At 50.0% G+C, this 276,029-nt stretch overlaps 9 protein-coding genes across 19 annotated transcripts; 4 read left to right on the forward strand and 5 right to left on the reverse strand.

Moving 5' to 3' along the window:
- Positions 1 to 6,265: 6,265 nt before the first annotated feature.
- CHPF (chondroitin polymerizing factor) lies at positions 6,266 to 13,075 on the reverse strand. The gene is made up of 4 exons (XM_072874129.1): positions 12,676 to 13,075; positions 10,840 to 11,404; positions 10,464 to 10,646; positions 6,266 to 9,971 (listed from the first exon to the last, which is right to left on the reverse strand). Exons 1-4 carry the CDS (start codon positions 12,984 to 12,986, stop codon positions 8,709 to 8,711), a joined length of 2,322 nt encoding a protein of 773 aa, XP_072730230.1. The 5' UTR covers positions 12,987 to 13,075; the 3' UTR covers positions 6,266 to 8,708.
- A 2,932-nt stretch (positions 13,076 to 16,007) lies between these two features.
- On the forward strand, positions 16,008 to 21,109 carry TMEM198 (transmembrane protein 198). 4 transcript variants are annotated; one of them, XM_072874130.1, is made up of 5 exons: positions 16,008 to 16,123; positions 18,159 to 18,409; positions 18,518 to 19,093; positions 19,322 to 19,530; positions 19,983 to 21,109. In XM_072874130.1, exons 2-5 carry the CDS (start codon positions 18,220 to 18,222, stop codon positions 20,127 to 20,129), a joined length of 1,122 nt encoding a protein of 373 aa, XP_072730231.1. In that variant the 5' UTR covers positions 16,008 to 16,123; positions 18,159 to 18,219; the 3' UTR covers positions 20,130 to 21,109. The 4 variants fall into 4 exon arrangements, with proteins under 4 accessions (XP_072730231.1, XP_072730234.1, XP_072730232.1 ...); XM_072874133.1 differs by having other exon boundaries at positions 19,322 to 19,512; XM_072874131.1 differs by lacking the exon at positions 16,008 to 16,123 and adding an exon at positions 16,643 to 17,392.
- A 532-nt stretch (positions 21,110 to 21,641) lies between these two features.
- Positions 21,642 to 37,144, reverse strand: OBSL1 (obscurin like cytoskeletal adaptor 1). Its single transcript, XM_072874128.1, has 25 exons — positions 35,899 to 37,144; positions 34,866 to 35,135; positions 34,396 to 34,656; positions 33,742 to 34,047; positions 33,344 to 33,619; positions 32,972 to 33,247; positions 32,563 to 32,835; positions 29,823 to 30,095; positions 28,805 to 29,077; positions 28,191 to 28,466; positions 27,692 to 27,967; positions 27,327 to 27,602; positions 26,777 to 27,058; positions 25,725 to 26,000; positions 25,312 to 25,587; positions 24,961 to 25,227; positions 24,534 to 24,803; positions 24,185 to 24,451; positions 23,638 to 23,904; positions 23,171 to 23,283; positions 22,853 to 23,006; positions 22,592 to 22,753; positions 22,319 to 22,423; positions 21,923 to 22,189; positions 21,642 to 21,680 (listed from the first exon to the last, which is right to left on the reverse strand). The coding sequence occupies exons 1-25, from the start codon at positions 36,932 to 36,934 to the stop codon at positions 21,673 to 21,675; spliced, it is 6,786 nt and encodes a 2,261-aa protein (XP_072730229.1). The 5' UTR covers positions 36,935 to 37,144; the 3' UTR covers positions 21,642 to 21,672.
- A 2,478-nt stretch (positions 37,145 to 39,622) lies between these two features.
- On the forward strand, positions 39,623 to 41,398 carry INHA (inhibin subunit alpha). Its single transcript, XM_072875057.1, has 2 exons — positions 39,623 to 39,989; positions 40,665 to 41,398. The coding sequence occupies exons 1-2, from the start codon at positions 39,623 to 39,625 to the stop codon at positions 41,396 to 41,398; spliced, it is 1,101 nt and encodes a 366-aa protein (XP_072731158.1).
- A 1,855-nt stretch (positions 41,399 to 43,253) lies between these two features.
- LOC140657555 (gap junction gamma-1 protein-like) lies at positions 43,254 to 47,396 on the reverse strand. The gene is made up of 3 exons (XM_072874760.1): positions 47,246 to 47,396; positions 43,628 to 44,835; positions 43,254 to 43,499 (listed from the first exon to the last, which is right to left on the reverse strand). The coding sequence occupies exons 2-3, from the start codon at positions 44,808 to 44,810 to the stop codon at positions 43,492 to 43,494; spliced, it is 1,191 nt and encodes a 396-aa protein (XP_072730861.1). The 5' UTR covers positions 44,811 to 44,835; positions 47,246 to 47,396; the 3' UTR covers positions 43,254 to 43,491.
- A 3,866-nt stretch (positions 47,397 to 51,262) lies between these two features.
- STK11IP (serine/threonine kinase 11 interacting protein) lies at positions 51,263 to 73,888 on the reverse strand. 2 transcript variants are annotated; one of them, XM_072875503.1, is made up of 24 exons: positions 73,605 to 73,888; positions 73,267 to 73,469; positions 71,126 to 71,200; positions 70,725 to 70,820; positions 69,661 to 69,768; positions 69,382 to 69,453; positions 68,260 to 68,389; positions 67,973 to 68,076; positions 67,242 to 67,331; positions 66,112 to 66,153; positions 65,429 to 65,596; positions 65,044 to 65,125; positions 64,573 to 64,935; positions 64,220 to 64,410; positions 63,158 to 63,268; positions 62,157 to 62,352; positions 60,158 to 60,652; positions 58,578 to 58,693; positions 58,289 to 58,386; positions 57,919 to 58,097; positions 57,572 to 57,656; positions 57,015 to 57,097; positions 55,255 to 55,481; positions 51,263 to 54,929 (listed from the first exon to the last, which is right to left on the reverse strand). In XM_072875503.1, the coding sequence occupies exons 1-24, from the start codon at positions 73,849 to 73,851 to the stop codon at positions 54,789 to 54,791; spliced, it is 3,702 nt and encodes a 1,233-aa protein (XP_072731604.1). In that variant the 5' UTR covers positions 73,852 to 73,888; the 3' UTR covers positions 51,263 to 54,788. The 2 variants fall into 2 exon arrangements, with proteins under 2 accessions (XP_072731604.1, XP_072731606.1); XM_072875505.1 differs by lacking the exons at positions 51,263 to 54,929; positions 57,572 to 57,656 and having other exon boundaries at positions 55,341 to 55,481.
- SLC4A3 (solute carrier family 4 member 3) lies at positions 73,888 to 109,107 on the forward strand. Of its 6 annotated transcripts, none has more exons than XM_072875497.1 (23): positions 73,888 to 73,969; positions 79,517 to 79,657; positions 80,884 to 81,040; positions 84,491 to 84,825; positions 85,380 to 85,522; positions 86,105 to 86,316; positions 92,279 to 92,430; positions 93,066 to 93,246; positions 93,796 to 93,931; positions 94,035 to 94,209; positions 94,614 to 94,713; positions 96,431 to 96,615; positions 98,720 to 98,933; positions 99,262 to 99,483; positions 99,813 to 99,961; positions 101,410 to 101,604; positions 102,052 to 102,258; positions 102,876 to 102,965; positions 104,546 to 104,712; positions 105,102 to 105,355; positions 105,685 to 105,854; positions 106,336 to 106,509; positions 107,299 to 109,107. In XM_072875497.1, exons 2-23 carry the CDS (start codon positions 79,604 to 79,606, stop codon positions 107,374 to 107,376), a joined length of 3,750 nt encoding a protein of 1,249 aa, XP_072731598.1. In that variant the 5' UTR covers positions 73,888 to 73,969; positions 79,517 to 79,603; the 3' UTR covers positions 107,377 to 109,107. The 6 variants fall into 6 exon arrangements, with proteins under 6 accessions (XP_072731598.1, XP_072731601.1, XP_072731599.1 ...); XM_072875500.1 differs by having other exon boundaries at positions 94,617 to 94,713; XM_072875498.1 differs by lacking the exon at positions 73,888 to 73,969 and adding an exon at positions 74,063 to 74,173.
- A 10,562-nt stretch (positions 109,108 to 119,669) lies between these two features.
- On the forward strand, positions 119,670 to 213,611 carry LOC140657784 (unconventional myosin-X-like). 2 transcript variants are annotated; one of them, XM_072875348.1, is made up of 41 exons: positions 119,670 to 119,819; positions 134,150 to 134,248; positions 139,936 to 140,094; positions 144,365 to 144,552; positions 144,798 to 144,932; positions 149,704 to 149,828; positions 151,176 to 151,189; positions 151,838 to 151,922; positions 153,552 to 153,655; positions 155,038 to 155,167; positions 156,032 to 156,150; positions 159,891 to 160,037; positions 160,763 to 160,863; positions 163,047 to 163,113; positions 163,565 to 163,657; positions 167,351 to 167,419; positions 168,294 to 168,376; positions 169,914 to 170,022; positions 170,723 to 170,803; positions 171,816 to 171,940; positions 172,733 to 172,847; positions 178,786 to 178,892; positions 183,218 to 183,523; positions 187,020 to 187,059; positions 188,637 to 189,428; positions 191,530 to 191,653; positions 192,146 to 192,389; positions 193,217 to 193,312; positions 194,961 to 195,054; positions 195,690 to 195,745; positions 197,410 to 197,552; positions 199,298 to 199,492; positions 200,716 to 200,873; positions 202,140 to 202,263; positions 204,183 to 204,480; positions 205,730 to 205,937; positions 206,778 to 206,914; positions 207,805 to 207,928; positions 209,504 to 209,953; positions 210,761 to 210,952; positions 211,542 to 213,611. In XM_072875348.1, exons 1-41 carry the CDS (start codon positions 119,799 to 119,801, stop codon positions 211,653 to 211,655), a joined length of 6,171 nt encoding a protein of 2,056 aa, XP_072731449.1. In that variant the 5' UTR covers positions 119,670 to 119,798; the 3' UTR covers positions 211,656 to 213,611. The 2 variants fall into 2 exon arrangements, with proteins under 2 accessions (XP_072731449.1, XP_072731450.1); XM_072875349.1 differs by lacking the exon at positions 134,150 to 134,248 and having other exon boundaries at positions 119,692 to 119,819.
- A 7,370-nt stretch (positions 213,612 to 220,981) lies between these two features.
- LY75 (lymphocyte antigen 75) lies at positions 220,982 to 269,229 on the reverse strand. Its single transcript, XM_072874390.1, has 35 exons — positions 269,049 to 269,229; positions 266,346 to 266,720; positions 265,176 to 265,349; positions 264,734 to 264,898; positions 264,028 to 264,138; positions 262,151 to 262,291; positions 260,189 to 260,377; positions 259,360 to 259,517; positions 258,307 to 258,417; positions 256,956 to 257,044; positions 256,427 to 256,599; positions 256,054 to 256,250; positions 254,472 to 254,614; positions 248,549 to 248,630; positions 247,896 to 247,967; positions 246,369 to 246,492; positions 245,451 to 245,486; positions 245,003 to 245,178; positions 243,843 to 243,907; positions 242,499 to 242,575; positions 241,250 to 241,386; positions 240,087 to 240,192; positions 237,951 to 238,111; positions 237,142 to 237,271; positions 234,413 to 234,639; positions 232,491 to 232,659; positions 231,164 to 231,310; positions 230,093 to 230,215; positions 229,460 to 229,654; positions 228,858 to 229,078; positions 227,546 to 227,720; positions 226,861 to 227,028; positions 225,475 to 225,597; positions 224,845 to 225,012; positions 220,982 to 223,837 (listed from the first exon to the last, which is right to left on the reverse strand). Exons 1-35 carry the CDS (start codon positions 269,131 to 269,133, stop codon positions 223,653 to 223,655), a joined length of 5,178 nt encoding a protein of 1,725 aa, XP_072730491.1. The 5' UTR covers positions 269,134 to 269,229; the 3' UTR covers positions 220,982 to 223,652.
- Positions 269,230 to 276,029: the final 6,800 nt, after the last annotated feature.

Here is a 276,029-nt window from a genome sequence, read left to right on the forward strand (position 1 = left end):
CTCGGCCCCGTCTCAAGCACACGGCGTGGAGGGGGACAGGCACGCTGGTTTGGGGGAGCAGCGGGGTGCAGGGCAGAGGGGCCCTGGCAATGCAGAGCATGCGGGGGGAGTTCCTGCGAGCCCCTCCAAGCCCTCCCCTGCTGACCCCTCCTGGGTGGGGGTCTCTGCCCTGCATGGTCCCCCCCAGGAGAGAGATGTGCCTGGAACAGCTTCCCCCCGCCCCAGGGACCATGCCCCCCCTTGCTGCTGCAGGGCAGGGCAGCATTGCAGGGCACCCCTCTGAGCAGCACGGCCCCCCGGCCAGCCCAGGGACACCCCACCTGCAGCCACACCTGCATGGCACCACCCTGACCCCTGGCACCACCACCACTGTGACACCCCCCCAAACATCTGCCCGCCCTTCCCCAGCCTCATGCAGCCTGCCAGGGCTGCAGCCCCCATCGCTGTTCCCAGCCAGACCCCTGCACTGTGACCCCCCACACTCCAGTGTTGGCCCCCGACAGCTCCCAGTCATTGCGGCACTGCAAACCTACTGCCTCCCCCTCTCCTGCCCCCCGTCCACCGTGCCCCCCAGCCCTCCCCATCCTCTCTGTGCCCAGGTATTGCCCAAAGCCCTTGGTGCAGCCGCCCGGCACAGCCCACACGGCGCAGGGGGTCCTGCCCTCGCACCCCTGCCTGTCGCCGCTCTTTTGCACCGTGCACGTACCCCTTGCCACAGTCCCACCCCCGGGTGCTGAGCACCCGCTGTGCCTCTCCCAGACTGTATGCGGTTAGGAGGGTGCCCCGAGCCCAGCACCGCCCAGACAGCTGCAGCCCGACCCGCCGGCCGGAGCCTCGGCCAGCACCGGCACCCGCAGCCCTCCTGCCTGCCTGCCCCGAGATGGCAGGACCCATGGCAGGACCCACGGCAGGACCCACGGCGCTCCCCCTGTCCTGTCGGACATTGCCTCCTCCCCCTCCACTGTAGCAGACACCAGCTCAGGGCCAACCGCCCCAAAATATCTCAGGGGGGGGGCGGGCTGGCAAAGCCCCCCTCGACACACACACGCGGCAGAGAGGGGGACCCCAGGGCAGGAATCTGGGGCCTCTGGGGGAGGCTGGGGTTGAGCCAGGCGGCCCCTGGCCCTGCCAGTTTGGTCCCCATCTCCAGTGCCCGCGGATGGAACACGGCCATGCCGCACCACGGCCAAAGCCATAGATGCAGGAGGAGCCATCATCCTTGCAGCCCCCAAGGCCCCACACGTGGGAGACGCAGGGCAGGGGCCGGAGCACCAGCCTGGTGATGTGCCCGGCAGCCCTGGGTCTGGGTGTGCCCGGCCCGTCGGCCCCCCAAAATATGCACCCACATGGAAACAAGCTCCCCGTCGGTGCAAGCACCTTGCTGCGTGGTGTCCCGTGTCACCCTGCGTGGGGGGACACACAGCAAGCCTCCCAGCAGGGCAGGCACAGCAGTGCTCCCCAGGGAGCCCCTGCAGAGCACCCTGTGCCAGCTCCCCATGGGGTCCCCCCACACCCACCTGCAAGCAGGAGCATCCCCAGAGGGGTGCCAGGGGTTAGCCCGGGGATGTGCCATGACCGTGCCAGCCAGCCCGACACCAAGGTCTCCTGCGGCGGGCGGGGGGGTGCAGGATGTGGCTCCCTCCCTGCCAGCGGGAGCAGCGAGCCCCGAGTGGGGTGGGCATGGGCGCCGCGGTGGGAGGGCCGGTGCGAACGCCCTCGTGCTGGTGAACGTGAAAGATGTGCGTCACTGTTTTATAAATGTACAAACGCTCCCTAATAAAGAGGCACAAGTAGGTCTGGAGCCGCCTGCGAGGGCTGGGGCAGCGGGCAGGGCTGGAAGGGCAGAGAGGTGGGGGAGCTGGTCCCACCCCGGGGGGAGGTGGTGGTGGGACCCAGGGAGCACTCTACAGCCCTGCCCCATGTGCTGGGCACCGCCACAGCCAGCATGCCGGGCTGCCCGAAGGCAAGCATCTCTGCATCACTGCCCGCAGAAAGCTTTGCCCGCTGCCCAGCTCTTTGAGCCCCGGCTTGTGGCAGAGGTGCGGCAGTTGCCATCTGGGCACCAGCAGCAGGAACTGCCAGAGCTGCACCCCAGCCCTCGAATCACGGCGGGCATCCCACCACCCCACCAGGCTCCATCAGCCCCGGGCAGGCGGTGCGGTGGGGAGGATGAGCTCCTGCCCCCCCGGGCCTGCTGTAGGGTGGGGGGCAGATGCAAGGGCAGAAACATGGGCTGGGGGTGCTTTGGGGGGTGCTCCCCATGCCGAAGTGGCACCCCACACCCTTGCCAACACCCAGGGCCCCATGCAGGACCCAGTTGCCCATGGGGTGCCCCCCCGTACCCGCGTCCCCTCTGCTCCCACGCCTGTTAACAGTGCCAGGCACAGCCCCTCTCAGCTGCAGCCCGGTGCCTGCGCTGGCGCTGCCCTCACACGGGGTCACCAGTGCGGTGCCAGCAGCCGCTTGCTCCTCTGGCACCCGCTGCGGGCCACAGGCCCTGTCCCCACAGCGGGGGAGCACGGCACAGGTGAGATGGGCACCATGAGCTGTGCCATGGTGGGACCTGCAGCAGGACCCCTACGGGTGCCGTGGGCAAGGGGTATGGGGTGAAGCCAAAACGGGGGAGGTAGAGGATGGGTGGGGGTGAAGGGGGGCCCTGCTGGGGCAGGGCCCTGGGGCTTTCCCTGGCAGAGGTGCTCCTCCAGCTCCTGCCTCCTCTGGACCCTGCTCCGTCCGCCCCGGCCACCCTGCAGCACAGAGAGAGGGGACAAAGCTGGAGACAGGCGTTAGCCTCATGGTGGAGGCTGCCAGCACCAGGCACCACAGGTTTCCCTCTAAACCAGTGAGGGCGGAAGATGCCCAACTTAACTGGGTGCCGCTGGGAGACAGGACCCCATCCCACAGCTCACACCATGCCCTGCGAGGGGAGCACTAGGGTTGGGTCCTAAAGTGAAAAGTGGGGAAATAGCTACATCTGCCACATCTTTTCATCACCTGGTAAGAGGATCAGCTCCCTTTGGGGTCCTTTGGGATGAGGCTGTCCCTGCCGCTGGGTCCTGACCCATCTACCCCCCCAGGATGCCCCGCTACGAAGCCACCTTCATCCACACCAAGGCCGTGACCAGGAGCTCCTGCTGCCTCCTGCCCCGCAGTGAAGACGTGTCAGAGGAGATGAGCGAGGAGGAGAGCAGGACCACAGGGCGAGCCCAGCGCACGGCGCTGGAGGACACGCTGAGGAAGGACCAGATCCTGACAAGAAACCTGAAGGACATGGTGGTGCTGGCCAGGGAAGGCAGGGGGGCGAGGACTGGGTGCAGCGCTACACCATGCTCACCGAGATGCTGCTCCGGCACCTCACCTCCCAGCTCTGGCAAGCGGCTTTCCGGAAAAACCCTCACAAAGCCAGATCCTACGCCTACGAGAAAATAAAGGTGATTTTGGAGGAGCAGGAGTTGAAGCATGGCCGAAGGAAAGGCTGAGCCTCGTGGACAGCCCATCTCAGCTCCCTGAGGCTGCCGGCAAAGCGGCCTCAGGACAGGTCCGGGGAACCCTGTAGTGACTTAGCGAAGGTTTGATGTAAAGTTATTTTTATCTGTTGTTGTCAGTGCCTCTGTTCTTTAATTTGGCAACTTCCCGGTGGCACCTGGAGGTGACACCTCCTGGAGGGTCTCCCACTGCCTCCAAACAGGATGGGCAGGTGAAGTGATCCCCACATCCCCCCTGCCTGTGCCATGCCTGATGTTCCGGTGCAGATGGTGCTGGGCTGAGGAGGACCAGCGGGACAACCCAGATTTAGCACCCCAGGGCCAGCCCCAAACACCAGCGCTGTGGCCCCCAGGTGCCCCCTCCCACGCTGCGCCCATCCAAGGGCCACCGGTCCTCCCCAGGGATGGGGCCACTGCCACCTGAGGCTTGCCGGGCTGCAAAGCGATGTCAGCCCAGCCCAGCACTGCTTGAATCGCCTGTAATGAGCCACATGAAATAGCTGGAGCATAATTAGAAGGGGATCCACTATAGTGAAACAGGCCCTTAATTTTAATGAGCGCAGCCCTCTGGACAAAAGCCAGGCACCCGACCGCAGCAGGACCGGCTGCGCTGGCAATGGCTCCTGTCACCGTGGAGGTGACAACCCTGGCAGACTCAGCTCTCTGCAGGATGCGGTGCCGGCCCCGGGGAGGGGGCATTAGGATGGAGCAGCCAGCAAGGATCCCTTCTGCCCATGGGAGAGGCATCTCCTCAGGCACTTCCCACCGTGCCTCTGCTGCCACACACTGCAATTACTGCTGTTTCCAGGGAAAAGCCACGTTTCAAAGAAAACAAACCATCCAGCTTGGGAGCAGAGGAGCTGGAAGTGAGCCCTGGAGTGCAACGGGACACATGGCCTTGCTGCTAGCACCTCCTCCCCACCGCCTCCTGCCCAGAGGTGCTGGCAGTGACAGGCAACACCTGGAGAAAGGAGTGACCCTCAGCATCTCCTGATGACCTGAGCGTGCCAAGCTCGCTGCTTTGCTTCTGGCTGTTTCCCCACGACCCGCTTGGTGGGAAAATGGACCAGTGGTGCCCATCGGTGGGGCCAGGCAGGGGACACACAGCCCTCGCTTTCCAGCGCTCGGTCCCTGACAGCGGGCAAGCAGGCTGGAAAAACCAAGAAGGCAATTAAAATAAAAATCCAACCAATCCCCCTGCCTCTTCCCCCAGCCCGGAGCTTCAGGCTCCTGCAGTCTGCCTGCGCTGGGGCTGTGTGTCCCCAGAGGGGACATCCCCAGGCATAGCGGGGTGCGCTGACACCCCCGAGCAGGGAAACCCCTGCAGGCAGGCACACCCTGGCAGCAGCCCTGCCTGCGCTTACAGCTAATGGCTGTTTCCCTCTTCATTGAAAGGCTCTGATTTCCCTGAGCTTGGCCAGAAAAAGCCCCTGGCCAAAGCCCCCCGCACGCTCCCAGGGGGCTCGGCAGCGCGTTGGGCTGTGACCTGGGGCATTGGGCGCAGGCAAAGCCTGGCATCTGCCTGCCTGCTCCTCCTTAAGCAGCGCAGCTTCTCCTGCCTTTGCTTGTGGCCAGGAGGAAATGTTTGCCAGGGTTGGGTCCTGCTCTGCAGCTGGCGGAGCCGCTCCTGTGGGACAGGCAGCGAGGCACCACTGGCCCCTTTCCAACGAAAGCACAGGGGCGAAAGGGCACTGCGCTTCCCCTCGCCCTCCAGCCCTCTCCTGGCACAGCCTCGCTTCCCACATCCTCCCAAAGGTCAGCTATTGAGCTGATTAACATCGACGGGGCTGAAGTAACTCTGCCGCGGGGTTTAGCGCAGCCAGAAGTGACCCAAGCAGGGCTAGAGAAGCAGGTTTTGCCTTGCCCGCTTGCAGGCTCACCGCTGCATTTGCAGAGAGGTGCCTGCATGACCACACTGGGGGAACAAATCGAGGGGGGGGGGGGAACAGCAGAGCAGCAGTGTGGGTTTTCCCCGGTGTAAGTCCCTCTCCTTGCCACGGTGCAGGAAGGAGAGGGGAGGCAGGCGCCTGCCCAGCCCCGGTGTGCCGAGCCAGCCCCGCTCGTGCTTCAGTGCTTTGCTCTGAGCCAGCCCTTCACAACCTCTTCCAAAAAACTCCCCAAGAGGAACTTGCGCTGCTCTTCTCGAAGGCTGTGGTGAACCAGTAACACTTTTAGAAAATTTTCTCGAGGGAAGCAGAAGTCTACGGGCAGCAGACACATGTTTTCTCCTGCCCCGTTGGGAAAATTGCCCTTTCACTGCTCTGCCTCTGCCTCTACATCGGTGCAAAAATCAGCACGTTGTATGGAAGTACTGGTCAAACCTGAGTAGGGATTGCAGAAAGTTCCTGTCTGCTCAGCCGCCCACATAAGCACCCAGCCACTCCTCCCTGCCTCTTTCAAGGGTGTCACCGTCCTGGTCCGGTGCCCTGCCTGCACCTGCCAGCCCTGCACAGGCAACACAGGGGGTTCAGCACGTTGCAATGCTGCAAATAACTTGACAAACACCAAAGCAGCTTCAAACACTGCCAGCTGCCTTTTAAAAGGGAGCAATAACTGTGCTGGGAGTGCCTTGGGGACTGTCACTTGCTCGTAGGTACACTGGCGCAGCGGGGGCTTGGTTGGCATTGACAGTGCAGACCGTTAGGTATGCAAATAGCTCTGACACCGTCTGGGCAAACAGCAAAGAGGAGACAAGAGCAACTCGATCTAGACCATCTTGCGACAATTAAATGACAATTCAGCATTTCTTTTCGCAGCTTGATTTGAAGCCAGTTTGCTTTATTACCATTTGGATACTCTTCTAACACCTAATCACATCCGACTCCTAGGTCTGCTTTTCAGAGGAGAAATGTATCTGTAAAGCACCTGCATCCGCCTCACTCCCTCTGTCCCAGATTTCCACTTAAAGGGAATTAAGGATCTGCTCGGGGAAGATCAAAAATAGAAATACTCAGAGCAAGCTAATGGTTATCATCTGAAATATAATAAAATTATATTTAAACATACACGCTCCTACACCGTGGATACGAAGACTAGAGCAGGAATATGTGAATGAGATATCTTTGGGGAAGACACGCCGCACAGCCCAGGGGCTTTCCATGAGTTTCACTGAGCACTAACAGCCTTGAAAACTAACAGCGAGTAGGTTCAGTTAATTTTCTTGGGGACGTCTCTGATACATGCGTTTCATGAACAAGTAAAACGCAATGACCAAAGGGCTGGTAGGAAGAACACGCGGAGCCGTGAAAATCATGCTTGGAGCAGGCAGCACGGGCAGGGGACACAGCCCCTGCTTCTCATACTGCGAACAGGAGCTGTAGGTGGTGAGACAGCCCGAGGCAGGGCCACGGTGCTCTGCTCGACCCAGCACCGTGGCAGCAGGGAACTGGAAACCACAAGAAGCTGAGAAGCCCCGAGATGCAAAACAGCCTGAAAAAGGGCAAAACCAACCCAGAGAGTAATGATTCATCAGTAGTCCAGCAGTAATGATTCAACACAGTGCTCAGAAGCAGTTTCTGGCCTGGGAGCTTCCTTTGGAGCTGATCCCAGATGCCGCAGGGCAGAACTTAACCCCCTTGGGCACCTGACCTCTGCTCCAACGTGGGCCAGGGGTCCCCCCTTACGCACGTACAGCCCACGAAGGCTGTTATGGGGACAGCACATGTGGCAGCACACACAGCTGCACCAGCCCCTCACCACAGTGCTTTTCCACCCGCAGCCGGGGCTGAGGAGGGCTGGAAACCTGGTCAGCGGGACCACAAATTTACAGCACCAGGAAAGACAGGGCATTGCCCAGAGCTCAGCACGCTGCACGCAGGGGCCCAGCATCCTGCTGCACCACCAGTGACTGGTTGCAGGCAGTGACAGCAGGACAGCCCCAGGGACCACGGGCATCAGAGGAGGTGCAGGACTCCTGCTGCGAGTCCCCAGGGGTTCAAGCTGGTATTTCCAAGTGCCTGCTTAGCCTAGTGCCTACCAGCCTGTCCATAAGCCGATGGGCTCCCCCTGGCCTCACTAAGGAGAGGCAGTCGTCTCCCAGATCAGGTAGAGGATGCTGCAGGCAGCTTGGGGAAAGCAGCATCCCTGCAAGGAAGCAGTCCAGCCAGATGCAGCCACGTTTTGTACACGCAGCCAGCACCTACCACCACACAGACCCCCCAGCAGGACACCCAGAGATGCCCCGGGGAAGAATCAGCCAGACCCACTTATTCATCTTCCCGTTTTATTAGTGTAAACGCACCCCCCCCCTCCTCTCCCCACTATTAAATACAAACCAGGAGCAGAGAGCGGCTCCTCAGTCGCTTTCTCCTTAGGAGATGCGCAGCCAAACCCTCTGCCGTGCCCACCAAGCCAGGCACTGCGTCCCCTGCTCCCAAGGGTGGCCCCGCGGCAAGGAGGGCTCCCACCTCGGTCAGGAGGCTCTTGTCCGAGGGCTGCGACCTCCGACGTCCTATCAATACTGCGAAGGCCGAAGCGGCCTGGGTCACGGTTCCCATGGGGAGCAGCTCACGGTATGTGAATACAGCAGGATCCCCTCCGGCACCCCCTGTGCCCACCGGCCCCGGGGACCAGGACTCCCCCACCCCGACCAGCTGGGAGTGCTCCAGTTCATTGCCAAGTGGCAAAACCCCGAAACCAACCTCCTTATTGCTCTTTTAGGATGGGACATGCCCCATCCCACTGTCCAAGCCCGTGGCGGGCGCAGGGGCACAGCCCTCCCTGCATGACTGGGCTGATGCTCCAAAGGAGCGAGGGGCAAAACCCTGTCCCGGGGCTCTGGGGGAGCCGCAGGGGATTGCCCCCAGCCCCGTGGCAGTCACGGCCCCGCAGCAGGGGGGCCTTGGGCTCCGTGTTCCCCGATTGAGGGAGGACAGCAAGGGACAGGGCAGCCCATCGCCTCCCTGCTGGGCAGTGGGGCCAGGATGGAGGGATGGGGCCAGCGGCCAGCAGCTCTAGGGCGAGGAGCCGGGCATTCTGGCTTGCAGCTTGGCAACTCTGACCCCACCTCATCCCAGGGTCTGCACAGCCACGGCCACTCCAGAAGGACCCAGGCACGCCAGGCTGACAGACCCCGGCCCAGGCGGCCCCAGCGGGGCAAGTCACGAGCTCGGGCACCAGCGATCCCTACAGCCGCCAGGAGGGTCCGGAAGACAGATTTGGGCAGCAGAAGAGGTGGGGTGGGCAGGCAGGCAGGGCAGGGCCAGCCCCTCTGCGCCCCGGGGTTCAGGTGCTGTTCCCCTGCTCCTGCTCGAAAAGCACCATGGCCAGCTGGGAGCGAGAGCCTACGCCCTCCAGGCTGCTCTGCATGCAGCGGTGATAGATCTCCTCGCTGAGCCGGGGGTTGCAGGCCTGGTGCCGGTAGTGCTGCAGCAGGGCGGGCTCCACGGCCCGGAAGACGTGGAGGTTGGAGTACTTGATGAACATGTCGTAGATGTCCAGGGTCTCTAGGATGTCCTCGTTCTCCTGCACGTCACCCGCCATGCGGGTGCGTGCTGCCATGTAGTCGGCGTTGTAGAAGCAGGCTTCGTGGAAGACATCGCGGTCGAAGCGCCCTGCATCCCGCAGAAGGTCCAGCGTGGTGGGTGGCACCTGGTTGTGGTAAGCAATGGCAGGATTGTAGCCCTGGAAGTGGATGGGGAAGAAGACTTGCCAGTTGTTGATGGTGTTCATCCGGCAGCGGTTCAGGAAGTCAACGGTGACCTCTGTCCCCACGCCGGCCACGAAGAAAAGCGTGTCCACGGGATGCTTCTTGGAGATGATGTCCATGACCTTGATTTGGGAGGGTGCATCTGTCTTAACGCTGATCCATGGGATCTTCACCTCTGCATATTTGCGCTCATACTCGGTGATCTGGGCCTTCACGGGGGCAAAAATGTCATTCTGGGTAACCTGCTGGGCCTCAAAGGGGTCATAGATGAAGAGGAAGGTGAGCACCGCATTCTCACTGGTCTCAAAGGCGGCTGCCGCATAAGCTTCCAAAAAGCGGGCAGCGTGGTCCCGGTCGTGGGCAGTCAGTGGCAGGATGACATTGATGCGGCTGGCCTCCGTCACGTAGGGCATGGGGATGATCTCCACCTCGCTGAGGGGCCGCACCAGGTGCACACGCTTGGTGATGGAGCGGCTGTGCCCCTTCTGGGTGACCACCTCCACCTGGAGGTCCAGCGTGTACTCCATGCCGCGCGTGGGGTCAAAGCGCCGGTACCCGTTCACCAGCTGCTGCTTGCGGACGTGGAGCACTGGCTGGTACTTGCGGTTCAGCTCCTCCATGGCCGTGGCCACCACGTCAGCCACATCCGCCAGGTCTGCACCACGCAGCTCACACTTGGGGGAGCCATCCACGCAGGCGTAGACCTGTTCCTCCGTGAAGTAGTCCCAGCGCAGCACCTCGAAGCGGGTTTTGGGCTGGAAGGGGGGTGGGATGCCAATGGGCCACGTGGCGCCGTGGTCCCCGTCGGCAGACAGGCTGCTGGCGTTCTGGATCTCCAGCTGCAAGAGGAGACATGGAGGAGTGAGAGCCAAGGCGGGCGCAGGTAGACCTTCCAGCTCTGGCTGCAGGCAAGCTGACTCCTGGTCCTCAGAGATCAGCCACTCCTGGCTCAAAGAGCAGTGCCAGAATAACTCTGCCTTCAGCCCGACTTCTGTCCAGCACCTCGGGTTTCCTCCGAGCAGCACCCTGAATATGGCACACCACCTCCATTGGCAGGATCCGTGCCCTCTCCCACCCTGCCCAGCCTTTGCCGGTGGACCTCAGCACCCTGCCGGCTCCATCACCCTGAACCACCACCACCACAGCTCCAGGAGCTGCTCTTCAGCCAGCACCACTGTCCCTGCAGCCACACAGGCTCAGCTGATCCCGTCCCACGGCAGGTTCAGGTGAGAAACCCTCATATTAGAGTGGAGGGGTGACACAGAGCGACCAGAAAGCCCACAGGGATGACAGGAGGAGCCCAGACCCTCCCAGCCAAGCCAGTGTGTCACCTGGAGCTGCTGGATCTCCTGGTACGTCCTCTCCAGCTCCACCTCTGCAAAGTACTTGTGCAGCCGGTACATCTGAAGGGGATCCAGCACAGGATGGACAGTGAAGGCGCTCTGGAAACGGAGGTCGGTCTCCCGCTCCGGGTCCGCGTTCTTCCCCAGCTCGAAGTAGTGGTAACGCAGGCCCTGCGCGAGCCAGGAGACAGGTCACGGCCGGCCCCAACCTGTGCTCCCACCCCACCGGTTGCCAGCACAGCAAGCTCAAAGGACAACAGGGTGCAAAGGGTGGTCCCCCAGGCCCTAGAAGCCCCTGAAGAGGCAGGAAAACATGCTGGGCCAGGGTCAGGCTCCTGGAGGCCATCTCCACCACAGGACCTACCTCGTGCTCCTCGGCACAGTTGACGGCCGTGTAGTCAATGATGCAGCGGCCCAGCCACTCGTCGGGCCGGGCGCTGAGGATGTCATTGCGGCAGCTCTCCAGGTGCTGCTGCAGGAGCAGGAGGAGGCTGCGGGACAGCAGGTAGCCAAAACCCCCGTAGCAGTAGCGTCCCTCGGTGTCCCCGCCGATGAATTCCTCGGGGCGACCCAGGTAGAGGTGGGTGTCGATGCTGAGGTGGGCGACCAGGCGGCTGATGCGGTGCGCCTCCGTGTAGGTATCGTCCTGCACCAGGAAGAACCAGTCGAAGTCATTCACGTAGTGGTCCAGAAGGTATCTGATGGTCTGGTACATGTTCCAGATGGGCCGCTCGTCGCTGTGCGTCACCACTGTCATGCCGTGGGGCACCTTGCGGCCCCGCGTGCCCGTGAAGTACACCAGGCGCTCCAGGCGGTGGGCTAGCGTGCGGTTGACAGCCACCCCCAGCGTGTTCAGCGTGCTCTTGGAGGTCAGCACACCCACAAAGAGCCGCTGCCGCATCCCCAGCTCTGTGCTGATGTACCGGGTCCTGCAGAAGGGAAAGAACATCTGGCTCCGGGGCACCGCACCCCACCTCGGCCTGCACCCTCCCCGTCCCCCCAATGGCACCGACGACCTCAGTTCCTGCGCAGGAACTGTTCCCAGGCTTCAAACACATGCACAATACATCATCCCAGTGGCACCGGCTGCCGCTATGCCTAGGACAGCGGCACCGCAGAGCACTCTGCTGAGGTCCCCCCCAGCCTGAGACCACAGGGGACCCTCCCTTCCCATGAGCCGGCCAGCCCGGCTCAAACCAGAGGCTCGCAAAAGGCTGACCACAGCTAAAAGAGGGAAACAGGGCTGCACACCCCAGCTCTAGCAGGGACAGGCACCCCACCACGCTGCCAGCCCCGGCCGGGACGGCCGAGCTGGGAAGCACCTTCCCGCCGCCCCTGCCAGACACGCTGCTCCCAAGCAGGCAGGCGAGCCCGCGCCGCCCTCCCCAGGGAAGCCAGGCCCCGCTGGGGTGGCCGAAGCCAGCACGGGGCCAGCTGCGTCCCCCTCCCCGCCACGGCCCCCAGCTGCCCCGCTCACACAGCGACCTTCAGGGTTAATTCTCCCAGCCCGGCGCAGCGGCAGGAAGCGACCCCCCCCCGGCCCCCAGCCGCCGCCTGGCACACACTGGCCCCATTCAGCCCCCTCCATCCGCCCACCGCCTCGCCGGGACAAGGAGGCCCTTTCACCGCCTGCTCCCTGTCATCCCGGGGCCACCGGCAACGGGCCGCAGCCGGCCCCGGCGCAGAGCTGGAGCTTGCAGCGCTGGGTGGGGACGTGCCACCGCGGGAGGCGGCCCTGCCGGGGCGGGGCGGGGCAGGGCAGGGCAGGGAGCCCGGCAGCACGTGCTGCAGCAGGCAAACTTTGCCCAGCAGGCAGCAGTGCGGCACAGGGCTCTTCCGGGCGCTGCCGCGGCAGGCAGGGGCAGGGGGGGTAAGGAGAAGGGGGGGCGAAGGGGAGGAAGGGAAGCAGCAGGGAAAGGCGCTTGCAGCGAGAAAAATCCGGCTGCAGCCCTGGCTGGCTGCGGGGGGAAGCGCACTCTGGGGTCACCTGTAAAGCCCCCAGCACCCGCCCAGCAGGCAGGGGCGGGCAGGCAGCCGCAGGCAGCCGCCCCGCACCGGCCTGGCAGACTCACGCCCACGCCCGGGCACCCCAGGGCTCGGCCGCAGCTACTCCCACCTAAAGCCCGGTTAGCGCGGCGGCCCTTCCTCCGCCGGTGCCCCGCTCCCCCCGGCCCGGCCCGTCCGTCCCGGCCCCCCGCACCTGACGGCCTTCTTGGCGGCCCTGCCGGGGCTGGGCGGGCGGTAGGGCACGACGCGGGGCTCCCAGCTGTCGGCGCCCAGCCCGGCGGGCACGGCGTTGGGCCTGCGCGCCGCGTTGCCGTTGGCGTTGCCGGGGCCGGGGGGCGGCGCGGGGCCGCCGTCGGGGCGCGGGCGGGCGGCGGGGCGCGGCGGCGGCCCGCAGGGCTCCTCCACCCAGGTGACGCTGAGCAGGCTGAGGGTGAAGCCCAGCGAGACGCCGATGGCCACCGGCCCGGCGGGCCGCAGCACCGACAGCACCAGCGACAGCCGCATGGCCGGGACGGGACGGGACCGGGGGCGGCTCCGGCTGCCGCTCCCGCTGGCGGCGCCGCCGTCCGACGTGTCACCCCCTGGCCCCGCCCCGCCGCGCGTCACCGCGGGCGGCCCGCCCCGGCCAATGGGCCGCGCTCCCTCCGGCGCGTCACGGGGCGGTGCGGGGAGGAGTGGGGGGGAGCAGGGGGCGGCGTGGGGGCGGGGCGACGTTGCCAGGAGACGGCGCGGCCGACCCCCCAACCCCCCCCGCAGCCCCCGGCCGCCCCTCCCAGCCCCGGAGACGCTGCGGGGCTGCCCGGGGCCCGGTACCCGGCACCGGCCGGGCCACGGCGTTCGCCCGCGGCAGCCGGCGCGGTGGGGCGGCAGGGCAGCGCCCCGGCCCCGGCTGCCCCCTCGGAAAGCGCCCGCCGGCTCAGAAAGCACGGCTGCCCGGGCCGCGGCGCGGCTGGCGCCGGGACATGGCGCCTGAGCCGGCTTAGGGGCGGATTTGCCCGGGCCGGTGCCGCGGGGCTGGGGCACTGCCGGCCCTTTGCTGCCGGGGCTGGGGGGACGCCGCGGGGCCGGCCGGGCACAGCCGCTGCGTCCCCTCCCTGGGACAGCCCAACCCACGACGCGGGTGAATTCGTGGTGGTCCCGAAGCGCCTGTTCCCCTTCTCAAATCGCTGCCCGGGGTCTTCCAGAAAGCGTGGGCAGCGGCGCTGGACTCGACCTGGGCTTCCCCAGGAGGTGACCGGTGGTCACGAGTGGGTGTGGGGTGGATGGGTCTGAGGCCAGGGGCAGCAAAGCACGGACCGTGGGCTGCAGAAGGCAGCGGGGCACGCCGGGGGCCTGGGGAGCAGGCGCGCAGGAGGGCAAGCGGCGGCTGGAAGACCTTTGGGCGCAGAGCAGCAAACCGTCCCGGGGCAGAAGGAGGGTGGGCAGAGCAGCAGGAGATCCCACGGCAGCACCAGGGACCCTCGGTGGCTGCCAGTCAAAACGGGACCAAAGAGGTGGGCTCCTCCAGCTAGGACAGGGTCACCATCCCACTACGAGCTGCCTGCAGCACAGAGCCACCGTCCTGCCGGCTGCCAGAGAGAGCTCCCGGGCAGAGCGAGCTGGAGGAACCGGCTCAGGGCAGCGTTTGCCGCACACACGGAGCCTCCAGCGTGGGAACGATCCCACCCAGAAGCTGCAAGGCCCTACACGTCCGCTCGGTGCCAGGCATTACTGAATAAGGATAAGGAGGAGGACCTGGCCTTTTCGCCCGTCCCAGCCCGTGGCTCCGCTTCCGGCAGCCTCGCAGCCATCAGGGCCCTCAAGTGCCCCTGGATTTACTGTGGCTGGTGGGGAGCTCATCCCACCCTCCCCATGAAATACATCCTGCCTGCCCCGGGGAGCGCCGGCGGCCGCAGAGCGTGGCAGGCACCGAGGGCAGGGGGAAGCCCGCTCCGCTCCAGGGTTTCTTTCAGTTTCTGGAACAAAGCGGCCTGTTTTCATCAGGAAGCAGTTGGCAGCATCCCCCCCGCCCCGAGATACAGGACCATCATCCAAGCTCGGCTCGTTTTCATAGGCCTTTTTCTCCTGAATAGGGCAAGACAAGCAATAGGCAAAGGCGGTCACGTGGACGGCAGTTTAATGAAGAACATATAAAAACTGGAAACAGAGGGAATGCGATGGGAAGAGAAGATGCCAGAAGGGAAAAGATGCAGAAGTAAGAAATGAGCAGAGATTTTCCAGGAACAAAGGCCAAAAAGCAGGCGTGACCATAAACAACCAAACTCGCCTGTTTTCCGTACACAGAGAAACATGTTAGAAATAGATGTATTCGATTTCCTTTACAGATTGGAATATTCAATATTGGTCACCTTATACAAACCCAGATGATTTTACATGCCTGCCATGAGAGGTTTCATTCTGAAATGACCCTGTTGATCTGAGCTTGTCCTCAATAGAGGTGCAGATCGGAGAAAAGTACCAAAGTTTTCAGAAATAAGACTCTGAGCTCAGGAAAACCGCGCACGGAGGTGAAGCTGTGGGCAGAGCGATCACCTCCCTGGGGCTTGCCAGGGCAGCGGCCGAGCCCAGGGCCCCCGTGCCCGGCCCCAGGAGGGCCCCCGTGCCCGGCCCCAGGAGGTCCCGTGGGGGAAGCAGCCGGCAGGCACAGCGCCGTTCCTCCGGCAGCCCCTTCGCAGCCCCCCGCCAGCTGCAGCTCCCGCCTTTGTCTCCCCGGCGCTGGCGTGGGGCTGGGAAGGGGCTGCCAGGGGAACGGCCGCTGCTGCCAAGAGCCTTCTCCCTGCCAGGATTTCCCGGGGGTCTCTGGGCGCCGCAACCGGGAGGTGCCAGCTCCAGGGAGCTCTGCAGAGCGCCGCCGCGTCCTCCCACCTACCCGCCGCGCCCGCATCTCCCGGCGGCTCGCAGGGGGACGGGTGGGCAGCTCTGTAGGTGCCCCCTGCGTGCGCGCCTGCCCCCTCCGAAGGCGGGCGCTGCGGTCCCCGTGGCCCCGGCACAGGCCCCTTGCAAAGCCCGCGGCCCTCTGCCCGCTCCGTCGGGCGCGCACCGGCAGCACGGCCCCGCGCACGCCCGACGCGAGGCTCTCCTGCGGTCCGCACGCCCGCGCCCCCGCACGCCCGCCCTGCGCGCCGCACCGCCCTGCGCGCCGCGCCGCTCCGTCCCCTGTGCGCCGTGCCCGGGGGCCTGCGGCCCCGCAGCCGCCGCACGCCGAGCGCCTCCCGCGCAGCGCGGCCCGGTGCACGCTGTGCCACGCGGCGCGCGCGCGGCCTTGTTCAGGCTGCCGGCCGCGCGGGCCGCTGCTCGCCGCGCGCCCGCTGCGCGCGCCAGCGCGCGGCCTGGGGCGCGCCCCGCTGCACGCGCCGGTGCGCACCGCAGCGCACGTGCCGCCGCACGCCCCGACGCGCGCCGGGCCCGGTGCAGGCCCCGCCCCCGGCCAGGCCCCGCCCCCTCCCGAGCAGGCCCCGCCCCTCATCCGGCCCCGCCCCCCTACCGGCGCGGTGACGCGGCGCGGTGACGTCAGGCGGAGCTGTCCGCTCAGCACCGCGCGGCGGGCCGCGCCGCCAGCATGCGCGGGGGCCGGGGCCGGGGCCGGGAGCGCCGGGCGCCGCGGGGCCGCTGCCGCTGCCGCTGCGGGGCCGGGAGCGCAGGTGGGAGCGGGCGGGGCGGGGCGGGGCTGCAGGGGGTGGGGGCAGCACGTGGGGGTCCGGCAGGCCGGGGCCGCGCCGCGCCCCGCGGGGGAAGGGCTCGGGCACCCGGCTCCCGCCCGCCCGCCCGCCCGCCGGAGTAGAGCGCGGTGCCCGGGATGGGCGTGCGGGGCCCGGCGGGGCGCCCCCGGGACCCCCGCCCCGAACAAAGAGAGGGGCGGAGCGGCCCCGCGCCCCGGCGGCCCTTGCGGCCGTCGCTTAGCAACGCCGCGCCCGCCCCGCCGGCCCGGGGCCCGTCCGCCCGGCGGGGGGCAGTGGGGCCGGGCGGGGGGCGGTGCGGCGGGACCGGGCCGGGCCGGGCCCTGAGCGCTGCCCCCGGGCCCCCGCCACGCTGTGCCCTAGGGGGCGGGGAGGGGGGGGCGGGGGGCCCGGGGCCCGGGGCCCGGGGCAGGCCGCGGTGGGGAGCCCGGGGCGGCGGGGAGGGAGGGCGGCAGCAGGTGGGTAAGTCCCGGCGCCAATGAGCAGGCGCTGGGCTCCCCTAGCAACAGTGCCCGCGCCAATGGGCGCCGGGAGCTGCCTGCGACGCTGCCTGCAACCCTGCCTGCAACCCTCCCGGAGACGAGTTTTCCCAGGCGAGCCTTCCCCGCCGCCGGGCCCCGGCCTGGCGTGGGCTGAGGGGCAGGGAGCGGCACCTCGCTGCCCTCCCGCGCTCTGCCGGCCGGGCCGGGCCGTGCCCCATCGCCGGCCGCCGGGGCACAGGGGCGCAGAGCCCCGCTTTCGCCCCACACGGCCGGGGCAGCCGGGGCCGGCGCGTTGCTCCCGGGCTCCGCGGTTAAAGTCCGATCCTGCTCCGCATCCCCCCCGGGGGCTCGGGCGGGGGCCCAGTGCTCAGCTGCCGGCTCCCTGCCCGCCTGCTTCCCCGGGATTAGGCACAGCGCTCGGCGTCCCCGGGGGGATTTGCCCTGGCTGGCGTTGCCCTCCCCAGCTGGAGGGAGGGAGGGAGGGAGGAGGCCGGCGGCGGGGGAAGCGGTGCCGCTGGAGCCCGGCCCGGGCGGCAGCGAGGTGCCGGGCAATAGCGAGGCGTGACTGCAGCCTCTCCCTGCCCCTTCCCGGTGCTCTGGTTTTGTGAGCCGTCCTGAGCCGGCTGCTTTAACGTGGCACTCGGAAGGACTGGCGCTGGCATGGGGACAACAGGTGACAATAAACCCGTCCTAAACCAACTGAGCCCGGGAAGGCGCCAGGGGAGCAAAGGGATGCTGGAACCGGCTCCAGGTGGGAGTGGGCAGACGGCCGCTGTAATTAGGTTTAAGCTGGAGCTGGATCAGTCTTTGTGGGGGATTATGACCCCTCCGTCTGCGTAGGCACTGCGCGGGCCTGGCGACCGCCTGCTCGGCGTCCCGGCGCGGCCACGGCATTACCGGTGAGCCCTCGGGTAAGGGGCAGTGCCAGCCAGGGCCGGTCCCCCTCCGGCCCCATGGGTTGGCGTGGGATGGCTGGATCCAGCACGGGGGCCTGCTTTGTTTTTACAAGGACGCTAGGAGCTGGAGCGGGGATGAAAAATAGCCAGAAATATGATTAGAGGATTGGAGAAAATGCCTTGGAGTACAAGCTTTAAGAGCTCAATCTGTTTAGCCTATAAAAATAGAAGACTGAGGGGTGACTTAATTACCGAGCATAATTACTTCACAGGCAGAAAATACCAGGTAGTGGAAGTCTCCCTTTAATCGAGCAGGGAAAGGGTGCCAGAGAGCCAGGGGCAGGAAATTGAAGCCGCAGACAAATTATAAAGCGCCGTGTCCCAGCAGCGAAGCTCCCCGGGCGTGCGGACGGGCTCACTGGGGACAACGCATCCCTGCAGCCACCCTCTGGGTGACGGTCTGTCCCCCACGTGGATCGGGCTGTTCCCCCATTCCCTTCCTTCCCGTCTGCATAGTGAGGGGCCAGAGCGGGTTTTTCGGCAGCTGGGTGCCAAGTGGTGGGCATCGCCGTCGGGTGTGTGCCAGCAGTGCCTCCATCCCCCTTCTCTCTCTCTCACCAGCTGGGGTGGGTGCCGGGGAGCAGCTTTGCCGGCGAGCCATGGGGCAGGAGCGGAGATTTTGATGCCTCTCCCGGGAGTCCCCAGAGCCATGACTGCAACTGTGCAGACGCTGCGGTTCAAGCTGCTGCCGCACGAGCCGGGCCAGGAGTGGGGGCACAGCTGCCAGCAGGAAATAGAGCGTCGCTACCAGGTGGTGCCCTCGGTGGTATGCGCCATGTGCTGCCTCTTCGGCATCATCTATTGCTTCTTCGGTGAGCCAGGCCAGTCCGGCGGCTGGAGGGGAAAGCAGGGAGATGGGCAGGGGGGAGCTGGGGGGGTTGCTGGCCATCCACCCCCTGACTGTGGTGGTCTCTCCACAGGCTACCGCTGCTTCAAGGCCGTCATGTTCCTGACGGGGCTGATGTTCGGCTCCATCATCATCTTCATGCTGTGCTACAAGGAGCGGGTGCTGGACACGCAGCTGAGCGTGGAGGCGTCGGTGGGCATCGGGCTGGGCATCGGGGTCCTGTGTGGGCTGGTCACCATGCTGGTGCGCAGCGTTGGCCTCTTCATGGTGGGGCTGCTCCTGGGGCTGCTGCTGGCGGTGGCCACGCTGGTGGTGATGGAGCAGTTCTACCACCCGCCGACGGTGTGGATCCCCATCGCGCTGCTCCTGGGCGTGGGGATGCTCTTCGCCGTCCTCACCCTGCAGTGGCAGCGCTTCTTCACCACCCTCTCCACTGCCGTCTTCGGCAGCGCCATCATGACCGTCACCGTCGACTACTTCATCGAGCTCTTCCTCCTGGTGCAGTACATTTATGAGCGCATCAAGGTGGCCCCCGCTCGCCCCGTGTGCTGGTACAGCTGGGTCATCCTGGGTGTCTGGCCACTCCTCACCACGCTGGGTGTCCTGGTCCAGTGGAAGGTCACGGCCGAGGGCTACTCCCACACCGAAGGTGCGTGGGCGCTGGAGGAGATGGACGTGGCATGGGGTGGGTGCAGGAGCTGGGGTGCCAGGGTGGGGGTTCCCAGCACCTGGTTTGCCTGCATAGATAAGGGGTTCAGGACTCTGCAGGGACACGGCATGGCAAGGGGAGGCCTGGGTGTGCAAAGCTGGGACTGGTTTGGGTGCGGGGAGGATTTTGGGGTGCTCCCTGGTACTCACAGGCCCCTCTGCCCCTCAGTGATCATCAGCCGGCAGCAGCGCCGCGTGCAGCTGATGCGCATCAAGCAGCGGGAGGACCGAAAGGAGAAGAAGAAGAAGCGGAGACCCCACCACCCGCCGCCCCACCAGCACAAAGCCCACCCACCTGAGCCTGCCTACCGCCGCAAGCCCAACCCCGTGCGCCGCTTCGATGGGGACGTGCTCTCCCCCGTGAGTCCTGTGCCCAGGGTAGAGATCTCCCCCGGCCTCTGTGGCCCTTCCTTCTCCATGTGGGTGGGCTGGGGGGCGGAGAGGGGAGAGGTGCCTGGGTGCCAGCCGGCATCCGAGCTCCTCGAGGGACGAGGCTGGGGCATCCCAGGGACCAGGCAGCTCAGGAGGGGCTGAGCTGGGACGTGCCCACCACGGAGCACTTCAGCCTTTGCAAGCAAACGTAAACTGGTGGCCAAAAGCACTGCGGCCACAGTAGAAGCAGGCGGTGGGCAAGGTGCGAAGCGCGCGCCCAGGGAAGGTATGGGGCTGTGCACCCTGTTGCAGCCAGCCCCCGGGGGGCTCGAGTGCTGGGGTGGGTGGGATTGCACCGGGCAGGTTCTGGGGGGCTGCTGCAGAGCTTAGGGTGGGGTGGGATGGAGTGGGCCAGGAGAAGAGCCCCCCTCACTCTCTGTCCCCCCTCTCTTGAGCAGAGCTACATCCAGAGTTTCCGAGAGCGGCAGACAGGGCCATCCCTGAACAGCCTCATCGCCAGCTCCCACGCCGTGGTGGACCTGGACTATGACTGCAGCTCCACCGTGCCCCTCACCACGGGCTCCGGCCCCGCCGTGCGGGTATAAGCCAACCCAGTGACCTCAAGCAACACCAGCACCCCAGCCTGCTCCGACAGACCCCCTGGGACAGGCGGGGCTGTGCCCTCGGCCCCGGGCAGCCACACGTGCCTCGGGGCTGCGGATGGAGACCCTTCCCGGGGACGCGTGGGACTTGGCTGGGTGAGCCCTGGCTGCCTGCGGGGCCCGGAGGTTCTGGGGGAACCCTCCGACAGAGACTCAGCCCAAGGACTGGGGACACCAGCACCTATGGACGCGTGGTGCGAGCGGCTCTGCTGGGGGGGTCCCTGAGCCCCTACTGCTGCGTGTTTCCCCATGGCCCAGGCACGCTCATCCTGCATCCCAACATCTCCCTCCCCATGTTTGAGCCCCCCTTCCCTGAGAGCAGCTCCCCGTGCCTGTCCCCACCCCATCGCACCCACCCCAGCAACTCCCCAAGTGCCTGTGCCCCACGTCTCTTCCTCAAAGAGCAGGTCCCCCAGCCCGTGCCCCATCAGGGCCTCCCCCGAGCATGTGTGCCCCATCCCATCCTGGCCCCAAGAGCAGCTCCCAGGCAGTGCTTCCCAAAATCTGCCTCCTCAGAAGGTCCCCCTGCCCTAGACACCCTCCGTGACCCCAGAGCAGCTTGCCTCCCCTCCTTTTCCTGAGCTGGACCGGGGTGGTCCTGGGGCAGAGGCTGCCAGGGCCAGGTGGTTCCCGTGAGGATGCTGCCCTCGGGTGATGCCGTGTGCACCCCCTCAAAATGTTTTGATGGGAGACAGGACACTGGATCCAGCCTTCAGGCAGAGGCTGGTTCTGCCTCAGGGACACGGGGACCCCCGTGGCGTCAGAGGCCATCGCTGTTTTGCTGGCGACTGGATTTTATAGTGGCCGGGGGGACCCTGGGGTTGGGCCGAGCCTCCGGCCCGGGCAGGGCAGGGCAGGAGCCCCTGCCCAGAGCACCGCTGCGGGCAGAGGCTCCCACCTTGTATATATTTCTCTTGCTGTGATTTGTATTAATTTATTACGGAGTGAGCCAGGACTTCCCCCACAGCCAGGCAGGCAGGGTGGCGGTGAGACTGGACCGGGGTGCCCCCCTGCTTTGGGAGCCCCCCCCCAGCCCAGCCGGGCCAGCCCCGCTGCCCCAGGAACTGCACGTTTCTGCCAGGTGACCCTGTCCCCGCAGCGCCATGCCGCCGTCCCCCTTTTCAGTCTCTTTTGTAAATGTGCCAAATGCTGCTGAGGCCACGGCCGCACAGTAAAGAGCCTTTCGGAGCCCGGTGTGCGGGGCCAGGGACTGCGCTGGGGGGCAGGGGTGAGGGGGCCCCCGAGGGTGGGGATCCCCGGGATGCTGGGTGGGATGCAGAGCGGTGCCACCTCTCCTTCTCCTAATGGGACCCTGGCTCGCTGGGGCGGAATAAGCCATGTCAGAAAAAAATGCTGTTTAATGCAGAGCCCTGAGGCCGGAGCAGGCTGGGGATGGTGTCTGTGTATCCGTACATCCTGGGGGAAGCATGGACCCATCTCCCAGCAGCGGCGTCTGTCTGTCTGTGTGCAGCCCGCATCCTGGCTCCTAGCTCCCTGCAGGGACAACGGGAGTCAGGGAGAGCTGCAGCATCCCCAGAGCTGGCGGGGCACCCAAAAGAGGTGTCCCAGCCAAGGGGCACAGACCCCTGGTCCCATATCCCAGCCTGCTCCCCCCACCCCAGCACTCAGACCCTTGCAAGCAGTGGGGTGTGGGGACAGGGCCCCCGGTGTCCCTCCGCTGCGAGGCACGGCGGCACTGCCAGCCCCCAGTGGTGCCCCCTCGGGTGCCTCCTCACCCTCCACGAGGAGCCGGGCGGTGGAGCGGTCATCGAAGGCGTCACACGTGTACGAGTCCTCGTCCTCGGGGCCCACGTGGTGGATGATGAGCGTGCGGTAGCAGTCCAGGTTGCAGATCTCGTACTTGTCACCAGCAAAGATCTCGGTGTCCCCACGGAGCCAGCGCACCCGGCCCCGGGCGTGGGACACGGTGCACTCCAGCGTTGCCTTGTGCCGCGCCAGCACCGTCTTGTCCCGCAGTGGCTTCACGATCCGGATGGGCAGCGCTGGCGGGCGGGGGGGAACCATCGGCATCGTGGGATGAGCGGGCTCCCGTGGGGACCCCATGAGCTGACCCTGGTGCACCCCAGCCCTGGTGCTGGAGCCCGGCCAGCCCTCGCACCCCGCGCCGGTACCTTCCACCCGCAGGCTGGCCTCCGAGATGGCCGTCCCGGCCGCGAATCGGATGAGTCCCGCGTCCTCGGGGCGCACGCCGCAGAGCAGCAGGAAATGCCGGGTCCCTGGGGAGGGAGAGGCCGGCTCAAGGGGACAGTGATGGGCAGCACAGCAGGCAGGGGGAATGGACCCCCCCTTTGTCCACACAAACAACCCTTGCTCAAATTCACCCCCTCCCAGCCCCAAACCGGGTGTGAGGCGGGAGGGGATGCAGTGCCCGGCAGCACCCCCACCTTCTTGCCGTATCTTCACCAGGCCAGAGACCTTGATTTTCTCCCCGTCCCGGAACCACTCGCCCTTCACGTCCTCGTGCGATGCCTCGCAGGTGAAGATGGCGTTGTCGCCCTCCCGCACCTGGGCGTCCTGCAGGTCCCGCACGATGCGGACCTGGCGCTCTGCGGGCGAGGGGCAGGGTGCCAGGGCTGCCAAGGGTGAGGGGAGTGGGCGGTACAGGGTTTGGGGGTGCGTGTGCCCCGGGAGGGGGGCGGCCGTACCCTGGACGTGCAGCGTGGCAGAGGCCCGGCAGTCGCCCGCATCGCAGGTGTAGGTGCCGGCATCGGCCAGCTCGCAGCGGCTCAGCTGCAGGACGCAGCGCCGACCCGCCGAGTAGATGCGGCAATTGGGCCCCGGCCGCAGCTCCTGCCCGTCCTGCCCGGGGAGCGTGCGCTCAGGGGTGCGAGCAGGCAGCACCCCGCTGCTCTGCCCCTCCCTCCCCTGCCAGCAGCCCCGGCAGGGAGGGCAGCGGCCAGGGGGCAAAGCAGGGGGGAGGACGCAGCTGGGCGCTGCTGGAGGGGATCGGGGCAAACCCTCACCTTGAACCACTTCACCTCCGCGCTGGGGCGAGAGAGCTCACACTCGAAGCTGGCGACCCCCGTCTCCAGGACCCCCAGGTCCTGTGGGACCCTCACCATCGTGACTGGAGGCTCTGAGGGGAGAGGACACAGGGCAGGAAAGTTTGGAAGGGGAAGGACATGGGCTTGGGGCTGCAGGGGTGGGGAGCTGTGCCCGGGGCATCTCGGCATGGGGCGAGGGTGGCACTTCCCGGGGCACCACCACGGGCAAGCACTCATCACTGGTGTCCCAGCTGGCTCTGGACCCAGACCCTGGCCGGGGGGTCCCCACTGCTGAGCTCACTTCTCCTCCCTGGGGACAGGGGGACACCTGCCAGCATGTGCCCAGAGTGGCCCAGCTCAGCCCTGGCATGTCCCCTGGAACCAAACAGTTGCAGGACGGGCAGCGCCGGTGCCACATGCCCCCACGCCTGCCCCGGTGACCGTACCCCTCACGAGCAGGCGGGCACTGCAACGCAGCGTGTCCGCGGTGAAGGTGACGGTGCCCGAGTCCTCCAGCGCCAGCCCCTCCAGCGTCAGGCTGTGCCCGCAGCCCGTGGCGCTGATCTGGCACGTGCTGCTGGGCTTCACCCGGATGCCATCCCGCGTCCAGACCCCAGGCACGCCGGGGTGAGACAGCTCCAGGTGGAAGGTGGCCGTCTCCTTCTCGAAGGTCTCCACGTCTGCCAGCGGCGTCCGGATCGACACCTTCCGAGCTGCAAGGGACCCATGTCCATGAGCGGGTGCCTGCTTAGCCCCGGACACGCCAGCTCCCCAGTTTGTGCTTGCGGGACTGATCCCCTAAATCCAGCCCTTTTTACCAGGTGCCCACCCCTGCTCATCCCTGACCCCCACGCTCACCTCCCTTGACCGCCCCTTCCAGCCGAGTACCAGCTCTGCCCACGCTCCCTCCTCCAGCCTGCAGCATCCTTGCAGCAGGCTAGTGCTCTCCCCATCCCCACCCGTCTCCATCCCTGTCCCCGGCATGGTACTCACGCTCCACGCAGAGCCTGGCCTGCGTGCGGTCGTGCAGGCTCTCGCAGCGGTAGGTGCCGCGGTCGGCGGGGCCGAGGCAGCGGATGGTAAGGGTGCGCTGGCGCCCCGACTCCTGCAGCTGGTACTTGCTGCCCGGCTGGAGGAGGATGCCCTGCTTCAGCCACTGCACCTCGGCGGCCTCGTGGCTCACCTCCACCTCCAGGCACACGTCCCCCTGCTCCTCTGCCACCATGTCCTGCAGCTTCCGCACGAACAGCACCTGTGCCTCTGCACAGCCCATGTGCCGGGTCAGCGTCCGGCCCCAGGGCTGTGCCCCGGGCTGGGCCCCAGCTGGCTCCTTCCCCCTCACCTTGCACGCTCAGCCGGGCCATGCTCACCAGCCCCTCGGCGTTGGCCGTCACGGTGGCCGCATCGCCCGGCTGGCACTGCCGGAGGGTGAGGCTGTGGCACAGCCCGCTCCTCGTCACCAGCAGCCGCTCGCCGGGGACCACGGGCTGGCCGTTCAGCTGCCAGGTCACGGCCACATCCTCAGGGGACACCAGGCACTTGAAGGTAGCGTCCTCCCCCTCCAGCACCGTCAGGCTCTGCAGCTCCGTGGTGATCTCTACCACCCTGGGGACTACAGCCAGGGCATCGGGGCACGGCACCGGCGACCCCCCATCCTGCAGAGCTGCTGAGCATACCCGCACCCCCTGCCATCGCTGTGCCCAGCTTCCCCACCACCCGCCTGGCACAGCAGTCCCCAGGGTGGCGGCCAAGCCTTGGGCACAGCTCACCCTGCACCGTCAGCGTCGCCAGCGTCCGATCGTCGTTGGACTCGCAGCAGTACTCGCCAGCGTCCTCAGGCTCCACACGGCTCAGCACCAGCGAGCGCTCTCGCCCCTCTGCCATCATCTGCCAGCGGGGGCCAGGCGCCAGCGCCCGCCCGTCCTTCCGCCACACCACGTCGCCCCGCGCCTTGCAGAGCTCGCACCACAGCACCGCCCGCTCGCCCTGCCGTGCACGCACATCCGACAGCCCGCGCAGGAACTTCACCTGCAGCTCTGCAAGGCCAAACCCCCCGCATCAGCACCCGCTGCCGTCACAGGGGGGTCCCCGAGCACTCCCACCGCCCCCCCACCGCCCACCTCGGACGCTCACGTCGAACTGCATCTGGTCATGGGGGGAGAGGCAGGTGTAGACACCAGCGTCCTCCTTGGCCACGTTGTGGAGGACGAGGCTGTGCACACGGCCGTCCTGCCGCAGCTCGCAGCGCTCGCTGGCCACCGCTGCCTGCCACGGGCCCAGCCAGGTGACGTCAGCTCGCTCCGTGGAGGTGATGGCGGAGAGCACGGCGCTGCCGCCCTCCAGCACCAGCAGCTTCTCCTGCTCCTCCCGCTTGTTCACGAACAGCACGGGCGCCTCTGTGCCAAGGGAGCCCTGGGCTTAGCCGTACCCCTGCCTGCGGCACCAGCGTGGGATGGGGGCACAAAGCATCCCGGTGCAGGGCAGGGGACGGCTCCTGCCCCCCGGCACGGGTGAGGGACACCTCCAGGCTCACCTTTCACGTGCAGTGTGAAATGCACCTCATCATCACCGGCATCGCAGAGGAAGATGCCGCTGTCGCCCAGCTCCGCTTGCTTGATGGTGAGGCTGCGTGCAGGGCCCTCGCTGCACACCAGCAGCCGCCCGCCTGAGTGCAGCGTCTGTCCGTCCTTCTGCCACTGCGCCGCTGCCGTCTCCAGGGACAGCCGGGCCACCAGCGTCACACTGTCCCCCTCCAGGACCTCCAGCGGGCTCTGCGCCTCCTCCTTGTTGACAATGCGTACGGGCCGGGCTGGGGGGCACGGGGGACAAGGCAGGGCTCAGGGGTGTCCCCACGGTGCAGGGCAGCGCAGGGACGGGACCGCTGCGAGCGGAGAGGTGGCGATGCCCACAGTGAGTCACCGTGGGGCAGGAGGGCTGTGGGGCTGATGGGGCTCATGGCGCATCCAGCTGCAGGATGCTGTGAGTGGCTGGGGGTTGCTGTGGGGCCGGCTGGGGCTCCCGGTGGGGCAGGCAGGCATGCAGGCTGGTGGGGTCTGGCAGCTCGGGGTCCCCTTGGGGAAGGGGCCCCAGGCAGGGACGGCAGTAGAGTCCGTCGCTCCTGCATCCCTCCCTGCACAGGCAGCTCAGCTGCTGGGTTGGGGCCATTCATTTCGGTGTCCCCCCCATTCCGAGTGCCTTGCTGGGGAGCTGGGACACCGGCCTGTGCCAGGCCCTCTCCCACCCTGCACAGCCCTCCATCTCCAGCTGATAAGGGTCTGGGCTGAGTTCAGCCCTTGGCAGCCGAAGCAGGAGGAGCGGCGCCTGGGAGCCGGCCAAGGCTAAATTTAACCAGCCTTTGGCTGGGGGAGGTGGGAGGGATGCGTCTCACCACGACCCTGACATGCCCCTTCCTGGCTGACGGCTCCTGTGGGGCTGGGGACACGGCTCCTGCCCTCCCCTGCCATGCTGCTGAGCTGGTCCCCACCATCAGTGGGGTCACAGAGGCGTCCCCTCCCCTCGCCCAAGGCTGCAGCACAATCCCACCGTGCTGGGGACCCCCGGGGTGCTGAGCTCCTGCCAGCTCACCCGACACCTCCACGCTCGTCACCGCGTGGTCACTGGCGGCATCGCAGACGTAGCACCCCGAGTCGCTGGGCTGCGCCCCATGGATGGTGAGCTGCCGCAGCACCCCGCGGGCCTCCACCTCCACCCGCTCACCCGGCTGCACCTCCTGGCCGTCCCGGAGCCAGCGCACGGTGGCGTCAGGCCGGGAGAGCTCACAAGCCAGCACCAGGTCCTCCCCAGCCACCAGACAGCAATGCTCCACGGCGCCCATGCTGCCCACGATGGTCACTGGTGGCTCTGGGACTGCAGAGACAGGCTGTCACCGCGGGAGCAGCAGCCTGTGCCGGGTGCTGCAATGGCCAGGTCCTGTCCGGGCCTTCTCTGGCTGCAGCTGGGCAGTGCAGGGGCTTGCACAAAGCCCCCTCGTGGGTGCAGCCCGCTCCCTGTGCCCACCCACCAGCTTCCCCACGCTCACTGCCACCCAGCCCAGCCCCACACCAGCCTCGCAGCAGCCAGGGACCCACCTCGGTCCTCGCCCCGCTAGCCGTTTCCCCCAGGACCTCCCACTAACCTTCCACGTTGACAACGAAGACGATGCTGTCGTCGCCGGTGTCGCAGAGATACTCCCCCGTGTCCCTGCCTGTGGCACCCAGGACGACGAGGGAGCGGCGCGCCCCATCCTCCTCCAGCCGCACACGCCCCGTGTCCTGCAACTTCTCCCCATCCTTGTACCACTTCACCTCCCCGTGGGCGTGCGAGAGGTGCACCTCCAGCACCAGGTCCTCCATGGCCCGGCAATGCCGGTGAGTCGGCAGGACGTCCCTCTCCAGGATCCTGACCAGCGGGTCTGCAGCACCCAACACCAACAGAGCCGAGGTGTCTGGGGTCCGTGCACCCAGCACCCCCTACCAGGGTCTCCCCCAGCCTCTTGCTCACCCGACACTTGGACGGTGAAGGTCACTGTGTCATCGTCGGCGTCGCAGACATATTTTCCGGAGTGCTCGGCTCGGGCCGCAGGGATGAGCAGGCGGCGGTGAGCACCCTCCTCCTCCAGCACCAGGCTGCCCCCAGCCTCCAGCCTGACGCCCTCCTTGGCCCAGCGCACGTGCGCATCCGCGCGGGACAGCTCACAGCCCAGCGTCACCGTCTCCCCCGGGGACACCGTCATGACGGGGGGAGGTCTGCGGGGCTGCAGGATCCTCACTGGCGGCTCTGCAAGGATGGCATGGCTGTGATGCAAAGCAGCGCGGAGACAACGCAGCCCTGGGGATGCCTCTGCTGCCAGCCCCAGGCAAGCACCCGTGCTGGGTGGCCCAGGGGGTGGGCACCCACCGGCTGCATCACCATGGAGGAGCCAGTCCCCCTCGCCCAGGCTGGGAAAGACCCCGTGGCCAGAGCCCCATCAGTGCCTCCCTGCTCCTGGGTCCCTGCTGACCTGACACCTTGACGTCGAAGGAGACGGCCTCATCCTTGCTCTCGCAGATGTACTCGCCCGTGTCCTCCGCACTGCTCCTGGGGATGAGGAGGCAGCGCCAGGGCCCCTCCGCCAGCAGCATCAGGTTGTCGGTCTCATCCACCTCCAGCCCGTCCTTGAACCAGCGCACGGGAGCGTCTGGCATGGAGAGCTCGCAGCGCAGCTCCACGCGCCCCGGTGCCTGCACCAGCAGCTCCAGCGAGCGCTGCGGAGGTTGCAGGATCCTCACTGGCGGCTCTGCCGGGTATGTGGAAGAAGGGTGTGAGACCTGCTTTCTGCACCGCTCCTGGGTCTGCTGTCCCTACTTACTGTCAGCTGTGTCCCTGTCCCCGTGGGGCTGCACGGATGCTACAGCATCTCACCCCGGTGCAAGGGGCAGGAGCTGCTCGAGGGCAGGGGCGGTGGGCACACAGCACCAGCCCAGCACGGCTGGAGGGGGGCACCCGCCGGCCCCGGGGCGATGCAGCCGCACCCCCTCCTTCTCGATGCTGAGGGCAGGGAGAGGGCTGGGGACCCCATGGCACAGAGCCGGGGCAGCGCTGCCCTTCCCAGGACATCCCTGCTGTGCCACCAACCTGCCACCGAGACGTGGAAGGAGACAGACGCATCCCCGGCATCGCAGACGAACTCCCCCGCGTCCTGCAGCCGGGCACAGGGCAGCACCAGCCGGTGCCGCGGCCCCTCCTGCTCCAGCACCAGGCTCTCGCCCGCCTCCACCTCCTCCCCGTCCTTGTACCAGCGCACCAGGGCCGTTGGGCGAGACAGCTGGCACCACAGCTCCACGCGCTGCCCGGCCTCGTAGGCGTGGGGGGCCTCCTCGTTGGAGCCGACGATCCTCACCGGTGCCTCTGCCGGGGGACACACGGAGGGGCTCAGCCGCAGTGCTGGGTGAGCCCCACGTGAGGACAGGCATCCCCCGGCAGCTCACCGCTCACGGTCACCCTGAAGCTGGCGGCATCATCCCCAGCATCGCAGGTGTACATCCCCGAGTCGGACAGTGCGGCTGTGGGAGTGTGCAGCCTCTGCGAGCATCCCTCTGAGCGGATGGACAGGACCACAGTTGGGACCACGGCCTCACCGTCCTTCAGCCAGTGGGCAGGGGCATGTGGGGGGGACACCTGGCACTCCAGCAGCACGGGCAGCCCTGCCAGCACCTCTTGGAGCTGCTGTGCCTTGGGCACTGGGGCCATGTGGACTGGTGGGGCTGAGAGGACCAAGACCCTGTGTCACTTGGCCTCCATCCTACCTGCCCTGGGGCCAGCGGCCGGGGTCATCCCAGCCCTGCAGTGCTGGTAGCTGAAAGGTGAGGGAGCACCAGGGCTGGGGCGTGAGGTGGCAGAACCCATGGGCAGGCAGCGTGGCCGTGCCCTGGGGTGCGGAGGGGAAGCATGGCACAGGGCTGCGGGAGGAGACAGAGCAGCTGACCTGCCCCTGCCCGCATCCCCCTCCAGCCCAGGGGCACGGGCAAGGAGCTGCTCATGAGGAGGTGAGGGGCAGCCAAGATGCTGCAGCTGCCGGTGGAATGGCAGCATGAGCAGGGAGCCAGGGCAGGGGGAGAAGGGGGAGAAGGCTGTAGCTGTGCGTTGCCCCCACCTGCCACAGTGATGGTGTAGAAGACGGAGTCCCCACCAGCGTCGCAGACGAACTCCCCCGCGTCCTGCGGCCGGGCACAGGGCAGCACCAGCCGGTGCCGCGGCCCCTCCTGCTCCAGCACCAGGCTCTCACCCGCCTCCACCTCCTCCCCGTCCTTGTACCAGTGCACCGGGGCCGTTGGGCGGGACAGCTGGCACCACAGCTCCACACGCTGCCCGGCCTCGTAGGCGTGGGGGGCCTCCTCGTTGGAGCCGACGATCCTCACCGGTGCCTCTGCCGGGGATAACGCGGGGCTCAGCCAGGATGTAAAGACCAGAGCAGATGATGGTGGCAGTCACAGCCCTGCGTGGAGCAATGGCTTCACCGGCTCCTTGGCTTTAAGGCTGGAGGGCACCTCCTCATCTGCGCCCCGCATAGCACAAGCGGCTGGGCTGCCCTGCCTGGGGCTCCCTCTTCTCCTCACCCATCGCACCCAGGAGGAGCACCCAGCTTCCAGATGGCTGTAAATCGCTGCTGTGCCCTCGGCTCCCACAGTACCTGCCCTGTTCTACCCTGGGACGGAGCTGAGGGACGTGGAGGAAGGATGCAGATAGGCAAGTGCCTCGTTAGCGAGCCGCAGCACTGCTAATTGCCGTCTGTGGTGCCAGCAGAGGGGGTGCCCACCCCTCTGCCTGTCTCCCTGTTTCCGAGGCCACCGGGTCCTGGCTAGTGCTTCTGTCTCGGCTCAGCCTTGGTGTTTGCTGACACTGTGGTGCAGGCATGTGACTCACTTGCGGCCAGCAGCCTCATCGCTCTGGCTCACCAGGACCTGGGACCCCATGCCAGATTGCAGTGCTCGCTCGATGCTACCGTTAATCGGTTACACACGAAATGCGTGCCACTGCTCACATCTCCCTGCTGACTTGAGTCGGATGTCTAAAGGCGGAGGGGCTCCCAGTACAAGCTTTAGGTGACCAGCCCTCCTCTCTCCTGGGAGAAGGTCAGGATGCGGCCCCTGCTTGCAGCAGCCAACACCGCCTGCCCGGCCACGCGTGTTGCAGCGGGCTGTAGCTGGCCTGGACCCTGCCACGGGTGCGCAGCCAGCCCGTGACTCCGGGCAGGTACAGGGCACAGCGGGCACCAGAGCACGCTGGCGGCCAGGCAGCCACCTGCCCTTCTCATGGCCCGCAGCTGCCATGAGAAACTTTCCCGACAGTTTCCAGCCACAATGCCCAGGCTCAGCAGCGCACCGCAGCCCCGCAGCGCGCGAGAGCGGCGCGGCGCCAGTTTGCAGCGTTCAACCTGCGCCACGCTGAGCCTGCATCCGCCCGGCTCCCTGATCAAACGCTCGGCGGCCGCCTGTCTCCCTGGGCCTGCTAAAAGCAATCACGTCGCTGAAGTGCAGCTGGAGATGTTGAACGGCACCAAAGCGAGGAGGGGGTGATGTGCCAGCCTTCGGCGGGCAGCATGGCTCTGGCCCCAGCCCCGCTGCCGGCTCCGAGGGAGCCCCGGTGCTTGGCAGCTGCCGGAAAACCCAGAGACGCGCGGGGGCGGCCGGGCTTGAGGCAGGCGGGCTCCACGCCGCAGCAGGCCCTGGGGGATAGCTGGGATGCCTCGGGGAAACCCAAGCGTGCCACAGCAGTGCTGCTTGCAGCAGCCAGCCCAGCACTCGCGCCAGAGAGGTGCCAGCCTGGGCCTCCTGGCACCCACCCCCAGCCCCGCCAGTGACACCGATGGCCAAATCCTGATCGAACCGAGCCAGCCTCTCTAAGACCCTTCCACCTAAGTTATGCAAAGCTGCTCAGCCGAAAAGCTGAGCTTCAGCAGATGGTGTTTCCCCCTCCCACCCTAGGGAAGCTCCCCCGCGGGGCAGACGATGCCTCCTGCCTCTGCCCAGAGCACACGCTGCCTGTCCTTCCCACCGGCAATTTTGCCTTTAGCACACTAAACCCCTCCTTTCTTCACCCTCCCAGCCGTCACCACTTCACTGACTCTTCCAGCATCTCTTGTCACTCATCCCATCTTCACTCCTACGTCCTCTGCCATCAGCTTTGGTACTTTGCCATGTATTAACACCGTGGAGAGGTTTTACCGCTGCGGTTGTGGAGCCTTTTAACCGAGCTTTAGCTCTGCCCCCGGTCGCCTTCCTGTGGTTGCAGGATTGTGGGTTTTGGGGCCAGCAAGGGGGAGTCTTTCACTCGCTTTCAGCTTTCATCATCCTCTGCCAGCCGGCGACGCCAGCAGCCGCTGTGGGACGCCGTCCCCGTCCCCCGCTCGCACCCAGCAAACGCTGCCCAATCGTCGGTATCCAGGCAACTGCTAATTTTCAGGTCAGCAACTAACACCGTCCGTCAGAGTGATGTCCAACCGTGAGTCACCCCACGCCAGGTGCCGGGCGCTCGTACCCACTATTTTTAGGAACTCAGAGGAGGGCTTGTTTACTGGCCGTGGGAGAGGTCCGGCAAACACCCCAGCGTGGGGGTGCTGGGTGCCTGCCCTCGGGTGCCCGAGCGTTTCGGACCAGCAGAGCGAGCTGTCCCCTTGGCCAGTCAGTCTGGGTGGTTTTATGCACCGGAGCTGCTGCAAAGACCCTGCCCGCCTGACCTGGTGAGGACCCAGCAAGAGCATCTCTGACGAGCATCCCCAACCCCAGAGCAGCAAGCGACAGCGACACCAACAGTGACACGTGCTGTGGCACCCTGCACCACCAAAGAAAGCCCCCCAAGATGTGACCCTGCCAGCCTGTCTGCATCACACCCACCTGCCACAGTGATGGTGTAGAAGACGGAGTCCCCACCAGCGTCGCAGACGAACTCCCCCGCGTCCTGCGGCCGGGCACAGGGCAGCACCAGCCGGTGCCGCGGCCCCTCCTGCTCCAGCACCAGGCTCTCGCCCGCCTCCACCTCCTCCCCGTCCTTGTACCAGCGCACCGGGGCCGTTGGGCGGGACAGCTGGCACCACAGCTCCACGCGCTGCCCGGCCTCGTAGGCGTGGGGGGCCTCCTCGTTGGAGCCGACGATCCTCACCGGTGCCTCTGCCGGGGATAACGCGGGGCTCAGCACGGGCACCCGACTGATGGCAGCTTTCAGCCCCATCATGGGGGCAAGAAGAGGGGCAGGAGCACTGTCAGGAGGTGGGGTCCAGGCTCCTGCACGCTGTCCCCAGCTCACCAGTCACGGTCACCACAAAGCTCACGGCATCATCCCCGGCATCACAGGTGTATGTGCCAGTGTCCGAGGGACCAGCCGAGCGGAGGAGCAGCCTCCGCATGCAGCCCTCTGCCTGCACTGCAATAACGTCGTCCAGGGGCACGGCCTCGCCGTCCTTCAGCCAGTGGACGGTGGCACCTGGGGGGGACACCTGGCACTCCAGCAGCACAGGCAGCCCTGCTGGCACCTCCCGGAGCCACTCAGCCTTGGGCACCGGGGTGATGCGGACCTGCAGGGCTGAGAGACATTGCAGAGGGGTGAGAAGCATCCTCCAGCATGAGACCACCTGCTGCTCTTCTCCTGGCAGGACCCCAAGGCTAGCGCCCCGCTCACCTTGCACGTGTAGTGTGGCCGAGTCCCGCACACCACCGGACACAAAGGTGACCTGGGCCCCACTGTCGGCCAGCTGCGCTCCCCGGATCAGCAGCGAGTGCTCTGTCCCATGGTGCTGCACACTGCACCGGCCGCCTGCCTCCTCCTCACCAAGTCTGGCACCATTGAGGAACCAGGCGCCGTGCACTGCAGCCGACAGCTCCAGGGAGAATCGCGCGTCCTCGCCGTCCCGCACCCGCACATCCTGCAGACCCCTCTCCAGGCGAGCTGCCGGGGCTGGAGCACAACCAGACTCAGTCCGGGCGGCACCGGCCAGCAGCATGCCATGGCACGACATCCCAGCTGGTGCCTGGGGAGAGCTGGGTCTCAGGTGGGGGCCCCCAGCTTGGTGCCCTCACCGAGATGCACGGAGCCGGGGAACTCCACGGGACTGCTCCTGCCGTGCTCGTTGGCGGCGCAGACGCGGAAGCAGTAGTCAGCCTCGCGGGGCACACTGTCGCCCAGCACCCGCACGCGGCCGGGCAGGTCAGTGGCGAGGCACTGCACCCACTCGCCCCCCGCTGCCTCCCGCCGCTCCAGCAGGTAGCGGCTGGGGGGGCGGAGGTGGGTGTCGGGCGCAGGGCACCACGTCAGCAGGGCCGCGTTGCTCTCTGCCACACTCATCTCGGCTGCCACCGGTGCGCTCGGGGGGTCATGCTTCACACCTGCAAGTCACAGCCCGTGTTGCCTGCTTGGGGACAGCAGCGAGGCTCCCGGCGGGGTGGCAGAGGGGCTGAGTGGGGCTACACAGCCTGTTTCTCTGGGGATCCTCTCTCTGATGGAGAGGATGGAGAGGATGGTCTTGCTCCCATGTAACATGGTGCTGGTTACAGGGGCTTGTGAGTGCCAGTGGAGCTGGGGCCCTGGAGCCCTGCTAAAAGCCCCCTTCCCCAAAAAGCCATCACAGCATCACATCCTCAGGGCTTTGGGTGCCCATCGCATCTCTCCCCCGTGTCACCCCCCGTGACTGGGCAGGATGGAGGACATGGGACCCCTCCGAGCCTGGGGCTTACACTTGACCCGGAGCTGGGAGGATGTCTGTGACTCCCCAATGGCGAAGGAGATGATGCCTGCGTCCTGGCGGGTGACGTGCACCAGCACCAGGAGGTGTGTCCTGCCAAAGCTCTTCAGCACGGTGTGGGGCGACTCCCGTAGCTGCAGCCCATCCCGGCTCCAGCAGATCCCCTCTGCCGCCTCCCGTGTCTCCACGCAGAAAACCGCATTCTCCCCCTCCATCACGTCCAGCTTCCGCGGCAGCCGCTTCATGATCACCCCTAAGGGAGGAGATGCATGAGAGCCGAGGAGGGATGCTGGGGAGCAGGGTGGGGCTCCCTGGGGTGGGAGACAGGAGGAGGAGGAGGAGGTCGAGGAGGGGCAGCAGCCACGGCCAAACGGTGGGAAGGCAGATGCAAGGGGCAGTGGAGAGCCTGGCAAGGAGGGTGATAGGAAGGCAAAGCCATGTGGCTGGAGACCTGACCCCCACCTCGGACGGAGACCTCAGCGATGCTGCGCCCCTTGTCCTTCATCTGGCAGAGGTAGATGCCGTCATCATCGGTGCGGGCGTCACGGATGGTCAGGCGCCGCAGCACGCCCCGCTCCTCCATCACGTACTTGTGGCTGGGCTGCAGCTCCCTGTCCTCCAGGTACCAGGCAGTGGGGATGGTCTCCAGAGGCACCTGGCACTCCAGCACGGCATCCTCCCGCTCCGCCACCTCCACGTCTGCCAGCTGCACCTGGAACCGCAGCCGGTGCTCTGCCGCCGGGAGAGATGGGCACTGAGGATGTGTGGGGCACGGCGCACACTGGCAGCCCTTTGCTTGGGGCTCTCCCAGCTCACAATCAGTGCCGAGCCCTTGGGCCTTCTCCGTCCCTCTCCTCTTTGGCCCGCGTGGGACAGGCACTGCCCTGGGAAGCACATCTCCCAGAGTGGAGGGAACCAGGGCACGGACTGGGGACACCCAGCAATGCCCCCAGCATCTCAGCAGGGAGTTTTGGGGGATGCAGAAGCGTGCACGCCAGCATGCCGTGGCAGGCGTCTCAGCAGAGGGGAGCAGTGGGGTGCAGGTGGGGGATGCACCAGGTGCCGGGTCACCCTAGCGGCGGGCTGTCCCCAGCTGGCAGGGTGGCACTGGGGGATGGGGCTGCCACCAGTGCAGATGCTTGGAGCCATGCCCTGCAGGGCTGCCTGCCAAAACCACTCGGCACTTCCAAGGGAATTTGTCACCAAGGCACTGTCCCCACTCATGGCTGGACACCCACAGACCTCCAGAGACGCCACCTCTCTGCTTGCAAGGAGAGAGGGGCGCAGATGGGGGGACAGCTCCCGGGGAGAGCCCAGCATCCCCTGCATCCAGCCCGCAGCTCTGTCCAGAGGAGCCTGGGGTGACCCCAGCTGCATGGGGCAGGAGGAAGACCAGGGATGCTGGGCTCACACACAGACGCATCCCTGCCAGACAAAAAGCCCTGGACGCCCCCAGCACCCGGCTGCCCCTGGCAGCACTTGTCCACCCTCCTACCTTTCACATGGAGCTGAACCGCGCTGAGGGTCTGGCCGGCGGTGTTGGACGCGGTGCAGACATACAGCCCCCGGTCCTGGGGTTTGCAGTACAGCACCTTGAGGATGAAGTAGCCCTCCCGGTCCTCATAGATGAGGTGCCTGCGGCCAGGGGTGAGGGGCTCGCCATCCTTCTGCCAGATGATCTCTGGCTTGGGCTTGCCGGTGACATAGCAGCGAAACTTGGCGTGCTTCCCTGCACTCACGGCGAATGCCTTGGCCCCCGGCGCCCCGGCTGGCACCGCGCCATTGGGCACCCGGGTCTCCAGTCCCGCATGCCGTCCTGCCACATGCCGCCGCCGCCGCTGCTGCTCTGCCAGCGGCTTGGGGCTGTCAGGAGGAGAGCCACTGGGGAGCCCGTCTGGCAGCGCCCGGGGTTCGACCAGGAGCACGGCAGCAGCCAGGGCCTCCCGGGAGCCGCTGCGTGCCCGGCACACGTACACCCCCCCGTCCGGGGGCCGGGCACCGAACAGCTTCAGGAAGTGCCAGTCCTCCGGCTCCTGCCCCACTGCGAAGTGGCTGCTCTCAAAGAGGTCAGAGAGCTTGCGCCCATCCTTCTCCCACTCCAGCACCGGGCAGGGCTGCCCGGACACCCTGCAGGCGAACATCACATCCTCCCCCCGGCACACCCGCGTGGACGAGGGGGCAACGAGGAAGGCGGGCACCTCGCCACCCGAGTATCCGTCTTCCTCGGGCTCCCCCACCTCCACCTTGAGCGTGGCGGCGGCATAGGTCTCGCCAACGCTGTTCTTGGCCTTGCAGACGTAGAGCCCGCTGTCCTGAGGGGTGGTGCGGGACACCAGCAGGCTGTACAGGTCCCCCTTGGCCTCCACGTGGAAGCGGCCTGCGGGCTCGATCGGGGTCTTGTCTTTCTCCCAGAGGATGCTTGGCCGGGGGTCGCCCGTGATCTGGCAGCTCAGGACCGCGTCGGCACCACTTTGCACGGTGAAGGCACGTGGATAGGCCAGGAACCTGGGGGCTCCCCCGAACCCCTCCATCGCCACCTTCCCGGGATCACGGCAGGCGGCTGGCCAGGGCAGCAGCAGGGATCATCAGCCTGGGGGGATGCACAGACCAACAGGGGCGGGGGCTCAGGCTTCGGCGAAGGGACCGGCGTGGAGCACTGCTGGGAGGGACCCCCGCCTGGAGTGAAGCCCCCAGCGCTGAGCCCATGCCACAGGAGCATCACCCTCGCTCTGAGCACCCCCCGCCTGCTGGATACGCTCCTGTCTCAGCCCGAATCACCCATTTCCCGGCCCAGCAGCAACAGAAGGGGTGACAAAAGGGGGTCTTTGCACCCCGAGAGGCTGTGGCGCCCACAGCCCAGGGCTGCCTGCCCCAGGGTCGCAGAGGGGACCCCAGCTCGGCGGCGTGGGACCCCTGCCTAGACGGGGAGCACAGGCAGCTGCTCGCCGGGTGCTGGGGAGGGGGATGGCCGAGGCAGGACGGGCCCAGCCCGCCCCTTCCCCACCCCCGGGGCATTCCTGCAGTATCGGGTGGGGGCAGAGCCGCATTCCTGCAGCATCTGGGCTGGCTCAGCAGGCAGGTGCCGATATGGGGCTGTCGCGGGCAGGAGGCACCCGGCCCGATCCGGGCGCTTCCTCCTGGGCTCAGAGGGGCAAGGGACCCCCTGCACCCAGCGGCCCCCCGCAGGGCCCTGCCCTGGGGCGGAGCGGGGCTCCCCCGGGGACAGGTCCCCGTCCAGAGTGTGGTCCCACAGGCAGGATCCAGCCCTTGGGTATTGAAAACCACGGCTGGAAATAATCAGTCGCTCAAGCCCCAGGGGCAGAGGGAAGGCCTGGGGGACAGGTCCTGCTTTCGGAGGGCACTTGCCTGCATCCCCAGCACCGCGGGTAACTGCCCATGGTCACGGGCAGGAGCCTCCCCTGGGCGAGCGCACCCCAGCCTCTGCCCGCACCGTAGCCGAGGCTGGGGCAGAGGTGTCTCTGCCTCCCTCGGGCAGGGGGAAGAGAAACCAAAATACTCCCTGAATGAGCCAGAGGGGACGGTGGGAGAGGGCCGGTCCCCAAGGAGTAGCAGGGTCCAGGGCCAGCTTCTCCTCCCAGACCCCTACCCCTGGGAAGGTGCATCCATTCAGAGCCACCTCCTCGGCCACACGCTCCCCAGACCCACGGGCACCCTACAGCAGCTCCTGCAGACACGGACAGCCTCAGTGGCTCAGCCGCCCCACTGCCCCCTCAACCAACCCCTTCCCCCATCGCCCTGCCCCATGCAGCCCCACAGCCCAGTCCCCTGCGCCATGCACACACCTCGCTCCGCTGCCTCTCCCCGTGTCTCCCAGTGCCGGCACCAGCTCCTGCCGCTTCCCCCAGCTCGGCTCCTGGGTGTCAGCGCGCAGGGACCAGACGTTACAAATGCCTGCAGCTGCTGTCCCCAAAAATACCCTCTGATGACACGCTGGGTTGATAAGGCTGAGCCTGCTCCATTCAGCACCTCGCCGGGGCAGGGCTGGCCTATGTATAGCAGCCCGGTGGGAGCCACCCGGCCCAGAGCAGGCAGGCAGCACTCCACCTCTGGAGACCTGGCATGACTCAAACCTGGCCGTGCCTCGGTGCCGGGTCAGCCTGCGGCAAGAGGCAACACACAACATGGGGTGCATAGCATGGGGTGCATGGCATGGGACACCAGGCTGCAGTAGGGCAGGACATGCCACGCAGGACGTGCTGCACAGGGTGGGATGTGCTGCACCAGATGCTGCATGAGATGCCAGGCTGCAGGGGATGGGATGTGCCGCACAGGCCATGCTGTGTGGGACGCCGGGCTGCAGGAGGAGCAGAGGAGTGCAGAGGCTGCCCACCACCCCGCAGGCAGGGCTGCTGGATGGGGGGATGCCTGGCACTGTCCCTGCAGGCAGCGGTAGGAGGAAGAGCAGGACACGCGGGGTCCCCTCACAGCCTGTGCCCCTCCTGCCCCAGGAGCCAGCCTTCGGCCAGCCAGCCCGAACAGCACCACAGCATCCTTCTCCGGGCACTGCTGCGGGGTCTCCTGCTGGCCTGGCTCTGCCTCACCTCTTCCTCTCCTGAAGGTGGTCCGGCCTTCCCCAGCCCCAGGCAGCACAGGGACCTCTTGCCATCCCTCCTGCTTCACGTCCCCAGGACCCCACCAGCCTCCAGGCTACCCTGGACATGCCACAGTCCCCCCACCCTGCCCTCCCCAGGGCCCCCTCCTCATGTCCCAGCTGTCCTGTGACCCTGGGGTGTCCCAGCCATCCCCAGCAGAAGGGTGCCCAGCCTGCTACCCCCAACGTGCCCCCCACACTGGGGCCTTGCAGGGCTCTGGACCCCATCAAGTCCTTGCCCAGATGTCCCTGTTGTGCACAGCCACTGCTACCTCCCACTGTCCCCGCAGAAGCCCCAAATCCGCAGCTCCTCCAGCACAGGGGGCACCCAGCACTGGCAGCTGCAAAGCTGGCCCAGGGTGCCCCCTCCATCCCTGCCAGCGCAGGGAAACCTTCCTGGCAGCACCCTGCCTGCAGCCCAGTCTCCCCAGCCCCATGCACCCACCGCCCCTGGCAGCATCCCCCCGCACCCCCTGCCCGGGCGCCTTCCCCCCCCCAGACCACACTGTCCTTGCAGTCCTCGCATTCCAGACGTCTCAGCGCTTTCACTGCCCAGAGATAATATTCACGGCAAGCAGACGTTTGCGTCAGTGTCAGATAGGTCTCAATGCCACCCTGCCCTGGGGGGAGCGCAGTGGGCAGACGGGCTGGGCAGGCAGGCAGGAGCCCGTGGCAGAGCCCCCCGAGCCGCCGGCCCGCTGCACGGCCCACGGTCATGCTGCTCCTCCTGCACCTGCTGCCTGCCATGCTGCCCGCCGCCGCCCTGGCCGGCTGCACCGGGGCTGGTGCCGATCGGCAGCTCATCCTGGCCAAGGTGCGGGCACGGGTGCTGGAGCATCTGAGCCCCCCGCTTCTCCAGGAGGAGCCCCAGAAGGAAGCGAGGAGGGTGCACCGGAGAGACATCCTTGAAAACGCCGAAGTCGAGCCCGAGGAGCTGGAAGACACCTCCCAGGTGATCCTCTTCCCTTCCACAGGTGAGAACACCCTGGTGGGATGGAGAGGGCGGAAGGGTGAAGCAGGGTGGGGGCTTGGGCAGTGAGGATGCAGCAGGATGAAGGGGCTGCTGTGGGGGTCTGCAGGAGAAGAGCAAGAGGGTACGCCAGGCGGGGGCATGGGCACGGGCGAGGTGTTGTGGCGAGCCAGGAGGTGGAAAGGGAAGGCAGGCAGGGACAGGCAGAGCAGCCCAGGACACAGGCAGGGAGAGGGGCAGGCAGCACAAGACGGTGCCGAGAGGCTGGGGAACGGTGGGCCAGGTGGGATGCGGAGAGATGAGGAGGGCTGAGGAGGGGCAGGGTGGGATAGGATGGGATGCTAGGGAATGGGGCAGGATGCTGGGAAATGGGATGGGATACTAAGGGAGAGGGCAGGATGCTGTAGGACAGGGCAGGATGACCAGCTGTGGGGCAGGACACTGGGAGATGGGGGCAGCAGTAATGGACCAGCCTGGGGCACAGCAGGGCTCAGCTGCGGGGCGCAGTGCAGTGGCTGCTGCATAGCACTGGGCATCAGCTCCCCCACACCCTGATGCAGCCCACGCTGGCAGCCCTGCCAGCACCTGGGGACCCCCTGCAACATCCCACCTCCCACTTGGCATTGGGGACCCTCCCCGGGTTTGGGCATGCACCCTGAGCATCCTTCTCCCCCTGCAGACGTGCCCTGCGAGCCCACGCAGCCGGACAAGCTGCTGGAGGAAGAAGGGATTTTCACCTACCTCTTCCAGCCCTCGGCACATACCCTGAGCCGCACGGTGACCTCCGCTCAGCTCTGGTTTTACACTGGCCCCTCGGCTGCCCCCAACCACTCGGCCCCTGACGTGCTGACCCTGTCGCTGCAGGGCCGCGTGCCACTGACGGCCACGGCGATGCGGACGCCCGAGCACTGGACAGTGTTTCACTTTGCCCCGGCGCTCCTGCCCCAGCTCTCGCAGCCGCTCTTCGTGCTCCTGGTGCGCTGCCCCGGCTGCCCCTGCCTCGCCGAGGGGGACAAGATGCCCTTCTTGGTGACCACCACCCGGGCCAAGGGCAGCGAGAGGGCTCGCCGCTCCGCCATGCCCTGGTCCCCAGCTGCCCTGAGCCTGCTGCAGCGCCCGTCCGAGGACCTGGCCGCCCACACCAACTGCCGCCGGGCTTCCCTCAACATCTCCTTCGAGGAGCTGGGCTGGGACAAGTGGATCGTGCATCCCAGCAGCTTCGTTTTCCACTACTGCCACGGGAGCTGTGCCGAGGGCCACGGGCTGAGCCACCGCCTGGGCGTGCAGCTCTGCTGCGCTGCCCTGCCCGGCACCATGCGCTCCCTGCGTGTCCGCACCACCTCTGATGGCGGGTACTCCTTCAAGTACGAGACAGTGCCCAACATCCTGGCCCAGGACTGCACCTGTGTCTAGGGCATCCCGCAGCCCGGCCCCGGACCGTGATCCCGTCCAGGAGGAGTCGCTCGCCCAGGGGACCCCTGGCCCCACCTGCAGGGACCAGAGGGACCCAGCGGGGGGTTTGGGCTGTGCCACCCCCCCCTGCACAAGCCATAGTTTCAGGCTGCCCCAGGTACAGTCATGCTGCCAGACCTGCCCCTGGGCCAGTCCCAGCCCAGAGCAAGCAGGGGCATGGCGGGGCAGGGACAGGCACAGCCTCTGGCAGAGGCACCAAACCCCTGCTGAAGCCAGACTGCTGTCTGCAAGCAGCTCAGCCCCCGTTTTTCCCCACCTGCTCCCCTCCTCCAATTCCCACCCCCCCCCTCAAAAGACTGGGGTCCTGCTCCTGCTGCAGAGTGCAACGGCCTCCCCCTGCTCCCAGGCAGGGCCAGGCTGCCGGGGCAGGGATCAGGACGTGCCAGGGTGAGCCCATGCCAAGACCTCGCACTGGTGGCGAGGCTGGCAGCACGTGTGGTGCTGCAAGCGAGCCCTCTCCCGGCGGCACAGCCTCTTGGAAAGCTTAACGGGATGAGTGAAATAAACCTGTTCCCTTTACCAAAACAGCCTGGAAACACCAGCTTCCATCAGAGGCAGCCACAGAGGCGGCATGCAGTTGTACAGTGGGATGTGAGCTCCCCAGGGGCTTTTGGCTGGAGGAGGGAGGGGACGGGCAAGCGCTGCAAGAGGCATCAGCTCCGACCTGGGGTCCCAGAGATGGGACTGGGGTGTGCTGGCCAAAATCGGCATGGTGTGGCTGGGTTTGATCTGGCCCCAGGGCAGGGCAGCACAGGGCAGGGCAGCATCTCTTCTGCTCCCGGCTGCAGCGGGATGGGGAGGCACGGGGAAGCCCCTCGCCAGGGACGGGACCACACAGGAACACGGCCGGAGCAATCCTGCTCCGCCAGGCCGATGGAGGCTGCCCCGGCCGCAGCCGCCTCTGCACGGCGAGCAGGAATGACTGAGTCACCCAGGGCGAGTGGGGAGGTCCCAGGGCGGACGGTGCTGCCCGCCCCAGCCCAGCTGTGCAGGATTCCCTTCCCACCCCTTCCTCCTGAAGGACCGGATGCAGCAGTTCAGTACAAAATGTCTCCAGCCTTTACTAATATAGATATTAAAAAAAAAAAAAAAGAAGAAAAAACAGAGTGACAATCATTTCCGAGTAAAAAACAACGCTACAAAAATCCCCGTGTGACCCAGGCTGAGATGATGAGAAATGCCCCGCTGGCTCCCGGCCGAGCCCAGCTCGGGGCGCCGTGTCCCCCCACCGTGGTTCCAGGGTCTGGCCCCGTGCAGGGGGTCCCAGCCCCACAGCCAGAGTGGGAGGGGATGGCTTTGGTCCAAGGGTGGCTGGCCGGCAGCAAGGCAGAGGTGGCAGGAAGCACAGCCCCTGCCCTCTGCACAGACATTTCCAAGCAGGCCAGCCCCGTGGCTCACGCCCCTGTGCCAGGACGCCACGCAGCACGGCCCCCCCGGCCACACCGGCACTTTCCAGTAGCGGCACCGCCAGGACCCCTTCCGTCCCCTCCGCTTCAAGTGCAATGCCAGCCCAGCGCCCTGCCCCATGGTTTGGCCCAGCCAGCCGGACCCCCAGGCTCAGCTCCCCTAAACCCCCATGCCACGGGGGCAATACCAGCATCGCCAGCATGGCCCGCACATGCACAGCACTGGCCAGCGCAGCGGCGGGTGGCTGCAGGCACCGGAGGGCATAAGGAGGTGTGAGGAGAAAATGCTGCGGGAAATGGGTGTGGGAGGAGGAAAAGGGGGTGAAACGGGAGATGGGGGGGCACAGGCCCAGAGCAGAGCTTGGGAGCGGAGTATAAAAATGCCAGGGTGCCACACGCTGACGAGTTTATAAAAACGTACAAAAATAAGATATTCCGGTTTTGAAAATTAAGTAGGAACGTCCCCCAAGGCCCCCATTCCCACTGCTGCCCACCGGGACAGGGCTGCCCGGCCAGCCCCGCCGGACAGGCACGCGTCACCCTCCGCCTCGTGCTCCTGGCAGGCTGCCCGTCCCGCGGTGGCGGCAGCAGCTGTTCCGGCAGACACCGCGTCGTCCCTGGTGGCACTCACAGCCCTGCGGGGAGCAAGAGGCAGGTTAGCACCCGCCCCGGGGGGAACGGCATCCCCTCCCCGGGGGAGCCCGGGGGCAGCCCCCCATATCCCCACCCCCGTCAGCCGGATCCGTCCCCCTCCCCAGCTCACCTGTGGTCCTCTCGCAGGCAGCGGTCCCCTTCTCGTGGGCGAGGTTGAGACGGTTCTGCTCAGCGGCGATGCCGTTGGCTTCGGGGCTGCTGCTGCGGGCAGGGCTGGGGGGCCGCGGGGGGGGCTGGAGGTGGAAGGCCACCTCCAGGTGCTCCTGGGCCAGGCGCAGGTGCTCGCGGAGCCGGTCCAGCTCATGTGCCGGGGGAGCCCCGGCCAGGGCGAAGTGCCCCACCGCCGCCACCTGGGCCAGGCTCTCCCGGTAGTCCAGCTTGCTGTCGGGCAGCGGGGCTCGCGGGGGCTCCTTCTTCAGCGAGTGGTAGGTGGGGGGTGCGCCGGGGGCTTTCTTGGGGTACTGCGGCGCAGGGCTGCCGCGGGCTGGGAGCGGGGGGCCATCAGGCTGGCTCAGGGCGTCCCGGATGCGCCCCACGCCGAGGTGCACAAGCTCGCAGAGGTTGAGGAGGAGGCAGAGCCCGCTGACGGCATACATGATGAGGAGGAAGATGGTCTTCTCGGTGGGGCGGGAGACAAAGCAGTCGACGGTGTGCGGGCAGGGGCTGCGGCTGCAGACGTAGGAGGGGCTCACCTCGAAGCGGTACAGCAGGTACTGCCCGAAGAGAAAAGCTGTCTCCAGCAGCGAGCGGCAGAGCAAGTGCAGGACATAGGCGCGCATCAGCCCATCCTGCTTGATGCGGCGCCGACCATCGTGCTTCTCTCCACCCTCTGGGCTCTTCTCCTTCTCCACCTCGATCTCCTCAAAGATCATGGGGTCTTCTTCATTATCGTCCTCTGCCTCCTCGTAGTCCCGCCCGGCTCCCCGGCGCACCACTGGCATGCGTGCCCGCCGGGCTGCTGGTGCCCGGCGCCGTGAGGACTCGGGCATGCGGGCGATGCGGTGCATGGCAAAGCCCAGGTAGAGCACCGATGGCGTGGCCACCATGATGATCTGGAAGATCCAGAAGCGGACGTGGGAGAGTGGGGCAAAGGCGTCGTAGCAGACGTTCTCGCAGCCCGGCTGCTGCGTGTTGCAGACGAACTTGCTCTGCTCGTCGTAGTAGATGGACTCGCCCCCCACGGCTGTCAGCACGATGCGGAAGACGATGAGGACGGTCAGCCAGATCTTGCCCACAAAGGTAGAGTGGTTGTTGATCTCCTCCAAGAGCCGTGTCAGGAAACTCCAGCTCATCCTGGCCAGGCAGTTGGCTCAAACCCTGCGGGGAAGGGGCAGGCAAACAGGCACTGAGCAAATCCACATGCACCTCGCCGGGACCCCCCAAACTGCCAGCCGCCACCCCAGCTCTGCCCCTCTCCCTCTCCCAGCACCGACATCCCTTCCCTTACCCAAAGGTCCACAAACACAGCCCTGCACGGGCAGCCATCTCCCCAAAACCACCTCCTCTGCCCAACGCCGCCTCCCCACGCTCCCATCCGCCTCCCCACGCTCCCATCCGTATCCTGCTCCTGCCCCACCGCCAGCCAGGTGGGCGGAAGGGACATGAGGAGCAGGGGAAAGGCTGGGACATCCCCGTCCCCTTCAGGACACATCTGGGGGAAGAGTCTGCACAGCCACAGCCAGGGTAAACAGGGCAGCATGGGGCAGCGCCAGCTGGGGAGGGTGAGGGGAAGAACCACCTCCTCTGCCCCTGGTGCCACGGCACCCGACTGCCACCTGGTCCTGGGCAGGTCCCCAACCAGCACTGCACCCTGCGCCAGCGCCCACACCCTCCCACGGGGGTCCATGGGCCCCTGGGGGAAGGCGACACGCAGGCAGCACGGCAGGGTGCCGGCAGCCCCTCTGGCCTGCTGCAGCTGCCAGCCCTGAGCCCTGGCCACGGGGGAGCTGCCCTGAGCAGCATCCCCCACCACAGCCCACAAGCCAGGTCCTCCGCACCCCGCAGTGCCCTCCCTCAAGGGCCAGCAGAGACGTAGCATCACTCCGCCCCACCAAACCTCCGCGCTGTGCCCACCCTCCTGCGGGACCCCCACGCCCCAATCCTTACGAGCCCCCGAAGCCCACGGTGGCCGGTGCTCAGAGCACCCCGCAGTCCAATGGCAGGGGCTGGCGGGGGAAGCAGAGCAGGAGGCAGGAGGGCAATTGCAGGGGCAGTGGGGGGTGGCCAAGGAATTGCACAAAGTCCCAGTGAAGCAGCTGACACCAGGGGTTGGGGAGGAAATTACGAGGAAAGCGCCACAGCTCCTGGCCAAAGGAGAAGCAGCAAGAGGAGACACCCCATCGCCACCCCGTTTCAGCAGCTTGCGCACGAGCTGACGCAAGGGCAGCAGGTGGCAGAGCTGCCCGGGGCGAGCAGAAGAGACGTGTCCCCATGGAGCCCTCGGCCTCCCCCACACCTCGCCTGCCCTCCGGCCTGCCCTCCCATCCCCTCCGGCCAGGGCCTGTCCCTGCGGACAATGGCTCCTGCTGCACTCCTGCCACTATTGTCCAGAATAAGAGGATCTTTTTGGCTTAGCTCAGCCTGCCTCCCGAGCAATCTCACCTAAACAGAGAAGCCCCTCCAGCACAAGCACCTGCACCCAGGACGCACTCCCGCTGATGGCCTGGTGCTCGGCACAGCCTGCTGAGCTGTGGGAGGTGGCACGACCTGGCACCAGGGACCCAAACCCAGCCCATCAGGGCCACCATCCTCCCGTGGTCGAGCACCCTGCAAGGTCTCGCCGCAGCCCCGTCCCCTCGGTGCAAGGCCCTCTCCCCCAGGACCCCACTGGAAGGAGGATGCTTTGTGTCTGCGTTTAGCCCTTGCCTGGCAGCAGCACAGCGCCCTGGCCCCAGGGTGAGGGGCTGGGGCAGGGGACAAGACCTGGGACCAGGCAGGAGTGCGGCCCCAGGAGCTGGTAAGCCCAGGGAAAGCGAAAGCACACACGTGGGCACTGCTGTGGTGGCCAAGGAGAGGTGACACAGGGACGGACTGCAGCGTGGGTCAGGAGCTGCAGTGGGCGCAGCCGGGGCAGAGCAGAGCTCCCCACGCCCTTTCCCCCGCCCGGGGCTGGGGGCCCCCAGGGCAGGTAGCCAGAGACCAGCTCTCTGCCCAGGGGGCCAAGCCACCCACCGCCTCCCGGCCACGCCGTGAGTCAGGACCAGCACCACGTGCCTTGGCCAGGCCCTACACGTACACCCCCAGCCCTACCGACCCCAGGTCCCCCGGCCTGGGGCCCCCAGGCCCCTCTGCCCCAGCCTGCCCTGCCCAGGGACCCCATCTCCCCAGCCCACATCAGATCGGGGCCCCCTGCGCCCCAGCACTGGGCAGCCCACCCCGGGGCTTGCCAGCCCCTGCCTGCCCAGAGACCCCTGTCCCACTGACCGCTGCCAGCCCACGCTGGGACCCACTGACCGCTGCCAGCCTAGGGACCCAGCCCCCCAGCCCCGGCCTTCCCGGGCTCCCCCGCCCCCCCGACGCCAGCCCACCGGGGACCCCCAGCCCTGCTGACCCCGGCCTGCCCGAGATCCCCAGCCCCCCGATTCCCCCGCCTGCGGCCCCAGCCTCCCTGACCGCAGCCCCCGCCCCAGCCCTCCCGCGGTACCGACGCCTGCCCCACCTGCTGCCCCAGCCCCAGCCCCAGCGACCCCCGCCCTCCCGCAGCCCCCCGCTCCCCGGCCCCACTCACGGCGCGCCGGGACGAGCGGCTCCCGCCGGCGGCGGCGGACAAAGCGGCGGGGCGGCGCGCCGCCGCCTCCCGCCGAACAAAGGGGCCCGGGGCCGCCCCGCCCCGCGCCCGCCCGCCGGTGCGCACCGAGCGTCCCGCTCCGCCCCGGCCCGGCCCGGCCCGCCGGGTGACTCAGCCGCCGGGCAACTCAGCCGCCGGGCAGGCCGCTGCCGCCCCCGGGCCCCGGCCCCCTCCCCGCCCGCGGCTCGGGGGGCCGCGCAGGGCTGCGGGCAGGGGCCGGCCCCGGCCGAAACCCGCGCGGGGCATCGCGTCTGTCGGCGACATCAGCCGCGGCAAACCCGGCTTTCCAGGCAGCCGCCGAAACCCACCCGCGGCCCGAAGGCTGCTCCCGGCCGCGGCAGCCCCATCCAGCCCGCCGTGGGCCGGCTCTCCCCCTCCGCCCCCCGGGAGCTCGTTGGCTCCGGGGATGCCGCCCCCGCCGAGGTGCGAAGCTGCGGCCCTGCCCGCTGCGCGGAAACGCGCCGACGCCTTGGAGCAGCAGCGGCCTCGGGGGCCGTGGCTCAGCCCGCGGCGTGTGCGGGGATGAGCAGCGCCTTGCGAAGGAGCACCGGGGAGCCTGGCCACAGGGGAGAGGAGGGAGCCAGCGCTCCGGCCGTGAGACTCACCTGCGCAATAACCTCCTGTCCCTCATAACACCGAATTCTTCCTCTCCCAGGGAAGACAAAGAGAGAGGATGGAAGAAAGGAGGGACCTGCTAGCACCGGAGGAGAGGTGGCTGCAGACGTGGTGGGAACGTGCAGCAAAATGTGCCTGTGTGGTGGGAATGTGCTTCAAATCTTTTGAAGCCTATGCTGCTTCTCGTGTCTCAGGCCAGGGCCCTGCAGCAGGGCCAGGGCTGAGCATGCAGCACCTCCAGGTGTGCCCTTAGGGTCACCATTGCTCTTCCTGGGCAAAAGCACCGCTCTCCTAAGGCCAGAGCAATGGCAGCGGTGGCTTTGAGCCACCACCCTGGAGCCATGGGCTGTCCCTCTGCCAGAGCACCCTAGCCACTCACTTTCTGCACTGCTAAAATTGGCTCAGGGGGCTTTGTTGGGGCTGAGTCCCTGTGCTGGGCCAACCACGCCCATGACGTCCTAGGCAGAGCACCCTGTCCTTGTGTGGGGACACGAAGGGATGCCAGGCTGCCTTGTGCAACCCAAACAGGGGGAAGCTGGTGTCTGCGTAAGCTCGTGAGACGCTGCTTCTCCCCACTGAAACACGTGCTCCCTCCTACAGAAGGGTTGCCACAATCAGGCACTGGTGGGTGCAGCACCTCCGCCCACCTCCTGCGGGCAGCACCGGGGGCTGGCTGCAGGAGGGCTGAGGCAAGGAGCAGGGTGGGAAGCGTGGCCACCGCATCCGGTGTGGGTTTTTGGTTATTCTGGGCCCGCTGAGTAATGGCAGCCCTGCTGCTTCCCTAAGTCAGCAAGAGCCACCACGGTGCTGCCCCAGCGCCCGCACAGCCTGGGCACAGGCTCAGTGCTCTCGCATGGGAGGGCAACTGGAGCCCCCCAGAGCAGCGTGCTGCACCCTGACATGGGTGCAGGTGTGTGCACAAGAGGAAGGGGGAAAGGGCCCCGCTTTGGCCTCTCTTGCTCAATCCTTCCTTCCCCGCTGCTCATGGATGGGTCCTTCCCAGGTGACAGCTTCAGCCTTTAGCAGAAGGAAGGGGATTTGACCTGGCCCTGAAGAAACACTTTCTGTTGAATCCCACCCCCATGCACGCAACTGCGGCATTGGCACTTCTGGAAGGGGAAACGTTAATGTGTTGCAGATCCAGCAACAGGCGCCCTGGGAGCAACACCTGGGCACAGTCTCCATCCCAGGCCAGCAGCAACAGGCGGAGGTGGATGCAGGGGGAGAGCAAGCCGAGCGCAGACACTTGAGCTTTTGGAAGGATGCAGGGGAGCATTCAGGGCCAGGGAGGGGGCCTGGGGCTGCAGCCAGGTGGCACCCGCAGTGTGGCACAGAGAGGTGGGAGCAGAGCAGGGGGCTGCCGGCACGAGGGCTGCATCCCAGCGGGCTGGGGAGGGCAAGCAGCACACAGCCTATGTTGAACCTCCTGCTCTTGCCAGGCGGTTAAAGTGGTTTGGAGTTTTCCTTCCCCACAGTCACCACTAGTTTTCAAGCGCTCCCAGGTCTCATCTCCAGCCTGGCTTCACCGCCAGGCAGCCAAGCAGTTTGCCAAGGGTAAGGAACCTACGTGACCCTTTGACGCTGGTGCTCAGCACGTTAAGAACAAGCCCCTGTAGCAGCCTGTAAACTGGAGAGCGTGACCCACTGAGGCACTGCAAACCGAGGCCATTGCACCCAGAACGAAGCCACTTGTTGGGCCGGGGCCAGGTACAGCTGCCGCAGCGGCAGCATTTTTGTGCAGCACAGCTCAGCCCATGCCTGGGCTGCGGGGCAGAGCTTGCCTCAGGAGGCTCTACCCTCATCTTGAGCTTGCAACACCCAAGCGCCTGCAGAGGCATCACCGTTTCAGCCTGCGGCAGAGGGCAAACCCACAACAGCTCGGAAAGGAATGTGGTGGGCGAAGGGTGTTGCCCACCCTCATCCCCTCCCACATCAGCTGAGGCTGACAGAGCCCTGGCCCATTACAGGCAGGAAGGATGTGCAAGACCAGCAGCCTTGTGGGGTCCAGCTCAGAGATGAGCTTTACAGAGGAAACAGGAGCACCATCTCCAACCACAAAAACCAGGATCAGCCCCAAACCACTAAGTCTGTGGGGCAGAGCTCAGAGCTGGAGTGAGTGTGTGGAGCATGGCATGGTGGCTGCACGGCCTGGTGAGAGTGAGGGGAGCTGGTAATCGAGGAGATATGGCTGAGAGGGGGTGTAAGCACAGGGATAAGGAGAATCATCCACTTCTAGGACAAATGCTACAGCTCAGGAGGGACGCAGCAAGAGCTCCCACGAGCAGCCCCTGCTCGCTGCTCAGCCACAGCATCACGATGGAAGCACCCTCAGGGACTCCACCGCCAGACCCTGCCTTGGCTGCTGGCCATGGGGTGCCAGGGAGGGCGTGGGGCCCAGTCTGGCTCTCCATAAGAGCCTCAGTTCCTGCTCTAATCGACAGGGCAGGATGGGCTGGGCCCTGCTACGTCTGCCACTATTCTGGGGACAGGGCAGCACAGCAGATGGCAGGGCCGGGCACCCCAGGCATGTTTGCTGTGGGGCGGCACGGACCCTGCCCAGCGGGTGCTCAGCAGTGGGACAAGGAAGGGATGAGCTATCTCCACCTCCAGAGTGGGGCCACAGGAGGGCAGGGCTGCAGGTGGGCAGCGCGAGTCCTCGGCAGCAAACATGCTCTTCCCACATTAAACAGCGTGGCTGGCACTGGGACAGGGAGCAGACGGCTCTATTGGGGACTGTTTGTCCTGATACAGGACAGCTCCACAACTAGCTTAATAACCTTCTGATAACAGGCAGAGGCACGCTCTGTTGCAGGAGTGCAAAGGGCAATGACCGTCCCCTTTAACACAAGCTGAGAGAAGGCTGGGATGACTTCAAAATTAAGTCCCCTTTGCTTTCCCTGCTGCTTGATTATGAAGCACAGTGAGGGGTACACGGCCCAGGCCCTGCTCACCTCCCTCCTGCTAGGGTATCCTTCCCAGTTTGTGGGTGCTGACTTCTGCTAGCACCCCAGTACCACACGTGGCACTCCAGCCCAGCCTGGGCTCACTGCTCTTCCCCTGCCAGCCAAGCTGGAGGGCAGCCCAAAAGGAAGGGGTTTACATGGACCCGGGCCATTACTCTGTAAGCTGGGTAAGGAGCGTTGGCACCCACAGGAAGGATGAAGCTGGCCAGGCAGGTCCATGAGCCGCAGGGAACACATGCCCTTTGCTGCTACATCTCCAGTCCCCTGGAGATGAGGCCAGCAGGGATATTCTGCTAGAAGTAAACAACCAGTCCCTCCAGTCACCCAGTTTGATTAGAAACAAGGCTTTGTTAGTTAGACATAGTGCAAGGGGGCTGACATCTAACCCACAGGCTATGTATGCTCAAGGCAGTACTGGTTTAGAGGGCAGAGACAGAGAGTAGGAAGCACTGACATAGCCAAAGCCACAACTGACGCATCATTTTCATTGATGAGTTGAACAGCAGAGTAAGGCAGGGCTGCTATGTGCCCACGGAAAAGCAGTGGTAGCTTCAGGCTCATGGCAATGGCCAGCCTGAAGCCTGAGCCCACAGCTGCCTGGGGCTGCTTGCAGCCTGCCTCCAGAGCCCTGTGGCCACCCCAGGTCTAGCCATCCCTCCAGCTACACACACCTTGAGAAAAGCCTGCTCCAGATAGATGCAGGCAGGGAAATGCTGAGATTCAGACCAGCCTTGCTCCATGCTAGCAGCTGAGTGCTGGAGCCAAGTTCACCCAGAAAATGAGAGAGGAAGGAGGGGGAAAAAAATCAAGTGTCTAAGAGCACAGCTGGGGGACTGCATGCTCAGAGCTGTGACAGGCAGAAGACATCTGCAGCTGGTTCAACAGATGTCACACCTTTCCACAAACCCTGGCTCTCCTATGCAGGCCCTGTTCCTGCATGGCCATCAGTCAGGGCTGCCTGCTGTGCTGGAGTGGAGGAGTGTGTCGGGGAAGCCTTTGCACACACCCAGCTGATGCAATGAGGCCACTTAATCCTATCACTGCACCTAGTGCGAGGAGCCCCACAGCAAAGGGTTCATGATCACAAATTAACCACAAAGGGGTTAATCTGGTAACAACCAGGACAAAACCCTAAGGGAAAACAAAGCAAGTGTTTCATTAAGAGGCAGGAGACAGGTTGTGGCAGCATATGAGAGCTTCCCGGTCAGCAGCCAGAGGAATGCAGAAGAGCAGGGAGCTGTTAACAGGACCAAGAGGCTAGTGCTGAGCTGAGGGCACAAACCTGCAGAGACATGGCAAGGAGCAGAAGCAAATGAGTAGTCACTTCTGCAGTAAAAACCAGGAAGAGCTTGAGAAGAGCTATGGACAGGCACACAGCCGAAACCTTTGGTTCTGGCAGTCCACGCTTTGTCAGGCCGCTCAACACATACCCAGACACTGGTGTGGCAGAGCAAAGGTGCAGCTTGGCTAAGATGGAAAAAGCAAGCTCCAGGGATGGGCTTTCTCAGGGGATCAGCTTACGCAGAAGAGACATCAATGAACTGGTCCAATAACTCCAATTTCGACTCTTACCCTTTGTGAAAAACGCAGCTATAGAAGGTGAAGACAGTACTTACACAAGCTCCTTAAATGGCAAGATGAAGACAGAAAGAAAATCCTTACTGGTCTTTACTGGCTCAGCTGTCTCAGACTCCTTCCCCTGGACAAAGTGCTAGGTGCTGGCAGCGCTTCCACTGAGCTCACTCCTGCTTGCGATCTGAGATCGCTACAAAGGAACGGAGAGCAGCAGCCATATGCCCATTTAGGAAGAGGGGAGAAAGTGGAATGCATTGTGACATCTGCCTCAAGACAGTATAGATCTTGTCAATCAAGTCTACAGAAGGCTAGATAAAAATATCGGCCACTGCGGGCCTTCAGCAACTCAACTGCTTCTGGAAGTGACAGGAGAAAGTCTAATAGTACAGCGATTCCAAGAAAGCGTCCAACTGTGTGCTGCGAGGTGGCCTTCAGACCACTACAAAGTATGGAAACTGAACTTCCTGCTCTCCTAAGGCTATGAGGATGGCATAGCTGGGTTTGAGCAGGGAGGGAAACTATCTCATCTGTCTAGGTGAGACTGGAGCAGCAGGATGCTGTGGGACCAGCTGTTTTCTAGATGAAAGAAGCTGAAGCCACAGACACCAACTTAGGGTATGGTTTCGATGTCATAGAGACAACTTATGGTAAGGTTTGGATGTCATAGAGATTGTTGCAAAGAGCTGCCGTGCTCAGTATCCAAAGAAAACAGGCATCAGGTCACTGAATGACAAATACAGGTCTTTAAAGAAATCACGATCACCTCGCCATAAAACAGAGGTTCTGTCATTAAGGATTCACCAGTTGGAAAACCTGCCCTGAAAGCGTGCTTTGAACACTCACAGCAAGGCAGAGACACTGCTCTGGGAAAAGCAACCATCAGTAAAGGTCCCCAGCTGGCAGCACCTGAATGTAACAGGCCCATTTCTGCTCACCCCAACAGGCAGCTTCAGCTGCACCGAAACACCACGCACAGCACCTCCACTTGCTCTTCACTGGGCAGCGTGCAGAGACCCTGTGACATGGCAAGCCCAGGCCAGGCAGCAGCATTTTTTCAGCTGCATGTAACTCTGTGCAGGAGAGGTTGGGACAAGGTAAAGCCTAGTACAGGGAAGAACCTGGGGGCAGGTACTCCCACCACCACAGCCACAGCAACAGCTCCTGTGAGAGGCACGTCTCTGAGGGCCTGTACAGCCAGTAAGCAACTTGCTGGGGCTGGAAGCCCCCAGGATGCTCACAGGAGAACACCACAACCAGTACCTGCTGTCAGTCTAATCCTGTTGGGCCTTGGTTGCCACTTGGGAGCCAGGCAGGTGGGGAAGATTAGTCTAGCAGCCCATCAGCACCCACCCTGAACAGGAGGGAGAGAATGGCTCGAACCCTGTGAGATGTTGGGGAACCCTTGAGGCTGCTGCAGAGCTAGTATGTAAGACCTTACAAAGACATTACAGCAGTGCAAGAGGATGAAACAAGGAAAGTGTGACAATTCAATAAATATAAGCTTTTATTACAATAGAAAATAGTAAAACTCATGTTAAAATAGACTCTTGCTTTTGGACTGCTCAGAAAAGCCTAAGCCTCACTTTTACCTGCCAGTGCCCACCAGGGTCCTGACCCCTAAGCGATGAGCAACACATTTCTGTGCTAAGAGCCTCACAGCTCTTCCCTCCCCAGTGACAGTGAAAGACTACACCAGCAGACTGAGCCATGCCCCTCCAGGCAGGCAGGTAAGGGCTCTCTGTGGGGTTATTAGTACAACATGCCTCATCCCCTTGTGCAATCAAGGCTCCTGTTTGAAGCAGGCAGCTTTAGGGAAGCCATGGACAAGAGGGAGGGGGAGGAAAGGAAAAAAAAAAATCAGCAGCAGATAATGGCAGCTGTTCTGAGACAGCTAGGAAGGCAGCAAATACACCTGCTAGAAAGACCACAGCGCCCACTGCCTCTGGCCTGCTGTTTGCCTAGTACCACTGCATGTCCCACTGAACATGCTCTGGCCTGGCTCCCCTCTTCCTTCAGTGACACTCTATATTGACCCTGAAGGAGACTAGCAGACGCTGCCAAGTTAAAACTCTGTGTAGCTTATAGAGTAAGCTCCTCACCCTCCACCTCCTCCTTCCATAGCCAGCCCAGTGCAAGTGACTGACTGTGCAGTCTGGACCATCGTGTGCTCCCCCCTCCTCCTCACCAAAAAGGGCCAGGGGCAAAGAGTAGAGTAGAAAGCAGAGGCCGGAGGACAGCAAGGTCAGATGGGAGTGGGAGACACTCGTGCACCATTGCCAGCACAGCAGCACTCTTGACTCCCAAGTCCTGCCCACCTACAGCCGGCAAGCTCACTCCAGTCCCTCGTACACAGCCTTCCGTAGCTCAATCGAGAACATCTCCTCCCAGGGCCTGCGGATCCACTCCACCAGCTCTACCAGGAGCTCAGGGCACTCTGTGCGGATGTGCCAAGTGCTCTCCACCTTCAGCACCTGGGAGGGAGGAAAGAGAGGGAGGCGGATTAGCAGGGCCTAGCCTCAAATGCACTGATCAGCCCTGAGCCGCTATTCCCCAGTGCAGCTGCCAGCTCCTCCCAATTCCCAAGTGACATCCTCCTCCCTCTCTGCTGCCAGCCGTGGAAGTGTCCCTGCATGACTTTTGTACAGCAGCAATTCGCTGTGCCCCCCTGCCTCTGTGGTGCAAGGCCCTAGGTTAGGATGGGAGATGACAGCCCCAAGACACTCTTGGCAGGAAACAGGATCTGAGCACAATCTAGCCCCCAGCATCTTGTGTGCCCCATGACCACCTCCTGGTTACCTCATCATAAAGCATCAGCTTGATGTCACAAGGACAGAGGCGATAGGTTATGACATTGCTAATACTGCTGATTGGCTGCTTCTCCTTCAACTGGATGTTGCTCCTAGGAGGTGTTTCTGCCTCATGGTCTTCATCCGAGGAGGGCTGCACCTGCCACTGGTGATTCTCCTCCAGCAGAAACAGCATGCTTCGGGTGCTCAGCAGGGTCACAGGGAAAGCAGATGCCCCTAAAAGGATATGAGGCAATAGGAGAGGCTTTGCTGAGAGCCTGAGTCACCACAGAACCAGCTTTGCTTTCCATTCCTCCCCTAGGGAAATCCTTTCCAGCAACAGTAACTGGGTGAACAGCCTTATCCAGCTTCCTGACTGAAGAAGGGGAGCAGGGTAGCTAAATGTGGCTGGGCTTGACCAGCTTATCCAAGCTCACTGCAGGAGCATGCATATGAAAGACCACCGCCCAGCAAGTCTGGTCCAGCCTACATCCTCATATAAGGCAGGAAAAGACACTTGAGTCCTTTGACCTCTTAAACAACACTTTGCTACTCCTTAGTTAAACGTCAGCAGCTCCAGTTAAAAGGCCACCTTTTTTGGCCTGAATTAATCTGGCTGCAGATATCTGATGGTTGGAACAGAGAGCACACACAAAATTTAATACCGAGTTGGGGTGCGTCATAAGTATGTCAGGAAGCAAAGTAGTTTTGATAAACTGCAGGGAGCATAAATATCATCCACCTGATTGCAGTGGATGCAAAAGAAAAGCACTAGAACTTGGGAATAAGTCTGATGCACAGAAATAGGGAACCACTAGCAGAACTGGCTGAGGTCACAGGGGATCACAAGTTGCTACAGCAACATGTTGCTTTTCTTGTCACATCTCACTCTTGGGAATTAGTAGGAATATCAGAAATGGGATGTTTAATTAGTCCTGTTTACTTGGCAGTGACGCCTCAGCTGGAACTGTGTCCAGTTTTGAGCACCATACTCTAAAAAAGGAGAAAAACTGTAGAGTAAGAAAAAAGCACTTTAAGTTCTCCCTCCCACAGGCTATTTGTTCAGCTTGAGGAGACCAATAAACATACTTCCCACAGATTCCTTCTCATTCTTGTTCTCTCATACCTCCTCAATGGCCAATGGTGAAAGAGGATGCAAGAGCAGTAACAAATTGGTTAGAATGTGACTAACAGCTAGGCTGATTTTTTCAGTGTCCCAAGCTAAGACGACACTGGAATTGTTCACTGAAGACTCAAATCCCAGGTTTAGCACATTTGGCCCTCAGCAAGCCCTGGGACAGAACTTGGTAGCCTCCAGCAGGCTGTTCCAGACACCTGCTTCTGTTTTCCCAAACCAAGGAGCCTTTCAGCTCCACACACAAACCAGATGTGCATATAACCCCTTAGCTTTCCCTCAGCTAAGGGCAACAATCCAGCCCTTAGAACATTTCCAGCTTCTCACAAGTCATTCTGAGTTGTCACCAAACCTGGTGTGCAAGACCAACTGCTCCCTAGAGCCTGGACTTCCACATCAAAAAGGGCTGGGAGACTCACTGGATATATAGAAAGAAGTATGCTGCTATCCTACATGTCTCAGCACTAAAAAAACCAAACCACCCAAAAAACCCCAAAACAAACCCTCACCCATGCCCCCACCCCATCTCTGCTGCAATGGCCCAGCTCTGTTCCCACAGACTGTACGCTAAAAACACAAGCATGTAAGCAGACAGCACAAGGTGTGAGACACCTGGCCACTGAGATCTCCTGTACCTTGGATCAGGTAGGCCAACAGGTAGAAGAAACAAGTGTCATTTGCAGCTGCAGCGTCTGTGGTCTTGGAGTCCAGCAGAGGCCTAGGGGAGACAGAACAGCAGGCTGATCAAGGAATCACTCCATTTCCAGTCTAGGCTTGCTGCGAGTTAGCTACTGTTCACTGTCCTCTTGAGGATGGGAGGGACCCATCTCTTCCAGATGCTGCAAAATTCCTCTCTGTCCTGTTACTCTGCCCACCACCTTGCCAGCTAGGAACCAAATGCTTCTCGCACATGAGGAGGCAACTCTATGCCTCCCCCTTTTCCTCCCTCCATTATATTCTGCTCAGGCTCCTCCAGGAGAGCTAGAATTGCCCAGCCTGGCTCAGTCCATGACACCCCTTTGCCTGCTCACCCCCTGTGCAGCAGGCACCTGAGCCAGCTGCCTTAAACCTGTAATGTAGGCCTGGCTGCCGCTCCTGTGCTGTCCTGTTTTGAGCACTACGCTTCCCAGGCACTGCTGGACAAGCAGACATCCTTTATCTGAAACCCCAACCTCTCAGAGGCTGTTCTTACCATAGCCAATGTTGTGGATTCATTTCCACAGTGGGGATTTCCTTCACCTTACTCCTGTGCTTAGCAGGCAGCTCTTGCATGAGATCTAAAGAGGGGGAGAAGGCAGACGTCTTTTTTTGCAAGCCCAAGGGCAGTACATAACAGCTCAGGATGGCTCTCTAGTCTACAGAGAGGCACCGGAAGCCATGATGCCAGTGGGGTTCTCCCCCAACTTTTTTCTGAGCTGGCAAGAAGTGAATTTCCAACATACATCCAGCTACACCTCTCCTGGTAGCTCTCCAAGAGCAAATCTTCTAAATCCTCTACCTGCTCGCCTGCCCCCCTCCCCACTACAGCTCTACTCTTACTTGTCAGGGTCTGCAGGAACTGGTCACAGCAGCTTTGGTTCCGGATCAGCAGATTGTAGGAGGCTTTTGGGTTCTCAAACTCCATTCGCAAGCTCTGGTGGCAGAGTCCCACTTCCAGATGGGAAATATCAGACAGGTAGTGAGAGTCATTCTTCTTCAGCCAGTCTGCAGGTTGTCCCCTAATCACAGAGCACAGCCCTCAGCTGCAGTAGGCTGCCCCATCTCTTCTCCCACATCAGATTGCAGCAGGGGGGTTTGCCAGAAGAGCTTTTGCATGTCACCACACCTCCAGGGTAAGGCTAGCACAGGCTGGCACTACCCAGCACTCACAGCCTTACTGCAGGGTCTCACTTGCCACCATTCTCCTCACCTGATAACCCCAGTGACTTCCAGCACGTAAATCTTGAGATCAGAGGCAACCAGGATTGAGAGAAACTCTCCTTGTCGGCCAAACTTCACCATAACCACCTAGAGCACAGAGAGGGTGGGTCACAGCACTGGCCTGCACCTTGCCAGCCCACCCATGGAAAGGACCGACTCAAACACACTGCAGCTCCCTTCACACCTCACAGTCTCTGGGATGCCACCCCAGAGCAGAACTTGCAGGGTGGCTAGAAGGATAGCCAAGGAGCTGTAGGAGTGGTGCTGCAGGAGCTCACCTTGAGGAAGCACTGGAACTCCTCAGCGTTCTCCTCAAAAACCTCCATATCCAGGTACAGCTTCAGGCGATGATCCACAGAACAGAAGTCCCTCGTGTTCAGGACGCCATTTACAGCTGAGGAGAGCAAAGGGTAGGGTTGACGCTCTACCCACTGACCAGATGCTGCCCACGCATGCGACTGGCACCAGGGCAGCAGTGTCACACCCTCTGCACGCCTGCTTCCATCAAGTCTCTCCTCAAGACAAAGGGCCAAAGCCAGGGCTTTCCAGGCCACAGGTCTCAACATGGAGACAGGAGGGGACTCCATCACTCCAACACTTGCTTTTTCAGATATACAAAGCTTTGGTCTAACCCATCTTCAACCTATGCTCAGCTTAGCTACAGGAGGACACTGCTTTGCTGCCAGTTTGGCAGGAGGGCAATTCTTTATTGCAAAGCCAGAAAGACATTTTTCATTTCAGCTGATGTCAGCTCAGGTCAACTTTTTAAACTCTAACTTCAACCGTACTAAGGCTAAAGGGGACTGAGGAAGACATAATTAGGTTTGTCATGCAATTGTATGACCAAATAATTTATACAATAGCCACAATACTGCCCGAGAGTACACACTTCCCAGCAGAGCCTGTTCTCCACCAGAAACACTAATCAACTTCTCCTCAGCAGGAACTTTTTCATGGGCTCAGTTTTAAATTGGGACCTTGCAATTTGACCCAAAACAAGAGACTACTTTATTTCTCCCACTTCAAGTGTACAAGACTGAACATGGCAATCCTAAACACGGGTCCTATGCCAGCTCCTCTTCAGAGGCACTGCAGTCTTGAAAGGCTGGGGAAGATCTCTATAGATCAAGAAGCTGATGGGTTTGAAAATCAGGACTAGACTGCAGTTGCAGTAGAGTCACTTGGTATGCTGGACCAGATGACCTCCATAGCTCCTTTCCAACTTCAGTTATTCTGTAAATCACAAGCTGATGCCCAAGCAAAGGCAGTCTGCTACATCAGAAATCTGAGGCCCTTCACAAAAAGCATTTGTGGACCTCCTAGTAACTGCTATCTTGCACAATAGCCCTCACACAGCCAGCACACAGTCTCTTCTTTTGGACAGGCTTTGTCATCTGAAGCTCACAAAGACCACTGAGGAAAGCACAAGTAACTGCACTAACCAGAGCCTCCAACAAACACACCAGCCTCACACTGCACTTAAGTCAGAGAATAAAGACAGAGAAATTGTGCATACTATTCTCCAAAGGTAATGCTCCAGTTGGCAGCTCACTGGTGCCACAGGAACCCAGTGTGTCTGTAACTGAGCAGTGCAGCTCCCAGAACAAGACCCTATTATTCAGAGTGTGAGCAACAGTAGGGATTAGGAGTTGACTCACTTTTCCCTACCTTCAGGCATGAGGACTGAACAGAAAGGGGAATGAAAAACTGCTCACAGGAACCATGGTCACTGCTGCTCGTGCTTGGTGACCCCCCTTCCCCATTAAACAGGAGGCAGTGCACGCTGCAAGCGCCAGTGATAAAGCCCAACACCAAGCTGTGCACACCCCTAAACCCTGCACAGCTCCTACATACTCACAGGGACTGAGATTCCATGTTTCCTCGGACTCGGAGTTCAAAGAGAGCTGGGAAGGAGTGGGCCCACGAGAAACACTGTAACGGTAGCTCCCCATCAAGCTGCCCCCATTGGTGTCTGTGTGGCTGAGGGACAAGTACTGGCTCTTCATGCCCAGCTCCTTCTTCCTGCAGCCCCCATCTGAACTGCGGGAGCCAGAACGGAGAGTGCCAACATGCTCGCCACTCAGCTCTGGGGTCCTGGTGCTGTTGCTGGTATCCACCTCCGAGCTGTCCTCCCCGCCGATGTAGAACTTCCCACCCTTACAAGCCAGGGCAGGTGCTTCCTCTGGGCCCTCCTGCTGGCTGCCTCCCTCCAGGACAGAGTCTGACAGGTCCTCACTCGTGCTATCAGGGCCAGGTGGCAAAGGTGTGCTGGAGCACACCTCTGAAGGCAGGATGACCACGTGGTCACTGGAACAACTGGGACAGGCTATGGGCTCACCAGCTGCTGCAGCATCTGTGGAAGATTTTGTCCGGGTTGAAGAAAAAGCAGAATAGCTCTCCCCCAACAAGATCTTACTTTCCCCCCCTCCCCGCCGCAACCAGAAACTATCCCTTTCAAAGTAGACAACAGTTATAGTCCAACTTGAGCAGCTTGTTGAGCAGCTCTGTTCAGAATCAGATCCTACACACCTCCCCTTGCAAATCAACAAGAAATTCTGGATCAGTGCCAACATCCACCTGAAATAGCTCTGTTCAGATTTAGGGTGACCAGCGTGTGCTGTAGTTGCAACTGAAACTACATCAGGGCTTTGGCTCATGACTTTCCTCCACTTCATGTCCACAAGTGCCCACATAGCCTTTGAAGCCCAAGCTCATGACCAGTCAATGAAACCTTCCTTAGCCACCTCCACATCCAGCTTGGTTTATCCTCCAGCCCGCCAAACCGCAAGCATGCCGTGTCCCTTCTCCAGCTGTCCTCATCCCTCCTGACCCCAATTCCTGATGCTCCGTTCACCCACACCACAGCAGACTCCCAGCTGGATCCTGGGACCCCCACTACCCTGGCAGGGGGGAGAAAGTGTCCTGGGGTGGAGGAAAGTGCTGCAGCCAGGACAGCACTTCTGCCCTCACTGCAGTACTTCAAGCCCAGGATACTTCATCAAATGAGCAGCATCTTCCAAGCTAAGGCTGGGCACTCCCCACCTCAAATATAAACTGAGCTTTGAAAAATTCAGCAATCAGAAGATGCCTATTCATCACTAGCCATGTCTCAGCCAAAATACCACATCTAGTTTCAGACACCCAAAGAAAAATGCGGACAAATGGGAAAGAGTACAAAGGAGACCAGCAAGAATAACTGCATTGTATGAGATATGACTGACAAGCAAATTATCTAGGGACTTGAGCTTATTTAGTCTAGAGGACAGAATACAGGACTAGTCGTGGGGGGGAGAACAGTGGCCCTCACGTACAAAGAAAGGAATAAATCATTCCTCATAAGGGAAGCAAGACTGGGCTTAAGATCACAGCCAGGGAGACTTAGGTTAGGGTTCCGGTTGTTTTTCTGATGTCTAACAGCCAAAGGTTTACCTGAAATACTGGAGCAGATTCCCCAGAAGCCTCCATTAGCAAAAGCCCTTTAGAACAAATTAGTCTCTGTGGCAGAGCTGACCATGGTTCCAACAGGATAAATGACCTTTAAGGCCTCTCCCAGACTTTGGACTTCTGTGGACCATCTGCAGTTTCCAGCACCCCTATGCTCTCCCAGACCCCAGCCACCCACAACAGGGGTGCTGTTTGCTTAACCTTAAAAGAGTGGCTTATTCCTGCTAGTGAACAAGGCAGGCTCTTCCAAGTCCAAGTGGGCCAAGTGAGAGTACATCCCACAACTGGTTTTAATTCCAGTACAGCCAAGGCATCACCCTCTCCTATACATTCCATGCTCTGCACCACAGCTGCCATTCTGGCAGTCTGCCTAGGCATTAGCAAGCATCCTTTTTCTGGACACTGCATCCTACCTTGATTTGAGGCAACTAGGGTCTCCAGGATTTTGGCGTCTCCAGCCTCTGAAGGATAGGGACCTTGATGCCAGAGCGCCAGGGACTGTGAAAACTCCTGCTTGCATTTCAGGCACTGGAGCTTCGTGGATCCCGTCTCCTGGTCCTGATTTTGCCGATTCTCCTCAACAGCTGGGGACAACACTTCAAGGACACACTAAAAGTAGTAGCACAGGGAAAAGAGTGCTAGCAGGCAGCTATAACTGTCCTAATAAAAGCAAGCCTCTGACATCAGCAAGTCTCCTACCATGCCTCATTACAGCATTTCAGAGTGCAAGGGGTACAGGGCCATTTCCCACCTAAAAGAGTACAACAGCCAGTCTGTGCAAGACTTGCCAAGGGCACGGAGCTTCACAGCAGAAGGCCAAGAAAACCTGTTTTTGCAGGTCGGTGCCTTGTATCTACATACTGACAGGCTCTCCCTGGAACTCTGGTCTCAAAGGTCCCATCTATTTGTGCCTTCTCTGTAACAACTTGTTTAAATGTACTTAAACAACAGTACCTCAAGAAAAATACTTGGATTTGAGACCAGAGTTGCTACAGCAGCTGTGCAGACCAGAGCCGCCATAGCACTGACACTCTCACTGTCCAGAGGGCTAAGTACAGGCTAGTGCATCACTCAGCACCCAGGAAACATTATGTTGCACATGCACAACAAGTAAGGATCACTAACTGAACTACTAACTTTTTTCCCCAAGAGGGAGAAAACTGCAAGGCTTTCTCCTTGAGAGCACCCTTTATGCTCCAGGAGCTCCACTGCCCATGGCCATGCTCACAGGGCCCTCCATAGGTCATTTGTGCAGCAGGAGAAATCCTGAGCTTACAAGCCAGACGTGGGCTGCCACAGGGCAGCAGATGCACATGTACTCTGAGAACAGGGGCCCTGTTGCTGGCTGGAAGAATTCAGTGTCTTCCAGCAACACTGCCCCCCTCCCCAGGCTTCCCCCTCTAGCCTCCCCTACCTGTAGACACTGCTCTGGGTAGTCGTCAAGCACCACATATTTGCGCTTCTGCCGGTCCCTGCGAATGTAGCTGAAGTGCAATGTGAGGACAGGGAAAACTTGCTCCAGGTCCTGCAGGAGACAGAAAACACCAGTTCTAGAAAGAGGGCGCAGCATCCAGTATACAGACTGCATTTGTTTGCAACTGGCTGAAACGTGGCCATACAAGCACTTAATTTAGTAAGCCTTGAGTAGTCAGGCCTCCATAGCTGATAGCATTTGGGAGCCTGATAAAATGGGCATAAATAAATAAATAAAAATAAAGCTCATGAGTTCTGAGGACAACGGTAAGTTTCAAGGGCCAGAACAAAGCATTTCAAACAAAACACCTTTTCACGAATGTATTTCAGAAGAATATCAAGCCACAAATATTCAAGAGGTACAAGGGCAGGAAAAAAAAAAAAGAGTTGGAGCTTTTGAGGAAAACAGTATTAGAGAAGCCTGTGAACATGTCCATGCACACATCATACATTAAAATCCTACCACGAGGAAAAAGAGATTTCCAAACTCCCTTTCTAAAGAACCACAAAAGCAAATAGGGCTGGTAGTGCTAAAGCATGCACCTAGAGCGGATGGAAAACCACCCACTGAGCTACCAGTAGCTTTCTAAACATCACACTACGCTCAGTGCTGCACGGTCTAAGAAAAAATGCAACCCGCAAACAGTCCTCCAAGGCCAGGGTGATATCCCAGCGAGGAACGGATGGGAAGGCGGTCTCCATTTCATTTAGGCTCCTCTTGAGAAGTCTCTCATTCCTGCACACTGGAACAAGTCTAGCCATTGTCTTTTACCTCCAGCTTTGTAACAGAATTGGTGCTGGCTTCTGCCGCATTATCACAGGTACTCTAAGCAATACAGATGCTGTTAGATACACATGCATTGGGTGGAAAAGATGCTCAATCAATCAGGCTTTGCAGGAGCTAGGAAAAGACCTGCAGGGTACTCTGACAGAAGCCCAAATCCAGAATGCTGGCCCGCACAGGGAGTAAGATGCCAAAGGATCACACAGAGGTATAACTCACCATCCTCTTCCAGTTCATCTTGGAGGTCTCCACCTTCTGCAGGCATTTCAGCTCCAGCCTATGGAGGACTCTGGCAGCCTTCAGTTCCACCTCAATCACATGCTTAGCTGTGACTCGCAGGAAGATCCAGTCTGGCTCTGGGTCCCCTTCACCTTCTATTTGGCTCACCAGCACTGGCTGGCAAAGGTCCACTGCCGAACAAGACACAGTACAGGTCAGTACACACTTGGCCCAAGTCTTTAAAATTCCCACAATACTAGGCAGCATGATAAAGCTTCAGGGATATCATATTTGATCCATCTATTCTATTGTCACCCAAGCCCTCAAACACAGCAGTGAAAGGACCTATTTACCTTCTGGCTTCTCCTCTTCTTCCTCCCCCAGCATTAGCTCATCTGCCTCCTCTTCTCTCTGTTCTCCTTCCACAGGCTCATCCAGCTGTACTTCAGGCTCTTCCTCCTTCTTAGTATCATCCAAAGGAGGAGAGGATTCTTTCTGGGATACTTGGGGTTTTCCTTGCTCTGGGTCAGAGCTCTCACTCTGCAAGTCCGTTGCAGCAGGTCTGCCTGCGATCTCGTCTGCAGAATGGCTACGGCAGATGACAGGTACTTGGTCATGCTCCTCCAGGTGTCTCTTGTACTGCAGCCAGTCAACACCAAAGCGATCTCTGAAGCTGTCCAAGAGCTTCATCTCCTTTTGGTGCTGTAGGACCAGGCCTGCAGAGAGAAAACTTGGGAAGTATGAAAATAGTCACCACGCCAGAGCACTCCTCTGACTGTGGGCAGTTCAGCTGCTGTGTTACTGAGGAAGAAGACAAGTCTCACCAGCAGAGAGAGGTAAAGCCTGGGACTCGTGTTCTGTATCACTGGGCTCCGAAATGCTCGCTCTACGCACTTTGACTTTTCCCTGGAACAAACAGGGTAAGAATAGTTGGGAGGCACCAAGAACAACCAAAACAGCACCTGATGAGGGGCTCTGCCAAGCTGAAGGGTTCATAGCTGTTACAGTGCAGAAGCGCACCATGAAACATTTGTCACAGTATATCAAGACTGACGTTAAGCCCAGCCTCTTCCTAACACACAGCAGCATAGAAGCTCACTACCGCAGTCAGTACAAGACCACATCTCACTGCACGAGGCTTTCACATCAAGGAAGCCCCTTCACCCAACATGCCAGCTACATGGTTAAGAAGCTGTCTCAGTCCCAGACCTTGCTTTTCTTCCGAGGGAGCCTGACAGCCACATTCTCCGCTGGGGACTGACTGTCACTGAAGTCTGCAGCACAGGAACTGTCCAGAGCACTGCGGTCCAGTGCAGTCTTCTCTGAGGTAGAAGTGTGGATGGACTGTGACACACTTTGCACAAGTCTTGGGAGGTGCTAAAGCCAAAAGAAGAGAATGCTGCCTGCTGAGTGCAAAGGGGAGACAAGGTAACCAAGCCACAACTCAGGCTGACAACTTCCCTGCCCACCCCTCACCCCTTTCACACAAACTTTCACCATCTCAGTCGAAGTGGTGACAACATATCCTGCCTGGTTGACTGGATTGTTTAATACGATCACTCTGATTTAACTCAATCTTTGCCTTTCTTAAAAACAGCAGATGGGAAACTGATAACTGTTTTGCTGACGTGTAATTCAAGTATCAAGTACTAGATAGTACCTGAAGAGGAAACAGGCAAGTCTCCAAGTTCTGCAAGGCTACATAGGACAGAATAAGTTACACCAGCCAGTCCCAACAATTACTAGGAATCAGCGTGGCCTGAGCCAAAATGAACTGTGTCAAAGAGTCAAGGCAGCCCACACAGATTTAATGGGACACACAACAATGCAAAAACCTGTTAGAGTTCCCACTCCCAAAGCCAGTAAGATCAGTTTACAGCAATTGTACTTACCATTAGGTCCGAGGAAGAGAGTGGCTCCCCATCCAAGAGGAACTGTAATTAGAGACCCGTTTGCAAGTCAGATTCCATTTGGCTGGCACATACTCAGCGCAACATCTACTGACTCCTATTCCCCTTCAGGCCACCCTAGGGTTGGGATCCCTGGCACAAAACTGCAAAGACTACCAGAAACAACCCTGTTCCTGCCTATCCATCACTCCTTTAGTTGTAGCTACCTGACCTAATAGCATATAAGGCCAGAAGGGACCATTGTGGTTTTCCTGTTTACAGACTTTACAACTCCCACAAACATATCCAAGACAGTTCGTGGAAGAGATACAACAGATTATTCTGCAACAACTCACTAATTGTTTTGAAAGGTACTCACTTTCACCTCAAAGCTTGTACCCTACTTCTAGCCTGAGTCTACCTAGCTTCCAGTAACTTGAGCTCAGTGAAAGCTTGTTCCAAGATGCAGTCTGAAGACAACAAACCCAGCCATTTGCCACTAATACAAAGGGCAGACCAGCTCTGGAACACCTCTGACCCTTAGCAAGAAAGTTTACTTTGCTAAATTGCCAGAATGCTGTCTTTGCTGGCTTCTTTATGTAAAGTCAGATTACCAAGAATAGACCTAAGCACCAGAGTGCAAGGGAAACAGTGATGACACTTAGCTGAGAGCAGAGTGACGGGGAGAAGGAAAGAGGTGGCCACGGCTGCCAAAGGAATATGTAATTAGGCAAGGGGGGCCAAGCCAGCGAGTTCCTTCTTTGCAAAGTCCAGCTACATAGTCACTGTCTAGCAGGAACAGAGTAAAGTTTTGGGATCGTCAGTGAGCAAAACTGATGAAGTAGACTGTGAAGACATATTAAGATCTGAGGTATTGCAAACCTGAGATCAGTATTCAACTCTGCCCTGGCCAGCACGCCACATAAAAATTTAAGGATAAATTACTCTACTTGAAAAAAAAAAAAAAAACAACCCCAAAAAAAACCAAACCAAAAAAACCCCAAACCCACAAAACAATCACCACTGTTATACCACTGGAATAAATTTTCGGGTTTATGAAATTCTTTCCCCTGAGTGTCAGAACACCCTATGCCTTCAACAGCAGGGGCAGAAGGCATATGGCTAATACTCACATTGGAGGAGGCTGCCCTGGGAGACAGATGTACAAGGGTTGCAGATCGGTGGTTTGGATGGAACCATAATGGGTTTCCCTCTAAATGCAGCTGGATGGGGGACATAGAGAAATTGTTATTAGATGCAATACTCTATACCCCAACATAATCTGCCTGCAGGCTCCAGGCTTTCTCTCTGCCTCAGCAAATATCCTTGCAGTGGAATGGTGATCAAGCCAGGAGAGGACTAAGCTTTTACAGTGCTCCCTGAAAGTTGTTCAGCAAATAGAGAAAGAAATTAAAGTACTTCCTACTCATGCCCCTAAATCATTAGGAGCTTTTTCAGTATTGACTCTGAGAAGTGTTGAGAGAACAGTCCTTTGCAGGCTATCTTCCTTCACAAGCACTATAGTGACTGCAGTTATCTTCCTTCAGACTTCTCTGAACACACAAATCCACAACAGGACTAGGGTAGGATCTTTACTGAATTTGACAGTGTTAAAATCAGAAAAGGGGAGCAAGGAGATGGGGATGAATATATAGAAAAAGGTTAGCTTGAGCAGGGGTCACCAAAAATGAAGGCTGAAATACAGGTGTTTCTCCAAGGCTCCCCCATCAGCTTCCCGCATTAAAATCAAATGCTCAAGAGTTGAATTGATCTTTCAAAACTCTCTTCTTACCACACAGTCTCTACCTTGCACCCCCTGACCATGACATCTCTAATCTACCAATCCATCAGGCTTTGTGCTTACTTTTTTTACATAGTGCAGAGTGGACAATGGTGCCAACTGGGCATGTTCCAGCAGCAGGTTATAGGCCACATCCAGGTGCTGCAGACTCACTAGCTGTTCAACCCCTGCAAACAAAGCAAGAAGCCATCAGCACACTAGAAGATATAACTTAGGAACCTCCCACCTACCGCTCTCCCACAAAATTGAACCCTAGTAACAATAGCTGTGCCCAAGATTTCAAGTTCTGTTCCTCCTCGAGGAAGAGAGAAAGGCCTCAAGTCAGAAATGCTCCTCCCTTGCGGGCTCACCATTAATGCTGTCAAGCTCATTGTTGCGCAGGATCAGAGTCACCAGCTTCGATCGGCTGAAGATGCCAAGGTTTGGCACCTTGGACAGGAAGTTATAAGCCAGATTGAGGTACTCTAGTTCTGTAAGGGTCTGTTCAGAGAGAAGAGCAGCACCAGATCAATTGGGACCTTAGCTCAAAGCCTGACCCTGAACTCAAGACAGGGCACTAGCCCCTACCATTTTTTCCATCCCACCAAGGTCAACCAACAAGTGAGTTTCTTAAGACTATTTCTGCAGCAAGACTTTGACGTTCACATTTGGAGTCATTTGTCTAGGGGCGCTCAGCATGATCTAACCGCTTTACAAAATCTGCTAGGAGCAGCTTTCTCCTTCCTCATCAACTTCAATGGAGCACAGGAAGGGACTGGACCCCCTGCCTCAGCAAAAGGGCTGAACTACCAAAGCAAGCCCTTTCTTACCTTTGCAAAGGTGATGGTGAATGATACATTGTGAGCCCCACCAACTCCACGAAAAGCTGTTTCATAGCTTCTCTTAAAAGAAGCAGATCTAGCCCAGCAGAGCAAGGATTTCATTGCCATTCCCCAGAGACACACATGCCACTGTGATGGACTACCACCTTTCTAAAGTAACTGACAGAAGATTTCTGAGAGCAAGAAGGAAATGCTACTGGCAGTCTGAACAAACTGAACAGCAAGTCTCTACAGCCCCATGCCTGGCTACATAATTCCCACCTGCTGCACAGATTACAGCGAAGTCTTGGCCACAACGGAGCGCACACTGCATGCGCAACTGTACATACAGTATACACTTTATGTATCGCTGTATTTATCACTCGGCCACACTGGAGTGCCAAGTGATACATACAGTGATACATACAGCTAACTTTCCTTTCTTGGAGCAGATGAGGAACATTGTCTTCTCTGCCTCAGTGGTACACAGGCTGCACATACAGGACAACAGTTTCAAGGCTGCAAGCGCTAGTTCTAAATCACATGCCTGCTGGGCCACATCTCCAATTTCTTTTGTTATACTTCACCTAGCAGGTACATGGTTAATGATTACAGCACTTTAGCAATGTCCTCTCCATACGAGGAAACTGGTGCTTAGCCCAAGATACTCACCGTTAAATAGTGCTCACAATCCTGGATCTTGTTGTGACTCAAATCCAAGACTCTCAGAGCATTCAGTAATTGCTGAAGGACAAAAAGATACTAAATCAGATCCTACAAACGTCTCCATTGCAGCATGGAAACCCTGTCCTGCTGGGAGAGGCCAGAAAAATTAACACTGCCCACTCCCTCCCACCCAGACCTAGCAGCATCAGTAAAGGAATGCCCAGTTCTTGGCTCTGATCACCTCCTCTCTTCCCATCCGTCATGCAGGAAGGATGCCCTACTCACCAGTGAGTCATCCAAGGCAGTGATCGAGTTATAGCTGAAGTTCACAGTCTGCAATTCCAACCACGGGAGAGCACAGCTCAGATCTCCACCACATGCTGAAATGATTTCCTAGGAAGAAGTGAGGAGCCATTCCTTGGTGAGTACTAGCTGTTACCGTAACAGCAGATGAACACAGGAGAACATCTAGTCTAGAACAAGGCTGGCATATTGTGCTTTACAGACCTTGCCTTGCCTAGAGTGGTGATGACTTATGTCACTAATTCAAGTATTTGGAGGTGGTGGGAATTCCACGGCTAAATATTTAGAAAGAAGGGGAGATGCTTTTGCTTCCTACACTCATGTGGCAATAGTTAACCTAACATGTTACAATTCGTAGGCTCTGAACACTAAGCACAAAGATTCATGCTAACAAAACCTTTTTCAGACCTCCATCAAAGCAGAAGTAAGATACATACGCCCTGGCCAAACAACTTGTGCTCTGGCAGACAAAAGAAGCTTTCAAAGCAACTCCCTACCAGCAGCCCCTGTTCCCCTGCAGGCAGCTGCTTCTGCGCCACAGACAGAAGCCCAGAGCCCCACTGCTAGCACAGCCCACACTACTTAGTTCTCCACAGCTGGAGCTTGCCTTCATGTCTCAGAAACCTGCTGGGCACCAGTGCAGATAGGACACTGGGGCACAGCATTCCCTCTGACAATCGTCTCTAATTAAAGTTTGCTGAGGTACAATGAAATAAACCTCGATCAGCTGCGGGCCTTTGAATGTGGAAACAACCAGACACACAGAACGATCAGACCTAGCTGATGTGAATATTGACCAGAGCCAGAAATTCTCAAGCAGCTAAAAAGGAGACTACAGAGCACAATTGTATCCAACCAGGGAATACTTCAACACTGTTTGAGTCAGGAGTAGGACCCCAGAATGCAGAAGGGAGAAAAAACCATATACAACATGGCTTGATAAGATGGTTAACACTATCTCCTGCATCTTTCCTGTGTGAAGGGCTGTAGGATCAAGACAGCCTTTCTCCTGCAATTCTCCCCACAAGCTGTGTAGAGACACTCACCTCCAGTGTACTGATACATTTGCAACAGGTTAGAGATTCCAGCTGAGAATAGACAAATCGCAGTCCCCGGAGGCAGTGTGGAGGGACAGACCTCAACTGCAGCAGTGATGAGAAAGTAAGGACAACATCAAAATATTACAGCGTAAGAGCAGCTGCCATCCCAGGCCCATCTCTGCAACGGATATCCCATTTCCCTGCTGGAGCCTCCCTCCCTAATACTCCAGCCTTTGCTCATATCCAACCTTCACCACAAGCAAGTGTTGCAGGAGTTTAGGACTTAGCCTTCTAGGGAAGCCACAAAAGCCTACCCAGTTTTTAGGAGCAGAGGCATTCTGCAACCACAAAACTAAGTCAAGAAAAGCCAAACAAGACTCAAAGCCAGTTCTGCCTCCTATACTTACTTCCAGATGACGGAGGGACTTGAAAGGGAAGATCTTCACAGCAGATTGCAAAGCACAGTTTGAAACATGAACAAGCTAGAGAAATCAGAAAAGAAGTCTCATGTCAAGCTTGATTTGTGCTGCAATACCGCCCTCCCGATGCACCAACTGCAGCACCTTTAACAGGCCCCCCCTCCAGCTCGGGTGGTCACTAACAAGCTCTCCTCCGACTCTGGTATTGGCACTGTCTCCTGGCCCCATAGTTCAATAGAGGTCAAAGAGAAAAGTGTGTTAGAACAAGACCACGATCTGCCAGACCATAGAGCTCCTTTTCTTCTCCCCTGCCCACATGGCTTCACCGCTTTCAGAACCACAGGGAGGTCTGGCAGCTGGATTCCTCATCAGCCACCACTAACAAATCTACTAAATAAAGAAAATCTAACTGCTGGAGCTATGTTTATCGAGCAACTGAGCTGAACTGGGGTGGGAGGTGTGCATGTGCATTTCACTAGAACAGGCCAAATAAGGCAAATCACAAGCAGATCCAATGCAAAACAGATGTGGTCTCCAAGACACTGTTAGCATTAGACTGGGGTACCTGCAAACCTCCTCTTTGCATTCTATAGTGCAGCCACAGGCTCTTTCACCACAGGGTAATTAGGCTGTGTTCAAGTACCACAAAGAAGCTTATTAAATCCAGCTTCTTATGCTTTCTATGGACAGTGCATAAACAGTATTTCAGACACGGTGAGTAATGAAGTAGTTAATGCTTCCACTGCGGACACCAGAGTACAACTGGAGAGACCATCTCTGCCAGCTACATCCACATTCACGCAGAAGTGACTCATCAGGTGCAGAACAGACATCTGAAGGCCTCGTCACCACTACCGCTTCCACAGTTACAGCCCTGGAGGCGATGAATCACTGCCCACTGCCTGCCAGCATTAATGCGGCATGTTGAACAGGACCATTTGTAGGGGAAGCTTGCACTGGGAAGCTCTGATGATCAGTTTTAGCAAAGTCTATTTCAGATGCCATCCTTGCTCTGTGTCCTGAGCATCTCCTCTCCCTCCACTGCCTTAAGAATCTGATCATGCTGATATAAATTATTAGTTTCTCCAAGCAAATCAGTAACTGCACCACAATGGGTAGCTTCCCCTTCTTTACGGGCTTGTTACAGAAAAAACCCATTTTTTGCTTAACACAAGCACTTACCACAACATCCTCCTGACTGCCGTGTCCCTCCCTGCCTCCTCCTGCTGGAGGACCTGTGTTTCTCCACAGGCTCTGGGCCCTGCTCCAATCTCCACCCTCAGCACACTGCTACAAAACCCTCCCAACAACATTCAGATAATCTCTCCAATCTGCCTCATACGGAAAACACTTTTAAAGACATCGCAGGCCGTAGTGCTCAGCCACAACACCTCCTGAGCACCACTGTGCTCCTAAGAACCTAAGAACAGCTGCTAATTTCCATTCCCCTTTCAGGCCCATTTCACCTCTACTACCCTCCTCGCAGTGCCAAGCATAATCATGTGCAGCCTCATAACACATGCCACCTTTCAAAAAGCCCTCTGAAGAACCCCTAGCTCCATACTTTTATCTTTATTACAGCCTTCTTAAAATGAATGAGGACACGTTACTAGCAATGTCCCATACTGTGAAACAGATCAACCAGAACCACTGCCCAGGCAGGAGCGTGTAAAACTCAAGAAATAAGAAGCAGAAGGTCTCAGAGTAGTGGGTGCTCTGCTGCCTCGTGCAGATCAATCATCACTCAGGGAGCACTCAGCTGTGCTCAGCTGCCAGATACTGCCTGAATTGCTCAAGCATTTCAGGAAATAATCATTTTCCCAACAATGTCAACACCTTACCAAGGTCAGAACGTAATTAACCCCTGCTGCCCGTTTTTAACTCTGAAAAACTTTCCGCTGAGTTGCATGGCTGATCCTAGACGAAGTAGCTACACACTATCACGCTGAACTATGACTCCATGCAACAGCCCTGCGAGAGCTATCTGACCCACGTAGCAAGCACCTAAGAGGGGGTCAATGGGCACCAAAGGAGGGCACTCTGAAGCAGGCAGCTGTGCCTGCCACCTCCACCGGCCAGCCTTGCAGCACCCCTGGCCCCTCACATCCCTGGCCGTGGTAGGTACGGACCTTCAGGGAGTGAGTCTTCTGCAGGACGTCGAAGAGGAACTGCGCCTGGAGGATGGCGGCTGTCTCGGCGGGGTGCGAGGGCAGGGCCACGAAGCCCCGGTTCTGGTTGCGGGAGCCCAGGTGCTGCTCGAAGACCTGCGTGAGGTGCTGCAGGGTGGGGGTGAGCAGCGTCAGCGTGCTGGAGCCGTCCAGGACGAGGTCCCCTGCAGGGAAGGGCAAGGACGGGCCAGGCCGTGAGCGCCGCTGCCCCCACACCAGGGCCTTCACTCCGGCCCGGCTCGGCTCGGCCCTTCCCGGCCCAGCCCAGCCCAGCGGGGCCCGCGGCGGCCGCTACTCACCCGCGTCCTGCAGCAGCCGCGCCAGGCCGCGCACCAGCGTCTCCGCCGCCGCCATCTGCAGGGGGGGGAAGGCCGAGGCGGCGGAGGCCGAGGTGACCGCAGCCCGGCCCGGTCTAGCCCAGCCCGGCTCGTCCCGCGCCGCCGGCGGCCCCTCGCACTTCCGCGTTACCACAGAGACGCGCCCTTCCGCCGCACCAGCGAGGCGGGCGCCGCGGCTAGAGCGCCGCCGCTTACATCCGGTTGCCATGGAGCCCGCCCCAGCGTCCCCCTCCCGCCCGGCGGGGCCCGCGCCCCCCGGCCCCCGCCCCGCCGCCGCCCCGCGCCGCCGGGGGAGCGCCCCGCGCCGCCGCCCCGCAGCCCCACCGGTAAGCGGGGGCGGCCCGGGAGGGGCGGCGGGCGGCACGAAGCGGGGCGGCGGGCCCGCGCCGGGCCCGGCGCGGGGCGGGCGGGAGGCCGGGGCCGCAGCGCCGCCCGCCGCCGGCGCGGCGCGGCACGTGTCGGGCGGAGCGCGGTGGCGGGGCCGGGGCGCGGCGCGGCGGCGGGCGGCTCTCCTTCTCCGGCGGTGCGAGGTACGGGCCGGGCGGGGGCTGAGGGGGGGGCGGGTCCTGGTCCTGGTCCTGGTCCTGGTCCTGGTCCTGGTGCTGGTGCTGCCCCTCCGCTGCCCCGGCTGCCGCAGCCCACCGACCCCGCGGACGCGCGTGGCGGGCGCCGCCGCCCCGCAGAGCCCGGGCAGCCCCCCTGGCCGCCCTCCGCCGGCCCCGCCTGCGGGGCGCGGCGCGCACGGCGCACTCCGGTGCTGCACGGTGCAGGTCACCGCACGGTGCGTGGCGCGGCGCGGCGCGGGGTGCTGCACCCTGCATGGCACGGTGCAGGGCGGTGCATGGTGCATGGCACGGCACGGTGCATGGCATGGTGCATGGTGCATGGCACGGCATGGTGCAGGGCGCTGCGCGGCGTGGTGCACGGCACAGCACGCAGCGCAGTCCTGGGCACGGCGCGGTGCCCGGTGCTGGATGCTGCGCGGCGTGGTGTGCAGCGTGGTGTGGTCCTGCGCAGCGCAGCGTACGGGTTGCACGGCATGGCACGGCACGGCACGGAACATGGTGCAGTGCATCCCCAGGGCCTGCCTACGTCCCTTCACTCCCCCGACTGTGCGTGTGTCTGTCGGAGCCGTCCGTACGTCCAGTGGAGAGGTGTCTCCTTGTCACTGTCTGGTGCTGGTACTTCAGTCCAGAGTGGGGTTTGTTCCCGTGTGTCCGTGTATGTGTCTGTCGACTGTGCGAGCTCCGTCCTGTCCGGTTCCTCTGTGAAGGGAGAGTCAGGGAACGGAGCAGGTGCTTCAGAAGCAAGTGGCTAGGGTGGTTTATCCAGGCTAGTTCAGCAGCGTATAGGATTCATTGAAATATTTAAGCCTTATAACATACTTCTGTATTCTTAGTTTCAGCGTAGCCATGTGGCAGGGAGATCCACAGGTTAAACCCTTCATGCCTGAAAACTGTGTGTGTTTACTGTCTTATGTGTTGCCTTTTCATTCTGGTGTGAGTGTCCCCGTTCCTCCGCCGTGGCAGGGGAGAAGTAGGGGCTGCGCAGCTCCCTCCCGTTTCATTCGGCTTTGAGGCTGTGGCTGTCACAGCCGCATCCGAATGCTTCGGTGTATGCAGCAGCACCCCTCCTGCTCCTCTCCTCCATGGACAGGCTCATTGGTATGTCTTCCCAGGAAAATCTTCCCAGGCCTCTAATCCTTCTCCTTTTTGAGCTCTTCCCGTCTGTGTCTATCAGCCAGAGTCTCTTCTCCTCCTCTATCCCCACACCAGCTTTGCCCCTGTGGCTATATCCCTGTCTTAATATCCACTCCTTGTCTAGACGCTCCATGGCTAAATTATTCTCAGACCGATGGCCAGGGGATTAGGGAAGAGCTGAGGAGATGGATGCGGGGCCTGACGGCTGTCTCCATGCAGCCCCTTGCCCACGGAGCTGGGGCAGCCTGCTGTAGCCCTCCCGGCTCATCTTTATTGCAAAGGGGCAGCGTGAACTGCTCGCCTCTGCCCCTCGAAGACATGCCAGATGCGTTTTTCTCAGCAAAACAGGAAAGCTCCTGCACTGGCACTGTGAAGCAGCCTTTGGGGGTTGGGGGAAGCCCCTCTGGAGTCCCTGTTAGCAACATGTGGGAGATGCCGTAGCTGCCAGCATCGCAGGGGCTTGCCTGCTTACTTTCCTTCAGCATTGATTTAGCCTAGGTGCTCGGTACGAGGTGCGGTGATTTAGGTGAGCCGGTTCTGTTTACTGATGTGCTTGCGGAGAGAGCAGGGAGGCGTGAGCGTGCACAGGTCGGCAGGCTGTGGATTTTTCTGGCCTCCCTTCGAATCTGGCCTGCTGGCATGACGCTTCTATTACTGAAAATTACTTCTAGTGGGAATGCTGAATCACGTACTCCCGACAACCAGGAGATACAACTAGGATGAAGGTATCATTCATTCAGTTTTCTTTACTGTTTTTTTTTTCTTTCCCCTTTTGTGTTGTGTTCTTCTTATGGCAGCCCAGGTAGTGATGCCAACAGGCTGGGTGCTACAGCATGATGCTCATTAGCAGAATTCTCCCTGATATTCATTTTAAGTTTCTCTTTTAAATTTAACCCATTTCTAAGTCTCTTTGTGCAGGGCTGCCTGCAAAAAAAAAAATCTTTAGTCGTGTTTTACACCCTTGAGATCTTTCCAGACTGCTGGCTTGTCCCCTCCCCATCTTAGTCATCCCATATTGTGCTAGACAAATTTAGCTCCTAACCTTTCCTTGTAAATCAATCCCTCTGGCCTACTGGCAATTTTTTGTTGCTCTTCTCTGAACTCCCTCTGTTGTGGGTAATAGAAAAGCCATGCCAGATCCGAGTAGGTGTCCATCCAGCCTTTCTCCGAGAGGTTGCACCAGGGTGCACAGAGTAAGTGGCAAGTGGCCTCTAGTGGCCAGCCATCAATTAATGCACCGAAAGGGAGCACCAGTGCTCCTAGGCCATGGGCTCTCCCTTCTCGAGAAGGCAGGAGAGCCGGTAGGGTTAGGGTCGGAGAAAGCGGCTCGCATCCTCGCCCCTCTCTCGGCCCCAAAGCGGTGGGCCCCTCCGGCAGCTCTGCCCCCGAGCCCCGCCGGCTCGGGGCACCCACGCATCGCGTCCTGCTTTCACAGGGTGATGAGCGCCATTGACGGAAACCCCGTGAGCACCTCGCAGTCCCTCTGAAATTTCAAAGCGAGTCCCAAGGGCTCTCTTACTTTACTGCTAGTACAACTGTCTTGCTTTTAGCTGTCATTAGAGTGACACATTTTCAGCATATTTCAGAATACACTGCTTCAGTGGATAAAGAAAGATTAAGTGCTGGATTTTCCCTCCCTTTTAACTTTAGGCAGTCAGGCTGTAATTTTAAACTCGGTGTTAACGTCTTGCAAAGCTGGAGCCAGCAGAGTTCGTCGCATCCAGCAGTTCTTCGCGCGTTTCCTCCCGCCCGGAGCACGAATGCCCCTGCCAGCCTCTGCCTAGCTCCAGACAAACCTGAGCTTGACCTGAAACAAAGCACATTGTTTCACAACATTGCTGATGCTTTGCAGTTTCCTTTGGAGGCCCCACAAGGCACATTAGCGGCACAGAGGTGGAGTTGAGCATTGGCTTTTTTTTTGTTATATTACCTTTACCGTTTTGCTAGTTTTTAGGGATTCTGCCACTACAGGAGCTGCCATCCAAAGCCCTGTTGTCTTTTTACTCCCTGAAGTAGTAGTGCTTGCAACGTGTTTTTGCAGGCAGTCTGTGGCTGTGGATACTATGTTCCTTACAAATACCCAATCCTTTCTTTAACAGTCGTGATGCCGAGGCCCTTCAGGACTGCAGAGCCCAGGTTCCCCCGCCAGCTCTTCCTGCTGGAATAAAGCATTCCCTGCCTGCAGTTTCAAGTGTGCTGCTGTTTGCTTTCATGGAATGATACCCTGTTCTTGAGTTAAATGCGAAAGGAAATAAAAGCCATGCATTACCCTTTTCTCTATCATGTCTCCTACTAAAAAGCAGTTCAGTCTCTGCTTACAGATGATTTCCAGACCTTTCTCCTTTTTTCTGCTTTCTCTCTCGGCACCCTTTTGTTCTATCGTTCTTGAAAAACAGGGTGTGAAGTTGAGTATTACAGCTTAAGATGTACAGAGTGGATTGGGTATTTTCATTCTTTTCTGTCCTGTTCCTTATGGCCTGGACTCTGCGTTTGCTTTTTAGACGTCTGTCTTGGCAGCATATTTCTCTTGAGCTGTTCAGGTCTCATCGAGGGATTCAGTTACTGAAGAGTTCAATGAGGTGTGTTTGAGGGATTTTTTCCATTAAGTTTTGCCTTGTTCCTGATAATTAGGAGGATGGACCAAGGGAGCATTCTTCATCAGTGGTCAGATTAGCTTCTCAAAAACTTGCCTTACAGATGGCCCCGGGATTTTTGGCTTGAATAAGCTAAATGTGTGCCTTCAGTTAGGCAGAGTAAGCAGAGACTGTAGTAGCACCTTCTGGAGATCTTCAAAGATAGAAGGAGGGATGATGAAGTGGCCTCACTGGTGTCACCTTTAGACCATCTGTTTTAGTTTTTTAGTGGCCTGTCTTGAACAGTGGCCCATACTAGGTACTTCAGATGAGATAGTAAGAAACCCCTCAGCAGATCCCCGGGATATAACCTATACTACTTCTTCCAAAGCTTTCATAGCTAGAGAATAGCTTGTTCTGAAAGATGGGTTTAACTTCTCTTAATTTTCTTTGTCATAAATATGACAACTTGTTACCCAGAGAGATGGCCAAGCTATCCTCTGACTTTGCAGGTTTTTTTCTCCTCAATGACATCACTGAAAAAAATGTTTTCTTTTGCTAGTTTTGGATTCATTTGTATTCTACCCTTGTAGTTTTAATGAATGTCCCTTTTCTTGTGCTGTGAGATGAGAACACTTTGCTTATCCCTGTGCCCAAAGCACTGTGCATGTGCTTACATCTTCTCTCCTTCTCTGTATGAGTTCAGATGAGTTTTTGGAGGTTGGTATCTTCCCAGTACCACTCTCTGTGCCATCTCCAACTCTTCCTGGGGTGCAGCCCATGCTGAGCTCAGCCTGCACTGTTGCTGTAGATGATATGACTACAGCTGTTTCTGTGTTAGTCTCCATCCCGCTCCATGTGAACCGTGGCACCTCATTACCTTCACTTGCAGTTGCATATTGAGCAGAGCGCTCCCTCCGGCTGCCCACAGGGTATTCTGCGTCCCTCAGCCACACCGGTGCAGACAGGGCACAGATCTGCAGTCTGAAGGTTGGCCTCTTTCCCTGTAACATGTGTCGTTTCGTGTTTGGTGTTTGGATGCTGAACTGTTTGTCCTTGTGCCATCTCTCTGGCCTGCACAGATCTCTCTGAGGTTCCTCCTGGCCATTTTGGGGTCTGCCCAATTAAAGCTAGGTGGCACAGGACCACTCTGCTGCCTGCTCCTGGCATGCCCTCCCAGCACCCAACCTCTCCAACTTTATCCTTCCCCGGCGGTCAGTCATGCCCCGGCTTTGCACAGATGTCCTGGTGGAGAGGCAGCTGAGCAGGAAGCCTTTCCTTCTCTCGCACAACCTGTGCAGGACCTATGCATATAGCTGCTGTCTCGGTCAGCCCCTGCACCCTCTGAGCAGCAGGTTGTTTGGAGGAGGACAGGGACCCACCTGCCTTTGAACTGTTGGAGATGGTGCACAAAGCAGCGTGGGCTGGGCCATCCTTGCTCCCTCGCTGCAGCCTGCCAGGGGACAGCCCTGTCCTAGTGATGCCGGGGAGGTTCCCCAAGGGCCGGTGAGGTGACCTCTCTGGGTTAGGAGCCAGGGGGTTTGAGGGCAGTGGCCAGCGGTCTCCCACGACATTCCCTTGTCCTGCCCTCTCTCCACAGGTTATGCCACTCTCCAGGTTTGCTGGGTGCCTGCCGGTGAAAGAGAAGGGTTGATATTTTGCCCAGGCCCTTAGGTCCTGAACCAAAATGGCAGCTGGAGAGTCCCCTCCCGTAGGAGATGTCTTCATCGACCTGCAGCAGGTGAGGTGGGAATCCAGCAGCAGCGGGGCCATCTCTTCCCCGGGGACCGCGCTCCTGCCAGGCTGAGTGCGGGACCTGCGTCCTGGCAGCCTGCTGCAGTAGGAGACACAGCCTCCCTTCCCTGGGGACAGGTCTGCACAAAGGGTGCGCCAAGGCTGCCCACGAGCCCACATCCGCTCTCCGTGCAGACAGCAAACTGTGGTCCAGAAAAGGCCGGAGGCTGCTCTGTGGGGTCTCTGTGCCTTCACATGCCGTTGGGTGGGTAGGCAAGCGGCAGGAGGAGCTGGGCAGCTTGCAATCAGACTCTCCCCATTTAGGCTGGGCTTGGGACATGCACGCTAAGGTGAGAGGAGAAGCGGTCTCACCCACAGATACAAAGCCACTCCTGGGGCACAGCTGGGAACAGCTGGGGGCTGTGGGGAGAGCTGCAACTCAGCTAAAGCTGCCTTGCTCCCTCTTTCCGCCCAGCACAGACAGATTTGTCACAGTTGGGCCTCCTCCTGTTTCCATGGAAACATGGGAGTCCACAACAGCTCTGCGCTGGCATTTCGGCTATATTGATGGAAAATTTTACCAGCTGCAGCTGCTCGGGAGGCAGAAAGGACAGGAGTCACCTGGCGATGCTCTTCTCGGAGCGTCTCCACCAGCAAAAGGCAGAGAAGCACACGCAGCCTGAAACAGGAGGAAAACGAGCAGAAAAGCCTGAAGGAGGCATGCCAAGGGGAATGGGGTCCCCTAGGAGTGTGGAGGGGAGGTGGGAAGGCACGGGGTGGTCACTGACCCAAGGGCAGCTCACCAGAGCAGGGATGCTGTGTCCTGGGGGAAATATGGAGGAGGTCTAAGAAAGGGAGGGATGGCAGACTGGGCAAAGGGAAGGCCAGAGGACAGCAGTTAGATGTGAGGAGAGATATTCCAGCTAAACAAAAGCTACGCATCTCCGCTGGTAGGAAAGACAGGCACTGACATAGTCCCTTGATACCTGCCACTCAGGGGAGGTGTGGAGGACCGCTAAGGTATCTCTGCAGAGTGCAGCTTGGAGGCTTGCTGATCTGTTCTGGCTCTTGGTTTTGAGCAGAGCTGAGCCTCTAAGCGAGAAACTATGCCCCAGCCCTGTCGTGTGGAGCCTGCTGCTCCTCAGCAAGCCCAGCACCGTTTACAGGGCAGGAGGATCCAGAGGGCTGTAGGGGTCTGCAGTGTTTGATTCTTGTCTGGCGATTTCTGTGCAGGGCAGAGATCGCGCAGAGAAAGCCTCTCCTGGTGCCGAGGACGATGAGGACTTGGATAAGACTTTGTCAATCGAGAGATTTGGGGACCTGATAAGCAAATCAGCATCAAGCATTCTGGAGAAGCAAAGACGCAGCTACAGTGAGAGAGATTTTGAATGTATGTAGGTTTGAACTGTTGTACCCACTTCCACCTTCACCCCCAACCCTTGCTCAGTCCCGTGTGCTCTGTAGGCTTGTGCCGGGACCCTGCAGATCATGTTAGCCTGCTGTTCACTTCCTCCCTTCAGAGTGTTCCCGAAGTGCTACGTACACCCAGTTTAGCACCAGTGCCCACGTCCTCTTCCCAGTCCGTTCCCTGTTTTCCCCATCCCTGCAGGCGTAGCTACTGCCCAGCCCACGCGGCAGCATAGCTCAGCCCAGGGTGTTCGCTCACCTCCTCACCCAGCCTCGGGGACCTCTGCAGCCACTTCCCCCATGTTGAAATTTCCAGTTTGAAACTTTTTTTCTTCCATATGGCTGCAAAGAAACATCCAAATATGGCCAGAAGCCAGACTGTCCTCCCCAGTCTGAAAGCAGATGGCTCCAGTCAGACATGCCTGTGTATTTCTAAATAGCAACCACGAAACCATCAGGCTTATCTGCTCAAAGAAAGGACTGCAAAATAAAAATGGGGTGTGAATTTAAAATGCTGTAGCTATCTCACCTGAACTCCTCTGATCAGCATATTTTTTCCTCTAACTGCCCTTCCATGATGAAGGCAACCAGTCTGCCCAAACTCACTTTGGCTGTAGAATGAGAGTGTGCCCACAAGAGTGGTCATAAGCTATTGCCTGGTGTAGGTGGGTTGCGTTAGCTTGTAGTAACAGCAGTGAAAGGCAGGAAGAAGAGGCCCCCGGCCAGCAGCCTGCTTGTGTGGCAGACAAGTAGCAACGGTTGGGAGAGTTTCCCACTCTCTGGCTCTCCACAGTCAGATACTGCTTATTTTCCAGCTTAGCTTTGATGGGATACAACCTCGGGAACATTATGTTCCAAGTACCTCACCAGGCTGTTTTCTGCTTGGCCACTCATTTCCAATGGCTGTTGTAAAAGTTTTCTGGTAAAAGTCTATTACTGTAGTGCACCCCAGCTGCTCCTTTCTGCTTGTGTCATTTCTCTACAGAGGCTCCATTCAAATAACACTTCCCACCTGAGCACACAGTCACTCGCGCACATGGCTGCAAGGTGCTACTAGCTTTGCTGTGGGTTGAATACCTGTGCTGGTAGGACTTACCTGCTCAGAAGCTCTGCCTGTGTGCACAGGTGTGTGGGTTGGCTTGGAGGACATGGATAATCTGCTTGAGCATGCATGGCAGAAGCTTCGTTGAAAATTTGACTAGAGATTTGTACTGTTTCGGGTTTTTTTTCTTCTTAGTAGGAGAGTCCTTCTTTCTTTGTCAGAATCAAGCTTGTTTTCCTCTGAGCTCCTGATGTATCCCTGTTATCTAGGAGTGCGTCAACGCTGGTTATCAGAAGTTTTATGCAGTTCGTATTTATAAAGCTAGAAGATCTGGTTAGGTCATTAGACTTTGAAGAGAACGTACCAGCCCATGGAGGTGAATGCTCTCTGGGTTTAGAAATGTTTCCTGCCCTATTCAAAGCCAGGAATTCCTAATGTGTAGGCTCTTCCTTCTGGGCTCCCTATCCAAATTACTTTTTCATTTCTCTTGTATCAAGTTCACTGAGGAGTGTAATTAAACATCTAGGACACTGGTTTGGCAATAACTTTCCATACAGGCAGGTAGTGCAAGGAAGGGAGCAGGGAAGGAGGGCAGGGGCTGGGCACACAAGAGGACAGGGAGGAAGAAGAGGGAAGCATGAAGCTTTTTGTGTTTGGAAGAGGTATGTTTTTCCCACCTCCAGGCCACCTCTGTGGAAACATGATCAGTTGACACAAGGAGTGCTGAGTGCAGGGGTGAAGAGCGGTGCTCCCCTCTTCTGTGCCAGATCAGCCACTTACCATCACTGCCCTTCCCTGCAGCCCAAGGCTTTGGCTTCCTTCTGATCTAAAATGTAAACATTTCTGTCTTGGGCTGATGTGAACAAGCCAGAAGGGAAAGATGGGCTATGTCCTCACCAGCAGCTTTGTGCTGTAGAAGGAGCAACAAGTGTACAGTTGGGACCTTCCTTGCTTCTTACATGAGAAATTCATGCCTGACCTATCCATGGCATGCAGAGCAGTGCTAGGGGAGTGCAGCAGTGGGGCAGGAGGGCCTTTCTGCCAAACCTGCGAGTAAATAGGGTACATCTAGTTATCAAAGAACTAGAGAACATGTTGGAGGAAAAAGTGTTTATAAAGAGCCCAAACTCTTTCCAATTTGCAGATGTCTGACCATTCCGAGTCTCCACTAATCTTGCCATAAGCATCTCCTGCTGAACCAGGGGTGTGTGTGAAATATCCCTGTTGTTCCCAAGGGGGGAAACAAGGGAGAAAAGACTTGAGAAACCAAAGGAAAGGAAACATGACAGCAGAACAATGAACCTGCCTGGCTCTCCCAGGGAGAAGGTTACAGCTTCCATTGAAAATGTCCTTTGAAGGTAGTTTTCACTATAAACAGGTTTTGCTGCCATGTCACAGGAAAGCTGGGAAGGAACCAAATCAAAACAGACTGGAAACAATTCCTCAGGAAGAGCTGCTGAGCAAAGCCCCCTTGCGAAGTGGCTGGTGCCCCCGTGATTTCAGCTGCTCCGGGTGCAGCCCCAGGATCTGTGCATCCTGCAGACTGTCTATGGGAGGCTTTGTGCCTGCAGATGGACCTGGCAGAAATGGCTTTCCTCTCTCTCGCAGGGAGATGCTGAGCTTACCCTGTTCCCTGCGTGGTGCATTATGGTTGTTTTTGAGTGAAGGCTCAGAAATGCCATTAATTTCTTCTCACTCTCTAATTCCCACGACACCCGGGTCAAGCCTGTATGAATTTATCTTTGTAGATTAGTTTAAAGAAAAGTCCTTCTGCCCTGTTTTTTACCCTGGTTTTTAAAAGACAGCCTCCTAATTGAACCTGCATTTCGGAGGCTGGTCGGCACAAGCCCTTGCAGTACTTGGGATGTGGACTTAGGTTGCATCTGCACTAAAAGGCTTGGTCTGTGGTTCCTCTGGGTATGCAGGAGGGACTTTCTGTCAAAGCCTGGGGGATAAATAAGGTGCATCTATTTAACTCAAAGAACACTATGCAGGAAAGAAATGTTTGTAAAGGGCCAAAATCATGCTTGTTTGAGAAAGCAAGAAACGTTTCTCCATGTTTAGGAAGGGGATGGTGCCCTGGCAGGCCACCGCAGCTCTGCGTAGCCGTGGGAATGGCTTTTGGCAGCACTGGGAGAGGAGTCCTGCCTTCCCCCAGGCAGTGGAGCTACGTTGGGGTGATTTGGCACTGCATGGGCACTGCCTCCCCAGCCACCCCAGGCTGGACACAGCCTGCCGCATCACCGAAAGAGCTTTGCTATGTCCCTGCGGGCTGGTGGCTCTCCTTGCCCTTCCTGGCCCTTGATCTCCAGACCATGCTGTTTCCTGGAGGGGCGCCTGGCAGGTTCCTCCCAGCCTCTTCCTGCCCCTGATTCTCTTTTTCTCTCTCAGTCCACCGCCGAACCTCGCACCACATCCATCATCCCCTTTCCACTCACCTCCCTTCTGCCCTCAAGTTCCAAAAGAGGCCCCCGCGTGCTAGCAGGAGGAAAAAAAGGAGGAGGAAAAAGAAGAAAACCTCAGTACCCCCCTCGGAGGTGACCCCCACCATCCAGGAAGAGGACGAGGAGGGGGGAGAAGAGGAAGAAGAAGAGGAAGAAGAAGAAGAGGAAGAAGGGGAGTCTGAGGCAGAAGAGGCCCAGCAGAAAGAGATCTCTGCAGAGTCTGAGGGCGAAGCTCGTGGGAAGGACACGTCCCCTAAGCTGGAGCCCCCAAGCAAACCAAAGGCAAGGCTAGGGCATCCCTACCTGGACAGGGCTCGGAGGCTGCAGGGGAGGTGGAGGGAGGGTTGATGCCGGGAGGGTGCTAGGGGGTGTATGGTCACGGGAGCGTGCTGGTCAGGGGGAAGAGGTTGTAGCTGTGAAATATTGTGGGAAGAGTGGTTTTGTCCCTGCCTAGCAGAGATGGGCACTGGAGGACAGTGACAGATAAGCCATTGCTTGGGGTGGATGCTGGGGAGAGCGTACATGACCATTTTGGGGGTGTAAGGCCCATGGGGGTAGATCAATGTGGCTGTTCTTAGGGTGTATAGGATATGGGGGGGGCTAAATATGGCCAGTCCCAGGGTATAGGGCACGTGGGGGTAGATCAATGTGGCTGTTCTTAGGGTGTATAGGATATGGGGGGGGCTAAATATGGCCAGTCCCAGGGTATAGGGCACGTGGGGGAAGTCGCTATGGCCCGTTCTAGGAGGTGGGGACATGGGGAGGATCTGCACGTCAGGGACTGGGGCGAAGGCTGCCTGCCCCGGCTCTTGCTGTCAGGACTGTCGTCTCTGCAGTTCACCATCAGCAGCGATGAGGAGGAGTCCGGTAGCGCTCTGGCCCCCGCGCAGTTCCACGTGGAGGAGGAGTGTGGCATCCTGTCCCCCGTGCCACGCTTTGCCGACCTGCTGCAGGACAAGGGCCCTGCCTCCCTCCGCAGGTAGGAGAGCGGTGCCGAGCTGCCTGCTGCTCTCCCCAGCTCGGGGTTGCTGCACAGACCCTGTCCCCGGGGGTAGTGGCTGTGCCCAGCCTGGACTCGTCTGCTGAGCCAGAGGGGACATGGGGCCCGGAGGGAGAGCGGCTGTGAGCAACACGGCTGCTCCCTGGTGGGCAGTCACTCCCTGGGACTCCTGTGAACTCCTTGGGTCCGTGGGATCCCCAGGGTGCAGGTTTGGGGGCACTGGGCTGCACATGTGGAGTACCCTCCCTCCCAGCTAACTTGCACTGTCGTGCTGACCTGCAGGCTGGGAAGCCCCAGGAGGCTCGGCCGGGTCAGGGGACCGTGAGGCCATTGACTCAGAGGTGGGTCCCCAACGCTGACCACAGGCCGATCCCACTCTGCGGTGGGAGAAAGGAGGAACAGAAGGAGCAACCTTTAGGTGTTGGGACAGGTGACTCCTGGCTCTCCTCCTTCTCGGGACTTGTTGGTCAGGGCTGGGCCGAGGGACCTCAGCCCCTGAGAGGGTTAGTGCCCATCCTCACTCACCTCATTTGCTACCATAGGTCTTTTTGGTTCCTACAGCCTCCCCGGGCCTCGGGAACGTCTGTCTCGCGGGTGGGAGAAGCGCAAGCCTTGGGGCCAGGTGGTGAGTGGACAACGGGTTACCTATGACTTGAAGGAGAGGATGTGCATCGGCAGCATGACCACGCTGGAGAGCGCGGCATACCAGCGTGTCCCCACGGACGAGGCTGAGGCCCAGATGCTGGCGTCTGCTGACTTGGATGGCATGAAAAGTGAGGCTTTGCGACACTACCTATGCTACTAGTGCACGTGTCCCTTGCTTCTCCCTGCTTTGCCCTCTTTCCCTAGCAGCTCCAGCCATGGTCTTCAGCCTGCCGCAGGACCTGGTCCTCACCTCCCTGTCCCCCAGCCCCTGCTGCTCCAGCCCTGGCTCCTCTCTGTCAGCTTTGCCGTGTCCACAGTGCCGGTCCCCATGTTTCCAGCACCTCTACTCACACCCACCCCATGGATGCTTGCTCCTTCACCCGCCCCACTGCCCTCTCCGGTCCAGGGCTCCCTGCATTTCCCTGAGACCCAGCTCTCTCCTCTCCTGACACACTTTCCCAGTGATCAGCCCTCTGTGCGACACGCCAGCTCTGGCATCGCAGAAAACCTGAGGTGAGGAGCCTCCCCCCTGCTCCGCTCTCCTGGCGGAGAGGCAGCTGCCCCCTCCGGAGCGCCTCGGAGGGGGACTGCCCCTGTGCGCGGCGCGAGGGCAGACAGAAGAGACGTCATGGAAATGCACGCTCCGGGCCCGAGGACATGGAGAATTCAATAGGTTGCTCTGCAGGCTGGAGAGGGAGGGAGACACCAGAGGGGAGCGAGGGAGAGAAGCGGTGCTGCACACACAGCCTGGCTGTCCCCGGGCCGCTGGCGCCCTGTCCCTGGGCAGCTGGCACGAGACCCTGTGGCACGGCGAGGATTCTGCTCCCGAGGAGCCAGTGGGGCAGCCCCCCACGGAAGCATCCCTGGGTGGAGCCATCCTTCCTGGGACCTCGTCAGTCCCCAGGGGCTGCTGCAGCCGGCACCTTCATGCCCCGTGAGGAGGGGAGTGAGGCACTGGGGCTGGCCCCGGGGCTGCGGTGAAGCCCCCCGAGGGGCAGCTTGCTTTCCGCACGTCAGCCTGGCTACCCCGGCCCCTCCTCTGAAGGTGAGTGGCTCACGGCGCCTGACCCCTGACATTCGCAAGGACAAAATGACAACCCTTCGAAAGAGAGAGGAGGCAGCGAAGGAATCGGAGGGGGGCAGCAGCCCGGAGGTAGCGATAAGCACCTGCATTCGCAACTCGCTCAGCTATGAAGACTTTGATGAATTTGCCTTCAATTTTGAAGACTATGATTTATGGGAGGCCATCAGAAACCATCTGGGCTACCCAGGCGGGGAGCCCACCTGTAAGTACCGGAGCAGTGACCCCACGGTTGCGTAGATCAGAGCCCCCAGCTGAAGTGCGTATCCCCCACCCTGTGTTTGCTGTCTGCGCTCTCTCCGTGTCAGGTTGGTCTCCTGGTTTAGAGGAGGTACGGTCTGCCCTACCGTGTACCTGGGGACACCGGAGGAGCTGTCTGGTGTCTGTGTGTCTGTCCAAGGTCTTTGTACAGATCTGTGTCGTAGTGCTGAGGTGCTTCCCTGTGTGTGTCTCGCTCAAGCAGTTCTGGAGGCAGCTGCATCTTGCTGTTTGTGCTTATCAGGATGTGGCCCATGCCGTGGCCAGAGAAAAAGCAGCTGCTCCGAGGTGTGTATAAGGACAGAGACATTTCCCCTTCCATCTGCGGCACAAGGTGACAGTGTGCTGCTGCTCTGTTTGCTGGAATTCAAGCCGAGCTGTGGATCCGACAGCAGCGGTGGGTATCAGGTTCTCGGCTCTGCACCATAGCCTAATGCCTGGAGGAAAAAATAACCTAGTCCCTGTGTCTGCAGGCTTGAGTGTGGCTGTGGAACTAGCTAATGGCAGGCTGGCCAGGGTGCCTGGAAGGGGGAAAAGAGGAAGGAAGCGAGAGTGGGAAAAGCAGGGAATGAGAGAATAGGAATCCCGAGAGCGAAGATCATCTCTCTGTTCTCTACATCTGTACCTGTGCATCTCTTGAGCTGTGTCTCTGGGCCATCCCGGGGACCGTGCAGAAACCGGAGCCTCGCTCCCACGTCACACAAGTGGTCGTTCCTCGCAGATGGTGGTAACTCACAGTTAAAAGGTGGCTTTACGTGTCACTTTCGGAGTGACACTGTTCATATCCATAGCTCTGTGACAGCTGCCCAAATGTCCTCATCCAGATCATGGTCTAATTTTTCAAGGGATTTTAAGAGTGCACACGGGAGGGTGGCATGGCCCCAGAACTAGCCCACTTACTGGCTTTGCACGCAGGAGTGGTGAGGCAGAGTGCTTGCAACAGGGACTCAGGACACCTTGGCTCAGTTTCTGGCTCTGCTACAGCCTCTCTGCATGATCTCAGGCAAAACACTTAACATCCCCTGCCTCCCAGTCCCAGCACCATGTTCTCTTTCTCAGCTGGTCCATCTTTACAAGCCTTCAGGGAAGAAATGTCTGTCTATGTGCTTCTGCAGGGACCAGCAAGTGAGGATTTGCTTCTGGCTGGATCTGCTACCTGTTACTGTAAAATGACAGACAGTGTAATAGCAGCAAAGTTCAAAATAGCAACCTGGAGCAAATTGGCTCCATCAGCTGTCCCGCGCTGAGCAAACTGTAGATTAAAAGTGAGAAATTGCCCCAAGTTCACCCAGGAAAGGGTAGCTATTCTTGGGAAGGCAGAAGGGGCAGATCACTTCTGCAAGGTGTGATATGCATCACTTAAAAGTGGGGAAGTTTGGCTTGCTAGCAGTTAACACATTCATTGATTGCTACTGCTAATACTGCAGGTGCTTGAAATGGGATGTACTGTATAGTCAACTCTTAATTATTTCTGCACAATGAATCCACACCGTGGATTAATCCTGCAGAGAGGTATGGCGGAGACAGAGATGGCAGAGACACCAGAGTCAGTTCTGTGCAGATCCAGCTCACATCCAGCCAGTGCCACTTGCTCAGCTATTTACTCCATGGCAGTACCTCTTCCAGGACCAACTCAGATCCAGAGGAAATTAATAGCTTTTGAGCAGAGTAGAGTCCTTGTTGGACCTGAGTTGGTCTCCTTGCTCTGCTTTTAGTGTTCAGAGCATGGGGAGTGCTGTGCAGGGACACCTGGATGGCAGCAGGGATGAGCTGGGGTCCAGCTGTTCCTATCACATTGAACTTGGCACCAGCCAGGAGAGACTTGGGTTCTGTGCAGGGCAGTAGCTTTTTCCAGAAGCCAGCGTAGGGTTGTGACTTAGTGTATGTTGATTAGCATGTTTTTTAGTCTAATTTTAAATATTCCACGAGATGGGGTTTTAATCTCTTTTTTCTTGCTATAACTTAACCATTGAGGTACATGGGAAGTGTGCACCATCCCTGTGATGCTGGGCTAGCAAGTTGCTCTGTAGTACTGGTACAACTACTCCGATGCCTCTTTCTGGGCTTCCTGCTTGTGGACAGAGGGCAATGAAAGGAGGGAAGCAGGAGCTAACACACAAATTGAAGGCAATCGCCCGCTGAGTTGGACTGACTGGGACAGGCACTCTGGGGGAAGACTTTAACCAGTGCAAAGTCATATTTGTCCTCTTCAGATTTAAGCTGGCAGAAAAGGAACTTGGTCATCCCAAAAAATCTGACTGACGGAAGCCAACATCGCAAGAAGATCTTCTGGAGGAGACTGTAGGAGATGCTGTGTGGGCGGGTGACATACCAGTTCGTTGTAGCGGAGCCACCATAAGAATCACGCTCTGTCCTCAGACATTGTCACTGTCTCATGCTCTGCTCCTGGGGAGCACTGGAGAGGAGATACAGCAAGAGCTGTCCTTGGCTGCTTCATCTCACCCTGGGGAGTCTGGCTTCAAGCAAGGAGGGCAGGGCTATGCCCTGGGCAGATCTCCCTTTGGTCTCAGTCCAAGATCCTGAGTAAGGACCCCAGACTTGGGTGCTCACTTGAGCTTAACTTTCATTTGGGGGAAGCACCAATCTGACGGGACACAGAAAGGCTCTCTGTAGCACAGTCTGGAGCACCTCAGCTGGGCTCTGCATGGGATTCCCAAAGCCAGTGGCCTCTTCCAAAATTAAGCCCATGTGTCCACCCTGCTCCTATGAGTTGTCTCTCGCATCTCAGTGGCCACAAGCACTGCCGAGGGAGAGCAGCAAAGTGGATTGCTCCTTTCTTCTGTGGGGCTCTGGAGGTGTGCCTTCACCGGCTCGCTCTGAGCCTGCAGCACTCCGGCTCCTGTCCCTGTCAGCAAGTGTGGGAGTCACTGGAGATGCTGGCAGGAAACCTGGCCCCTTTTGTTTTATCTGTCCTCCAGCCATTTGGTGACTGAGGCTGAATGCCTGTGTGTGCTTTCTAGGGCTGTTGCTGAAGAGCACTGCGTGACAGGTTGGCATTGCCACGGGGGAGGCTTGCCGTGCTCTGGGTGAGCGCTCTGTCGTCTTGGGCAGAGCGTCCTCTGGCCCTGTTCTGCTAGGGACATAGTGAGAATGAGTCCCAGGGTGCATGGGAGCATCAGAAGCTGCAGGGATTGGAGCAAAGGTGCCAGATACCAAGATCATCTGCCTGGTGACCTGTTTGTTTATGCACGAATCCACACCAAGTGTGATGAAGTGGCTGCCGTACATGCAGGAATTGCGAAATCCATACAAAAGACCGAGGAAGCCCCACATGTGTCTGGCTCCCAGAAACGTTCATAGCGATTGGCAGTTATTGGCTCCTATCGACATTGCAGTGCAGTAAGTGGAGCAGGGAGGAGTCCGGCCGTCAGCAGGACGTGCATCAGCAGGGCAGCCAATGGGGGAAAATGCCCTGAAGCTCGGTATTGATTAATTTTATATTTAATTTAGCAACCCAGATTTCCAAGGAGCAAGGCCATGGTATGCCTGGCCTGGTGCTGGGCTATGTCTTTCCATGCCAGAGATGCATGGATATTTTCCTGCAATATCAAAGAGACCACTTGGCCGTCAAGCCCAATGCTTTTCGCTACCTCTCCTGCCCTGAGAGCTGCAGGTCTTGAAGCCAAGGGCAGAAAGGTACATGGAGACTGAACATTCACCCCAGCCAACGGAGAGCTGCCCTTGGTCCCCCAGGGAGAAGACCTTGGCTTTGCCTTACATGCAGGGCCAGCAAGCCTCGATGGACCGAAGCTGAGCAAAACCCCTGACTCCGTGATCTACCTGGAGGAGCCTGCCCATCCTGGAGCTGGGCTCTGAGACTTTCCCCATCCTCATGGGCTGTCTGTGCCGAGGAAGGTACACTTGCTGTCTCTGGATAGTGTCCAGGGCAACTACTCTCCATGGCAGGCTGTTGCCCAGGTGCTGCTTCTCTGACATTGCAAAAGGGGCTGGCATGGTTGTGGCCAGGTTTTGGTGGGCGCTGGCTAGCCAGCAGCACCAGTAGTTTGGTGGTGGGTCTCTAATGCAGCCTCAACAGCCTCTCTGGAGGCTTCAGGAGGCTTTGATGCAGCCAGCCGAACTCTGTAACGCAGACCTCTCAGAGGGCATTGCAGCGGCACTGCGGATCATCTAGAAACAGCGGTAGCTGGAGTTAACTGCCCAGCCTCCATGCCAGCCCCGGTCTGCACTGTTATTCTACAGTCTCATTGCACAATTATATAAAACAGTCATTGATATTTCCATGTGTCTCCCAGACCAGCAGCTAAATATCCTTCCCCTTCACTGCCCTTTGTGCTTGCTGAGCACCAGGCCTTCCTCCAGTGGGAGAAATGAGCCCCAGCCAGGTGCCTGCCTGCGCTGTCTGGGTGCAGAGCTGTGCAGATAAGGCTTCAGGTTGCTTTTCGCTGGGGGAGTATGGGAAGGGTTCATGCCCCACTTATTCAGGTACCATGAATAAAAGCTTCTGCAATGATGCTTCAGTGTATGCACAGCCTGGGAGGAAGCCGCCTTCTTGAAGGAATTAGCTGTCAGATATCTGGAAGAGCTGAAAGTAGGCAGATGAGGCAGGAAGGATCTTCAAAGGTCTGGAGGATGATGGTGAGTGCTCCAGCTGCCAGGGCTTTGCTAGCGTAAGCTAATGAGAGAAGGGTGGGCTTGGATGCGTTTCCCTGCCAGACAGTGTGTTTCCACTAGACACACTGGTGGTCTTTTTTCCTTTTGCATGTCTTCAGGCCACCGTTTTGAAGATAACCCTGGTGTGAGGAGGCATCTGATGAAAAAACCATCTCGGAGTCAGATCACCAGGACAAGCAAAAAATTGGCATCAACTCCATCTGTCAAGAAAAAGAAGAAGAAGAAGAAGTTGGATAGAAAGCCCCATGAGGTATCTATGTGCTGTCCTCCCACACTTGTTCAGAAGCCATAAATCAGGACTAGAAACAGGCACTTTATAAAGTGATAAATGGGTTTCAATATAATTAATAGTTTACATGACCTTGGGGGTGACATTTCAAGCTCTTATCCATTATAATGAGGGCTGAAAATACACTTTTTAATAAAAGCGAAGATTTCTTTGAAATCACAAAGCTTCAACCTTAGGAAAGACGTTAAAAAGTCACAGACGTGGTAGTGCTGTCATGGAAGTTGGCAGCGCAGTAATGTCACCACCTCTGGCGAGTGTGGGAAATTTTGGGGGAAACCAAGAAGCAGGCAGAGGACAAAATTGTCACAGTTTGGTAGAGGGGTGCAGCACTGCATCATTCTCTCTCCTCTGCCCACACCATCTGACTTGGAGCTTTCTAGTGCTCCGTGTGCTGATGGAAGCTCCTGCCATGCTGCCAGTGATATTTTTCCTGGCTGCTTCTCTTCACCAAACCTCTGGTTAACTAAAGCAGGTTTGCTCAGGCAGTGCTTTAGACCAAGTGGTACCTTGAGAACAAACCTGAGGGTTTCCATGTATCGTTGATAGAGCTGTATGCATCAGGGGAAGTCTCATGTCCTCACTGTAATTTGCACTAGGTGTTTGTGGAGCTGAACGAGCTGGTGGTGGATAAGAACCAGGAGATGCACTGGAGGGAGACGGCCCGCTGGATCAAGTTCGAGGAGGACGTGGAGGAGGACACAGCAAGGTGGGGGAAACCCCACGTGGCTTCACTGTCCTTCCGCAGCCTGTTGGAGCTCAGGAAGACAATTGCCCACGGTGAGTCAGGAACTGTGGGCCAGGGTGTCTTGCTCTGGGACAGGTTTTGCTGGATAGCTTCTGTTGCTGTTTGGCCCCTCACTGGAGACACTCCAACAGTGTCCGTGTCCAGGCTCCATGTAGAGTCTGCAGAGAGAGACCGTCCTGCAGCCTGTTTGCCAGGGTTTGCATTAGCCCAAGGGTACCTGTGTTGGTTCCTTGCTCTGCTTTGCTGCTCTCAGGCACGTGGCAGCTGTGACACCCAGCTGTGCCTGGGCCTGCAGGTCTTTGACCCATCTTTGGTGTAAAAGGTCAAGTTTGGTCAGGGTGGGCGACCAAAACGAGAGGAAGGTACCAGAGCTACTAGTGCGTCTTGGAGCTTTTGGGTTCTCTTGGGACAAGGGTTTACACAGAGGACATGGGACACCTGGACTTGGGGTATTTCTCAACTGAGAGAATCTGTACCCCAACCAAAGCCTGGCTCCTGGTGGGACGGCCGTGTCTCCAGCGCGTGCGTGCGGCGGGGAGCGCTGCGCACTAGGAGCAGGGCTCTTCCCCTCCTGCTGGCAGGTGCCGTCCTCCTTGACCTGGAGCAGACCACGCTGCCTGGCATTGCTCACCTCATGGTGGAGACCATGATCATCTCTGACCAGATCAGAGCGGAGGACCGAGCCAATGTGCTGCGTGCCCTGCTGCTGAAGCACAGGTGGGTGGTACATGGCTGAGGGCTGCTGGGGCTTGGGGGTTATCTGTGAGCCCCAGGTGGCATAGGAGACGTGTCCCCTCATGGCTGCTGCCCTTCCCCTCAGCCACCCCAATGACGAGAAGGAGGGCTTCTTCCCGAGGAACCACTCCAGCTCCAGCATGAACTCTATCGTGGGGAACCACCACCACAACCACACCACTGACACCTGCATGCCCCTCATGGGGGAAGAGCGCATCGAGATGGCTGACCCCAAGGCCCATGAGACTGAGTGCAAGGAGGTGAGGGTGACATGGGGGGTTATTGCTTCTTTCTCCACACCCTGGGGACAACTGTTGGCCGGCAGCAGTCCTTGGCGCCCACCTCTGGGCTCCTTCATAGGAGTCTTGTACTTGCAAGGGCTGAGCTCCCCTGGATCACTGGAAATCAGGTCGCTGCGTTATGATTTCGGGACCTAATTTTAGCCTCACGCTGTATGCAAATGTCTGCTTGAGCATGCAATGGCAGCAACAGCCCTGGCACTTGCAGGGTGGCTGTTTGCTGTGAGGGTGCCTTGCCTCTGAAGCAGGGTGTTGGGCGTGCAGCTGAAGCAAGCCTGGCTGCAGATGTGCCAGTGGGGTGCAAGGCTGTGTAGGGAGACCAAGGCACGGGAACTCCATCCTTACTTGTTTCTATTCTTCCCCAGCAGAAAAACCCACATCTCCATAACTCTGAGGGCCACCGTAAATACCTGAAGCTGATGGAGAAGATCCCTGAAGATGCGGAGGCCACAGTGGTCCTTGTGGGTAAGAGGCAGCATGTAGAGTCCCCTGGTGCCAAAAGGGAGCAGTTCAGATCCTGGTCTGGCTCCAGCTGTGTGTGCCCTCCCTCCTGAGGGGTATTTGGTCATCCTGTACATGTTCCCAATGTTCAACTGGGGAGGGAGCCTTGTATGCTCTCTCCTTTGGTGACAATGCATGTTTTGTTTGTCTGTGGTAAATTTAAGGGGTGCCTGGATAGTTCCTTTCCTAAACTAAAAGGTTGCTAGACACTGCTGCTGGGAGCTGGGGCCCAGCTTAGAGGAGAAAGTCCCACCAGGCTCACCAGAACATCCCATTTTGCAGCTCAGAAGTGGGTATGTGGTGCCCGAGGGACTGATGGTCAGGCACTGACTGCTATCGGGCCTCGCACTGTCCTCTGGCCAGTGTTGGTTGCTGGCTGTGTGCGCCAGGGAGCTTTGAGTTTATGGAAGCAAGGCCTGGCTGGTGGCAAGGTCTTGGGTATCGGCCATAGCACTGCCAGAAGATATTTCTCTGTACAACAGGGCTGTGAGCGGGCAGGCTCAAGCATCAGTGGGCTTGGTGCCTTCTAACCACAAGAACAGTCCTTCTCAGCACTTTGCTGGCATTAACATCTCAGCAAACGTAGCTACACTACAAGCAAAGTAAATGTCATTGCCTATCCAGTAGATGAAAAGCTCAGGCAAAGAGGCTTGGCAACTCAACCAAGCTGATGCTTAACCATGATGAGGCCAAATCAGCTTCATAAACACACTTTGAATACTCAGATAACTAAACACTGGCCATTTCTGAGGTACGGCTGTGTCTTGGGATTCGCTTGGCCACTCGGATGGCCCAGATTTGCCAGTCTAACACAGAACACAGCTCTTTGCCGGACACAGATGGCAGAAAGATCAGTAATAATGCCAGAGAAATACAAGTATTCAATAAACATTTGTGTTCGGTATGGGAAGGAAGCGGCTGGTGTGCCGGAGGATGCGGGAGCACTTCCCAATCTGTTAGGAACCGAGGAGGCTGCCAAGCATTGATGAGATGCGGACATTGTAAAACAAACTGTGCAGTTTGCACCTATGAGTCTTTAGGGAACTGGCTCATTTTCATCTGAAAAAAAAAAAAGTCTAGGAATACAGGGAACATATAAGAAAAACAGAAGAAAGCTCATAGCATCAGTACTCAAGAAGGGAAGGACAGTGATCCAGTACCTACAGGTTAACCTGACGTCCTTCCCGGACAAAATAATGGCAGAGCTAATATGGGATTCAATTAATAAAGAGCTAAAGGACAAGAATGTAATTATTGCCAAGCAGTGAGGTTTATGGGAAATAGGTCATGTCAAGCAAACCTGATTTCATTCTTTGATGAAATAAGAAGTTTGATAAAAGTAACATGTAAGAGACTTCCTTCCATAAGGCAGTGGCTCAGCATAGAACAACCTTCTGATTTAAAATTAGCCCCTTATAGTGTAAGTAGAGCCTATCTGTAAGAGATTAAGAATGGGCTAACCGGAAAGCTAAAGAAAGTAGCACTTCTTGGGAATGATCAGTGAACAGGGGACTTGGAGCAGTCCTCGGCATGAAGCTCAATGCTGCGTCAGTGGTCTGGAGACAAGTACGGGACTGCAGGGCTCGTGGGAACCCCCAAAATCCCTGTTTCCACTGTTAAAGGCAGCCCAGTACAGCTCACCCCAATGATTAACTCTGCTCAAAACATTGCCTCCTGGTAGGTTGTGTGCAGTTCCTGGAGCAGCCAACTATGGCCTTTGTCCGACTAAATGAGGCCGTCTTTCTGGAATCTGTCTTGGAGGTCCCCATTCCTGTCAGATTCATCTTTGTTCTGCTGGGACCGAGCCAGGCCAACATGGACTACCATGAAATTGGCCGCTCAATCTCCACCCTCATGTCTGACAAGGTGAGGAGCTGATGGGTGGTGATGCCAGCACGGGCGAGGGAGCTTTGGTAGCTCCTCAGAAGTCAGTCCTGGGATGAGAGTGCTGCGAGATGCTGTGCAAAGGCCTGGGCAGGGCAGGCAGGCGTCAGCACCTGGGATTTTTAAGAGTAGCCTGGCTCGACCAAGGTAGGATGCTCCAGTACAGAGGGAAGAGCAGGCCAGACACTTGGCTGGGACAGAGAGTGCTAGGCTGGGTGAAGAAAGGGGCCGTACATAAAAGCAGGAGCAAAGGACTGTCCAAGGTTAGAGGAGTTGTGTTCAGTTGATGTTTCAGAGAGAGGAGGGGAGGCTGAGCGGTGCCAGTGACCATGATGCCTGGCCCAGGCCACACTGACAAAAAGACCCAGCAATGCGTGGGGACTGTTGTCAGGTGTTTGGATGAAGCTTTCTAGCTGAGTCCCGTGGCTGTGGCATCCATGCAGAGGAGCACATCCATGCAGGAGGAGAGGTGAGGAGGCAGGAAGGTTTTTCTGCCAAGCGTGTGCACTGCTAGAAGTCCCCCATCTGGCTAGATGGCAGGAAAGTGAAATTCATTATTCTGGTAAGGAATTAAAGGCAAAGGAAAGACAATCTGAGCATCTGCTGCATACATCCAGGACAGGAGAATCAGAGGTTCACAGGGTCCTCCTGGCTGGTGCCAGGTAACTATAACGGAGTAACAAACCTGCCTGTCCTGCCTCCAGTGCACAACTCTCCCTGAAATGGGGACTAAAAGGTCCACTCAGAGCAAGTGGGTTGTGGGCAACAAGGGCTCCCAGCTGTAAGATCCCTTCCCAGGAGTTGCACAGGGCTCAGCTGAGACTGTGTTTCTAGCCAGAAGAGGTGAGGTGCCATATTCCATCTTCGGTGCTGCATTTGTGGGCTGATCTTGCTCATCTGAGCCTCTGCTCCTCTGTTGCTGGAAGAGGGGAGCCAGCTGCTGCAGCCAGGCTGGCCGTAGCAAGGTTACACGGTGGCTGGCGCCATGAAGAGTACGGTATCATTTACAGTTTGAAGCTGTGGCTCCAGGGAGTCTGTGCGCTGCAGGGACCTTAGCTGTCCCCTACCTGCTTTACAGGCTCTTCACTTGTTCATCTTCTCCAGCCTTTTCTCTGCAGGCACGTTCCAAAGGCAATGCAGCACTTCCGCCCGTTTGCCAGCACCTCCCTGCCTGTCTGCAGTAGTGCTGTCCCCTCATGGTCTCTTTGGAGTCCTTCCTTGTCATCTTGCCCTTGCTGTCAGGAGTATCTCCCCTTTTCTGCCTGGTTTCCCTTGCATGGCTTCCCTCATGCTGTAGACTCCTATTTTCCCTCCCATGTGGAGACTCCCAAGAGTCTCTTATGCTCCCTGCTCAGGTCCTGGTTCTTGTGCTTTATCCTGCGGTGCTTTAGGCCTCCACCAGCTTCTCCCTCAAAACAAACCCAAGACCAGACTAGGAGGACATCGGTCTGTTGCAGAGTTCTAATTTTGAGCTGCAGGGACAGGGAAAGTGTTTCATCCCTGTGGTGCCTGGCTTCTGGTACATGCCTGAGCTGGGCTCCAAACGAGAGCCCTGCAGGACCGAGCAATGGCATGCAGAGCTTGTAAGGAGAAGGATCTTGTCCTGATGCAGCCACAGTGATCTGGTGTGAACAGAGGCACAGGCTGGCCAGGTGTAGCATCTAGCCTAGGGAACGAGAGGCACCAGGCTAGCGGGGAAGCACAGATCTGATTTTGATTGATGGTGAGGTCCCATGAGAGGCACCCTGTGGTCTGGCAGAGTGTGTAGCTGGCAGAGATGCTGCAGGAGCACGATGTTGGGCAAGAGCAGTGGGGCTTGGGGGAGAAAAGCAGGAGCAAGGAGGTCACTGGAAAGGATGGATAGGGAAGGGAGGAGAGACATGGGATTAGGTGAGGGGCACTGGGTAGAAGGACAGGGAGGAGCAATTCAGGAGTGTCTGGCACAGAGTGGCAGTAGTGAGACAAGTTGAGGGAGCGGGATGTTACTGTATGGTCACAGCAAGCGTTGTGTTTCCAGGCTGTAGGTAGCTGGGTGCAGTCTTGGTCTGAGCCTTCTCCCTCTCTCTTTTTTCCCTGCCCCTCTCAGCACTTCCATGAGGCTGCATACATGGCAGATGACCGTCAAGACCTCCTCAATGCAATCAACGAGTTCTTGGACTGCAGCATTGTCATCCCCCCATCGGAGGTGGAGGGGAAAGACTTGCTCAAATCCATTGCCACCTTCCAGAAGTTGCTGCTGAGGAAGAGGAAGGAGAGGGAGCAGAAGTCCATGAAGGAGGGGGCTGTCCAGGAAGCCAAAGGTCTCTCCACTCACATTTGGGCAAAAGAGTTTGTGCCTAGTGCCCTGCGTGCCCCAGTGGGCCCTCCCCTCACAGAGCCTGGCAGAGGGGTGAGCGGGGCCTGGCTCCTGCAGTGGGCAGCGGGGAGCAGGGCAAGGGGAGGCAGGACAGTGGCTGTGGGCAGCTCTGGCAGGTGGGGGCAGCTGGAGGCAGTGGGATGTGCAGTCTCAGGGGGCCCACCAGGTTAGCGCTGCTGGAGGAAGGTCTCCACGGGGCATGGGGGAGAGGGACAGCCGAAGGGTATGACCTGCATTCCCCTGCTCAAGCCCTGCCCTCTGTGCACCTCCAGAGCTGTGTGAAGTGAAAGCTGAGGAAGAAGAGGAGGAAGCTGAGGACGACCCTTTGAAGCGGACCGGGATATTTTTTGGAGGTCTGGTTCGGGACATAAAGCGCAGGTACCCCAAATACCTCAGTGACATCAGAGACGCCTTGCACAGCCAGTGTCTCGCAGCCGTTCTCTTCATCTACTTTGCTGCTCTCTCTCCTGCCATCACCTTCGGGGGACTCCTAGGTAATGGGCCTGCTTTCTGGTCTGCTCTTTGCACGCTGGGACACTGGCTGTGTCTGTGTGATGCTGTGCTGGGTGGGCTTCGGTGCTGCACGCTCGGGGAGAGCGGCAGCACTGCGCCTCGGCTGCTGCCTTGTCCCCTACCTGCCGCTTGGCCTCTCCAGCCTCGGCTCCCCAGGCTCCCTCTGTGCTCCCTGCCCAACACAGGGGACCTCGGACTGATGGGACGGGGACCTGCCTCCTCCGTCTGGAGCTGTGTCTGCAGTTTGCCTGCCTGTGGTGACGGTGCCTGTGTCTGGGCTATAACACTCACATGTTGTTCTCTTTCCCAGGAGAGAAAACTGAGGGTCTCATGGGGGTCTCCGAGCTGATAATCTCCACCTCGGTTTTAGGGATCCTCTTCTCCCTGCTCGGAGCCCAGCCGCTCCTGGTCATTGGCTTCTCAGGGCCTCTGCTGGTGTTTGAAGAAGCTTTTTACAAGGTACATGTGAGGCAGTGTCCGTGCTTGGCACCTGCTCTCTCTGCCCTCGGGCTGGAGAGGGTAGCCAGCATTTCTCAGTTCTCCAAAGGGTCTCTGGTGGTGTGGACTCCTTGGGTCCTGCCAGGCTGCCCTCAGCTTGGCTGGGGCTGGCCCTGGCTCTGCTGACCCTTTGCAGATCACACCGTAGGGACTTCTGCCCCCTGTTGCTGTATCCCATGGGCTGACCCCGTTGAGGTGTGACAGGGTAACAGCACTCCTCTACCTGCTGACTGTGAGGGGAGCATCATCCCCCAGCCCTGTGCTGCAGCCCATCCTGGCACAATGAGCACTTGTAGCTGCATCCTAAAATACTGCTCCATAATACTTTCTTGATCTTGGGGCTTCCTTTGAAGACCATTTCACAACTTTTACCTGTGTCCAGGTTTCCTTGTATGGGAACCCAACAATGTTCAGCGTACCACCTGTTTGGGATGTCCCACGTACATTACTCCCACCGCTCAGGGAGAGCCCAAGGGTGTCTGCAGAGATATCCTGGCCAGCCAGGATGGACATGTTTCTTTCTGAAGTAGCATGACCTCTTCACTGTTAAAAGCATCCCTGTGTCACCATACCTCTAAGCAGTGGGTCTAATCCTTCTCCTTTTTTCTGACTCCTAGCATGTCTGGGCTTTTAAAGCATGGTTTTTCCTACGGCTAGATTTTCACCTTGGTGTGTCAAGAGTTTGGAGCTGGTGATGCCATTGCACAGTGGGAATTTCTCTGCTCTCCTGTGACCGCACTTCTTACTGACTGCTTTTGCTTTGCCCAGTCATTGTGTACAAAGGTGTACTTCTGCCCAGTGTGAGGGCACTGTCTGTGGTGGTACCGAGGAAGGCTGCAAAGGGAGGGATGTGATTTGTGCTGCAAGTAGTTGGTGTTGCTGTGTGTGGATGAGCAGAGGCAGTGGAGATGGTCTATTCTGTGGTGACAGCCTGGGGGCTTTTCTCCACACACATACAACCGCGTGTGTACGCAGGGCGCTGTCTGGGATCATGCCCCAGCTAACGTAGCCTTTATGCAGTGGGACACAGCAGGCTGCTCAGGCTCTCCTTTGCAGGGAACAGGCTTGTGCTGTTGAGTGCATGGAGCAGTGGAGAGCTGTGTTTGAGCAATAGCACCTCCATTTGGGTGGGATGGGGAACATCACGCATGGGATGGCTTCGGCAGAGAGTGAAGGAGGTACTGTTACAAAGACTGGAGCTGTAAAGACCTGCTTGGTGTGAGCTGGCTGGTGTTAATGCAAAGTTTGTAACATTACCTGTGACTCCAGCCCTGAATTCACTGTCTCTGCGCTGGATGCCCGAGCAGATGTAGATGCTTTTTTCCAGGAGAGTCTTTGATCTTAATGGGGAGCAGATGCGGGAGGCAGCCTGAGGAGCCATGAGTAACTCCTTCCCCTTTCCATTTCAGTTCTGCCAGACACAAGGCATTGAGTATCTGACAGGCAGAGTGTGGATTGGTTTGTGGCTCATCGTCTTCATCTTCATTATCGTGGCAGCTGAGGGAAGCTTCTTGGTGCGCTACATCTCGCCCTTCACCCAGGAGATCTTTGCTTTCCTCATCTCCCTCATCTTTATCTACGAGACCTTCTACAAACTGTACAAGGTGAACCTTCCCCAGGGAGATGGGCTGCCGCATCTCTCAATCCCCCAGGAACCTGCTGCTTTAGCATACAGGAGGCAGGAGAACAGGGCCAGCTCAGCCACAGCTTTCCTAGGTGTTCTGCAGAGCAGTTCTTTGCTGGCCTCTCATGCCCCGGCCCAGCTGGCCCCTGTGCCACCACAGAGGCTGGCAGGACGAGCCCTAATGTCTGTCTCCCCTTCTCTTCCTGCAGGAGGCATTAAAGAGGGGCCACTTTTCTCTCCCCAGCCCTCTCCAGCTGGGTAGGTTGCGAGGCGAGGTGATGGATGCTGGGATTGTCCGCGCCCACCATCTACCACCCTCACCTCTCCGCAGAGCAGGACACCTCCGCTTCCCCCTGCCCCCAGTAGTGACAGTGCCCCCTGCCCCTCCTTGCGGTGACAGTGCCCGCTGCTTCTCTCACCTGCCCAGGTGTTTGCAGAACATCCTCTGCTGAAGTTCTACCCACCGAACGTGCAGAGTGGTCTGAATGCCAGCATGCTCTCTGCGGATGCGATGTCACTGGGAATCAGGATGCAGCCCAACACTGCTCTCCTCTCCCTCATCCTCATGCTAGGCACCTTCTTCATTGCCTTCTTTATGCGCAAGTTCAAGAACAGCCGTTTCTTAGGAGGAAAGGTGAGAAGTTTGTGGGACCCAGGTGTTAAGGACAAGGGATGTGCCAAACAAATAATGCTTCTTGCTACAGACCTTTGTTCTCCAGAGCGTTTGGACCATTCCCCAAAGAAACACCAGCAATCCCTTAAGTACCATGCGGAAGGGATGGTAGCCTGACCTAGGCTGCAGACCAGAGCTGGCTGTTGATGATGGTATCTGCACTGTCCTGCTCCAGTGAGCTTTGCTGAAAAGTCCTCTGGACCCTGGGAAAGCTCCTTTGGCTGGATGCAAGTCTGTTAAACTAGAATATAGGAGGAAGAGCTTACAACTTGTTCCCTTTGGACATCTCTCTACATGCAGGGCATCTGTGTAATACCTGGAGCACCATCCGAATAGGCCAGCAGGAGCAGTTAGCCAGTCACTTAAGAGTGGCTGGAGGACTGTGTGTTATGTGGGCAGTGGGATGTGCAGCCCCATGGGTCAAGGCTGGGTTCCCTTGCCCGGCTCATCAGCAGTGCTCGGGTTTGCAGTGGTGCTTGGCCCCATCTGGGGCTTCACTTTGCCACAGGCTCCTTGTAGCAGGGTGAGTGCACAGAGCCAGCCCATTCCCTTTGCCAGCGAGGGTGTTTATTCTGCAGGCTCGGCGGATCATCGGAGACTTCGGGATCCCCATCTCCATCCTGGTCATGGTGCTGGTGGATTACACCATCACTGACACGTACACACAGGTAGGCACCAGCACCACCCTCAGAGCCCCTCCTGCAGCCCAGCAGTGATCCCTGTGGCACCGTGGCCTGCCCTTGTGCAGCGGGGGATTTCTGTTTCCTGCCTCTAGTCGTAACAGCACAAAGCAAACAGAGTCGCTCCCCTCGTCCTCACTCCCACGCTGAAGGGAAGCTCGAAGGGTCTTGCTGAGGCTGAGAGCAGAGCTACAGGGACTGAGTGCCCTAGTATCTCTCTGGTATTCCAGCTGTTAGTAGGGGAGGCTTTAGGGGACCGGAGAGATTCAGTGCAGTTAATTCCTTGTTTGTAACTCTAAAAACTTGCAGTCAATCAACAAGACAAACTGGTTATGCACACTGAAGGGGGGGCATATACAGTGGTTTCAGTGGGGCACTTGTCATGGGTTTAGTACTTAACATATTTATACTCTTATTGATTATAGACTACTACGTATTTTAATCACTTTATCTCAAACACAGTGATCTCTTTCCCAGTTTATGCACAAACCTACATGTTATCAAACAAACCCATCTCACAGGTTTCCTTTCCCCCCCCTCTTTTTTAGTAGATGTGTAGTTATATCTTTTTGTTTTGGTATTTTTTTCAGCTAACATTGGGGAGAGGGTGAAAGGTAGTTCCTGTTCAGCATGCAAGCTTTTTATCAAGACAGCCCAAGGCTTAATGGAATCCAAATGCATTTTTATTCATTCAAATTTCAATGAAAAATCTGGTTTTATCAGACATTAGTGAAATCAGGCACTTTGTTACATCCTTTTCATACCCTTCTACACTTCTACAATTAATATCAAAAGCATTATCATTTCAGTATTAACTCAGCATATGCACAAAGCTTTTCGAGAAAACGGTACTTAGTTACACAGCTTAGCTCAAGTACAAGCATTCCAGGAATATTATTCATACTTATGCTGATTAACATAAATGCAAATCATAAACTCTCCCTGCAGTGCTCACGCAGGCAGATAGCAAGAACTGCTGTAGAGCAGCACAGAGCCGAGAGTTCAAATGCTGGTGAACGCAGGGTTGAGACAAAGTACAGCTAGGAGTCTGTGTGGTCTCTGATGGGAGCACAAACATGATATTCCCTCTGAGCATGATCAGAGTGAGGTCATTTCCAGAGAATGTGGCCACTTCTGGGGTCCACACTGCAAAAACAATACTGAAAAGTGTCTCAGAAAAGGCTTGGAAAGCCACCTCAGAGAAGGGTAGGCAGGTCAGGACACTTGATTTGTCCAAGCAGAGGTCAAGGAGCATTTTAACCATGGTCTACAAGCACTGACATGGGGGTGAGGTTCCTGAGGGAAGATATTTCCTTGGTCTCTTGGACAAAAGCCAAGGGAATTCCAACAGCCAAAAGGAAATGAGACAGGCCCGTGTTAGGGGACATGGGATTTTTTGCACTGACAGGGATTATCCATGAAAAAGTCCTGCTCGGGTTAGGGTGGCTGTCCCATCACCTGAGGCATTCAGACCAGGGCGACCAGGAGGATCAAGGCTAGTCCTGTGTGAGGCTGTGGGCACATGTGTATTGATGAGTAACTGCTGGGTTTTGTGGCTACACCACCAGAAGCTGAATGTCCCCTCTGGCCTGTCGGTCACATCTCCTCACAAGCGTGGCTGGTTCATTCACCCCATGGGCAGCAGTGGGACCTTTCCAATGTGGATGATGTTTGCCTCTGCCATCCCTGCCCTCCTGGTCTTCATTCTTATCTTCATGGAGACACAGATCACTACGTGAGTACTTCCCGCACCAACGCCAACCATCACTAACCTCTGGGCAGGGAAGGCTGGGATGGGTGCTGGTGCCATTCGTGTGGAGATGCGCCTGGCATCCCAGCAGGACAGCAAGGGCAGGATCCTGGCCATTTCAGACTGTACTTTCTTGGGTTCTCCCATTGTCTCTTGGCTCCCCTCCTGGCATGCAGTGTGGTGGAGACCAGCCTCAGCCAAGCACAGGAGGAAACCTCTAACCTGAGGTTGACAGCCACCATCCCTCTTCTCAGCCATCTCCTTGTTGTCCCTGTGTGTGCTCTCTCCAGGCAGTGAATGTTGTCCCCAGCCACAGTGCTGTCCCTGGGCACTGGGCTGGGCCTGGTACTGACCCGGGCTCTTTTTCCTCCCAGGCTGATTGTGAGCAAGAAGGAGAGGAAGCTGCTGAAAGGCTCTGGCTTCCACCTGGACCTGCTGCTCATTGGCACTATGGGGGGGCTTTGCGCACTCTTTGGGCTGCCCTGGCTGACCGCGGCGACCGTGCGCTCCGTCACCCACGTCAATGCCCTGACGGTCATGAGCAAGGCCATCGCACCAGGAGAGAAGCCCAAGATTGAGGAGGTGAAGGAGCAGCGTGTGACCGGCGTGCTTATTGCTGCCCTCGTCGGTGAGCCTCTGCTCGGGGGAAGGGGTGAGGGGGGAGGTCAGGGCCGACCACTTGAATCTCCTGGCAGCATCCCTGCCCCATGGGCCAGCCTGCACTCTACCCGCTCGCTGCAGGACTGCCCCCACCTACACTGAGCTCTCCTCTGGCAGCCTTCGGTACCCCCCCATGGTCAATCCATCTCTGCAACTCTTCCGGCTAGACGCCTCTTGAGCTTCCTCTCCCTTGCACCCCGGGACAGACAGAGAGGAGGCGGGAGAGGGATAGAGGCTGAGGTGCCTTGTGGAGGGGCTGGCGTGGGACACACCATGCCCTGAGCTCTGTCTGTGCAGGTCTGTCCATTGTGATGGGGAACATGCTGCGGCAAATCCCGCTGGCTGTGCTCTTCGGCATCTTCCTCTACATGGGGGTTACGTCACTCACTGGCATCCAGCTCTACGAGCGGCTGCTCCTGATCTTCATGCCATCCAAGCACCACCCTGACCACATCTATGTTGTCAAGGTGAGCGAAGGCAAGTTGCGGGGAACCAGGTAATGAGGAGCAGAGGAAGAAGAGGCAGGTGAGGGGAGGATGGTGCTTTGCTAGAGTGATGCTTGGCTTGGTGACCCCCCCTTGGCTGCAAGTTTGTGCCAAGACGTAAGCGCAAGCCATGCACAGAGGTGATACCATGCTAGGATAGCGTGCTGATAGGCTGCACGCAGGAGTGTATTGCCAGGGTATTGTATGGATGGACTGTTTATAGAGTGATGCATTGCTTGAGTGGGTGAGGGGACACTGCATTGCCAGGTGGGTGTGCTGCTAGGTTGCACAGAGGCTGATGTGTTACGGAGTTCTGCCTTGCTATAGGGTACAGGCAGGTAGAGTGTGCAGCAGTGTTGCGTTACTGTACTATGCTATGCAGAAGGGTTATGTTTTGCCAGTTGGGTCTTCATTCATCTGTGTGGAAGGATAATGTGTTCTTAGACTGGATTTACCTCCCTAGGTGAAGACCTGGAGAATGAATCTCTTCACCTGCATTCAACTGGCCTGCATTGTGCTGCTCTGGGTGGTGAAATCTACGGTGGCATCCCTGGCCTTCCCCTTTGTCCTGATCATGACAGTGCCATTGCGACGCTTTGTGCTGCCCCGCTTCTTCCACGACAGGGAGCTCAAAGCGGTAAGTAGATAACTGTCCTCACAGTCTGGCTTGCAACACTGGAGTGAGGTTGAGGAGATTTGGCAGACTGAAAGGCTGGGAGATCCTGGGCCGGCAAAGCCTTGGCTTTCCCTGCTGTTGTCTGGGGGTCTTTGTTCAACAGCAGTAGGTGGGTGGATGGCTTCCTCAGAGCTTGTGGCCCTGGGAGTGCAGTGTGGGATGGATGGGCACCCTAGGGCAAGGAGACAGAGGATCCTACCGTGCAGAGGCGTGGAGTAAGGGTTTCCTCTTCTATCCTCCTCCCCATTTGTGTCTCATTCATCAAGAGACACCCTATTTCCCCACTGAGACAGCAGCAAGGACAGCCCAGCAGCACACCAGAGCCTGTGGCTGCTTGGCACAGGAGCACGTAACCACAGTGCCAGGGTGCTGGCAGCTCCTCGAGTGCGGGCAGCTCCTCTGCTGCTGCTAACATCCTGAGCTCCTGTTGGAGAGCAGCCTGGGGCAGCACCCAGAAGTGGGTGCTGCCAGCAGGGGAGGAGGGAGGAGTTGCTGTGCTGGACCAAAGCCCAAGTGAGGGGGCACTGTCAAACAATTAATGCTTATAGAAAAGGGCATCAGGCTGCAGACTCATGGACGGGCAGGAGGGGCAAAAAAAGGAGTCTGTTGGGAGGGGAAGGAGCAAGAGCTTTGCTCTTCCTAGTGCAGCCCAGCTGCCTGGCTTGCTGCACGCTGATCCCTCCATGCCAGGCTTGACCCCATGCTGGGGACAGCTGTGGCCTTCAGAGCCCGGTCTCTGCCTCTCCCCAGCTGGACTCGGAGGATGCGGAGCCGAACTTCGACGAGGACGGCCGAGACGAGTACAACGAGCTGCACATGCCTGTGTGAGCTGGGAGCTGCCCTCCCTGCTCATGGGACAGGCCGCTCACGCCTGCTCATCCCTCTGAAGGACTAACTGGAGACTTGCTGTGAGTCACGCAATCTCTTGCCTGGACCAACAAATGGCTGTTCCATAGCCCCACAGGAGGCATCCCCGGCTCCTGCTGCCCCATCGCTCGCTCAGCAGAGGCTGTGAGTCTCTCTCCTCTTGGACCTGGTGGGCTGAGAGATGCTTCTCACATCCCGAAGCTGCGTGGGTGCCGAGTGCCCGTGGGTCAGGGGTCTGCCCCCTCCCTGCTGGAGGCAGCCTGTGCCTGGTCTCCAGGTGGGGAAGGGGGGCCGTGCCAGCTGGTGCCACTGCGTCCCCCTCCACTACCATGAAGCTTGGGTGTCTCAGCACCACGTGCCACTGAGCAGTCACAGGGATGGGCTGGATGCTGCCTGTGCACGGCCAGCGGGCTTCTCGCAGGCCAACAGCCTCCTTGCTTGGCTAGCGGATGCCTTGCTCCTCCTCCCTCTGCCCCCTTCCAGGAGTGCTCACGCTGGGCCTGTACCAGAGCCCCTGGCCCACGGGGCTGCTGCAGCCTGGCAGACAGGCAAGGAGGGACCAGCACCCTGGCCCTGTCCTCCAGACCATCGTCTGTCCAGTCACCCTCCCACAGGACTGTTGTCAGCTCCTGCTCGGCATGGGGGAGGCTGTTTGCTTCCTTCCAATTTTCCCAATCCTCTTCCCAAAGGAAAACCACACAGGGAGGGGAGGCTGGGGACAAGCAGGTATCCTGAAGCCTCGAGTGCAGGGACTTGCAGGGACTAAGAGGAGTCCTGTGCCATTCTGCACCTCCACAAAGGTTGCAGGGGTAAAAACTCATCACAGGGCTGCATCCCAATTCCTGATCCCCAAGTTCCTGTCCCTGGGAACAAACCATGTTTAAGAAGCTATACAAGAGATGTAGTGCTGGAGCACCAAACAGTCCTTTGGGTCCTCTCCTTTTCCCTGTGCAGTGATCCACTGGGTCTGGCTCCCTGCAGCCCTACGAGGAGGTCACTGAAACCCCCAGCCCCAATTCAGCTGTCATATCAGGGTGACCTTTCATGTCCAAGGGTGCCCTCCAAGTGGGAAGGAGCAGTATTCAGTGTGCCCAGCACTCAGCCCCGTCACCTCTGGGCAGCTCCAAACACTTTCCGCCTGGCAGGGCTGTCCCCTGGGGTCTCCCCAGGCTGGCAGCCCCCATTCAGAGCTGCCTCAGAAACTGCTGACGTGCCCTTGCTGCCCGTGGCAGGTCTGAGGGCAGTGCCAGAGGAGATGGGCACCCCAGCCTCTCCCTGATGGTCGGAGCCAGAGTGGCCTCGTGGAGGAGGCTGGGATGCTCACTTCACCACTCGATTTGGGACAAGCCGCTGCCCCGGTTCCCACTTATCAGCCTGGCTCCTGCAAGAGATGGTGGGTGCTTCATTACGGGGAGGGTCTGACACCTTCCCCAGGAAGCTGCAGAAATATCCCACCAGAGAAAGAAGCTTCCCCCCACAGCAGGTTCCTGCCCCACAGCCTGGCCCCCCTGCAGGGCCCGGGGCGGAGAGACGAGTGTCTCTGTGTGTCTGTGGCCATGTGTGTCCTGTCCTCCCCGTGTAGTGTAGGAGGCCTGTTGTCGCTGTGCATTGTGACTCCTCTGACTGTAGTGGAAACAGCTACACCAATAAACTCTTCACAGGAACCGCGTCTGGCTCTCCACTTTTGTTTGTTAATTGGCAATAAATTAAATTGATTGAAATTCCCCGACACAGAACTGTTTCTTGCCCACAACAGCAGCCAGCGAGGGAGCAAGCCCTAGCTGGAGTGGGGACTGTCACCTACTACCAGCATGGAGGTGGGCTCTCCACCACCATCACCATCACCAAGCAGGCTGGTTACTGTGGGCCCAGCTGGAGCCCCCATGCTGGCTGCTGGAAACAGGAGGCTGAGCCCCATATTTAACCAGAAACGCGTATTCATGCCTGCATGCATCCATACACGTGTGCATGCGTGTGCCTGCATGCTCAGCAGTGCTTGGTGCCCATCTCCTGACCCAGCCTGTAGCCACATGCTGAATGCCAGGGCCATGGGCTGGGCATGGAGGAAACATCTCATTAAACACACATTCCATCCACGCTTTCTTCCCAGGCAGGAGCCAAGCCAGGTCCCTGTGAGCTTCTGGCTGCCCGCAGCCCACGTGGTGATGGGTCAGATGTCCTCCAGTCGTGCCCTTCTGGGTGCTGCTGCTGGGAGCAGGCGGTGGTCCCACCTCCCGTGGTCAGGGTTGCCAGCTGCTCCTGAGGCTGGCCACTGCCGTGGGGCACACGACAGAGGGCTGAGCCCGCCCGGGCGCAGGGGTGGTGGCCGGCCCGCTTCTGAGCCGGGCCCGCTGTGGGGCGGGCAGCGCCTGGCCTCGCAGCATCCTCTCCAGGTCCCGGCAGCGCTGCTGAACCTGCGGGAGAGGAGGCAGCACGGCTGCCCGGCTCCTGAGCATCCAGGTGGGCTGGATGGGAGCATCCACAAATGTTTCCCGCAGGCTGCTCTGGCACGTTAGGAAACACTCCCTCTCCCATTCCCCACTCCATGGCTCACCTTCCTCACACCTGAATGCCCAGGGCTGCCCCAACAGGCCATCGGTTTGGACTGGAGAGGTTATGGCTCTACCCAGTCCCACAAGATCCATGTCTCCACCTGGACGTCCAGCCCTTTCCATGCAGCTCCCCTGCCCACAGCAGTGCCCCCGCTCTCGCCCTGGGACGCAGGGCAGGGAGCGCGAGCAGAGCCGGCGTGTGCTCCTTACCGCATCGATCCTCCGGACGAGGATGGGCCTGACCTCCAGCTCCAGCAGCCAGTCGGCCTCCAGGATGCTGTGGTGGTACTCCTCCAGCTCCAGGCTCTTCTGTAGCTCCTCGGCCAGGGCAGCCTGGTGCCGGCAACCTCCCGTACCAGTACCCGGGCTCTGCTGGGGCTGGGCTAGCTCCGTCCCCTCGCCCAGCTGCTGCAGGCGCAGGACATGGATGCGCTGGGCGATGTGACAGACCTGGGCATGCAGCGCGGCCGCCCGCTCCCTGCGGTGCAGCAGGGCCAGCAGCTCCTCCTGGCTCTCCCGCAGCTGGGCTCGCAGCACCCCGACACTGCCTCCTGCACCCAAGGGCCGCAGCGGGACCAAGAGGTCGGGCAAGCCCAGGGGAGAGCCCAGCTGCTGCGGGGCCTTGCCGCGCGGTGGAGGCTGCATGGTGCTAGGAACCAGCCCTGCTCTGCCCCGTGCTGGTGGCTGCTGTAGCAGTGATGGTGATGGTGATGGTAATGGTGGCAGGGAGAGGCTGTACCTGCTGCAGTGGAGGTGGACCCACTGCTGGGCGAGCTCCGCCGTGGCCAAGCTCTGGTGAAAGACATCGGGGACCAGGCGCAAGACCTTCACAAAGGGCCCCACGCCGATGAAGCCACGCAGGTCACGCAGGCTCCGGGGGCTGAAGACCCGCTCGCTGAGGGGGCCCCCCTGCAGCAGCAGCCCCCAGTTACGCCGGTGGGCAAAGAGCTGTGCGGCCAGGCGTGGGATGGATGTTGGGGGGGACCGCCGGATGGGGCGGGCAGCCGGCTCCTCATGCATGTACAAGTTCTCGCAGAGTGGGACCACCACCCTGGCGTCAAACCTCTCCTTCAGCGTGCTCAGGTGCTGCAGGTAAGAGGCCAGCCAGCCCACGTAGCTGGCCACGTCAGAGCTGGGCGAGCCGGGCCGGTACCGGGCGAGCCTCTGCAGGTGCTGCCAGCTCTCCACCTGCCCCGAGGGGCTCCGCGGCAGCACCAGCAGCAGCACATGGTACAGGCTGCGCAGGTCGAAGCCCTGCTGGCACCGCTGCACGTGCCTCACGAAGGCGGTGATCTCCCCTTCAAGGGCAGAGTAGAGGGCCTCCATGGGCGGCCACGGCGATGGAGAGGAGGCAGCTGGGATTGCAGGTCACCCACACAGTCCTGGGCTCTGCGTGCACTGGAAAACGCAGCGCACCAGGACGCAATGCATGGGCTGGTGCACGCAGGATTGCTGCAGGGGCTCTGGTTTGGGTCACGCGTGTGGGCTCAGCCAGCAGACAGTGCTACCAAAGGCCGGCGTGCCGCTTTGAAGGATGGGACATCTGGCCAGCTCAGGTGAGTCGGTCCCGGTTGCTCTGCTGGAGAGGAGACGGCGGGCGGGTGGGGAGGAGGGCAACAGGGGGGGCTGGGGTGGGAGGAGTGAGGGAGCTGCAAGGGGTGAGCTCAGAGGGGTACCCCCACTTTTGCAGAACCAGAGAAGGGAGAGGCTGCTGGGTGCTGCCACAGCAGGGAGCACGCTGGACTGCAAAATGCTGGTGTGGTGCAGGGAGAGGAGCGGAGGGGCTGTCTGCAGCCCCAGGGGATGCAGGGTCAGGGGAGAACAGCCTGGGTGCCTGCGGCCCCCCCAGCTGCCCTGGGGCATGCTCTGGGATGGGGCAAGTGTCCTCCTGCTCCCTAGAAGGGGACTCGGTTGTGCTGGACCAGATCTGCACTCTGGCCAGCAGCTTCTCCCACCTCTTTGCTGTTTGAGAAGAGGTTTATCTTTACAAGAGTAAGCAGCCACCCTTGCCTGTCTGGAAAACCAAAAATAGGAGGTCTGTTCCGAAAACTATCAAGTGTCTTATTTTAAACCATTGTGTGTTTAGGCAAACTATTTGGGTTTCTGTTTCTGCCACCGGGGTTCAAGTACGCTCAAGCTTATCTTCTCCGGCTATTTTTATTCTCCACAGCCAGGAGGGGCTGGCACATCTCTGTTGTGAGATACAACTGGCACCCATTCACATCGCTGTGTGGCTGGGAAGTTAAAGAAATTGCTGGCTAAGACCATCCCCACAACAAAATTAGGAACCAGTGCCACCGGCAAAGTTTCCCCTTTCCCCTGTATATCTGGAAGTCCTTGCCTGGACTATGCTGTCTGCTATCCAGGAACTCAAACTTCAGAAAAGTAAATTAAAAAATCCTTTTTCCTCTTCCCAGTGAGGAGGGGCTTGCGAGCCCAACACCTGGGGGGGGCAGGTAAAAATGGCAGGAGGCGGCAGCACGGCACGTTCCTCGCAGTGTGGGCTGGAGGGGGCAAGAGCGGCTTCGGTTGCATTTACCTTCCCCAAGTGTCTGCAAGTGGGTTTGTTTAAGTGTGAGTTGCACCAGTTTGGGGGGAGCAGCGCTGATGCTGAGGGGGAAGATGCCTGCCCGTGAAGCCCCAGAGACCAGCTAGAGATCGGCCCCAGCTCACGGGTGCCAGGGCCCAGCTCGCTGTTGCAGATGCCGAGGACTGCCAGTGAGTACGGCTGAGCACCGGTGACCCAGCACGTCCCTGCTGCAGTGCCAGCCCCATGCTCTCTGCCCCCTTCTGCCCTCCATCCACCTCCCCTCTGCGACACTCAAAGAAGGGACTCACCAGCCCCCGGAGAGGCACCAGGGAGAGGAGAAAAGGCTGAGCTGGGCCCTGCTGCCTGCCAGGGGAGGAACCTGCCCTCCTCGGGCATGGACACAAACCTTCCTCCCCATGGGAACGGCAGGTTTGGACGTGTCCCTCACACCACAGCCAGCCTTTCTCGGAGCCGGCTGCCGGCCCCGTGGGAACTACAGGGGAGAGATGCAGCTTCCTCCAGTCCCTCTCCCTCGCACAGGTCTTTGCAAAGGACACTTGTCTTGCAGGGATGCCTGAATCCTGGGCACGGGGCACTGGCTTGGACACCATATTTCTTCAATACAGGTGAGTACAACTATGCACAGCCCTGAATTCGTCCCAAAGGCTTGTCTGGTCTTGGCAAGAGGGAGGCTCCTCAGCCTTGGGCAGTTCGCTGCCTGCCTGCTGCCTTGTGCTGCTGCCCTGTCCCTTTCAGTGCATCGTCCTTCCAGGGCCCTCCAGCCCTCTGGCTCTCTGAGGTGCCTGTGCTGGGACTGCTCCCCAAAGGAACCCTTAGGATAAGTAAATGGTCTCTCAGGGGAGTGAGAACGGGGAATGGGAGCAAACCCTCTGTCAGAAACCTCTGACAGGGACAGCATCCCTGAAAACAGTGGTCTGACCCCAACAGTTCCCCTTCCACCTCCACCTGGCTGCCCACGGAGTGGGAGCTTTCACCCCGATGTTTCAGCCTCCTCAGCGAGCAAGTCCTGCCTGCTGGGAGAGCTGGCCGGGGCTGTGCCCAGCCCTCTTGCCTGGCACCGGGACCCGTGGGGAAGGAGCCGGGGGCCCCGGGCTGGGACCTCTTCGCTGGGGACAGCACTGGGACACTGCTCCTGTGCCTGTGCAAGGTCCCCCTGTCCAGGTGCACACTTTTGGCTGGGGTGCACCTACCCACGAGCCGCTGCGTCTCGCTGTGCGGAGGTGGCTCACATGAGCTCCCCTGCAGAGAAGGGCAATGCTGCTGTAAGGTCGGGACGGGGAAGGCTCAGCCTGAGCTCCCAAACGTGGCTGGCAAAGCTTTTCCCTGCAGGGAGCAGCAGGGAGGTGGGCTGGCACCCACGGGTGTCCTGCCTTGCTCAGAAGGGGCCATGCAGGAGCCAGAGCAAGGAGAAGTGCTGAGCACCAGCGTTGCACAGCATCCCCCATCGCTCTTGCCACATTGCTCTGCGACCTCCTGGGCCACGGGCTGCCAGATGTGACCTTGCTGCTGAGCAGGACGGACAGGTAATTCCCCTCTGTAGACTTCTGCAGAGAGGGGGAACCTTGTGGTCCCTGCTGTGGGAGCCCAGCTGGATGACTGCCTTCATCTATCAGCCCAGTGTCCCTGGAGGATGTCCCCCCTCCCAGCACGCTGGGTGCAGCAATGTCACCGGGGGTGGGAGAGGCTGGGGAGCAGCCGGCTCCTGCTGTGACAGACTCTCATCCCCAGCAAGGACAGACAGCGAGATGCTAGGGCCGGTTCCTGGTGCTCTGAGCTGGGGCTGCACTCGCTTTTCAGCCCTGAAACGGACCTTGAAACCAGGCACTGTGGCAGACAGGAGGTGTCAGCACAGCCTCGCCTGCTCCCTGAGTTTGCTAACCCAGTAGCCCAGCATTGCGGGTTGCCTCCTGAGGACTTACAAGGGACATGTACACCAAAACAGGGCAGAGATTGGCATTGTTTTGGCTGCAGGTGCACAGTGAGGAGAAGAGCTCTCTCCTTTAGCATAGAAATGATTTTGCAGGCTGAAGCTGCACAGGCAAGATCAGGAAGAGGAAATGTACTGAGCTCCGGCTCACCCATCAGCAGACCTTGGCCACGGTCAAGGAGTAGTGATATGACACCATTTAACCTCCTCGCTTGCTTGCCTGGGTTTATCGTGCAGCCTGAGACAAAGACAGAGAGCTACCCGTGCCTGGTAAAACAGCCCAGTCTGGGAAGCGACTGCACCACAGCTGGCTGACACACTTTCTACAGCATGAATCCTGCAGTAATGGTATCTGTGAGAGAAGCCCTGCTTATACACTCAGTTAAGCAGAATCTGTAAGGCTGTTTGTAACAGAGCCATCTGTGACCTCCACAGCATCACGCCATTAATAGCAAGGCTTGGTCTGGGTCAAACAAAAGCAGGGCAGGCTTAGTAGGAGAGGAAATTAGGTGGATGTGCTTGGCTGGCCTCATCCCCGCGTGTTCCTACTGTAATTATAGCCTTGTGTAGCTCAGCTCTCTTATTCAGTGATCTTGCTGCCAGGACTGCATTTCTCATGACCGAGGTGTAAAAGCCACATGTGGATATGTTTTGGCCCCAAGCAAACCTGCGGCAGCACGAAGGGAGCAGTGGCAGGGGACTTTGGCTTGTCGCTGCAGGGAAACGGACGCTTGGCCCGGGATGTGGCAGGGAAGGGAGGGAAGGGTTGGGCTGAGGGAACAAGACCAAGACCCGTATCTGCAGGGAAAGCTGGAGATACCTGATTATGGGTTTGGTCCGTCCAGCATGGCCAAGTGCAGATGGGGCTGGTAGAAAGTCACAGCTAGAGCTGGCCCCAGTGGTGCAGCTTGGGAGGATGCTTCAGAGGCCATGGGGTGGCACGTGGTGACAGCGAGGTGGATGTTCCCAGCATCCACCCTCTGGGCCCATCTGCTCCAGCTCTCTGCTCTTGTGCTCAGGCTGAAAATGAAGAAGACATCCTGCTTTTTTGATATACAGAGAAAGGGCAGCCCTGGAGGGCATTCCTGTGCCTGGACGGGATAAAAAGCTTTTCCCACTGTGGTCAGACTAAGCAGGGACGCAGCCACCCTTGGCCTGGGCTCTGTAGCGTGCAAAGGCAGCACTCCGTGCTGCAGTGAGACGGGCTCGCTGCTGATGGTGGCTGAAGTGGGATGGGAACCAGGGGGATGCCCAGGACAGATAAACACCTCCCACCCCGCACCGTCCCCCCTTGCAAGGAGGGTTCCCCCTCACACTCCCGCTCTCTGGGGGAGCAGGTGCTGCAGTGCCTGGTGTGACCCTGTGAAAGCCTCTCCAGGCAGCCTTAATCACATTTCTCTGCAGCAGGGACACATCTGGTACAAACATGATCCTGTCCCCAAGGAGCCTGGGCTAATTCCTGCTGCAGAGCCCCAGAGCAGCTCCGGGCAGGGAGAGCTTCGGCGTGGCTTTGATCGCCACCATCCTCACCTTGCAGGGACAGGGCTGGCTTGTGAGCAGCAGGGCAGGAGGGGAGGTCCGCAGCTTCGTGCTGAGTTGGGGCAGTCTGAGCCTGAGCTGGCCTGGCCGGACCCTGCCCTGGTCTGAGCTGTGGCTGGGCTCCCTGCAGGCTGGAAATGGGAGAAGGGAGGAACTGCCCTTTTTTTAAGACAATTTCAAGCAATTGTGAAAGTGGAGCGGGAGGGGGCCAGGGCTGCGGGGACAGCGTGCGCCCTGCTGTGTGTCCCCTTCCCCTCACACGTGTGGTCCACGGCAGGAGAGCGCCTTGGTGTCTGGTGCTCTGCCAGGGCCAGGCCACTCCTGCACAGGAACATGCTTGGTTTTGGGCTGCTGCTTCTCCGTAGTTCTCCCCCCTTTTTGAGAACCCTCTCCTGGCTGCCCTGTGCTTTGGGTAAGAGGGGATTTGGTGGCCCTGGCAAAGCAGCAGGACCTGCCGGTGGGGGCTGCGATGGTGGCGATGCATGGCAGAGCCCGGGTGCCCTCCTACTGCATCTGTGCCTCCCTGTGCCTCCGGCTGGGTCCAAGGTATCCTGCCTCTGCTGCCAGCTCTCCTGAGTGAGATCATCCCAGGGATGACAGTGGAGGAAATCAGTTCCCCACCCTACGAGTGCGGTTCCGATGAGCCATTGGGGAGGTGGTAACCGTGACCGAGGTGTCACAGCTTGTACCCTCGCAGGTGATGGGAGAGCAAGCCTGGCAGATGCTTACTGCCCATGGCAGGGGCACGCTGGCCTGCCTGCCTCCCAGCCGTGTGCCAGACCCGTGGCAGAGAAGGAAATTAGGATATTGTCTGGTGTCCAGGAGCAATTCCTGCCTCGGCTTGTTCCTGCCAGTCCTCTGCCGACCTTCCCTCGGTGTGGAAAGCCCAGCAGGAAGCTGACTCACTGTCTGCTGCTGCCACGGGGCTGGGTGCGGGGCTCCGCTGCCTGCAGCACCAGAGGGCTGCTCCTTTCACGGGTGCAGGAATAGCTCATTGCCCAGACCCCCTGGCACCCGCCCGCCCTGGCTCTCCTCTGCCAGAGCCCAGCTCTCTGCCGACAAGCAGAGGAGAATGGCCATGGCACCTTGGTTTCTGTGCCATCTGCAGCTGGGCTGGCAGGAGGGCTGGGAGCTCACTGGGTTGCTGGCATCGCTGCCGATCACGCGGGCAGTGCCGCTGCACCAGGCTTGGGGGCAGGAGGCAGCCCCGAGGCAGGGAGGGGGGCTGATGGTCTGCAGAGGAGTCCCGGGCTCATCCTGGATGGAGGAGCCCATGCCAGCCCTCGTTGACTGCTTCAGGTTCATCGTGTGGCTGCTGTGGCAGCCAGCCCCAGAGCTGCTGGGGTGGCAGAGGTGAGGTGCCAGACGTGTGGTGGTGGCAGCGTCCGGGTGGCCAGCAACGGTGAGTCAGCACTCGCCTGCTTAGCAAAGCTCTGTGAAGAAGCAGATGGTCATGGCCATTCCTTCCTGGTGAGAAGCACCTAAAGAGATTTAGGAGACAGTTCAGGCATCCCCATTTCCAGCTGGGCTGTATGAATGTAGGACTAGCGATTTAATCCCATAACAGAAAGGAGCAAATATCAGGCATAAGCTTCTTATCAAGATTCTTGCCACCTTTCCTACCAGGCTGATGGAGCACAAAGCTGACAGCATCCGTCACTGCTGCTGCATTTGGGGAATCCAACGTTTATTGCCTAGATAGTTTGGAAAGCTACTTTGTTCTGAGGACCGGTTCGAGCCACCTTCTTCTTCCCTCTTAGAAGGCATCACTCAACAGTAGTGTTAATACTAAAAACCTTGTCTTTTGAAAGGTTGGTTCCTTACCTCGCCCTGGGCTTTCTAAGCCCTGTTAGCCCTGTGCCTCAGGGCCGCAGGGAAGTCTGGCAGGCTGGAACAGCGACTGCTCCCTTACAGCCCAGCACTACGTGTGCTGCATCACTGTCACCGTGCTGGAAACTGCAGCAGTTATGGGCTTAGAAATTTTTTGCATGGTGTGTGTGGAAACACAACCTTGCAGCACGCTCTGGGAACTGATGAACAGGAAAGGGAAAGGGAAAGGGAAAGGGAAAGGGAAAGGGAAAGGGAAAGGGAAAGGGAAAGGGAAAGGGAAAGGGAAACGGAAAGGGAAAGGGAGCTCACAAGGGCCTTGGCCTAGGACACAAGGGTAAGGCCCCGAGTTTATGATGAGTGCATTTGGGTTCCTTGGTGTGTTTGCTGGGAATAGGTTTGCTGCTAGCTTGCCACTTCATTGTCAGATCTCCCTTGACATGCAGCTGTGAGGGTCTTGCCTTGATGGGCAACCCACCCCTGGATGACAGGAACCATGGCCAAACCTTCTCCACTGGAGAAGTCCGGGAGGGGACATCTGGTGCTGGAGATGCCTGCTGGTGGAGACCCTTGGCAGGCAGGCAGAAGAGGTAAAGGAGAGGTGTGCTCCTCAACTTTCCCATGGCGGTGAGGAGCTCCACGGTCCCCTGGTGACCACCCAGAAGGGAGAAGCTGAACAGGCAAAATGGTCTGCAGAAGCAGCAACAGCGGAGGAGGAACTGCCCTCCTATGGGGAGAAGGCTGGCTGTGGCAGAAACAGCCCGATGACAAATGCGTGGCTGCAGAGGGGACTGTCAAGGACAAATCAGTGTTGAGTTGATCTAATCCCCTTTACTAACTGGGTAATTGGCCTTGCGGATAGAAGTATTAGATGTGAGATAAGGACTGTAGTTAGGCTTCTGGCACCGTCTTGCATGATGTTTTCATAAGACAGGGAAAGTGGTGTAGATTAAGGTAATCCAGCGCAAGTACAAAAGAGGTTGGACAGTTATGCCCAGGGTAGCTCTCAGTGACTTGATGTCAAAATGGAAGGACACATGACAGTGACACATATTAGGAAACCTTACCAAAAGGTCCAGATAGTGAAGGCGGAAGAGGCTGGTGGGGCTGGTTGTCACAGGCATCTGTTGCAGTGGCCTAGATGTGATTCTGTCTTGTGGCAGAGGTTGGACAAGATACTGCCACCTCCCTCAGAACCCTGTATCTTTTAAGTAGCTCAAAAAGCACATTACTCACCAAAAAAATCCCAAGCCCCAAAATTCCCCCCCCCCCTTTGTTTGATCTCCTTCTTTCTTTCAGAATAAAGAAATGATTTCTTACTACTGCAAGAAACACCCCTCAGTGTAGGTACTCGTGGAGCGTGATCTGGCCACGCTTTTTTTGACTAACGTCACCCAGCCTGTTGCTCTACGCTAGCTGTTCCAGATCCGAGAGATGTACTTGTGAAGTGCTGTCAGGATTCCTGTTAACGGTCTCTCTCACGGTGTCATGCGGCGCTGACCTGCTGAAGGCACCCTGAACCCAAAATGTTTGTCAGGTGTCCTTCCAAACCCCACGTTGGTTGCTGTGGCTGCACACAGAGGAGGTCCCTCTTCCCCGCGGCATGTCCGTGCGCGGCACCGGCCGCTCGGGCTCCGCCGGCGCCTCCCGCACCCCGCACCCTTCTCAGCAGCCCCCTCTCTCGGTTCCGGCTCCTCCCCAGCCAGCGGGACCAGCTGCCCCGCTCCTCAACGCTCAAGCGCACGCCGAGCCGGCCAGCCCCGCCGCAGCCGCAGGGGCGCAGCGGCCGCGCTCCCCGCGCCCCGGGGCGGAGCGGAGCGGGGCGGGGCGGGGCGGGGCGGAGCGGGGCGGCCCGGCCGCTCCCCGCTGCCCGCGGCCGGCGAGGCGGAGCCAGCGGGGCGCGGGGCCGGCGAGTCGTGCCCGCCCGGCCGCGGCGATGCGGCGCTGAGAGCCGGCCGGCAGCGCTCCCTGCGGGGCGGGACCGCCGATGGACGCCTCTCTCTGCCAGGTGGGCAGCGGCGGGGCCGGGGTCGCGGCGACGGCGGCGGCGGCGGCGGGGCTGCCCCCCCTGCCTGCTCGCCCCTGCCCGGGGACTGGGGCGTGCGGGGGTGCCGGGCGGAGGCCGGCCGGCAGGGTCAGGTCCCGGGGTGGGACGAGCATCGGCGTGCCGTGCCCAGGCTCGGGGCCGCCGGGCGCTGCCGCGGGCCGGCTGCGCCCCTGGAGCCGCGGGATGCTGCGCTCCCCGCGGGGCTCGCCGTCCCCGCTGCCCCTCGCCAGGGCAGTCCCGGCTGCGCTTTTTCTTGAGCGCTGGGATGCGGCGGGGTTTGTCCCCGAGCGCTCCCCAGGCCCAGCGCGGCACCGGGCAGCCCTTGTGAGGAGCTGAAGTGGTTACGGGCGCCAGAGCCCGAGCGATGCGCGGTTCCAGCACTTCAGGCTGAGGGCTGCTTGCAGGAGGAGAGGATTTGTCGCATGATAGTCATGGCTGCCCAGAGACGGCTCGCATGCTGCTTTAATCCCCGGGAGCGACTTAAGCGTCCGGCGCCTGCTCCTGCCTGTGTGTGCATGTCGCAGCTCGGCTCGCCGCACGTGGCACCGGGCCAGAGCCGGGCCGGTGAGGAACCGGGAAGCCTGCAACGGCAGGGAGCCTCCGCCTCAGCCCTCTGCCTCCTCGGTGCCTCTGCCCAGTCACCTTCACGCTGGCAGGCAGAGCGGGCTCCTCCGGAGCCTGAGCCGGGCTCGTACCTGTTAGATCTGGGCTCCGGGCCCGCGCCTGCCTGCCATGCCCTTTCCTTGGGTGTTTACAGCAGCTGTGTGGGGCATTGCGCTGCCCGGGGCGGGGGAAAGTGATGTGCAGCCTTAATGCATGTGGCCCGGTGCCGTGCACACCCCAGACCCCCCAAAATTTTCTCTGCCTCTTTCCTTGCCTGTGCATACACAGGTTTGCAGCCCAGCCTGATGCTGCCATTGGTTGTGAGGGGCAGGTTGGTGCAAGGCTATGGAAGCCCTTGCTGGCCCCATGGGCGACAGCGGGTGCCCATGGCACTGGCAGTGGGCGCGACAGGCACTGTGGGGTGACGGGGCCATCCTGAGGTCTGTGTCTGAGCTCTGAAAGCCTCCTGTTTGGGCCCAGGGGCATCGGACATCCCCCACTCCAACCCCCAGTTGGTTTCCAGGCCATTAAACCCAGTGTCCGGCCCTTGCCGTGTCCTGGGTGCAGCGGGGGAACTGGCAGCCCCCCCAGAGCAGCCCGTTGTTGGTGGGCTGGAGCAGCCGATGGGCTTGGGCCTGCCCCCTCCCCTGTGAAGCACTTTCTTTATCAGAACAGATGTTTTCCCAGATCTGGCCCCAGCAAGGAAGGAGTGGCTGCCCTGGGGGCTGTGCGGCTGGGGCTGCCCTGCAGCGTGGACAGCACATCGCCCAGGATCCTTTCAGCCATTAACTGATTAACCTGCTGCTCCTGGAAGCCTGGGCCGCCTGTATCTAATCAGATGGAGGCCAGGGTTTCCCAAAGGGCCATTTCACCAGAGCCTTTGTGCCCACCCCTCTGTCACGAGGAACCTCCTGGCCTCTTGCAACAGGAGTAGCCACCAAGGAGCCTGAAGCGCCTGATGGGAATGGGAGGCTGGAGAGGGGATGCCTAGAGGTGCGTGTCTCGGCAAGTAGCACCCAGCAGAGAACTGCCTGCTTTGTCCAGCTCCACTTGTCAGGCGTGATTCTGCTGTCATCTGGAGAAACAAGGATTTCCAGGGAAGTGCTGAGGGGCAGACCTGAAGCCAGGGACTCTCTAGGAGTCTTACATCTCTTGTAAATCACGGGCTTAAACCCTGGTGAAGCAAGGTGGCCAAGGCTGGAGAGCTAGGGCGAGCATGCGTGGGAAAGCATCAAGCTTTGCTTTGCAGGAAAGGCAGTGGGGGGGAGGGGGGGGACACGTGGCTTCCCTGGAGCGGGAATGTTTGGCATTTGCTGCACCCCTGCCACTCTTCCTCCTTCTCCATGGGGGGTTCTTGGTGGGAGGGCAACGCCTGAGCAGAAGGGAGTTGCTCCACCTCTTTCTGCTGCAGCAGAAGCCAAGCTTGTCCCAGGGGATGCATGTCATCCCTTACAATGAATAGCATAAACCCCAGCGTGTTGTTGGTCTTGCCTTAGCAGGCTCCCATGCTGTGCTTGCAGCATTTAGATACCATGCTCAGTGATGTGGTCAGTGTCTGGGGTTAGGTGGGGATGCTGTGGGTCTTCCCAGCTTCCCTGGTTCCTCCCTCAGCATGCTGGAGACCAAAGGAGTTCCTATTCTGTGAAGTTTATCTATGATAAGTGGCTTAGTGATGGGTTCGACCTACTTATCATCCTGGCTCTGCCAAGGAGGGAACAATTTTGGCCAGTTGTGTCTGCTTGAGACGGCTGAAGGGCTTCCCACGTGCTGTGCCCTCCTCTGACTGCTGACCCTGGGGACGGTGAGCTGGCGGGTTGCGTGCTGCCGCTGCTCTTCCCCTGCGGCATCCCAGGCGGACCAGATTAGAAAGCCTTCATCCTCAGCAAGTGGTACAGCACAAAGATGTGTGCCTCTGCCATCGGAGGTCTGGTGTGCAGCATGGCTCAGGGATGTGATGGATGATGCCTTTGCTCCAGCTGGCTATGAGCAGAGGAGCCGAGACAGTGCGTGCACTCCGCTGTCTCCTTTCTTGGCTGCTGCAGCAAGTCCTGTGCCCAGACAGGGAGGAGGGGCCCTGGAGGCCAGGGCTGTGGCGCGGTGACGGATGATAGTTTCCCTGCATGTCTGGAGTGTGGGCAGGATGTGGGGTGACACAGAGGATGTGACTCGCTCTCCAATTCCCCCTGAGGAGCAGGAATGTCGTGGCCAGGGTTAAAGGAGACACTTCTCCCATCCCGTCCCTCTCTGCTCTCCAGTTGGAGTGACCAGCTGGCACAGCCCCACGGTCAGCCTGCACTGAGCAGCAGCATCCCGTGGAGTCACAGATGCCGTTCTCCTTCTGCTGATGTGCTACTGGCCTAGAAATGCTGGCATTTTAAGTGTTAAACAGTTTTTCTCATTGCTCTTTTGGTGAAATGCAATGCTTTTCATCTGTGTTGTAAAATAAATCCCCCAAAGTCCTTAAGCTTTCTGACACAGGAAGAGAAAGGCAGGGGGGATCCTGTGCTCATGTCCTGCACGGCTGTGGTGGTCTGAGCTGTCTGCCTTACAGCTTGGCCTGGTCTTCACTTACTGTTCCCCATCCTGCCCTGGCTACAGCCTGTCTCTTCTTTGTGGCCTGGGACATCTGCCATGGAGGTGGGGAGAGGAGCCACTTCCCCCCAGGACATATGCAAACCAGCGGGGAGTCTCAGGGTCAAGTCCATGGAGGAGTACAAGGGCTACCTGAGTTGCCACCATGCATGCATCTGAGCTGCTTTCTTAGCCTCAAACTGAGGTGGGGAGCAAGCAGCTCTGCCAGGTCTCGCCAGGTCTCTTTTGCTCTGGGAGCTTTGCCCTGGCTGTGCGCAGGGGTGCTGACTGCTTGATGCAACTGGGAAGTGCCTGACTACTCCACAAAGCCATCAGCTAGTTTGCAGAGTGTGGCCCTTTGCCGGCGACGTGATACTCAGCTGTACATGCTGTCCTCCAGGTGTCTGATGGCTCCTTAGTCCTGGTGTAAACTCGTGTGTAAGCATTCACAGCCAGAGTACATTGGTAAGGAGAAGAGCTGAAGGCACTTGTCTGCGAATGCATCTTTGCAGTGTGGAGCCTGCTTCCTGCAGGAGGTACAGGGCTGGTCTGGTTTTTGGTTGCAGATACGATTCTCACCAGCTTTGAGCTCTCAGTTGAAGCTGCCTGGCTGCATCATTCAGAGATCAGTGTCCCCAGGGAGCCCAGCTTGTGCTGGGTGGGGAGGGCTCATACATGGCATCCTGGACTGGATTTCTCAACAGCTTGGTTTGCCCTCCCCACGCTCCCTGCGGTTGGGAGAAGGTGGAGTTCCTGTGAGAGAGAAGCATGGCCGGATGCCCTGGAGAATCCTTCCAGAGACTCCTGTCTGAGATGAGGGAAATGGTTCAGCTGACTTGGATGACGCTGACCATGAGTGATGTGCTGTCTTTCCAGATAACAGTGAGCTGAGTGCCCGTGTGTTGATAACCCTTGGCTTAGGAAAATGCCATATTGGAAAGAAACGGTAGATAGAGTGTTGTCTTCTTCAGCAGTGGGGCTGTTCCAGGAAGGAGTATTCCCACCAAGCCTCTCTCCTCCCCTGAGGACCATGTGCTTCGCCGACTTCCCCTGACGACCTCTTCTTAGTTTACCAAGAATATTGTGACCTCTTAGGAAAGAGGATCTGGAGAGATTGGGAAGAGACAGAGAAATGCTATTACATCCATGCTGTGTACGTAATGCGCTCTGAGTCAATACCAAACAGAGCAACCCCTCTCTGTTTAAGTAGTCTGTGTAGTTCAGCTAAAGAGAACTACCGCTGTCCTTGAAGGTATGCATGGGGCTGGTGTAGCATGGATGTTTCTACATGCAGAATCCTCCATCCCAGCTGCATCTCCCCAAAACCGTTCAGAGCAATAAAGAGGCAGACATAGGGCAAAAGGGCCCGGCTGCCCTGTTCTGAAGCAGCAGTTGTAGGGAAGAAAGCTCTTGTGCCAAAGGTGACATGAAGAAGTGTCTGGCGGAAGGGAGGGAGTCCTGTTAGCTCCCTCCTTAGGGCATGTGTCTGGAGCCAGGCTGCGTGAGCTGCGACCTTGTCAGATCCTATCAGCGGCGCGAGGGTGGGCTGGCTCAGGCGCTGGATGGGAGCCCCCATGTGAAGGGAACTGGGTCTCCCTGGGCCAGCCCCATTGCTGCCTCCAAAACCATATTGTACCGCTCTTGTTTTGCTCCTTGCCTCACTTTTTTTTAACATAATAATCACAAATGTTCCGCAATTTCTTATTTAAGGAGAATGTGTGAGCTATTTAAATATGATCATTAAGACTGAAACTTCTGCGAGTCTGGGTTTCCTGGTTATCCTCTAGTTACCCTAAGCTCTGCAGTTCTGTCTCTTCATTTCCATCTGAGATTGCAGACAGTTCAGCAGTGCTGTAGAGCGAGTCCCAGGAAAAACACCTCCAGAGGGCCTGTCTGCCATGCACGGTTGGCACAGCGTCTGGGGACTCTTTGGTCCTGTCGTTATAAATGCAATAATTATCGTCACAACTGAACCAGTGGTGGGGCCTCTCGTAGATACAGTGATCAGCGTGTTTGATGAGAAGGTGGAAATTCGGGTTAGGACCAGGGCTATGTGTTAGTTCTGTTTATTCCTGCTACCTGTGTCTTGAGCCAATGATGATTTGGCTGAATCACACTTTCTGGAAAGGCTTCTTATTTCTGGAGGATCCCCTGCTTTTTGCAGTTTCTTCAAGTGCTTACACAACCTTGTTTTAAAATAAACCCTGCTTCATTTCTAAAGTGTCTGGCAGCTCCATCCATTTTTGGGTCCTACTTTTCTTCTGCTTCATGAGAGTTGTTTCGTCCCAAATAACTTCTCTGTCTGCAAGAAATCATTCTCTGGCACCAGGTTGCCGACAAAGGTGAGGCAGCAGGTAGCAGAGCAGTGGTCTCGGTACTGCTGGCAGCAGCGTCCTCTCAGCAGGGTTGAGTTAGTTGAGTATGCAGGGACCGAGGTGAGGTTCGCAGCTCATGCTGGGCCACATGCTGCTGTGATCCCCCTGCTGTCAGTGTCTGGGGTAGATAGGGCAGCCCTAGCTCTGGCAAATCTACATAATGACAATAACATTTTCACAAGTACTTTTGCATTACAAGGGATCTTTCTGAATAACGAAAATGACTTGAGTTTTTTAGATTTTCTCTGGAAGGGTTCTTTCTTACACCTCAAAGCATAAGTAAGCAGTAAACTTCCTTGCTCCTGTTTATACATCCCAGACACGCATATGCTCTTGTTGCAACCGAATGTCCTGGGAGTTTCTGTTCAGCAATTTGCAATCCTCTTTGGGTCTGTGACTTTCCAGAAGACATTCCTCCGTTTGAAGTGCTCCTTGCATTCCTCCTCCCCTGAAGCTGACCTTTCAGTTTGGCTGTATTTTAATCCTGTTTTGTTCAAACAAGCAGGCTGTGGAATCCACACTGCTCTGATGGTCTCATCCTTGTGGGTACTTACTGATCTACCAGATGTTGGCATCTGCTGGTACTGTCAGCGCCATTTTTGATTTTTTGATTTTAGGTCCTCGATGAGAATACAAAATAGTACTGACCCTGTCTCTGCAGAGGTTTGTTAGGAACTCCCTCAATTAGTCATGTTTTTCCCCATTTATAACAACTGTTTTGAGATCCCTTTGCTGCTGTTTGCTCTTCAAGGGCTGACTTTTATCAGAATACTGTGTTCTACATGAGCAATGCCCTGAGAGTCTATTACTGTCCTGTTTATCTCCTATGCTTGGTTGCTAATCAAAGAACAAAGAAGTCTTTTTGACTAGACTTCTTTCCACATGTTGCCTGGCAGGGGACAATAATTAAAGCTAGAGTATCTTTAAATTGGAAAAGCTGCGGGCAAAACCTCTGTATTTTCCCTGGGGCTGTCAGACTAGGCAACCCGTGGTTACTTGGGATAATTCTGCTATCACCCTCATTTAGGCTCTGACCCTTCCAGTCTCTTGGAATTTCCTCAGCGTTACACAGGCTTATAAAAAATGAGTATCAGCTGGTGAGAAACTTTATTGGACAGATCTCTGGGAACTCTTGGACCTGTTGATTTTTAAAATGTTTTACATCCTTTCCATTTACTAATATGGGAAAGCACTTCAGCATCTCAGTGTGATGCAAGAGGGGTACTTTCCAGGGATGTTTATTAAAAACGTATTCATGTCTCCATTGTTATTCACAATGCTATCATCCCCAGCTAGTAGCCGGATGCTGTTACTAGCACCTGGCTTTGTTCCCAATGATTTTAGAAGAGAAAATAGTGAAACAGGGACTCTACTGTCTTTACTGTCTCCCAGCTGCTTACTCACGTGGGCTTTCCCCCATTTTTCCCCACTTTCACTCTTATTTCAGGTTGGCTGACAGTGCATCCCAGCTCAGAGGCACTCCACTTGCTTGCTATGTGGTGTTTGAGGGAAAGACACTGAGGACAATCGAACACTAGGAAAATGTCTTACATGAAGAGTTTGAAAAACCTGAGTATACTTTATTAGTGAAATGACAAATAGGGGGAGACATGGCAAAAGAGCAGAAAATAATGGATGAGACAGAGAAGGTGGATTGGATTCCTCTGTTCCTCCACCTCTGACTGCAAGAAAAAGGGATTTTCTGCTTCACAGGGATGAGACTGATTGATTAAAAAGTGTACTTTTCCATATAATGTTTGAGAACTCCACATGGCAGGGAATTATTGAAGTCAAGGGTGTGGCAAGATGCAAAAAGGTACTGGAAATAATCCCAAATTATGCATAATAAACACTGCAGAAGAAATACTCAGGGCTTTCATCTGACATTTTTACAAAATGCATTGCATAGTGGCTGCTCGGAGACAGGATGCTGGAGCTGGCTTCCCTGTGGTAGACTGCTGTATCCTCATGGCTTCCGAGGCCCTGAATTCTCCTCTGTGGACCTTGAATGCCACTCAGCTGTCCATCAGCCCAGCTTCAGCCTTGAAGCCATTGCCTGAATCTGAGAGAGGGAGGGAGCTGCAAGGAAGCTGCCTTGCTATATATTTGGGGGCAAGAGGGAGAGGAGACCTAAAGCAGTGGCCGTGTTGGGGGATGGGCAGGGACAACTCTTCGCTTGCTCAGTTTGCAGCAGCTAGCTGACCAGTGAAAGCTTTGCTGGGGCCAGGCCAGGCTGGGCTTCTGCGTGTGCAACGTTGTCTCCTTCTCCTCAGGGCTTCTACAGAGAAGATGTGGGAAAGCTGACATTGCTGAGATGTGTCGGGGATGTTCAGAGGCAGGGAATATGTATCTGTAGCTATCCAGGCTCTGTGAGTAACATATTCTATGGAATGACTTGTTTTAATTGAAGTTTTAGGTGGAGAAGAGCTAGTAGAGAAAGCATGGAAGTGGTTCTGGGCAGCTCCACTGTGTTTTATGGACTGAACTTTAGTATGCCTTGTCAAGGATGGTGAGAAGGTCCCTGGTGGTTGCAAACTCTGTAGGACTATTGCTACACCTGAGGAGGGCAGTGACTCCATTGCCCATGGTGGAATTGCAGGGGGCAGCTCATCCCAAACTGAGCCTGGAGAGAGCTTGCAGTGAAGTCTGGAAGGATGCACACCTGCCGCCGCCTCCTCTCTGTGCACCTTGTGCTCATGGCAAAGGGCAGCACTGAAGCATGGGAGAACAGTTGGGTGTTCGCTCCCTCCAGTCTCATAGTGAGGAGCTGGTGTGGTTGCTGTAGTGGGTAGTTGCTCCTTTGAGAGGAGCAAGAATTACCTTCAAGGACCCGGCATTTCCTGGGGGATATCTGAAGCTGGGAGATGTGCAGGAGAGTGGGGAGAAGAGAAGCTGTGCAGCAGCCAAACTGGGGGAGGAGAGAGGAACAGAACAGATGGGAGGGGGAGGCGAAAGAGGGGTGGGAAGCAGTGCACATATATCAGTGACCAGAAGTGACAAACTGCTCTCAGATTAGATTATTTAAAATGCACAAACCTTTTCCTGATACTGCTGTTCCGCAGAGCTGCTGGCAGACTGAGGGCTTTGCTCTTTAATTAGTAAGGAATGGGGCTGCTAATTGGCAGAACCAGTCTGAGTCATGGGCTCAGCCTGGGCTGCAGCTTGGAGCAGCAGGACCCACGGCTGCAGCTTTGTGCTTGGCTCCATGAGCTGTGCTGGCTTGCAGAGGCTGCCTCGGCTCAGTGGGCTACTGTGTGGGGAGCACAGGACCTTCCTGGGTGAAATCCAGTCCCTTTTTGCTCTGCAGCATGTCATCCTTGTGCCTTACAAGAAGTAGACTTTTGTGTCTGTTATCCCCGCTGCTGTTGCAGGTATTGTCCCTCTTCCCGGCTGCTCTGTGCTGGCTGCTGCCAGCTCAGCTGTTCTTGCTTCTGTCTCTCTCTTACCTGTGGCCTGCTGGGTTGCCCCCTCCCATCCAGCAGCTGGTCCAGGCTTTGCTGATCAGATATAACCCAGGGACTGGCTGTATGATTGCATTTCAGCCTGACATCAGAAAAACAGCAAGTTTGCATTCCTTCCCATATGGGTCTAGGGTGTCAGGGACTCCCCCTCCCCACCAATATTGTATCCATTAGCTAAGTTTCTTTATATCTGTCCTATCACTTATTCATGATCATCTAGATCAATCTGTTGAAAAGTGCATTTATTGAAACCTGATCCTGGCTTTGTCTGGATTGCAAGGGCCTTTCTAGCCCAATCTCTGCTGTGTGGTTTACAACCACAAAGCCCATTGAGGCTGGGAAGAGAGCTGGCTTAGCACAATGCTGCTTCCAAGCCTAGGAGTGTATGGATCCATCGCCAGGAAAAACACAAGGCTTGGATGTGTAATACCCATTGAACAGCCTCCGTGTGCCAGGAGGATGAAGGTATGTATACACACAGTACTTGTAGCTGAAAAACTTACAGCAGCCACAGACATTTTTTTGACTTGGACCTACAGTGCAGAGGCATCAGTTTTTGAGACATCCTTGCCCCTTGCAGAATGGCTGCAGCAGTGATAGTTACCCAAACCAAGGCACTGCAAGAGCCTCTTGTAGTATTTTCTTTGCAGGTTGATCTGGAGCCTGAGAATTATGTTCACTCACAAAGAAAACATCACAAAAACCTGCCATAACGGGAACAGAGTGAACAATTGTGTCCATGTTTCATACACTGGAAGGTGTCTTCCAACCAAAAGCACTTTTCCTCTCTGAATAACTCCTGAAGGGAAAATTGATGCACCCATCATGGTTGTAGCCCCTGCCAAGCACGTTACTCTTGAGAGTTGTGCAGGTTTGTGCACAAGGAGGAATGGGACATGTGAGTGCTGTCAGAGAGAGGCAGCACCGCTGTCTCCTCAAATCCTGTACAGCTGGGGCAGCTCATTCTCTCCTGCACCTGGGAAGAAGCCATTTCCAGAAAAGAGGAGGTCCTGGGGAAACATGAAGATTCAAGGGTAGTCTGGGCTACACAAATAAGAGGAGAGCAGGATATGATTACTTGTTTCTGAAGTGTGGCACAGTTGCACATGTCACAAATGTGGCTTGCTGACGTCAATCCCCGAACGTTTCTCCTGCTGGTCTGGGAGGCTGTGGAGAGGCAAAGGCACCTGCAGGTACAGAGTTCTGTGTCTTGTCCTCTGGAGCTTACCCTGCCTTCAGCAGCTGGATAGCTGATGAGGATGGTGCACCTGCTGATAGCTACACACTCTGCTTTAATGCTTTGCTTCTGCAGTCAGGGTTGTGCCCTGCTTGTCTGCCTCTATGTCCTTTCCCTGGGGTACACGTACAAGGTCTCCCTTGTCCTTTCCCTGGGGTACACGTACAAGATCTCCCTTATCCTTTCCCTGCCGACACAGTATGCTGCATCTGCTGGGATGCAGATACAGGCGTGTGAATGCAAGAGATAACTCCTGGTATCAGTCACTCTAAAAAAGGCACAGAAAGCCAAAGAAATCTGTGGCATCAGTTGATTTCTTGATATCGTGGATACCAGGAAATGTTATTTATTTCCAAGTCTAGGACCCCAAAGCACTAGGTGTTAAGTGAACAGAGAAAAAAGACATCTTAGAGTTTACTGTCCACAGTGGAAGCCAGCATGGTGTGAGAGTGAGGCATTACTGATGAAACAGTACTCTTGGTATGCAAGCAACTTTATTTTTTAAATTAAAACCCCATGTTATGGGATCAGTTTTCAGGATTGTGCTTTGCTATGCACTTTGTGGCAAGGCCAGTTCATGGACAGATTGTCACATAGGAATGAGGATGCTGGTCTCTGAGAATTTGTTTAACATCGGAGTGACCTACCCTTGATACAGGAACTTTGGTACATTACTATTTTATTCTTTCTTTCTGTACCTGCTGTTGTTGCTCCACTTAAAAACAAAACAACCCCCCTAATAAGCTCCTAGTTAAAAGAAGAATTGGGACGGGATGAGCTATTTTCATTACATAAGGGGCTCAAGTTAACTGTATCATCAGTGTTCAGCCAGCTTTATTCGATGGAAAGCGGTTACACAAAATCATCACTCTGCTGTTCCTTAGCTGTCTTTTAAGGTGTTCTCTTCAAATCAGTGACTGCTTGTTGCTTCATTTTGTTAAACCGTTTTGTCTCTGGATGTGGGTGAGACCTTCTATATCTTGGTTTGAAAACTGAAGGGTTCTTACTCTTGTGCTTGGAGAGCAGGGGTGTTCCCATCGTCTGTGGTGCCTGTGGGAGCGGGGACCCACCAGCGCTGGCAGGTCACTGCTCTGCAGCGCTGGGCCATGCTCTGCTTGCTGCCCTTGCTTCTCCCATGGAAGTTCAGCCTTGCTGCCTGTCAGTTCTTGGAAGTTTTCTGCTCAATTTAATCCTTTCAACTGATCAATGAAATGTGTGGTATTGGGGGAGAGGGGAGTGATGTGAGGGCAGTCTCTTTGGTGTCACCATCTGTTTCTGCATTTAGTCAAGGCTCCGTGGGGAATTTCATGTTTAGAAAAAAGGGCTGATGGAAGGAGATGCACTAAAACAAACTTGGCCTTTCAGGAAATGGGGGCTATGCTGGGCAGAAGTTACAATAATTATTTGCTCTGTGGTTCCTATTCTGGCTGTCTTAGCATGATGTTCCTTTTGGAAACAACATAAACGGGTGCAGTTACTCTACTGGGCAGAGGAAATTGCTGTTGTAAAAACAGCTACAACATCAAAGTAAACTGAAGTAAGTAGTTCTGGGCAGCTGAAATGCCACAGTGCCTGGGAGTTTCATCGTGTTGCCTTCCACTCCTTAGCAGCACACAGAAGGATCTGCCATAAGTCTGTAGGAAATGGTGCAATATTGTACAAAAGAGGTCTCCTTTCGGGAGTATTTGTTACTACTTTTGCACATGGACTTCTGCTGGGAAAGGGGGCTGGGTCAGTCTGGACTTTCTGATAATTTCTAGGTGTTGAAGATACCAGAGGGATCTCATTGTCCGTCTCCCTTCTTTTCCCCTCTAAATGGTACCTAATAAATAACAGTGTTCATGCCCATGGAGTGTCTCTTGTGTGTCAGATTATCAACTGCCTCTATCTCAAAACTAATTTCCGAGCTCAGGGAGTGGAAAGTGTGTGTAACCCTGGTCTGCAGGGGCAGACCGCATAGGGTTCTGTGAGCATGGCACGCTCCTAATGCTGGGGTGTATGTGCGTGCCATGGCATCGGGGTGCGGTGTGTGTGGGAGGGTGCAGGCCTGGCTCCTGATGAAACTGCACTTGCCTGCCTGCAGGCTCTCTTCTATGTGCTCCTGGGTTACTGGTGTCTGAAGGTATTGAAATGCACTGTTGGGAATGAGTGTTAACGGTAAGTGTATTGGAAAAGGTTTTCTTTCATCCCACCGTTGGGAACTCCAGACACAACTTTGCTGCTTTGTGACTCTTTGCTCTTGATACCATGATGGTAGTAAGAGCCTTTGGTCAAAATAGCATAAAGATCTTTTGGTAACACATATCGTTCTTCATATGCTTGTGCGGAATCATCAGAATGTGATTTGGGAAATGACTGATTTCTCAACAGCAATGCCTTGCCCAAATGCCTCAGGACACTTTGTCTCAAGCATCAAGAGTTTCAGAAAATGGAAGAGGATGTCATGAAGAGCTCTAATATAGTTCCTCAAAATCTGTATTCAATGCATTGCTTACCAGCACTCTGGGATCTTGAAACTTGAATCTGCAATGTAAGAAAACATTTCTTTCTATTGCTATTGCTCACTGGCCATGAAGGTGATCTTCACATACCGTCCTTGGGTTTAGGTACTGACCAGGTGCACTGGTGCTTTTTATTCACTTGGTGAGGGGAAATTAATCTGCCTGCTGTGGAAACTCTAGAGCAGAACACAGCAGCAAAAGTAGAATTATGTAGGCCTTTTTAAATGTCATTAAAACCAGTTCCTTTATTGGGAGGACTGGAGGTTGGCCAATAGACCTATCTTCTACAGTAAAGAAAGTCCAGGGTACTAAAGTGTTTAAAGTGACTGAAGTAGTTTAAAAAAACTCACCTAAACTAAAATAAATCATTAAAAATAGAATTAGTGTTCCACATTCTGGATAATGTAATATAGAAATACTATTGCATCTCTTCAGACATAATAAGCCTATAAGCAAAGAGCTAATGGTGCTGACGGGTTTAAGAGGATAGGAAGGGCTTTTATAATCAATAACTTAGGGGCAGAAAACAAATTAGGAAGAAAGTAGGTCTGTGAATCAATGAAAAGCAGGATGACCTTAATGTTACTCAACAGTTCAGCACTTTGGCTTTTTCTCAATACTTATCTAAGCAAAGTGTATGTGATTTCTGTGGAAAGACATGGAAGAGATTAGTTTGCAATAACTGAAATGCAGTGCGACATTATGCCTAATTCTGCATAATTGCAGATCATGCTCTCCCTGATTTGCCTTCATGCTCCTGCTCTTTCCCTTGTACCAGGTCCCACAGTCAGGCAGGGCAGAAGAGGCCAATCCAGCAAACTGATTGCCCCTGCACTTTTTTGTAGATGAGCCATGAGATCTGCTTGCCCTGCAGAGCGCTGCATATGTGTTACCAGAAGTCTGCCTTTGTGCTCGGTGTTGTCTTGAGAGACACTGAGCAATTTAAGATCTTGTAGTGTGTGTGAAACTGTATACCCATCAGGGCCATCATATATACATCAGTGTATATATACATCAAAGAAACACTCAAGTCATGTCATTTACCCAAGGAAACTCTTGCAAGAGAGGCAAACAAAGCTCTGTGAAGTCTACTTAGCTGTTGCTGATGATTTCTGGAAGCGTTTTTACTTACAATAATGTGTGGGTGTATGAAATTGTAAACATGCTTTATTTACATTTTCTATTATTATTATAGCATGACTTTTAATGACCAGCTATTCTAAGTTTGAAAATATTTAGACAGTCGAACCCACTATTCTGCGTGTTTGTATCTTTCCATGACTCTTTCTATAAAAATTGATGTTTCCTTATGTTGGTTTCCGCATGAAGCTGATTAAAACTGCTTTTTCTTCCTCTCATGTTATGTTAAAAAAATCAACACCAGTTTCTCTGAAAATGTAAGTAGAACTTGCTTAAAAATGTTAAGCAGCCGTAGCTTGGAAGTAGCCTCTGAATACTGCAGCTTTCCTTGGGTGTTTGCACCCTGTGTGCAGATCTCGCAGGCTCCAGTTCTTTCTAATGGGAGGTCTTCTGGTTTTTGCAGGGTGCCAGGGTATGGCTGCGGGAGCAGGACCAGCTGCAGCCATGCACGGTTGGCTCATGTGCCGATGGAAACGTGCTCTTTACCTCAGATTATGGCATGGTAAGTGAAGTTTGCATGAAGCTGTAGCCTATGCCAAGTTGCAAGATGGACTTCTTGGTCTTGTATGACCCTTATGCTAGAAGGAAACATATCAATTGAAATGCTGCAATTCTGTCTGAAAAGTGACCTGGCTCTGTTAACGAACCATGCCAAAGATCTAACAAAGGTTAAAAAGAGAAGATTGTTATCTTTCTTCTGTTCATTTGTCTGCCCACCTCACTTTGCTTGGTTTTTCTTGTGCCATCTTTGAAGGAGTTGCATTAACAGACTAGCAAAACTATTATATTGGCAAAATGCTCCTAGGAAGGAGGCAGCTCCAACCAACTAAGCAGCCCTTTCTGCCAGGATGTGCTTCTTGCAAGCCATGCTGCAGTAAGGGCTGTTGTGCTCACCGCCGCCTGCTTCAGCAGCTTCTGCTGTCAGCCCTTTGGGTCAGGGACATGTGCAAGTGAGTTCCCATGTCAGTCAGCAGTGTAAGTGCAGCAGCTATGCATAGGACAGTTCAACAAGGCAGCTGAGCTCCTCTGAGAGCAGAGCTCTCTGCCAGCGATAGGGAACAAGCCTCTTTCCTGCCCTATTTCCAGCCCTGTGTTCCTTGTGGTTCCCTGGCGTGCCTGCTGCAGTGCTTGTGGAGTAATATTGGTGGGAAGGGACCTCTGGGGATCATCCAAGTCCTCAGTGAGTCAGCTCGGCTCCCTGACCCTGGGAGAACTATTCACTGCCTTCACTGAGGTTCTTAGTGAGTCAAACTGGTGCCTGGGCTGGGAGGTGGATGGGGAAATGGGCAGGACTCTGCCCTCAAGCAGTGAGCAATTAGATCTGCTCAGCTGTTTTGGTGAACTGTGCTCTGCAGGCAGCTTCTTTTGCAGAAAATTGGACAGGTTTTTTCAGCCTCTTACCTGGCAAACAAAGGAGGTCACAGGGGGAAAGGGGATTTAGGACTCCAGCTTGTGGAGAGTCAGTGGTAGGACTGTCGTATTTTTCAGTCTTTCTTTGACAAGGCTAGATTTCAAATAGTCATTCCCTTTTAAAGATCCTGATTTGTTTCTCAGAGACAGAAACTCACCTAGCAGACATGTAGGTTTTCCATCTGGTTACTCTAGTCTCTTAATCCTTTCTTGAGGAGTTGCCTTGTTTTGGGAGTGCTGGATAGTCACTAACTCATTTTAAGAGATCACAGAGGCATTCATCACAGGCGATGCAGCAGCCTGCAGAGAGTGAACAAATGGCGAGTACTTCTGTGACTCTCCCAGGCTTGCTCCTGTCTCTTCTGATACGCTGCTGTGGCCTCAGAAAATCCTGCAAACCCACCTGGCATCTCTGAAAGGACACCAGAAATCCCACCACAGAGCCAGCTGAGTGGGTGCACCCACCGCCAGCCTGTGTCCATGCTAGAAAACATGCACAGGGTAATGCTGGGTAGAGTCACAAGTCTAAAAAGGCTGGATTTGTTTTTTTCCCTCCATGAAAGAAGAAACCACTAGGCTCAAGGAGCGTGTGCTTTATGGCTTAAACAGAAAAAGCACATGGTGATCATTCAAGGGCTTGCTTTATTCAGTGCCCTCCACAATAGCTGTCCTATGTGCTTCCCTCGCCTGCTGCCTTCGTTGCTTCATAACTGTAGGAGGGACTGGCTGTCTTATGCCAGGTGAAAACCTCAGATGAAAACATCTTCATTTTACTTTGGGCTGGATTGTTCAGTTGATCCCTCTGATATTAGGATCCCTCTGATATTAGGATCTGGTATCCTTGTGTTTGCTGTGGCCCAGCATCCCTGCAGCTCTTGCAGCTCTGAGGTAAGAAGTCCAGTCTTACGCTTCAGGGCTCTTGCCATTTGTTTTCACTTCCTTAAAAACACCTCAAGCAAACAAATCCGTCAGAAATGTGACTTCTTGGGAGGAAAGGAGGAGCCGACACTTATGAAACACAAGATTGGAAACCACAGTCCAGACAGACCAGCCAAATGGATAAACATGACTTAGATGCTGAGTGGGAGCTTTGCTCCTGTGCTCAGGGTTGCACTAATGGATGGATTTGAGGTTGAGGAGGAATCATTTCTCGCCTGCTCAGTCTGGCTTGGTTGGCAATTCTCATCTTGGCTTGTCTGCCAGCCAGGTTTTACTTTATTCCTGACCATTGCAGGGGCTTGGAGAGAGTCCTGCTCATTTTCTTCTGACCGTGGGCTAAATCTGAGACAATCAGTTAATCACTGGGGAGAAAGTAGAAATCATTGGCTGTGTTGTGAGGTACCTGCGTGGTATTTGATGGTTTGTTTGTAGTTAGACTGAAGGCTGATGGTTTTTTTTCCCAAATAATAAAGATCTGCTTTTTAACACCTATTAACTTTCTGTTTAAGTATTAACTTGTTGGAAAATAGATATTTCAGAGGCAGCTCTGCTGCAAGCTCAGTTTGTCTGTGTTCTCACTTGCTTCAGGTGAAATCAGCCATCATATTCAGCTCAGTAGTGCTAGCTGCTGAAGCCAGCCTGGCTCACCTTACCTGGAGCAGGATGGTAGGGAGGATGTTCCTCCAAACTGCTCTCCTGGCAGATTGCTGGAGGGGTCTAGAAGTGAGCAGTGGGGCAACAAGAGCCTCTTTACTGGGGTGGCTGGAGGTGGGAAAGGGCCTGGCTGTCCTGGATCAGTGCTGCACCTTGCAAGCTCTAAGGGTGGAGGGCCATCATGTCTGGGGCAAGTTTGTATCCCAAACCTCAGAGCTCCTCAGAGAAAGGCCCTTTTACACAATCTTGGGAACAAAAAACCCCCACCACATGTCTATCTCCAGGACCCTGGGTGATTCCTGCAGCCTGTTGGTGATAGACTGGAAAGTTGTCGCTACCCTGGAGGGCAGAGGACAGATTAAAAGTCAACTCTCTTCCAGTGCCAGGGAAGGCCTGAAACCTCTCCCCCATGCTACAGGTGCCTTCCAGGGGCACAGAGACCTCCCCTCCCAAATCTCAGTGGAGCTGGAGGCCCCAGCCTCTGCCTGAGGAAGGGTGAACTGCTAGGAGTGCAGTGATGGGCAAGGGTATTTGGTGAACCTCCCCAGGCTCAGGGACAGATAGTTGACATCTTTGCCTTGGCTAGGGTGTCAATGTGGCATCAGTCTGCTCCTCCAGGGAGTATATTTCACCTACGCAGTGCTTCTGCCCAGAGGGTACCAGAGCCAATGCCCCTCTTATCCACCTTTGCTGTAGTCCTGCCAGAGCACCTGCTTAATCCTTTGAGGATCTTGGACCAGATTTTTTTTTTAGGAAGGGATGGCTGAATAACCCCACTCAGGAGGCTCAAGACAGGTTTAACAAGTGATGATCTAGTCCCTACTAATCATTTACCCTTGTATTTAGGCCCCCTGTTGCTCTTCAGGGTCCCATTTTCTCCTGTGTTGCCTACAAGAGCAAGTAAACAAGCTCTGACCCATCACAGTTATTTTTCATGTATAGCAGCCTCTTGGCACAGGTGCTGCCAACCGCCTGGTATCTTTTGGGACACTTGTCCACTCAGCTTTTTCCCTAGGCATTTTCTTGATGTTTCTCTTTTGGCCCCAATGGCCACAAGTGCTGACATTGCAGTGGTAAATGAGTAAGTGCCAGGCAGATGTAAGGAAAGATCACGTCATACCACTTTGGACTTGTCCCCTTCCAAAATTTGTCCAAGTCAGCAGAGAAAAGAGAGCCAGGGTGGTTTGCTGCCTCATGGTTTGAAAGTGCTGTAGTGGTTTTGCTCCTGACAGAGTCCAGCTCATGTTGTGCATTTGCACCTTGTACTCTCCCCTGAATTTAGTTGTCCCATTCTCCCTTCCTGTTCCCTCAGTTCTCTTGTGGAAGAGCCTGAGGCCTCTGCTCTGAAGGAAAAAAAAAAAAATTGATGTGTTTTTTTGGGGCCATGCTTGCAGAGTGGGGGTCCTGCTGCTGGCAGAGTCATACCTCTCCGATACCCAGCTGCCGAAGTGGTGCAGAGAAGACCAGGGAGGCCTTGGAGAGAGCCTGTGCACTGGAGTGGACTGTTCATGTGTATGAACTATGTATTTTTGAAAGCCTCTCAGCTGGTGAGAAAATTGGGCTGTGGGGCAGTCTCCCAGTGGAAGAGACCAAGTCCTTGTCACACTGTTAGGTGTGACTGGGCAGACCTGGGGCAAACACATCTGGGGAAATGAGCCTGCTTCCCCTCCCCACCTCCTTCCAGGAACCGAGCTGTTGCTCTGATTGCGCACACTTTTGCAGGCATCGTGAGGGTCCTGTAAAGGTATCCTGTGCCAGGTTATTCCTTTCCCGTACTGGCGAGTGTGCAGGCTCAGAGCTGAGAAGGGGTGCTCGCTGGGCACCTGCAACGCGCCACAGCAGTGAGCACCCTGCAAGGGACTCGCAAGGGTGGCTTGCTGGAGGGGGCAGGGTGACCTCGTTCTGTCTTCAGCCTGGAGCTGCGTGGCCGTCCTCCCTAGCAGTTACAGCAGCCCAAGGACTCCAGGAAAGCAGGCAGGAGAAACCAGTTAGATCAATGCTATAGACCAGGGGCTCGTTCTCTATGGCGTCAGTCAGTTTCTTGGTGGCACCTGGGCTGAGAAGCAGGAATGGAAATGAGGTAGAGACCAGAGCCCCAGAAGGGAAGGAAAAGCCCAAGTTTCTTTGGAAGAGTTACTGTGGGCCAGTTTGCTTCTCATGCTTTGCCTGTATGAAGTCTCCCATCTGTCTGTCTTGGGTCTTACCATCTAGCACAGCTTGGGATGCTGGGTGGGAGATGGCACACGGTTGAATCCAAGAGTGGGAAGCAACTGAAATAACTTTTATGAAATGCCAGCTTCGTGCTTGAGGAGGAGGAAAGGAGGGCTGGGATGTGGCTATGGTGGAGTGGAACAGTCGCATAATTTCAGCTGTGTTGGAAGGGGGTGAAGAAGATGACCCGATAGCTGAAGTGTGCGTTATTGAGGAGGAGGCGGCTCTAGCAGGAAGAAGGATGCGGCAATCGAGGCAAGAAGAGTGCAACTGCGTAGAGAGAGAAGTGGGCACTTCCCAGAGCAGTGATGGAAGTTAATAGCTGTCACTGTACGAAGACTTTGAAAGCTGCATCATGTACATATATGCCAGCATACACACAGGGTGTCACTACTTTGTTTGGCTTCTCATCTGCTTTTCTTTCCTTTGCTCTTGACATGACAACCTCTCCTAGACACTGTCTGGCTGGCTCCTACGGAGAGTGCAGGGCCGAACCTGGAATGTGAATAAGCTTTGCCTCAACCTCCCCACAGTCAGAGATAAGATCCCACCTGCGTTTTTGTGAAAGACTGTTCCTGCTTTCTTGGGAGCAGCTGCCACCATTATTCACAGTCCTGAGCGCAGTGTGTAATACCTGTCTGGCCTGGTGTACCTGCAGGTTGGTGCCCTGCTCCTGCTAAGGGCACTTCAGAAACAATCAAGTAACCTTGCATTGATCTGTCCCCGTCAGTAGTGAAGGTGAGAGAGTGACTCTGTAGCAAAGAAAGGGAGTGTGCTGTATGGTTTCTGGCCAGAGAGCTCAAATACGCAGGAACAGAGGAACAACTATAAAAATAGGGAGCAGATCTGTGTCTTACTCATTTCCTTTTCCAGTGCTGAAGTATAAAGCTGTGGAAAAGAGCATGTTTCTGGTAGGAAATCAGACCATGTGCCCAGGTGTCATGCACTTATTTGTCCTTCTCCCCATTCTTCCAGGTATTCCAGTACCCCAAGGCCTCTCTTTCCAGAGAAAAGGTCTTGCCAATGCACCAGACCAGCGTTGATGGGGTAGAAGACATGTCCATGCTGGGAGATCTGCATGAAGCTGCCATCCTGCTTAACCTGCACCAGCGCTACCAACAGGGTAACATCTATGTAAGTGCTCAAGCTGGGCCACATCCCTTCTGGCTAATTTTTGTTTAGCTTTGGGGCTGCCACTTTGCATGTGAAATACTGATTTTTAGCCTTGTTTCCTGAGCATTGTTTCATGTGGATAAAATAGGAGGTTTTTTCTGCCTTGCCAGCTCCATCAGCCCTGTGAGATCCTACCCCTACCAGAGGGGTCTCTTTGCATCTATAGAAGAACTTCCAAAACATGAACATTCACCTCTAAGCTTTGTGGTAATCGTGCAGCTCTGTATCCTCCATGACCATCTGTGTTTTACAAGCTGGCATTCACCTTCCCCAGATTCCCCGTTATTACTGTTCAGAGGTTTAGATGGCCAAGCAGACTGGAAAGTGCAGTGTACACAGGTTGTTGAGTATCCCTCCTGATCCGGATAAAGCTGCTGCTCAACAAAACTAGGAAAGCAAACCTGTTGCCTAATTCTTCTGCTTTTACACACAGTTGTGCCTTTTTTTGAGTTGCTCTGCTCTCCTTGCACAGATGAATACTCAAAGCATCTCCTGATTTCCCTCTTGGGCACTCAGGAAGGAGGCAAGCATCAGGAAAGGGACTTGTGAGGAAAAGCACGCCTGGGACGAGGCATCCCTGGAGTGCAGGGATGGCAGCGTGCTCTGCTGAGACTTGGAGAGGACTCGAAGGATATATTACAAAGACTGCCTTACCTTGCTTTACTCTTACCTTGCTTGTCCATGCTATGTGCACCCAGAGTTTTTCAGATTATGACAGGAAACATGTAAATCTCTATCTGTGTTGCATAGCAACTGTTACCAAGGCAACCAAACCATATGCACCTGTATTCCAGGAAATGATCAATAAAGTGACCCCGTTTCTGAACCATCTCCTGCGCCGGGATGCAGAGGAGACTGCTAATTCTCTTTTTTGTTGCTGTAGACCCCCTTGCCTGTTGTCTGTCAACAGAGCCTCGTGACCCAGTGGCAGTACCCACGTGCACACGCTCTTTTGATGGCTCTTGTCCTTGCTGCTCTTCCTGACCTGTGTTTGACACATGCTATGCGTCTGTGCAGCTCTTTGCCCATTTGGGTATATTCCTCCCGCTTCCTCTTCCTCACACTTCGAAATGTGAGGCAGGATTCTCTCCCTTTTCAGTCTGTGCCTTGCACCAGAAATGCCACGACACCAGCACTGTGACAGTATCACAGCAGCTGTATCTCCTTAAGCCTTTCCTCTAGCTCTGACGTCATTCCTTCTCCTCTTCAGTGTTAGTTCTGTGGCTTCTCCATCCATGTGTAAAGGTGTTAAAAGTTTAAATATGATGTCATTTTTTGCCTGTGCGTAGTGCATGAATGTCAGCTGTGCACCTCACAGCTGAATTTTTGGGAGATTTATGAAGGGCCTTGACTTCTGTAATATGCTGAGCACTGGGAAGAAACCCTTGGTGAAGGATTGTAAGCCCCTTCTTGAGTGGGGCTGTATCTGCGCCTATGTTTGTGCAATGTCTGACCTGGAGGACACCAAACTGGAGAAGTGCTGTTTTGCATTTCTGCAGGGCAGACATTAATATTGCAGTTACCTTATCACTAACTATTAGTTTTTGCCATAGCCCTGCTGCGTATAGTTTTCAGTTAAGCAGAAACTGAGAACATCAGCTGTAGTGCCACCTAATGACTTGCAGTGATCTGTGAATACCATGAATGTTACAGGGACTGAGTTCATTTAATATCGCTCTCCATGATCTCCACAGATAGAGCATAGTAGGCTAAGGCTGCAGATGAAGCTGTACTGAGAGGAGTTATGCCTATCAGTCAGGGCCAAAAATATTTGGAAGGAAATTGGAGAGATCAGAAACAGGTGAGAAATGTCATCATTCTCTGGAAAACAAATTCACCTGTAAGAATGGGTAACCTGGAATACTGGTAACTAGTATTAAAAATAATAATAAATAAATAAAAATAAAAAAATAATAAGGGGATGGAAAACTGAGAACATGAAGTGGACAACTGCTGTGAAAAAGGGCCGTGCAGTTCTGAGCTGTATGCCTGGAGGCAGCCTACCATGAGCTCCTAAAGGGGATCCTTTCTGGTCAGGGAGTGTAGGTAGCAGTATTGGTGTGGTACCTATAATTAATGTGCTACAGGAATACTGACATTCTCAACAGTACCTTTTGTTTTCCACAGAAATACTATTCAAGCTCTACCAAACTGTTTAAGGAAATTATGTGAGCACAGCAACATCCTGTAGCATTTAAGAGTGTATCTATCTTCCCCCTTCATTCCTGCAATTCCGGTATCCCTTAATAGAAGTAGACCCAACATAATGCGAGTGATGTATAAATGAGCCAGAGGCTGTACTGCCACATTTTGTGCTGTCCCTAGCTCTGCCACGCCTAACCACCCAAGTAGGAACTATTGTCTTGAGAGGCAGACATGCCACATGTGGCTTGTCCTGCTTTACAGACGCTTTTCTCTGGGGACGATCACTCCTTGCTAATAGAGTGGCTGGTATGTACATGGTTGGTGCACAAATGCTAGTGCTATTAAATATTGTGGATAGCAATAGTCGATAAGGGACTGCAGGTGACGAGGAGACTGCAACTGGGAGATGGAAAAGTTTCCTAGAAACACCTTTGAAAGAGATGGCTGTACTGGAAGAAGTTCTAGAGAGGACTGCGGGGCAGGAGCTCTGTTCCTTGGGAGAGCTGAAACTAGAGTGGGAAATGCAAAATGAAACATCTGAGAGGAAAAAATGCTGTGAAGGTCTGGGAGAAGTGTTAGGATGGACATCTCTGTCCTGCAGTCTCTGGACAATGTCTGTTGCTCAACTGATTGTACAGTGCTTTTTCCCGATCCATGTTTTCTCTCTCAATGCTTTCCCATTTCCTCCCACCTGTCTCGCCAAAGATCATCTGCTTGCTTATTGCTTTCATCACCAATGAATTATATTTCTGCCCCATGTCAGAGGGTCCTCAGGACTTGTTCCACACTAGCCTGTTGATACAAATAATGCAACAAGCCTGGGTGATGTTTTTTTTCCCCGGCAATCTGTGACTGCTGCTTTAATAAATGAGTCTTAAATATTTTAGTGACTACAGCACCTTAGTCTGGCTTCAGAGCTTGGCATTGCAGTATGGCCCCAGATTTCATTTGGCAGGGAGAAAGTATGCATCTTTCTTGTCACCAAGTGTTTCGTTTACAGCTTCTCCAATGGATGCATGCAAATCCTTGTATATGTATGTGGTGACTTGTAGTTCATGGTTTGGAAATAATACTAGATGTCCCTGGCCACAAAGCTTGGCACCTACTGCAGCAATCTAAGTGTCTCCTCCATCACTCCTGCTGAGAATGGGTATTTCTGGAGTAGAGCAGCCTAAGATGTCCCTGTGAAGGAGGCCACCGCAGCAGCAGCAGGATTTAAGCTGGATGTTGACCATATTACAAAGCCATTGCTAGGAGAGAGGTGCACCATTGCTCTGAACTGCAGCTCTGAGAATAACGGGATTTGAGCTGGTTGTCTAAACCGAAAAAGTCATGCCCCAAAAACCAAAATAAATTTCCTTCTGACTTCACAAAAGAATATGTTTGAAATTCAATATTAGGCTTTGGGTATTTTATTTTAAACCTTACTAACTCTTTTCTTGAACTGTGAGATTTTAAAAATAAATATTTTCAAAATACAATGTTTAGAAAATGCAGAAATGTTTTGACTTGAAATCTTAAGCTTCATCTTCAGCTGTCAATTTTGATTTGGCTTACCAAATTATTTAAGCTGCTCTGAACAGCATCTTTCAGTAGAAGAATAACGATATGCTTCAGTGGCTCTTCGCACACATGTGTGCGCCTGTGTGTCTCTGTGTCCCACCTCTTTGTTCAGGAGGTGCTTGAACCCTGCCAAGCCCCCTCCACTTAAGACTGTGGATAGGGGCATTGAAGGTATCTCCTGACACTCCTTCAGTCCAGCTCTGCTTTTCAACTTCAAGCACAGTGCAAGGTAGCTGGGTATGAAGATGGCTTCATGTTTTTAAATTGTGTAAGCTTAATTTAGTAAACACAACAGACTAAGAACATTTTATTGTAAAGCAGTGAAATTCAAACTGTCCCATCCATACCCAGTCATGCAGCCCCTGCCCTGAGGTTTTTGCCAAATTGGGAGCTCTCTGCTGAAGCCCAACTTCCTTATTTAGGCTTTTTCCGTTCACCATGAGTTGTTTCAGGGTCTGGGTTTGTTGTGATTTTTTTTTTCAGGAGCTTTATTTCCTTGCTGTGTTTTGTTTTCTCCCCCTAGACAAACATTGGTTCCATCTTGGCATCAGTAAATCCCTACAAACCCATCCCTGGTCTGTACAGTGTGGATGCCATAGATCTGTACAGACAGCACCGCCTGGGTGAGCTGCCTCCCCATATCTTCGCCACCGCTAATGAGTGCTACTGCTGCTTGTGGAAGCGTCATGACAGCCAGTGTGTTCTGATAAGGTTAGAAATGGGAGAACGGGCTACTCCCTGACTGCTTTACATGCCTTGCTCCTGCTGCTCCGTTTGCAATGACATCTGCCTAAATATCCACACCGTCCTACCCTACCCTTTGCCTGACCCCTGCTTGCTGCAGTGGAGGTGCTACATGTTTATTCCTGGAGATCACTTCTCTGCTGCGGGTGGGATGGTCATTAGCTCGGTCTGCCCTGGATTTGTGAATGGAACATCTATCTTGTCTTTAACAGCGGAGAAAGTGGAGCTGGAAAGACTGAGAGCACCAAGTTGCTGCTGAAATTTCTGTCAGCCATGAGCCAGACCTCCCTCGGGGCCCCTGCGTCTGAGAAAAGCACTCGCGTGGAGGAAGCCATCCTGGAAAGCAGGTACGGCCACCCCCAGGGGTGCCACGTGTCCTGTCCTGCAGAGGCCCGGCAGGCCTGCGGACGCTGGCGTGCTGGGGCAGCCTGCCTTTGGCGAGGGCATTGCCTTCTGCACGGTGTCTGCCTTTGGGCTGCCTGAGCTGGGCCGCGGATGGACCCGAACCTGGGCAGTGAGGCTCATGCAGCTGAACGGTGTCACGTCAGGGAAATGCGGGGATCGCAGTCTCGCCAGGATACCTCACGCTGGCTGCTCTCCCAGCTGCTTGTGGATTAATTTGCCTCCTTTCCAATAGCAGTGCGGGGTGTGTGTGGCAGCCGGAGAATTAATGCTCTAGCCAAGGCTGGGATTTCTCCTTCTTTCAGTAATTCATCCTCCATGCTGCCCGCTGCACCCTTGAGCTCACCCACGCATCACTGCACTGTCCCTTTCCAGCTCTCATGCCCGCGTCTCTCGTGGCAGTAGCTGGAGGGGATGTGGGTAACGTCCCTCCCTGCCGCAGGGATGGCTGTCCCAGGCCATCCCCGTCTCCCGCAGCTCTCAGTTGTGGCTGTGCTTGTGGTGAGTCTCCGTCATGCTCTGACTCCTGGTCTCCTCCTTTAGCCCCCACTCTCCATTTGTTTCAGGCCACCAGTATGTCTTGCCCTCAGAGGTCCTGTGGGCTGCCTTGCAGCTCTCTTGCTGTCCAGGCAGGTGATTTGAAGGAGAAACGTCCATGGGAGCTGTAAGGGGCACGAGTGAGGACATTGGCCTGGGGGCTGCAGCAGGGCCTGTGTGGGAGGAGGCCCTGAGCCGGTCAGAGCTGGTCTCGGCTGGAGCTGGCACTGGGGAATAACCACCACCCACCCAAACCTTGTGAAGGCAGCAGGCAGGCAGGGACGTGCATGGCGCCCAGGTCAAACGTGTTTGGGAAGGAAACTGGCAGCCATGAGGGGATGGAGATGCACTCTGTGGGGGATCCTTCATGCCAAAGGGGGTCCTGACACCCCTGAGGGACCGTGACCAATGCCAGGGCAGGGATGCTTCTGAGGGACCATGGCCCACCCCAGGACAGGGACACCCCAGGACCATGGCCTGTGGGTGACCCATGCTGGAACAGGGTGGAAAAGCATCCGGAAAACTTGAAGAACCAAAGTGCAGCTGAGGAAAACCACTAAGAGGCAAAGAGCAGCAGAGAAAACGAGGACGCAAAGAGCGACAGAAAGAAACGGTTACGTGTGGGACCCCAGCCTCCTGCGCTGCCTGCTGCCTGGCGGGGGGAGTTGCGAGGGACTGGTTGTAACCTGAGGTAAAAACGGAAGCTGAGGCTAAGAAAGGGGAGCAATAGGTGTTTGACATCAGGTAAGCCTTTTGGGAAGAGGGAGGAAAGACGTTTACTTAAGTGTCTGTTTTCTTAACACCTGAATCCACGATCAGAAGTTTCTCTTAATTAGCAATAAATTAAATAAAACAAAAATTTCCCAGTGCAAGGCTGCCTGGAGGACCTTGCTGGGGGTCTTGCAGTTCGGTACTGTCAAGGGCGAGGCTGCAGACTGGTCCCAGTTTGAGCCTGTGATAGTTGCAGAAACCTCCAGAAGAATAAATCAGATGTCTGCAACAGGATCTAGTTGTGTAATAAGCTGGAATCCTTTGAACCATCTGTGTAAAAGTGACTGTCATGCAAGTGGCATATTTCAGGGCCCAGAGAGTAGAGAGAAGGAATGTTTCCTGGAAGACAGTGATGCAAAAAAGTTACCAGTACCTGTGGTGAAAATGGCCTAAGCAGACATGCAGCGTCTAACGTGGAAGCTGCAAGAGCATTGCAGTTTTTAGGATCCTTATAAGCAGAGCAGCATTGAGCAGAAGAGTTGCTGCCTTTGGACGTGGTGCTCGAGAGACCGTTGTTGGACGATTTATCCTTTGCAGGTGTGCAGATTTTACCAGGGACATTGGCAAATTGGAGAAAGCTCTTAAGTGCAATACAGTCACAACTCAAGATCTGCAAAATCTGCTTTAAGGCCAGCGGCTTAGAAGGCTCAAGCCCGCTTAGCGGTTAAGTGGTCACTTGGCTGTGATCCAGAAAGCTTACGATGGTAGGTAGGTGATTCCTGAGTCTGCAAGATCCCCCAGCTGTGAGGTGAAGTGGAGTAAGAGCTCGTGACTCGTTTTGTGTACATCTCTAGTGCTACGTGAGCTATTGTGATGCGAGTGCAAAAGAATTTGATTCGTCACCTTTTCCCTGAAGAAGAGAAGCTGAAGGCCTGGCCCAGAGCCAGAAGCTACTGCCACTCCTAACCAGTCTACCTCATGTTTGCAGTTCAGCTTCACTTGCTCTGCCAGTGGCCCCCCTTGGCTTAGTTTATGGCAGATTCTCATCCTTGCACCCAGCACATACCCAGGAACAATGCTGGATTCTTTCTCCACTTCAGACAGCATTATAAACAAATTGTTACGTCAGCTTTCTATCATTTGCTTGTGTGTTGTAACGTTCATGCTTGGTGTATTTCTCAGAAGTTAAGCTCTGAAAACTCCCTTGGCACTGTTCATTTGGTCTGTTTTCCTTCTTGAAAATATCCATCAGTCCATTAAAAATTCTGCTGACTTTCTTCTCAGCTTTTTTTCTTGCTTGCTTCACTCTGAAGCTCCCTTCTCCATGTTGGGTGACACTGCTGACAGCATAACCACCTCTCCTGTTATTCATCCCTCTAATCTTTGAATCTTCTTTTTTGTCTTCAGCTATGTGTCTGAATCCTGGAGCTGCATATGTTGCAATATTTCTAAAATCCAGGCTTCACTTTCTACTGCCCTTCTGAAACTGGTTCCCATCATTTTGACTCCTGCAACACACCCTGCCCACATCCAGCTGAGCAGCCAGCATCACCTTCCTGATGCGCCGTTCCGCCTCGCACAGTTCGCTGCTGCATTAAATGCCACGTTGTGATGTGCCTGCTGGCACCGGCAGTTTGCTTGGCCCAGGCACCTGCCCTCGTTCCTGGCTGTATCAGCTCACCCACCCCTCTGCCTTGCAGCTGCCGCCAGCGTCAGACACCCACGTGTCTATTTCCTCCCCCATTCCTGAAAGACTTCGGCCCTCATGTGCATGAGCCCGTTGCCAAACTAAACTATAAAGATACTTCCTTGTGCTTTGCTTATCTAATTTAACATGATTTAGAGCCATAAAGATTGGATGGCTGGTTACTGCACTCTCACTGCAACTGTGGTCGTCACATAACATAACCCTGTCCTCCCTTTTTCTGGTTGTCCCCATTAATTTTTGTTGATTCATGGCGTTGGTGTGCTCAGTGGGATATTCCTGTGCAATGTCCTTATTTACATACTTGTTTCAGAGGCGTGGGTGTTGGAGTTCAAATTCTCCAGGGCAAGGAACTTACCTCCTGATCTGTGCACACAGATTTCTGTGACTGGGTTGTCTATGGTTGTAATGTATTATAACAGAGCAATTTCATTGCTATGCTTTTGTTTGTTTGAAGTGATATTTTCAAGAGATAAGTTAGGAAAATACTCCCTGAAGTTTCCTGAATGTTGTTGAGCCTTTCCCACAACCACAGCTCTCAGTTAGCTAACACTTGCAAGGCCTGAAGCTTTCAGCAAACTCCAGTGGTATCTGTAGTTGTGATTATTTGTTGTGGTATAGTTATTAACTTGTGAATAATCCTGTATCTGCCCCTGTCTCAAGTGGAACCGCACAGTAGATCGATGGAGATGTTTAAAAAGCCAGTATTTCTCAGGGTAATAACTGCAATAACTTTTGTTAAAAACTATGTATGTTTTAGAATTAAACATGATAGCCTACAGGCTGTTCTTGTAGCATTTCCATGACCCCTAGCTTGTCAGGCCTTCAGATTATTTTAGAATTGGCTAAATTGCAAAAATGAATGTTTTAATCCTGGATTCAGCACATCAGTTTGAATGGTTTAGGCTTTTCCCTTGTACTGTTCTGCGGAGCAAGAACCAAGCTGCATTTTAACTCACTATTTTCCATGTTGTATGAACCTTGTGAAGACAGGAAGGTGACCAGGAGACAAAATTCTTCATCACCCGTCTGAAGTTTGGTGATAGATTCCCCCCCCAACATTTTTTTTCCTGAAGTGGATGATGTGGCTCTCTTAGAATGAAGTTTTCGAATCTATAATGTGTGTATATCCCCTCTGCTTGGAAACCATATGTCTTGTATCAACCTAAGCAAGATTTAAGTAACAACAAGGGTTTGTGTGTTCCCGTATCAAATTTCAGTACCAAAAAAATCAGTTTAGTACCATGTTTGTCTGATAGTTTGAAAATGTTTACCTATAATTTTAAGAGATGGCTTATACTGTCTTCTCTTTCAAAGGTAGAAACAACAAAGTATGTGGTTTAAAGCTACAGAGTGTTTGCCCTCTGATGCTTCTGAAAATCCTGAAAAAAATACAAACCCATTTCATGGGATGCTGCTGTGTTAAGCATACAACCTGTTTGGTTCTTGCCACCTTTCATTTCCTGAAGCCACATTGGTGGGGAATGCCTTCAACAGTGTGAATGCCAGCTGCCCATACTGATTGGGGATGGATTTAATTGACTCCAGTCCCAAAGGTTTAAGATTTATCTAGCAGTGTGTTAAATTGCTCTTGCCATCCTTCCTTGCCCTTGAGCTCTTCCTGCTTGTCCAGTCTGACACTGTAACAAATCAGTCTCACATGGCAGTGCACGCTGGGCACTGCCATGGCAAAAGGCTGGGCACACACTTTGTTTTAATGGTATCCCATCACCAGTCATATCTTCATCGCCTTGTTTCTGCAGCCCCATTCTGGAGGCCTTTGGAAACGCCAAGACAGTTTATAACAACAACTCCAGCCGCTTTGGCAAGTTCATCCAGCTGCACTTCTCTCAACATGGACACATTCAGGGAGGCCGAGTAACTGATTGTATCCTTTGCTTCAGTGGTCCAGAAATGGATGGAGTGAGTGAAGATGAGGAGGAGCTCAGAGTGGGTCAGGAAATCCCTCATCACAGTTTCTCAAAGCCAGTTCATAACTGTGGGCAAATTTGCAACTTAAAGAGGGAAGAAGTGTTTGTCTTGTGGCTCTGCAGCACCTAGCTCTGGAAACCTTTTGTCTAGGTACTACATTAGGTAGGGACATAGTTTGACTTTTCACTTTGGCAATCACAACACTTGATACTTAAATCCCTAGAATTTGCTGCCTAGAAAGACCTTGATTGCATCCTGTTTTCCCAGAAGATTGTTCCCTTATGTTAGCTCTGCCAATGAATTAATGATTTAGAAAAGTGAGACCAAGCTAAGAATCAATATATTCTGCGCAATGTTTGCATGCAAAGGGGAACAGGAATTGAGAGGGCCAATTATGACTCCCTGTTTTGGGCTGCCCATCTCCAGTGGACGTTGGAACCCTAATCATAGAATCATAGAATATCTCAAGTTGGAAGAGACCCACAAGGATCATTGAGTCCAGCTCCCTGCTCCTCGCAGGACTACCGAAAACTAAATCATATGACTAAGAGTGTTGTCCAGACACTCCTTGAACAGGCTTGCTGCTGTGACCACCTCCCTGAGCAGCCTGTTCCAGTGACAACAAGGACAGGGAAGACTGGATATAGTCAAATTATGTTGTGCCATGACCACTTTCTTCCCTGTATGCCCATGTACCCCTCTCCCAAAGGCTTTGACATATCTTTTGTCTACGTGAGGCAGCTAAAGCTGCCCTGGCTACATTCCGTGATGTTCATGTTCAAAGCTGCTGATGACTGCAAACCACACCAATTTCCACTGCAGTAGCAGCCAGATGAATTTACTACTGTTGTAAATAACAGGCTTGGATTGTTTAGTCTCTGCTCTTTGTGCTGTCGGTAGATTAAAGATAGTGGTCTCTTGCAGAAGCAATGAGAACTGATGCAAGACTTGCTGTATGCAATACAGACTTTCAGATTAGAGTGGCCTCTCTAATCTTTCTAGGTGTCCCTAATGTGGCTCATCCTTTGTTAGGTTACCTCACCATTGTGCAGGTCCTATGCTCTATCTGACCCTGCCCTTTTAAATATCTCTGGCACATAATACCTCCTTGGACAAGCAGTAGAGAGGAGGATCCAAGATGATGTTTGAGACCACTCTTTGTCCACTTTCCAAAGCATCAGTTATTTAATGATATGTTGCCTCTTACAGGGGTCATCCCAATGTGTCTAGAAGGTTCTTTGCCAGTCATCAGGAGATCTGTGCATATGTCATTTGAATGTTTTCTCCTTAACATGCTGTTCAGATTTACTGGAAAAGGTAGGTATTGCCTCTACTGACTGCTGGGTGAGCCCTCTCCTCATAGTATGGTGGGGCAGTGCCAGTTCTTCTACTGGATGATGCTGCCTCCGTCACAGCACATAGGCATTAGCTCTTTAGGTGTTACTACTGCAGCTGTCCCAACTGAGGATGAGGATGGTGGAGGAACAATGTTTGTTCTATATCTATCAGAGCCTGTTCTCCTGTCTTTGATAAATGCTGTGCATTCCAGAGAGACTCCAAGAAAAAGCTGTTTACCAAAGGGAAAGGGAGAGGGAACAAGTACCTGGAAACTCAGTTCCGTAGAGAGGAATATGGGGGTCCAACTCCAAATGCAGACATCTCTGCTCTGATGTACTTTACTTGGGACTCAGGAACTCAGTGAGGAGCAGGGTCAGAACTGACAAGGTTCAGTTTGTCCATGCACACACCCTCTAAGTGAATTCAGAGGAGTCTGTACGTGCTCAGTTGCACAGCCACACATGACAAGATCCTGATGTAGAGCTTAGACAAAACCATCACTAAACTGGAAGAAGCCCCTCTTGTGCATTGCCCCTGGAGATTTACCTGTATCCTGGTCTTCCCTTTGTCTTTGCAACCAAAAGTGCGATCTCTTTCTACTGGCTGCTCCTGTATTCTTTGTTTCAGAACAGAGTGGTACACCAGAACCCCGGAGAGAGGAATTACCACATCTTTTATGCTCTGCTGGCTGGTGTGAGTCGGGAGCAAAAAGGTAATTTCATTTTCTGGGATATGGCTCTGTCCTCTTTCCAGTCCAGCATGTGAAGCAGGTGTAAGTCAACTAGAGCATGGATATTTCAGGTACTTGATATATAACTTTTTATTGAAGGCCATATGGTGATTTCATGGGAAACAGAAAGGGGAGTTGAGAGAAGGAGGCTGAGGATGACAGAAATGCTGTATGAGAAAAGACACTTCAGGCATTCTGAGCTGGAAGGAAAAGTCTGTGCAAAGTGAAGAGCAGGTATAGAGAGATGAGGTAATGAAACTGGCTAGAGGCAAAGGAAGGGTAAAGAGTCTTGATTCAGATGCTGATGGGAGCCGTTCAAGGAGTTCAAAGGTTGGACTGACAGATGGACTTTTACAACAAACTTTCAATATAGGTAATAAGAGAGGTGAGAATTAGAAAGACCAGCGATGTAGTGGCAGGACTAGAGTCAAAACATGTCTAGTATCTGAACAAACGGTGTATAGCTCTGTATATGGGGAAGGGAGAGGTGGGTCTGGAATAAGGCATGCAGAGAAAGCGGCAGCTGCAGGCTGTGGAAGAATCCTCTTTGTAGTGCAGCACCCGCTTAACATTTGTGTGTACCTGCCCTCTTGCTGAAGAGGTCAGATAGGCGGGCAGGAACACGTTACAGTTGCACTCTGGTTTTGAGGGACTGGGGAATTTCTTTATGCCTTTGTTCTGTGTGTGTTAGAATAATCAGATGGAAGCACTGGGCCTGACACAGAGTGGAAAGAAGTAGGACTTCAGTTCTAGGGAGTTCATGCAGGATGTCCACGTGGGTCAATTCAGAGATCATTTAAAGCAAAGGGAAATAGTGGGGACCATGGTTATCAGCAAGTACTTAGGGAAAGCATACAAAACAGATTATTGTCTTCAGCAGATCTCTGCTATTCTTCCCCATCTCCCTTTCCAAGCTGGTGTCCCAGGCTGCTTCATTTCCCCCATCCGTAATGTGTTTCTGTCTCTTGATCATCCTTGTCTCCTTTCTCTATAGATCTTTTAGTTCTCCTCTATCCTTTTTGAAATGGGGGATCAAACCTGCAGATAGTATTTAAGATGTGGTTGTGCTACAGATATGTACAGAGACCTAATTCTGGTTTTATGTTTAGTTCTGTGTTCCTTCTAAAACTGAAGAACTGAACTGTGTTCAGCTTTTGACTACTACTCAGCAGAGATGATGTCTTCAGAAATCTTACTGTGACTCTAAACTCTGTCTCAAGTGGCGATACCTAATTTAGAGGTCATTACTGTATGTGTATAGTTAAGACTATTTTTCTGTACACTTTATGAGATTGAATTTCATCTTTTTTTTTTTTTTTTTCCTGAGTCAATTCAGTATTGAAATATTCTTCTGTGACTCTGCAGCTTGGGATTTGACTGTTCTAAATAATTTTGCATACCACCTGCAAGCTTTGTTACCGCACACTCTCCTCTTCCCCTTCCCCAGTGCATTCACTGTCTGGGTGTGGCTTTTGAGGGATATGGAATCTGTTCAGATGAACTCTCCCTATGGTAAACATACACACTGTTTTGGGGGACTAAGAATGAAAAGGCTGATTGCTAAATAAATTGTTGTACTTCTCCTCTCTGCCTCTTTTTCCTCTGGTGCAGAGAGCCTCTCCCTCTCTGAGCCAGAGACTTACCGCTACTTGAACCAGTCTGGTTGTGTGACTGATGAGAACCTGAATGACGTAGAGATGTTCCATAAGGTCATGGTGAGTCCTGTCCTAACTCCTCCTGAACTGGGCACAATCTCGTGGGCTAAACATGCTGTAGGGTCTAGATCTCACAGGCAGAATTTATTTGCCCTAAGCCAAAATTTGGTGTTCAATGAGTCTGAAACTCAGCTCTACCTGTTTATGGTAAAAAAAAATGGCTCAAAGAGTGTTTTCAGTGTACAGAAATGGGGGAATTTGGGAAACAGTGAAGGATGAATAATAATTTAGAATGATGGAGACTTTGGGGAGCATGAACCCCATCCCCCACCCCATAATGGTTCCTGGGAGCCCTCTAGATGGCCCGATGCAGGAAACCTCACACTGACCATTAGAAGGGGAACAGTTTGGTCTAAGGGTAGTGTTCTCCAGAAATGTTCTGGTAAAGTTGTATCTCACTTGTGCAAATGGCATATTCTGAAACACCACACAGATTTCAACAGACATCTGTAACTTTACCAGAGGTTATGGGTTTAGCAGGATGAATATGCAATTCATGTTTTGTTTGATAAGTGGTTATCATCCTGAGGGCTTTAATAATGTAGGTAAAACCAGATAGGCAAGGTGAGAGGAGTCAGCTTAGGATTTCAATAGCTCCTGCTTAGGTGTGATTTAAGGGAAGGAAATGTCTCCTGTACAGAAGAGGTTTCAATGGCAACGTGGCATTTATACTTCAGCTGAGGAGAGGCCTGGAGGAAAGAAGGGAACTAGAACCCTGGAGTGCCCCACTGACAGGGCGAATGCGTGAAAACTCGGTCCTACCTCTCAAAGTCAATTTATGCCCCAAGAACCCTGGCTCACATGCATGCACTAAGACAGGGAATGTGCCATACTTCCTCATTATTTGGTAACCTGTTTCTAACCTTCTAGGAGTTAATGTTGGAAGCCTGGATTTAAACATTGCTGCATAAATCTTTATGTCTTTAAGCTAGACTAAGTTAAGGGGGTTATATGGATCAGAGTAAATTATATAGATCTGTCCTTCAGGGAAGACAATAAGGCAGAATGTGGAAGCAGTCCAGTGACATCTGTAACCTGTATTGCCAGTGTTCAGGGAAGGATTTCCTTACACAGGCACAGACAAACACATTCTTCTTGCGACAGACAGGCAACAGCAACAGCAAAGTCCAACTTAAGGACAGGGCAAATGCCCACCTGCCTTAGATGGGGATAGGGTAAATGAAGGAGAGAATGGGAGAAAGTGAAGATCACTGACAGATGTATAGCTGAGAGAGAGGGGCTGTGCCATCCCCAGTTTCACTTTGATTCATGATAACTATAATTCTGAGTTTTACATCTTATATGGGCTGGGCATGAATGCGGCGGTTGCATTGTACTGTGGCTGTACATACAGCCAACATTAGCTGTATGGTTTTGCATAGACTGCCATGAAGGTGGTGGACTTCAGCACTGAAGAAATCAGAGACATTTTCAAACTTCTTTCTGGCACACTTCATCTGGGAAACATTGAATTCATGACAGCTGGCGGGGCCCAGGTTACAACGAAAGCAGGTAAGTGGGACCCTAGCAACTTGGTAGACCATACAAAGCCCCATAAGGCCCCCAACAAAGCTCACTCCATTGTTTCTCCCCCTGCCATGCTGGTCTGCAGTGCCTTTGCCAGCAGATTCCCTGCAGTTTAACCCTGCAAAAGCATTGCCACAGGATGCATGGCTCCAGAGCACCGGTATGATTTAGTTGGGCTGTGGCCCTGTGATCTGTTTGTTCTTCTGAATACTCTCAGACTGAGTCCACAGTCTCACAGTTTTTCTTTTGTGTTGAAGGAGCAGGAAGAAATGGGAACAGGGAGGAGTTTGAGATAAAAGTAGTCTCTTACAGACTTTCCCACATCTTCCTTTGAAGCATCTGCTAGTGTGCACTGTTACAGTTATCCAATCTGAGCTGGTCTGGTAAAGTGACTCCCTAAACAGACAGAAGCAACAAATATATATTACAAGTGTTTCAAGTCTTAAGTTAATTGCCTCTCTTCTTGACATCCAAGTTTAGCAATCCCACGCTCAGACTGCACTATTGTGCCTTTAGGAAAACATATCTTCTAATTCAATAAATATTTTGCTGGTGCTGAGCTTTACACAGTGCTTTGCTCCTCCTGTTGTCAGCAGAAAGGCTGACTTGTATGAGTGTCTGACTGTGGCCCATAATGGCTGCTGACCCTGCCTTAGACTGGATATGTGAGCTTACAGCTTTGGGTATGCCAAAAAGAATTAAGAAAAGGGGAGTGTGTTTTGTGCTGGGGCTTAGTCACTTGCCTTGTAGGAGTCCCTGGGATTTCCTCACTGAGCTGCAGAATATGGATCCCCCATGAGTGATGGGGATCCATGCAGAAGAAAAAAGTGTGTCCTCCTTTGTTATTAGTGCTGAACATTGCCAGTGACCTCCTGGGCTTAGACACATTCCAGCTTTCTGAAGTACTGACGCAGAGGTCCATGATTCTGCGTGGGGAAGAGATCAGCTCCCCTCTCACTGTAGAGCAGGTAAGTGTCCTAGCGTATGCTACTGCTTCTGCCACTTCTGCATTTCCAGGCTCTCTGTATCCCTCTTGTATCATCCATTCAAGCTTAGGGTTTCCTCTTACACCCCCTAAGTGCTCAGCTGTGTCCTCAAGTATTTTTGCCCTTATTGGCAGTTCAGGTCCCAATGTTGACTGCTTTTTAGGCTTTACAGGGGAGTTCACTTGCAAATGGCAATGCACAATACTGGTTTTAAATCACCAGGAATCGGTCATGCTCGTGTCATGCAGAAGGTACATCAGATGCTTTGTGGTAATTGCATGTGTGCATGCTTTTACCTTGCAGAACTCTCAGGTTGCGCTGCATTTATGGAAGATAAAAGCTTGCACACAGTTACCGTGAAACATCTGGCAGATGGTAGGTTGTTACCCCACAGTAGCTTCTTTGTGTATCCATACAACAGCAAAGGAGGACCAAATAAACTGACATGTAGTTCTCATCTTCTGAACCTCTACTGCGTGCTGGAGCCAGTCCTGCTTATCTATTATGTTTCTCTGTGGTTCATTACAGTGTTGTGCCTACTAACTTTAACTTGTGTTGCTGATCACTTGAGGGCACTCTTGGTGTTTTAGGTCCATGCACGGAAAACTGTAGAAAATCTTCTGTCATTAATAAAATGCAAGACACTTGGAAACAAGGAATAATATTACTAGGATGGAATAAGCATCGTGTTATAGCAAAATGAATATCCGTAATGGAAATCTTGTGCTGGCACAGACTGCGGAGGGTTATCAATCCAACCCCTACATTGGCAGAGAAACCAGAGTTACTGGGCTGTCTCTGACGGATGTCTGTCTAACTTTCCTTCAGATTTCCCATGGAAGGAATTTCACAGCCTCTTTAAGTATCCTGCTCTAGCTGCAGTGGAGTCTGGAGCTGAAAAGATTTTCCTCATATTTAGATTACCTTTGACATCCCAGCTGTCCACCTTATAAGCTTCCGCTTCTGTGAAGTTTTTCACGTGGTGTTCTAAGCTAAACAATCCAGTTCCTTCAATGTTTCCTTATGAGTAATTTTCTAAACCTCTTCGTCTTCTGTGTCTGTTTTCCCACATCTTTCAAGAAGTGGAGTGCCTATAACTGGACACTGTATTCAAGCTGAAGCCTCAGCAGTGCTCATGTCAGCAGAGTAGTTGCTTCTTTTCTTGCTGCAAACACACCTGCTAATATATCACAAACTAAGCTTTGCCTTTAAGAAATGGTATCTTTTTTTCATAGTCTGTGACCTTTCTTTGCAATAAAATTGTGTGACAATTATTTTTCAGCCTGTAGTCTGTAGTAGATATCCTCAGTATCCAGTACCACAGTTCCTCTTCTCAGCTGTCTGTCCTAAATAAGCCACATCTTTCTATATCAGTGCACAAGGATGGATAACAATGCCAGAGACACTCCATGCAGTCCAGAGCAACAGTGCACAGTTGTAGGATTTACAAGAGTCTCCCTAAACAGAGCTTTCCCTGATAGTATAGCTATTCCTGACATTTGTGCATGTTGGACCCTACACTTACTGCTTGCAGCCCAGTGAATTACTAAGACTGCAAAAAAATTGTTATAGCAAGGGGATGCTACCACTTAGCCGTCTTCACTAGGTGAACTTGTTGCACAGGTAAACCTGTAAAGACTGTTCCTGCTGAAGCCCTCATGTACTGTGCCCACCTATTCCCACGTGTTGTTTTGATAGAGCTGCCAGGGATTTTTCATTGTGTAACGGGCTTGTTGCCCATCTGAGCTTTGACATTTCAGTGGGCTGAATGGATGAACTGGCCTGAAGGCGGGCAAAGCTGGGAGGATGAAAGGAGCCTTTGAGAATCTCATTTGAGCCATATTGTGGGGAAAGCGGCTTTGCTTACAGATGGATGGGGAGGTCCTGTTCCTGGAAAATAAGTCCACCTTACTGTCTAGCCAGAGAGACTACAGAGGAATGGCTTTGAGGGCATTCTCAGTCCCAACTAATAAGACAGACCATCTGATGGAGAGAAGAAATACCCAGAAAAGGAGTGTGTGCCCATGCTTTGAAATGTTCTCTTCAGTGGAGAAGGGAGGTTGCTGTGTGCCCTAGGCCTTGGGCTGCTGGAGAGGAGATACTACCCAGGAAGAAAAAGGAGAAGAAAAACCATGAGACTGGGTGAAAAGGAGGATCTTGCAGGCTGGGCCTCAGGAGCTTGCTGAGAGGGGCTGGGAGGATTTGGAGGCAGTTGAACTGTGCCATTAGAAAAGCAGGACAGGAGAGATCACGTTATTCAGGCTTGCAAAACTGAAGAGGTCGAGAGTGCATTTAGATGATCTCTGTCATTGCTGGTCAGGCCTACTGAAGGAATTACCCTGGTGTCACAGGCAAGACAGAGTAAACAACCTGTAATTGATCTAGATACTGTGCTTCATTTATGAAATGACAAGATTATAGTTTTTACCCTACTTGATTATTTCACATACTTGTTCACTCACCCCTCAGCATTACGTTCATTAGGTGTCAAACTCTTTGCCCAGTAGGGAGATTCCTGCTTGTTCAGGAGGGTCGGGCAGAAAGTTTTGTTGGTTCATGTTGTGTAGCTCCTTGCAGTTACCAGCCTCAGGAACTACCAGCCAAGGTCCTTGGGCATACCCTGACATTTGTCTCCACATGTCTCTGATCTCCAGGATCTTTCCCCGCTTCCAGCATCTTTCTTCCAGCCAAGATCTTTGCCACCTTCTTTTCTGGCCCCTTGTTCTACTCTCTGGGATCATGTCTTCTTTATGGGAACCCTTATTTTTGGTCTCCTTTTCTTTCCAGAACCGTAAGCCCTGGTTTCCCAGCCTAAATAGTGTATGTGCAGAAGAACAGCATGCAGTCAGCCTCTTAATTTGTGGTTCTGTCTCATGTCTCTTTGTTAATTGGAGAATTTGGGGCACACCACTTTTGTTTAGTCTAAGTGTTATCAAAACTTACAACCAGCCCATTCCTGTTAGAGCTATCAAGTAGCAGGCTTTTGCTTGAGATTTCAAAAGTTCAGTTTCAACCATTGATCCACACACTTACGTGCACCCAATTATCTACTGTCTGTTAGTGATTGCAGTTTAAGTTATTTTTTCCACCTCTGACACTTGGTTATGATCACTGCATGGGATGTTGGGTCAGCTCTAGAAAGGTCTCTCAACCCATGCTCTTCTGGGGCATGTGTCCTGGCTGTTCGCTGGCCTACCCTGGCTTCCAGTAAGATAATGCTGTTCGCAGGAAAGTTTTGGAGGGGGGATTTTTGAGGCTAACTTGGTGACAGAATACTCTAATAAATCCTGCCCTACCAGTTTTTGAAAAACTGAGCAGACCCCATTTGACAGCTCTACTGGGAGTACTGAACCGAGATACCTTGCCTGTCACTGCAGATGTTGGCTCAGGTGATGCAAATGACTGCTGTGGGCTTAGTCATGAGGTATTTTGCCACCTTCCCTGCCCCAGCACTTGTTCCAAAAGATGGCAGTGATTTTGCTACTTCCTTCAGCCTCTGAAGTTCAGTTACCCAAAGGTCATACATGGTACATCTGTGTGTGGCTGGGCTATTTGCAAACTTGACTGTTGACTGTACATATAAATACCGCACTATGCACAACCAGTACAGAGGCTGAGACATCTAAAGAGGAGTGGAGGAACCTGAAGTCCCATAGAGATTCGTGGTGCTCCTTATGTCTTCTCTTCTCTTTGTGACTCATTTTTGCTCTCTTCATTTACAGGCCGCTGACTCCAGGGACTCTCTCTCTATGGCGCTGTATTCCCAGTGTTTTTCATGGCTCATTAGCAAGATTAATACGAAGATCAAAGGCAAGGAAAACTTTAAGTCTGTAGGCATCCTGGATATCTTTGGCTTCGAGAACTTTCAGGTCAGGATTTTGTCTTTTGCAGGGTGGGTTGGTTTTGGAGATGTCAGTGCATATAGGAAGGAATTTTGGTAGGTTTGTATCCCGTTTAGGTTAGCATAGGGCATTCTGGGATTTCTCCACTGCCACTTCCCTCTGGGAATAGCAAGATATATTTAGCTGCCCATTTGTGCCACCTGTATTAATGTAGGCTGATGTTCAAGGTCTGGTTTGTGACGCAGACCCTAAGCAGATGTGCTGTGATAGGTTATATTGAATTTTTGACTTGTATACAAATCGAATGTCCAACTCCTACATGCACATTGTTTGTTTACATCTGTTTTGCCTTGTGTTGAGAATCCTGTGTGTAATGCTTCTGATTGCAACTGATGAGGGATGTATGTTAAGCAGCTGTATAGTGACTGCTCAGATATTTCACAGAAGAGAAAACCCAGTGACCTAACACTTAGGGAATTCTATTTCTTTCTTCCTAAGAAGAAGAGAAATTTGATTGTCTTTAGCATCCTTTACTACCATTTAGGTCTACTGAATTAACCTTGCATGAGCTACAAAAGCTGTTTTCCTAGTGGACCTCCCCATACTGTCCTCCTCATGTCCATCTGACACCCCTTGCCTCTATGCTTTCTGGCTTTATTCCAGGCCTGGCATCCTTCACATCACTGTTACAGATTCTTCTAGAGCCCAGGGACAAGAATGTTAAGTTTTATAATCTTTGTTTCTTCTCACAGGTGAATCGTTTTGAGCAGTTTAACATTAACTATGCCAATGAGAAACTCCAGGAATATTTCAACAAACACATCTTCTCCTTGGAGCAGCTGGAGTACAACAGGTGACAAATGGAGGGAGTGACCCCCTATTGCTTTCATGGGTGGTAGAATGGAGGACTCATTCCTCCTTTGTGCTCTCCAGTCCCTACTGCTAAGGCAGGAGAGGCAGCTGGGCCTTCGTGCAACCCTGTCTGTCTCTCTAAGTCTGTCCATGTACTTTGCCAGCATAGGTCACTTGTTTCCAAACAAAAGATTCCCTTCTATCTCTCAGCTGAATGGGAAGATCTTGTGCCTTAACGCATTAGAACACATGGTCACTGGCCTTATTACTGACTTCAGTAATGATTTACCTAAGGTAGTGGTGGTGTTATGCGGGTGGAATCTTGGTGTGCATAAAGTCAAGTCCCTAAAGATAGATGGATAGATATCTGACAGCTCTTTCTGTCCTAGAGATTCCTGTGCAGTGAAAAGGGCTCTTTTCCTCAGCAAGGAGATTTAAATCAGGCTGTTTCCTCAGTTTAAAGAGCATGGGGCCTTCTGCACAGCTGTTTCCCTTCTGTGGGCTTCATATTGGATTGTATTTTGTGAAGTACCTGGTATGTTCTAGAGTATTTCTGCTTCTAGAGAAGGCTGCTAGACAAATACTTCAGTTCTTGCTCTGAAACAGAAGCCTTTATGTTTGTGAATGAAGCAATTGAATAGGGTCAGTGAGGGCAAATGAGAGCAGCCTTGTGAAGGGAGGCAGTTGAATAGGCAATTCATTAAATTCTAAACATTACAAAGCTGTAAGGCTATTTATGCACTTGCTTCTCAGGCCAATTCCACCATTGCAGGAAACTTGTGTTAAGAATGGTATCATCGTGACAAAAGATTTTTTCCGGGTGATTACATAGGAGTTTAAGTTCTGTGGCTGAACTTTGGAAAGAACAAGAGAATTTTATTATTGACTACTCATCAAGTTATTCTAGGGTGATGTGATTAAAGCTTATCTTTCACAGTATCAACTCTGCTTCCTCAGGTTTAGTAAGTAGCTCCATGTGTTTCATCATTCGATTAGACAAGGGGTCTGTGGCACTAGAGACAACTTGATTCATTTGTGATGTGATTTGTTTCAGAAAACTCTGCTCCCTTCAATTCTGGAAGGTCTTCTTGCTCTTAGAAGGAATCCAAGAGGTTTTTTTGTAAAAATATATGGTCTCTCTGACATCCCTTGTTGCAGAAATCTAAAACACTGTGAACTGATATTTTTTGTCATTAAGTGGATAAGATATTCTGTTTCCTGTAGGGGATAGATAGTTCTTTCCATTCTTCAGAAATTATTCCAGTTTGTTGCTTCCAACTGTTGTACACAGGTTTCTGAATGCTTTGAACCTGAAAGTGTGAAGCCTAGGCTGAAGGGTTTGTAGACAACAGCTTCACTATCTTCAGAACGTTAGCCTTCACCTGAAAGGTGTCTGTATCAGAATGTCAGTAAGTAGCTTCACACATAGCCTGTAGTCTTCCTTGGATTACTAAGCAAGAGTTATTCCCAGGCTTCTCTGAATTCTGAAAACAGAAACGGGAGTATTATGGGAGTATAAGAAGGCGGTAAGAGGGGCAAAAACACATTCAGCACAGATTTACAGAATTTCATGGATGATTTTCAAAGCACGCTTATTGCACTGCTGTACCTACATCAGCTCCCATTCTGAAAGATGCAGGGCCACTCTGCAGGTCCCTTGCATGTCAGGCCAAAGCTTATCTGTGTCATTCTCTTCAAAACTCTCCCTGAAAAGTTGCTCCTGTCTCTTCTTCTGCTGGACCTATGAATTGTGGTTCAGTCTTCTGGCAGATGTGCTTCAGGCCTGCTTTCCAGATTGGTGAGTCAGCAGTTGACTCTTGAAGCTGTGTAGCAAACTGTTCATCATCACCACCACTTGGGCTGATGCTCATCACTCCTGAAAGAGCAACTGAGAGCAACTACAGATTCTTAGTGCTTGGTGTGGAATTTGCTCAATGACTACAAGATCAGCATCAGTCTAAATCACTGGGATGGATAAGAAAGGCTGTCTCCTACTTCCAGCTCCTTGTATTAGCAATGCATTGTGTGTCCTATTCCTTTTCCTCAGCCATGGCAAAGCCTAATTCCTGCAAATCATCTTGAGTCCTGGGTCAGCTGTCATGCTCAGCTGCTTCTGTTCTCCTGCACCTCAGGGCATTGGATCTTGCATTTCACATCTTTGTTCTGTTTGTTCTTGACTGTCAGGGAAGGAATAAACTGGGAAGCCATTGACTGGATGGATAATGCAGAGTGCCTGGACCTTATCGAGAAGGTGAGCAGTTATCTGTGACACTTTCCAGGGATTGTAATGGGCACTGCTGATTGTCTTGAGACCTTCCCTGGGGTTTCCTGGTTTTAAAATCAGGTAGTTGCTTAGATCCTCTTCCCATCATGACCTGGCAAAAGTATGAGCTGTTCTAGCCGTAATCCTGGCTCAAGAAAGCAGATCTCTGCTCATTGTTGAGGGTAAGCTTAGGGACGGTGTCATAGTTTTAGACAGGGAGCAGCATTTATCTACAACCTTAATGTGAATTTTTTATAAATAATCTCCACTTATGTTCTGCTTGTTGAATGCATTGACTGGCCAGAATTCTGCTTTCAGCTCAAGCCTGATGGGCATAACTCAGGGATTATTGCTCAATGTGCTGTCCAGACCTTCAGTTCTTGGCTTGGTGCTGTGTAGTTAGAGCTTTTGCTGACGCCCATCTCTTGTTTGGCTGTAGAAACTGGGTCTGCTGGCTTTGGTGAATGAAGAGAGTCGATTCCCCAAAGGCACAGACAACACCCTTCTGGAAAAACTTCACAGCCAGCATATGGTAAGTAAGAAAATAACCCGGCAGGCAAATGATCAGTATGTTAGCCCCATCAGCATTTCAAAACTGAAAGTGAAGGTTTTGTTGATGTAAAATATGTGCTTTGTGCAGGAAATTTAAAATGCCTTAGGCCCGAACCTGAGAGTGTTTAGTAAGGCTGCACTGAACAAAAGTAATATGTGAAGAAACCTGCAAATGATCTCTTGCGCACATAGAGAGAAGGAGTGTGCCTTCCACAGGCTGTGGGTAGAGGAGATTTGAATTTGTAGCATGGGATGGAGGTCAGATTCTGCTGGTCTGCAACGGGACACGAGGCAGCACCCCAGGCACAGGATGCGGCTGCACAGTGTGCATGGGTTTCTCCTGCCAGCTGACTCACAGGAGTCTGCTCTAGAGCACATCAAATCTCTGTCTCCTGGGGCTGGGGATGGCTTTTGCCTCATGACTTTTAATGAAAGCTCTCTTATTGTTCCTAATTAATTAAATTCTTTCCTCCTCTTGTATTCTGGACACAGGAGTAGAAGGGCTTTTTCATGCAGGTCAGAAAGTTATCCTGGGGACACAGAAACCACAGTGAGATCACTGTAGCAATCTCTTACGCTGTCTCTGGTACAGCCAACACTCTGTTCTTCTTAATAACAAACAGACTGAAAACAAAGCAAATTAAACTCTGTAGCATGGACTTATGGAATAATTTACTACTTTAGTAAGAACATTGTCAGCTTATATGTTTCCTAGCCCTCTAATTCAGGCTTCATCCAAGCCTGAAAACATACAAATTTGTATGCTTTATCCGACAATTTTTTTTTAATTGGCATAGGTGCAGATATTCTCATTTTTCATATTTGCATCTAACTCTGCTAGTAATACTCGTGACTACAAATTGGACACAATAGCAATGACTTCTGGTTGGCTATTTATGCATAGTTTTGTGGAAATATTTCCTTTCTTTAGGCTTAAATTGATGCCTTCAGTTTAGTCCACTGTGGCTTTCCCTTGTATTAGAGGTCAAGCTATATGAGAGTGCCTGATTTACCTTTTTTATTGTTGTTGGTATTTTGTTAAATTTTAATATAGAACTTGTGAATATTTTTAATACATCACTTCTTTTGAATTTTCTTTCTGAACTGTCCCAACCTCTTCAGTTTGTCTCCAAAAGGAGAAATTTCAAAGCTCCTCTTTCTTTCTGCTGTTTGTCTCTGAATTCCTCTACATCTTTTCTCTATTCTTTTCTGAAATAATCAGACCAGAATGCAGTTCCCTTGGTAAGAAGGTACCTGTGGTTTATTGTACAGCAGCATGAGACTGTCAGTATTATTTTGCATTCCTTTATGCCCCACAACATTTTGGTTGCTATTTTTGGTGATTTCTGTGCATTGAGTAGCCTTTTCATTAAGCTGTTCATAGTGTCACCTCTGTCTGCTTTGAGGGGATAGCAGTTAATGTGGAACCCTAGGGAGCTTACGAGAGATAGAAGAGGCTGAGGAGCTGGAGTGCAGGGAGGAATGATGAAGCAGATAGTGCTCTAGGGTTTGCATTTTTTGAAGGCGAAAGTGTTTTTTGTACCAGTTAAAGTCTCTAGTGCTGGCCAGAAGAGCACTGGAAGGCATCCAGCCAGCGTTGCTGGAAAGCCCAAAGGACCTTATAAGAGAACTAGCCCTCTTCTCTGTGTTTTCTGTGGATTGCAATAGGCTTAAGGAGGAAAAGCACAGAGCTGGGATTTAAAAGAATATGACCTCGATACAATGGGGGAGGGGAGCAATAGGGGAGATGGGAGAAGGAACCAGAAGTGTTGTAGGCATGGATGAAATATATGGGCTTGGCAGAGAGGGAGAGGAGAGGAGGGTGCCAGTCCACATGAGAGAGTCAGTAACAGTCATGTTTGGAGTGGAAGAGAGGGAAATTTGTGGCTGGAAAAAGATGACTGGATTGGGGAAAGGGAAGAGCAAAGAATTGGGGTCAATACGAAAAGTAAAAAAGGCAATGAAAAACTTTTCAATAGCACTAACAAATTATCAAGGTCAGAAGCCATCCACCCAATACTGCTAAGAGAACTTGAAGATGAAAGAGCTGAATTACTAACAGTATTGTGCAACGTCTTACTTAATTTTTTCTTAGTACTTGTATCTGAGAAGCTCCGAAATTATTTTAATTTTTAGAAAGTATTCTAGGAAATTATAGGCCTGTAATCCTTATTTCACTATTGGGCAAATTCACAGAACATAAATGGTCAGTTACCTCAATGGAGGGAGGCCTGTAAGACCCATACGAGCTCAGAGCTCCCATATGAGCACTGAGGTGGCAGTTTTCTGATGATTCACAGGGCAAGGCTGCACTGTGAGGGGCCTTATGAGACTGATTGGGTTGTAAAATGAAGTTGAAAAGCAGTGTAGATAAATGCAAAATGGTGTGCCTGAAGGAAAACAGTCCCAGTTTCACATTTGAAATTATGGGCCCTGAGATGATTGCTGCTCTTCAGGAGCAAGACCCAGACAGAGGCTGTGATGGATAGTTCCATGGAAACATCAGCACAGTGCTCAGTAGTAATAAAAAACCCAGATAAAGTATTAGAAATTCCTAGGAAAGAAACAGGATAAAAGCAGAAAACATTGTTATGGCAGTGTATAATCCATGGATTATGGTACACCATGAACAGTGTACAGCACTGGACCCCTCCACTCAAGAAGGGGTTATATCAGATCTGGTAAACAACAGGTCTGGGACAGCTTCAGTGTTATGGAAAACTATTTTGAAGGGACCCTGCAGTGTGCAGAAAAGATGACTTAGGGGGGTTGTGATGGGTTTACAAGTCACACATGGCCCATAGAAGACAGCACTAATGGGAGCCAGGCTTAAAACCAACCAGCTGTAGTTCCCTGTGCGGTTGGTTGAGAGCTCCCTGTGAAAGGACACTCTGGATGCAGGAAGTCTGCATGGGTTCAGGTGTGGAACGGGCAAGTATTTCAAAGAGAAATTCACTTGGGGTTACTAGTTAGGCAGACCTCATGAAAATAATTGGAGTTTGAGAGAGTATTGGGATGAAAGTATCATTTACTTGCCTTGTTCTTACTCTACCTACATAACCACTGCTGGAGGCAGACTACTCAGCTGGATGGACCATTGGTCTCAAGCAGCGTGGCTGTTCTTACATAGTTAACGGTTTTCATAGAACAAAGAAAGGAGGGGAAAAATGAGAGAGTAGAACAGCTAGTAAGATAAATAAAAATTGCATATTGAAAAAAGGGGAAGAGAGGTGCAAAGAAACATGAAATATAGAGGAAGAAAGGAAATTGGTATGATATTTCCTTTGACAAAGATGTGTAGGTGTTCTGCAAAGCTGCCATCTTCCCTGCATCCTGATCCCGTGTCCTGCACCACATGGTTTGTGTGGAGCCCAGTCTCCTCAGGTGTCAGACATGCAAGAATTAACATTTCATCCATGGCATGCCTGCCCAACCTTGATTCTGCAAGCCCTTGCTCACATGAGGAATGCCTTGAAGGGCTGGATTTTTCCATCTTACTGGAATAACATATTTGTAATGTAGCTGCGGATAGCTGCAGCAGGTGCAGTCAAGCTCTGCAACAGCTAAGGTCCTTGCCCATCCCAGAATTGTCATAGTCATGGCAGAGTTCCTGACTGAGTCTATTTATTCTTACACTGGCATTATTAGAAGACTTCTTTTTCTTTCATTTCAGAGCAACCACTACTATGTGAAGCCTCGGGTAACAGACCATCAGTTTGGCATAAGACATTATGCTGGGGAGGTAGGTGTTCATGGTGTATCTGTTAGATGCTTGGTGTATCTTGGGCTTGAGGTCCTGGATTTTAGATTCCAAAAATCAAGAATATTTCTCAGAGCTATGTGTCTCCACACAGTTAGTGCCCTGTACCAGAGCACAGGGAGCGTGACGGGCTTAAAATAGCATGTCATTCTCCAGTACTATATTCTCCAGCATGGACGTTTGTTTGAGTTTCTCAGATAACTTTTGGTTTGGGGGATAAACTCCTCCCTACTTCTGTTATTCATGTTGTCTTTTCTTGGACATTCACAAACGAACAAAACCCAAAGTAAAAGTCACAAGGAAAATTTGACTTTTGGGGAGGAGGAGAAAAGGCTAAATACCTATTGCAAAAAGGAAAAGGTCTCCAAGCCTTCAAGGTTAAATGCTGCTCTTTCTTGTGGAGAGATATGGAGCAGATGGCGGTGTGTCAAGAGAGGGCACCTGCACACTAAAGAAGGGCTAACCTCCTAGAATCATATCGGCTGGGCGCTAGTGGCCGATAGGCACTGGGTGGCATAGTTAGTATTTCCTGAAGTGAATGGAGTACCTCACACCTTGCAGAGGATTTCCTCCCACACACACCCCCCAGGCAAATCTCTGCAGCTGTTTCACTTCGCTCCTGTTTTTGAGGGGGTTTTGTGTGTTTGTTTTTTTTTTTTTAATTGGTGGCTAAAAGCCACTTTCTTATTGGTAACTGCAGAGGTCTGGAACTCTTTGACCCCAAAAATTTGGATCTTGGCACATGCCCGCAGTGTTACTGTATAGCTCTGCTGGAGGTCTTGTACATTGGCATGTTAATGTAGAAGTGCTTAATAATTTGTACGGCACTGTTCTAGTGGCTCTGTCTGCATTGCAGGTGCTATATGACGTGAGAGGCTTTCTGGAGAAGAACAGAGATACCTTTCGAGATGATATTTTAAACATGCTGAAAGACAGCAGGTATGCCCCCCTTATGCTTGTGAGGAAGCCACATCTGTTGGGCTGAACTAAGCCACATTCATGTAATAACCGGACCAAGAAAGCAGTTGCTTTTGTCTGAGCATCAGGCATCATTCTTTATCATTCTTCTCTTTGTGCTTAAGTGTCCTGGCAAAAGAAAGGAGAGCTGGAGAAGTCAGATGAGGCACAGATTTAATCAGTAGTCTGCTTGTCCCAGTTTTGAAAAGAGCTATAAAAGCATGACACAAATCCCTCCAGCCAATGCTGGTTTTCCCCCTCCTCTCTTCTCCCTTTCCTCTTCTTCCTCGTACCTTCCTGTCCCAACAATGGCAAATTTGCCCCTGAATGAGTTAAGGCTCTTTGCCATGCTGTCAAATGCCAGCCTTTGTACAGAGGCTGCTTGTTTTCCAGCCTGCTTGTTAGTGGAGAACTTCCGTCCTTATTCTGAGCCAGACTGAGTCCTTGCTGTGGGACCGGGCATGGCCCCTAATATTACATCCCAGTGCTGCAACATGACCCTAGAGAAATGAGCTGACTTTGACCTTGATCAAGGTCTGGAAGACAGAGGTGAGGCCTAGTAGAAGGAGAGAGGCATTTAATAACACGGTGGACCCTAGAAGTTTTTGAGTAGCAACTCTACCACATGCCTCTTACCACAGTTCATGTATTGCCTTTGGGCTCCAGCCTGATGAGACTGTTTCAAAATTGCAAATTGCATCTTCTCTCAAGCCTTCTGCAGAGTTTGCACTGTGAGCAGCCTTGAAACAACCTGAGGGAGCTGAGAGTATGAGCTGCTCGTAGCTGCCTTACTTGGACAGTGGCTTCTGGGGAACATTTTACACAGGGCTTGAAGCCAGAATTGTGGTTGTCATTGTCCAGCATAATAGAAGGACGCAGGGTTTTTCAACAAGCCAGAAAGGGAAATTCTGCTAGAAGGAGTCACAATAATAAACTGGCACAAGCAGTGCTGGAGAACTTTGTGCAACTTCCTAAGAACCAGCACCACTGTCTAAGGAGTGGCAAAACAGTGGAAGATTCCCCAGAGCTGACGTACACTGAGGGTAGCTCTAGAAGTCCTCTGGCCACAAAAGGGCTGTGGTTGCAACTGCATGAGCATGTCATGGGTGCTAGCCATGAGAGCTAGGTTGGGAGGGGCGTGACAGCACACAGTCTAGCTGGAGTACCTTCAAGGTAGTTTCACCTGGGGGCGTATGGCTCGAGGGAGGTGTACTAGCCAGTGCAGAATGGAGATCTTCCTTTGTGTAATATCCTGCTTGACAGTGTGAGATGGGGTTTCTGGCTTTGCAGTCGAGTGTGGCATACAGGGCAGCCCACGGGGTCTGGGCAGCCATGTAGAAAGTATTAATTTCCTCACTGAAGTGCCCAGCTGAACTGCCTCCTGCAGCCACTCTGTGGCATAGCAGGAATAAAAATGAGGTGTTTCATACTGGGTCAGGGCAGTAGCTGAGAATGAGACCCATCTTCTCACAGGTGATGGGTGTCTTGCATCTTCTTTAATTCTTTTCTTCTCCCTTAGGCTGGACTTCATCTATGACCTTTTTGAAAGAGTCTGCAGTCGTTGCAGTGAAGAGACACTGAAGATGGGCACCCAGAGGCGCAGACCGACTGTCAGTTCCCAGTTCAGGGTAGGATGTTTTCCAAGAGAGCAGCAGGCTTCTGGGGAGGAGCAGATGGGTAAAGCAAGGCCTGCAGCCAAGAGGAGTCATTCATCCTTGTTTTGTGTCCAGCACTGAAAATGTGCAGGAATGTTGTAGTGTTAAAAAAAGACAGTGCCACTGCCCCAAGGATTTCTGTCTGATATAAAATGTGAGATGCTAAGACTGAGCAGGGTGGCAGAGGAAAAGAATACTTTGCTGAATATATGAAGTTCTTGAGGTTCTTTGATCTTTCATGTTGTTTGGTGTTTCAGCTAAGTGTATGGCTCCTTTTAGGCCACATCTTTTACAGGTATAGTGGCAATTCCAATAAAATCTTATTGGGGGGACCTTGCAGGTATGAATCTCCCCCCCTAGATTGTCTGCAAACCTTCTGTTAGTTTCACAGTTTTAGTTTTCTATATTTAAAGTTTGAGAGACTTGTAAAAATAACTCGCATCAGCTGTACAGCTCTGAGAACAAGGATGGCCATGTAAATGGTGTTAGAGTAAACTAACTGTGTGGGCATGTTTTGGACAGGAAGAGATCTCCTGGGTTACTGAAGTTTTGATAAGCAGAGTCAAAGGACTTTAGGAATGGGAGGGCTGCATGAAGACCCTATTGCATCAAATGTAGCCCCTTTCCCTCTTGTAGTGACTGACCCTTTGGGTTTTGTCTTTCTTCTTTTTAGGATTCTCTCCATTCCCTGATGGCCACGCTTAATACTTCCAACCCATTCTTCATCCGCTGCATCAAACCAAATACAGAAAAGGCAAGTCTGTCTTCCAGCACAATGTATGCATGCGACACAGGCCTCCATGAGCGCTCACTTGCACAAACACCTGACAGGTGCTTCTGTCAAGGCCCAAACTGAGATAAGAGCAGTTCCCCCTCATCTTCCCTTTTTCCTTCTAATTGTTTTATAGTTGAAAAATACACCCTCCTCCTGGTAATCAGATGAAAAGACTGCATGCTGAGTATGATATGATATAACAATTCCCACCTCTTTCTGTGCTTATGAAGCCTGGAAGATGAACCAGGCTTGTGCAGAGCCCAGAGCTGTGGTAGAAGAAGCAATCGCTTCTGTTCGTGGTGCCTGTAGACAATTTGTTCTGGAATGCAGGGCTTGTGTGGTAGGAAGTGTCTCCTGCAGACCCCTGGCTCTCAGGCAGAGGAGGTGGACACTTCATGGGCAAGTCACAGTGCTTAGAGACAGGCTGGCTCTTGCTTGTATTGTGAACTGTGGCGGGAGGATATTCTGCTAACTAGATGGGGTGGAGAGCTCTGAACCGATCATTTTCTTTGTGTGTTTTGAAACTGTGTATGATATGGCAGAGGAAAGCCTGATGGGGCTTTTATGCCAGAAGAGAATTCTGCAGTTTGTCTCCAATTTGACTGGAGATAGACTGCAAAGAGAACTGAGTCAGGGTTCTGCATTTTGTATGTGTTAATGCATGATATCATTGCTTTACTACCACAATCTGACTATGACAGCAGTCTACAGACTGTTTTTTTCCAGGATCTGCCCAACCCCCTTTTGTCTCTTTTTATGCACTATGCAGTCTTGTGAGATTGCTTTTCCCCTTGACCTAAACTTCCCCTTTTTCACCTGGCATGCCCAAATATGCAGGGTTGACTTTCTACAGAGAAACGGATATACACAGCCTGTGACTGTCTGTGGTCAGAGAAACAGTCACTGTTCAAGTCAGCAAAGAAGTAATACCAAGATCAGCACTTATTCTGTCTCTCTTCTTACTTGTTTTTGAATCTGGATCATTATGTAGGCCCCGAACCTCTTCAATCCAGATGTGGTGCTAAATCAGCTCCGGTACTCAGGGATGCTGGAGACAGTGAAAGTTCGGAGAGCAGGTTTCCCTATACGGCGCCTTTTCCAGGACTTTCTCAGCAGGTAATTGCTCTCATTGTACCACATGCTGTAACAGCCCCAAGGTATATGATTCTATATGTTTGTTCCCTCTATAACTGCTGTTACTGATATGGATCATTTGTGGGATGTTTTTCTAACCGTGCCCTTATTGCTCATATCATAGACCGATTTGGAAGTCCTTTTGGAGACTTGCCTTTAGGGTAAAAGTCAGAACGGAAAAATAGCCAGATGGTCCATTTTAAAATTTTTTTTTGGTAGCTTTGCCACAGAATTGCTTATGTGATGCTGTGAAACCCAGCTGGTCATAATATGTAAAAAGAAAATATCATACTTAAAACCTTTAATCTGGCAGGCTGAAGCAAATTTTAATGGACAGTATAGTTGATGATTAGTATTGGAAAGAGTGATTATTTCTTTTAATTGGCTGCATCAAAAGGATTTCTTGAAGTTTAAGGCTAGAAAGGACCATTGAACATTGCTTCCTTTGTCTCTTGGAGCATTAAATGCCACCCCTATGCCGAACAAAATAACTTGTGTCTGATGAAAGCACGTTTCAGACAGACAGTTGTTCTTTACTGAAAAATGCTGTTGAGTTTGTATTTTATTACTGGGATTGCAACAATAATTGCCAGTGTGGTAGGAACAGATAAAGGTTGGGGGATGGAAATTTCCAAATTGGAAGGCAAACATGAAGAAGGGAGATCCCAGAGGAAGAAGGACTAATGGGAGGAGGATAATTAGAGTTAAAAGTTTAGGGGGGTGGAGGGGTGTTACTGCCATACATAATCTCATGAGATTTTGTTTGGTTCTTAGGTACAAGATGCTTGTGAAGGGGCCAAGTTTCTCAGACAACAGCAAAGCTGTATGTGCAGGCTTTCTTCAGACCTATGACAGCAGCAAGAAAGAATGGCAGTTGGGTAAAACCAAGGTACTTCATCAGTGCGGGGCAGGGTGTGGCTTTGTTCCAGCTGCAAAGGGATGCAATTGCATGTGGTGAGATTCAAGCCAGTAGAAAGGGCAAAGTAGTGATGACCCTTTAAATACATTGGACTATGCCACTGACCTGTAGCATCTCAAACATTTCCCATATTATGTACCTAGAGATGTAGAAGGCTTTTTGATTTTGTCTAAACTCCTTCTCGTTGACCAAGCCAGATTAATTTTGTTGTGTCTGATCCAATTTAAGGATCCAAGGAGAACAAGCATGGGTGTCATTGTATGCAATTGCAGTGTGTGCCATTAACTTTTGCCTCTTGTGCCAGATATTTTGCTCTGCTTGGCTAATCAAAATTCTTGCAGGAGGCAGTAAGCTGCTGCTTGGTATATATCAAAACTGTGAATAGGTAGCTAGATCACCAGATGTGTGACAGCCTTCTGCTGTGGAAGCTCAGCTGATGGTTTGTGCAGTTAGCCCAGATGCTAGCATACATTTTTGAGGAAAAGGTATCCAAATGATTCTCCCCACTTGCATAATTCAGATTTTGCTTCTGTTTTGGTGAATGTTTAACACTTCTCTCTTGCCTGGTAAAGTCTGGATTTTGGGGGTTTGGTTTTGTTTTGTTTTCTCCAGACATCCAGCTGGAAATGTACCATTATCTTTCATTTAATGGAGAGGGAGCTGGGTGTTTCAGTCTCAATTTTTTCAAGCTTTGAGACAGCTTCACACAGAAATAGATGTGAGTGTTGTGAGGTATATTGCTATAGAAATCTGGGAGTGGGAAACTGTCTCTGTCACAACTTTCCACATACTCCAGTAAATTATTCAAAGAATATTTCAAGATGGATGGTGTCCAGTGCAGACAGTATTTCTAAGTAGTGGGTATGCAGTCCATATCCAGAGCAGATGGGTGGTCCATCAAAGCAACTTTTCTTGCATTTTTTGCCCTTAAGCTTTCAAAAAAGTAGTTCGGAATATTTCCAGGGTCACAATGCAACTGGAAGTGATTCTAGTGAATATTCACACTTAATTTGTCCAGGAGATCAGATAATGAGATTTGTTGCTTTGAGCAATCATTTCTTAATGAATGGATAGACTATAATGTTTCTTAGAGAGTGAGATCTCTCTCTCCTCTTCTTAGAGGAGCTCAGTTGGTAGTCTGGGCGATGAACTTTATGTGACAACCAAGGAAACCACTGGCCATTGCTGTGGGAAGAAGATGTATTAATCTAAAGTTTCTAAGGCCTTCTTTCACATGCCTCCGCTGATGTTCAAGAAAGACGGTTTTATCACTTAGCCATATTTCTGCTCTATGATTAAAGTGTTCCCCATCTTTGATTTGGGAATCTGGCGTCTCCTCACTGGTGCCTGCAAACCAGGAACCATTTCAGTCGTTCTTGTCCCTAGATAACCCACACTGCTTGAGTAGCTGCCAGTCTCACAGCATTTTAGTGTTAAAGCCTGTGTGGAGTGTGTGTGTGTTGCAGAGCTGCTTGTGCCTGGGAAGCTTTAGAAAGGGGTGGTTAGAGCTGGTAAACATTGAGTTTGAACTTTCTTCCTAGCATGACAAGAGATGGAAGATTGCTGGGCTACAGGAAGTGCAGCAGGGAAATGCATGTGAGGACTAAACTCACATGCACATACTCACCTTTTAGAGTATAAAAGGTTATAAGCTATATAGCTGGAGTCCAGGGACTACAACAGACTGACAACAAGCAGGAAATTCAGGCTGCTTTGAGCCCCTGGCAGCAATAGGATCTCTTTTCTCTTCAGTCCCTGTTGTGCATCCTGAAGGACTGAGTCCATCTGCATGTTCTCTCTCACTCCTTGACCTGCACAAATTCTTTTGGAAAAACAATATAGGTGGTAAATTGTGGCAAACAAAATGTGCTTGTATTTTGCCAAAACACTGGATGTACTCTAATGTAATTTTTTTGAACAATTCTGTCCTATAAACTACAACTTGGCTGAAGAGCTGTATGCGGCATGTTGGTAAACAGCAGTCTCTGTGCTCGGGTACTGGTTGCTGTCGGGTCTGAATGTTGTGGGAAGAAAGAAGTGATTAAGAATGGCAGTCTTTGTATCTATTTCTTTATGACTGAGAAGAAAAATTGAAAGGAGTTGGGAAGCAGTTGAGCCATCTTGTTTGGTTGTAGAAGTTATTTTATATTTCGCGTGGTTTGGATTAGAGATGTGTGTCCTGGTGGAGGGGAGCAGTTCTATTTATTCTAAAGAATATATCACTCCAAGGCTGTCCTGGCCTGTTCTACCCTTGCTGCCATGCTGAATGGCTGGCCAGCCCCTGGCTGCTCCAAGGCGCTGTCACCATTGCCCTGCCATTTCATTCATCAGATGAGCTGCTTGGCTTTCTTTCCCATGCTCAGATGGTGGCAAAACCATTTCATTGCTCCCTTGGAGACCCCTCTTGCAACTCTGCGTTGTGACAGTGCCTCCAGAAAGCCTTCCCCTAGGAAAGCAGATGGCAGGGTGAGGCCGTGCAGAGCAGTGGTGCTTCCTGGTAGTCCCTTCCCTGCTGCCTGTATCCAGCTATTGTGTCTTGGTTTTGGATTATAAAGTGCTTTGTCTGCGTTCATGTTTTAGCTGGTGCTAGGTAACACGGGCCTGGAATACTTGGGTCAGTGAAGGCAAGAGCCCTGATTTTTCCAGAGGCTTTCAGGTAAGGGTGAAGTGAAGCTACCAGCTAAGAGTGCAGGTCATTGTCCTGGAGAGGAAGTCCCCTGGGTGCCCTTGCTGCCACTTTGGCTGCTACAGGTGCAGCTCTGGGTACCCAGGTAGCGATTCCCAGAACTAACCTTGACTTACGGAGTCAGGAGTAGCTACTGAAAAAGGTGTGGCAGGCCAATGGGGATGTAACCTAGGAAGAAGTATAAGGGGTGGGTGAAGAGCAAGGCTTATAGAAGGGGGAATACTTCCTGCAAAATGAATGGAAGGATAATTATATCCCTAGCAATTGTTTGGAGGAGGAAGGAAAAGACTCTGTGAATTAGTGCAAGGGATTGTGAAGCTTGGGAAAGGAAATGGGGGAGGAAGGGCAGGATGATCTTTGTGTTTTTCATTAAGAATAGAGCAGCTGCTGTGCTGGCAATTGTCAAATTAATGTTTATAAGAGGTATTAATGTATATAAGGCAGGCTTTATCCAGTGGCATGGCAGAGATGAGGGCTTGGATGCAAACAAACAGTGTGATGATGGAAGAGCTTGTGCTGAGGTGCCCTTGTCTTCACTGGGGATGTACTGGGATGGAGCAGCAGCTTCTGTGCCCCTTTCCTCAGTGCACCTGGACCTTCTGCCATACTTGCCCATACACACAACACAGATTTCCTAAGGCTGTTTAACACAGTAATCATTGCTGTTTGAAAGCATTAATTTCCACATTTCAACCTGCTGTTTTGCAGGGCCTGTTTGAAGGAGGAGGTTTCTGTCGAATAATTGACATCCAGGTCAGAGTGACCCACTTCCTGCTTTCCCAGTGTTGTCCCCAAGAATCATATGATCTCACCTATGTACACATGGGTGCACACGCAGTTATATTTGTGTCTGCTGATCTACACATAACCTTAACATGTTCACTGTTGCACTGGTGGTGCATGCAGGCATTGAGGTTGTGTGAGGAACACTGTGGTGTTGCACTGTGGTTTAAAACTTGGACAGTGTCTAATAGGAGCAAATATGATAGAAGAAACCTTGTATGTTTTGTTTAATCATTCCTTCCCCAGATGAAAGTGATCTCCTGTTTTCAGAAAGTGACTATGAGTTATGACAAAGAAATGGCCACCTTCCAAATTATTTCCACAAGGCATCAAAAATATATCTGGATTTGAACATATTTTACTGTTCCTTGTCATCTACAGGAGTCTAAAAAAAGCCTCAAAATGCCAAAGCTTATAGCTAGATATTGTTATGTTATTTGAGATTAACCCCTCACTCCCAAGCATATATAGAAAACCCTATAGGATTAGGGTTGGGTCTTGTTGAACTCTGCATGCCTCAAAGTTAGTTTTTTCTCCCCTCCTTACTGGCACAGCAAAGTGTATGCTTGCTAGCAAAATACTGATGGACTGAATATTTTTGCAATTTGATGAAGATTATGGACTGAGACGGTGTTTTGCTGGTTGCATTCTTGAAATGGGTGACTGCTGCTTGGTTCTGGAATGTAATGGAAAGAGCAATCCCTGCCTCAAAGAAGTCTTTAAAAGATTGTTGAGTTGACAGAGGGAGTGGATGTACAACTTGCAGGGAAGGATGCCAGCTTCATGGTTGGCAGTACCTTGATAAAGAACCTTCTTTTAAGGCTACCCAGGGTTACTTAGTCATTACAAAACAGCTCATTTCTTAAGGCCATCTTAATGGAAATGGCTCCCCGGGAGAAATCAAGTCCAGGGAAGCCACTGGCAATGGGTACTAACTCAGGGAGAGGTTTCAGTACATGGTGGTCACTGCAGAGGGAAAAAAAGAGCCTAAATAAGTCATAAGGCCAAAAGCAGTGATGGAAGGGAAGATATACAGAGACATAAGGGGATGTAAGTGGGGAGGGGGAGAATTTGTGCAGAACACTGGACTAAGTGACTGTTCAAATCTCTGAACATCTCTTTGGCCTCTCAGCTTAGCCACATGGATCCAATAGATTTGTAAGGAGTTTTTACTGATTAATGTAGTTCTACAGATTGATGAATGTCAGCTCACAGCCTGTGTTCACGGCAGTGCTTTAACAAGTGGGGCAGCACTTTCCTAGTGTAGTCCGTTCTGCTGCTGGCCCTGGCAGTGATTTAGCCAATGTCAGGCAGCAGGTCACACGAGCATGGCCATATGGCAGTTGCTGCTGTGACTGCAGCTTGTATGGACATATCTTAGCCAACTTTAATCTAGTCTGGGTACTGCTAGCAGTGTACCCACAGCACCGTGGAGCTCCATGCAGGCTGCAGTCCATCTCAAAAAGCAAAGCATTTATTTCAGCAATTTGTGCTGAACTCTGTGCTAACATAATGCAAGCCAGCTGATTTAAAGCAGCTCAGATATGTCATCGCAATTCCTGTAAACATGCCTTTATCTTGCTTGTATCTCAGTCCTTTTGTCTCTAAGGTAGCACTGTCGTCCCTCACGCAAGCATTTAGCACTGAGCAGAGGTTTGAAATACAGGTGATGGGAGATGCTTGAGAATTAAAACACTGGACACTGAAGTGCAATCAGTGGTACTTGGAGACCTCTCCCTTCAAGGCTCAGTTCCCCCCTAATGCATGCTGCACTGCTGAACCTTTTCAGCAAGGAAGCATCTCCACCTCAGAGTTTCTGGAGGTTGGTGAAGGGCTTCAGCTTCCACCCAGAGCTCGTGGACCGGGGTATGCTCAGCTTTGCACCTCGACAGGGCTGTTACCTTTCGACTGTCTTCCATTATTAGGGCTGCTGTTAAGATTGCTTCCTGGAGGCTAGAAACCTAAATGTTCCTCCCTTTCCTTGAAATGCGGGGGAGTTTCTTTGCAAAATATTTAATCACCCAACTAGGTATCAGTGCCTGCTGCAGGGAGGTACTGGCTTCTGCAGGGAAAGCTGTCAGCTGGGAAAGAGTTAATCACAGGCGCAAGCACGGGCTCTCCTCCTCCTCCCTCCTCTTTCCCTCCTTCCTCTGCTCCCTCCCTCTCTCTCTTTTAAGTCTTGACCACAGAGTGAGGGAGGCGGGGGTTGGGTACAGAGTTTGGCTCACGTCGCTGCAAAACTTTTTCCTGGTGCTCCCAGTCCGGGCAGCCCGGGGCGAGGCGCCGAGGCTGGCGCTGGAGCGCCGGCAGCAGCGGCCGCGGCGCCCGGACGCAGAGCGCACTCAGCGCTGGTGCCCGGGGATGAAATCTCCCGGCTCTCCCGGGGACTGACTTCTTTCCTCTCTTTGTGTTTATTGAAACTCCTCCCCGTGGCGTCAGGTTTTCCTGAAGGAAGCTCTTGAGCAGAAGCTGGAGAAGGATCGGGAAGAGGAGTTGAGGAAAGCAGCTATAGTCATCCGGGCCCACGTCTTGGGCTACATGGCAAGGTCAGTGCGGGGGGCTGCCCCACCATCCCTGTGCTTGTGTGCCTGGGTTGCCCCGACCTCCTGCTTTGCTCTCTAGTCCCCTCGCACCCCTCCCTTCTTCCCCTCCTGTATTCTAAGGGAGAGCTGTAGTATCTGCCCTCCCTGCCGGCATCAGTTCCGCTGACACCTTTCTGCACCTTTGCCACCTCTTCTTCAATGCCGTGCACGCTTGCACCCTCCCTCAACACTGCTCAGCAGGCTTCTGCAGGGACCTCCGTACCCATTGCTTGCCTCCGATGACACCTTTTCCTTGCCTTCAGGGTTCTCCTGGCTGCGCCCCACTTATGCTTTGGGTCCCCTCCTTTTCCTTATGCCTGTCAACTCTGTTTTCTGCTCCCCCTGCAAATTGTTTCTTCCTCAGTTGCAGCTCTGCCTTTGCTCACCCTCTTTCCTCACCCTGCCTGTTTGCCTCGTGATCTCCCTCTCCTTTTAATTACCTCTTCAGAATTGGTTTTTGGCCAGCTTTGCACCAGTAATCTCCTCTTGCCGCTCCCTTTTGCACCTGACCAGGGGAGGGTTGGGAGAACCAACTGCAGACAAACTGCCCCTCCTCTGCCCCTCGCAGTCAGTGTAACAGCTGACTCCTTAATGGCTGTGGCATGCACACTTAATCCCAGTAAGATGCTCTTTCCTGGCTGGTCTCTGCTCCAGACACCTGTCAGTCAGGGGTGTGAGGAGGTGAAATCCCTGGCCAGCAGAGCTGTTCCAGCAGGCACTCTTCTTAGAGCTCTAGTTACACCAGGTAGCTCATTTTGCATTGGGAAATGCGTGCAAGGGTTGTACACTGCCTCGCCAATGTGCTATATCAGCAATATATGCATTCGGTCTCGGGGGCTTTTATTCATTTATTTATTTCCCTCTAGGAAGACAAATGAGCTAGCTCTATTGTTTGTACATGAAATTGCAAGTTCTTTGTGTCAGGGCCTCTGCTCTATTTTACTTTGTGTCTAGCATTTGGAGAGAGGGGTTGGGATTAGCACAGGAAAATTGATTTTTCTGGGAAACATCACTGCAGGCAAACTGGATTACTGCTTTTCTGGGTTCCTGGGAAGGTAGCTGCTGCCCTGCAGGGCTGTGATGGAGCCAGTGTTGCAGTAGCGTTCCTCTTGGCTTGAAATCTTGTGGTGCTCCGGTCCCCACAGATCTGAATTCCTCATCCCACATGTTGCTCTTCTGAGTCTCATCTTTAAGAACAAGCTGTGCTTCTGCAGCCAGAGTGGAAATCCTCACAAGCAGCTGGAGGTAACTGGACTTTGCAGGGGAGGAGAGCAGGGAGCGAGGAAAGAGCTAGGAAGGGAGACTGGAAAACTTTTCTGTGAAGAGAGTTGCGCTGCACCTGTATTGGAGAACGTCCAGCAAGAGGGAGTTCATCTGGGCAACTGGTGAATGGTCTGTGCAGAGTTGGGCAGAGGTCAGGAATACCCGTGTGTGCTGCCCTGAGCTTGATACCATTTCTGTTAGTTTTGCAAGGACAAATGTATTTAAATTAATTTGGTCTCATGCAAAGTAGGTTGGCGAAGAAGGGTACATATGCCTCAGGAAGGATTTTACTGGCTTCTCCCCCTTTGTGAACTTGTTCTGTGAGCCTGGAGAACCAGTGCTAAGGGTGAGAACATTTTCTTTGCTCTTATTCCCTGCAGCCTAGTATCTCTGACTGATGACTAAAATGTGAAACAAGAAAAATCAAGCCCATTCAAATGACCCCATTTTTCCTAGCTAATCTATGGAGGTCTGAGCTGCAGGTAACAGCTTCACCAGCTAAAATATGCATAACTGTTCCCAGGCTTGCAGGATCCATGTACAAATTTGGCTGTGTCCCTGGATTCTGCAGGACCTTATTGCTCAGGGGAAAAGACAGTAGGAAATTATTCCATAGCCCTGTGTTCTCTAGTCCTTGGAGGCATAACTACTAACTACAGCTCATCAACACAGTAATTAACTAAATTCCAAATGTAGCATTGGAGCCTTGCAGCCACCACACCTTCTCTTGTGATATATGGTCAGGATGTCTCCCAACTCCTCAGCATGGGCTGCAGGTTGAATTTCTTTGGCAGTCCAAGAGGGTGAGTGGAAGGCTGAACAAGGGGAATGAAATTCACGGCCTGTGTGCAGCAATTCCAACTGAAGGGCGTCTGCAAGCATGGCTGTGGTCATGAGGAATGAGGGGGTACTTCAGCCTGGCAGATTAGCAGGCAGAGCTGGCCTGTAGCTGGGCAGGGCTTGGCACATGTTGCACTTGAGAGAGTTTCTGCCAGATGCATTTTGTAAACGTCAGAGTGCCCTTTTTGATGCACTTATATCTGCCTTGGCAGAGGGTGCGTGTGCAGCTGTTCACACCCCATGTGCAGGGCACAGGGAGGACAGAGGGAGCAGGGGTGAGGGGACTGCAGCCCAGGAGCAATTCATCTAAAACCTCCCACTTATCACCTCTTCCCTTTCCTCTTCTTTTCTCTGTACTTCCTCCCTTTGACTTCCTACGTATGGAAAAGAGCGTGACCTCTGCACACTACTGCTATTAGCATCTCTCTCCTGATTTTCTTGACTAGGCTGACGTATCTGATGTGCAGGGAGGTGGCAAGCTGTCAGCATGGGTCCCTGTTGCCATTTGAAGGGGGTTTGATTGCCAGGAAGGGGATTTTGAGGTGTGCCTTTTCCTCAGGGGGTTGCAGAAGGTCTGTGGGAAGGATATGTAAGAATACTGTGCTATTTCCAGCGTGCTTTCTAGGAGTGTAAGACCTCACAGGATTACTGTAGCCTGCTGGCCCAAGATCCTGTGCAACAGGCCCATAGAATTTCCCTCTGCAAATTCTGGTTTGGAGTATAGAAGGTTTTGATTTGAATAGTGCCAATGATCATTTCCCTACAGCAAGATATTAAGGTGTCTGAATATATTCAATTACTTTAAAAAAAGTCTGCTTATTTCCAGCCTGAATAGACTTCAGCTTCAGGTCAATTAAATCTTGTGATGTCCCCTGCTGAATAAATAGAAATGCCACCCAAAAATGTGGGTAGATTGACTGGGATCAAACCTTTCCTTAGCCTTCTCTTTCTTAAGGTCATGGAGCAAGTGCTCTCTTTCTATAAGCCCAGATTTCTGGTTCCAATCCTGCTTCCTCAGAAATCACTTGAGGGTCTAACATTGTTCTTGAAATGGAGGTGCTAACACTGAACACAGGATAAAAGTAGCAATGCAATCCCCTTCTACACAATATTTCTGCTTGCAAATATAAGAATCCCAGTAGTATTTTTTTCTATAGCATTATGTTGGGAGTTTGCCTTCACCTGATGATCCCTGTGGCCCCTAAATCCTTTTTTTGACTTGCTGCTTCCTAACATAGTCCCACATCAGGTGTGTTTGGCCTTTGGTTCTTCAATAGAAGACCTTATGTTTGGCTCCTTTGAATTGTTTAATTTTTGCTTGAATCTAGCTTACAAATTGATCCAGATTACTGTGTAATAGTAGCCCTTTTGTTATTTGCCCAGTTTGTGTATCATGTACAAACTTCTACCAGTAAGTTTTTTTTCAGGTCCTTGATAAAAATATGCTGTAATGTAGAGGCAAGAACTGACTTTTCTAGAACTTCACTAGACTACAGAAATACTGAATGATGATTCTTTTCTTTTGGGGCCCTACCATGTTTTTTGGTTTTAAAGTATGGTAAAGTTGATTTTGATATCATTATTGTTTAAGCGAAAAGTTGTGCAATATAAGTATATGTTTATGGGAACCTGCTACAATGTTACATTCAGCAATCAATATTGTAGTATCACTGTGTTTTGCCCCAAACAATACGAGATTAATGTGACCAGATCTGTTTTTGCCCTGTTTTTCCTTTTCCTGGAGTAAAATTGTATATTGGTACATTGTATAAGATGGAACAATATGGGACTTTGTTCTCATATAGTAAGGCCATTTGTATGTTTTTATTATAATTAATCCACACTGAGTGATTATGCTAACTGCACAGTGAATGTGTGTGATGTGCAATGCAAAGAGACTTTGGGCCAGTGGACCTTCTCTTTCCATGTGCCAGATATCTGAGGGTTTTCACAAAAGTAGGTGCCCACGGAAACAAATCAGTGGTAGATATGGGAGCGAGAACAGTGAGGAGAATATGATTTATGGGTAGTGGCAGTAGAGGAACAGAAATTGTGTCATTTCTGAGCAATATTTTTCCAAATTAATTTTTCTGTGGATGTGGTAAGATTGGTCAATATACCAGGGCATGGGAAATGCAAAGCATGTATTGCTTCATGGCGCATTAAGTGTCTGGTTCTGTTTTTAGGAAGAAGTATCAAAAGGTGCTAGCCAGTGTTGTTATAATCCAAAAGAACTACCGAGCATACTTCTGGAAGAAGAGCCTGCTGCGACTGAAGGCCTCTGCAGTCACCCTGCAGAAGCACTGGCGTGGCCGCCTGGCTCGCAGCCTCTACCAGCACCTGCTGCAGCAGGAACTCAGGCGGAAGCAGGAAGTGGAGGAGAGAAGGAGGCAAGAAGAGGAAGAACAGATCAGAAGAGAGGAAGAGGAAAGACAATGGCAAGAAGAGGAGGAGCGTAGGAGGAAACAGGAAGAGGAAGAGGTGAAGGAAAGGTACAAGATGGTATCTTGCACTCATAGTTCCCTAGCACTAAAGCTGCTGAGGTGTAAAAGCGGGTCTGGGGCACTGGCATGATGGTAACACTGGAACAGCAATTGCATGAGACAGTGTCCCAATGCCAGGGGGCAGAGTTGGGGTGGACTGTGGGCAGCTCAGAATAGAAAAGCAAAGTGGAAAAGGAGTGTCCTGCTTCCTTTAGGAAAGCTAATTCTGGTGTATTTTTACCTCTGTTTAGTGCTTTTCTGCTTTGGAAGGTACCTGAAAGGAGGCAGTTTGACTGATTGGGCAGAATGCATAATTTTCTCATTGCCTTTGCAGTGGTAAAGGAAGTTTTATGCAGTCTCCCAAAATCTAGAGGGATTAGCAGTGTGACAGGGTACCAGAGTTCATGGGTCTTGGTGTGTCCAGTAAGCTGGGTCAGAGAGCAAGAAAGATGGGCATTGCACCTGTGCTGCTACTGCAGTTCTTACACTCATGAACATACACATGTTCTTCCTGTTCCTGCTGTTGTGTATCTTTCATCAGGGGTACGGATGTGTCAGGAGATCAGGAGGGGAAAGGAAAAGCTAATGTGACAACAAGAGGCAATCTGTGAGCAGTGATGGTACACCTATTGAAAATCCTGTGCCTCATGCATCATTTACTGTTCACTCCATGGTTACCTACATCCTATCCAAACTGGATGTCTCTCTTGATAATCTTTTAAGAAGCATAAAACTTCAATTATGAGATTATTATATAAGTTTGAACAAATAATCCTTTGACATTTTAAGTTTTTCATAAATAGTTGGTTACTGTCCTGGTTTCAGCCTGTTATTTATGAGCAATCTACTGAGAACAAGCAAAAAAACCCAACACACATGCAGAGACAAAATTAGAAGGACCAAGATGCAAACTGAGCTGTAACGAGCTAAAAGTTGGCATGCAGTTATTGTGCATACACTGTTAGTAAAAGGGACACATGGAGCAATTTGGTCTACTGTTCAACAGGAAGAAAAATTATAATGCTGAGAAAGCTGAGGTATTTGATGCTGTTTTTATTTGTCTTCCCCAAAAGGCTTAGCTGTTGGACACTAAATACAATTAGCACAGATGTGCAAGAATTCAGAACCTAGCAGAGAAATAAAAGGTTAGAGAATGCTCAGATAAATCAGATTACAAAGAAGTCATCTGGACTTGGTGAAATTAATGTTTGGGTACTTTGAGAACCGGCTAAAGCAGTTTGAATCAGTAGCTATTCTCTTTCTCCTCCTTTGTGGATAGCAATGGAGTCTCCATAAAACTGGAAAATTCCAAACATAATGACCCCCTTTTAAAATGGGAAAAGGAAGAACTGAGGGAATTGTGGACCAGTCAGCCTAACTTCAATTTCAGGAAGATACTGAAACAAATAATCAAACAGTTATAAATGCTTGATAAAGGAGTTAAGAGCCAACGGGGATTTCTGAAGAACAAACAGCATTAAAGTTATCCGTTTCCTTCTGTGATAGCTTATGACATGCCTTGTGGATAGGGAAAAGCCATAGAGGGTAGGTAACTTGACTGGGTAGGTAGAGGGTAGGTAAGGGCTTTGACATGTTATGGCAATACTCTAAGACACTATAAGGAGTGTGGTTTGGAAAAAAGTAGATGAAACAAGACTAGGATTTATGGTTTTACTGCATTGTATTATTGCATTTTAATTAGTAAACAATAGTAGTTTTTTGTTGAATAGGAGACAACTCTTGAATGGGATTCTTCCATGGTCTGTGCTGGTTATGGTACTAGTGCAATGTTTTAATAATAAGTTGGATGAGGAAATATGAGTATCTTTATGAAATTTGCAGATGAAACCATCTAGTGAGGGGCTGTAAGTATATAGCTAGACAGGATTACAATTCAAATGATTTTGGAAAATTAAAGAAGTGGCCTGAAAAACATAGGATAACATTCAATACAGACATACGCGGATCTACAGTTAGGAGTGATCATATGCACAGAGAGAGAAGGAGGAATGCCTACTTCAACAGCAGGAAGAAGGTCGGGATGCTAAGTTGAATATTAATGACCAGTGTCATGCTGTGTGAGAGGCGAAAGCAAATGCCATCTATAAACAAGATTGCTTCTGTAAGATGTGGGGTGATTATTCTGTTCCACTTGGCACTGGTAAGGCTTCAATTGGAGTACTGTCCCTAGTTTTGGGTATCACATTTCAGGAGGAGTGTGGATCAGTTGAAGATGGATAGAAAGCAGCAAGAAATATCAGAGGTCTAAAAAATGTGAGGAACTGTTGCAGGAATTAGTGTGTAGGTTGAAGGTGGTATTCCTGATTTGTTTTAAAATGGCTCTGCTTCTTGAACCCTCATATCATTTAAGGCAGTTGTTTAACTCATGACTACTGTTAGAGATCTTTCAGCACAGTTGGAACCATCTGGATCTCACTTATGTCAACTTTCATTTATAAACATTTCCTGGATTTTTTCTTTTGAGAGAGAAAGAGCGCAAGTGAGAACTTTAAGGACTTTGTGACTTGCAACTGCAATCTAGAATTTGGCTGGGAAAAGCTTCAGGGCCTGGGAAATAAATATTGTTGCCCTCCTGTTCTGCTTGAGGTTGAATCATAGATTTGAAAGTTACCACTGCCAGTCTGAATTTAGCTGCACAGTGGTTGGTACAGGCAGACTCTTCCATCCAGCCGCATCCTATCCCTGCTCCCTATGCATGACCCTGGCATTTGTCTGTCTCCTAGTTCAGTTGCTTGTAGCGTGCTCGCTATGGAGAAACTGGCCATAGTGACAGCTTTCCCTTGGAGTACAACCTTTTTGATCTGAATGGAGATGCAGCACCATGGGATAGTATTTTTTTCTTCTACTCATGTTTACTAACAAACTCTGACTCTTACAGCCTTTACTAGTAAACTAGGTTTTGCATGCCCCTGAGAAGTTATGCAAGCTGGAGTACCCTGGTCTTTGGAATAGAAAGTCCTCAGCTTAGTCATTTAAAACGTACAAAAATTTGATAACTTTTTGGAGGCTTTAATATAGTAAAAGCAAAACAAAACACAAATTCAATGCTGGTATTGCAATAATTCTGTTCTGTTTTAAAAAAACCAAACAGTTTCCTGATATCTGTCAATTATGCATGTACGACCTCATTTAATATCCATGGACGTAAAGGACTTCAGAAGATTCTGTTTACATTTATCATGAGTCTAACTGATCTGCCTTTCTGTCACTGTTTCCAATGTCCTTCCTAGTGTGTTCCAACTAATCCATTTTCCTGATTGATGTGAAAGTTAAGTGCATGGGGAAAATCTGTTGTATCCATAAAGGTCATGCCAACCATAGAGAATTGGATTTTTACTAAATTACAAAAGCTTTTAAATCAGTCTGACAACAGGTACCTTATTTTAACCTTATGCATGGAGGGATGATGCGTCCGTGTAATTCTAAAAGCCTCATGTAGGAGAACTGGGTCTGTCTCTGACTATCATGTCTTATTTTTTGACAGAGAAAAGGAACAACTGAATGCACTACTCCAGGTGGCTCAGGTAAGTTTAACAGTTCTTTTCATATGTCTTCTCTGAGTATCTGTGAAGGGTCCTTCATTGCCTATGCTTCGCCTGGAGCTAATATTGTTATTGTGGCAACACTATTTAAAAAACGGGCTTTGTTCACTCAAAGCCTGCAGGTGTTTGACTTTGGCAGAGGTGCATAGGGTTAACAAGGTGGGGTTTTTTTCAAGGCTCATGTACCAGCTTGCATAGTTCCTATTTGAAAATTTCTGTGTTGAACATGCAGCATCCTTTTTTATCTCTACTGCTTGAGCTTATTACATGACCTTGTGATGTGCTACTCTGTTACACACTCTGTTTTGCTGGATTGTTGCCTGTAACAGCGAAAATAAGAATGCAGATGGCTGCTACCATGGCTAAAATAAACCCCTTGTAACTGATCTAATTGTTTGTTGGTACTTGATATATCAAAGAGCAGACCACCTACCCTGAGGTGTGTGAAAATAGCTGTGTATCTTCTTATTTCTTTTCCCAAACCACTTGTTCCCCAGTTTCAGGCCAGCTCTGTGCAGGAGAGATAACAGATTAGAGTATAAAAATGCATTTGTCCACAAGTAAGAGTCAAGTAGAGAACAAGCAACAGGGTAACTGTAAAGAAAACAAGGATTGTGGCTAAAATGGGCCAATTCATTGGCTTCATTGGCATACTCCTATCAGGAAGTACATTAAATCCTTTTGGAATTTATACACACGCAAGAACAAGCAAAAATGTTTTCAACACCCTCCGTGGAGGGGAGGTTGGCTTTATCTTATAGCTAAACATCAGTGAAAGTTACCAGTATCTTCTGTCTTCTATTTATTGTGTACTTGCTAGAAATTTCCTGTTAACTTCAGTGTGGAGAATAGAGGAAGGCACAGTCTTCAGCAGCCAGCCAGCCATCATCCATCCAGTGATGCTAAAGAATGCCAAGAAATTCCGGGTGGAGTTTTGGTGGGGTGGAGTTGGCGTGGATACAATCCTGCTTCATTGCAAATATCCCTTCCAGACCTAGATTCTCATGGTCTCAGGCCCCAACTCAGGAAGCAACAAAATCCCCAAATGTTTTAATGAATTTCTGGGAAATCTTCAGCTCTTAAGCAGGCTATGCACATATGTATTCCTGTATAGTTGCTTTCTCCTATATGTGTGTATATGTGTGAGTTTAAAAAGAGAGGACGGAATTTCAGAATTTTATCCAAATTCAGCTTTTATCCAAATTGTAGTGTACAAAGGGCTGTAACATGAGCAGTAGACAGAGAGGCTCTTCTAAAAATTCACTGATCCTGAGGCTCTTCTGAAAATTCACCGATCACAATGAGCTACTTTGTACAATTCAGAAAGGAGGTAGGCTGCTGGAAAAAAGGAGGTACCTGAAGATCCCGTAGTTCTACCTTTAGCTTTTGTGCCACGGATGATTGCAGATGCCAATCAGAAAAGGAGAGGATGCTTTAAGTCATCTTTTTGTGAATGGGAAGTACAAGGCAAACACAGGAGGTAGGAAGAATGCAAGGTCCAGGCAAGGAACACATATAGGTTGAAGAAATGGCTTTAACACTATTATAAATTCTTTAAGGTGGAAGCAGTAAAGACTGAGGAGGTAGATATTCCCCTGCAAGAAGAAGAGAGACGTCAGATGGAGGAGATCTTAAGACTGGAGAAGGAGATTGAGAAGTTGCAGCAACAGAAAGAGGATCACATGTCTATCATCTGTGAAAACACCAGGAATGAAATCAATCGGCAGCGAGAAGAGGAGATCCAGAGGCTGGAAAGGGAGGCATCTAGGGTTGCCCAGGAGTTCTTGGAGCTGCTGGATTTTGGCAATCTGGATGAAAGTGTGCAGAACTTAGAGCGCTCACTTTCTAGTGAGGGAACACTCAACATTGACTGCAGCCTGGTGGCACCACTAGCTGAAGAAGAAGTGGATGAAGGCTTTCATGCTGATGATGAAGGACGGCCAACTTCCAGTTTGGTGGTCTTGAATCAGGATGGCACAAGAAACAGCAATAACTACTCAGAGGAAGGTGCGGACACAAGCCTTTCACTTCTCCAAAGGGAAGTGGGAGAGGTTGTCCCTGCTCCAGGACAACCTGTGGAAAGAACTGCTAGCCCCAAGGAGCAGAGAGCCCTATCTGACCCAGGAGAAAGCATTTACAGCACTGTCTTAGATACGCAGAGGAGTAACAGCGGTGAGGTGGGAGAGACGATCTATACTTCCCCCCCGGATGTGGAGTCTGACTATGACCATGAGGAGTTTGATGGCTGTGGAGATGCAGGTAGCGCCTCAGCTGAGCCCCTGAACAGTGAGGAAGGTCTGAGACACTCCCATGGTACCAGCCTGGACTCCAACCGTGGCAGCCTGGACTCGGTAAGAATCCCTCCCTTCACCTTTCCAGACATTAGTGGGACTTTGTTGATATTTATAACATCCTTGCCTTCTTACTGTATGCCTGCTTGCTCTGGGTATTGTTACTAATATATAACTCTCTCTTACATCAATAATCAGCTTGAAAAAAAGGGAACAGTCACAGATAGGCTGAAGGCCAGAGGACTTGTGACTGTCCAGTGTTATTGGTACACAAGCTAGCACATATGTACCTAGGCTATTTTAGATTGTTTCCATCACCTTATATTAACGTAACACCCTTTAGGAAGACGGAAAGCAGGCAACTAGTATCTTGTAGGTATATGTTCTACCTTAGAGAGATTTTGCAGAAGTAGCCTGAGCTTCTAGTGGACAATCACAAGAGGAAATAGGAAGGGCTGGGGTTTGATTTGTTTCCATCACTAAAACTTCTCTTGTTCTAGTCCTGTTACTGTTCAGAGTCAAGGGTTTATTTTCAGCCGCTGTGTACAAGTTAAGCTATTCTAAGGCTTGAAGAAATTACTGTGCTGATCCAGGCTGGGTCCCAGTGCACACAACCAAGACCACCGAACCTTTACAGAACCTTTACATTCCTACCGTAGGGACAATGACAGGGTAGTAAAGCTGGGCTATTAGCCTCCCGCTTGAAGCATCTCAGCTTAGATCCCACACTAGGCTCTGGACTTCCTGAGTGCCCTCAGGCTAGTTGCTTAATAATGCAACAATAAATCCCCTTACAGAACAGGATGTCAGATAAGATTGTGAGGAGTTCAGGTGTGAAGCCAATGACAGCCATAAAAATACTTCAGATAAATGATGTCCCTGAGAACAGAGACTTGAACTACAAAATATCTTATAGAAAATGATTGATTTTTTTTTAAGGAATTCAATTTATTTCCTTTGCTGTTCTTTTCCAATGGCAGATTGTGACCCTTCTTAAAAAGTTGCATGACTTTTCCTGTTTGCATTTCCCTAATGTCATCTGCCAGCCATCAGAATTTTTATGATGTGATCTGCTTGAGTAAAGGTACCTTCTATGTGGGCAGGTACTCACAGATCACTGCCAGGTAATCTTCAAGTCATGAATCATTCTGACACAGCCTAGGCCAGTTTCTACCATTCTTCTGAAAATGTAAATACAAGTGGAAGATTTTATTGGGCTCCTCAGTGAGTAAGACTCATGAAAAATCCGGTTGATATTATGTCATGGCATGAGCCACCGGAAAAGATAATTGCAACTGGGCCCAGATCCCATCAGTAGCTGCCGATCCAAGAGTACCTGCTTTTTGGAATTTAATGGCAGGAGAGGGAGAATGAATGAGTGGAACAGGAATGAGACAAAAGAGGAGCGCAAAGGGGTCACAGATAGAAGACAGAGGGGAAAAATTAAAAGAAGCAACATGCATCTGAGGAAGGAAAAGGTCTAAGGAACTGCCTTCATTAGTATTAAATTAATAAAGCTGATCAAAGGCAGTTGTATTTAAGGTAAAAGAAATGATAGGGTAATTTGGGATTTCATGTTTAAAGTACTTTCTTATGGCCGAGGGCCATTATCTAGTTGGAGAATAGGGATGAGTAAATACTGTACTATTATTTCAGTAATTTAGATCTTTGTTTTTAGGGTTCAGTTATCCTGGAATGTGCTTTTTTTCTTAATCAACCCAAAGCAAGGCATTTCCTTGCTGGGGTTAGATTAGTGCTCCATCTTGTCCAGCATCTTGGCACGTCTGCCAAAAAAAATCAGAAAAATCCTCCAAAATGAAAATTTCTCTCTTAATCCCATTAAACCAGATTTTGGACTGTGGCCTCTGCCTTGAAACAGGAAGGTTTGTTACTGCAGGTAACTGGAGTTTTCTAGCCATGTCCACTGCCGAATGTCACTCTCCTTTCTGGTACGAAAATTCCATGCTCTGGAGACTCTTGCTGTAGGCATTAATGGGTAAGCTGTCAAGCCTCTAGTTTTACTGTGTTGCTTTTTTTGTAAAGGGAGTATGTGTAGTTTTGCACCTTCTGATCATGTGACTTCTCTAGCCTTGTTACTTTGCTCCAGTCCGCCTGTGACCAGGAGAACCCAAGTAGCCTGTATTTCTTCTTTTCCTTTTAGTTTCTGGACAGTGAAGAAGAAGTGGATGTTTACATTGATACAGATGAAGAGTTTTGCAATGGACGAGTCACTATCTTCAATGGCTCAGGACCACCCTATTTTCACAGCTACCTCTACATGAAGGGTAAGCGGCTTTAGCCAAAACCATGGAAGGATGAAATCCAGGAAACCTGCTTTCCTCTTCTCTTTCTCCAGAATCATCATCTTCATCTGCTCTTAGTTCTCTGTTTACTCTCTTTTTTTTTTTTTATTTAAAACAAGCAAAGAAAACAAAGAGCTAGGAGGTGGATATCAAGGAATTAGACTGGATATCTTTGCCACTGAGACCTAGTTGGGCCCACTTGATATGGGCTTAAATGACTCATTCTGAGCTACAAAACTGAAGACAATACAAAAATATTTGAGTAGTGCATATATTTCTATATTTTGTGTTTGTTTCACTAGTTGGTTCTGTTTTTTCTCTGTCCAAACTTAAGCATAACCCTGTTTCTCTCCCTCAGCTCCTTTGTTTCATGTTAGGGACTGAAGTGGCAACTAAGTGCCCGTGAAGCAGGATCAGAATGGAAACATGGCCCTTGTTGCATGTTTGATGAAATCTTGCTCCCTCGCTTTGCAGGAGGTCTCATGAACCCATGGAGGCGGCGCTGGTGTGTTCTGAAGAATGAGGCCTTCATGTGGTTCCGCACCAAGCAAGAGGCACTGAAGTCAGGCTGGCTCTATAAAAAAGGCGGAGGCATGTCAACACTTTCACGCCGCAACTGGAAACGCCGTTGGTTTGTGCTTCGAGAATCCAAACTCATGTACTTTGAGAATGATAGCGAGGAAAAGCTGAAGGGGACAATTGATATCAGAAGGGCAAAGTGAGTGAAGAATAAATCCTTTTGATCCCTAGTATTCACTCTCTAAATCAATAATTATGCCAGCTTATTGGCCTACATATCTCCCATAGGGCTAGGAGAATCAGAAACGTAAGGGAAAGAAAAGACAATTAGAGCTTCTAGTTTTACTCTGGAGGGAGTCTGGAATTACTTGGTAGTTCTTTTTCCAGTCTTGCATTTCATAATCCGGCAGAAGCTCTTTTCAAACCGTGGATGGAGCCAGACCAGGAGGGGCTAATTAAGTACCTACCTCATGCATTCTCCCCTACCCTGACTCCATCTGTTTCCTGGCTTCTTGAGGCATTTCACAGAGGTGCTATGAAGCTCACAGCGGGATTTGAATTTGGCAGCATGTACTATGCCTTTTCCTGAGCCCTGAATGCTCTTTTTGCTGCCATAGCCAATTCCTGAGCTCCTGCTGTAAGAAAGGAGAGACTAGTCACCTATTAGCATCATGTGGGCCTGTAAAGTGCCAAAAGAGTGGCACACCCCACTTTGTAAACAGCCCTCTATATCAACTTCCCTGTTATCTCTTCTTCCATCTAGTCTGCTGGTGTCTTGAAGAAAATCCATTTACACCTTAAGCTTTGCTTTTCTGGTAGATTAACTGTACAAATCTTTTTAAGGGGACCCTAAAAGTCTTAACGTGTATTGGAGGAATTTTGTATTTCTGTCGGAGTTAAAAGCCATCTGAGCCAGTGATTTCCCTTCTGTGTGGTGAATGTTATGATGTGAAAAAAATTGGCCAGATGGAATTTATGCCTATGAAAGGTTTTCAATTTTGGCTCTTGTGATTTGCTGTGTTCCAGGGAGATTGTGGACATTCATGAAAAGGAGAATGCCTTGGACATTGTGACAGAAGACAGAGTCTATCACATTGTCGCAGAGTCACCAGAAGATGCCAGGTATAAGAGGGAGTTTAGTTAGGTTTCATTCCGTGCAGGTCTGACCCAACATGGGAGAGCCTGGGAAACATAATCACTTCCCTTTTGCTGGAGAAACGAGGGGATTCATTCCAGAGTGTCATTTTATGCTTACTGGGAGGTACCACAGCTACTCTGGGGACTCCCTGTTGCAGCTACCAAGATGGTGGTTCAGCCTATTGGTCAGTCACAGGACTGCCACCTTCTTATGTGTCTGTGAGCATGCTGAATTCAAGGGTTACTTCAGGAGACATACAAAGCCTTAATATAAACTGGAACATCTAATAGCTGATTTATTTATTAAATGGAATCTTGAATCAAACAAAAAGTCTATTCATGTTGTCTGTAAATGATTGCGAGAGCAGCTGGGTTTTATCCAGGAGACAGAAAAGGCTGCAGCTTATCAGAGTCTGTAGTGTTATCTGATAAAATCTTCCCAGTGCAAAGCAAACAAATGACTCATGTCCTTCCTTCTTGCCGTCCTGGCCAGGCAGTGGGAATCAGTTTAAGGGCAGGTTGGACAACCTGTTCTGGCTATGCAAAGCCAAGTTAAGAGGCTACTGTCCCTAGATGCTCATGTCTTCCCACTTTTCCCACTCTTACCGAGGCTTCTGCTCCCTCAGCCCAGCCGGTGTAACTGTTTCTCTGATCTACTTTAATCTGATTCTGTGAAGTTATTTAGGGTCTGTTGTTATTTCATTTGGGTGTAGGGAAAGGAAGGGGGAAAGTGTTTGGACACAAATAAATTAACAGAAATAGACTAAAGAACAGCCACATGAACAAGAAACAGGCAAATTCAAAGGGCAGTAGCTGAAGAAACAGTAACTTCCTAAGCCAGAACTTCCACCAACTGGAATAGGCATGCCCTAAGATAACATTGCAGAATTGCTAGGGCAAGTGTAAACCAAATGTGGCCTCTGTCAATGCCATATCAGTCTCTGTTCTGAGGGAGAAGAAAGCACCAACACTTGCACTATCAAAGGGTGGATTAGGTGATGTAGAGTATTCAATTTGAGAATCCTCCACGAAGTCTAGATGTTTGCTGATCTCACTGGAAGCTGTAGATAAGAATCTGCTTGTTCTGCAACAGAGATTAGCCTCCAGATATGTCTGTAACGAGAAGCTCTTTGACAGGCAAATAACTTAACTGCAAATTAACTTATAAAAAACCACATGATTAATTGACAGCCATATGACTTTCAAGTTTATGAGCAGGTCAGAGAGAGACTAGTTAAGAAGGCTGCCAGGTGTCTCTAGGACTCTAGTCCAGGAAGATTCCCAGCAGACCCAGTCTTTACAACTGCTGTATGCTCTTCTCAGTCTGCTGACATGTGCTCCCTGGTGAGGCCGCTGCCTGCTTTACAGTTCCTTGAATAGCAAGTAGAAAACGATTTTGCAGGAGCAGCTGTCAGTGGGTTGGAGAACGTGCACAGAATTTTCATGGATAAATAAGGAGAAAGGAAGACATTAGAGTCTGGTATGATCAGCCCAAGACATATTTTGTAGCATAGTCCTCAGGAAATTGTGAATGAAGAAGTTTTCCCACAGGCAGCTTTCCAAGTTCCTTGATCATATTCTAGAGCTAGCTTCACTACCCAAATCTTAACTTTGATTCTGTTTCGATTGCCAGCGGTTGGTTTAATGTCCTGAGCCGAGTGCACAGCGCTACAGCGCAGCAGCTGAGGGAAATGCAAGATGAACAGGCCAATCCAAAGAATGCTGTGGTAAGTTACTGTGCAACCAGTCTGTGGGCATGTTTAGAACCCTCTGTGTTTAACTATTTTGTGCATGTTTTTCCAGCACTTGCAGTGCTGTAGTTCATGAGCAGTATAAGAAAGTTGGACGATTATTATAAACAGCAAAGCTGATAGAAAAGAGGGTGAGCAGTGGGGAACGTAGTGGTTGTGGTGGGTGGCTCAGCTTGATCACCAATGGCTCTCCTCTTTGGTTTGGAGGGGAGAGGGGGGCTGCCTCATGCAGAAAAAACGTCTTTGGATGGGATTATGGGACTAGTCTGGGTCACAGTTATTCCAGACAGAAGACACGCAGTTGGGAAGAATAGGGTATTTGTGTGTTTTGCTAGTACTGAGATGTGGAGGCAGAGGTTATTTTAGACTTTCATAATGATCTCTGGAAATTTGTAGCTCTTTTTTCTCCAGTCCTGTGGAGCCCTTGCACATCTTCTCATGCTGTTTAGGGAGCAAAGATGACTCACTCATGCCTTTCTCATATGTTCATTTCTACTCAAGCTATTGGAATTCAGAAGAATGTTTTCAGTTCCAGTCCTGTTCATGAAGGAGAATGTCTGTAATTTAAGATGCAAACAATTCCTGTTATCTGTGTCTCTCTCACTGTACAGGGAACTCTGGATGTTGGGCTTATTGACTCTGTCTGTGCCTCAGACAATCCTGATAGGTATGTACAGCAATCTCACCATCTCTTAGATTGGAAACTCTCTGACATATTTTTGTGGGTAGGTCCAGGTTTTGTTTGGGTACATTTGTTTAAACTCATAAGAATTTATCGCTAAACAAATAAACTCAACTGAAGTCTTCAGGTCGTTTCAAGCTATGTCACTTCACAGGCATGAAGTTCGCAAGTGTATTTTCTTTGAGTTAAAGTTTAGATACTCTGTTCCATCTTAAAAGTGGGAACAGCATCATTTCAATGCCAAGAAATTATAGTCTTACCTGTTATTAACACTGAACAAAAATGTCCAGCACAAGCAGCACTTCTAGTTTTTCAACAGCATAATTTTGAGTTTATCTTGTAAATTTAGGGAAAAAACCAACATTGTGGACGAATAATGGATGAATTTAAAAATCTATACACTTCTTGAAATCTTTGCAATGAAACAGAGCACAGACCTTTAGTTCACAGATCGGTTAGTTTCAGAGAAGATATTATGGGACATTTCATATCACTTTACGTTAACATTTAATTATTTCCTACAGTGTTAACAGGTTCAGCCAGGGCAAAGCTTCTTACTACAGTGCTGAAGTAAAATGTTAGCTATTAAGTTATTTACCTCTGTGGTCTGTTTTTTTCTCACGCAGGTTGCTGGGAATTTGGGGTTAACTACTAAGTAGTTTAGAAAATGCATATCTCAGTAGCAAACTAAGATTTCGTTGATCAAAATGTTTTAGCCAGTTCTCAGCCTGGACTCCTCATAGTTAAACTAGGCACAAATAGGAAGCTGAAGAGTCCAAATTTGTTCATGCATCTGCTGAGATACACTCTTCTAGAGTACCAATGTTAAACAAATTCTGAGGAGAATGCGTATTTATTTTTCAACCAAGGTTTTTATGCAGCTTATTTTTATATTCCATAGGTTTATGCAGTGGTTTGATTTGCACCTTTTACCTTTTGCTTCATATTTGCATTCTACTTTTCAGTTTCTCTGTTTTCTCATAGAAATCTGTGTTTGCTTTCAAAGCTTTCTGAGTCTATGCTCTTGGACCTGGTCATATTGTTATTTTTCCATTTTCCTGTAAAGCATCAATTTTGTGCAGAAATGTGAATATTCTTTTGGTAGGACACATTTGTCTGTTGCAAGAGAAGGGCAAATTCATCTAGGAGCAACGTAACAGTTTTTCCTCTGTTTTGTCAGGATCGGTTCATTCTTTTTAAAACCAACCTCAGACCCATTTTAGCTGACCCTGCTGAGACCTACGTTTGCCACTGCATCACTGGTTTTAATAACTATGAGGAGAATGGCTGTACTAGCTCAGCCCAGTGGTACTAGCACTAGCTCAGTCCAATCGGAAGGTAGAACAAAGTCCTTTGCTTATGAACTCAGGACATTTTACAGCTGGTCATTAGCTAATTAATGTTTTCTAGTCTTTGGAAATAGCTTTTGAAAGATGTTTAATTCCATTTATCTGGTCTCTGCATTCATCAGTTTGCAGACCAGCTGCACAGGAGATGCTCTTAAGTGTTTCTACACTTCTCTGTAGTTTGTATTCAGAGAATCTTTTCTGCGTTGTTTATGGGAAAGTAGAGGGCATGGCTTTGGGTGTGCTGTGAGTGGAGATATTTGTATGGTTACAACCAATTTTAATGCTTTTATTTTCTGGCAGACCAAATTCTTTTGTGATCATCACAGCAAATCGAGTGATTCACTGCAACAGCGACACTCCTGAGGAGATGCATCACTGGATCTCCCTGCTGCAGAAACCAAAAGGCGAATCTAAGGTTGATGGCCAGGAGTTCCTTGTGAGAGGTAAAAGGAAATGCGTGCAATTACGACATGTGAAACTTATCTTCCGTTTATGATCTGAGGGGAAGGTTTGATTGTAGCTAATCCAATCTAGGGTTTAGCTGCTCCCCAAAACCAATCATTCTCTGCCCCCCTCCACCTTCTGGTCCGCTGTTTGCCACGTCCTGTGTTGTGCTGGCACTGGCTTTTATCTGATTCCCTATCAGGTGGATTCAGAAAGCTAAAGCTGGAAAAAAATTAAGTACTTCTTTATAGGTTTAGTTTTCTGATGTTAGTTCCATAGCCTATTTCAACATGTCCAGCAAATGCCGTTAGGGAATAGGAGGGAGCATGGCTGCTGTTCAGGAGCAGCTGGCTTAGACTGACTATAACATGACACTGCAGCTTTTGTTTTCAGAAAGCTCTGTTCCTTCTGACACCTGTCATGTAGAGAGGGAGGGAGAGAGATCTTTGTGGGATTGCTGCTGTCCTCAGCTAAACAAACTAACCTGATTCTGGAAGACATAGTGAGGTGAGAAGAATTCTCTGAGGCTGAGCAAAAGGTTTAAATTATGTCTCTAGTTAGAGCTTAGTTGGAGATGGAGGAGCCGATGCATGAGTAGTGATCACACATATATTACAAAATACTCCCCCATTTGTCTCACATATTTTTAAATTTCATTATTGCTTTCAGCTCATCACATGGTCTTAAATGTATGAAGACACTCCTGATCCAATCTGTGGAAAGCAAGTGCATGAGCAAATTGCCTTACATCTTCCAGAAAGTATCTATGAGGGAATAAAGGTCTGAGAGTGGTCATGGCAAGGCAGGAGGACAGGAAGAAAAGGGTCACCAAAAAGTGGCATAAGCCTTCCATCCTAGTTTTAAACATTTCAAGGAGATTGAGTGATATAAAGCAAATTGTCAGGCAACAGTTGCCTCTTTAAGTACCTAGTCTTATTGTTCATTAGTTAAAGAAAAAAAGGAATGCTCCTTTGAAAAGTCAATGTATTCTCTGAACTTCACAGTAAGAGGTCTGTGTGACAGTGGTGTAGCCACAAAGACACATATTTGGGGAGGTCTGCCTCTTTTTCTTTTCTTTATACGGAACCTCTGGGCTCAGTCCCACATTCTTCAAACTTTTGCCTTGTGGGTGGACATTGCTTTTTACAGCTCTGAATAGAAAATTGTCTTTTTGACAGTTTTAGCAATGCAGATTGTCATTTTTTCTTTTATAGTATTGAATTTTCTTTCCTTTTTCTTTTTTTTTTCTTTTGTGAGGAATCTAAAATGAGAGAGAAATTCTTTTTCCTGACCGTGGGAGGAAGAGATGCATGTAATGCTTACAGATCTTTCTACTAGAAGACATGTATCGCCAAACCTCTTCTATCGAGGTTTGGATAGGCCTTTGGCATCTCTTTGGAAGAAAGAATTGTAAATTATTTATTGAGATGTTTGTGACTTGTGAGGGAAGCATCCTGAATAGAAGATGCCCTCATGGTGATGGCAAACTAAACCACAGATCATTGATAAAAAAAATACATAGGGCTGAAGGATGGAACAGCTTTGTGGAAAATTTTGGGCTAATTTCTTACAGTGACTGTGCAGGATACTGCTATAGCCAGTAAAGCAGAGCTGGTAGGTCCCAGCATGAGCCTTTTGCAGAGAGGTGGAGTTCTGGTCCCAGAGTTAGAGAGCCACCAGGCAAGAGTCAGGATTGCTGTGGTGGTGAAAGACAACCATTGACATGTTTGTGTTCCTGTGCTAGGCTGGCTTCATAAAGAGGTTCAGAGCGGCAACAAGATGTCCTCTCTGAAGATGAAGAAACGCTGGTTTGTTCTGACAAACACTGCCCTCGATTACTACAAGTCATCTGAGCGCACAGCTGCCAAGCTTGGCACACTTGTGCTCAATAGCCTCTGCTCTGTAGTGCAGCCTGATGAGAGGGTCTTCAAAGACACAGGTAAGAGGAAGAAAGCAGTAATGAGCAGACTTTTCATGTGTGGAGTTGCCTGAAGAAGGGATGGTGCAGGAATGTAATGGTGTGTCATGTTGAGAAGGTAGTCTTGATGTTATCTGAGGCTCTGTGTCTGGCTGCAAACATCTTTCCTCACAGAAACCCTAAGAGACTTGCAAAGGGCCAGAGAGTAGTGTGCAAGTGACAGTAAGTCCCTCACACCTGATGGAGATAGACAGTGTTGATGTTTTTTCACTGAGTAGTGTCACTGTTTATCTAAGTGTTCCCCAAATAGGGAAAGGTGTATGAGTTCTTATAGTTGACACTGTTATTATCAGTACCTCTCCATAAATAACTGCCACTTTGTAGCATGACCTACATTTGTCTCTGGGGTCAATGTTATTCTCTTAAATAACCGCAATGGCATACACTGTAGGTCTTTTTTGTAGCATCACTCAACTTGTTAGAAACAAAAGATGGCAAGGGCCTATGTTTGCTTTCTGTGCAGTGTGACACAGTTCTGGGGAGGCAGGATCTGGCATGATCCTCCATTGCTTGCCTTAGGAGTTTGGGAGGGAACTCGGGTTATGAGGCAACAGGTGAATTCCCCTGACAAAGAAGGTGAACCTTAGAACAATACTGAACATTTGAGTAGCGGAGTTACTTGGGATATTTTTAAAAAGGGCTGGAAACATTTAGTAAAATGAGATGAGGGGAAATTTATTCTGCTCACTCACAAGAAATCGTCCATATTTTTTATCTCAACAGATGTCTAGGGCTGCCTTTAGCAGAATGAATTGTCATTGCCCTGACCTGTTCTCTCAGTTTATGTCAAACACATTATTTTTAAAAGTTATGAGAATTGATTTGGCAGTCTGACCTGGTGCTGTGTTTAGAGCGGTCATTTTCTGAGTGATTAATAGCACAGTGTAGCCCAAACCCTGTCTGCAAAAGTGAGCTGCCTGGTTGGCAGGGAAGTAGTCATGTTACACTGCAAGATACTTGTATCTTGGAAAGCTGTCTTTGTACCAAAACCTGGATTGAGACCTTCCTGCTGATAAACATGTTTTGGGAATGGGGGACATTAATGTCTACCTTGTCAATTTTAACCGGACACACCATATGTTGCTATCAAAGCAGCAAGGGTTTTCCTCAGCCACGTGCTACAGACAAAAAGAGAAGGTAACATGGATCAAGTTTCACCTTCCAGCTTCTTTGTTTCTCCACAGGCTATTGGAACATAATTGTCCATGGCCGAAAGCACTCCTACAGACTGTACACGAAGCTGTTGAATGAAGCCATGCGCTGGGCCTCTGCCATTCAAGGTGTCATTGACAGCAAAGTTCCCATAGAAACACCTACACAGCAACTCATTCGTGACATCAGGGTAGGTGGCATCATGCTAATTCCCAAGTGGGTTGGGAGCAGCCAGATCACCACTGGCCTTACCCAGTAATTGCTGAGAATGGGGCAAGAAATGGGGTTGCTGTCTTGGGGCGGGGGGGGAAGAAAAAAAAAAGAAAGAAAAGAAACCTCAATGACTGTGTAACTAAATAATCAAATATTATGTGAATTTTATTTCGAATTAACATGTTAACTGATCTGCATAAGTCTAGGCTACAACTGTGTGCGATTACAAATTGCATGCAGGATTACACCATCAGCATTTGCAAATCCCTGCTTCATCCTTTCCTCTCCTAAGCATCCTCTGGACACAAATACAAACATTTCCGTTCCTACTAGCCACGTGACTTTGCTGTATCCTGAATTCCTCTTCATACCTTAGGCTTGTGTGGTTAAATAGCAGAGTAAAGGGGGGAAAGAAAATGTCCTTCAAAATAGCAAAAATTGTGCAACTGTAGCAGGAGTAATTTTTGAAAAGACTTCTTTCCAGAAAGTGTGGCAAAATAAACATAGAATCATATTAGAAGACACACCAAAGCATATTTCAGAAGAAATGTATATGTAAACATATACATTGCAATGAACTCTAAACTAGATGCAATTAGATAGTAACTATTTAGGAAGAAAGAGCTGGGAGTGATTGTGGAAAATCTTGGAAAACTTCAGCTCAGCATGCAAGGACAAATGGAACATTAAGTATTGTTAGGGAAGGAATATAGGACAAAATGTGGAAGAATGTGATGCTAGTGTGTATGATAGTGACAGGCCCGGATTTTGAACACCATGTGCTTTTTGGTTGTCCATTCTGTAAACACGTGTAGTACAACCAGACAAATTCAGGGAGTACAGGCTCATTATTACATACTAAACATGGTGGATCTGTGGTCAGAAAGTCCATTAGCCATTTACTGTTGAAAGTTTGAAGAATATACCAGGGAGAAATCATGCCATACATACCTGTTACATGCCTGCATTAGGTATCAGCTGCAAGCCACGTTTGAAGTCAAGATCCTGTGCTTGGTGACCTTTGGTATGACCAAGCATGGCTATTCTTATGTTTAATTTTCAGAAATAATGTACAGAGTAATTTTTATATGTGAATTATGCTTTGGTCACCTGGTCCATCTATGGACCTTCAGAAACTTAGATAAAGGTGGTTGAGCTTGAACCTAAATGTATAAGAACATCCTGCAAAAGACTATCTCCATTTGAGGATAATTCTTTTTTTTTATTCCCCTCCCCCCCCCAGGAAAACAGCACAAACTTTGAAGTAGTGGAACAGACATATAGGAGGAACCCGATCTTGCGATATACCCAGCACCCTTTGCATTCCCCATTGCTCCCACTACCATATGGAGATGTTAGTGTCAACTGTAAGTATTTTACCCATGTGACAGAATCCGCTGACATTTTGAGGATCAGTGTGGAGCTTGAGCACCACAAAAGTGGCCTGTGAGCTCTCTCTATGTAGGTGAAGTCCATCTGGGACAGTGTAGCCCACAGGGTTCAGAGAGAGAGAGCAGTCCCTTTCTCTACCTGGAATGTATTCTGTGTCCACTGTCTCATATCTTAGGAACACTGAATCTTAAAGTAAATGGGGACAGATAGTTTATCATCCCTACGGGGGATGTGCAGCCTGTCATTCTTGAGCTGCAGCTGGGTTGCGAATGGCTCCCATGGAAATCCTACAACAGGACTACATCATGCAACTGGCAGTGGGATAGTATTCATACAGAAGCTGCTGTAAAACCAGACTAAATGAATCCTTTATTCAAATGCTTCAGGAATATGAAAGAGCTAGACTGTTTGATAGGCCACCAGAAAACCAAAGTGATTTGCTGATGATTCCAGATTGGCATACGAAAACTGAAAGCTGCTGCTGAAGACCTATAGAAGAATCTCTAACGCGGAGTGACTGGGCCACAAAATCTTTTCAGAAATTAATTTCAATCTGGATATGCAAAGCAGTGTCTATGGGAAAAACAGTCTGCCACATAGGCAGTGATGGGTCTGAGTGATCTAGTTCTGCTTAGGAAAGTGAACACAAATTTACATAGCTTTATGAAGATGTCAACTCTTGTGCTGAACACAGAAACAAAACAGCTAATGCAAGGTTTTGAAAGCTTAGAAAAGGAAAAAGAAAGTCTTTGTGCGGCTGTATTGATGTATCATGCACCTGCATCTTGAATACGGGATGCAGCTTGGCCTTCCACATCTTAACAAAGATACAGGATAAATAAAAACCTACCCAAAGATGATCAAAGGCATAGAAACACTTGCCTACAATTAAGAGACTAAGTAGAGCAGGACTCTTCAGCCTCAAAAAGAAGTTTTTAGGGCTAGAGGACTGTCATGGAGAAAGTGAAAGGGGAGCAGCTGCTCACTGTCTGTCATGATACAAGGATCAAATGAAGTGGCAGATTAAGAGCACAGAACAATTCTGAAATAGAGAAAAATTACAGAGCAAGTACTTACACTGTGGAACTTATTGCTACAGGGCTGTGTATTTATATTGTACAATTAATGCATGGCCACTGGGGAAGCAATGGCTGTATAGGAGATTCAGAAGGACCTACAGCCCCAGAGATGTGCAAAGGAGAATACAAGCCTGCAGCAGTACGGTAGTATCACATACTTCTAAGCAATTCGAAGCAGGCATTTAGGTGCTTAGAAAACGTAACCAGTGTTGGTGTAGGCATTTTAAATCTAAACGATAGGTAAAAGCTGCATCTGTGGTACAGTGATTTGGCAAAATTCTTTGTTGGCTCAGGGGTCAAAGCTAATATGGGCACAACACAGAATTTTGGAAGTATGTAAGCCAGGCTTTGGTGTCTGCATTCAGGCACCTAAAGCCTTAACTGCATTAGTGACTCTCTGCTTTATAGCTGCTCTCAGGTGAGGAGACAGTTTACACAGAGATGATTTTCTGCCACCCCTTCACCTGTGTCTGCAGATGACGTGCCAAAAGCTGTCTCTTGGCACCTCATCTGCAGACACTGAAGCCTGAACTAGATTTCAATGCTCGTTTCCCTTAAAAACATTACTCTGCTTTTCTGCATAGTATATCCAAAAATGGATTTGCAGTGGTGACAAGTTAGACTTTGGCAAATACTAACTAAAACTGCATTTGCACATTTAAAGGGGAAGCATTAATTAATTTTGAGTATAAACTTCAGTTCAGGAGAAGAGCTAATGCTCTGTGACTGACTAGTACAGTTGCCTGTAGTGTTGCTGGGCCAGTAGAAAATGAGGGAGATGCTCACCTCTTCTCACCTTTGTGATCGTTCCCCAGTGCAACAAGAGAAGGGTTACAGCAGCTTACAGGATGAAGCAGTGAAGATCTTTAACTCCCTTCAGGAAATCGAGACAGTGTCTGATCCCATACCCATTATCCAAGGCATTCTGCAGACCTGCCATGATTTAAAGCCCCTTCGCGATGAAGTGTACTGTCAGCTCATCAAACAAACTAATCACATGCCGCATCCCAACAGTACCGGGAACCTGCACCACTGGCAGCTGATGTCATGTATGAGCTGCACTTTTCTGCCCAGCAGAGGGATCCTGCGCTACCTCAAGTTCCACCTGAGAAGGTACACCTCCTTCTCCTTTGCAGTCTGTTCCCTTCTCTCTGCTTGTCTTCCGCTGCCTGTTGTAGTTCTCTGTCTCGCCCTCCTCCTGTGCAAACATCTTCCTGTGGTGTCACAGCTTCCTACCTTTGTGCACAATTCTTGCTACCAGTTGTTCCGTTGTACTCAAACTCCCCCCTTGCCACCCATCTGTTGTGTCCAAGGGATGTGGAAAGCAAGGCTACCCAAACAGAATACTGTGAAACTGTGTTAAAAGTGGGTTTACAGCCGATCACCTACTGCTTACTAGTGTCCATATAAGCATTCTCAACTTGCAGCAAAGGTGAGGACCGTCTTTTCATATTCGTTGAAATATGTACTACCTTGCAGCTGCCACAGTCAAAATGTCTACTGTGGAGCAGTAGATATACTGCAAATCCAGTTTATAATTTTTCAATATTTTTTTGCTTAACTAAGCACACAATGCTTACAATTTGTATTTCTAATCTGCTTTAGCTTCCAATTTTCAGGAACTAAATTGTTTACATTTCTTCCCAATTCATGTTCAGGATCTAATGCAGCTTTCCAAAGCAGTCTGCATTGGGGCTGAGCTGCAGCTATGTAGTATCACTCCATTTATTAATGATGAGAAAGATCAATAAAATCTATTTGATTCCTTCTAAGCTAGGAAAGAGTGAGGTGAAATTTGTGCCAATACACCAAATAGCTATCTCTGGGGCCTAGTTCTAAGAGATGCTGAGGAATACTCAATGTTGCCATTTCATTTTTTTATCACTGGAGTTGCAGATCATGTTATACTTAGAACCACTGGCCTTGGAGGGAAGAGAACTGTGTACAAGCATCTACCTTCTTGATTCTGAAAAATACTGTAAAAGTAGCTCAAGCACAGCCAGCAAATTAAAAAACAATTAAGAATAAATGAAAAAAAGTTTACATTTTATTTCATCATTTTTAATCTCAATTCTGTAAATTGAGATAGTAAATCCTGCTATCTTCAGCTGGTACTAAACTCATGAAAGTTTGAACTGCTTATTTCATATGTTGCTGAGAAACGCCACTGAAGTGACTTTAGAATGACTAGTAAAAGTAGGTTGTATGGTTTAGGAAGTAAGCAGGCTCATTCTTCCTGTGGTTGCACTTGACATCACTATCTCTCCCAAACTCTTCATGTACAGTAGTCCAAGTTATATGGTAATGTGCATGCTTTCTGGTTCACTGTGTAATGGGTTTTTTTGCTTCTCTTTACCATTAGGGTAAAAGACCTCTTTCCAGGCTCAGAAATAGACAGGTATGCGCAATTCATAAGTGATTCCCTGAAGAGAACAAAGACGAGGGAGTTTGTGCCCTCCCAGGAGGAAATACAGGCTCTTCTCACCCGTGAAGAAATGACCACAACAGTGTACTGCCATGGCGGTGGCTCTTGTAAAATAACCATCAATTCCCACACAAGCGCTGGGGAGGTAATGCATTAGTAGCATTAACCAGATGTAAGCACACCTTTGTGTCTGGATACTGGGTCTGTTGAAGGGACTCCTTTTTCCCATTCATCTCCAATTTATCTCTTTTTTTTTTTTTTTAATAACATTTTTTTTGCTGTATCTGCAAACTCTGTAGGGAAAGCTTAACTTATTCTGTGGGTTCAGAATTATACAAGGCCTATGCCCAGGTTGTAGAATATCACTTAACAATTGTGTTGCAAAATCTAAACACTTTTGGTGTTCTGCCCGTTGGAAAGGTAATAATTCTGAAGACTTGCTAAACACAGTTTTCTGGATAAGTTGAAATTCCAGATCATAATGTAATCCTTCTGGAAGGGATATTCTACCAGTAACTTAATTGTTAGCAGGTCAGAAGCAAGATTCCAGGTTATAGTAGGCATGCCTGTGAAAACATTAGTGCTAAACAGAGGTAAAGAGTGGAATTGTTATTAGAGGAACCAAGACATCATGACATCTAAATCCATTATGTGCCTGCATCTTGTGCAGAGTTCTAATACCCCCATCTCCAAAACGGTAGTGGAGATTGAAAAGGTTCAGAGAAGAACAGTGAGGATGATCAAATATAAGTAATGGCTTCCTTGCAGGGAATGATCTTTTAGGGTTAGAATTCTTTAATCTAGATAACCTTTAATCTAGAATCTAGATAACCTTTAATCTAGAATCTAGAATTCTTTAATCGAGATAACCAAGGGAGAAATGTGATGGAGGTCTATGAAATGATGAGTGTCCTGAAGAGGTACTGATTCTTCGTTGTGAAAGTGTGTGTAATACTTACTCTGTGATCTCTCTCTGATTTTGCAGGTGGTTGAAAAGCTGATCCGAGGCTTAGCAATGGAGGACAGCCGTAATATGTTTGCGCTCTTTGAACATAATCAGCAGGTGGACCGTGCTGTTGAGAGTCGGGTGATTGTGGCTGATATCTTGGCCAAGTTTGAGAGGTAGAAGAATGTTTCATAAAATCTTTAACTGCTAGTTGGATGTAACACAGGTTTAAGTGGTAGTACAGTCAGGTAGTTTTATCCAAAGCAGCTGCAGTGATTCAACCGTTCACTCTGGTTTGAACTTCCCTTTGGTAAGGTTCAGTAAGGTTCAAGTGCTCTTTCTCACTGTATGGAAAACCATGTTCACATCTATTTCGGTGACAAAGAAGCATTCTTTATCAGGCTCGTCAGGACAAAATTAGTAGTGCCTTTATCAAAGAGTAATGGTTTACTAGCAGAGCTCAGGGAAGGTTTGCCTAAGTCTGATAACGATCTTGTCAATTTACATCATAATAGCTCTATCAGAAGAGAGCAAAGATTTGGGCATAGAAATGCAGCTCTTATTTTTTACTGTGGACTGTGATTTTGTGGCCAGACATACAAAGAAAGCAATAAGTTGTGAAAGAAGCCGGCAATGCCATTGTCTATTTTATATCTGTTCTAAAGACAAAAATAAAATTGTTCCAAATGATGGCAAGGCTGATGCTTTTCAGAGTCACAAGATTACATGGAAACAGTATCTTGAAAATGGGGAATACTTTATGTCCTGCCCCTAAACTCTTGCATTTATCTAGAACCGTTGATCTAATTTTTTGATCAAGTATATCTGATAAGAACTTTAATTCCTTCTGAATCAAAATTGTATGTGACTCAGAGGGAAAAAATGGAAGTTACCAGGAAAGTCTGCTGCACTGAGATTGTCCTGGTAAATTAGGTAGTTCTGTATGCTCTCTGTTTCAGAAATCCAGGGGTACCTTTGTATTGTGCGTTGCACTGTGGACATCCCAGTACTGTGGTGCTTCAGGTTACTGTTTTTTTCCCCTCTCATTCTCTTTCCTATCTTATAGACTTGCTGGCTCTGAAGAAGAAGAGGAGGAAGGACAGTGGCAGCTGTATTTTAAGCTTTATTGCTTCTTGGATATTGAGAATGTTCCCAAAGATGGGGTGGAGTTTGCCTTCATGTTTGAGCAGGTAAGCTCACTCTGGGAGAGTGATTTGGTTTCCAGGGTGGCAGAAGCACACAAGAGTATACAGAAAACTGGCTTACTTTGTATTAGAAGTGGGAATACTGGTTTGAACAGAAGAATTTAGTGTGTTGGATTTTTTCCTGGAATCTACCAAGCAGATACACTGCAAAATTCTCTAGGGAATAGGATTATTAGAACAAAAGCAAGAAAAAATGAACAAGGGCTTCAGAAAACTGGAAGACCAATGATAATAAAATGTTTTTAAAATTTATCTTTAAATTTAAAAGATACAGAAATTTGGATAATGATTCAAGAAGAATCATTAAAAGTAGCTGCTTGCAGAACATAGGTGTGAAGAAAACTTGAAAATCTAGCTATCTGCCTGTCAGCTTACAAGAACAGCACATCCTTGGGGTGTTATAGGAGTTGACTAAGAAAACCTATATTTAGGGCAATTCCTTTTGATTAACAGAGAGGCATTAGAAGAGTACTACAGAAAAAGGAAAAGAGAATGTAGTTGACAATATTTATCTGCTGAGTAATCTTTTTTTAAGTCACTATACTCCATAGCACAATGATGCTGGTTAGGCCAGAGATCACACTGGTATGAAATAACCTTGCAATTAGGAATGCCAAACTAAACTGACTGGAGTACCCAGCTGTGTGATTTGTCCCATCTTTCTTACTTTTAATGAACACTTTGATCTTGCCTCAGAAAATTATAGCTGTTGAAAATTAATTAATATGTGTTAAAGAGGGTCAGTGTCATGAAGACTGAAACTCACTGACAGTCAAATGGATGGCATGTACATCACACAGACAATGGTTCCCTAAGAGTGCTTTCTTGAAATGAAGATTAAGTATTGTTAACTACAGAATGTCTGGAAAACGGTCAGGAACAAGACATCATGGTACTCTGTGGAAACTCAATTGTACCAAACTCCCTGTTGACAAGGCTTTCAGTCTACATAGCTGTCACTGGCAGAGAGTGGTGGAAGAGAAGTAACAGTAGGAGAGTAGATGTTATCCAGACATTAGATGGATGTAGCAAAAAAACCCATAAATATATTTCACAGAAAAACAGGCAAAGGGAAGCAAGAAGATTGGGGGAGACATCAGGTGAAAGAGGAGGAGGTGGGAGGTGCTGATGTGCAATGGGACTGAGGTTGAGAGTCTTGCGTTTATTACATCTAACTCTCTGGTGTTGAATATAATCTCCACACAGGAGCTGTAGCTGGTACAGCACAAAACAAATTGCCTCAATTCTGGTCTCTCCTGTCTGTTCCAGACCTAAAAAGTCCTCACTGTAAGACTTCCAGTACAGGATTAGGGGCCCCTCAGAGACCTCTGTCCTGTCCATGCTTGCAGAAAGAGGTGTTCCCCTCACATTGACCAGTTGCAAACTTTGACTTCTTTATTATAACATCTGCTCTGACCTCCTGAATTATGTCTTTCCTGCTAGGATTGGCTTTCCTGTTGGGATGGGCAGGTGCCATAGGAATCTGTACATGGACCCAGCTGTGAATAAAGTGTGCTTCTGCTTTCTAATGACTTTGGGGGACGTTTTGTTTGTTTGTAGGCTCATGAAAGCCTCATAGATGGTCATTTTCCTGCACCAGAGGACACTCTGCAGCACCTAGCAGCTCTACGGCTGCAGTACCTTCATGGAGATTATTCTAAAATAAGTTGGACCCTGGATGGAATCTACCCAGTTAACAGACTAAAATCCAAAATACTGCAATCAACAAAGAGCAGCGGCACTACCAGTCACACTCTGGAGAGGAGACGGACCAGCTTCCTTGAAGGGACATTGAAACGTAGTTTCAAGACAGGCTCTGTAAAGAAGCAGAGGGTAGAAGAGGAGCAGATGATGGAAATGTGGGTAAAGGAAGAGCTTTCAGCTGCTCGGGCAAGCATAGCACAGAAATGGACCAAGCTGCAGGGAGTCTCTCAGCATCAGGCCATGGTGAAATACATGTCCATTGTAAAGGAGTGGCCGGGTTATGGGTCAACCCTCTTTGATGTTGAGGTGGGTGATGTATAAACTCATGTAACTACTGCCAAAGAGGGGCATCGGTCTGGAGAACAGATACAGCTGAGTGTATTACATTGCTCAGCAGCAGAAGGGAATTTCAGGAACTGGCTGCATTTTGCCTTAGTAAGCTTAGGGTAAGCCTGCAGTACCACACACCCAAAGAGGTGTGATGCAGAGAGCACAGAGCAAGCAAGCTGGTGCATCCTGGTAAATGGAGGGAGACAATGGATTCCCACTTCGTTAGAAGAGCAATAGAATTTGGGAAATTTTTCTGGGCTTAAGAAGGTGGTGGCTAGTGAAAGCAAAAGTAAAATGAAGCTCTATTGTCCTTACAGGCAAAAAGTGTAATCCTGTTCTGCAGCAGTGCAACAGAAACTCCTCAGACTGGGTCACTTAGACCACTGTGCTTAGCCTGCTAGAGCAGGAATCCACAGTTCCAGTTTTATCAGTTTTGTTGCTGCCTAGGTGGATTACCATGGGAAGTTGCTTGCACTCACTATATTATCTGTAAAAGAATAAGTGGAATATTGACTTCCTAAATCACTTTAAGAATCTGATGAGAGCTGTTAGGTATTACAGTTATTTATTAATCAATTAGTATTTGACTCACAGCCATGTCACTTCTAAATCTTTGCAGCAGGAGTGCCTACAAGATTCCTTCTGCAGACATCCTGTTTTTCCTATTGGGATGAAGAGTTGAAATGTCCTGTAGGAGCCAGAAATGGAGGGCTTTTTCTTGAATCAAAGGTGGTTTGATCCTGCACTGCATTTATGCAAAATTTCATGTTTCTCTTTCTGCAGTGCAAGGAGGGTGGATTTCCAAATGATCTGTGGCTTGGAGTCAGCACAGAGAACGTGTCTGTCTACAAACGAGGGGATCCTAAACCACTAGAAACTTTCCAGTATGAGCACATTGTTTTCTTCGGAGCACCACAGCCTAACACCTTCAAAATTACAGTGGATGAGAGAGAAATGTTCTTTGAAACATCCCAGGTACAAGAAACACAAGACTTGTTGTATGTGCAGTTTTACTAGCACTTCAGTAAAGCTCTAATTTCCATGGACTAGACAAGCTTATATGTGAGAACTCTTGCTGAATGGACTGGACAGCCAAGGAAAAAGATGAAGGGAGTTTAAGCCTAAAGTGCCATGGTACCTCTTCTTGAATACAGGGATAAACAGGGAAGAAGAAAAAAAAAAAAATGCTGGTTAGAAAGTGAAGGAGGTTGAATGGTCTTCCAATCCACAGGGAGTTCCAAATTTTGGGTGCTCATGAGTGTGTTCGGTTTTTTCCTTCCCTTCCAGTATATGAATGGGGAGTTCACAAACGCAAAGAAAAACGTTTAGTAGCATTAAAGTTGCTTTTCTTTGAGCTACAAGCTTTTTAAGTGTCGCTACAACAGACCACAAACTTGTCAAGCATTTCTTTCCTTACTGTCACTTTCACATTTAGTACTACATGCAAAACTTACAGTGCCATGACTTTGGACAAGGGGAATCTTTTCCTGCAAAATGTCTGGTATGCCTCAATGGAATTAGGTTTTTAACGTGCTTCTCCTCTGTTATTGTGTTCTCTCTCTAGGTGGGCGAGATAATAAAGATCATGAAAGCATACATCAACATGATCGTGAAGAAACGCTGCAGCGTCAAATCAGCCACCAGTGTGGACAGTCATGCTAGCATCTGGACTAGGTGATATGAATGAACTGCCACAAGAGCGAGGCAGTTGTTTAATGATTGGTGTTTGCAACTTGCCAGCACAAGTGTAGCAAAGATGTTTTTTAAGAACTCCACTTGACTGACTACTGTATTTAAAAACTGAAGTGACATCTACAGTACCGTAGGATTTGCACCTCTGCCCAAAGACATTAAACAGCAACAACTGTTGTTAAATATTAACAGCCCAAAACTTGTTTCTCCCCTTGCTTGTTTGATGAACAATGTACCTTAAAGAAGCAACGTCAGAAGCATCCTCCTTCTCCTGCCTGTCCTCTCTGCTGCTTTTACCATTACCTGTCATACTGGCAGAAAGAATCATTTCTGCACTACAGGAGGCAAACTTAAGTTTCCTTATGAATTTCCAACATGCAAACATCTGGGATCATGGGATCACAGCATGGTCTGCTAAAAGAATGTTTGGTTTTTATTTATTTTGCAAGCAACTCTAAAATATAAGTCACTGTGGGTTTTTTCTTCAGGATATACTAATGATCTGATCTGGTCTTAAAAGAAAATGCCTTTGTATAACTGAAGCCAAGTGGTCCCAACTAAGAGGTCAAACCCTACATGAGAGAGCATTAAACAAACAAACAAACAAAAACACCCGAGGTGATTTTTTACCTTCCAATAGAAGTTCACAGGTACACAACTGTAAAAAGCAGCACTTTAATTTAAAATTCTAAATACTCTAACACAGGAGAAAATCTTTGGGACTAGCACCACTGAAATAGATCATCAGGTGCCATTCCGGGTACATTCCTAGCAGCACCTGTTGCCTAAAAATTAATGACTGCCTTTCACCTATACAGCCCAGGAGGTGAGATTGATTTAGTTGCGTTTCCAGAAGAGCTGTTCTTCACAAACACCAGGTTTTAGATGGAGGTCAGGGCTTTTCATGGTGAGCAGGCTGCCTGCGTTAAGTTCCTTCTTTCCCTAGGTGGGATTGTAGGATGACTGGGATCCCTGAACTTTAGTTTTAAGTGAACTGTTTCCTACTGAGTGAATAGGGGCCTAGATAAATGGTTATAGGCAAGAATTTCACTTCCTCTGTACTCCTGTAAGCAGATGCCAAACCCTTCATCCTCCTCCAAATTCTAATTGGAACTGCTCCCATCACTGAATCCCCAAATCACCTTCCAGTCTCCTCTAGGTCCCTAGTCATCAGGCACACTTGAAAGCAATTCTGTTTTGCCAAAACAACTGCTTCTTGGAGGATTTTTATAGCTACTTGCAATTTGAAGAAGCAGATTTTTTTTTTCTTCTCAGTGAGAGATGACAGTCATCTTCAGTCTCTTGACTTCAGAAACTTGATTTCATTGTTTAAAACAATATTCAATATCAGTCACATCATAAATTGGTTGCATTAGCAATCAAGAAACCTGGTGGCTAGCCATTTTCTATGACCCTTGTCTAGTCTTGGGATCCCAGAAGGCAAAGGCCCATTCAGTTTCTTAATGAAACTGAAGAGCTGTATGTACCATGGGCCTTGTTCCACGTTTAGAATCAGATGTCTCCATTTCTGAAGAAGTGGCAGCTAAGGCCTGTTAGCTATGAAGTAGCAGTTTCATAGAAAAGAAAACTAGGAGTCAGTATGCAACAGGTTCCGTTCCAATTCATCATCAAATTGTGCCATGTCACTAATACTGTGTTGCAGAACACTGTAGTTCTGAGGTTGACAGTACAAGAAGAAACACAGTGTACATAATCCATGCTTTTCTCTCATTTCCACTGCACTGCAGCATGTGCAAACACTGTCTCCACTTGCCACGCAGCCAGCCTAAGAGGGTAGCCACTACTGTGTATCATACATTCAACTAGAGTTTTGCCTTAAATAGCTTTACTGAAGGGTCCTACAAACATCCCCTTTTTGTCACAAAGAATAAAAAGATGAGCAGGTCACAAGTGAGAGAGAACAGGAATGCAGAGGCAATCTGAGAAGTAACACTTCGTATCGGTCCGTACACTGACTACATCTCTTTATGTATCAGAATAGCCTTGATTATCCCTGTCCTAACTCTGCACTATTTCCGTGTTCTGGCTCTTGGGTTGCTGCAGGCAGCTTGAACCCACTTGGGAATGTAACTCCCATTACTATTTGTTGTAATTTTGCTCATTTCTATTACAGAATTCCTTCTGCTGTCTTTTTTAATTTGTAACTGGCTTTACAAGATGAAAGTTTAATAAATTATTGGATTGCACAGGCTGTATTCACTCACCGACATTGTGTGCTCATGTTAAGATGTTTACTTGGAGATCTACCACTCAGAACTCATAAGTGGAAAGCCAGGCATCAACGGCATGAGGAGACAACAGCCCTTCCTCTCAGAAGCAAATTTTGCATTTGTGGCAAATTGTTGTCTATAATTTGCCACTACAATGCGGAAGGTTTGTTTCCAGCTTCTGCCGCTCACTCTGGGGCTGGGTTGTACCTTTGGTCAGTGGGAGATGTCCCACGCGAGTTCAAGGGGCTGGTTCTGAGACAGTCACTGTGGTGAAAGCAGAGTGAGGAAGGAATTATCTCCAAAGTCCCAGTCTGCAGGATCAGCTCCATCCCTTCTCTTCAGCACCTCCAAAGTCACTAATGACAGAAAATTGCTTCCAGCTCAAATAAACTGCCAGCAGCGCTTCTCCTACGGTAGCATGACCGGGACATGGTGTTCACCTAGGAGCATGTGTCACCAAAGTGATAAATCTGGGTAGAGGACAGCGGAGCTGTCGGCAACACAGACAGACTAGCCTCTGGCAGACAAAAGTTCCCTCAATACATCCACAGGTACGGAAACCAAGCCATGATGCATAATCCCCATTAATACGCTCTCATATATCCCTTGGCTCTGAGAGCCTTGGGACCCTGGAGACAGGTCTATGCAATTTCCCCTCCAGCTGTTCGCAGATTTTCAGTTTCTCCATCCTTATGACCTTCTGTAGTCTTTCCAGGTCTTTATTTGAGGCTGGAAGTGCCTCTGCTTACTTCAGCAGTTGCTTTTCTTTCCTCAGCTGTTATGTTCCTTTCTGTGTACTTCCAAAACCACGCCGTCTCTGCCTCCTTTCTGCTAAGAAGCCTTAAGTCACACACAGGCAGCTACTGGTTGTTTGGGTGGAGGAGCGTGTCAAAACCAAACACAGGCTGCTGGGCCTGTACGTCTCTCCTGAATAGCCCTCTTGTGATAAAATGCCTCTCGGCCACATCAGGGTCTGGCACGGCGTGTCTCCCCCACTCACTGCCCGCTGGGCTGCAACTACCTGAAGCTGAATTTTTTCTTGGTGGCAAATGCAGAGACCAACCTCAGTTGCCATGGATTAAAGCAGGAGCTGTCTAGCCAGTCTCACTTGTTCACAGCTATTGAATTTCAAACTCTACTTGCTTCATCCAATACATCACTAGCACGACAACAAACATGCACCGCTGCGGGTCCAGCACGACTATGACAACATGCACGAATTCATTTCTGACTCTGGTTGCAGTGAATAACCGCCCGAGGTGATGGCTGACTAACGGCGTTCTCCCACTCCAGGAGACGGGAAATGCCTCTGCAAAACAAAATGCTAATTCTGTTTTATCACTCTGCCAGTGTGCTGTGCAGTCCCTTCTAGCCTCCACCCCAGTATTTCTCTAATAGTTAATTCAAGTTCGTATGTTCTAACGTTTATTTTATATGAAACAGTTTCATGCCAATGGGTGTTAGAGTTAGGCTTTGGAATAGGGGCACAATTTATACTCGGCACCTACACGGTAAACATAAAATGGTTTATACACAAAAGCACAGCCCCGGTAAGTTACAGCACAAGCACATGTATCTAATTATTAAACCAGTTTGACTGTAAACTTCAACTGTTTATTTATGCCTTCTTCTAAAACACACATCCTTTCCCTCTGTAGGCTGTACATTGTAGCATTACTCTGCATTGACTTCAAGATGACATGCTCCCCTTGGGCATTTAAGCAAATCACTCACACATGAATTCCAGCCCCCACTGTAAAATATAAGCTCCTAAATCTGTGGATTGCAAATTTGCTAAGCACTTGTCCACATTTTATACCAGAGATTCCTAATGCCACAATTGGCTATACACTTTGGCCCCATGCCCGTCAACAGAGAGGTGATTACCAAGAACTCGCAAGTAAAACTCACTTCTCTCTACCCACCTGTTGAGCGCTGCTCTTCAAGCATGGCTCATGCTGGGCAGCCTTTTAAACCTCAGCGAGGAGGACCCATCTCACAGTGTACCCGGCCTCTGCACCGGTGTTTAGGTCTGGATGCAACCAAGTGCAAACACATTATGTTGGGCGATTCCTGGTTCTTGCCAGACATGCGCTACCACCCTCCGCCCTGTGGCTCGGGCAGCCCGGCTGGCTGCAGGGTACAACCGGCTGGTAGGGAGCCCAGCGCCATCTCCTCCTAACGCTGCACCCAGGGACAGGTCTGTGGCCTCCTGCAGCCCCCAGATGCTGCTCCCCCCGCCACTGCAGATGCCTCAGGCCTTCCCTGAGATGCTGCAATAGCTCAGAATTACCAACCCAAACGTGTCCTTTCTGCAAAACCAAGCACCAGTAAATCCTATGCAACTCTTATTCAAAAAGTGACAGCCCATCAGTATAAACTCAACTGGTTCTGTACTGGGTTAGGCGTTGGGCATGGTTTTTGCAAGTCCAGCAACAGAGCCGGTGCATTCATAGGAGCAACTTCCCTGCTGCAGCACCAAGCTGAGTAAGTGAGGGGAAACTCAGCTGTCCCTGGTTATGCCTTGTCAGGGTGTGCCCATGGGCAGAGCAGTATTTAAACCAGGAGCCTTCTCCTCCTGGTTCTCCTAGGATGGCTGCATTTTGTCTAGCTGTGCTCTGTGAGCAAAGTGATGCAGAGGAAGGTCTGCACTTAAGTGCTTAGAAGCAGGCTGGTCCTGCAAGGTGAGTCAGACTGGCATGGGGTGTAAAGGCGTCGAAGCTGTGTGGTAGGAGAAGCCCTGGTTGCAGAAGGAGGGAAGGTGTGGAGGGAGTCCCCTGGGGCAGGAAGAGGGGAGCGTTGGCTGTTGCCCACAGCAAACTCCTTGTTGTGCTGTGAGTGCTTGGGCCAGAGTCAGGAGAGCTCCTTTCCCCCAGCTGCTGTAGGTTTATTGCTCACAGAGGTGGGGAACAGACCCACCCCTGCTGGGGCTGTGGTGTCCTGGCGTTTCGGGTGGTTCTGGCTGTCCACGCTGGCTGTTCTGGCCCTCCTTCCCAGCACCCTGTGCTGGTGTGGTGGGGCTGTTGGCAGTGCTCACCCCACACCTTTCAGGTTCGTGGGCACGCTGGCTGGCTGTTGGTGCTTTCTGGTCCCCTTTCCCAGCAGCTTGCACTGGTGTAAGGCTGCCTCTTTGGCTCCCGTGCCCGTGGTGGTGTGTTCATCCTTTAGTTGTCAGTGCTGCGAAGCTGGTATGAGCCAGAACAGGTACAAAGCAGAACGGTGGCTGCATGAGACAATACAAGATGGAAATTTCAAGAACCCAGCCCTTTTCCTCATAGTAGCTCACGATCCCAGCCACAGAATCACAGAATTGTATAGGTTGGAAAAGACCTTTAAGATCATCAAGTCCAACCGTAAACCTAACATTACCAAGTCCACCACTACACCATGTCCCTAAGCACCTCATCCAAACATCTTTTAAATACCTCCAGGGATGGGGACTCCACCACTTCCCTGGGCAGCCTGTTCCAATGCTTGATAACCCTGTCAGTGAAGGAAAATTTCCTCATGTCCAGTCTAAACCTCCCCTGGTGCAACCTGAGGCCATTTCCTCTCGTCCTATCACTTGTTACCTGGGAGAAGAGACCGACCCCCACCTCTCTACAACCTCCTTTCCAGGTAGTTGTAGAGAACGATAAGGTCTCCCCTCAGCCTCCTTTTCTCCAGGCTAAACAACCCCAGTTCCCTCAGCCGCTCCTCATCAGACTTCTGCTCTAGACCCTTCACCAGCTTCGTTGCCCTTCTCTGGACGCGCTCCAGCACCTCAATGTCTCTCTTGTAGTGAGGGGCCCAAAGTGAACACAGTATTTGAGGTGCGGCCTCACTAGTGCTGAGTACAGGGGCACGATCACTTCCCTAGTCCTGCTGGCCACACTATTTCTGCTACAAGCCAGGATGCCATTGGCTTTCTTGGCCACCTGGGCACACTGCTGGCTCATCTTCAGGCGGCTGTCAACCAACACCCCCAGGTCCTTCTCTGCTGGGCAGCTTTCCAGCCACTCTTCCCCGAGCCTGTAGCGTTGCATGGGGTTGCTGTGGCCCAAGTGCAGGACCTTGCACTGAGCCTTGTTGAACCTCACACAATTGGCCCCAGCCCATCGATCCAGCCTGTCCAGGTCCCTCTGCAGAGCCTTCTTACCCTCAAGCAGATCAACACTCCCGCACAACTTGGTGTCATCTGCAAACTTACTGAGGGTGCACTCGATTCCTTCATCCAGATCATTGATAAAGATATTAAACAGGACTGGCCCCAACACAGAGATATGGTAACACCGCTTGTGACTGGCCGCCAACTGGAGTAAACTCCATTCACCACCACTCTTTGGGCCCGGCCATCCAGCCAGTTCTTTACCCAGTGAAGAGTACACCCGTCCAAGCCATGAGCAGCCAGTTTCTCCAGGAGAATGCTGTGGGAAACGGTGTCCAAGGCTTTACTGAAGTCTAGATAGACAACATCCACAGCCTTCCCCTCATCCATTAGGCGGGTCACCTTGTCGTAGAAGGAGATCAGGTTGGTCAAGCAGGACCTGCCTTTCCTGAACCCATGCTGGCTGGGCTTGATCCCTTGGTTATCCTCTACATGCCGTGTGATGACACTCAGGATGATCTGCTCCATCAGCCCTAGGTAAATGTGCCCTCCTATTACCCACATACATGTATAATTCACACTCTCACTTGACACAAGATGCTCTTTAAAGACCCAGATCATGTTTATGAAAATAAAGACATTTCAATGAAACAGAAAGCAGTTCGGTTGCTAATGGGGATGACATTCAATCACGCACGCTTGTGAAATCATCTCAACCAACTACTTGGAAGTTGAATTTGAATATGCATACAAATCCTGCTAGTTTTTACAGAGTATAAGCACTATGTTTTTGTATAAGTATCTATTCTATATCATCTGTTAAAGGGGAACTGTGACACAGGACATTTGAGAAGAGAAGTTTAATAGGAAGCAGGAGTAGAACACTTACTATCCATATGAGTGTCCTGAGATACAGCATGCAGAAAAGATCTTTGTTCTCATTTGTTCTAACAAAAACTGTGCACATAAGGGGCCAGCGTAATGAAGAAAGCACGTTTTGCAATAATTATTCTGTATCACTGAAATTCCACTTTCTTAAAAGCCACATTGGAGTAAATTATTCTATTTATGCTGAAAAGGAGCAAAGCTAACAAACAACTGTTGTTCTGTTTATGATTATAGTCCCTTCCGCATTGGCAAATAGAAATCCAGAAGGACTTACAGTCTGTGTTGCATTTCTGTGTAATCACAATAAAAACCTCATCTGGTATCCTCCTCTACCCCCCCCTCAAATCTGTTAAAAATCTTAGTTACTGGCAGATACTACGATAGAGGGTACAGGAGTTCTCAATGTGAAAATACCATAATAGAATAAAACCAAGATAACAGCATTTTAAAATGGCATTTATGCTACGCACCATTTGCAAGTCAATTTGCTCTCAACAGAAAATTACTTTCTCTAGTGCTTTGTCAACTCTCATCTTAAAACTCTTCAGAACTAAATGGGAAAGGCCCATTAGTGACAATTGAATTTTTCTCTCCAGTAGCTAATCTCCTGTTTTTCCTAAGCTTAGTTCTTTATTATTGCTCATAGTTCTCACTTTAAAACTGTGCAACGTCTGTTTAATTTGGTCAGTAAGAACTTTTTGTACTTCTTGACATGCATTTGACTAACTTCTATGAACCCGAGTGTTACATATCCCACTGTGCTCCATACACACAGCAACAGTGGATGCATAAAGGGCCCAAATTTTAATTCTGACTTTTAGCGACAAAAATTGTAACGTTTGGTCCTTGTTTATTTGCAGCCGCACCAAAAAAATAGCACTGACAGGCCATGCAATTTACTTCCTCCTTTCAAAAATGTTTAGATGTATAACATATGTCCAGAGCAATGAGCAGATGGTGCATTTGGTTTAAAGAGAAAGGAAAAATGGTAAGAAAGAAATACAACAAATGCATCAGGCCCAAATGGTGCTCATGCGTAAGTGCTTGTGGTTCTGTGTCAATTAAGTTATTTCTGTGTCAATGAAGTTACTGATGCAGAAACAGCGTTAAAATAACAATGCTGGCCGGCCTAGTGGCAGATGTGGATTAACCTTTCCATGACAGAGAGTCTTCAGAGACCAGGCAAAATTCAGGAAGAGGAACTGAAATCCTTGCTGCTCTACTCACCACAGGAGTGAGCTCTGCCCTAACCAGAGGGAGGCCCATGAGACAGACACGTCAAGTTGTAAGTGTGCAAAAAACCTTTGTGCATTTACCTGAAGTGGGACGGTTTTTGTCTCGAGCTACCGCAGTCCAGCAGACAGTCTGTGCTCTGACATGAAGGAGTTTTAGGATGTTTTCCCAACTCCATTGCTCTGTGACCTGGTAACAGCACTTCATTTCTGTGCTTCTATTTCCCTGCTCATCTTCAGTTTTTAATTAATGTTTTTGAAACAGATGACCTCGTTTGTCTTGCACAATAGGATGTTTCTCCCAGCAAGAACAGCAAGCCATTACTGTAGCTAAAAATAACACTGCCCTTTGACCAGCAGCTGCAGATTTTGGAGGTCTGGAATTCAGAATTCAGATGATATTTAAAATGAATACATCTCATGCTTTAATTGCAAGTGTTACATGGCTGAATGTAATTTAACTTTGCCCATATTTTATGAGGAGTTATGTTGGGAGCCCTTATAAACTGCTTTGGAGCTAAGATGGGGCACAAGGTGCTAATGAACGACACCTTGAATTAAAAAAAAAAAAGGCAAGAGTAATGTTCCCTTTCTGTGCAAACCCAGAAGCAGCTTGATAAAAGCTAAGTATAACCACGTTCCATGATAAAGTATGTTTTCAACTGCAAAAGGAAAGTTACTGGCATTCTTTTTAAATACATCAAAGATTTTTATTACCTCTAAAGTTTTCTTATCGTGGTAACACTTACTTATCTGCTTTAATTGTGATCACAGCCCCCGTGCTATGTGCTTTTTTATCCAGTGATTAATGAGCTGCACTTTAGCAGTGATAACTGCTTCCACGGAAATAAAACCAGTGTAAGCAGTTTAATGTTTTATTTAACTTTATTCTTTCAATAACAATACCGCTAAATAATCTTTCTATGTATTTCATATAAAGTGGGTTACTCACTTGCACTAAGGCAGTTGTGCTTACTCAAATAAGAATTACCAGTGGTTAGACAACTTGGGTATGGTGAAACAAATATGAGAAATGGGGCCTTAAAAATTATTTACATCATTCATAAGAATAAAATATATGATTTTTTATAAAAAGTATATACTCATGTGTGTCGGAGAATTAGGATTTTACTACTAATTTCCTTTTTCCATTTCAGATTCACACCTAAAAATGCTCAAAGTATAAACATCTACAAAACTAGTAAATCTCAAAACAGGAAAATTTGTAAATAATTTTCCCCACTTACTAGTGTTGTTTGTTAGAAAAGGACAATAAACAACACTTTTTTTTTCAGTCCATTACATTAGGAGTCATTTGGCAAAGCACTTAGGCATATAAGCTAAATCAGAAGATGACAGGAACCAGGCTTTGTTACATTTCAAACGCTTCTCATTCCAGGGTAAGTTTAAGGTGGGTGAGAGTAATTTTCATTACATAGTAACTAGCATCATAATGACTTTTTCTACAAGTTACCTCAAGAAAGAAGAAAGAAAATGTTCACAATTGTGCCCAAAGTACCAAACAAACAACAAAAGTGCTTACTTCTTTGATCAGCAAACTAACACAATGGTTCCTTTACTGTGCCCCTTCAGGCTGCTGTTTTATCTGGCTCTAAAGCGGTATCTACAAGAAGTTCTCTATTTCTCAATACAAATGATAAACCCTTGCTTATCAAAATAGTGCAAACAGGAACAAAGAAAAGTGCTGTCAACGTAAGTAAACTGCAGGGGGAAAAAAGGCAGTTGAACATCATGACCTCACACCATTGCTTCCGAAAAATCAGTAGTACTTTTCTCAGCATGTCAGACCAAGTGTATTCCTATTTATCATATCCTACCACCATTACACGGGGAATTATTTGGTCTTTTACATATCCTCCTTCATAAAAGTAAAGATGTCTGTTCTTTGTATTGTGCATTAAAGTCTAAAGACTTTTTCAAAACATTAATTGATCAAATTGTTAGAGTAATAGATACAATTCTGTCTTCCCTTTTTCCCTTTATAGCTTTCTTTGGAGTGCATAGAAAAGGCCACAGTGACACATCACATACAAAAATCAAGTTTAAGTTTTATGTAAAATACTCAAGTATTTTTAGCATTTATGTACACAAGTTTATTTACCATACATTCTTTCTCACTCTTTCCTTAGATATAACTTATCTTGTTTCTTGGACAGATGACATATTTCACCTATAAAGTTAGGCATTTAACCCTAGTATAAATAAGAGTATTAAGGGAAGTAAATATCAGGAGGATTGCGTTACAGAACAAGGAACACTGCCACTGTAACACGCCTGTCCTTGGGTGTCACAGTGCAACAGATCATAAAATGGAGCAGGTCTTTTCTGTGTTTTGAGCTACAAGAAAATCTCTCAGGTCTAATTTCAGAGTAGTTTGAAGACATAGATAGAATGTGGTATGTTTTTCTCTAAATACTACTCTAAGTGCAGGTTTTTTAATCTTAATTTAATTAATGCTTAGGTCCAGATACTGATTTTCACTGTAAACCTTCCTGCTATTTGTGCTTTCAAAACTTTGTGAAAGGAACTGTGAAAAGAAACTGAACCATTCACTTAAAGAACAGTTATGTCACAGGATAAAACCTAACATTCATGCCTTTGCTTGTATAGGGCTAAGGCTTTTATTGTATCTTGAGTTCTGCTTGTGTTTGCAGTTAGCCCTTAATGGGTATTTTTGTTAGCCCCACTACCACCTTCAGGGGGTAAGAGTAGTGATCTGCCAGCTTGCACAGTCTCAGGCTTCAAATATTCTATGTTTATTTAATTTACTCCTAGATGGCATGGCTCTAGTGCAGGGTATTCTCCAGAACTCTCTATTCAAAATGTACATACATTCTATGGAAGATTCTTCTCTCACCACTGTAACATGACTTTTTTTGTGTGTCTTTGGGGCAGGGGGAAAATCACAATATGATCTTCCTCCACTATAACAAGAAAATTTAAATTCTAGCTGGGTGGGAATGAATACTTAGTAGTCTGTCCCTTCTCCCCTGCTACATCAAAATTTGTAACTGTTTATTACAGAAGTTGCTACACAAAGACAGTTTGTCTCCTATTTATTGTCTTTGTGTTAGCTTCTACAGGGTAACCCAATGCTAGCAGCAAAACCCTTACAGCATATCAAAATGGTACATTGTTTGGCATGAAGTTATTGATGGCTAATTGTACAAAGTTACAGAATTCATGTAGCAATTTTAAGTGTATTTGTTAGGGTGATGTTGCATGAAGTACTGTTGGCATTAATTATTCCATTAAAAACTCTTTCCAGTAAAGAGAGAAAATACCGTAAATTAAAAGATATTACAGAACTCTAGAAACCTTGCACTTTAAATGGCTGAGGCCAAATGTAAATAATTACCATGGACTTGAATAAAAATTGCACTTGTATAAAAGAACAAAATTTAGCCCCCATTAATAACCTTCTTATTACTTTTCTAAAAAGAAGTAATAAAACATCAAGTAGTTCATTCCTTATGGCTTCACACAGTGAAGTTCATGCTAAATTGCCCAGAAGGAACAGTTTCTCAATAGCTATCTTTTGTGAACACATTATCAGTTTCATCATCACTCATCCCTCTTTGATAGCGTACTGAAGAGAAGGCATTCCAGTGAAGACGCTTCTTTTTATAGAGATACCACGCTAATCCAACAATTAAGACCAAGATTATTAGCAGGGCAAATGCTACAGCCACCCCAGTATGATTAGAACCTGTAACAGAACAAAACACAAATAGTTATTCTTTAAGAGTTTTGGTAAGAATATTTTGTCATGGGGTTGATGCTTACGTAGCTATATACTAATACTGCACGAATTTAGTTGAAGTTAAACTGCTTCATCATATTAATAGTCTTCGCTTCATCACGTGGGAAGTTAGGTTCCCATATGAATCAGCATCTATTAGGCTATTTTTGATCATTCTGTTGTTAATTTCCTAATCATGTTTAGGTTGGAAGGGACTCCAGAGGTCCAAAAAACCTATTAGTAAATGCTGCACTCATTTCAAGGTTTGTATACTTCAGAAATGTAATGAGTTCCTGGACTCTCTTGGAGTGGAAGGGAACTGTACTTCCCTTGCACTGAAAAGATGTTGTTGAGGTCTTCCTTAGCAGCATGAAATTAAATCTATCCCTGCATTTCCACTTCAGTGAAGATGTATACAAAATCAGAAAGATTCCGCTGCTTCTCAGGAACTTGCTTGCTCAATGCTCAGGTAACTGCTTTCTTTCCTGGACACAGGAGAATATGAGGAAGTAACATGAGGCCCAAGTCTTTTCCTGGAGCTGTGGGGTGCCATTTTCAGAAGCCTCCTCAAGACTGAAAATACAATCTGCAGTACATGCTTACTTGGCATCTCTTACAAGCAGAAGTCTTTCTGTTCCCACCTACACAGACTCAGCCATGAGAGATACTCTGTGGTAAGAAGCGACAGCGACTACTCTATGCTCTCTTTTAAGTGGAAATTTCAGTTCTCTCCCTTCCCCTTTAAGTGGATAGCAGGAGCCAGGAGAAGTAAATTCCTAGAGAATTTGTCCCTGAAACACAATTTTATGGTAAAACAGCAACAGAAGGCTCCTGCTTAGGCAGAGGTACTTGATAGGTTCTTTTATGACTTGCACTTTCATTGTTTCAACACAGACTTTCCCCAACAAAAAAAGAAAATCCTGAATACAGTAACTACAAAATTAAGTCTCTGCTAAAAATCAGTGCTTCCGTACCTAAAGGGGCTTTACAAACCACTCTGCTTTGGCTACGACTGCAGTCAACTTTGGACCATGTGCCAGTTGTGGACAGGATAACACTGCATTTTTCATTGACTTCTGCAGTTTTATTTTCCCAGTTGACGTAATTAACTGATGAGCCGTCAAGCCAGTTCAGGGACTGATCTGTTGGGGAAAAAAATTGCTTAGCTTAGATAACCAAAACATACTGTAATGCTACACAATGTCATTCACCATCTATTGATTTCTTTACATTGCTAAAAGAAACAGGGCTGCCTATCTATCCTATATATTAAAAGCAATAAAAATGAACACATCACTTTTAGCCACACCTCTTCTCCAGATTTTTAGCATTTGATGCATTTGCAGCCTAACCATTAGGCACCAATGACAGTGTTGAGGAAAATGAATTTCAGTGACTCCTGATTATCTTAAGTGTGCAACAGGAAGAGATTTAAGCTACAATGAAGTCCAAAGGACTTTATAATGCTAAATGAGGGATTCCAACCTCAGGCAGAAGTTACTGTAGGCTATCAACACTACAAAACTGTTTTCTTATTTGAGAATTTATGCAGTTTTATTTACCACATGAAACACTCATGCTCATACATGGTTGCTACTTCTTACCCTTAGAGCTCTGACCCAGGCCAAGCCACACGTTCTTGGTGATGAGATCATTTTCCTTTATGTGTGTGCTCACAAATGCGTTTTCTTCAGCATCCGCTATAGTCAGAAGGGTTGCTGAAGGATCTAAGGGGAAGAAGAAAGTCAGAATTGCAACTTCAGATATTTTTCATGCTGCTTGTACATTGAGTTTTCTGTGGGAACCATTACTATGGGAAAAGATTTGCTGAGCTGGGCTTGTAAAATTAGCTTGAAGTAATCTGCAGAATAGACATAAACCCCCCATTCCCTAAAATACAGTGTAATGTTATACAAGACAGCTTCAGATGACTGGTTATTCAAGCAGGTCATACAAAATAAAATGGGAGTAAACTTACTGCAGCTGTGGACTACATACATGGAAGATATCAAAAGATATGCCACATTCAGAATTACTAGTCTTGTCGAAGTAATAAGCCCTTTTCAGAAATATAGTTGAACAAAAGCTCAGCATTTTGCTGAGTCAAGTTAATTTCTAAATCAATCCCTCATTGTGCCTCAGGTTTTATACAGTGTTATAGCAATTAAGGAGTAAGAGGGAGGAAAGGGTATACTGGAGACAGGCTGAGAGCATACCTATTCTTTACAAGTATATGCAAATGTAAGACAGAAGCTTGATTTAGAGAAAGATCACTTTCTCTTTCAACTACCAGGCCAGGTAGGATTGAATATAAAACTGCATCCAGGACTGGAACTACTTATACCTTTTCTTTTTCATCCTACATAGCGAGTTCAACTTCACATCATAAGATAGTTCAATAGAAGTAAGTTATGACAGTCACTAGCTTCTAAGCTAAGAAGGTGATTAAAAATTCTGTACACAAGACTGCTTAACATCATCTTCTGCAATACAATTCCCCACATAACTTATCAAAGAAGAGATAAAATCCTTTAATTTGACATAAAATTAAGTTTTTTAGTGATATTAAATGCTTTGAACCATTTGATAGGTTAGCAAGCTCCCTATTAGCAAGCAGCTAATGCAAGGATATAATAAGAAAACACTGCTAACAGCACTAACTTATAATAAAGTTAATTGTATGCAAATAAAACGGTTTCCTCCAAATCGTAAGCCTTAAATTTCTGAATCCTCTATCAATGGCTATCCGCATTTTACTCGCAGATATCCATATGCCAAATAAACTGTCAGCACATTGCAGAGTTTTACCAAGAACCTTAATCAGATGTTCAAAAATAAAGCTTGCTATTACTTTTCCTGAACTAAAGCAGCATAAAAGCTGAAAAGCTAAGGTATAACCAGGGTAGGTTTTTTGGTTGTTGGGGTTTTTTTTTTCCTTTCGAATAATGTACTAATTACAAGTTGTGATGTGACAGAGAGTCTAAACATACTCAGTTTCTGGCAGACTTTCTTAGCATCTTCCACATTATATACTGAAAAATTGTAGAACGCCATGTCAAATGCATAACAGTGATCCTTATACTGTATCCATTGTAGGGTACCACCAACTTGCGGGCATCCTGGGGCTCTGCTCACTTGCTTTGGCTGTAATTGTCTCTCTGCAAAGACAAAGAAATTGACATTATTTCTGCTGCAGGAGTTTGTGCTTAGTCTCTTTGTAGTAACAGGACAGTAAGTATTAACAAGGACTACTTCTCCTACCAACAACCATGATTCCAATTAGTTTACATTCCTTCTTCATGTGTCACAGAAGAATTTATTTGAAAATGAGCATAAGACAAGTCACAAAGACTTGGGAACCATTTTTTCTTGCCTTTTAGGGGGTTTTGAAGTTTGAGGTACGTGTTTGATATGGATTTCAACTCAGAAAAGATACATACAATTCATATCACAGGTGATCAAAAAGCGACCAGGATTATTTTAGATTTTCACCACTGGAATGGAGAGAATTAATCTCCCTTAGGTATTAAAAAGTGTTTTATCATTCCTGACAGACAACTCTTCTTAAATAGGGAATCACATGTAGTATTTCAGCCTTCATTTCTAGTTCTAAATACGACATGTAAAGATAGAATACATAAGACAATCACACAAAACATTAAAAATAACACTTACTGTTTGGAGGGCTATAGCAAATGGCACCTTCAGCAACATTTGTACATTTTGTACGGTTCCAAGATCCTTTAGTGTCCAATAGAACACAGTTCTCAGTAGTATTTGAGTTTTCTAATTCCCAAGGGTAGTAGTCAAAGTCGCTTCCATCTGACCATTCAAAATTTGCTTTACTTCCCTAATTAAAGAAAAAACGCACAACTTTTAAACCACTGCATATGGTCATGGTTTAAATCTTGTCAGTCATTAGTAAGTCATGTAGGAATATTTATCCCTTGTAGAGTGATAAATTAAAGTGCAAGTGCCTAATTTTCTAAATCCATACTGAATAAATGTACAACACGGTTTGTATTTTCCAATCAATTCTTAACATAGAAATCCTGCTTACTTGTGTGAACTGAGAAACTGGAGGATGTTTGTAAGTTTAAACCTGCAATTAGCCTTGTTTTATTCTATGGAAAACATTTTACTTCATTTCATCCTGCTGTTTCATTTAAGCAGTCTGCCGTCCTTACTATGAACATTATTAGATATGTTGCAAACTGCTAAACTGTCGAGATGGCCTCAGTGAGTAAAGCTGGTCAGCTCAGGAATGGTTTGCTGTGCTAGCTCCTACTTCAGATATGCTGCTGGAAACCCATGACAATGAAGGGTCAGTTGTGAGAAGCAGAGGGACCCATTCAGACCAAAGGATGGGCAGAGGTAGCAAAGGTGTGCACAGAAATCACACACCTCTCTCTGCAGAGGGGTATTCTTGCCAATTAACTACCATGGCCAGGTGTGGGGAGTAGAGTGGGGAGCAGGGTTGGGGCCACAGGCTTTTGGCTCCAAGGATAAGCAGACAGAGGAGGAGGGGGAGGAGGAGGAAGAAGATCTGCAGCTGTCTCTTGCTGTGCCTTCTGGAAGAAGGGACACATAACTTGCTGCAGAGCCAGTCCTGACCTGGACTAAACAGGCTCCATACAGCCTTCTCTGATTGTATTTGCTAATGCAATCTGATCCTACAGAGGGCCATAAATCTGGAGCCTCTAAAGGTAGTGTTGCAAATTGCACTTCCTTGTGCCACAAGGCACGATGTGGGACTTTTATATTATTTTAAAATTTCAAGGATTTGGAAAAATATCTCAGCTTGCCTACATACACTAAAATTGAATATACTTTAATGTATGTTACACAGGGTTGAAAAAGTACATAACTTACTATATGGAATAGAAATTCCAAGAAACTGGAAAAAAGCATCAGAAAATATTTCATATCCTGTGCAGAAAGTTATTTACAAGCTCTGTTACTGAGGTTACCAACAGTATATACTTACATCATGAATTGATAACCCAAGCCACAGAGGATAGCCATCCTGCTTGACAATATCTTCTAGAAATAACTGTTGTGATTCACTGTGTACACTCGCTAAATCACTCCTATTGCGTTTGCATTCTCTCAATGCCTCATACCATGTTAACTTTTTCTGAAGGATCCTGTATGTTCTGTTTACATGTGGAATAGACTCAGGCAATGGAGGCTTGTGCTGTCGGGGTCCTATTTCAAAGAATAAGAAGACAACAAGTTCTGTGCACTTCATTCATGTTACTAGGAACATACGGAAAGCATTAAAATCCACGTATATCAATGTAATTCAACTGTTAAAGCATTCAGTACAAGCCACTTACATCAAGTTATCTTTTGCTACTTTGAACACTGTGAGCACTTGATGGAGCAAACACATTCTTCCTGATCGGAATATTACAGCAGTGATGCACAGACTGACCATATAACCCCAGAAGCCCATGAGAGCTGTGCCGTGTGTTTCACTGGGAGCAAAACCAAAGCCTTACATATCAGGTACTGCAGAACCAGGACTTAAATTATGAGCCTCATCCAACACTCCAATACGACATGTAAATCTTCTCTACTGCTTACCCCTTTCGATTTTACAGGCGAGAATACTGTACACGTTATAGTGCTGAGCGTGCCAACTTTGAGAATAACTATAAATATCCCAAAAACCATCAAGATTTACACCAGCAAAAAAACTGTTCTTCTTTATGTTAGGTCTTCCCAGCCTCCAGTTATTGTAAGTCAGATGAGTTTCATCATACCACTTGAGAACTTTATCTGTGGAAAACATTGCATATTTATTAAAACATTGGCATTATGTATACATAAAATAAAGTACCTTTAACTTTGAATATATTCATGACATTAACAGATATTAACTTCGGAAAAAATGCAGTGATACCCTAAGTTACTGTAAATCAATTCCATATACAATGCTAAATATGTTAGCATTACTCATCCAGGCCCTTTTAGGTCCTGCTTTCCAGAGAAATCAAATCTAGACTAAACAGAACATACTGGATCTAATTATCACTCAAACAGAAAGCACATCCTGTTATTTTCTTCTAGAAGATAAATACAAGTATAAAGCATTATTATAGGTTTGCATTCAGTTTGACTTTAGTTGTATACTGAAACATGCAAGAAACATGCACTTAAAATGCTGCAAACTTTGTCTCCAATCCAGTTATCAAGAAAAACAACCTTAAATCTTACCCCTGTCATCATAAATCACACCCAGCCAGACCCACATAGCCAGGCCGCTGAATGAACGAAGCTGCTCAGTAACAAAGTTATTTTCTTCTTCATCTCGAACGCTCAGAACAAATGCTTCCGAGTCTGTTGAAAAATTTTTAAAAATTACTTTCTTAAAAATTCACCTTTCAGTTACAAAATAATTTTTTTTTTGCCATTATTGTTAATAATTATTACAGATAGGTCAAGAATGTGTAAAGGCTAGACCTTTATAACATAATAAGTAAATGAACAGTGTGAAAACCATTTTCAAAGGTATTATCAACAGTGCTTCCCCTGGTTTTGTGGATAAATGAAAGACATCAGCTCCAGAGATATTTGTGGGCTCTACTGTCACTTCAAGTTGTGTGTAGTAAAAATTCTCTGCATAGAACATAAAAATATCAGCAATCTTTCCTGATTTTCTTGAACTGCCTAGTAGAGAAACAGTATTAAGAAAAAGACTGAATTGAAATCAATTAATGAAAAATAAAAACAGTTTCTGGAAAGATGGATGTCTGAAGTGCCATGAGCAATGCTTTAATATGAGGGAAGCTGTTCCTAAGCGTATACTTTGTTCAGGATGGACAGGAAAAGCCCACGTGCTTTTCTCAACTGGACTATTCTCAGTCTGTTTACTTTGTTCACCTAAGTGTTCCACACAGCGAGGGGGGAAAAAAACCCCCATGAAGTGAATATGACTGTAAACCCAGAATGTTGCCAAGGGGATAACAATTAACCAACCTATTTAAAATTTGCATGTTATAGAAAGAAAAAAACCCACAACCTTCCAGTTTTTCAGAGATCTCAGAATTCAATAGTTTCTAGCCATCTCTCTCTCAAACTCTCCTACCCATACTCTGGCACTTTTTATCAGAGTAGTGCAAGGGCAAACAGCATTAGGCAGTGCAACGCTAACGCACATTTTCAAATGCTACAACCTTTCTCAACACTCACTTTGTTGTCATTGCAAGACAGTGACTCACATCTAAAACTCATCTCCCTTAAGCTGATAAAAGTCCATAAATACCTGTAATATGACAAAGTACTTACTCATTTTCTTGCATAAATGATGAGGTTCTTTCCATCTATTTTTCGTTATCATAAAAGTGTAACAATTGTTTCTAAATGATATCCAGGGTGTATTTTTAATCTTATGTGGGCACTTAACTTGTGTAACTTGTTCTTTTTCAATCTTCTCTAAGGAAGGGAAAGACGACATTCAGGACCAACACTTAACCCGACACACCACAAACCACTTTCAGGTACTATTTTAAAACATGTAAGACAAATTCAGTGCCATCCTCTAAATGTGTAATACATTGTTGCTTTCAGTTTCCTCATAATGGTGGTTTTTTTAAAGTAACAAAAGCAGCAGTAAGCATTATCAAATACAGATGCTTACAACTTTTCATAATGGTTATGTTAGAGAGGTTCAAGAATAAAATCCCTACATAAAAGTGCTAAGCGTGGACCAGTAACTAAAAGCTCTTATTGTCTCTTGTATGAAGGCAGATCACTGTAACAAATAAGCTACTTCACAGCTGGCGACACATCTCAGTTCTGTGGCTTTATCTAATACTTGAGAAGTGAGGACTCTTCCTGCAGTTGCTCAGATTGCAAGCACAAAATAGTTAAGGATGTCATAATGCCAAGTATACACTTTACTGTGACTCAGTATGTACAACCATGGCTTAACTGTGTCCCCTCACAGAAAAAAACCAAAACAAATTATAATGGTCTCATAGCAAAGAAATCTGTGATGATCTCTCAGAAAGATCTTTTTCATTTTTCAGAAAAGGGCTGTGCTACATATGTACCCCGCCCCAAAAGATGTTCTGCTATATTCCTCCCTGTCTTGCTATAATTGGTATATATTTAGAAGAGTTTGTGAACTGCAGGTGACTTTAATTTACACCTTTCAATTCAGTGTCTACCTGCTATCTTTCTTCTGCATGTACTCATGTACCTCCTCCCTGTATAGACTTCCATGTCTGAAGGGATTTCAGGAGGTACTAATATTAAGATGTGAATAGTACAGAGGGAGCTGAATCTACTTCCATACGCAAGTGACAGAGATTAGTATGCAACAATCTTACAGAAACAGTGCAAAGGTAGAATCAGTTGACAATATGTAGAGTACAGTCTGGCCCAAAGCACCCATGCAGAATTCATTTGTAAGGAACATGTGGATTAAGACTAACAGGTGCATGACCCCCTCTTTGAAGTTTGTTTCTTTTTTCCTGGAATGCAAATCAGCCAGTCTGAGGAAATGTAAGTTTAAAAAGTTGTGATTTTGAATTTGCAATCTGCAATTATCAAATATGCTTCATAATAAAACAAAATTCAGCTTTTATAAGTATTATGCTAGGATACATACTTTCTGATGTGTAGCAAATAGCACCTCGATTTTCAGAGGAACAGTCAGAAGTTTTCCAGAAGCCATCAGTATCCAAAAACACACATTCTTCACTTGTTTCTTCATCATCTTCAGACCAGCGACTAAAACTAACATGTTTCCCATCCAGCCAGCCATAATGTTTTCCACCCTAGCATTATATAAGTAAAAGGGATGAGCTTACATCGTAAAAAATATTAGGTACGGAAAGTGATATGAAAATATATTTACAGTGGCTAGACATTTACAGTGTCTCTGGTGAGAACTGTAAGTGTTCCACTGCCCTTGCAACCTGATCTGCTGCTCACAATATAACAAGCTTCGTTATTTTAAGTCTTGCAGTTGCAAAAATATGAATTAGCTGAAGTGGATGGCAAATTATCAAATGTTGATGTTTAACTACTATGCTTATGGAGAGAGGCCTGGCAATGAGATGTCCAAATTACATCATTTGCACCTGCAAATCAATGGTGTATATAATTATCTGGTCTTGGAAAACTGATAATATCCGAGAATAAGGCCCAGTCTCGGTTACTCTACACTGAGTTGAAAGTAATCTATTAAATACTTAACAGATTTAATAAATCAGATGCGTTCCTGCCCTGGAGAATGCAGGAGGAATAAGAAAAAACCCACATACATCAAGCACGCCATCCTTTAAGAATCTTACATTTAAAAGTTTTCTTCAGGAAATCCCCCTGCTGCTTTGTAATTTAATTTATCTTGTATCTTTCTTTTGTGTCTATGATTCCAGCACTGGACTAACAAGTTCTGTTGACTGGTTTCATTATAATTTCCTTTCATGCGACTTTTTAATTGTGCCCAAATAATGAAGTGTTGCAATAGTGAAAAGCTAGTGCATGCCTGAGTTGTATGCAGCAAAATGAATAATTTGATCTTCACTTACAGATAAAGATTCAAAAGAGGAGGGAAAATAGGTTGTTCTGGCTTCCCCATCTTCACTGAGATTAAATGCCTGTTTCCTTTTAAAAAATATTCTCCATAAAGTATATACTCAAATTTCTATTTTTCCCTCCCTACTTTGCCTAGAATACTCAGTAGCCCATTACTGACATAGGAAGATCGTAACACCATAGATGCTCAGTGAGCACCATAGCCTTTGTAGGTAAGGCACTTCTCAAATAAATTTTAACTTTTTTCTTGCAATTATCTCAAGACTCATGTGCTTGACAAAAGATAAACCCTGCAAGCAAGCCCAAACCATTTCATTAAGAGCTAAGAAAGCTCTCAGCCCGCAATGAAGATCTTCAAGAGGTCCTCTGGCTAATAAAGGCAAAACAGTACCTCCTGCATTGACTTTTCCAAAGACAAAATAAACAGAAGAAAAAGAAAAACCCATTAACCTGTCTCAGGGATGTCTCCCTCTAACTCAAAACACAGGCACAAATAACATGAAATAACAACAGAGCCTAAGTTAAGCTTTAGAAATATATCTCCAGAAGTGTTCAATGATTCATTTTGGATTTTATTTGCCACTTCTAGTTCCTGCCTTTTAAAACAGATTTTGGGTTGTCTTTCTAGAGTGGTACTGTAAAGCGGCAATGACATTAAATGCCAACAGTAATTACTCATTCATTAACAAAAGAGACAGAGATGTTTCAGTGATCTATGTTGCTGCTACCCTACAATATATCCCTTCATCCTATAATATTTTAAAAGAATTGTCTCATCATCATCAATCCATCAGTGGAGTTCAAGAACTATGTAACTTGGAGAACTGAAGATATAGAATGTTAATCTTGAGACTCTCCAGATGGTTATCCCTAAATGAAAACAGTTACCCCAGAAATTAATTTTTCACAGCATCTCTTTATCCCAGTTTCTATTTCCCACAACTCTAAAAATGACCTTAAGCCACAGTCTGAGGGGAAAATAAAACTTACATCTCTGCTGAAGAGTCCAATCCACAGTGGGTAATTATGAAGGGCAGCCTGAACAGCAAGAAAAGCCTGCTGGAACTGATCTGTGATGCTAACCAGCTGCATCTTGTTACTTATGCATGCAGCCATTGCATCATTCCAGGACAAATTCTTCGGAATTACCATGTATTGAACATTTTGATAGCTAAATGTTTCATTAAGGACTTGCTCTGTCTGGTTATCAGCAGTTCCTATAAGTAAGAAATCCAGTTATTAGGTGGTTAAACACTGGAACACATTTTAAACTCCCAGTTTCTCTGTAACAAACAAACAGAAAAACCTGTTTGCATTTCCCCTGAGAAAAAAAAAAAATATTAGACAGTAATTATGCTAATGATTATAGTTAAAAGCAAATATCTTTGACACTTTAGATAGAAATAGATAGGCTGAAAATAATCCTTATTTTTTTTCTTTTATGTATTTTCTATGTATCTCTCTCAACTTAGGTTCACATCTTTTTATATTTTCTATTTTTAACTAACTGCTAAATAATGTTAAGAATTCTATTTATTGAATTAAAAACATATTCTATAACCTTAATCAAATACAAGAATGGGAGAGAGCAACTGCTCTCTGCTGCAATATAGCAACAGCTAAACTTGACTCATTTGTCTCTGTGGAGCCTGTAGATTTATGCTTACGCAAATCCAATGGGCCATGAAACTTGACTATGCAGATCTCACAGTGTACGGCACAGTCCCAGAATTCCATACTGCCATCCATGGGTATAGTGGGAATTGATTTTGCCTCCACGTGTGCTTAACTAATTGCAGAAAATCCACCTTGCATAGGGAGGGGTATAATTCACTATTTGTGCTCTAAGCACTGAGTGTTATCACAGTTATCAGCATCATACCGAAGGCATGCAGCTCAGCGATGCATAGCAACTACAGTTAATAAAAGATGCAAACATTCCCATGGATGGTAAATTAAAGCATGCAAACCTGGTAACCCCAAAAATTTTATACACAACCAAAAATAAATTGATCTCTCCAAAAGGGAGAAAAACCCTGACATATAAAATATCTCAATCAGAAAAAGCCCACTTGGGGGTGAGGGGGGGGATCACTATAAATAACAGGATATAAATGGCTGATTGATAGGCTGACAGGGCCATTTTCCAAAACACAGGAAGACAGAAACATAATATTCATTTGATATTTATATGCAATTTACAGCTTTCAATAGATCAGAAAAGTGACAAGGCTGAAACAGATTGTTTGAAGTGGTTTGTCTGCTGCCAGATGCTTTCACTTAGTAAACAGCTAAAAAAAGAACCACGGAACCAAGGGTGCCATCACACATCAAGAGGTACCAAACTGGAAACAAGGTAGCAGAGGAAGTGTCCATTTCTGAAAGAAGTAATTGCCAATGATTAACGTCTCAAGAAGTTCTGCAAGTTCTGCCAAGATTTCCAAGCAACCTGAATCGTCTTTTTCCCCAAGATAAAGCCCTAGGCAACCTGGACTCTCTCACAGCTGTCCCTGCAACTTGCTGAGGTCCCTTCCAACCTGAATTATCCTTAGATCCCTAATGCAATGACGATATAAGACCAGACTGTACCAAGACACATTCTTTGGCAGTCCAAAAACTCTTCTCATTATACCTTCTACAGCTGTGGCTAGGAGAAGTGCTTAGTATTTTAGTCAGCCCAGGCTAATAATACACTGATCTACACAGATATACTGTCAACCTCCTATTAATAAAAATCCCCTTTTTGAATTTTTATGACTACATCTCTTCCATCCAGACTTCTAATCTGAACACCTGGAATTTCTGAATTATTTGGCACTGAAATAAAGAAGATTTTTTGTGTTATTTTTTTGGGGGGAATCTCTTTGCCTATTTGAGAATTAAGAAGGTGAGCATGTTCTTGGGTGTTTTGAACAGTTGGTTTTTTGTTTTTTTTTTTTTTTTTTTAGAAGATAGCATGTTAGTTAGTTAAAAGGGTTATTTACATAGAAGAACATACTCAGAAGTGGGTATGCTGAACATTAGCCCATAGCAGTAATTAAACATGTATAATAGCTATATGCATTTGATCCAATTCCAGTAATTAGTGATGACCAACCCACATGGCTACATCAGAATATTATTTTTAGTTCAGATTAAGAAAACCCACTCATGCCAACAGATCTGTAGGAAGCTAGGGAAAGCTGCATCACTCCAAATTATCGCTCTCCATGTATGCCCTCATGGTTTGCTCTGGGGAGACTGATTTCAATGTGAAGAGTACATGATACCTCATATTCTGATAGTGCTAAAACCCACAGGATATGTTTACGGAGGATGGAAATATTGTGAGATTCCTTCCCAGGGCTTCTCGCTTCCACCATTCTGAAGAGGAAAAAGGAGTCACTTGTTCCACCCCTTGATGTACATGACCTCTATACCCACAGAACATTAAAGTCCTGTCTGCTGAAGTATGGTTCCATTGAAACCACACAGAGTCTCTCAGGAAAACAGATTCCCTCTGAACTGGGCTATGAAAAAAGAAAGGGAAAATTCTGAATGGCTGATAAAATAGGTCCCAGATCATCCTCCACACTCTGCTTTTCCAAAATATACCTGCTCAGTCTCTACAACAATCTTGCTCTTCAAGTGCAACAACTTACATGCATTAAAAAGTCTCCTGGCACACGCATCTTAACTGCAAACTCTGGCTCTAATTTATTTTGACTCTTCAGACTTACCTATAGGCTGCTGGCATATACCCAAGAAGTGCCTGTCAGCACAAGCAGTGAAATTCCATGTTCCAACATACTGTGATTTGGGATCATTGAGGATTACACCGCACTGGTTGTTAAATTCTTCATCAAAAAGCTGAAACCCAGAAATATGCTTATCAGACTCAAATAAGGCATAAACATACTTGTATAGAGAAGGTGAAGTAACATGAGGCTAGGAGAACCTGACCTGTCTGAACTTGTTTAAGAAGTTTCAAAGGAGTGGTGCAATACAGCTTACCTATTTTACAAACACTACCAAGTGCCTGGACTCAAAATAATTCATAAGTTAAATACGGGAGAGAATATTAAATGAAAAGATTTAATGCTTAAAATAAATCTTGTTTGTGGGTGTGATTTGATTATATTTATTATGCTTCACCTTGGGTAGAGCAGTGAGCAAAATACCAATGTATAATGGTTTACAGATGCATTCTAAGTGTCACTGAACCAAGAATTATCAATGACATCTTTTTGATGACTGTTTTCATGTAGTCTTTAAATTACAAATAGAAGTTCCAGAAGAGTCATTAAACAGTTGTTTCAGCTTTTTTCCTTCACCCTTCAGTGTTTCATGTCTCAGTTCAGAAGCTGTCATCCAAATAAAGGTAAACAGAACTCCATTACTGTCAGTCACCTTGTTTGCCAATTAAAACCAGTAACTGGGGGATTTGGTCTGTTACATATTTTTTGGCCTTTTTTTTTTTTTTTTGATACAGTCAATATTCCAAATTTCATTACTTAGTAGTCAAGAGAAGTGAAAAGTCAGAACTTACATCCAGTGGAATTTTCCTTAATCTTCCTGTCAGGAGTGGGTGAAAGTTACTATACAGCAGTCTACTCTCATCTATCCACTTGTTTTCCCTTGTGCTGAACAGAAACTGCAAACCAATCCAAATATCTTTTGGCATACCAGGAAGCAAGGATGTTATATAATCTGTTGGGCAGAACAGTAAATGTACATATTGCGGTTCAGACAACAACAGTAAACATCTGAAAAACCACTTCACATAAATAAGATAATGCAATCCCCATTTGTATTAACTTAATTTTCCCAGCCCTTTATGACTGCCAAATGCTTATCATCCCTTCCTTCCATAAAATAACACCTTTCATGTCGATTTTATCTGAAGGGAACAGAGTATGGGTATTTGTCCTCCAAATTCTCATCTGAGGAGCAGGTAGTGGATTTAACCTGTTTCTCTGCCCACAACTTCGTATTCTTACACTTACATCCAAATTTCAGAAGCTGCCTTTCCACAGGTCTGCAAGATCTTCTATTGTCTCCCTGCAAAGATAATAGAAGAGCTCCCTCCTGCCCTCTCTGAATTGATGGAGGAAGTCTTATCTCCTGCCTTCCTCTCCTACTGCCGTATGCCATAAAGCAGAAACATTTCTTGAATTCTGCCAGAGTTTGCCCACCCCACCATCAGAGAAAGCAGGACAGGACAAAGGAACTCAGGTTTAGTTGGAAAAAACTGCAGCCAGGAAAACCTTAAATCAGACCCCTCTTAGTGAGCATTCTGGCACAAAACAATGGGCTTTGGTAACCCCTTGGGCACCAAAGGCATTCACTAAGCTTGTCTAGATTAGGAAGACAAATTGAAGCTATGTAATTAGCTACTGCTGACATGTCTTAACTATTGGCCACATCCCAGACTAGCCTCAGCCTATTTTCTGAGCTAGACAAAGCCATTGAAGATTTACATGTCAGAGCTAGCCAGCCTCCTAATGCCACTGGGAAGAGTAAAAGCAGCCCACAGAAAGCGGACTGTGCCTCTTTCCATATAGGTGGCCTCCACTACAGGGGGGAAACAAAAACAAACAAGAAACAATAACAAACACTTCCATATGCACCAAAGCAGACAAAAGATCGTGCTATGTAACATTTCAGAATGGCTATGCTTTTGCAATCTTAAAAGCATGCAAAAACATGCAGGTCTCAGACATGTATATTCCTGTATGGTTAGAACCCTATTCCTCCCCAATAATAGCAGTAAAAAAAAAAATTACCATTCAGCTGCTGCCTGCAGGTACACTAGTGGCCTTGCTAGTCCACCTTCCATATTCCATTTGGCAAGAGCTTATTTGCTTATAAAGAAAATATGCACTGTACACATTGCAGAATTCAAGTGAGCTACTTCAGATATACCTGCAGAGAACTGTTATCTAAAAGAATATAGATGCAAATACAGCTGTCTCATTCAGCAGTTTATCGCTGAACATTACTTGCAGCCAGCGTGAACGCATTTCCTCCTCACTGCATTTACCTCAGTAACTCTAGTTTATATGGCAGCAGAGGGGCAGGTCCCAAAGGTGGAACAATGCTGTGTTTTGCAGTCCCCTTGCCTTCCATCCTCCTAGCAGTGTCCTGGAGAGCCTGCAGGTGGTTGGTTTAGACACACTGCCATATTAAGTTGCTCAGCACGCTTAGACACAGAGGGTCCTATGTGCTCCAGCGGGCATTGTGTTTGCATCTCGTTCCCACACAGACAGCTGAGCTTGTCTTGGAAGCAGCTCCTAAGGTAGCTTTCACAGTGCAAAGTCTACAGTCTCAGTTATGCTTTAACTTCCAAAGCAAAACATGGGAATTCTTCATTCAGTGGGGACCCTTCTATCCTCATCCCTTAATGCAAGGTTTTACAATTTTTTCTTTTTATATCAGGTTAAGATCATACAGAGAAGCTGCTCTTTGAACTGGCTTAAATGTTTGCTGACTGCATTTCCATGTTATGTTTCCAGTGATGCAAACAACAACAGACAACACATTTTTAACTGGTCTTGGATTTTTAGAATGCTCTCAGTGTGCCTGTAGATAACCAAGTGATTTTATGCTCAAGTTCTTAAGCAGAACTATACTGAATTTGGAAGAGAAGCTGCATACTAAAAGTGCCCACAGTTCACCATCATACCTTGCTCAGCTTGATTTGAGATAGATGGAAGAGAGCCTCCAAAAGTTACACACTTTTCATTAGCTGCATTAAATGTTAAATATTCAGGTTTCATCTTTAGAAAACACTGCAAAATAAACATAATGAAAGTGATTTTCATCATACCATTTCTTCCTAAGAAATAACTCATAAGAAAAGGTTCTTAAACCAACCCTAAAACTCACTTCTCATTTCCTGCAATAACATATAATTACTTTTCTCAGAAAGCAAGGGAACTGATACTACCTGCATGCATTTCTTATTAGATTCAACAGAATAGGTAAATATAAAATGATGAATAATCCCACTGACTAACTCCTCTTTCACTGAGGATTAGAATTCAGTAATTTTTAATCGGCTACATCAGGATCACGTCCTGTTTTAAGAATGAGAATTCGCACATGAACTCTAAAGTCAGACAGGGTTGGGCCAGGAACCTGTATTGTAATCGATTACCTTTTGGGAGAAACTACATGGGTACTCAAAAGCTCTATTCTGCAATGATGTGAAGTAATTTGCAAACCTTGGCACAATGTCACGTGCAGATTTGATGCATGCTCCTTCTTATGTACAGAGTAACAGCAGGCCAAGTAACAGGAATCAGTCTCACTAAGACGTCAGATGACTGCCTTAAAACATAATACTGAAATATACTATACTATGGCTTCTGACCTGTGTTGGTTCATTCTTAAAAGCTGCTTCTAATTCTTAAGTGAGTTAAATCCTTAAGGCAACTTAGGAAGCAGAGTGTCTGCCAGCTTGCTGCCTGCCTATGATTACTCAGTGAGAGAATCAAGACGGTTCTGCCACAGAAACCTCATCCTGTCCCTTTCTAATCCTTCTCTTCCTTCAAAGCAGAGCCCAAGATTAGACAATACAACCAATGTTCTTGGACCTAAACATGTGGTGATGGGAAAGCAAAAAAATCTGAAAATTACTGCTTTGAAATTAAGAAACCATCGATCCTGAATAAGGGAGAGAGAAATGGGGGAAACGATTTTAATCACTGTGTATAATTTTCAAAAGCCACCTCCCAGTCCACTCCTGAACACAGGGGCTACTTCCTCACCTCTTTCAGCAGGGCACTCCAGCTTACTGGACTATGAAAAATAGGTAAGGATGATTGATCTGTATTATCTCTGTACCTTATTCCGGAACTGACGCCAACCTTTAGGGCAACCTCCTCTGACTGGGCGGTAACTGGGATCATGTTTCTCTAGTAAGGAGGCATTATTTTTTTCACAGATGAAGGGTAGTTTCATGTTACAGTTAACTGGGTAGTCTGCAGAAATATAAGTTTTAAAAAACAGTTATGGTAATGCCTATCATGCTTCAATTCTCATCCATACTTTATGACGTGACAAACACCAATCTGAAGCAAAGTCCTTTTCAGTGCAACCACAGTGAAGTACTATGCAATCTAAAGCATTAAAAGTAACAGCAGAGCAGAAGACAAACGTAAATGACTTATATCACACAGTAATATAATATTCCTAAAGATCCAGAGTCTGACCCCTTACTTCCAGTAGTAACACTTCATATAGGCAGAGATAACTTCAAACAGAAAAATCATGAAATAAGAAAATTTTTAATATGAGGACTAATCTCATATTCTGGCATAGAGGGTGTGCGACCTAAAGGTCATTCAAGCCAAAAGGAATCCTTTAACATCCATATGGAGGGCATCTGGCCTGTACTGCTTTACATGACTCCTACACTAACTGGACTAGCCTCCTAGTCAAGAGCAGTTTTTGCCTTACAGAGATGAAAACAGGTCAGCAGCATATAACAGAATTATGTGCTTTAAAGTGGAAATGATAGTCGACAGGAGGAACTATTTGTTCTCCAGGGGTTATACATCTTCCTCAATATAAAACAGTGTTGAAAAAAGGAAGTAAGAAGCTTCAAGTACCACCACGTGCATTTCCATTACTTTGTGTATCTCTTCCAGTATGACTGCAGTACTTAATGAAATTTGCATCTCCAGATGCATATGCAGTTGCAAGTATTCAGCCAAGCTCCTCTAACACAACTCTAAGACTTAATTTCCAGAGCTCAGAGTGTGTAGCATAAACACAGAGAGGTAACCACCAAAACCAGATTTCAACCTAATCAGTTTATGTCCCAAAAAGAGTGACAATCAATCATAAAAAAATTGTCATCTGAATTCAGGTTTGCCTCTGGTCATCAAGAAATACTATCATGGCTTCTACCATAAAGAAAAAATAAATTATTCAAAATTCAGTCAAATTATCATCAAGAAGCCATTCACTCCTAATTCAATATCAATTTGCATTCAATATAAGAGTTTGGGCAGAACAGTAATTACTTTTCCTTTTTTTTTTTTTAATATAATAATGACAGAGAGGGGTGAAAAAATAAAACCAACCTTACCTCTATACCAGTTCTTTCTAGAAACATACCAGCAATCCCTCAGGAATCGATTATGGAAGCGTGAAAATAACTGTAAACTGGATACAAACATTTCAGAGTCAATCTCCAATCCAATGTGATCTTCAAGTGGAAACTCTGATAGCAACAAAGCCAGTGCAAACAAAAATTTGGGCTGGTAACTGTTTCTAGGAGATGCCCTACAACACTGGAAAGGACAGAAGGGGTAAAAACTAGACTAGGAACATATAGGTGGTAGGTTCAGTAGTTATGTACCTTGCCCAAATTAACTGTGTTGAGGAGATGTGCAGAATGAGGGCAGGAGGTTATTTATCACCATGCTGCAATCGCTGGCACATTGTCAGGACAAGTGAGGAGAATGGGCAATAGCCCATTTTATTTTCAAAGTAGTATATTGCTATAGTATTTTGGCAAGCGAAGAATTTTCCTTGTAAGAAGCCCATAATCCTTCGCTGCAGCCATGAAGCCATGAACGGCACAATGCAAGGTTTGCTGTGAGTCATCTCCACTCTACAGGGCTATACTATAAGGCCTCCAAGACTTGGGCATTACCTAACTGGAAGAGTGATGTCTTAAACCAATTTCACATTCCCTGTTCTCAGGTGTTTCTCAGATACCGCCAGAGCCAATAGACAGGGTGGTTTTTTTTCCTTTTTTTTTTTCCCCAGTTCCCTAATTATTAACAGAACATAGAATTGGGCTTAAAAATCCAATAAAAGCATTTTACAGATCAATGGAATACATTAGCTATTAGGAGCACAGATTTCAAGGATTCACATGACAAGACTAAAATGTCAAAGCCCAACACCTGAAATCTAGAGGCTCTGATAAACAGGCAAGAAATGGATTATGAATTCAGTTATTATTAAGTTATTATTAATTAATTTTTTTATGTCGATAACACTTGTAATGGGAACAGAACTCAGAATTTGGCAGCTAATTAATACATTTCAACAATATTTTGAAATATACCCATTTTCTAATTGTACACACATACTGTCTTAACCACTGTTTGCTTTGTCTGAGTACTATACAGTTCTTCTCTCTCTGTTTTAGGTATTCCATGGTCTAAGTTTAGCATGGCAAGAATAGGTGCAGGTATATGTGAACAAAAGCAGAAAACAGTGGTCACTGAATAATGCTGTATTGTTTTCTAGCTTAGTTCAAATTATTTATCTTACTTCTTTGGGAGGATACAGAAGAAGTAACCTTTTACAAATTTGGGGATAAAATATTTTCCTTTGGAAACTATTCTAGTTAACTATATTCCTAAAAAGCACATCAAAAAAAGCTTACAATAAAGCACCCCATAATTATTCTACGTACGGTGAATGATAGCTGTAGCCATAATCAATAAACTTCAGCCACCACTTCTGTTCGCTGTTGGATAACTGTGGAAATAAAGAACAAAAAACCCAGTATTTTACAACCCATAGAGAAAGAGCTCCAGACTCCACTGAGGATAAATCAATGAAAAAATTAATTTTTATTTAAAATGTTTCTAAAATGTGCAGGAATTACTATTCTTCAGCAATAGGAAAGGATATGGTTCGAGACTGATATGCCAAGCAGATGGACTCCTGCACCGACCAGAAAAAAAAGCCCACATTTTTCACTGTGCTGGATAAAGCAACAGGAAATCTTGCAGCACTGTCTTAAGTGTGTGCTAGCTACACCATTCCCACAAATTTCATAGCAGGAACTCCACCAGACAACCAGGACATAGCTGCAAGCTGCCTAAAGCTGATGTGGTTCCACCAGACCTTTCTGCCTTCCTCAGAATAATCCTGTTCTTCCAGCAGATAGCCTAACAACAAATAGTTCATGAAAAGGTTAGAGATTTAGCAGGTCAAATCCTCGATTTCTCCTGCCTTGTAATTTCTCCTTCCAGGTAACTTCTTGTCAGGAGACATTTCATGAAGAGAGCTTGCAAGCTGCTAATTTCAGAAAGTATTGTTGTCTCACAAGCAGTAGCACTGAAGAAAGGTAGTAACAGAGGTGCTGAAACTTGAAATATTTTGGTAAGATTCCTTAAAAGAATGTACTTTCATGCTATGAACACCACAAACCCCTTTCAGTAAAGGCTATCAGACCATCATGCATTTCTAATTAAATTCTCTCATCAGGTGAAAAATTATGTCCTGTCTGTGCATAAAGTTAAGAGCTGGCACAATTGTTAGCGAAGTATTTGCAGACAATGGGATGCTTACATGGTGCTCCTGTTAAGACACTTTCTCTCCACTTGGAGGTGGGCTGTTTTTCCATGTTGTTAAGGCTATTTTAAAATTTTAAAAAATCTTTTTCAAGACTGACATTAAAATAATTCTCTTTCAACTCATCTTTTCCTTTTAAGTACAATTAAAAACTACTAAGGCCAACAGGAAAAAGAAAGAAATTAAGGATTAATGTTTTCTTATATTGGAAAAACTAGCAAGAGAATTTCCCTATAGTGCAAAGTATCTGTTAGAGAGATTACACCTCCTTACCTTTTCTATTTGAGATAGTATTGTCCTGAGTTTTGGGTAAGACTCCACAGAGGCTAAATCACTATCATTTTTTTGACAGTAGAAAATAGCTTCCTGGAAGCTTAGGTTTTTATCTGGTACAAACCACAGCTCTGCTCCATCAACAACAAGTGGGGCTCCATGAATCCCAATTTCATCTATGCAGAAGAAATATCACACACATAAGAAATAAATTCTGAAAAACTCATCCTTTCTTTTTCTGAATGTAATAAGAAGTTTCAGTTTGACACTGGGAAGAGCCAACACTCCTTCTTGCATTCTGAGCTCTCTCAGAATCAAATTCTATCAGTCATGACCTTTGCTGGTATCAAACAGGTATTACAGTAGTAATATATCTTTTATTAGTTTTGTTATAGAGTATTAACAACCATATACACATAGTGGAAGAATACGCAAAAAGTCCACTCACCTGGTATGTACCACTCAGGTGTCTTTGGAGTGCTACCTGTCCAGAGGAAAAAAAGGAATAGTCACTTCAAGTTCACCTTCTAACAAGACTGTGGTCACCAATAATGGAAGTGATGTATTGTACTCATGCTTCTCAGTATGCATGATGGAAAAAAAATAAAAGGAGAAGGAAATCATACACAGGTTTAATAGTTTAAACTAAGTTGATGTAAAACTAATGGGAGTTTTGCATACCTCAGTCTTAAACAACTGTGGCTTTTTTTCTCCCAAGCAGAATACAAGCATCAAAGTAGTATATCTACCCATATCTCCCCACAACAGAAGTTTCATCCCCTGAAATGCCTTTTAAGGAACAACCAAAATGGAAAAGCCTACTGGATTACAGCACTTTTCATACTGCATGGAAAAACCTGGATCTGTGCAGATATGCCATGCCATTCTTTTGTACTCCCACTCCTCTGTCTCACTACAATGACGAGCTAGTACACCAGTTTTACCAGAAGGCGGCTAATTCACCTAAGGTTGAAGCAAACTGTACACCCTAGATGTCTGTGGTCATTTAGTTACAAATATCACTAAGAAAGATTAAGTAAAGTCCACAAATGCTGCAACTTGGTGGCTTATATCACCTGACCTAATAAGAGGCTACTTCTCACTTCATGGGACAAGAAAGAATATGGGAGCAGTGATGCTGCATCCTCCTCATGGTCATTTCATTATATATCTTTGAATATTCTAAGTGCACATCTGTTTGTATGTGACATAGGCGAGACATCTCATGTACTGACCTCTTAACAGTTCAGAAAGGAAATGATAAAATATTGTTTGCAAAGTTTCTGTTATTGGGCAATAATGACAACTCAGTGGTAATAAATAATAAACTCTTTTACAGGAATAAATGGATGTAACTGCAGTTTACCTTTTGTTATCTGGCAGACCCATTCAAGTTTAGCTTCACAATCAAAAGGCCTGAAGTAAAATTCCAGGTCTCTGCCTTCATGGAAATAAAATCTCCAAAATGATCTCCGTGAAAACTGAGAGGTCTGTATAAAAGTAAAAAGAGAGAACTGAGTTAGTATGGCATAGGCTTCTGAAATATGAAATGAAACTATTAAAAAGGAACTTAGGCAAAGTCAGTATATTTTACTGTGCTTTTAGTCCAACAACTTATTTTGCAAAAAATGAGCAGATACAACTGTAACTCTTCAACTATAACTCTCCAGGCTAGCCAAGTTTGTGAAGCAATTAGGTAAAGGGCTTAAGGTCAATCTACATACAAAAGTCTCTTCTTGCAATGTTGTTTCTTTGCTTTTTTGTAGTGCACAGGATCTCATCAATGCTTATTATTGAATTATCTGTTGCAACTTCTTGCCCTGAAATGATTCTCATTTCTGCTCAAAAGAAGCAACCATCTAAGCTGGCACAGAAATAATCTTTCTTATTTAAGATTATTCCTTACAGTCAAGCTTAAAATCTGACTTCACTCTTGCTGATCTCTCCAATAAGGAGAATTTTTTATCATTTAGTGAAATAAAACGTCTATACCTAGCAGGTAGGGAAGGGAGGTTACTATATTCACAGTGTCCCCTTCAAACTGCTCTCCTCTCCACTAACATTTTTAGTATCTTAATGCTTCTTGGCCTGGGGTCATAAACATAGGAGAAGAGAATGAGGGGAAATGGCTGTGAACAGAAGCAAAGGGATGCAACTATCCTTTCCTTCAGTAAATCCTAAAAGCAGAGGTGGTTCTAATTAGGTTAAAAGAAGGGATGGTATTGGAGTGATCTTATAAAAAGTCAAGTGATGCTTCAGAAAAGTTAAAGGCCATTTTAAAACTCACGCCATCAAGACTAAATTAAGCAATGAAGAACAGAATTAGGAATTAAGCAGAGGCCTGACATTTTGAATTAGAAACCGACACAGCACTTACAGTCTATTTCACAAGTAAACAAGGAAATACAGACAATAAACACAAACACACACTCTATCCTGGCTACTGCATTCCCCTACTTTAGGTTTCAAACATTTTCTTAATTTGCAGTTCAGAAAAACTAATCTAGATTTTAAAAGTTACTGGTAGGGCTCCGTTTGCTTTTTTGTTTTAGACTCCACATTACATCCTTAAGCGTTATGTGTAATATACAAGAGATACATAGTATGGCATTATGCAATAGAGAATAGCATTGTTACTAAAATATTTTGTAGTTCAAAAGAAGTCTTAAGAAAGGTTATCATTAGCACAGCGCGTGGTTCATAAAAACTGCTTGAATAAGGGCAAACTGATAATAGGTGTAGACTGATAAAGGGAACACTAGCAACTTTTCCACTATGCAAAGAAAACATCTCAGCAGTCAACCTAAATTCAATATATGGCTGGCAAAAGTATTTTTTCCAAGTACTTCCATGTAAAAATAGGCATGCTGTTATTAAAAACCTTGAAACTAACCTTTAATGCAGCACAGTCTCTTGTATCATATTCATCTTCCAGATAATCGAGTGGCATAACAACACTAGTTACCTACAGGATGGACACGATGAAAGAATCATTACTTTATGACTAGTTTTGCTATGGTAATCCCCAGAGATGATCATTCAAACCTGGGATCCCATTATGTTTATCACTATTAAAATATTTGTTAAATGGCAGTTACTGGATCAGGTTTGAGTCTGTGTACCTGTTATTATGGGGGGAGAGAGGGAAAGAACTCACTATTTCAGGCAAATAAATCAATTACAGTGAGTAAGATATTTTTGGAGACGCCTGACATATCAAGGAGATGAACTGATAAACCATCCCCTCTGTTGTGGCATGAAGACATGCTGTTCTCTCCACCAGCTCCTAGATGTTTACTACCATATTTCTGTTAAAATATTTTAATGCAATAGAGACAGAAATCAGGTTAACCTTATTAAAGATATGTTTTTAACTGGAAATCTGCCTGGATGGCAGCTCTCTCTTAAGTGCACAATCTTCTTCTGAATTATTAATCTGTTGAAGGATCTGTCATATTTTAATTAAAATATTTATCAATTTACTTTCAATCCAGTCCAAGCTGAAACAAATCAGGACATGATGTTTCCTAGTTAAAGTTAACTTACGGGTTTATCATCACTCCATTGCCAGGTTCCCAAAGAATCTGGACTCCTCTTATTCATTCCAATCCATACCCATCTGTCATTGCTGTAAATAAACAATATAAAATCTTAAGCCAAGTATATGGTTCAGCTCATTTAATAAAAAGACTGACCTATGTCATGGCATTACTGAGGATCAAGCAGCAAAACCAAAGGTTTACTACTGCAAGTTGTAGCAGTTCAAAGAGAAAATGGGCATAATGGCTAGGACCTCTTCTGCACTTTTCTTTAAGAAGATCTGTAGGTTGTCTTTCCCTGACCACAGAGAAAACTAACTAAATCAGATAATTTCTTTGTTCGCTGCATCACCACTTCATCAGTTGTCACTTGATATAAAGGTCTCTTTTCCACACTCTTCTTCCAGAATCACACACACTTTATTTGGCTTGCTCCTCTTTCTCTTGTCCATCTCAGGTCATCTCTCTCTACGCAATCAGCTCAAATATACTCTTCGTCAAACCACATGAAAACTTCTACTCATACAGAATAACTGCCTTCATATTTCTGTTAAGTTTGTCAGTGATATAAACAAACCAAGCATGGGCACATATTTAAATTATGCACCTTAATAAAAGAGGCATAGGCATAAATGAGCACATAACACCACTGACTCTAATGCTTGCATAAAAGAATGGCAATAGAAATTTTACTCTATTTTACAGGATTGCAGTCAGAACTGTATTTTTTTCTAGATTTTACTTCTTCATTTTCCATAAACAGGAGATGCTTAAATTCAACATTTCAGCTATGCTCCAAGATACAGTTGCCTAAAAAAATGGGGTTACAAGGTAAATACTTAAATCTGCAGTAACAGCCTTTACCATACTCTTTACTATTGCTTATGAATCTAAAATTACTTTAATGAAATATGTGCTAGTCCAACTGCAAGGTTATTTTTGTACTGCAACCTCTACTTCTCAAAGTATCAATTTTGTGCTAGGTACTGAAATTTATGGTAATTCACTCCAATCCGCTACCCTGCCCAAAAAAGGCAATAGACACTGTTCTGAATGATAGTATCGGTTGGAAACAGCAGAGGGGAGAAAGACCATGAGTCTTCCATTAAATCACAGGCTATGTGAAACCCTACTGCAATAGAGGTGTGGAAAAGGCACTCTCATCAAGATTGTCTGACAGTGATAGTAAAGTATTGATGTCACAGTACAGGGCTCTTGTAAAACTGTATCAGGAGTACTACTCCACAAACTCATGTTGTACCAAATACAGAGAAGGAATACAGGATATTTGAGGAAATGAGAGTTAAGGTGAATAACAAGAATTAAGGATTTTCTTGTCTAGCCTTGTCAAAGAAAGACAGGGAAAGGATATAATTATTCTTTACGATATATTAGGAGACTAAACCCCCAAGAAGAGGAGCTATTGAGCAAAAAGGACATTGTATCTGAAGGAAACACAACTCAGAAATAAGTTTAGACTCAAAACTGGAAAGAGATGTCTGACCAGCAGAGGTCAGAGTTTGGAAAAGGCTCCCAAAAAAGTAGTGCTGACAAAGTAATTTTAAGACAGAACTTGGAAAGTTTATGAAAATAACTTTACTACATAGAGGGACAGACTCAGACCCAGGCTTACCTGCATAAGCAATGTTATGAAATCACAGGGCAATGTTAAGAAATTCTTTGATAAAACTGTGCCACTACCTTTCTGCACATATCACCATAAAGATGCTAAATTGAGCCTGAAACAGCTGACAATGCAGCGCCAACAAACAACAGTTTAGCCCAGAGTATGTGGGCTAAGTACATGAAAGCCAAGAAGGGCAACAACATTTTATTTGGGAGGGTTCCCATTAGGAAGAAAAGCATCAGCCACCAACAAATCTCATTTTTGTTTTTCTCTCAATTCCAGCATTAATTTTCTGACATTGGTGTGATAGTGTGATCACACTAGTGTGATCTTATCATACTGAATAGTCTTTAGTCTTTTAATGATATCACTAAGGAGCCTTTAAAGAGCCTAAATGCCCTGTATAACTCCAGAGGGAAAACTGTGAGCCAACATTCACAGCTGTCAAGCAGCTAAGTAGCTTTTGGCAATTTGCCTTTAGGATTTTATTCTTCTGTGATTGTTCTTTCCAATTACGAATCAGACATCGCTTAACCCTCCCCTCCTAATCATCACCTACAGGCTTAGTGCAGTTTAAACAATTGATCATTACAGAGGAATATCTACTGAAAAGAAAATGAGACACTCATCTCAAAAGGATCCGCAGTAATTACCTGAGGAACTAGAGCAATTTTTCCAAAGTCGTTCAACTTGTATTTGGCTTTTATGTAACAAATAAATAAATAAATAAAAATTAAAAGTGTGCCAGGTCAAGAATTTCTCCACCTTATCTCCCAATTTACAATTACTGGCCTGCAAACATAACAATGTTTTCCAGATGACTGGGCACTGACACATTAATGCACATTTTTTGCTTCTTTTAGAACTGTTCAGACATGACCATGAGTAATTCAGTAACTGCTACACTATCTTTGATAGCACTTTTAAGCTTAAGTAAAGCCTTTTGATAGCCCTCTGAAATTATACTATCACCTCATCACAGAAAAGAATTCCACCAACTATCCAAGCCAAATATGAATTAAGACTCTCTATGGCAACTACGCTTGCAGCAAGGAATTTGCTTGTACTTTAGGTATCTGTCTCCTCATTGCAAAGCATTTAAAATTCATCCTATGGACTGGTATCAAAATGGATTTATCAGTGCCAGAGTATTCATTGAGCTACCTTCCTGGAACTGCCTCTAAAACCTAGATTATCCTGAGTTTTAACCTAAAAAATAGGTGCAACTTGTGCTTTACAATGGACTCCATGCTGATTAAGAATAAAAGACCCTAAATCTCCAGCAGACCCTAAATCTCCAGCAGACCCTAAATCTCCAGCAGACCCTAAATCTGCAGAATACTGGTGGCTTTTCTCTCACACAGACCTAAAACTTCACAAAATTCAATGTTGTGCAGGAGTGGATAAATACAGTTTAGATCAACGTGAGGTGAATATAAATCAGTAGTTTTCCTACTGTCATATTCTAGCTGCTGAAACAGAAAAAGGGGGTTTTTCTGTCCCTTATGTCAGCTCCAACACAAGATTAAGAGCCTGAGTGAAGTTACTGTGGCTTGTAGTTCAACCTAGCTCTTGACAAGAGGTAACACGTGTACATCTGGGCCAACTCCCTAATGGTGCAATTTAAGGCACCATTTAATTTTAGGCAGTGCTGCCCTAAAAGTATATATGAAGCCCATTTGACCCCCTGCTCTTCCCTCTGTAACAGGCCACTGCCACTAGCTGGAATCTCCGTCCTGCTAATCACCTACTCTTTAGCGGAAGAAAAGAGAAGCTGTGTTAATGCAATTACTACAACTTGCATCTCAGCTTTCTTGCTGTTTTGGCCAGTGTGTTGAGAATAAGATCAGTTTTTTCTTGCAAACTCAAGTGTTAGTGAGGCTTTCTAGATTCAGAACAATTACAGCAGCAGAGCTGTGCATATAAAAGGCAACTAATTTTTCAGTAAGGTGTCTCATTGAAATGTTATTTCTAACCAATCCAAGCTGTCACTCTCCTTGCGTCCAGCGTCGCTGCCAGCTATAAGCTGCAGAATGCTCACAAAAACAATCCTAAAAGAATGGAAGTAACTGACCCGGATCTGCTCTGCCTGTATCATGTCCCTCAAAGTGAAATGAGGTTATCTCCTATTTCTTTCAGACAGGGGAAGGCTGGCAGGCAAATTTTATTTTCCTTTCCAATGGCAATCACCCGACTTGGCTGGAGCAATTCTAGAATCCGAGTAAAGAACAGAATGGACTAGGCAAGCTGCCCTTTTCCTGGTGAACCAAACTGACTTTTGCTAACATTTAAAAACAAACAATTCTCAATGAGTCACCGGAGAACTGTGCAAGGGGAAAAAACCCGAAACCAAAAAAGCCAAGGTGTGGCTCCTTCCCCAAGCTGAAATGAGTGCACTGAATGAATAGTTTAGGTCAGAGTTTGCACTGAGTAAATGCAGGGAACACGGACAAACTGCATGCCAGTGCACTCCGGTAGCTAATCACATCTAACGTTATCTTAGGAGGATTTCTCCCAGTTACCTAAATTATTTGTTCTTGGTGAAATAATTCACTTAGTTTCTTCTCTCCTTTCTCAAGTGAGTTTATTTTCAGACAAGCCACCCTTCACTCTTGATCTCCAAAATGCTTTATATAATCACCACCTCTGAGTAATTTAAAAGTATAACTAGCATAACAAACTTAAACACTTCATTACGCTATCTAAGCAAACAAACATTTTTTTAAAAGACTTCAGGCAATATCAAACGTAGTATTTCTGTCCAGGAAGTTCTGCAATGCTTGAAAAGGGGTTAACCCAGATGAAAATTCTGTGTTTTGGGTTATATATTTGACACATGCAGTTACTGCAACACTGACTGCAAAGTCAATTTATACTGGGCTCAATATATTGCCCTGTATTTACATACTGTGCTCAATATATTGCCCCTTATTTAAGTTCTGGTTGAATAATACCGAAGTACTGGGACTTTCGTTCTTCCAGGCTAAGTTCAAGTTTTCTGAAATATGGGAACTGCAGTAGCATCATGTGTCAGCTGACTTTCTGGAAAGACAGGAAAAGTCTCCACCTTTAAACTCCTAACAAAAAATGGCTATTAACTATAATTAATACCTCAGACATTCTGCAAGCTGAAAAGTAGTTCCAAGTACTTGTAGGAAAATAAAATAAGTTACTTCTCTATTCATGTTTCATAGTAGATTAGGTACACTAAAACAAAATTTGTAATTGCAAATTACAGTATAATAAGATCTATAGCTAAATATAATTTGTGCACTAATTTTTATTTCAGGGACTTTAGTCACTTTAGCAAAGAAGTCACAAGTGACTTTTATACAAGCTAAATCATCTATATATAGAGCATACAAGTTTGTTTTTGTCTCTTATTAAGATAAACATTGAGTAATTTTCATGATTTGTGCACTTCTAAAAAAAGTTCACTGGGTTTTCAAGAAGGCATCTCTTCAGTCATCAAGTTTCAAAATTTAATCACAGTGTTGTATGTTGGCAGCTTCTGAAATAATCCCGATTTAGTTTGTTGATTAAAAAATTTAGATCACATAACTGGCAACATTTGAGTTTAAGCTGGCAAAAGTTCTGAAAAACAAGGCTGCCAATCAAAAAAAACCATATTACACAAGGATCTGACATCACACCAATGCCTAATAAAGCTTTGCAGTGACAGTTCCTTTGATTAAAAATAGAGCCTTAGACTCATAAATTATGTAGCATTTAATTTGTTGATACCAGAAAACTCAACATACCCATCTAATGCCCATATAGTGTTATTGCAGTTATGCCAAATGGGATCCGTGCCAACCAGATTGCTGGACACCACATTATTCATGTTTTCAAAAGATAGCACCCAGTTTAGTCAGGAAGCATTTAATGAATAAAGATGAGACCTATCTAAAAAACTGAAATAATAACTCATCTCTAAAGAACATATCAGTAAAGAATAGGAACAACTATCACCCAGTTGTGCCAAAATTCAACACAAAGAAGGAAACACTTATAACAACACAGACTTAAATTCATGTAATGGAAGATGCTCAAAGCAAATCTCTCTTTTCCTGCGCTCCCTCTAGCAATGTGAAACATTTGCCCAAGCTGTACTCCCTTGACATTTTCCAGGAAGGCAGTGACATGACCAGCAGTTCAAATGCCACATCTAGCCATTTTTACTGTGGGAAACACAGTCACCATACACTATCTCATACTTGCCATTTGGGGTCAGCAGCAGCATTTGCTATCTACTGCAGAATGCAACTGAAATCAGTATTTTAGCCCATGGCTAGTTTGTTACCTGATTATTTTTCTCAAGATAGAATGAAGTGCCTTGATTTCTTCTGAGTGACTAAAACTAGGCAGATGGCCTCCCAGCGCTTCACAGAACCTTTCTGCCTCTTCCCAGGTCCTGGTTCGCAGCACTCTTTCACTGTGGAAGAACTTCACAACAGCCAAACATCAGAGTAGAAAATGACACAAATGACAGCATTTTTAAAACACTCCTGTACCACTCAAATATGGCCACCCTAGGTAGGAATGAATAATTGTTTTTTTTTTCCCTGTTGGACAGTTCTCTCCATAGGGAGAGAGCTTGACTTCTTAACAATTATTTTATTTTTTTTCAGTTTGTTTGACAACAGCCAGACTCTGAAGTTTAGCTGACAAGATTTGTTTCAAATGCAACGTATTCCATATGGCAGGCTTTCTCTGTTTTTCTTTACCAGAAAGATTTTACTAAACAACACCCAACTCACTCCAAAACTGCAAGCCAAATTATAGGTTTTAAGGGATGTTGTTCTTTCAAATTTTTGGTGAACCGCAAAGCCCAATTTTCACTGAAACTGGGCCCGTTTGGGTGCTGCAGGTGAAGAAAGTTCTTCAGCACACCCTTTGCTACCTGCATGTATCAGAGTTGCATACTTGGCTCATACACCTCAGCTAACATGTCCACTTGATCTCCTTGACTTCAGTCCAAGCCAGTTCCCGTCAGCCGGATCTCTCTGCACAGACATGCTGCACTTGGTCAACAAGAGTTTTGAAGAAACTGCCAGGGCCAGCTGTCACATCCCATCAGCTATGGGACAGCTATGCTGCACATCAGCTAGACCCATCCCTTCAGGATCCTTGTCCACAGCCTTGTTATTCAAGCTGGGTTTCCCCACTTTGCTACATGAGCTGTTTACAAGACACAGTTCATTGCAGACGCTGAGTCCAGAAATAATGAACAAACAATCCAATAAACAGCCTCAGTTTTAACTTGATTTGATTGTTAATAGGAGGGGAAAACCTTGCGTTTCTAAATACAAACTTGTTTAAGCCATTCCAGCTAACAGCATGGCTGCTTACTTCCACTATTTACTTCAAAAACAGTAAAATACAATTGAGACTGCACTTTTTCGATACAGTTTGATATCCGTATTCAAACCAGAGAAAATCACACCTCTCCTATCTACACTCTTAGAGTATAGAAAGGAAAAGGACAAGGGAAGGCGATGCAAAGCGCTTCTCCTTCCCTATTCAGGTGTCTCTGCGTGCCAGATGATGGCAGGCAGGCTAGGATACAGACACGGCATGCTCCATCAGCACCAGGCTCCTGAGATGGCCGCACGGGTGAACGCTGTCGCCCACTCAGCCCTGGTGTGCAGAGCTGGCCACAGAAAGAGCAAGGGGAAGCACACTGCATCTTTCAGGAATCGGCAGAGGATGACTGCATGAGAACATCTGGAGGCAGTCAGCCTGAACCAACATGAATTCCTCCTCCCAGTGTAAAACATCTTTGAAATATCCTTCAGAGCAGCTATAAGCCACAAAATGGCTAATCACACACTTGCTGCAAGGCAGTAACGAGCAATTAACATCTAATAGGAATAACATTTTACCTTATAGCAGGCAAGGCCGGATCCATTGTGCCACCCAGGGGGACAGGGATCAGTTGGCTTTGGAAGCACTTCTGGCTCCTTGGGCAGCCCGATATATTTTTTGCAGACAGAAAATGCTTTAGTGGTTTTACAGTCCTTCGTTTCCCACTTTCCAAGAGACTTTCCACTGGGCATGGCCACACATCCTCCTGAAAACTCTAAGATGTAAGCCACCAAAGACATATTTAAAACTATTGGCTGGTTTTCCAAAAAATCCATAGATTTCTGAATGACTGTTTTATTTCATCCTTGGAGTTCTGTAACATGGTACTCCAATGCTTGCTCAATGTAAAATGATAGTATTTTTACATATTTTTTTAATTGTTAAATTTACCTGGTTGCAAGGAATTCCAGTTAGTGTATGTCACAGTTTCAGTTTTTTCCCCATCCACTGTACCCCAGGAATATATTCCCGATTGGCTAATATCCTGCAAACCGGTCCAGAAGTATTTTTCTTCAACTTTGGTGTGTTTTCTAATTAGACTGTTTATAAATTCTTGCTCAAATCTGAAAATTCACGGATTAATTTGAGTCAATATTTGAAAGATATCTGAAACTACTGAGTCAATTTGAAAACTAGGCATACTATTACATGAGTTAGTTCAAGTGGTTGTCCAGGCAGTCCCATATTCAACATGGAGTCAGCAGGCTGGGAATTCCCATACTTCCAAGAAGGTTTTACACTGTAGGTTTACCATTGTCACGCCATGGAAAAAACATGGTTTGCTAGTTCTCTGCAAAAGCAATTCTGTCTCTATTTTTTCTTTATAAACCGCTAATTAGCATACATAGGTTTTAATCTCTGACTATATCTCCAGGTTCCTACTGTAAAACATGCCATAAATTAGAGAGATGTGCTTTACCTGTTCATCACTGTAAGATTGCACTGTGCTCCAAATGAAACTTCCGTTTTATAAATCTTGTAACAGTAGTTTCCATGTCTCTCCCACCCCTGGTTAGAGAACAAAAACCACATTTATACATAACAGCCTAATTTAGGCATTATCTACAGGAGAAAATAAATCATTGCTAACATTGGTTGGTGCCCACAAGCCAGCACAGCATACACAAGAAAGAAATGCAGTGCATCACATACAAGGTCCAGTATCATCAACTCTCAGATTCACGGTTCTAAGAAATAATGCAACCATGGGAATAAAATACACCACTGTTTTAGCTCAACTGTGCAGAGTCTTCTGACTGCTATGTGCATTTAGAGAGAGAAACACAAGGGCGACAGCCTAGTCCTATTCAAAACAATAGGAGTTTTCATGCTGTTCCACCAACACCAGGATTCAAACAGAGGAATAATAAGAGAGCATTACTAGTGTTTCTTTACTTCTGAAAAAAATATTTTATACCAAAAATGTGTGAACTTACAAAATTTCCCTATTATTCAAATCTTTTCCCCTATATTTACACTGAAATTTCAAGGAACATTAATGCGTTACCTCTTCGCTAGCCTACCAATGCCACTGGTGTCTGAACAGCACAAACAGCTGTAACTTCTACATGCTGGCAGTCTCTGAAGAGACAGAGTAAAAATACTCTGAGGTTGTGCAGAAAGAAAGATAAGCAGTAAACACGTTTCCTCTTGCAGGCAATATGCCACACAAAACTGAAAGAAAGAACTCTGAAGTAGCTAGTAATACCATCCCAAGATTGTTCAAAACAGAAAAGACTTATTTTCAAGCCTTATTTATGCTGTAACATGTTATACTGTAAAAAAAAAAAAACAACCCAACCAAAAAAAACAAAACAACCAAAAAAATCCCCACCTTTATTCAAGTCAAAGAACAAAAATGAGAGACAAGTGAAGCATAACAGAAACCTAAAGATATGCAGGGGTTGATAAATGAGATTATGTTGCAAAGTGCTTATCCTAAATTTTAAAACATACTTAAAGCGAAAACCACAGAGCAAATGGCATTAGCGATAACATATCTATTAAAAGCAATTATTTTTTTTCAAACACAACATCTCCTGCGTACAAGTTCATAATACTTTCATCAATAAACAGAGCGGTAATACATCCAGAGCCTGCTTAGGAGAATCTGAAATTTGGCTCATGCTACATAAATGTCCTTTTTCAGCTAAAATGTTCCATAGACTTTATTGTATGGGCAAGAAGGAAAAGGGAAGTAGAGGAAATAAGTAATTTTATGCAGGTTTCTGAACCAAGTGAAAGTAAAAGAAATACAGACTTCCTATTACCTCTTCCAATGAACAACTTTTATCTGATTTTGTTTCATTCAAAATCTCTCCTTTTTTCTTGCATACGTATTTCAATTTTTCTTCACAGGATTTGACTCTCCACTGTCCCATCTGTGAGAAGGAAAGGAAAAAAAAGTATTTAAAAATCTAAAATCTTTCAATTTCCACAGTGCAGGGGCTGAGTTTTCATAAGGAGGAAAGCCAAAATGCCTCTAGCAAAAACATTGGGGGCGGGATACCCTGGATTATATGCATAGGTGCATGTTTGGAAGGGAGAGAGAAAGCTGACAAATGTGGAGATGGGAGGATTCTGGATCACATCTGAAAAGGGAAGAAAAGGCCAGGGTTGTGCCAACTCTCTCAGATCAGGGAGAGAACGGGTGCAGGGGGTGTGCTCAGCTTTCTGCAGAGGCAGGGAGGAGGCAGCTCAGAGGAGCTGAGCACATGAGCTCTACTGCCAGCCTGACAGCACAGCAGGCAGACGCTTGCCCCAGTTTTCTACTGAATCTGGGAGATGAGATACAGCCTGCTACCCTCTTCACTCCTCTTTGTGACCTCCTTCTCTCACCCACCCCTTGCTTCTTCTGTACTGTATCCCCCCACTGTCTGTCCTCTCCTCTTCTCTTACTGAGGTATCTCACTACCCATCCTCAGATAGGTCCCCCAAACTGGTCCTGGAGATGACTGAACCCAGCTTTTCCTTTCAATAGTTCAGCCCACCTCCTTCCTAGCTCTCTGCCACAGACATGTAAGAATTATGTAAGAATACGGTAACCCAAAATGCAGAGTGACAAAGACAACTGGCTGGCCAACAGCAGAGCCAGTCTCAGCGCTGTGAGCAATTTCTTCCATTCTTTGCAGTACACAGCTACCAAGTGTCAGCTAAATAATTTTAAGAAATTTGCTTGTGGAAAAATGATCATCTGTATTTTAAAGATTATTCCAGAAATAAAATCAGTTACCTGCTTTACCCTCCCCTTGACTTTCACACCCATCAGTGTTGCCTCTACTATGATGGAAAAAGCCTAGAAAAACGCAACACTGTATTCCTACCTCGCCAGAATATGACACACAGTTAGGAGTGGTGTTAAAAGAAACTTTTGGTTCATTCTGATCCCAATATGTAAAAACCACAGCTGAGCGATCTGACCATTTGAACAAGGTTGGTACATCTTCATTCACGAGACCCATCCACATTTCTTCCTTAGCATCTGTAATTTAAAATTAGGACAACACCATAGGTTCAAAATAATATTCAAACTAATTGGAAAGGAATGTGAAATCAGCAAAATTATGTTTTTATCACTATACTGCACACCATAAATGCCACAATTTTTTTCTTACAGTGAGAAAGGGGATTTGAGACGACTACAGTAAGTTTTTGTTATCTTGTTTCTTAACTTATATTCATGAATGTGAATAAGCTTCACAGAGAAGGTAACAAATGGAAAAAAACACCCAGAAATAATGAACACTCAAGCAAAAAAAGCTCAACCAAATTTAATTTTTAGAGTGCACACAAAAACATAAGACCACAGAGTACAGATAACATTTATTAGTTCAGTGACCCAGTAGACAAATATTGACCCAACTATCTACAGTTCTCTTTGAATGAGAAAATTAGACACAAGGTATTAGGCAACTAGAAGTAGGTTAGCCCAATAAATAAATAAATAAATAAGAGCAAACCAAAACAAGAGCTAATACAGAGGGACTGGACCTGAACAGCAACCCTCAATGCTGAGCTTGTACCCAGGCTAGTGCTAACACCTTCATTTAAAAGCTAGAGGCTATGACAATCACATGCTAGAACATGGAAAGCGGTTTGTAACGTGTGGTGTGCAGCACTTGGTGCTTGACCTTTACAAGTATCCCAACTCACCATTATGAAGCTTTGTAACAACCAGTTCGACATCTGCTAATGAGTGTATGCTGATGAGGTTACTCTTATTTGCTTTGCACAACTCATCTGCCGTACTCCAAGGTGCCTGGTTGTTTACCAGCATGTAGCAAAAACCATTGTGGGGAAGCCAGCCCAAATCACAGCGAGTATCCAAGTGTCTCCAAAACTCTAATAGTGAAGAGAAATGGAATTAGAGGCTTTTGTTTTACATTGGCTAGTGTAATGGGTTGGCATTTTCTTTGTGTTTTAAATCTAGCAGCACCTTGAAAACAGCCAGAAAGTAGTGATCAGAATGTGTTCACATCTCTTCAGAGCTAATATTTCAAGAAATGGTCAGAACTTAGTCAAGCAAATAGACTTGACTGAGAAGCATTATGGGGATTAGTATATTTTGGGGCCATGAGGTAGGCAGAAGGAGAAAGAAGTTAGTGGGAGTGAAAGTAAAAAGCTGGAATGCATTACACCAAGCTGGTCTTAGTGTAAGCGAAAGGTTCGGAAGTAACAGTAAGCAAGATTTCAAAAGCAATTAAAGGCAAAACAAGTTACTTCATTGCAAGACAGCAGCTTCAACAAAAAGTTGCTTGTTTTGTTCTGGCAGGGGTTTGCACTTTTATAGGGCATTATTATCTATACACAGCACCATGCATAACACCAATTTTGAATAGCTCACAATAAAACAAATATTTAGTTCTAAATATTTTTTCTTCTGAAAACTAAGATATTCAAGAATTCAAACTGGTTTTAATGCATGCTGAAAAAGGTATATACTAATAACCTTTCTGGATCAAAATACACTATAAAATACTCCAATCACAAGAATTTTGGTTTTTAATCAACAAAACACTGTATAAACACTGGTAACAACTCCACATACCCCACTGAGGAGCCGGAGAACACATAAGGATGGTTAACTGACAACTAGTTTTCAAGGGATCATTTAAAAATTGGAACCAGTTTAGTTAAATTTAAACTGCTTACTAATTTTTTTTTCCTCAAAGGCACACACCTCCCCTGGGGGAGCCAGAGAGAATGTGCCTTAGCCAGTGATGCTCCATGACACTTTCCACCTCCAGGACACTGCTTCATCCCTCTTATCCCCTAGTCCTCCCCCTCATCCAAGGACAATCATCTTCCAGTAGAAGTTTTCCCATGAGAGCCCCACAAGCATGAGCCCGGGAAACTGGGTAAGGCCAAAGCACACATGGAAGAACAAGAACAGGCCAAGGATATGGGAAGAGCTGGACACCCAGGGACAGGTAAATGGCCAAAAGCATGGAAGCAGTTATATGTCACAGCTGGACCCTGTAAAGGCTGAAGGACTGTATGTGTGTGTGGGGGGGAAGGAGAGAATAAAGCTTTAAACTGTTCTGGTTTTCCTACTGTATTATTTACTTTTATCTTCTAAGAGCTGTTATGGATCCAGGAAAGACTATACACTGGGCAAGCTACCAACTCTTGCACTCTGTTTTCCAGTGCTGGGCCTGGTTTCAAAGGATAGTAAGGCCATCTAACTACTTCTGTTTGAATTCAACAGAGTTTGATCCAAGCCCCAGGTAGGTCCCATTGTATTTCAATACACACAAAGAGTGAGAGGAATGGGCTTCAAGCAGAGATGGAAAGGTCTGAGGTGTAACTGCCAGTTCCAGAATTCCAGTAGCACATGAAAGAAGGCACAAGCCATGGAGAAAAACATGATGAAAAGGGCAGGACTGTGCTGGGAAATGCTTTACATATGAATGAGAAACCTGCAAAAAATGAAAGCTATTTGTGATGCATCATCTTGACACTGAAGATACAGAGTTTGCTTCCGCTCCGCTAAAAAACCCAAAGCTGTTGTGAAACTGTTTTGGCAGAAATGCCTAAGAAGGCATGGGGAGGGCAAAAAAGACTCTAAGTCAACATTATACTCATAGTAACATACAAAAATGCAAGTTGTCCTACCTGGGAGGCTTGAAACTTCACTGAGTGACTTCTCACAAATATATGGAAGTGGAGTCTCACAATGGTAACTCTGCCACTGACCCGAGGCAGCATTCATCACCACGCAGCTAGTCCCATCCAACGGGGACAAACTCTGCATATCTATAGACAGGAACAAATAAAAATAGAAGAGCACAAGTTATCAAACAGTAAGGTAGTGACTGCTTCTTTTTTCTATTGCTTTTCAATACAAGAATAATATACTTTCCATAGTACAGCACCTTGTATTTGAAGAACATAACTTGCTTTGAGTGAAGGCACCTGTCCTACCATAGGTCCCGCAGAAAGTTTTTTGTAAGAGAGAAAGTTACAGAATCAAGGAATCTGGACTTCTTTTCTAATGTTTAATCATAGAACCAGGAGGAATGTTCTATTTACAATACAACAAACCCTTGGCTGAGCACTTTCCCAGACTAGAAATATCTCAGGGGAGAACCCTTTTTGCAGCCCTCAGTTTCCTTTGGCAGCCCCTTTCCAGCCTCACTCCAAACACAGCTCTGCACTCTTTCTCTCAACACTAACCATAACCCTTACCTTAACAGAAACCTGAGACAAGGCCCCAAATTAAAAATATCACAGAGAAGAACTCTTTTTTGCATTCCCCAGCTTCCCTTGGCGCCCCTTTCCAATGGTACTTTTTGGCTTTCTCTTTCTTTGAGCCCCAATGCAAACCCGAGCTACATTCTACGCAGAGCACCCCAGCTACCCCTGCCCTAGGTTCGTTCAGTCTCACATACAAAAGGCTCAGGGTGGATCTCATGGGAGAGTACAACAGAGACCAGGCCAGGCTCTTTTCAGAGGTGTACAGTGAAAGGACAAGAAGTAATGGGCACAACTTGCAGCTTGCAAAATTCCTGTTAGATAACAGCAAATATTTTTCACAAGAGGGATAGACATTAGTATGTCTGCCCTAACTGCAGACTACATTATGCCACTGTCACTTGGGATAGTCTGGTCTCTAGCTCTGCATTACAGTCTGACAGTGTCATCACAGTTCCAGAAGAACGTGCAGCGGTAGTACAAGCAGCAGAAAAGTCCTTCATCTTTACAAAAGAAAGACCACATTTGGAAAATCTCACAGAAATTTCTTAGTAAAGCTTTCAAAGAAGTAACAGAAACCACTTCCTATCTTTCCCAGAACTCATGTTGCAGCACTATTCTAGAAACTGAAGGAAAAAGAGAATTCCACTTCAAAAAGGTCAAATTCAGCTTGAATGACAGAACAATATTACCTTCAGTATTCCTGATTATTATTCCTCCAGGATTCTCACGTATACACATCCATGGCATATTTGTGAGAATATTACAAATACATGCTGAAGATTCCAATCAAACAAGACTCTCACCAATTCTACTAGGAACTTGGGAGCAATTAAAACGTTTTTTTCAAAGGTTTTATACTTCTTTCATCTTCAACTTGAAACAAATTTAAGCAACCTTGAAGTTTAAAAACACAAGTTGGGCTTCTAAGTAATGTTAGTTCTTGCACATACATCAATAATTGTAATATTTGAGGAAAGTCAATGCCATTCTGTCAGTAGGAGGAGAAATTGAGCAGCTAGGGAAGCTGTAGATTCTTTACTAAAGTGGACCTCAAAGATACTATTTAAGTTTTACCTTTTTAGAGACTTATTAACCTAATCATCCATAAACATAGAACGAGTGCAGAAAGATTCACTGGGTAGGAGGAAAAGATGCTTCCGAACTTTTAACAGAAGTGGAACAACAATGATTGTTTTGATGAAATCTGATGGAGAGGGTAAAAAAAAAAAAAAAAAGCTAAGCAAAATACTAGTTTGTGTTGTGAATACTGTTAATACCCCCAGAAACATCATTACCTGGATGCCAGTTGAGGAAATTCAAAGGTTTGTGATCTGACCACTGCCAACCTCCAGAAACATCCAGTTGATTTAAGCCAATCCAAAAGATCTCAGCGATGTCATCCTTAGCTGGAGATAAATTTATTATTTTTTGGAAGAAAACAATAGTATAAAATGCTTATCCTTTATTGGTCTCCTTTAAATTAAAAATGTGATCTGAAAGGGCATACATGCTACTATAATCGGATATGCAACCTTTCTTGAACTGAGGAGGAATTCACCCACACAAGTCTTCCCTCCCAGTGGCTTCAGATGTTTCTCCTTTGGTTTTATATTCCCAAGGGCACACTGATAATTCCTCCAGGCCAAGCCTGAACATCAGCGAGGATGATTTCAAAACAACAAGCGGGTAACATGCTGCTAAAACATCAACTGCCACTCTGGCCCATATTTGAGATTTTGGGGACATTCCTCATTATAAATATGAACAACGGCTAACCACTACAATGAAATCACACAGATAAATTAAAAAAAAAAAAAAACAAACAAAAACCTCTAAAGTGAGATTAGCAGCTTATTTTTGCTACACAAATGAAAGCACCAATGCATTTTAAGTCCAATCAAGTTTTAACCCATAATTTTAAGACAGAAACTAAAATGCTGTCTTCACTTATGTTAATTTCTCAAGATTTCCTGATATTCCTATGTGAATAATTACGCCTACCTTGTATGTAACTTAATTCCGATGCATCTTGGATGCTAAGTAGATCTCCCCCTTGCCTTTGACATGAAATATAAGCTTCCTTCCAAGAAAGAGCAGACTGTGTATTAAACTGGTAACAACTTTCAGATCCCGGATCACGTTCCCAGATATCATGACAACCATCCTCTGTTTAAAGGAAGCAGAAGGTTCTTGTAACTACAACTATACTGAAACATCATGAAAGTTTCAAAAGAATAATTATAATACTGAAGGTCTATCAATTTTTATATTGGTAATCACATATACTGCAGAGTAAGTGTGTGCTGATCGTCCTGTCAACGCTGCAATAGAAAAGGGACCTGCTTTTACCCAGCTTAACAGCAACGTGCTACACCAAGGTGGAGCCATACAGACGTGAAGTGACAGAACGCTTTTAGGACATCTATTTAGAAACCCAACGTGCCTGGTTGTAAGCAGATTCCCCATTTTCCATCATGAGTATAATCTTCAGATGTGGCGCACCATTTCCCACCCGTATGCATTTCATCCAGAATGCAGTCATGATGCCACGTCTTATTATACAGAAAGGGGAACTTGCAGGGTTTTCCATAGGAGTTCCCATCTTTGGTATAAACCTCTGCAGGAAAAAAAAAAATAAAAATTAAAGAAGTAGATACAAGTTGACCAGCAGAGGAAAGGACAGCAAATCAATGTTACTGCTTGTACAGACATAGTTAACTCAAAAGCATGCAAATTGCACTTGTGGTCTTAAAACACCGTATCTTTTTGTTACAGATAATATACAGCAATGCCAGAACTGAAAGAAATGAGACGAAAGTATTTTTCTGTACTTCGTCTTCTGAGTGGGGCATAAAACAGCAGGAACTTGTTTCACCCTTCCTGGTAAGTTACGGATAAATACATTGCCCTGCTGAAATCCAGGTGGTTTGCACAGAGTGCTACAGAACAAGGCTCTAGGAATCAACATATACAAAAGAGGGAAAACATTTCAAACTGGAGCTGACTGGGCTCTTCAGGCTGGCCACTTTGAACAATTCAAATACAAAGAAAATTCTGCTCTTAAGTATGGTAAAGCAAGTTTTCACCACTTCTTCCAACAAGCATGAGATTTCAGATGAGACTGGCTTCCACAGCAAGTGGACAGACTATCAGACCAAAGCAAATGGATGGTTCCTGACAGTCCAACAGGCTGCAAGCTAGCAGCATCCACTGAATTTGATTGTACAGCCTACCAGCAAATAAAATATCCTCAAATCCTGCTCTTATTTGAGCTAACAGCAAAATTCCCATCACTGTGAAGAAGACAGCGTCAGTTCTGACAGAAGGTGGTTGATATTTCATAATAGGCTCTCACTAAAATATGGGGGGAGGGATTTAAACATGCTAAGAAAGCCACTCAGTAACACAACTTCTGCAGTTGTGCATATTTATTTTTTATTAAAAACTGTTAAAGTTTCATACTTGAATATCAATCTCACTCTACAGCAAAACATTCTATTGATTTACTGATCAGTCTTTTTATCTGATTAATTTTAAGAATTTATTGGCATAGACATACAGCAACAAGCCCTTAACAAAAACAGAAATCCTCAAAACCCCTGTGCAAACTTACCACGGTAAGGATACCGACATATATCATGAGAGGAACTGTTGCTTCTCCACTGGTCTGTTGCATTTATGCTTGCAGTTACATAGGTACTCTTGATAGTCACTTTGTACTGAGATGCACCAAGGATGGAAGCATCAGCACATCGCCACCACAGCATTAATTCTGAGTTACAATCAACCATTTTCAGGCGAGACAGTGATTTGGTGAATATATCAAGTCCCAGGCACTGCTTGGACCCCAAATGAAAGAGGCGATTCTGGGATACCCATTTCCATAAAGCTCCACTTGTCTCCTTGCAGTCATCTATCACTATCCGTGAGTTTTTAACTTGTATGCACTTGTTCAGTGTGTCATGGCGAATGGTAAAAGCATCATTGCCTGTATAAGAACAAACAAATATCCACATATGGGTATGATTCAGTATCACTTTCACAGGAAGTTTATTTTTAAAAGTGTAATCACATTCTGAGACATGCCACCAGAAAAGTACAGCAACTGCTGTCTGTACATTATACTACCTCTTTCCTATAAGCCACGTTAAGTACATTTTCCTGCTCTTTAGTGAGTACTCTTTACTTCTGGGGAAAAAGAAAAGATCTCTTTCAAAGTCATTATAAAATGAGGGGAGATAAAATGAGGCTGTTTTCTAAGTCCAATCCTATTGATGAGAATTCTTCCTTTAATTTTAACACATACTGATTGGCTCAACCTCTGATTAATTTGCAAGTATCTACTGGGTAAAGAATCTTGTCTTCATGCCTATCTGCAAATGCAGTTACACACAACAGGTACCATAAAATATAATTAATAATAATCTTCACTTAGTAAGCACTTTTTTACTTTTAAACTGTATATAATATACGATACACAGCATGATAGGCTCATACGTGAACCAGTTTGTGGGTGCAACTGCAGTATTACTAAAATAACTGGCACTGCTTTTGGGAGAGAGTTTGAGAATGAATATCCCACCAAAGATGCCACACAAAGTTTAGGAGTATCATTTTTAAAATGACAGAGGAACCCTAGTTTCATTTTCAGCTGTGGTGTAGCTTGTCATTAAAAAGAAAAAAAAAAAGTTGACAAAGCACAGTATACAATTTTAAAAAGATATGGATCACCCTACTGATACAAGCTGACACCTCTGCCAGTATAAGAACACCTCTGACAAGTGGCAGTAGGTTTAAGCTAACCAAGGGAAAAAATGCCCTAAAACTCTTTCTATGCCACAATAAAGATGGCCCCGCAGTATAAAGCTTTCACTAACCAGGCTGAAATGGACCTCGGCTGTCCCAGACCCACAAGGCTATTACTCTGCTGTTTAAATAAGGAATCTGCTGAGTAGTGTTTTGTATTTAATAGTAATGCACTGTCAATCACATTCCTACTGCGTTTTTTTAATATGACTTAATAATAGGTTTGGCTGAACAGCAAGGAAAATATTCAGTGATGTTATGCAGTGAATTTTACCACTACTTCCCAGTATACTCGTGAATTTTCCACTGTGTAAGTGCCAAATAGTATCTAAATAGTACCGAGCTGGTCAAACTGTAAAGAAGAATCTCTAAGTCAGCCACCTACTGCAGTGACTTCTAAAATAGCACACTGCAACCAACCGTCTCTTTCATCCTATGAACTAAGAAAGACAAAGAAAGACATTTTAACAACCAAACTTGCTTTTGTGGTATCTTTTTAGCCTGTGCTTTTTCAGCACTATATCTGCTTTTTGCTTTTTATTCCCCGTCCCCGACTTTCTTCTTTTCAATTTCTTGTGACATGTTCTCAGCCTCTTCTCAGATCTTCCCTTTCCTCATTCTTCTTTCACATCTTCCCACACAACCCTCGTTCTGACATCAAGAAGAAAACCACTCTTTAAAATTTCCCCAGAAAAACTACTGCTACTGTCTCACCAAATCTCTCTGTACAGCAATTTATTAATACCAGTGTTCAATTACTCCAGTTCAACACTCTGGCCATGAAGTTTTACCTGATGTCTTTAGCTACAAAACCAAGCCTGCTACTGTTAAAGGATATAAAAATACGTGAGGTCCAACTGTTTAGTGAAGCGCTCGTTTCCCAGCAGCTCTCACCAAGCTAGCGGCTTTGGCTTGCAAGAATTTGCTCAACATGAAACTTTTCCACCTGCCTTCTGAAAGACAGGATAAGCCTCCTTCCTCTCTCTGCGCGTAAAGCAGCGAATAAAAACGACGGCTTGACGCCCTGCAGGGGACCTGCCGGAGCTCGGGTTATTTCTCCTCCGGAGGCGAGAGGCCGAAGGCCCGCCTCCGCCCCACCCCACCGCACCGCACCGCTCCGCTCCGCTCCGCTCCGCCGGCCCGCCGCCGCCCCGGCTCGGGGGCGGCCCCCGGCACCGTGGGCACCGGGAACGTGGCACCCGGGGGCGGCGGGCAGCGGCTGGTTTCGCGACGCCGCAGGCGAAGCGCACGGTCCGGGAGGGAGGTTTGGGACATTTTCCTCCTTCTTCGTTCCTCCTTGGAAGTTTCCCACGTTGTTTCCACGCACTTGGACTTCGCCACCCAGCGCAACGCCCGGGGGCGCCGGGAACCGCCGGGGCGGGAGGCCCGTCACCGCGCCGCCTTCCCCCTCAGGCGCCCGCCGGGGCGGAGAAGGGCCTTCCGCGCCCCATGCTCCGCAGCGCACCCGCGCAGCGCCTCCCCCCCCTCGCAAAGCGGGCGCCCGGCTTACCTGAGGGGTCCGGGCGGGCCGCGCGGCAGGCGAGGAGCCAGGCGAGGCCGCAGACGGCCAGGCAGAGCCCCGCCGCCCGCGCCATCCTCCCGCGGCGCGGCGCGCAGGCTGCGCGGAGCGGGCTCGCTGCCGGGCTCGCTCTGCCGGAGCGTCGCGCCCGACGCCGGCTGGCCGGGACCGCGAGCAGCCGGCCGGATTGGTCCGCCCCGCCGAGCGTCACTTGTTGCCAGGAGAAGAGCGGCCCCGAGCTTGCGGCGAGGTGCGGGGCGGGGCCGGGGCCGGGCGGCGGCCGGGCGTGAGGGGTCGAGGCGGCGGGGACGCGCCGGCCCCGGCGGCCCCGGCGGGAGCGAGGTGGCGGCTGAGGGGAGCGGTACGCAGGAAAGGGAAAGGGAAAGGGGAACCGCAAGTGAAGAAGTCAGAGTAAAGGTGAGGAGAACGTGGGGGAAGTGAAGGGAACAGGAGGAGAGAGGAAAAAAAAAAAGAGGAAAAGTGAAGGAAAAAAAGGAAGGAGGAGAAAAATGAGGAAACCCCGAGGAAAAATGAAGAAAAAATAGAAAAGCAGACCTAATTATCGCATGGTAATCAAAGTTAAAACTAAAAAAAAAGTTTTTAGAAGTTCAGTTGGGAAAGAAAGGGAAAGCATAAGTGCTAAAAGTGAAGAAAAGGCAAAAAGTGAAGAGAATATAAACCAAAAATCATAAACAATAGCAGACACTGAAGTAAAACACGTAAAAATGGATCAAATAATACATCTGTAAACGCTACCCTGTGATCCTCACCCCCCCGGAGGGGCTAGCTGGACCTTTGCGAAGCTGAAGAGGGAGCAGAAGCGGGCCGGGCAGCCTTGCCGTACTTTCTAAGAGTTTTCTGGTAGCTAGCAGCTAAAATTGCAATTGTCTGATCCGTTTCTGCCAGGGAAGGGGGAGGAGGGGATGAGCTGAAATAACTGTTGCTGAGAAAATTATGATGCTGGCTACAGGAAGTTACAGAAACCAAAAATAAAAACACAAAGATGCGGAGAAACAGTTGGCCTGAAGAAGGAAAAGAGAAAGAAGGAAAACTGACACTATGAAACTATGTAAAATAAAATCGTGTCTGTTTATAGCTGTGTGTTGGGTGATTCGGTGCTGACCTGGAAAGGCTGTATAGCTCGAACCCCAGCTGTGCAAGAAAGCACTTGCAAAGTCACAAGAAAAAAAGATTTTTGGCTAGGAAAATCTATTTTGATTAGACTTGGAGGAGCAGTCGTTCAGGGAAAGAAATACTAGATTTTCATAAAGATGAGAAGCGCAATGTGCTGTTTTACGCGTTTCAAATGTGCCCATCATGTAGGAATCTGGACACCCGAGGAACGCAGGAGTTGAGGGTGTGCCGGGCTGGGAATTGGGTGGAAAGACAGTGAACAAAACCAGGCATCTGTAAGTGAGCAAATGTTCTCTCCTGCTGGAAACCGCAGAGCAAGACCTGGCTGCCAAGGCAGGAGCTATTTGGAAAATCAGAAATCAGGTTCAGGCAGAGAGGGGTCCGTAGCTGCAGCAAAGTCGAAGCTGTGCTACCAGACATGGTTCGTTTTCTGGAAGAGCGAAGCTTTAAAGTCTCCACATAGAGAGTGGGAGGCAGAAATTCCCCACTGGTGAGCCTGATACAAAAGCAAGCTATTGAAACTAAAATAAAATACGTGGTGGGATGGTGTGTCTCTGTTTAAATAAAACATCATAACAAGAAGCAGTAGGTGTGAATCTCTGCATCCCCACGAACCTTTGCGAATACGTGCTATTTTCAGTGTAATACCTGACTGTCCCAGTTTTGGTATGGAGAGTAGTAAAGAGTTTAACCTTCAAACTAAGACCGTGCAGTGCATATTTACTGAACATAGACCAGCAACTCTGAAATTAACAGCATCCTATATACCGAACATGTATCAGCAAATATGTATATTAATAGAGGGGAGGTTCTCTTAAGTTATCTTAATGTATATAACATATGCTTTCCAATATGCACTTCCAATTTGAGGTCCTTTTTTGTTTATCTGTTTATAAAATACCATGCTGGATAACACAGGATCGGACCCTGATCCTGACTCAAAAATTAAAGAATGCCCAAGGATAGGAAAGATCACTGTTTGCACTGGTGCCTTAGTTTCAGTTTTGTGTGCATGTGCATGCCCTACACTTAAATTCTGTCGTACATTAATGTAAGAGGAGGTACACAATGTACAGCCCTGGTGATCCCACCAAAACACATCCCTTCCATCTGCCCCCAGCCAAGCAGCAGACAGAGAAGAGTGTATAGACTCACACCTGTACAACTGTTTGGTTAAAGTGCTTTACGCACAAAACAAGAAGTCAGTGTTTTGATGACAGAAGTTTAAAAAATAGGAAGTTACTGAAAAATCGCATGTAAACAAGTAGTTTTACTGTTATTTATATCAAGAGCATTTAAAAAAAAGCCTGAATACAAATACTTTTTTTGTTTGGTTGTTGTTTCTCTTTTTTTTTTTTGTCTTCTACTAAGATAAAATAAGTTGAGGTACAATGTTTTGTGGTCTGTGGAAATGATCAATTAAAAGCTAATATGCAAATTGTGGTTGTTAACCCTTCAGTGGGCTTGCACAGTATCTCTGTGGCTAACCAAATTTTGTGCACTGTGATGCCATGCAGTCCCCCACTAAGGCAAAGGACTGCCAGTCTACCTGGCAGCGTGTGCAGGACAAAACCCACCGTGACAACACTGATCTCTGTAGGACCACTGACACACAGACTAGTGCTACAGGAATTGGAAGGACCTGGGCACTGGAAAATATCCTTTGATATCTCATATCCCAAGAGCTCAACCAGAAATCCACACAACCTACCCAGAAAAGCCAGCCTCCGTGTCCATTGCAAGACTACCAGTTGCCACCAGTAACTTCCAGGCTGACAACTCCTCACCTGAGTAGAGTCAAAATGCTTCTATTTCCCTAGAGAGCTGGTACACATCTGTCATGGTTTAACCCCAGCCGGCAACTAAGCACCACACAGCTGCTCGCTCACTCCCCCCCAGTGGGATGGGGGAGAGAATCGGAAGAGCAAAAGTAAGAAAACTCGAGGGTTGAGATAAAGACAGTTTAATAGGTAAAGCAAAAGCCGTGCATGCAAGCAAAGCAAAGCAAGGAATTCATGCACTCCTTCCCATGGGCAGGCAGGTGTTCAGCCATCTCCAGGAAGGCAGGGCTCCATCACGCGTAATAGTTACTTGGGAAGACAAATGCCATCACTCTGAATGTCCCCCCCTTCCTTCTTCTTCCCCAGCTTTATATACTGAGCATGGCGTCATGTGGTATGGAATAGCCCTTTGGTCAGTTTGGATCAACTATCCTGGCTGTGTCCCCTCCCAGCTTCTCCTGCACCTGGCAGAGCACGGGAAGCTGAGAAGTCCTTGACTAGTGCAGCAACAACTAAAACATCTCTGTATTATCAACACTGTTTTCAGCACAAATCCAAAACATAGCCCCATACCAGCCACTATAAAGAAAATTAACTCTATCTCAGCTGAAACCAGGACAACATCAACATTTATACAACTGGTATCTATTTCTGGTATTAGTTCTGCATAACATTGCTACATGCAGTTGGAGAGTAGAACTTGGAAAGTCATCTCATTCCTCTCCGCCTCCATGGTAAAGCGTCTTTCTCAGTCCCAAAAAGGTAAAAAGTTCCCACACATCTCTTCCTAATGGAGCTAGCTTTCAAAGGCAGTATCTCAAACAAACTTTTCTCTGCTGAATTTGCTGATCCTCTGACCTAAGCAATCTCTCCCGTGGCCTCCTCTTGTCATTCATGTTTTAACCATGCCAGATTTGAAAAAGGAGGATTAAAAATATTTCCTTGAGAAAGATGGCTGTAAAGGGAGCAATCACTCTGCAAACAAAAACAAACCAACCAACCAGTATTTTGGAAAGAACAGTGCAGGAAAAAATCAGAATCAGTGTATGTCATATGATAACCTATGGAACTTTAATACAGTTTTCTGTTAATTGAAAAAGTGGGTTTGTACCAAAGTGTATCAAAATTTTAACAATGCCAAAGCCTACGTCTTAAAGGATTTATCCTAGCTTTATCAATGAGGCTTCTGCATTTAACGTGAGCTGCGCAGCAGCATTACTCACAGCATAATTGGTGAACAATTTCTGTATTACAAATCACAAATGTTATTATGTCCCCATGAATACCTGCAGCTCATTGCAAAGCAGCACTAATAGTGGAGCAAACGTCAACCATGCCTACAGAGAAAACCAAATACAGAATTTCGGATGCAGGAGGGACACAACCACAGAGCTGACAGTAATGCACAGCAGCCTTTCCTCTTGCTTCCAAGCAGATTACTTTGCCTTTCCAGTCAAAAAAGCCGTTCGAGGTGCTAACATCATGACTAAGAGCCTTGTATTTCTAGCAGGAGTCTTTCTTGCTCATCAACAGATAATTTCTTTGCTTTTATGCCCGTATGTTTATAACAATAGCGTTACCTGCAGAAAGTGTCAACACCTGTCTATCTATAAATCTCCACCCCATCTCTCTTCTGCTCACCACATGAAATAGATACTTTGCATGAGCAACCTTCCTCCCTCTTTTACAATCAACACACTGTAATCCAGTTTTTCTGGCTAGGTTGAGCACATCCACACGCCAGTGAGCACAAAGGGAATGCTGGAAAAGGATTTGCTACCTCTAGCATCTCCCAAAAGTGGGAAGAGGCTCTGGAGATGGTAATTTCTGCTTTTCTCTGCTCCCCCCAGCAGTGACTTTGAAACTGTGACATCTGAACAGTGAACACTAGTTGTTTATTACATTTTCCACCTTGCAACACTGGTGTTTGCAATACCCAGGCCCTTACAGGGAAAAAAACACAACCCAACCCAAACAAACAAACAAAAAAACCCCACCAAACAAATGAGGGCTTATGAGAGTTGCAGGAGCAGAGTTATTTCCTGAGGCAGAGGACTTCCTCTGAGAAAGTCATGGCACCCACGAAGCAGCCAGCAGACGAAGATTTCAGTCCTACCTAGACTCTGCTGCTAAGTTTAATATTAGAACATGGCTCTGGTTTGAGTAAAGTGCTTGCTAACCATTTAAAATATAAGCCCTGGGCATGTTTAAAGATAGTTTAATGGAAAAGAAATCTGGACAATTGCAACTTTTACCCTAAGCGTGGCTAAAAGCCAAATAATTATTTTTTGACATATACACAAGTTTGGTTTGATTGAGTTAATCCCATATATGGCCATTAAAAAAAAATCATTAAAATTCAAAGGGGAGGTGACAAGCATCCAGCAACTGATTTGGATACAGAGAGATCATATCCAGACAGGTCTTTAAGCAATGACTTTGACTTAGTTTTGCATTAACTCCACCTGGATGGTCTTTTCTCCATGGACACTTACATTATTTGCTGACTTGCTTTTTTAACTGGATGTTGAGAACTTAATTATTTTTAAACATTAAAGAATATTTCACTTTTAGCAAAAAGGGAACACAAAAGAAGATGGCTTTTCTCTGTTGTTGCTTTAGATTTCCTGTTTCAGTGGCAGCAGCCTAACCTTTTATCACATTATGAAACTGTCGTATTGCACAGTAAACTTAAGATGAAATCACACAGCCTCTCAGCTGAATTTTTATGTATTTCTTACATCTCTTTAACAAACTCTATATGAAGCTTTGGCATGAGTTCCAAGGTTTTGAGTTTTTCGTTGCGTTTGAAGGGTTTCTTATTGTTAGGGATTCTTACATTTGACTCTCTTAAAGTGTCATCATTCATAATAAATAAGCTAGATGTTATTATAGCATTTTAGAGACCGTTCTGTTTCTCCCACTACACAGAAACATGGTAGGTAACTTCCAGAAATAACAAAAGGAATTACAAACCTTTATTCTAATACCAACCTCTTTTTTTACTCAAATGTGACAGTGCCAGCTTCTGTAGTGCTGCCTCTGGCTCTGTCCTGCTGTGTATTCAAACTCAGATTAGACAGGGCCTACTGAAATACTAGAAACAGGTTCGAGAAATAAGACAAAGAAAGGAGTGTGGACACATCCACTCTGCATCTTTGTCTGTTTATAGCAGGGAATGTCTTTCTCTGTGTGTTGGTTTGGCTGTGATTGCTGCTGGGATCTCTACATGCTCCTGGAACAACAACAAAATAATACAAGCAGTACTTTAATATTGAGAGGACCGCTTAAAATCATAAACTAAGTGGTAAATGATAGTCTTTTGTAGCACTTTAAGAAAGGGTCCCTGTCACCTGCGCTGTGCGATTTTAATGGAGATTGTGCCTCGGCATGGTAGTTCTACTGGCAGTGTTAATACGCTCAATCTCCTCAAAAGCTGTTTTCCGTTGTGACTGTGCCAGTGTAGGATTATTACTCAAGTTATGATTGTGGGAGCTGACAACTCAGATAATATATTGTACCACATTACATTTGTTGCAAAAAAACTTAGTTTGGAGCAATGGTTTAAAAGAACATCAGATACAATGTGGGAAATGTTTTTAAGCAAATAAAAACTAATTCAGGTGGAAGAGCTTTTAAAATTAAATGAAAAAGCTTTTTTTTCTTCCTTAAACATGCAAAGCAGAACAGTTCCCTAAAAGTGCTGGGAAAAAGACCCTCAAACCTGTGGATTTGAGTCTCACATGATGTTCTGGAGGCAAAATTCAGCTTGTTAAAGGGAAGATGAAGATAAGACCCTCTCCAACAGCACTCTCCAAAATGCCCCCACTGTCTTATGTGTGACCAGAAAGAGGCAAACTTTCAACGTGCAGCTGAGAGGATGGTATAAAGAGCAAAATTTCAGATTGATCTGGACTTGGGAGCACTTCTGAGATAAAAAGAGCCTGTGTGGAAAGGGTGGACTCATTGGGGGCTAAACTGCTGGCATTTAAAGGTTGTGATTGATTAAGCTATAAACTGAAGAGCAGCAGGTGTGGAGAACACACAGTTCAGTATG

Source organism: Ciconia boyciana, chromosome 10, assembly GCF_034638445.1.
Source record: "Ciconia boyciana chromosome 10, ASM3463844v1, whole genome shotgun sequence".
In the NCBI taxonomy this organism is placed as follows: domain Eukaryota; kingdom Metazoa; phylum Chordata; class Aves; order Ciconiiformes; family Ciconiidae; genus Ciconia; species Ciconia boyciana.

Coding starts and splice junctions, on each gene's coding strand:
- OBSL1 (XM_072874128.1), bottom strand. CDS start 36,934: ATGGAGGGGTTCGGGGGAGCCCCCAGGTTCCTGGCCTATCCACGTGCC. Junction 33,620..33,741: donor CCCCGGCTCCGTGCATCTCG/GTGAGGGCACCA, acceptor GTTGTGCTCCAG/CCCCGGCAGCTCGCCTGGAG. Junction 25,228..25,311: donor GTTCGACGTGAGCGTCCGAG/GTGGGCGGTGGG, acceptor TTGGCCTTGCAG/AGCTGCAGGTGAAGTTCCTG.
- LY75 (XM_072874390.1), bottom strand. CDS start 269,133: ATGGCGCGGGCGGCGGGGCTCTGCCTGGCCGTCTGCGGCCTCGCCTGG. Junction 265,350..266,345: donor ATGTCGGTATCCTTACCGTG/GTAAGTTTGCAC, acceptor TTTTTCCTGCAG/AGGTTTATACCAAAGATGGG. Junction 258,418..259,359: donor GTGTGTCATATTCTGGCGAG/GTAGGAATACAG, acceptor TCCTTCTCACAG/ATGGGACAGTGGAGAGTCAA.
- TMEM198 (XM_072874130.1), top strand. CDS start 18,220: ATGCCTCTCCCGGGAGTCCCCAGAGCCATGACTGCAACTGTGCAGACG. Junction 18,410..18,517: donor CATCATCTATTGCTTCTTCG/GTGAGCCAGGCC, acceptor GTCTCTCCACAG/GCTACCGCTGCTTCAAGGCC. Junction 19,094..19,321: donor GGGCTACTCCCACACCGAAG/GTGCGTGGGCGC, acceptor TCTGCCCCTCAG/TGATCATCAGCCGGCAGCAG.
- LOC140657555 (XM_072874760.1), bottom strand. CDS start 44,810: ATGAGCTGGAGTTTCCTGACACGGCTCTTGGAGGAGATCAACAACCAC.
- INHA (XM_072875057.1), top strand. CDS start 39,623: ATGCCACCCTGCCCTGGGGGGAGCGCAGTGGGCAGACGGGCTGGGCAG. Junction 39,990..40,664: donor GATCCTCTTCCCTTCCACAG/GTGAGAACACCC, acceptor CTCCCCCTGCAG/ACGTGCCCTGCGAGCCCACG.
- STK11IP (XM_072875503.1), bottom strand. CDS start 73,851: ATGGCAACCGGATGTAAGCGGCGGCGCTCTAGCCGCGGCGCCCGCCTC. Junction 68,390..69,381: donor ATTGTGAGCACTATTTAACG/GTGAGTATCTTG, acceptor CTCTCTGAACAG/ACCCTTACAGAACTAGAGTA. Junction 54,930..55,254: donor AGCTGATGCTTTATGATGAG/GTAACCAGGAGG, acceptor CCTCCCTCCCAG/GTGCTGAAGGTGGAGAGCAC.
- CHPF (XM_072874129.1), bottom strand. CDS start 12,986: ATGCGGCTGTCGCTGGTGCTGTCGGTGCTGCGGCCCGCCGGGCCGGTG. Junction 10,647..10,839: donor ACTGTGCCGAGGAGCACGAG/GTAGGTCCTGTG, acceptor TGGCTCGCGCAG/GGCCTGCGTTACCACTACTT. Junction 9,972..10,463: donor AGGAGATCCAGCAGCTCCAG/GTGACACACTGG, acceptor CTCCTCTTGCAG/CTGGAGATCCAGAACGCCAG.
- LOC140657784 (XM_072875348.1), top strand. CDS start 119,799: ATGGACGCCTCTCTCTGCCAG. Junction 163,114..163,564: donor GCCTGGACCTTATCGAGAAG/GTGAGCAGTTAT, acceptor GTTTGGCTGTAG/AAACTGGGTCTGCTGGCTTT. Junction 206,915..207,804: donor ATCTTGGCCAAGTTTGAGAG/GTAGAAGAATGT, acceptor CCTATCTTATAG/ACTTGCTGGCTCTGAAGAAG.
- SLC4A3 (XM_072875497.1), top strand. CDS start 79,604: ATGGCAGCTGGAGAGTCCCCTCCCGTAGGAGATGTCTTCATCGACCTG. Junction 85,523..86,104: donor GGCCCTGCCTCCCTCCGCAG/GTAGGAGAGCGG, acceptor TGGTTCCTACAG/CCTCCCCGGGCCTCGGGAAC. Junction 101,605..102,051: donor CCTTCTACAAACTGTACAAG/GTGAACCTTCCC, acceptor TCACCTGCCCAG/GTGTTTGCAGAACATCCTCT.